The 272,026-nt window shown below is 47.5% G+C and overlaps 7 protein-coding genes and 1 long non-coding RNA gene across 15 annotated transcripts; 4 read left to right on the top strand and 4 right to left on the bottom strand.

The window, feature by feature from the left end:
- Positions 1-4,245: 4,245 nt before the first annotated feature.
- Positions 4,246-11,880, bottom strand: Mapk13 (mitogen-activated protein kinase 13). The gene is made up of 12 exons (XM_023566725.2): positions 11,615-11,880; positions 10,888-11,017; positions 9,476-9,534; positions 7,744-7,852; positions 7,572-7,601; positions 6,956-7,003; positions 6,708-6,822; positions 6,503-6,574; positions 5,647-5,726; positions 5,396-5,474; positions 5,146-5,322; positions 4,246-4,927 (listed from the first exon to the last, which is right to left on the bottom strand). Exons 1-12 carry the CDS (start codon positions 11,731-11,733, stop codon positions 4,845-4,847), a joined length of 1,101 nt encoding a protein of 366 aa, XP_023422493.2. The 5' UTR covers positions 11,734-11,880; the 3' UTR covers positions 4,246-4,844.
- A 12,247-nt stretch (positions 11,881-24,127) lies between these two features.
- On the bottom strand, positions 24,128-85,247 carry Mapk14 (mitogen-activated protein kinase 14). Of its 2 annotated transcripts, none has more exons than XM_003473894.5 (12): positions 84,772-85,247; positions 59,954-60,083; positions 54,887-54,945; positions 45,824-45,935; positions 45,141-45,170; positions 44,788-44,835; positions 44,017-44,131; positions 43,113-43,184; positions 31,040-31,119; positions 29,834-29,912; positions 27,879-28,052; positions 24,128-26,802 (listed from the first exon to the last, which is right to left on the bottom strand). In XM_003473894.5, the coding sequence occupies exons 1-12, from the start codon at positions 84,885-84,887 to the stop codon at positions 26,735-26,737; spliced, it is 1,083 nt and encodes a 360-aa protein (XP_003473942.1). In that variant the 5' UTR covers positions 84,888-85,247; the 3' UTR covers positions 24,128-26,734. The 2 variants fall into 2 exon arrangements, with proteins under 2 accessions (XP_003473942.1, XP_003473943.1); XM_003473895.5 differs by lacking the exon at positions 31,040-31,119 and adding an exon at positions 35,173-35,252 and having other exon boundaries at positions 84,772-85,243.
- Positions 85,248-85,392: 145 nt separating this feature from the next.
- On the top strand, positions 85,393-152,215 carry Slc26a8 (solute carrier family 26 member 8). Of its 4 annotated transcripts, none has more exons than XM_063238988.1 (22): positions 85,393-86,833; positions 88,816-88,895; positions 93,562-93,748; positions 99,959-100,098; positions 108,425-108,541; positions 111,160-111,341; positions 114,075-114,239; positions 115,988-116,137; positions 121,147-121,229; positions 129,812-129,959; positions 131,064-131,177; positions 135,005-135,082; positions 136,980-137,075; positions 138,793-138,899; positions 138,977-139,046; positions 140,116-140,208; positions 140,302-140,493; positions 144,168-144,539; positions 147,204-147,258; positions 147,354-147,538; positions 150,310-150,342; positions 151,440-152,215. In XM_063238988.1, the coding sequence occupies exons 2-22, from the start codon at positions 88,835-88,837 to the stop codon at positions 151,845-151,847; spliced, it is 3,036 nt and encodes a 1,011-aa protein (XP_063095058.1). In that variant the 5' UTR covers positions 85,393-86,833; positions 88,816-88,834; the 3' UTR covers positions 151,848-152,215. The 4 variants fall into 4 exon arrangements, with proteins under 4 accessions (XP_063095058.1, XP_063095059.1, XP_063095060.1 ...); XM_063238989.1 differs by having other exon boundaries at positions 85,394-86,898; positions 140,302-140,433; XM_063238986.1 differs by having other exon boundaries at positions 85,395-86,898.
- Positions 122,119-122,462, top strand: LOC106028540 (ubiquitin-fold modifier 1-like). The gene has a single exon (XM_063238991.1). The coding sequence runs from the start codon at positions 122,139-122,141 to the stop codon at positions 122,445-122,447; it is 309 nt and encodes a 102-aa protein (XP_063095061.1). The 5' UTR covers positions 122,119-122,138; the 3' UTR covers positions 122,448-122,462.
- A 7,244-nt stretch (positions 152,216-159,459) lies between the features above and the next one.
- On the bottom strand, positions 159,460-162,247 carry LOC134473713 (uncharacterized). Of its 2 annotated transcripts, XR_010044110.1 has the most exons (3): positions 160,900-162,247; positions 160,105-160,591; positions 159,460-159,623 (listed from the first exon to the last, which is right to left on the bottom strand). It is a non-coding gene; the product is annotated as an uncharacterized LOC134473713 (long non-coding RNA). The 2 variants fall into 2 exon arrangements; XR_010044109.1 differs by having other exon boundaries at positions 160,105-162,247.
- A 148-nt stretch (positions 162,248-162,395) lies between these two features.
- Srpk1 (SRSF protein kinase 1) lies at positions 162,396-223,669 on the top strand. The gene is given in 16 exon segments (XM_063238992.1): positions 162,396-162,537; positions 162,540-162,978; positions 186,999-187,117; positions 188,254-188,362; positions 189,697-189,784; positions 190,775-190,862; positions 196,159-196,265; positions 197,117-197,282; positions 198,647-198,672; positions 199,092-199,305; positions 199,680-200,099; positions 200,447-200,547; positions 206,614-206,721; positions 216,285-216,354; positions 219,467-219,559; positions 221,272-223,669. Coding segments are annotated over 16 exon segments (2,460 nt in total). The 5' UTR covers positions 162,396-162,410; the 3' UTR covers positions 221,457-223,669.
- Positions 223,670-226,267: 2,598 nt separating this feature from the next.
- Positions 226,268-237,692, bottom strand: Lhfpl5 (LHFPL tetraspan subfamily member 5). Of its 3 annotated transcripts, none has more exons than XM_003473689.5 (4): positions 237,123-237,670; positions 233,160-233,396; positions 231,143-231,169; positions 226,268-227,839 (listed from the first exon to the last, which is right to left on the bottom strand). In XM_003473689.5, the coding sequence occupies exons 1-3, from the start codon at positions 237,532-237,534 to the stop codon at positions 231,159-231,161; spliced, it is 660 nt and encodes a 219-aa protein (XP_003473737.2). In that variant the 5' UTR covers positions 237,535-237,670; the 3' UTR covers positions 226,268-227,839; positions 231,143-231,158. The 3 variants fall into 3 exon arrangements, with proteins under 3 accessions (XP_003473737.2, XP_063095064.1, XP_023422453.1); XM_063238994.1 differs by lacking the exon at positions 226,268-227,839 and adding an exon at positions 228,843-230,660 and having other exon boundaries at positions 237,123-237,673; XM_023566685.2 differs by lacking the exons at positions 226,268-227,839; positions 231,143-231,169 and adding an exon at positions 231,430-232,614 and having other exon boundaries at positions 237,123-237,692.
- Positions 237,693-252,853: 15,161 nt separating this feature from the next.
- Positions 252,854-254,855, top strand: Clps (colipase). Its single transcript, XM_003473896.3, has 3 exons — positions 252,854-253,025; positions 254,134-254,256; positions 254,597-254,855. The coding sequence occupies exons 1-3, from the start codon at positions 252,942-252,944 to the stop codon at positions 254,723-254,725; spliced, it is 336 nt and encodes a 111-aa protein (XP_003473944.1). The 5' UTR covers positions 252,854-252,941; the 3' UTR covers positions 254,726-254,855.
- Positions 254,856-272,026: the final 17,171 nt, after the last annotated feature.

Below are 272,026 nucleotides of genomic sequence, written 5' to 3' on the forward strand. Positions count from 1 at the left end.
AGGGATGGGCCATCCTCTCCCATCCACTAAGACTAAAACTAAAACTAAAAGCACTATGTTTAAAAAACACTCCAGGGCAAGGTCCTTCTTAGCATAAGATCATCTCCGCCCTCTCCAGTCAGCCGCTGACCTCTGAGTCTCCTACTGACCTTAAACCCCCCCTAGCCCCGCCTGTCCTGTAGGCACCCTGTTCATAGCTGCTGGCTTGGAGGGTCTTGGTCTCTGCCTGTCCCAGGTGTGGACCTCCCAGCCCACCTCCACGCATTACTAAATTTGTCTCTGTTTCTATTTCATCCTTTTGCTGTACTCCTTATGCAGGCATTTGGGGACCTTGGCCTGGTCCCCGAGAGGTCACACTGATTTTTTTTCCTTGGGGTACCAGGGATCAAACTCATGGCCCTAACACTTGTCAGGCAAGCGCCTACACCACTGAGCTAAATCCCCAGCCCAGGCCACACTGGTTTTTTAAGCTCAGCACCATCCTGCTGGGCTGGAGGATGGTGGGAAGCTGAGCAGGATCCCAAATGAATGTAGCACTCGGGCCTCTGCCCTCGGTCTGTCAGGAGAATCCTCCTGCCTAAGCCACGCTTCCAGCTTTCTCCACAGCCTGCCCGTCCTGCCCTCTGGGAAAACTCTCCTGCTGCCAGCTTCTTGTCAAAGGTCTGGCAGCGGCTCCTTGGTACGCATCTTGGTTGCAGGACCACGGGCAGCGACACAGGGAGAAAGAACACAATGACTACCCAGGCATGCGGATAACACCCACCTGTAATCCCAGCATTTTGGGAGGCTCAGGCAGGAGAACCACAAAAAGCCCAGCCTGGGCAATTTAGTCAATCTAGTAACTTAATGAGACCTAGTCTCAAGATAGAAATTTAAAAAGGGGGTGGGGAGGCAACTCAGTGTGTGAAGGCCTTGAATTCGGTCTCCAGAACCACAAACAAACAAAAATAAAACAACAAACCCCACCACCACCCACCCCATACCCAAATAATGTCAGGAGAAAGAATAGTACAGTGATCAACACAGGGCCGCCTAGCCTCAGTACCCCCTCCGGCCCTAAATGCTTCCAGGGTAAAATTGAGGTCACCTGCAGGGCAGTGGGCCAGCGCCACCTGAGGGATCCACAAACCCCCGGCTGGACCCATCCCACCTAGACAGGGGGCTCCAGGCCCAGGAAAGCGGGGCAATCCGTGTGGCCAGGGTCTGGGTGCAAAGCTGCTCCATGAGCAGGCGGAGGGTGGGCCAGGCCCTGCTCAGAGCCAGCGGGGACAACCAGAGCCACGCTCTCACGCTGTCACGTGGGGAACGGGGTGTTCTCCACAGCCCCTGGCTCGGGAAATCTCCTGGCTTTGTTCCTCAGTTACAAGCAAAAGCAGCACTAGGGGCCGGGGGTTTAGCCAGCGGCGTAAGTGCCTGCTTGGCAAATGTGAGGTCGTTGAGTTCAATCCCCGGCACCAAAAAAAAAAAAAAAAGTAGCACTAGGACCTGCAGAACTTTGCTTTCCTTTGGGTTTGCTGCATTGTTCTGAAAACATCACTGTTCCCATTTACCTCTGCTTCAGATCTGTGAGGCTCTGGCAGGCTCTCCTACTTCATGTATTTGGTTTTTTTTGTTGTTTTATTTTTGTCTTTTTTTGAGACAGGGCTGCATTATGCAGTTCAGGCTGGCCTTGAGCTCATTTTGTAGCCCAGGATGGTATTGACTTTGCAGTGATCCTCCTGCCTCAGCCTCCTGAGTGCTGGGATTACAGGCTTGAGCCACCAGGTCCCGGTTTTGAGGGGGGTGGAATTTGAAGGGGTGGGCAGAGTGACCTGTTGACAGCTGATTGGGAGAGTTTCCGCACACTCACGAAAAGCGGGAAGTTTGAGGTTCTGCCCAGCACCGCGTTGAACCAGGGCCGCGGTCCATGCTGAGCTGGGCCGTGCTTTCTACAGGTGGAATCTGTCACTTTGGCCTGGCAGAGTGCTAGAGTTACAGGTGCATGCCATCACCCCCAGTTTACCGTGCTTGAGAAGGCACTCAGAGCACAGACAGGGCTAGCGCCCCAGCCGAGAGAGTTTCTACTGGCACCCAGATGTGGTCTGGCTCAGGAGGGCAGCTGTCCAGCTGGAACCACCCCCATTCCAGGACCACCTCCTGGGGGCTTGATGGAGACCATAACCATGACAACTCCCTGGGCCGGTCAGTCCAGGGAATGGTGCTGGCCCTCTGATTCCCAGGATGAGAAGTCAGAATCCAGCATGGTGGCGCATGCCAATAATCCCAGCACTCTGGGAGGCTGAGGCAGAAGGAGTTCAGGCTTGAGCCCTGGGGAACTTAGTGATGCCCTGTCTGAAAGCAGGGTTAGAGACCTGGGGGTGCAGCCCGGTGTGAAGGCCTTGTGTTCAGGGAGGCCCAGCGCGGGACAAGCCAGGCGGCTGCAGTGGTCACAGTGTGGCTAGGTCCTGAGAAGCATCCAGCCCTGGCGGACAGCAGAAACCCTTGACATGCTGGGGACACCAGGCCGTTTTGTCTACAGAGCTGGCCTCTGGCCTCTGGCCTGCCCGCTGGAAGCTGGCCCCTGTGTACTTAGGCTGTCCTGGCAGGGAGGGGACAGTTCCTCACCGTCTCCCTGTGTGCCACCCACCAGTTCACACCAGCAAGCTGGCATTGCTTTCTCTTCCTCCAGGCCCCAGACTCTAGTGGCCCTCAGGGAGGAGCTGTGACACCCGCCAGGACAATCCTCTGGGAACATTTCCATCTCTGGCTTCCTTATCTGACCGCTAGACAATGGGGCCACTCTCAGCCACAAGGCCTCCTGAGACCTGCCCCAGGAGTCCCCCAGACCAGCAGGAAGTGACCTGGCTTCCCACTAGGTGTGGCCCAGTGCCCACTGGGGAGGCACAAAGCTGAAATGTCCTTCCCAGTGCTGGGCATTTTCTCCTTCTGGTGGAGAGAAGTGCCAGGTCTGAGGTGAGCCCATGGGAGGAGAATAGCTCTTATCCTGCTGAGGGGTACAGAGGGGTGAGGGAGAGGGTGGAGGGGAGGTTTCTCTCAAGGACTGGCTTGAGCCCACATTTCTGCTCCCCACTGTGCCATCTCACTCAGGGGGCTGCAGCACCACTATAGGGGGACCAGAGAAATCAGAGAAATGCCAAGAGGGCCCTGGGCTATCGGTCACTCAGGCGTGCATTGTCACAGCTCAGGTAGGCAGCAGGTGGCCCAAGCACCCCAAAATGCTACCCATAGAGCACCTGGGGGAGGGGGTGCCCTGTTCCCTGGGGGATCCCTGGGGCAGACTCCTCAAGGGTCTAAGAGGAGGACGGAGGGCCTTCCAGGGGAAGGCAGCCCCAGGCCCGCGTGGGAAGAAGGGTGCAGACCCATCTCTCGGGGTGCAGGGTCTGCAGTGCTTTCCAATACTTTATTTTTAATGTTTAGGTTTGCAGAAAGTTCAGGGGTCCCATACCCGCCCCTCCCATTGCCGTTATTACCCTCTAGCCTCAGTGTGACCTGACATGGGGACACTGTTACTAACACAAATCCACAAGGATCCACAGGTCACTTGGGGGTTCACCCTTGGTGCCGCACAGCCATAACAGCAGCCCACAACAGTTTCACTGCCCTAAAAAGGCTTGGTCTGAGCCTCAGTGTCCACATCTGTAAAGTGAACAGGAAGCCCATCGGGCAGGTGCTAGACACAGGAAGTATGTTTCCCCTGGCACAAGAAGTGGCACTGAAACCAGCCACACGTTTCTCTAAACAGTCACTGCACTCGGGTCAAGGTCAAATGCTTTCGAACACATTGTAAGGTCACAACTCCACACTTGCTGAATCAGAATTCCTAGGACAGCGGGCTCCAGAATCTGAATTTTAACAAGGTCTCTAGGTGCCCAGGGCGGGAGCCCAAGCCCAGGCTCCTCACTGCCCCAGCAAGTGGGAATCAGCTGAACTGAAAGAGCCTGGCCACTTCCGAGTTAATCTCTGGAAAGTTGAAGGATCTCCCAAAACGGAACGGGACGGAGCTGTGCCACAAAGCCAAGGAATGGCCCATTTCCGCCTCCTGGGCTCCCGGCCCACGAGCCCGCTGCCTCCTGCTGCTTATGCTGCACCCACATCTCAGCAGCTGTAGCTCTCTCTGCGCCACCCTCTTGCAGCAGCCAGACACATTGGGGTTCACATGACACAAGGGGGTGTCCCTCAGGCCACCTGTAGTGAGTTGGACAGGCTGACCCAGGTCCTCAGTGTCCTAGCAAATTCATGTCCCCCTGAACCTCAGAAAATGACTTTATTTGGAAATAAAGTTTTTACACACAGATGTGATTCGTGGGGGACCAACACCGGATCATACTGGATTGGTGTGGGCCCGAAGTGCAGGGACCACTGTTCTTACAAGAGGACAAAAGGACAGAGACAAGAAAGGGAGGAATAGACAGCAGACACCAGAGTGGCAGCTGCAGCTGAGGAGAGCCAAGGAGGGCCCAGAGCCACCAGGAGCTCAGAGGAGGCAGGCCAGGGCTCTTCCAGGCCATTCGGAGCAGCCACAGCCTGTGACTTCAGAACTGTAAGAGCACAGATTTCTGTTTAAGCCCCAACATGGTATCACAGCAGCCTAGGAAACTGATCCAGCCCTGTCACAGAGCCCTGGCCAGCTCGGCCCCTGTCCTGCTGCAGTGGGGAAGGAGAGGCCCCGTGCACCGGCCCAACGCAGCACAGCTCGGGTGGTCAGAGCCGCCTCCATGGACATCTTCCAGTTCCGCAGCCACAGCGCCCACGGCAGGCACTCTGTCCTCTGCCTGGAGTGCTCTATTTCGAGAAGAGTTGAGGGTCACTGGTGACCAGTATGCGTCCAGGCGGCGGGCGGGCAGTCACTGCAGCTTCATGCTGCTCTGGCGCCGAGAGTCCTTGCGGGCGATGGGGCTGAAGTTCATGATCTCCTTGTAGATGTGCTCTGCGGAAGGTGGGGTGCTTCAAGGAGGGGCCGGGGTGCTGGGCACAGGAGGGCGGCCACACCCTGGCACTAGCGAGCAACAGGAAACTGATCCAGGCCAGGGTCACCAAGCAGAGAGAGCCAGCTCTGAGAGAAGGGACAGGAGTCTCCGAGCGGCGGCCAGGCGGGCAGAGGAAGAAGGAGAAGCAGAGAGGCTGCAGGCGCTGCCCGGCTCTTACGCTTCCACTCGTCCACCGTGAGCTTCTTGTGCTCCAGGGAGTCATCGAAGGGTTGCGAGGCCTCTGTCTCCTCCTCAGGGTCCCGGAAGGGCTCAAAGAAGGGGTGGGCCAGGGCCTGCGCAGCCGTCAGGCGCTTGTCCACATCCAGCTCCAGGATCTTCTCCAGCAGGTCAGTGGCTGTGGGGACACAGCCATGAGCCCCCTGGCCTGCGCCGGGGACCCCAGAGGCCCAGGGAGCAGCCAGACTCACCCTGGGGGCTGGCATGTGGGAAGAGCTGAGTGAAGTCCTTCTTGGGAGTCTGGGGCAAGGACTGGATGTAGGATTTGGCCTGGAGAAGGAGGAGGATCAGGCCCTTCAGGGCTCAGGGCAGAGCGTGAGGGTTTGTACACGGGAGGCCACAGCGGGATGCAGGCCATGGCGGGTGCGGGTGAACCCCAACAATCCCCAGCCCGGTCAGCCAAGCCCGCCGCTGAGCCCAGCTCGGGCCCACAGCCACTCACCGATTTGTCCTTCAGCTTCTGCACAAAGTCAGCCCCCGGGACTCCGGTCACTTTGAAGATCTGGGTCAGCTGGTCCAGGTCTTGGCAGCGGTTAAGGTACAGCCTCGCTGTCCCCTTCCGCAGCCCCAACATCAATCCCCAGCCACCGTGGCCACTGCCCAGGCCCTGGACCATTTCCTACCTCCGGCTCTCAGGAGAGAAGGCTCAGCCTGCAGACCCGGCACTCCAGAGGGCGTCAGGCCAGGCCAGGAAGGAAGGGTGCTGGCCTTGTGGACTTCCCAGCTACACAGCCACCCTGAATGCTTTCTGCCGTCTCCCCTGACTCCTGACCCTTGCACTGAGGGCTGGGCAGACCCCGAGCCTCCTCACCAAACACCTGCATGACACACACAGCACTCGCTTCTCTTTGTGTGAGGAGATAAATTGGGGGGAATTCTTAGGGCCTTATTTTCTATTGTTTTTTGGTCTTTCTTTTCCTGGGACTGGGAATTTGAACCCAGAGGCTTCACACTGCACTGCATCCCTATGCCCATTTATTTATTTAAAGACAGGGTCTTGCCAAGTTGCCAAGGCTTGACTCAAACTTCAGACCTTCCTGACTCAGCCTTCCCAGTTCTAGGATACAGATGTGCATCACCACATCCAGCTCAGATATGAAGGCCTGTTTGGTTTTTTTTTTTAATTGTCTGGTAGTGGGGATGGAGTCCAAGATGCCCTCTGGTCATTTCATGTACCTGCATTTTAAAATGATTCACAAGGTGCATGGACCCCTGCTGCACAAAGGAGAAGGATGCAAGTGAGGAGTGCATTGAAGGCAGGTCCCCAGACGGACTCTGACGTTTCCAGCAAAGGATACAATCTTTTCCCTTGAACAGGGTTTTCCCCGTCAGCATCTCCGCCATGATGCAGCCCACAGACCAGATGTCCACTGTGGGGTACGGGGGTGGAGGGCATGTCACTGGACAGCTGAGCAAGTGAGCCACCAAGTGATTGCTCCATCAAGTGTCACCTGCTGGCTCAGGGAGCTTCCGGCCCAGCCTGTCCCCGTGGTGGCGGCTCACCTGTCTGGTTGTAGTGCATCCAATTGAGGATGACCTCAGGGGCCCGGTACCAGCGCGTCACCACGTAGCCAGTCATCTCAGGGTCCGCATGCCGGGCCAGCCCAAAATCCAGGATCTATGGCTCAAGGGATACAGGGAGATGGTGCTCATTAAGGACAGTGGGGCAGGGCTCCAGAGCAGATCCGAGGGGCTCTTACCAGACTCCTTCTCCTGATCTCACCCGGCGGGGCCTGTCCACGGCCACTCACCTTCAGCTCACAGTCCTCATTCACGGCCAGGTTCCCGGGCTTCAGGTCCTGGGGGGAGGACAGAGAGGAGCTCTAGGGGGAGGGGCAGAGGTGGCAGATGACCTAGCCTCCAGGCCCCTGCCTCTCCCCAGGCCTCAGTTTCCTCTTATATAATATAAAATAGGGACTGGAGCCCAGTGCGGTGGCGCATGCCTGCAATCTCAGCTCCTCAGGAAGCTGAGGCAGGAAGATCACAAGTTCAGGTTTGCATGATCCTGTCTCAAGCAAAATTTTGGAAGGAGTGAGGATGTGTCTCAGTGGGAAAGCACATGACCACTGTGGACAAAAGCCTGGGTTCCACCGCCAGGAAAGGCTGGGTGACATATTACCCAGGGCCCACCTAGCTCTATAGCGTCTGATTCTTGGAGCCTGAGATCAGTGCCCAGGGTTCATATGTCTCCAGCAACTCCCCACCTGACCTCCCGGGCCTTCCTGGGCCAAGGCTAGGTCTGAAAAATCCACATTGTGCATTTCCAAAAGCTGTACCTTCCCACCACCCTTTCCATCCCGGATGGCCAGGGAACACCAGCTCCCCAAGTGCTGGGGCCCCTGAGGACTGGAGCAAAGACGCACTCACCCTGTGGACGATGCCGGCAGAGTGGATGTACTGGGTGGGGGGAGAAAAAGGGGGTGAATTCAGTGAACTGGTTTCCACGTCTGGTACCATAGGTGCAACCTTCTCCGCCCCATCCCGGGGCGCCCCCTCCAGCCCCCGCAGATCTCTGGTGCCCACTCTAAGCCCCGCACACCTTGAGACCCTTGAGCATCTGGTACACCAAGTACTGGATCTTGTCCTCACTGAACTCCATGCCCATGATCTTCTGCAGGTCCGTCTGCATGAAGGGCATCACCAGGTAGCTGGAAAGCACGGGGGCTTCTTGGCTTGGGCCCCAGTCTCCCCTGGGCCCAGGTCTGAGCTGGGTGGCACAGAGCCGGGGCCTTGCAGAGGCCTCGGATGAGAAGGTGTAGCCAAAGCCAGCCCCTCATGGCCCTCAGGGCTCTGGGCTTCCTGGGAGCCAGGCCGCCAGTCGGCAGAGCTAGGGTGAGCACTGGCACTGGGGCAAGTGTGCACAAGGCAAACCAACAGAACGGTGCTCCTCTCTGCAGAGCTGCCTGCTCCTGGCCCCCCTCAGCTCCCCGCAGCAGCCTGGCTGTGAGCCCCAAGCACCTGCCCTCACTGCCTTTCACTGTTGTCCCCTGAGGGTCGTGGCCAGCTGAACTGCGAGCAGAAGGCCTGCCCTTCCAAGAAGAAAACAATAAACCCGCTCTGAGGAGCGGGAAGAGGATGGTAGGTGGACTGCTGCACCTTCCCTGGGATTTCGAAACAGCTCCAGGGCAGCAGTGTGGAGCTGCTACTCCCGATGGGAACAGCAAAGTCCAAAAGCAAAGCGTGGCGGGTTGTAAAAGGAGTCTGAGAAAAGGGTGTAAGGAGGGCAGCTCCCTGAGCCAGCCTGGCTCACAGACTTGCTGAAGTCTCACTAGACCAGTCACCTTTCCTTTGCTTCCTTTTTTAAAATTGTATTTTGAGACAGGATCTTGTTAAGTTGCCCAGGCGGCCTGGAACTCACGATCCTCCTGCCTCAGCCTCCCGAGCGCTAAGATTACAGGTGTACACTACCACACCCAGCTCTGAGAAACTAGTTTCTGCTTCCTGTCTTCCTTCTACCACCCTGCCTGGCTCGAGGTGACCACTGCGCTCTCTACACACTACAGCGCCCTCTTTCCCTGTCTGACCTTCCCCCAACTCCACTCTTCCTCCAAATTCTCTGCTGACCCCCTCTGACTGGCTCTTACATTGCCCTATTGCTAGGCTTTGTTTATCATCTGTGGGCTGTCCAGCAGCCCAATCCACAAGGCCAGCACAGCCCTCCTCTCCTGAGATGCAGATCTATTTGCAACTGCTGATTTTACAAATTCTGCAAAAGTGAAGTGTCCAACACTCATCTTATTATCTCTCTCCAAGTTCGGTTCCTCCTCTCCCCTGCATTTCAAGCAGGACCTGGGCATCATCTCCTGACCTCATCACAGCCCCCTCCAAACCTTCTTGGACTCGAGGCGGCTGTGGAACTGCGTAAGCCAGCAGTGGCCTCAGCTAGCACCTTAACTTCTCAATATGGAACAAGCAGTCCCGGCCCATGTGGCACTGCACTGGCAGAGCTGGACACAGCTGGGGCTCTGTGGGACTCTGCCAGGCACCACTCCAACCAGGGCAGCCATGCTATGGATCCTTGATTTGTGCAGAAAGAGCCCCAAGCTCCAGACCCACACTTAGACCATAGAGCAGACAGGGGAGCAGACTGGCAGGCACCCCACTCCGCCCACCTGCCTATTTCTGCAGTGCCTCTGCAGTGTCACCTTCATGGCCCAAGGCACAGGGACTGAAGGGCCAGGAGGCCCCACCTGTAAATGAGACCGACCCTCTTGTCTCCTTCCCCAGCAGCAAGAGCTGCAAACACCCAGAAGCCAGTGCGGCCAACTCACAAGTCCTGGAAGTTGCGTGGGGAGGAGGCTGAGGTGAAGACGTCCAGGAGCCCGATGACCTGGGGATGAAGCCACCAGTCAGGGCTGGACAGCACTGCCCTTTCTCTCCACAGGCCCAGCCACTGCCAGGGGCCAGCCACCCCCTCCCAGTCCACCTCCTCCAGCAAGAAGCAGCCCAGCTGCTTGGTTTTAGTAGTAAAGGGGGAAACACGGAAGAGGAAGGGTCCCTGCAGGGAGGGTGACAGTGCTGGAGCTCAGCTGTGGGTGGGGGTGCGTGCCCAAGTCTGTGTTCAGGGCACGTGGCACAAACCCATTCCTCAACTCAAAAGCCACAGGAGGGCAAGGGGAAAGGGAATGAGGTGCAGTGGCGCACACCCCTAACCCCAGCTCCTCGGGAGGCTCAAGACCAGTCTGGGCAATTCAGCGAGATTGTGTCTTAGAACACAGTGCCTGGAGTATAGCTCAGTGTAGCTCAGGTGCCTAATGTGTGAAGCCCTGGGTTCAACTCCAAGTACCAGAGGTCCTTCGGGGTGAAGGGGCCTCTCGGCCACATCTATCCTTGCCTGGCACAGGACTGGTTCAAAGCCAAAGTCAAGATCACCCCTGGTTGGAGGTCACAAGATGGGGCTCAAAACACGATGGGGCTCAAAATTCTCACAATGGTTAAAATCACGATTTGAAACATTCGCCTTTCTAATCCTAGAATCCTGGATCCTAGGCCCAAGCTGGGTGACTGGGTTTTCTAGTTCTGTCCACCACACAGGACAGTGTCATGGTCATGCATTCTGGCCTGGAGCCAGGCTGCCTACATGCAAATCCCAGTTCTGCCTACTGACTGACTACATAACCTAAAAGCCATTCTGTGCCTCAGTTTCCCCAGGTGTGACATGAGGCTGCTGGTATTTATCTCATGTGACGCTGGGAGGATTCCACAAGTTAGGTGACACAAAGCTCTTATGACAGCGCCTGGCACACAGTGAGTGTTCAATGAGGATCTGTTGTCATGAGGGTCACTCTCAGGTGGAGATGACACTGCCCTGATTCTGGTCTCAGCTCACCCCAGGCTCTCTGAGACACAGAACAAACCCCCAAGTTCCTCTGTGCCTATTTCTTCATAACAGTCAGGCAGTCTGTACCTCCCAAAACTCAATCTGCCAGAAATGCCGCCTGTACCTTCCCTGGAAGTGTGCAGGGCAGGTCCCCACACCCCTTGTTTTACTAATCAAGTAAGAAGCTAGGACTGGGGAGCAGGAAGTTCTTTTTCCTGGCCCCACCAAGAGCTCCTAGCACCCCGGGCCCGGGGCCAGAGCCATTTCTGGGTCTCTTCTCCCTCCTCCTTCTCTGACTCCCAAGCACACTACCAGACCCCCAGACCCCCAGACCCCCAGCCCGCCCCAGGACGTTCAGCCTACGTTCTCATGCTGCATGTGCTTCAGCAACCTGAGCTCGCGGTAGGCCCGCTTGGCGAAGATCTCAGACTGGAAGGGCCGGCTCAGCTTCTTGATGGCCACCTTCTCCCCTGACCGCTTGTCGATGGCGGAGCTGCAGAGCAACAGGTAACTCTCAGGTCACCCTTGCTCCTGCACCCCGACTTGGTCAGGAGACCAGGCTGGGAGGAGCTGATGCCCACCATGGCGTGTGGACCCGGAGGGTGGAAGCTAGGCAGGAAGCAGTGCGGAGGGGGTGGCACTGTCCTGGGGTGGCATTTTGATGCCAAATCGTCCTGAGCAGGCCAGGAGTCTCCCTCTGCAACTGGGCAAGCTCCTTTCCGCTCTGGGGGCCTCAGTGTCCTCATCTGAAGCCAGGGGCATCTGTCCGAGGCGCCTCCGGGGTCCCTCCCAAGGTTACAGCCTGGAGATCCAGTCCTAATCCGATCCCGGGAACCGTCTCCCCAGCAGCCAGGGCTGCACCGATAGCGCGCCCCAGGTGGCCCCAGCAGCCCGCGCGCCCGCCCTCCTCTCCACCGCACTTCCCGGGGAGCTGCGCCTCCACCCCTGCCACGGCGCGCCGGGAAGGGCGCGGGCCGTGGGGTCCTCGGGCGGGGCACTCAGAGAGTGGACGGCCAAGGAAGCGCCGTCGGGGCGCAGAGGGGTGCGGCGCCCGCCAGAGCCCCCCCGCCGAGGTCCGCGCCCGGCTCACCACACGGCGCCGTAGGCTCCACTGCCGATGTGCGTCGGGGACGCGTAGGTCTTGGGCAGCTCCCAGGCCGTCTTGTTGACATCCTGCTTGTAGAAGCCCTTTTTCCGGATGAAGCTCATGCCGGGCGCCAGAGTTCGGCGGCCCAGCGCGGCGGCGGTGGCACCTGCCCGCAGGTTCCCAGCGCCCCGCCCCGCGCCGCGCGCTCCTCCCCGCCGGGGCGGGGACACCTGCGAGCGTCCCACCTGCTCCGCGGCCGCCAGATGCGGCGAGCAAGCCCCGCCCCGCTTGAGACCACGCCCGCAGACACGCCCAGTCTCGGCCCCGCCCCGTCCTCGGCCACGCCCCCTCCCGCACTTCCGCCCAGCACCTGGCAGCAGAGAGTTCTCAATTTCTTTTCTACCTGCTGCAGGAGTTCTCAATTTCTTTTTCTTTCTTTTCTTTTCTTTTCTTTCTTTGGTTCGAACTCCAGATCGCTTGCCAGGCAAATGCTTGTACCCCTGAGCCACATCTCCAGCCCGCCACGCCACCTGCTGGACGAAGAGCTCCGGAGTTTGAAGCCAATGTGAGGACACTGAACCCCACAACTAGTGGGGCTCTTAGGAGCTGCCCCCACCTCAGTCCTCGGCGTCAGCGATTCCATCAACTCCGTCAACTTTATTTCATCCGCATTCCTTTTCCTCGGTTATTTTGAAGCCAGACTCAGGCACCAAATCAGTTTTTTTTTTTTCCTGTTTGTTTGTTTTTTTAACCTCTAAAAGATAACGATTTTTGCTTGGTGTGGTGCCGCACGCCTGTGATCCCAGCACTTAGGAGGCTGAGGCAGGAGGATGGCCAGGAGTTAGAGGCCAGCGTGTGCTACACAACAAGACCTTGTCTCAAAACAAAAACAAAAACAAAAATGTCGGATTAAAAAAAGTATCATTCTTATACCTAAAATAAATAGCATTCATTTTCTGAAAGTCGGTGTCCGTGCAGGTACAAATTTCCAGTTTTCACCAGTTTTTGCTGGTTTCTTAATGCCATAGGGGATTGAAACTGATGTATTAGAATGAAACTCCTGACCTACTATATGTCCGGAACGAGTACGTGTTCTCTAAAATCAAAGAATGAATTTTAGGAACAATGGAGGTTAAGAGCAGAATATATTTATTGAGAGAAAGAAAGTCTCTATCTGAGAGAGACAAAAGGGGTCCTGAGCAGGTTGCCAGGGACTCTCTTTTCTAGGAACTTTTATAGAGTAAAACCATGAGGTTAAGTGGGTCAAAGGTGGGGAAAAATGGGAATTTGCAAGGTGGGCATAAGGCGGGACAGAACTGTGGCCAACCAATAAGATTAATTTCTCAGGTAAAATTGATTAAATTAGGAGCCAATAGGGAGTGAGTCATGTAGTAAGCACACAAGCTTAACAGAGTGACCCTTCCTGTAGGAGGTGGGAGGCAGACTCCTGACTTCTCAGGGGTGATAGAGAACTATCTGGACTGTGGATCCTTAGGAAGCGGGTGTATTTGCTTTGCCTCTTGTCTTGAGGTCTGGCCCACAGCAGAGGTGATTGTCTCTTCCAAGGCTGCAGGGCTCTGAACTTCTGCTGGCTCCTTTGAAGGCCCAGCCCTGTCTGACTGCCTGTAGTATTTCTAACTCAGATGCCTATAACAATATGACAAAAATTACAAGGGCCGTCTGCCACCGTGCCTAGTGGCTTGTGAAGCCCAAAGGAGATTCTGTTTTTAAATTAAATCACAAGGGCTCCCAGGTGACAGGTGAGGCGTGAATGGCCACAGTGCCCGGGCTCCCCGGCCTGGAGATGGGACAGAGAATCAGAATCTGGGTGAGGGGACCTGCTTCATTTGCCAGAGGGAGACAAATGCCTGTTGGTTTTTGAGGCACTGGCGATGAAACCCAGGGCCTCATGGCTCCCTCACCCCTAGTTGTACTTTTTAACAGACACAGCAGAACATAAAGTTGTGCTAATTTATTTATTTTGCCATACTGGGGATTGAACCCACGTCTTCGCACAGAGCTACATTCCTAGTTCTGTTTTTGTTGATTTCTTTTGTTTTTGTGACCCATCCGAGTTGCCAAGTTATCTAAGTTGGGCTTCAAATTGCCATCCTCCTGCGTCAGCCTCCCATACAGCTGGGATTGCAGGTGCGCCCCACCTTGCCCAGCTGAGACGGCTTGCCTGCGGCCTGCAGCATGTCCAGAGGCTGCACAGAGAGACCTGCACCACACCCTGTGCACAGCCCATTTTGTCAGGTGTATCCAGAGACCCCATTTAGGGAGGGGACACAAGACCCACAGAAGTCCCGCCCATGCATTGCGTGAGGTCTGTCACCTGCATCTGCCTGCATCCCCGGCACACCCTCGGCTGCTGGTAACCCATGATGTCTGGGTTATGAGCGTTGCAGCCAGGCCATGGGCTGGAGGCCCTCTCGTCTCAGGAGCACTTGTGTCATTGCCACACGGCCCTCAATATTCTAAGTGTTTACGCGCACAACTCAGTCGTGATGAGAGGTCTGTGGGTCAGGATCAGAGGTGCCGAGGGGCTCAGTCCGTTGCCCTGGCCACGCGGCAGGTGAAGGGGCAGAGCTGGGCGCTATGAGGCCAGGCTGGGCAGGGGCCCCGAGAGGACACTTGTTGCTGTGCCATGGACACCACCTCAGCCCCATCAGGACAGGGCCACTGGCCGGACCCCAGGGTAGCCAACTCACCCCTGCCTCTTCTCTACCTTGGCCTGGAGACCCTGCAGGGAGAGAAGGGAAGCCGGGACAGATCTAGTGGTCCCAAAGCTGGGCGCAGGGGACAGAGCTGTCCAGCCGACTGGAGGTTTTTCCCGGGCAGATATTCCAGGGGGGATAAGGCTGGGCCTTGTGCTTGCCACGGGCCAGGGCTGGAGTCTCTATGGGGTGACAGAGGTGAACCCAGAGGTGTGAGGAATAGCAGAGAGGCCCCCTCTAGACATAGGGGGGTGGTCATCCTTCCAGACCAGCTGGACACCTCTGCAGCAGGGTCAGGAAGTGACTCAAGCTGACACTAACCCCGACACTAACCCCACCTCGGGCCCTGCTGGGCCTGTGTTTACTCAGCGGCCCGCAGGGGAGGGAAGCAGTGTGGGGTCCAGCCAGAGACGTCACTGTCCTGGTGGGAGAGGAGAAGAGCAGGAGGAGGTCACCAGAGGCACCCTGGAGCCCTGTCCCAGGCTGAACTCTTCCCCCTGAGCCCCAAGACCCCTGAGGTCCTCTCCTGCCAGCCGCTGCCTCAACACCTCCTCTGGCCCATTCAAGAGGAAGAAGGGTGTGGGGCCACAGCCTGAACTGAGCCAGCTCAGTCACCACCTTTCCTGTAACCTCGGGCAAAGTCCTAACCCTCCCGAGCTTCCGTGTCCTCATGAAACAGTGACAGTAAGCAGGACAGATATGCATGCGCCTCCGGTGTATGACAGGCTTACTCCAGAGAAGCCCACTAAAGTTGAAAAGGCTAAAAGATGAACACCCTGAGGCTGGGAACATAGCTCAGGGGCACATTTTAAAAATCGTGGCCAGGCACAGTGGTGCATATCTGTACCCCAACACTGGAGAGGCTGAGGCAGGAGGATCACCTTGAGTGCAAGGCCAGCCTGAACTGCATAGTGAAATTCTGTCTCAAAAAGACCAAAATAAAATAAAATCTTGCCCTCAAGGAGGCAAAGAAACAGTCAGATTAGCCTTCTCCTGGGGACTTCTGGGCATTTCTGTCTTTTGGACATGTTCACGCTTCTTGTGTGTTCAGAGGGAGCGGTTTTTGGTTTTTGTCTTGACCTCCCCTGGTGACAAGTGACCTCGTGTGATAGTGACGTGTAAGGCACTGTCTGTGTCACAGAAGCACAGGGGACTGTGCTCTGCCAAGCCACCCAGGCTGGCTGAGGGGTCCTGGCAGCTTTCATGTCTGTCACACAGAGCGACCATGGCCTGCAGAGCTTGCGGAAGCGGCCTGAGGCATCACAGGACCACACAACCTGACCTTCTCCAGCTCCTGGGTCTGTGTGGGACTTGCTGGTGCCTGGCCATGCTGGGGAGTGACCGTCACCTTCCTGGCCTGGCTGTGAGCTGCTGCAGAGTAGAGAACTGGCTGGGACCTCCCAGATGGAGAAAAGACCCCACACAGCGGACTCCACTGCCTCGGGGATGCGATGGAGCAGCTCCCAAGGCCACCTCCGTCTCAAACACAGGGCCGGTGCCCACACCCTCGCCACTCCTGGCCTCACACACCAGGCTCTTCGGCACAGGACCGGCAGGGAGCCTGGGGCGCTGGCCCAGCTCCTGTCCCAGCACAGGTTAACAAGCCCCCCACCTCAGTTTCTTTCCCTGTAACATGGCAGGGGATCATAGTGCCCAAGTCACAAGCCACTGCAAGGCCAAAAGAGTTGACCTGAGGAGGGCCTGACTCAGTTCTGGGCACACAGTAGGTGTGCGACAGATGCTGGAACTCATGGCGGGGAGCTGATCCTGCCTGGCCCGGCACCCTGGCCCTTTGTCTCTGCACGGAGCCTCTGTCTGGCTCTGCCTCCCATCCAGCTCCTTCGTGGAGTTTTGTGCCAAGCACTCACCTGATCCAAGGATTTCTTTACCCATCCACTCAGCATCTGCTTCCCTCAGGTCCACTGTGGGTCAAGGGCAGAGAGGAACACAAAAAAGGAACAAATGAAATTCCCTGCCTCACCAGGCACGATGGCACACGCCTGTAACCCCAGACCTCAGGAGGCTGAGGCAGGAAGATTGCCACGAGTGTGAGGCCAGCCTAGTTGAGTTCAAGGTCCATCCGAACTGCATAGTAAGACCTGGTCTCAAAAAAAGGAAAAAAAGTAAATCAACTGGTCAATCAGTGAATAAAAATCCCTAATTCGGATGCAGGTGAAAAGCAGCTAAGAACTGCATAGTTTGGGGTTTATGAACTTGGTGATATTTAACCATTTGATACGGTACAGCCAGATGGTCTCGCAGGTGGTGTTAAACGCTGAGTCAGCATCAGAACTGGCGCCTACAGGAGTGGAAAAAGCCACCAACCCGGTGGGGGGGTTTCCTCATTCTGTCCCCACGTGACCTCACACAACGCGTCTGAGCACCTGGAGAAGGTGCCGCCCCTCCTGCGTGGCCCTCGCCTCTCCTTGTGCTCCCCACTGCCTCCTCCGTCCCGTCCCGGGGCTCGGGCTGGTCAGCAGGACTGGGGTCGCAGCGGTGCACCCCTCACAGGACCCAGCCTCTGCCCAAAGCATTCGGAACTGGGCAGGCGCCTTGCTCTGCGCCTTCATCGTGGGCGCCCCCTGGCGGGAGACGCGGGCAGGGACAGCTCTGCAGGCGAGGCGAGCTCAGCCCGGCTTCCCTGGCTCTCACCTGGGAAGGGCACGTGGGTACTCGGCCATGGCCAGTGACGTTCACCATAATGGTTTGGTTTTTTTGGTCTTTTTGAGACAGAGTCTCTCTATGCAGTTCAGGCTGGCCTTGAGCTCACTCACTTTGTAGCCCAGGCTGGCCTCAAATTCGCAATGATCCTCCTGCCTCAGCCTCCCAAATGCTGGGATTATAGGCATGTACCACTACACCCGACCATCATAATCTCTTTTTTCTTCAGTCCTGGGAATTGAACCCAGGACCTTCACACTGAGTTACATCCCCACCTTTTTTTTTTTTTTTTTTTTGAGATGGATCTTGCTAAAAGTCTCTACCTTGCCCAGGCTGGGTTCCGACTTTGCCATCCTCCTGCCTCAGCCTCCCAGGGTGCTGGGATTGTGGGTGTACACCACCATACCCTGCTCCTAATCATAACTCTAATCTGCCCTGTCCTGGTCAATATCCATCTCAGCCATTAGACACTGACTTGGAAGGTGAGGACGGCACAGTGTCCCTGCCGGGCCTCTAGCGCCCTGCCTGGCCTCAGGGGGTGAATGAACCAGCGCGGCCTGTCTCTTCTGGGCCCGAGGGGAGTGGAGCAAGGGCTGTGTGGTTTGAAGAAGGATGAGAAATCCACGTGCTCTGGCCCAGGATGGGCTGGAGATCAGGTCTGCTGTGGGTGGCGAGGAGGGGTCCTCACTGTCCGTTTGCTGCTCCCCGATCTGGGAGGTTGGGTTTTTTCTATGATTTCCTTGCTTCTCGTGGCCAGGTCTCCAGGTGCGATGTCTGCGTGGCTCCTTGGCCCCCAGCATGAGGCTGGGCTCTTTGGGGTGGTAAAGGAGCTTCTCCTCCCCGTGCACGCCCTCTCTGTGGCCCCCCATCTCCTTCCCATCCCCCCAGGTTCCCAAGGTCCTCTCTCTTTGATTGTGTGTTCTCCTGCAGGCCAGGGAGGGGTCACCAGCACCAGGTGACCAGCACAAAGCTGAGACTGAGGCTCGGGTCTCCAGGCACAGCTGTGTGACTTCAGGCAGGTGGGCGAGAGTCTCTGGCTTCCTCTTTGGGGTGATGGGAGGGCCCCGCCCACTTGGCCAGGGATGGCAGTGAGGTGACACATGCCAGCTTGCAGGCATTGGGTAGCATGGCCCTCTTGCTTGCAGGACAGCCCGGGGCTGCCACCTCTTCCCCAGCCGCATCCTGTGCCCACACCTGGCTTCCGTTTCCTTCAAGGCCTTCGTCACCAAATTCCGAGAACCCACACCAGTGCCTGGCACACGGTGAGTGACTGACAGGTGGAGGTGACCCCATTCCCCTTCCTGGCTGGGACATTCCTGCTCCAGTGACCGACCTGTCACACTGTGATGACAGGGTCACCCTAACAGCCCGGCTTCGGGGGCAGAGGTTGCCAGTCTGGCGGCCCCACCCCCTTCTGTGTCAACATCTTGATCAGGACACAGTGCGTGCCCAGGAGCCCAGTCCACGTCAGGGCCAAAGAAATCCGCCAGGGCCAGCCGAGCCGGCTGCTGGGGTAGGACATGGCTCCGGGTCCAGCGCCACCCCTAATTTGCTGTGTGACCTTAGGTTAAGTCATCAGCCTGTCTGGACACATCAGTTTTCTACTATGCATATTTAACAGCCCTTTGGGAGCCTAATTACTTTGCCAAAACAATCATCCAGCAGCGTGCACAGACACACCCACACCACGGATAACAAAAGGAGGCCCAGAGAAGGGGGAGAGACCTGCCCCAGGTCTCACAGCCCACTGAACCTGGCCTTCCTTCTGGGAGGAAGTGGCCAGGCTGTGCCACAGTCCTGGCAAGGACCTCATACCACGGCCACCTTCCGGCTGCCACAGACACAGACAGCCACATGGCGGAGTCACAAGCCCGTGGCTCCCAAATGCCACTGTTGGTCTGGTGGGTGGATGCAGCAACAGGATAGAGAGAGGACTGCAGAGGGCACACACCGCCAGCTGGTCCCTGGTGCCCACTACACCTCTGCTGGCCCCGGTCACCCTGCCCGGCCGCCTTCCCATCCCATGCCCGAGGCTGCCCGCCCTGTCCGCCTGTTCACCCATTCATTTGGACCAGACTGGGTCCCGGGCAGGAGGGCGCAGCTCAGGGAAGCACAGAGCAGGGTGACGGGCAGGTTGGAGGCAGAGCGGCCTTGATTCATCTCTAGGACAAGGCAGCCTCTCCTGCTCTCCGCTCCCGCCTGCCCCAAGCCTCTGGGACAAAGCGTCAGCTTCCTGGCCTGCTGGGGACAGGTTTGAGGACAGGGACAGGGACAGGGGCCCCTCACCCTCTGGACTGGCTCAGTGGCTCCTCCCTCCCTAAGCTTCGGGACTGGTCTGTCCCACAAAACCTCCCCAGATCTGCCCGGGGGCAGTGATGCCTTGTTTTCCTCTGTCTCCTCTACCTGCTTAGCAAAGCCTTCACCCAGTCGGCCGGGTTGTGCCGAGCACCCAGGGACCGAGGCTCCGTGGACAAATGTCAGCGCCTGTCTCCAAGGAGCCTCAGTCCTGGAGAGGACAGCAGCCTGTCAGGCCAGGTGGCATGGAGCTGGGCTGCCAGGACAGCCCCATGGCCCTCCTCGGATGGGGCGGCCTCTCATTCTAGGCTCCAGTGACACAGAGGCACTGAGGTATCATGGCTGACCCCACAGGACAGAGGCACACTGGGTGATGTGTGGCAGCGGGGACGATGTCCCCTTCCAGGCCGGCTGCTGAGGGTTCACGCATTCACATTTACTTACACTACCTGAATCACAGAGTTTCCATTACCCATGCTTATGCTCATTGTAACAGTGGAGGCCGAAACGCAAACAGTGCTGGGCTAGAACCCAGGGCCTCTGCACCGAGGGCCTCTGCACCCAGCTACATTCCCAGCCTTTTAATTTTTTTTTTTTTTTTTGAGACAGGATTGCTAAATTCTAAGCTGCTCAGGCTGGGCTCGAACTTGGGATCCTCCTGCCTCAGCCTCTGGGTGCTGGGATGGCACATGTGCACCATCACACCCGGCAGCTTCTGCAGTTCATTCTGTGAGCTGCACACTGCTCCAAGGCACCGGGCTTTGGTTCATGCACTTACTCTTTGCACTATCCAGTGACGGTACTATCGTGGATATATACCCATTTCACAGAAGTGATGACCGAGGCCAGGTTTACACAGCAATTGAGGGGTATACAGCTGTGCTGTCTATGTGTGTGTACATGTGTGTGCATGTGTGTCATTCAGTGCCATTCTCACTTGATGGCTGGTGATAGCTGCTGATGCTGTTATCTGGTACCACTGACTCCCTGCTTCACTCTGTTAACAGGCTGCCTGTGCAGTGCAGAATACACAGCGACATCCGCAGTACCTGTTAGGTGCCAGTGGCTCACTGCCTCTGCCAAGTGTGACAGACCAAAAGTGTTTCCAGACACTGCAATTTGCCAGTATCTCACACAAAGCAGGGGTGAGCGGAGAACAGGGGGGCAAAAAAAAAAAAAAAAAAAAAAGAAGAAGAAGAAAAAACACCTGAGCTGACTTTTCTCTGCTCTGTAATACTTCCCTGAATGAACCAACTGCGGTGTACGTTCTGTTCTCCCACCGGTGGGCTTTGTGGTTCCCTCCAGCTGTTTCTACCATTACAAATGATGCCGAAGGCAAACTGCTGGCTCCCTGTGAGCCTGTGAGCAAGTTTTTCCAGGACAATTACCCAGAACCACAAGGCCATAAACGACGCTCAGTTTCTGTCCTTCCTAAATCCCAGCCGACTGCGTGCGCGGTATGACAGTTTTACGGTCTTAGTGTCGTCAGATTCATTAGCCTCTTCCTTTATGGTTTTCAGGATTTTGCAACATGCTTTGAAAGCCCCACTCTACATCTGTCTGGAAATAATTGTGGCTAAGAGCAAAGGACTGGGGCGGGGGGAGATCCGGAAAGCCGCGTGTCTTTCCAGCAGTGGGACAGTTTCCAGGACTCACACCCAGGGACACTGAGGTTCCTTCTCTTCAACAATAACCCTGTTTTACTGGTGCCACAGAGAATACTTAGGGCATTTGCTAAGTGCTTGGCCACCTGCAAGCTCTGTCCAGGCCACGGAAATGCCACCACACGGGCCCAGATGTGGGAAGATGACCAGATGGCGGGAGGTTTCCCAGCCGGTGCTGAGTGGGGCTCAGGGACCAAGCAGCAGCTGGGCCGTCTGCCTCTGCATGGGGACCGTCCCCACCTGCCATCATTCCAGAGTCACTGTCCTATCACTGGGCTCCGTGCGGGCCCAGCAGTTTTGTCACATCTGAGCAATGGCCAGGAGGGACCACGTCTTCAGAGTGGCAGGCGATGACCTCGTGGTTCACACCAAAAGCAAGTGGTGGAGCCGGCCAGGCGGGTCCAAGCAGCACCTAGGAGGACTCAGGGCCCAGCTGCCGCACCCCCGCCCACCGCCTGCCAGCCAGGTGACCTGGCCTCCCAACGTCCACCTCCATTGGGTGACCCACTGGGTGACCGGGTCACTTCCATTCTGCCCGTACCTCCAGGGCCTGACACAGGGAAGGAACCTGAGAGACATTTACAGAGTGGTGGACGAGGTGCAGGATCCCAGGACGACTTGCATGTCTTTCCTGCCCTTTCCTTTGATAGTTCCATCGGAAAGCCCCTGCTGGATGGGAAGCAGAATGATGGGAGCACCGGCCACAGGTCCTTCAGTCATCTTTTGACTCTGTCTTAACTCACTGAATCGCTGTGCACCGGACCTGAGTACTACAGTACCGCAGCAGAGCAGAGAGAAAACAGACTCTCTCGAACTGCGCCTCCTCTCAGACAAAGAACTTCCAGACAACCTGGGTCCTTACGGCAAAAATCTGTATAGACCGTACTTCGTTTCTTTCAGTGGTTTTTGTTTCTAAAGACTGTAGACTGTGAGAACAGGCAGCAGAAAACGAGGTGATCCGGGATGTTAAAAGTTGAGAGAGCCAGGCAGGTACTGCGGTTCACATCTGCAATCCCAGCGTTCGGGAGGCTGAGGCAGGAGGGTGGCCGTTTGTTTGAGACCAGCCTGGGCTACACAGTGAGTTCAAGGCTATCCTGAGCTGCATAGAGGGGCCCTGGCTCAAAAAACAAAACAGCTGACAGCCACCTCCTGACAGTGGGCAGACTGTCTACTGTATGCCGGCACAATACCAGGTGATAGACACAGGCAGTGGTGACAAGGACACGTATACAGCCTTGTACAAGTACTTATTGAGTGCTTGCTGTATGCCAAAGGCCCCCACACCTGCACTCACCCGATCCTCACAACCCAGGCTTGGGACCAAGCAAGTTGCTCAGATTGGGCTGACCAGATACAGGGCCTGGGGCAGCTGGCGCTGGAGCCCGCGCCCTCCCCCCGCCCTCCTCCCTGGGAGTGATCCGACCATCTGCAAGGGGACAGTTGGGAGGTGATGACGTCAAGGCCCAGTGGAAGAACAAACAAGGTAGCCCAGAGGCAGGCGAGGGAGAAGGGAGGGGGTTCTAGGCCACACAAAGGCAGCCTGAGAGAAGGGCAGAACTAGGGTCAGCCCTGCTCATTCAGAGCAGGATGTGGGGAGGAGGCAGAGGATGCACGGGGTGCGCTCACAGCCTGGGTGATGCCAGCTGCAGCGCAGCGTCCTTCAGCCTGGGCAGCTGTGGTGGTTTCCACAAACTGCCCCTGGACCATCCTGTCCTCCCAACGGGTCTCCGAGCAAACTCGCCCAACGGGACAGCCATGAGCTGAGGGCACCCTGAGTGAGAGCAGGAGAGAGGGCCTCAGTGGCCGCGACACACCAGGCCCGCGCTCAGGGACCCCTCCCGCGCAACCGTCCCCCTGGGCAGCCCTGCATAGCCTCCTGCCTCAGCTTCCCGCAGTGCTGGGATTAACAGCATGACACCAGGCTGAGGAGCAGCACTGACGTAAAGGCCGAAACAAGAGGCTCCACGGAGAAAGGATGAGACTTTGATGGTTTGCTAAAACCCCCCACTGGTTATGTTGCAAAAATAAAAGGAGAAAAGTTAATTAATTTTGCTTGAAAAAACATATGAATCATTTTCCTAAGAATACATATTTGAGCCAGACATGGTGGTGCACACCTGTAACCCCAGCACTCCAGGAGGCTGAGACAGGAGGATCACAAGATTGAGCCCAGTCTGGACAACCTGGCCACTTAGGAGGTCCTGTCTCCGTGGCAAAAAAAGTTCCAGTCTGACTTCTTTTATGCCCTGTGTAACATGAAATTTTGGCCTCTTTTTAAGCTAGTTCACTTTAGCTTTTCCTGTGTCAGCTCTTCTTGGGCTTCTGGGCTTGCAACTTCCAAGCCTGGAAAGGCGGTGAGGTACTCAGGTCTGGTGTATAAAGGTGAAAAGCTATCTGATCTCCACACACTACTGTTCCTCCCGAACGCTTCGGGCCTTTCTTCTCACCCTCCTAAGAAGTCACCGGGACAGGAGAGGTGGTGCACTCCAATAATCCCAGCAACTTGGTAAACTGAGGCAGGAGGGTCATTAAATTCAAGGCCAGCCTGGGCAATTTGGTGAGGCTCTTGTCAAAGTAAAAATGAATGTTGCTAGAAGGTATAGTTAATTCAGCACTCTCTGGGTTCAGCCTCCAGTACCAGGGAAAAGAAAAAGTGGCCGGGAATAGGAAGAAGGCCTGTGGCCAGTTTGCCTTTGATCAGGTGCCAGTGGGGGGCTAGATAGCCCCGGACAAAATACCCAGCTGCAAGTTCCCAGCATCCCCCAGCACCAGCAGGAGTCACTCCTGGGCCAGAGAGGATCTGTACAGCACATCAGCCCAGGCTGTGAGCTCAGCTGGGAGGCCCTGAGGCCCTTGAATCCTGGAGTACAACCCAGTAGTTTTGAAGAACATTTTCAAAGGCCAGGAAGACAAGACAGAGTCAGAAAACACATTTGCTTAAAGCCCTACAAACAGGAGGCACACATCCAATTTTCTCAGTGGCAATTTAAAAATCAACACACACAGAATCTTGGGCTGTCCAAGCTGAAAGGAACTCAGACTTGGTTCCACAGAGGTGAGGAGGCCGGGGCCAGGCCGCGGTGTAGCTTGTGTCTTACAGGTCTGTGTATCACCCGTTCCGCTCCACCACTGCGACACAAAGGCAGCCCCACAGACGAGATGTGAACAAGCGAGCGTGGTTAAATTCTGATAAAACTTTATTTATTGATGGACACTGAGATTTGCATGTTACATTATTTTTCACATGCTACAAAAAATATTTTTGATCTTTTCAACCACTTAAAAATGTAAAGACCATTTTTCAGCAGGCTACACAAAAACAGGTGGTGGGCCATATCTCACCCCACCCCGGGCCCCTCGCACACCAAGCATAGGAACCTGCCACTTCACACCTGGTTTATTTACTCTTCACTTTCCCCGTCCACATCGAAGGCCCAGATTCTGTTCACCAAAGACACACAGCTAAGCAGCTCTGTACATGTTTTCTAAATTTTAGGAGTAGTAGGATCTGCCAGGTCACAGACCAGAAACATTGATACAATGCCATTATTGTGTATTAAATTAAAACAATCAAGAAAACAACAATAAAATTGAGGAACCCACTGAATTTGAAAAATAGGCTTTATTTTAACCAGTGGTATTGTCTGACATTCTATATGGCGTAACTGATTACAGCCCAGTTCAGGAATACAAATAAAATAGCAGTTTCCCACCGCCCCTCTGTGGTGCCCTGTCAAGAGAATCAGAAGGGAGCTCCTGTTCAGAATCAGAATCCAAGGAGCTCTTCCTCGCTCCAGCTCAGGGTCCAGCACTCGATCTCCTAAGGTGTCCACAGCCATGTGCAAAGATCTTTCTAGAAGCACATTCAGGGTGGCATCCCGACAGCAGTCACACTAACAATCACACACACATGGCTGATGAAATCTGCCTCGCTGTGGATGGCGAGGGTCTGCACTGCGTGAAAGGAGGTGAGGCGTCATGTTTGCTCTCCCAGGAGGGACAGGTCCCAGGTGAGGGGCCCGGCTCTCAACCGCCTCCTTCCTGCGGGCTCAGGGCCCTACCCTGTTCCCCGGGAGTGCATGTGTCACTGTACTAACAGAGCACAGAGACACCTCGGCCTGAACACAAGATCTGTCACACAGCCGACACTGGAATTGGCTTTGCACTTTATTAACACAAACGGCTTAAATATAGGGCCCTCAGGTAGTGGAAAAGCCTGAAGTTCAGAAAGTTATGCAAGCAATTCTTCACCCCTGAGCACATTTCATCTTGATAAAGGTGGACATACAAAATATTAAAATACTTTGCCCCTTCTTCCCATCAAAAAAAATCACTCAAAGAATCCCTGTGACGTATAAAATTCTGAGAAAATTTGTTTCTCCCCAAACCAAGATTAAAAAAAAAAAAATCAATGTTAAGCTGCCAAGACCCTTTCCACAGAGGGGTCAGAAACACCGGGGGGGGGGGGGAGACACTGTGTGGCCTTTTTTAAAAAAAAACATATTTAGAGAAAGATAGCCAAAGGAGCTTCTGAGCTCAGGAGCTTTTATTTTTCCACTTTGACTTTCAGCATTTCATAGCACTGGGGGTGAAGACAACAGCGTGTTTCTCAGAGTTTGGGATCTCTCTGGGCAAAGCCCCCATCATCTCTATGACAACTCCCCGAAAACAATTTGCTGCAATACCCGATGACAAGAATGAGAATGCTAACCCGTCCACCAGCCCTCCTTTTCCACACCAACAGCACCTGGACACGACAGTGTGGGAGCCTAAGAGAAGATGCAATCCCTCGTCCCCTGTACCAGCTGAGTTGACATGGGGCTGCATCTACCTGAGAAGTCCCCCTGGGCGGCCTCGCCTGGTCTAGGGAAGAACAGGACGGGCAGCTGGGCATGCGCAAACAGCAAGGTGTGCAGCACATGCCCTCACTCTGCCAGGAGTGACCAGCACACTGACAGCAGCAGCCTGCTGTGCATCCTGGGTGAAGGATGCCCATCGCGCATGCGCGGACATGGCCGCCTCCGAGGGCTGCGCGGTGACTTCTGCCCGGTGACTGACTTCCGGCTCGCAGTGGCCATCTCCAACAGCCCGCTACTTGCCTGGCTCAGAACTCAGCAGCAGCAGTGTTTGAACTAGCGACACTGACTTCTCTCCTTTTAAGGCACAGACATATTTACAGTTTCAAACATGATCTGTCAAGTTCTGAGAACCATACTGAGCAGACTGCCCATGGGCTCGGGCACAGGGGCGGTTGGTCCTTTGGGGCAGAACGCAGGGGACCTCTGCAGACCTGATGCGGCCAGAAGGTGGGCACCCTTTCTGCACTGTGGTATGTGGCCAGGACCAGAAAGGCAACGAAAACTTTCCTTCACAGGGGACAGAATCCCAGATGTGGCAAAAGCGTAACTGGGATCGGGCATTTAGCATTGTGACTTTGCGTCTAACACACCCCTAACAAGATGGCAGCCTTGTGTGCCTGAGTCAGGAGAGGCTGCTGTGAGCATCCGTAACTCCACGTAATGTCGCTGTAATCGTAACTGCTCTTACTACACTTCTATCCTTCCACAAAGACAGACATGCACATGCACACACTAACACACACGCACACACTAACACACACGCACACACACACACACACACACGCATGCTGCGCGTGCACACACACACCCCTTCCACCATGGAGGAGATCTTTGCAACGAGAGGCACTTGAATGAGATTTGGAGAGTTCCCACGAGAAGGCCTTCCCCTCACAGTGAAGTGGGATGGACGGGACACAAAGCAGGCGCTCAGGACTCCATCTCTTCTTGGTCAAGGGGGGGTGGCACAAAGCTGACGACTTCGTCATAGGTCAGGCCTGGAAGGCAGGAAGGAAAAGGCAGATGTCAGAGTTCAGACTCTCTGCTGGCCGCACTGACTTCTAAACTCAAGCTCCTCCTGTCCAGGCTGGTGCGGTGAAGGGCCACCTCAAGGGACTGCAGCGTCACTAATGTATGATGTCCCTGCAGGACACAGGACTCTGCAGAGGCTTGAGGACCCACGTAAACGACCCACTTCCTCTCATTTCCTTCCTTACCGAGTGCGTCCTCTTTACAGCTCTTTGGAGAAAGCGTTCAAGGGTAACAGACCACTTGAAGCGGCAGACAAAGGGCCTCCTGGCTCTGGAGGTTTAAGTTCCGAACTTGGGTTTTAAGGGAGGAATATGAGACTGCACATGGGAGACGCAGGTTCTATTCCTGGCCGTGTCCCTGACTAGGTCTCAAGGAACAAGTGAGGCACAAACTCTCCTCGCCTCGATTCGATCCATCGCAAAACTGTCAACACCCTGCTCACTGCTCATCTCAGACAGATGTTGCAAAGGCAAAACTCCAGAGAACCTGAAAGCTCTAGCAGATGTGAAGGGCTGTGCACAAAATCAGACCAGACATAAGCATCTCAAAAATCCAAGGAGGCGTCATCTATAACAGACAGATTCCATTAGAGGAACACACTCATTCTGCAAGACCTCAGCCGTAAGGGTCAGTGAACTGGCTAGAACCATTCCATTTTTATTTCTCTTTCTCTCTTTCTTTTTTTTTTTGGTACTGGGGACCAGGGTCACCAATTTGCACTTGCCAGGCAGGCGCTTGTGCCGCTGAGCTATACCCCCAGCCCCATTTTTATTTTTCTAATGAGTTGGTTAGTGGTTCATGTAGAAAAGGTTTCCTTTTTCTTTTCTTTCTTTTTCTTTTACTTTTGAGACAGGGTCTCATGATGTAGTTCAGACTGGCCTTGAACTCACTATGTAGTCCAGGGTGGCCTTGCACTCACAGCAATCCTCCTGCCTCAGCCTCCTGAGGGCTGGGATCACAGGTGTGCACCACTACACCCAGCTAGAAAGGTTTTTAAAGATGAATTCTCTGGGTTCATGCTAGCACTGCCTTTTGGACTTACTTTTCCATTCATCTATGAGGAGGTCCCTGCTTTCAAAGGACTGATCGTACGGATCAGCCACTGGTTCATCGTCAGGATCGTGGTATTGAGCAAAGTAGGCGTGTGCTAGGGCTTGGGCTGCTGTGATTCTCTTATCCGAGTCCAATACAAGCATCTTCTCCAGCAGGTCAACAGCTGTTGGTACCATAGGTTGGAAGGAAAAATCGAGAAGTTTTAACATGCTATAAAAGATAATGCTGTATTAACATGAAGACACAGTTTTAACTCTTGTGTCCAAGTGAAGAATTCTCCGATCTGCTCTAGGATATATTATCTTTGCCCTACTTTGTGTGTGTGTGTATTCTGCAGGGTTTTTTTTTTTTGGTCTTTTTTGAAATGGGGTCTCACTATGCAGTTCAGGCTGGCCTTCAGCTCACTTTGTAGCTCAGGCTGATCTCAAACTCGTAATGATCCTCCCGCCTCAGCCTCCCGAGTGCTGGGATCACAGGTGTGAGCCACCACGCCCGGCTGTATTCTGCAGTTTTTAAGAATATAGCTAGGCACAGTGCTTGTACTCCCAGCACTAGCATGTACAAGGTCCTGGTTTCAAGCCCAGCACAGATTTTAAAAAAAGAATATATTGTGTAAGTACCACATACTAACCAATGGTGGGGATTCTGTTTGAACAAACTTTTGTAGAATGTCAAACTGCTACCACTGTAATCAAGCTGAATCAAACTGTAAACCAACAGCTACAGTAATTCAAATCTGAGATTTTTGTGGTCCCCTTCCACTATTTAATTACTAATATAAGGATAAATAAACATTCGTTGAACAGATCGTCAAACAAGGAGCAAAAGGAAGTTTTTTTTCTCCCTGAGGGAATGTGTAGGAGACACTGTGTTGGGATAAAACAAAATTTTAGTTTTAAAAAAATTCACTATGAAAATATTTAAATTTACAGAAATATAGAAGTAGAAACAGTACGGGATGAACATCATAAGCCTACCATGTGGACTGAACAATGAACATTTTATATTTATATGTATTTTTCTGAACTGATCTAAAATAACATGATAAAAGACGTCACTTTCTAGTCTAAATCCTTTAGCACAAAGACATCTTCCCATATAATCACTGTATTTTAGTATTCGTGAGAAATAACTGTCAAATATCAGTTAAAATTCTGTTCTGTTAAATTTTTTCTAATTATGTCAGACCTGGCTGTTAGAACTCATGTGTTCAAATGCCACACATTTGATTTGCTTTCTTTAGCCTTAATCTAGAATAATCTCTAATCTTTTTCTGGATTTTGATCTGAAAAGATACTCCAGTTATCTTGAGACATTCCTCATAAAGAGCTATCTGGTTTAAAAAAAAAAAAGGAATTGTCTGGTTGCCTTGAACCCAGGGTTTTGCCCAGAGTGACACCCTCCGCCCTTCTCTCCTCCTCAAAGAACAGGGCAGCTCCTGGCCAAGGACCCTGGAGGTGACGGGACAGCCACGCCTTGAGCTCTGAGGTGGGAGTACTCTGCAAAGGGAGGACGGCTTGGCCTCCGAGGGATGAGGGGCAGGGGTGAGGACAGGACCCGCAGCCGCTGAACACCCAGCTGTGCTTTGGCTGCTTCTGCCCTGGCTGGGGACGCCACAAACCAGGAGCAGCTGAACAGGTCACAGGCGCCTCCTGCACCTCCGTCCCCTCGCTTCCCTGGACCTTTCCCCCAGGGTCCCCACTATCCGCTGTTTACCTCACTGCACCAGCCCATCTCCCCCGCCGGATTCACTGACCATGTGGTACACTTGCCACATGGTTGTAAAAGAGCCCCGACAATACACACGTGGATAATAAATGCCATTATTTATCACGTTCTAAGATGCGATTAATGGTGCCCTGTTTGGTCCAAAGGAAAAATGTCTTCAGATCCTTTTGTAGTCACGGCCAGTTTAATGCTACAAAATGAGGACAGTCAACTTACCCAAGGGGTTGGCACCAATAAATACATTTGCAAAGTTCATCTTCGGCATCTGGGTCAGCGACTGGATGTAGTTTCTTGCCTATAAAAACAAGAGTTTTCAGAATGACTTGGTTTAACGGTGTGATGGCCTTCAGAGGCTTGACTGTTGGGAACACCTAACCGACAAAGTCCCCTTGCTGACTCCCACGCCATGACCAACTTACTTACCCACGGGAGACTTCTTTCCTCCTGCCACCCTGACTTTCTGTGTTTATGCCCATCACCTGCCTCCTGCAGTCTCCCACAGCTATGTCTTACATAAACAAGACTGTAACCAATGAAGCTCACTAGCTTTCCGATTCTAGAATCAGATACTTAAAAACATTGTTCGGTTGAGATATCTAAGAAGTAGCCCTTTATGAGAAATCCTCGGCTGCCCTTTATTTACTGAGGTACCGGGGATGGAACTCACAACCTCGCACTTGCCAGGCAAGCGCTTGTGCCACTGAGCTCAAGCCCCAGCCCCTCAGCTGTCATTTTCAAAGAGCTGAAAACCAGCAGAGAAGCCGAACTGAGACGCAGTCAGGAGGGGAACAGGACACGCATATGGCTGTGATCCCTTCTGCTTGAGCACATAGATAAGAGGAGGGAAATGCAGAGTGAGAAGACCTGTCAAACCAGAGAACAGCAATCCCCGAAATAAAGTTAAATCCGCAGACTGCGAGATACTCTGAGCTTCGGGACAGACAAAGCTGCTGGGAAGGGCCTCTGTGATTCAAGGCTGCCTCGCTGAAATATTAAGGGCACCTTAAAAAGAAGTGTCTCCATCATCTCTGATCCTGCAACTGGAATTAGCTTACATGGTTGAGAACTGAGAGAAAGCCTTTAGCCCACCTAAGTGTTCATATTTACTCTACAGGATTGTGTCTTTGCCCACCTCTGGTCAGGGGACCACAGCTCCGCCCTGGGAGGGAGGAACATTCCTTCTGCACTACCCTCAGGAAATCGGCTAAGGAGCAGTTTTCCGCTGACGAGCTTATGCTGTGTTTTCAGTCTCTCAGATTGGATGACATTTTACCCCGACCATCAATGTCTTGGCACTGCACGTCTTTTAGCCCTGCAGGGGCATGCAAGCATTTGGGCATTCTTGGGGCTGGTTAGCCAGTGGTGACATGAGAAACGCGGCCTTTTAACCAGCCGGCCCTGTCCAGTCTACTCGGTCCTCACCTCGTGGCTTGGCATCCTGTTAATGAGATAAGCGGGGGGCGTCCCCGTCAGACGCATAATCTGCTGAAGCTGGTTAATATCTTAGATGCCTGGTCAAGGGCATTGTTAAACACACAGTGCAGGAAATAACGTTCAACTCAGCTTTAAAAAAAAGATCAGAAGCTGCCCCCAAACAAAACAGAAGCTCTGCTCTCCACCCACCCCAGCCAGAGCCCAAGGCATGCTTAGCACACTAAGGCATGCTTCGGTGACTGGCGGGAATTATTAGCCACATACCCGGGGAGTGATGGTCATGCAGGTGAGAAAAACTACGTAACACTTTACAGTTAAACAGACTGCTCTTTGATCCAGGATGCCAGCCAGAGAACTGTTTTCAAGTCCTGATGGCTAAAACTTGTTTGCCAGTAGGGTAAATATAAAAGACTAAGGAAATCTGGACTTGGCTTTGGACAAAACAAAATATCCAACAGCTCCATCTGGGGAGAGATTAAATTTCTGCGGCACAGGTCGCATTTGGAGAAATTCACACGCAAGTTCAGAGACATCAGCAGTGGGACATCTCCAACACATGCCACGAACACAGGATGGTGACTGAGGAGGAGGAGATGGGCTGGGATTAGAGGCCAGCAGCAGGGGCAAAACCCATGGCACAGGCTGCCAGCAGTATCAGTGCGTGCGCCACAAGGGCCAGGTCAGTGCAGTCCCACGAGGGGACGGGTCACTCAGCTAACAGCTGGGAGGAAGTGCCCAGAACGCTCTGAAGGTATTGCACTATGAAGCTTCCCTTCTGTACCAGCAGGTGAACAAGCTGCCCTCTCCACTCTCTCTGGCCATTGATATTTACACAATATCCTGCCCCACAAATTATAGAAACTGTTAGTTTATCATGCATTGGTATTGAAAGCAGAAATGATTTTTTAAAATCTCCCACATATTTAATAAACCTGTTTTCTGTTCTCTTTCTTGTTAACAAGGCTCTCCTGCTGCTGAAGCATCACCCTCAACGCACACACTAGCGGTGAGTTTGCATGTTTGTAGGTTCCATGAATACTCCCAGACTCTGGCTCACCCTCGGGCTCCGCTCTGTCTCTCCTGCTCTGTAAGCCCTAAGGTAGCCCAGCAAATTCAAAAGGTGGTGGTTACAGTTTACACTTAAAACGTCTCCCCAGGCCTTCTGTGTTCAGAGGTGGGTTTAAGATGACCGGGTCACGGGGTGCTACACTCATCAGTGGAGTCATACGTTAATGAGGTCAGGGCCAAACGTGCTCTTAGGAGCTGGAGCCTACATGGAGGAGGTGGGTCACTGGGGGTGTGGCCTGGAAGGGTTTATTTTTGCCCCCAGTGTCTCTGTTCACTCTCTGCCTCCACTTCCTGGCTGCCATGGGATAAGCAGCTTTTCTCTGCCAGGCCATTTCATTCTTGGAGCAACCAGCTCTGGACTAAACCCTCTAAACCATGAACCAAAGAAACCCTCTCCTCCTGTAAGTTGCAGGTGTTAACAGTTTTGTACCGGCAATGGGAAAATCACTAATAGGGTTCTTTAAAAAAAAAAAAAAAGAAAGGAAGGAAGAAAAACAAAACACAAACTCTTTAGAGTTCTTTTAACATCCTTGCAACAAACTGCAGATTTCCTTTTAAACAAATTACGTGCCAAATGGTACTTTGCATGCCAACAGAAATAACAGAGGTCTACAAACCAAATCTCCAGTGGTAGTTTACTGCCCAGGTTTTAAAAATGTTAGGATCCTACCATCTCTCTCTTCCTTTCTGTGAGCAATTCTTGGCCTATACATGTGCTGATTTTGCCTCCTTTAGTCAAGTAAGTGATTATATCTCCTTCCTGTCGGGAAGTTAGGAAGATCATATTTCTACAGAAAAGTGAGTCAGGCTTTTGCTTTCTTAATACGAATTTTTGTTCCTTCACTTAGTACAGGTGCCAGGACAGCAAAAGACAAACTCCGTATCCGTAGGCACCCACCGTGACCAAGCACCCCCTTTCTAGGGCACCCCCTAGCCTGCCCCAAGCCATGCTGCCTTCTCTTACAATGCCCCACTGCTGGTTACCTGGCTTTTCTCATCAATGCTGGCATTGCTACCTTTTAGGAGCAATGAAAACAGCAGCTGTGCGTCTGTCTCCTGGATTTCTTCACTAATGACTAATTTTTAAAATTGTCGAGCAGCTTCACTCACCTGGCGCTGCTAAGTTTCCATTCTGTACACGCTATCACGTGCTTTTAAAGTCCACGGGTACCTGGGCGAACAAGTTAAACTTGCACGGGCTTTTGAATACTAGAAACTATTTTGCTCCACTCACGGCGGTTATGGAGGAAAACCCACTCCTTGTCAGCCCTGAGCTCAGCACAGCGCTATGCATGCAAGTGCTGTGTGCTGGTACTCGAGTTCCTTACGCACGGGCTGCACGGAGCTGGTGACACACGTGAGCTCCCGCCCCACTCACTGCACAGCGCCTGAGGTTAGGCAGCCGCTGCTGTCTTGCTCATAAATATGTAATAGGCAGTGATAGATAAGTACTATTTACCATGCCAGTGTTTCAGAACTCCGTGTGACACACAGCACATACCTGAGGGGCAGATGGCAGGGCAGGGGCAGGGCAGAGAGCTGCAGCCAGCAGTCATTCCCGACAGGGAATGAATCCACCACTCATTAATTAGCTGAGCCCTCCCAGCCCTCCCTCTGCCCCCATGTCCTTTAAAAAAAGCCAATCTTTCTAAGCAAATACAGCAAAATAAAAAACAAAACAAAAAAAAAAGGAGAAAAAGAAAAAAAACCCACATATAAACTAAAAATGCCCCGCCTCTGCCTAACGCCATCTCTCAGATCTTCTGTATGCACTGATCCAGCTTCTGCATTTTCGGAAGCAGAAGCAAACTTTGCTTGGAGTGGCTGAGGGTAGGTAATTTGGCAAGGGCTTTGGAGAGGGCCTGTGATTGCATGCGCTGCTCAGATCAGGTCCTCAGAACATCTGGGACCCACACTCAGCTCTGCCCAGTGACTCAGCACGCGGCTGGGGCGAGCCACAGCTTTGCTGCACTCCGCGGCTTTCTGATCATAAGTAAATGAAACACAAGGAAATCAGGCCAGACATGCCTTCGGTCTGGCTGGAGGGGGGAGGAAAAGACCCTGCTGGGCCCTGTGGTCCTTCTCAGAGACGCAGGCTACCTGCGGGGTGACGGTGCCCTCTGCCGGGCCTGGGGACCAGTCAAACTCACCTGTCCGGCCTGCCTCAAGCCACCAGCAATTGTCCCAACTGGGCAAAGGGGCCCCTCTGTCAGACAGCTGCAGGGCGCCTGAGGAGGCACAGCTGGAGCTCGGGGGCTCCTTGGCTCTCTTTCCTCTTTGTCCAAGTGCTTGGCGGCAGACAGAGGGAAAATGAGCTTTCGTGGCTGTTCTTGCGTCCCTGGCCCGTGGGAATGACCCACTATGGGAAGCAAAGGCAGAGTGCGCCAGAGTCACCTCCTCACGGCTTCTGTCTGAGTCACTGGGGGCAGGCGAGCCTAGCTCTGAAGTCTTTCCTTGGGTTACGCAGGAAGGCTGTGACCACACTCTGCTCTGTGGGGCTGAGGTGGCAGTTTTCCTGTGCGGCTGAGGGCTTGGGGAGTGCGTGGCACGGTTGGGAAGCAAACACCTTCCACAGGATGGACGGGCTGTCTAACTCTAAAACAATGACCAGCAAGTGACATTCAGAAAGGGGCCCCATTCTTCTAGCGATGAAATTAGCCTAACACAGGGTGAAGTTCACATCCTCAGCTCTAACGCCAGCCAAGTGCGTGTAGACAGAGCGTCTAAAAATGATGACGTCTGAGGGCCTGAGGACAGATTTCCCATTAGTCTCTTGTAATGAACCAGAACCTCTAATCTCAGTGCATCCTATTACTAGGATGCTATTACCCCAGAGAGGCTCCCATGATCAGAGTATACACTCAGACAGAGAGAGAACGCAACATTCGAATGCATGCAAGCAGACACACGTATGCACACACACACGTACACACGGCTATCTCCTCACAGGCACACATGTGTACCCACACACCAGGCTCAGGGACACACTAATGGAAGGCAAGTGGCAGAGGCTCCCCATGGGGCAGAGAATTACAATCAAAGCATCAACTCACAGACTCTGAGGAGATTTTCTTCAAGAGCTCAGCCCCTGGGGTTCCAACGAGTCTTAAAATGAGCTTCAACTGATCAATATCTAATGGTGGACTATAAAGGAAAATGTTGGGACAAAATAAAAGTGGGGGGAAAAAAAAGCAAACAATAACAAACAAAAAGGAAACGAAAACAAACCAAATATCCAAAGAATGAAAACTAAAAACCCAAACCAAGCCAGCAGGGTCAAATCATCTAGGTCAAGATTGCTGCAAGCTGATCACGTCAACAGGACACACTCTTCCTGGACAGGGGTTCAAAGAGCCACCACACACACACACACACACACACACACACACACACACCCAGCTGGCGGTCATTTTGGGCACCTGTCAATATCGTGTACCAGGAAAGAGAAGCAACTTTAGCTGGGTCTCAGCTGGCGACTCAGAGGATGGAGACCCAAAGGCCCCGCCCACCAAAGCGTCAGTACCCAGGCAAGCAGGGAGAGTTGGAAAGCACAGAGCTCCACAGGAGGAGAAAGCAGCAGAGCACAGGAGCTAGGGAGGTCGTCTGTTTGGGCAGTCCCTAAGACAGGGAATGGTGAGCGGCAGTCTGCCGGCAGGGGGCGCTCTGCTCCGCGCCTTCTCGCAGGGGACCGTAACTGAGCTGCTGAACTCAGGGTTCTGCCTCGTAAAGACAAAACGCAGGCAGAAGGCTTGAAGAACTTCGCTCATCCTAAAGGCTCTTGCTACGAAGCCACAAATGCCCAAACTTTTCGGGTGGCTGGCACTTCCGTGTATACTCAGAATGAATGTGCATGTACTAATCAGAAATGCTTTCCAGTTCTCCAGGCATTTGGTCATGCCTTAAAAAAAGAAAGTTAAAGGAGAAAGAAAAAAAAAAAAAGAGAGAGAGAGATCCTATGTAGACTGGAACAGTTTATCCGTGTCTATGCCGACACTGTGGAGGAGCACGGAGACGGGGAGACTGGCCGCACAGTCAGAGCCTTCTCAGGTCAGCTCTCGGCTCAGGTCAAGAGGCCTCACTCCACCCTACCCAGAACCCTGCCCGCCCTGCGCCAGGCCCGATGGCATCGCAGTGGCATCTCGACTGCTCTGCAGCTCCAGGCCTGGCCACTCGGCCTGTGCACCACCACCCCCAGCGCTTAAGGGGCAGGCGGAGTATCTGAGAACATGGATCTGGATGGAACACGTTTTGCTTTTGCTTATGATTATATGTATAAAAGCAATATAACAACCAAAAAACAATGGCTTCTGCAAGCCATAGCTGCCTAAGCTACGGGAATGAATTACTTATGCAATGAGGTGACTGGCAACTGGACTTGTTTTGTTTTTGAGAAATGAGATCTACATAAATGGAGCCGGGCGTGGTGGTGCACACCTGTAATCCCAGTGCTCGGGAGGCTGAGGCAGGAGGATCATTGCAGAAGGATCATTTTAGACCAGTCTGGGCTACAAGGTGAGCTCAAGGTGAGGACAAACGGCATAGGGAGACCCTGTCTCAAAAACCCACAAAAAGAAAAAAAAAGAAATCTATGAACGGAAGAAGATTGTAGACAGGAGGCAGTGAACCCCAGCCTGCTGCCTGTTCAATCTGTAACCCTGTACGGGAACACAGCCATGCCTGCTCCTGTAGACACTGTTGTTCACAGCCGATTTCACAATACAACAAGCAGAATTACAGCAGAACCTCTGGAGAGCCTGCCATAGTTCCCCTTGGGCTGATTATGAAAAGAGGGTGCTAAACACCATCCTGGACCTGAACAAATGTGGCCTGCGGAAAACACCCACTCACGTAAGTTATTTCTAAAGTGTAAACAAATTCCCCTCTGCAAACATCAGTGTGTTCTGAAGGCTGGGAGCGTATTCCTGGTTTCCCAGCCCAAGGTACTGGCAGGCAGGTCTTTCCAGGCACAGAGCAGGCTGGGGTGAGACGGATACTGCCTTCCCTAACACACTGGATTCCTTATCAGTCAAGGGTCTTTTTTTGCTCATTTAAAATCACTCAGTTTACAACAATTTAGCTCCCTCATGCTCTCCAGGAACCGTAAGGAAGAATGTATCTGTGTCTCCTACAAGAAAAAACCAGGTCATTTCTCCCCTCCTAAAGGTGACAACATATGCACCAAAATGATCCCTCCATTAAAACCGCTGAAGTTGCCATTTTAAGTCTGCTTTCTAGTTGAAGAAAAAAATCAAGTTTTATTCCAGCCCCAAGGCTGACAGCAGCCCTCTGACCTGTGAGTTTCTGAGCTGCATAATGTCACCCTGAGTTACCGGGGGAATACTCCGCTCCCAGGGGTCCGGGTGGCTCCGGACAGCGGGGAGTTGGGGGCCCATGTCCAGCTACCACACCCTGACCGATCTAACCCGCAGTCCTCAGCCTCGCCTCCGTGGCCCTCCGGCTTTGATACGCAGGTGTTCTCTAACTGCCTCTGCCTCCCACTTCTGAACACATGCACTGAGCGCCCCAGGCAGCTCTGTGTTCCCAAGCTCTCGAAGACGTGGGTTGCGGGTTGCGCACAGGAACGTTGCCTACTCTCCCTCCTGCCAGGTCTGGCCTCCGCCTAGGAACCTGCGAGATCCGAGCTAAACCAGAACTCTGCTGTGAAGGCCTCCTGAATCCCTTGCGCTTGAATTTTTTATTTTTAAAACATAATTTGGGACACTAGGGCAGTGGCTCTTACTGCTCTATACTGCTTTCCAGCTAGAGGCGGGCACCTGTTCCTGCAGGTCCTGTGTGCCATCCGCTCCAGCTCCTCGCTTAGGCACTATCCCACCCTTGGTGCCTCCAGGGATCGGGCTGCTGGGCACCAGCTGAGTGAAGTCCGGCCACAGTGTGCTCCCCTGTCCTCTCCACCGCTCTGCCCTGCCCTCGAAACCCAGAGCCTCCGTATGCCACGGCAAGTCTGCATGCAACAGCAGCAGTCTGGAGGAGCTGATTGGTTTCACCCTGGGCTTCATGAAACCCTCAGACGCCCTATTCCGGAGCACTTCTGCCATGCAGGGCACACAGACAGTGCCCTGGGAAGGGGAGTATGCACCAAGGACTAGGACAGCCAAGTGCAAGCTAGGGCACAGACGGGGCAAAGGAAAAATGTATGGAGCAGCTAATAGCACCTGCGTGAAGACAGGAATGCATCAAACCTCAGCAGACACTGCCACAAGCTCCCCGAGAGCCAGCAGAGCTGCAGAAGGGTGGCGCCACACAGGCAGACCAAAGCAAGACTTCCCACAGCACAGCATGCAGCCGAGTCCACAGCGGGCTACCCTGCGTAAACAGGCTCTGCTCTTCTGCTCTAGGTCGAGGATATTCTGGTCAGTTTACAATGCATTTTAATTGTAATAATAACAATTTCTGATATTGATACTGGCTTTTTTTTTTTTGGTACTGGGGATGAACTCATGACAGCGTGTTTGCAAGGCAGATATTTATGCCACTGAGCTAAATCCCCAGCCCTACAACTTCCGATATTATTATTATTGTCATTTGGCTTTTTTTTTTTTTTTTTGGAGAAAAGCTCTTGCTGTGTAGTTCAGGCTGGCCTTAAATGCACTATGTAGTCAGGATGGTCTTGGATTATAACAATCCTCCTGCCTCAGCCTCCCAAGTGCTTGGATTACAGGCGTGCACTACTGTGCCTGGCTTTCTAAAACAGATGAAGAAACGCGTGACAGGAGAGGTCTAAGAATACTTTAGGACCAAACTTTTTGTAACTGTAGCAAACAGCAGTCAGGATGAATAGATAAAGGGAAAAAAATGAAAAGTAACTTGGCGTCAGGGCAAAGTAAAAGAGGGATATACCGGTCACTCCTGAGTGCTCTAGGAACTTCTCAAAAATCTCAGCAGGCGGGAGCTGAGTAACAGGCCGCGGCGGGACCCACCCTGGTGGGCAGCAGTTTCCCACTGATATCTGGGGGGACAGGAAGCCCTCCTGGCGACAGACAGGAGGGGCTGCAGTGAAGCCCAGCCTACCCGCTTCTCCTCTCGGGGTTATTACGATAGTCATTTTCATTGCCACATGAATGAAGTCTCTTTTTTTCTCCTTTTTTGTCTTTATGATACAGGCTGGCCTTGAGCGCGCTGTGTAGCCCAGGCTGGTCTTGAACTCACAATGATCCTCCGCCTCTGCCCCCTAGGCCTCTTAGGGGTTGGGATTACAGGCGTGCGCCACCACGCCCAATATACACAATATTTCTTAAGGTAACCTGACTTTGTGGACAAAGCCGAGAATTCCAGTATATTGTGGGCAAATATATAATCTTAAATTAGAGAAGAAAGTCGGTAAACGAACCTAATGAGTATTTTTTCTTTCTCCCCATTTATTAAGATACTTGCTTTTAGTGCCCACAGGAAAACTGCTTTCTTTCAAGACAAGAAAGAATGTCTGAAACCAACGACAGACAGCGGTGGCAGAGGTGACACCTCATCATCCGGGCAGAGTGTACAACAGGCCTTCATTAGATCATCTCTGTCTTGTAATGTGCCTGGGATACTTCACTAACTCATGTAGGAACGAGTCACAGTAGAATTAAGGAGCCAATTTACGGCCAAGGCCGAGCTCTCGGCCGGGCACGTGCACGGGGCAGGCTGCGGATCTCATTTTCCGACTCATTTCCAACTGGATGGCACCTGCCCCTGCAGTACCCGGTCTGGCTGCCGGGCCCCTGAACAGGCTGGGCAGCCGGCCTCGAAAAGCAGGCCCCGCTCTTCGCAGAACAGTAGTACCACAGTGAGCCACATGCAAGGCTCCCAAAAAGTCCCAGACCAACAGTGCCAATGGTCACTCAGCACCATGAATGTAGTAGTGTGACAATGAGTGGTTATAGGGGCCACGGACTTGGCTCAGCAGTGGAAGCATCTGCCTGGTAAGTGCGAGGTCGTGAGTTCGATCCCAGTACCAAAAATTTAAAAAAGCACAAGTGGTCACAAATGTTAAATTTTATGTGATGAGTATTTTACCACATTATGAAAAAAGTGGCAGTGGTAGGTTTTATGTTATATGTACTTTATAACCAAAACATTTTCAATTCAGTTCCTGAGTCGCACTAGCCAACTTTCAGCAGCCACACTGGCCAGAGGCTACGGGACACCGCACCGGACACCGGTGGTGAAACATCTGTGGTACCACCAAGCGCTAGGGGACGGTTTCTGTGCAGAAGCTACGACATGCGCAGGTTGGCAAGGGAAAAAGGCGGGAACTGAAGAGTGCCCACTGGAAAGCACCTGCCGCAGGCTGCCTTGGCAACAAGCTGCACTGAAAAATCCTTACTAGGCAGCTGTGTGCCTTTCTAGCCAAAAGAGAGGATGCGGGGCCAGCACAGGCTCCGAAGGCTTTTGAGCAGGGCAGTTCTAGAAGCCAGAAGAATAAAGATCAAAATCCTAGAAAGAAATTTCTTGATCCTGCTGGTGAAAGACTAAATTAACTTTTCAGGATCAGCCAAGATTAAAACTAAATTCAAATGAACTAAACTGGGCACGGTGGCGCATGCCTGGAACCTCAGCACTCGTGAGGCTGAGGCAGGACCATCACCAGGAGTGTAAGGCCAGCCTGGGCTACACAGTGAGACTCTGTCTGCAACAAAAACCTCTGGCTGTTCTCAATCTTGTTGCAACCCGGAGACTCCTCAGTACAGCAAGGCCCCTGCTCTGACGCATGGCACCTACAGTGGAGTTTCAGGCACCCAGAGATTTTTAAACCTCCCCAGAGGGTTTCTGATGTACAGCAAGGGTTATGAACCACTGTGCTAGAACATAAATACCGTGCTCTGTCGGCAAAAGTAACTATTGGGAAAACTTCCTCGTCAATCAAAGCTGTATCTACCCAGGAGGAAGCCAACGGGAGAAAGGTTAATCACCCTACAAACACAACTTTTTTCACTGGGTTTCTACAACCCAGGAGGCCACGCGTCTGGAAAGAACTCTCATTTATCAAAAAATGAATGCCTTATTAAAAAGCTTACATGCTAGCTCATTTACCTCAAGCTCATTGAAGAAACAGAAGGAAATATTTCTTTGTATTTTTTCCTTTTTTGCAGTCCTACGGGTTGAACACACAGCTCACGCATGGTAGCCAAATGCTCTACTAAAGCACCACCCCCGGCCCGGAGACCTTTTCATTTTTGACACAGGGTCTTGCTAAGGCACCTGGGCTGCCCTTGAACTTGCCATCTTCCTGCTTCCTGAGTAGGAAATACTTTTCATGCGTCGCAAGTGTTCTAAAGGGGTCACACCACGCCATAAAGGCTCGAGGGCTGTGGTGCTGCAAGAGCTCCCCACAGCCACCTGCCAAGGCGTCTGTTCTGTGCCACCTGTCGCAGGGTTTTTCTGTACACTCATAATGATTGGTGGGTAAACAGAGTGGCTGGAGAGGGAAAGGCTGTTTCCAAGACCGGTGAGGAAGAAGGCGGCAGCATCTGCGGGGAGGTTTCAGTTTAGCTTTCCAGGTGCTGTCTTGCTGAATTACCCCGACTACCTTGAGTTGTGCAATGCTACTGTTGTTTTATGGTTACCGGATACTGAAGAGACAGAGGTTAGAAAACTTTCCTCGGAGCCACCAGCTGGATGTAAAGGAGCTAAGACCTAAACATGGGGAGTCGGACTCCAGGGCATGGGCTCCTGACCCTCGGCTGCCCCGACCGCCTCTGCCGCTCTGTGTCAAGCAACGCAGGCGCTGAGCAAGTGGGAGGCGGCCATACGGACAGACAGAAGGGTCAGGACGGCATCTGCTCTGGAGGACAAACCCAGGGACAGCACGGCTCTTTCCACTGAAACAGCACTATGTCTACTGCATTTCAAGAAGCAGATACCAAATGAATGAGACGAAGGGTAGGGAGAGATATGGGTGTTAACTAATTACAATTCGGGGCGGGAGTAATCAGGTGAGCCAAGCAGAGGGAAGCGGGGTGTACAATCAGAGGGAAACTGAGTCAGTAAGTTCCGAGAGAAGTAACAGCTCTACCTGAGGAACAGACTCTCTTGGTTCCTGGGAAAGTATGCTGTCTCCAGCAGGAGGAGGCAAGAACAGAAGTGGAGGAGTCACGCGGGGCCACTGAGGCACACCCCGAGCTACGCGTGAGCAGATGCCGGGCCTCGGAAACCCGACGGGTCTCTAGGCCAGCTTTCAGGCCCCAAGAGGAACAGAGCAGAGGGAGCCTCGGCGACGCTAAAAGCACCTGCACCAGCACCCGAAGACGGTCCGCTGCATCTGACAGAGACCCCTCCACCAACGCCAGACACACACTTGAACATCATTTCTCCCTCAACCGCTTCCCAGACGGAACCGATGAGACGCACTCGGACATCAGTACGCAACCGAGACACACGCACACAGCGGAGAGGGGAGCTGAGAGCCAGACGAGAGTCTGGCAGGAGACAGAGGTCCGGACGCAGTCGGGGGTAGAGCCTGCTGCAGAACGAGGGCCCATGACAGGACGGCCTCCTGACTTCTTGCTTTTACTGTTTGTTGTTGAATAGTAAGCCTCGGAAGAGCTGCAGGTAGGTCACCCAGGGGCCAAACACGGCTGTCTTGGGACGTAAGCTGAATGTAACAGTGAGACACCCTGGATTTACCAACAGGTTTCTGTGTTCACTCAGGGTTTGGACGGGCAGACTAAACCCATCACTGGGTCTAGAACTTCTCTTGAGCATGGGTGCGTCTCCAGACTGTGTGGGAGGTCCATGTGAAGAGGGACACGCTGCAAATATTTGACACATGGAAAGGGTTTTAAACCTCTGACAAGTATTTGCAACTTGGAAATAAATTGCTGCCATTTTCCTGGCCGGGTAAGCTACTCAGCCGGTGCACAGACCTCATACTGGATATCTGGACCATAAAAGCAAGAAACGGAGAGCCGTCCCTGCAGGAAGTGGAGGCAGTACACACCCGAGGACACCGGAACACAGAAGAAACAAGAATCCACAACTTTGTAAAGGATACGGTCTGTACCAGGAAACAACGTTCTTCCAGTCAGCAGCTCGGCCATGATGCAGCCCACCGACCAGATGTCCACTGGCAGAACGACAGGGGAAGAACACAAGAAAAACACATAAATAAAAGTGCATGCCTCATCGCTACTACTGTACGTGGTCACAAATGACATCGTAACTAGGGATAAAATACTCAGATGAATACTCTTCTTAAGGTATCCGTGCTCAACATTATACTCACTTTTTTTTTTTTTTTTTGTCTTTTTCCTTTTTATCGGTACCAGGGATCGAACTCATGACTGCCTGCTTGTGAGGCAGGGGCTTATGCCGCTGAGCTAAATCTCCAGCCCCTATACTCACTTTTTTTTATACTTTTATAGATATACAGCAGTTTATTAAGACCTTCAAATATAGGGCAAGTTAAAACATACGTAAGGTAAAAGAATGAAGCTACTCATAAGGGGCTACCATAATTTTTTTTTTATTGGTAGCACAGTAGATTCTATTAAGTAATTTCTTTTTTTTTTAAGACAGAGTCTAGCTATGTAGCCCACTCTGGCTTTGAACTTGCCATGATCCTCCTGCCTCAGCCTCTCGAGAGCTGGAATTACAGGCATGCACCACCACACTCAGACTTCTCAAGTAATACTGAAGGGTTAGAGTATGAATGCATTGTCCTCAGAAAATATTCAGAGGAAAATATAAGTAAGTAAAACCCCAGTTGCTCAATCACAAAGTCTGGAAGAGCTCTATAGAACAGTGCAATTCCCCACCTGAGCAAGTGAAATATTTCCTCTTTGTAGATATTAACAGGATCACCAGGGAAGCCAGATGCCTCCCCCGACCCCACTGCCTCTCTACCAGACTCATTCAGGTTAGTACTGCTAAGGCACAGAGCGTGAGGCGGGCAGCACCTGTCTGGTTGTAATGCATCCAATTCAGCATGATCTCAGGAGCCCTGTACCACCTGGTGGCCACATAGCCTGTCATTTCGTCATCCGTATGTCGAGCCAGTCCGAAATCCAGAATCTAAGAGGAAAAAGAGAAATGAGGCACTGGGATAGACTAAGATGCTGAGACCTCTCCAGGAGGCAGGGAATAACCTGCTGTCTTGTTAAAAAAGGAACATGAGAGCACTTTCCTAAGTGGATTTCCTGGTCCACGATGAACACAGTGCTAGACTTAAAAAAAAAAAAATTAATGAAAAATAAAAACGTGACTCCTACGTACAAAACAGTAAAAACAAATCCATACAAAGGCTTGCACATGTAGAAAATGGCTTGCCTTAGTAGCTTTACACATCCCCAAACTGGAACGGAACCAAATGCCCATCACAGGTGGATAAATTAACTTCTGAAACCTTTGTCAGGTGGAATAGTACGTGGTGGTAAGAGGGACGAAATCACTGATACATATAGAACAGTACAGATAAAAACACTGTACTAAGCCAAAGCCAGACACACAAAAATACACACTATAGGATCCCCCTCATTGGGAACTCGAGCAGATTAATCTACAATATCAGTAAAAATTACTAGGAAGGGGCCAGGAACCTTCTGAAAGATGGAAATATTTTTTCTTACAATCGTGGTCTTATAAATCCATTCCTGAAGACGGTTTGCCTGGCCAGTTAAACAATCTCAAGATGGGAGAAACGGTCACCACCGTCACGCCCGCCCTCTCACCTTCAGCTCACAGTCTTCATTCACAGCTAGATTACTTGGTTTGAGGTCCTAGGAACCAAGCAGAGAGGACACGGTCAGCTGCGTGACGCATGACAAGTTACCTCCTCAAGGTCAGCAAGGGGGACCCAAGACCTCACCCACACACCCACGGCTGCCCTCACCCTATCGTGGTGTCTGGGCCACATGAGCCTCAAGCATACACCACATAAAAACTTCTTTGATCAGCCTTAATCTAAGCAAAGCTGCAATCAATCAATATGGCAAAAGTTAAAGAAAGTTCAGATGAAGGCACCACTCCTCCAGCCCCCCTCACGCCCATGTCCCCACAATAAGCAAAGCGCCACAACACATACCCTGTGGATTATGTCGGCTGAATGTATGTACTGCAAAGAGAAAAGTCGGTTAGATCCAAGTTCTCTCTAACTTCCCACTGACAGGTTCCGGGACATATTTGCGGTACGTTTTCATGAAGCAGTAAGAACCGTGGTGCTCACGCTGGCTTTCAAAATCAGCATGATCGCCAGGATCCCACGTATTTACCACGGCTGTTAGTGATTTCTGTGGCCAATGACTTCCTTCCCTTTACATTTCAACCTATTTTCTAACTGACAGGCTGCCGTTCAATAAGGACTCAAGAGAGGCTAAATATCAAACATGGCTTAATTTTAAATCGTTGCTTATCTGCTCCTCCCACAATTAAATTAGCTTCCTTGAGGAGTTTTTAAAAGCCTCCGAACTAAACTGAAGGATGTGACATGAGAAGTCCTGACCTCTCAGACACTTATAAGAGTATCTGTGGGCAACACGAGCGGACGCCTAGACTTGCTTTTATAAAACCACCCGTGGTGTGAGCAGCACAGAAACCAGTGTGCTCAGGAGCGATCGTGCCAGCTCCTCAGCCTATGATTGCCGCTTGTGTTTCTGTGTCTGCACTCTCTGTAAGAACAGTTGTTTGCCAATTTGTTCTAAGCCCTCACGGAAGGGAGGGCAGGGCCGAGAGTCCGCTTCTCCCAGGCATCGCCGACGCAGTCCGTACCTTCAGACCCCGGAGGATCTGGTAGATAAGGAACTGGACGTGGTCATCCGTGAGCTTCTGGCATTTCACAATGTTGTTCAGATCCGCCCCCATGAGATGGGTCACCAGGTACCTGGGAAGCAGGAGAAAGATACAGGACAACTAAGTGCAGGGCCAAAGTAAAGCTTGCTCGCTAGCTTGCTTTCTTCTTTGACAAAAAAAAAAAAAAAAAAAAAAAAAGAAAAAGAAAGAAAATGGCTTACTTTTAAAGCATTGCTTATCTGCTCCTCCTACAATTAAATTAGCGTATGTCTAATTTTTTTAAGTACCAGGTATGGAACTTACAACCTCATGTTTGCCATGCAGGTGACCTTGCACCACTGAGCTAAATCCCAGCCCTGCTGATGCAGAACTGAATTACTCTTATATCTCCTTTTTCAGGAGTTACTGAGGTTACTGCTCCCTGACAACATCCCTGCCTTCCCCTTACAGGAAGGAGGAACACGCTTGCCCGTGGGCAGGACAAGCCATTCCACAACTATGTGCCAGGGGCGTGGCACTGGTTATTGGTCCCCTTTCCGTGGTAGGATTAGGGAACAATGATATTCGAGTCCAACAGGTCCACCACCGCAGTTCTAGATCCAGTGCCATAACCCGCTCGTGACTCAACTGCACAGCGCGGGGACGGAACCGCCAGGCCAGGACCACGAGGTGAACTTTTTAAAGGTCAGAGCGGGTACTGGCTTCCCTCGAAGAGGAACTGGAGTTCTTTCCTCTAGCGTGATTTTCCTGTAGGCTGCCGCTCTCAAGATCACCAGAAGCAGCCTAGATGGAACCTTAGACTTAGGGTGAGATTTTAGTGTTCTGTATTTCTAAAACTTCAATGTTCATAGTGCTTTGAGGAAAGGGTGCGCTCTAGGTCACTGAAAGAGTAAAGTACTCTCAGTGTTTTTACCAAGGCAGCTTTGGGTGACGCTTGCTTGCTTGCTTTCATTTTGTCTTTTGGAAACAGGGTCTCGCCATGCAGTTGAGGCTGGCCTTGAACTCCCTTTGCAGCCCAGGTTTGTCTTGAACCTGCAATGATCCTACTATTTCAGCCTCCTGAGTGCTGGGCTTACCTTACATGCACCACCACGCCCGGCTTGGAGAGATGTTTTAAACACAACACAGTCCAACCAGAGGCAGCTGGTACTCACTGTGCTGAGCCCCTCACTGTGCGGCATTTCACACCCCTCACTGTCAGTGTCTCATGGGGCGAGTCCCATCGGGACTTCAGAAACAGGACACCAGCACAGGACAGGGGTAAGTAATCTGCTCAAGGTCAAAAGGGAGCCACAATGTCCTGTGTGGAGAGCGCGATCTGAATCATAGCACACACTGACTGCCTCCAAAGTCTTCCACAGAATTCGCATCAAGAGAATGACCTCTTCAAAAAGTTTTATGACCCAGACACAGTAGAGCATGCCTCTAATGCTAGCACTCTGGGAAGCAGAAACAGGAGGACCTCAAGTTCAATCCCAGTCTGGCCAATTTATCAACGTGACAAAACCCTGCCTCAAAATTAAAAGAAAAAAGAAAGAAGAGTCAAGACATACGCCAGTGCAAGGGGCCTCAGTTTAATCCCCAAAATGGGGGGGGGTAGTTTTATAAATTTCACAGTGATTAGGGAAACATCACCTCAACCGTTTTCTTAATGATTCTCAATCCTTGTAATCAGAATCAATCTTTAATGAAGAAACTCGCATAGTTTCTTCAGCAAGAACTAGCATAACCCCACCCTAATCATCGTCACTGCAGTTTTAAACCTCCATCTGTCATAATCTGATGCCATGTGGGTACTGTGAAAAACTAGTTGTTTTGAAATTAGGTCAGAAATTCAAGATAACGGTTGATAATGTTAATCATGATAACATTATGAAGAAGAAAGAATCTAGCAATAGTCTTTTGGGTAGACTAGTCCCCCACGGTGTAATTTCTCTCAATCCCCTTCACCGTTTTATCTGTAAGATTTCCAGAACGAGAGGGGACTGTCGAGCCACTTGCTGCGTACTGTCAACACTGCTGCCACACTACTGTGCCACCAGCTGGAAGCCCATTATCGGCAGAAGGGTCCCACGGGAATTCCCTAATCACTACACGTTATTTCCGGGAAGCCCCCAAATCAATCCGTGCCCATCAACTGGCAAATTTCAACTTCATATATATAAAGATTTCCAAAATAAATCTTTCAACAGAGGACAAAAGCAGGCACTGTGCAATGTCACTTTTTAGGGAAGGTTTTCCAGCTTCTAAAAACAGTAAACAAGGGGGGTTTAGGGGGGACAGAGAACACACTTTAAATTCTGTTTGCTAGGTGTGGTGGTGTACGCCTGTAATCCCAGCACTCAGGAGGCTGAAGCAGGAGGATTGCCAGGAGTCTAAGGCCAACCTGATTCTACAGAGAAACCCTGCCTCAAAAAAGACCAAAAATTAACAAATAAATAAATAAAGTCCAATTGGGGGTTGGAGTGGGGCTCGGTGTAAAGCACCTATCTAACTTCTGTAAGTTCCTGGGCTCAGCCTCCAGCACCGTCCCCCTCATGCCCAGAAAGTCAATCTCCAAATTATATAGACAGTCACAAAATACATCTACTATGTCTTTCTGGAAAGCGTATTTAACTACATTTTAGTAAGGCCACACCTTCCACTGTCTCTGTACTAAGTGTCAAATCCCCCAAATTAAATTCTTAAAATGTATTAAAAGTTAAACTCCTTAAATTAAACAAAGTAGGGAAATACAGCCGCACAGCGATCCAGTTCTCCATCCTTAAAAAAGCAATTACGCCAGACTCAGGACTGGAAGGACTATTCCACAGCCTGATACCAATCTTCTTTCTCCCCTAGGAAAACATTCTCCTTTAAATTTAAGCCAAGTATAAAACCTCTAAGTCACGTTTCTCAAAGTGAGTCTCCTGAGTCACAGGTACCGTCCCAGCTGGAGGGCAGAGCTCTGCTCTGAGTGCCTCTTGGTCCCCCAGGTTACCCCATTCCCAAGCCTCCTGTGGTAGCACCTCTCCGATAACGCCCCTGTCAGCATCTGCCCTGTTTTTAAGCATGTAAGTAGGAGCCTATGTATGAACACAAATGTCAGTGCCATTCAAAGCACTTATCAGAAGACAAGAAGCATTTCTTTTCCTTTCTTTTTTTGGTACCAGGGATCAAACTCATGACCTCACGCTTGCCAGGCAGGCGCTTGTGCCGCTGAGCTAAATCCCCAAGAAGCATCTCTTCCTTTTGTTCCCCGGGGTCCAGGACAATCCAGAACTGACAAAGTGTAAGTACGCTTCGGAAAACGTCTGCAGTGATCCCTGGGTGTCAGCACAGAAAGCAGAGCGATTCCTTGAAAATGAAACTCAGGTTGTGCCTCTCCTTTCTGCCAAAGGTGCCTTATTTTGCTCCCAGAAAACACAAAAACCCTCTCAGGGGCCCGTAGAGCCCTGCTGCAGTCGCTGACTTTGCTGGGCATTTCTCCCTTGGCGCTCAGTGCCACACTGGCTGCCAGGCTCTTGTCCCAGTGCAGCACAGTGTCCCACCACTGGGCCTTTGCACGGGAACTGCTCCCTCCACCTGGAACGCTCCCCCCTAGATATCTGTACTTCAAATTTCTCTACTCCTGATTATTGCTCAAAAGCCACCCCGAGGGTCTCCCTTACCACTCCACTTTAACGTCTCTCCACTGCCCTCAGATTCCTAACTCTTCTTCCTGTTCTACTTTTTCTTTTCTGCAGTGTTCGCTGCTAACATTTGGTATCATTTCCTCTTTTATATACTTGTAATTGCCGACTACCTGTAGAGTGTTCGAGAAGGGCAGGGCTACCTGTTGTTCCGTGTAGTCCCCAGTGTACCTGGAGCCATGTCCAGCAGACAGTAGGCACTCAATCACTACCAAGGACATGACTCAGCACAAGTCACCAGCACCTTCTAGCACGCAGTGAGACAGGGCGAGGGCACCTCTGACTGAGACACGCACGCCATGATCTGATCTGGTAAGCAGCCTGGCTGGTTTCAATGCTTGTTCTAAAGAACTACTCAGCATCCGAGCAGACAGCTTAGCAAGCCTATTTCTCAACAAACCGTCTTGACTTAAATCAATCATGTCACCACGATGTACCCCCTGCATCTCTGGCACCGACCACACCAGGCTCAGTGCTCCAGCGTACGGTCTCCTTTAGAGGCTGAGACCAAGAAGGCTGGTTAAAAGACAGCGGTGGGCCGTCAGCCGAAGCTTCGATCAGTGACGCGGTGCAGCCCAAGACCGACTACTGATTCCCGAGTTCGTTCCACCCACAAACGCTTCCTGTTGGGCAGCATGAAAAAGCGGACAGAGTTGAGCTGAGAAGGCGGTGTTTCTACCACAGGCTCAAGGAGCACGGCTAGAGCTACAGAGGACACAGTGCTGGAGGGCACATGGGAGCAGGACCCCCACGGGCTGAGGGAGGGGTTAACATGGGGAGATTTCTCGGAGGGCTCAACTCCAGGCATGGCCTTGAAGTTTCTTTGCCTAGTTAGAGACAGAAGACGGCATTTTACTATCATAGACAGACAGAGCCTGGTGGTATTTTCTTAAAGAATGTGCAGTTTATTTAGATTCCAAATGTGAGTCAGGGAAGGCAGCTACAAGGAGCTTCACCAGCCACCACTATCACTTCCGCAGACCTCTTTGGTAAGGGAAAAACCAAAAACCAAACACAAACACAAACAGAAGCTAGGTGCGGGGTACCTGCCTGCAGACAGAGCTACTTGGGAAGCAGAAGCTGGAGGAACACCTGAGCCCACAGGTTGGAGACCAGCCTTGCAACACAGCAAGACCCCATCTGAAACCAAACCAATGAACTCCTGCAAAGGTTAACCTTGGCACAGTGAAGCTACTCCGCTTCCTCCCAGATCATTTCTTTCCTCTACTACCTACTGTGAGTACTCAGTCTAATCTCAAAGAACTGCAGTATTTCTGAGCCCAAATGTCTAGACTGGGTTATTTCTTCCCATGGCAGAGGAACAGCATTATTTCCAAGCATACACACACACACACACACACACACACACACACACCCCAGAATTTACACACGTTACCCAGATACAAAGGGAGAATCCATGGTTCTCTATTTCTACAACACTTCTCCATCCTGCACAAACTGCAATTTCCTTTTTTCTGATTTCTCAAATAAATTTCAACCTCCACACCCCAGCCCTATCTGCTTCTCCAAACCCAGTCACTACTTTTTTTAGAAGTGTTCCTGTTCCACGCCCCTCTCATGGTCTGAGTCCACTCTGCATGTCCCTTAGACACTACCAATTTGACTCCGTCCTCCAGTTATACTAGGGAGTCTTTATGCTTTGTCTCTTTTATGAGATTGCAAGCAACAGGAAGACAGAGTGACCGTCATTTCCACTGACTTCTGACAGACAGCATTTCCTCCATACGCAGTTAGCCAGCTTTCAAATGATAACACAGCCTTTGAACCAAAAAACTTGGGAAGCAATTTTATAGGTGTTAGTAGATAATTGGGTTCATCTCTTACAACCTTAGCTTCCTCATCTGAAAACTGGAGGTGGTAATATGCGCTTCCCAGGGTTGTACCTGTTCCTGGCTTTCTTCACTCTGCCTGTGAGCCTGCTGGGATACAGTTCGCTCCTACTTATGTCCAGGCCCTCGTAAACCACAAGATGCTACCGACTAAAATCACGTTATATTACAGAACTGCCTAAGCACACGTTTTGCAGTTTCACCCACATGCCTAGGACCATGTTTTGAAAGACAGGACATGGTTGTAATGTCAAGAATTCAAACCAAGCCAAGCATGGCGGTGCACATGTGTAATCCCAACACTCTGGGAAGCTGAGGCAGGAGGATCACAAGTTCAAGCCCAGCCTGAGCAACTCAATGACTTAGTGAGATCCTGTCTCAAAAAGTTAAAAAAAGAGCAGGGATCAGCTTAGTGCAAAGGCACCGGGCTCCATCCCCAGGACCACAGAAAGAGAAGAAAAAAGGAAACTGTCACCAGGTATTAATATTAAAGAGCACTGTTATGTAACTTTCTGTTCCCAGAAGTCTTAGATCCATTTCAGATTTCCACCTCACACACTCACCCAAAAACTTTTCTAATATGTTAATAAAGACTCAGGAGAAACATTGCTTCTACTAAAATTAAATCTTTTTCTTGAAAATTATGGAGTGTGTTTCTGTGGGGAAAAAGGAAGACAGAGTTGTCATATTACAGAGAAGTAAAACCTCTAAGGGCCGGCAACACAGCTCAGTGGCACAAGCGCCTGCCTGGCAAGCACAAGATCATGAGTTTGATCCCTGGTACGGGGGGAAACCTTTCCTCCTTGTCCCAATCGCACCCTCCACTCCCCGCCCAGTACCCTTTGCCGGCTCGGGCAACCTGGACACTAAGGCGCAGGACAAAGCCGCACTGCTGATCGCGGCCCATCCAGCTCCTCCTCCAGCTCCCATCCCCCACCTCTCCGACACCCACAAGACTTCAAGCTCAGGCACACAGGCCCCTTTCCTACAAAGCCCTCCCCGAAGACACCTGTGCCCACCTCGCCCTCGCGAACCCGCCTTCACCTGGCCACTGCAGGCAGCTAGGTGCCTGTTACTCCTCTCAGTGCCAACAACTTAGAAAAGGAGGAGCAAACTGTACCCCAGCAGGCTCTCAGCAGAGAGTGAAGAAAGCCAGGAACAGGTGTACGATGGTAAAGTTCCTAAGGACGAAGCAGGGCAAGGACTGGCCGATGACAGCGTGGGAAGTGATGCAGGTGGGAAAGAGAGCTCCCCACGAGGGGACCCTCGGGGTCCTGAGGGAAACGCAGTGGAACGGGTGGCAGGCTCTGATTAGAAACCAGCGCAGCAGCCGTCTGGGAAAGCGGCTAAGGGGCGGCTGAACCGTGCAAGGTCTCCCTGGACTTTTGCTTGATCTTCTGAATTGCTCTCTTCCAGCACTTAGAAGTCTTAACTCATTGGGCAGGTATTAATTTGTTCTACTCCTCACATATTAGTATTAGAACCAGTAGAAAGTGGATAAATATTGAATGAAATCAGTAAAATAGGAATCCAGAAATTCTCTTTACTGATTCAATGCTTATGGTTCAGGTTCAGTTTATATTCAAACAAGAGGCTAAGCTTATTAGTAGAACCCTTGTGCGGGGCAGGTGCGGGGCGAGGCTGGGGGACCCTCTGCCTGCTGCCTTTCACCCAAGTGACGACTGTCAGGTGACCCGGGGTGCCCTGGCCGCAGGTCTCCAGCAAGATCACTGTGGAATCCAAGACTCCACTTCCATTTCCTTCTTTGAGAATGAAGCCGACATAAAAAATTCAGTGTAGGAGACCTGGGGTGGGAAGTTGTGAAACAGAGAAAACATGGCAGAAGACTAATTTCCATCTAACCCGTGACAATGCAATTTTCCTGAAATTTGAGGACACAGATCCCAGGAAAGTTCAGAACTCTGTTGTCCACTAAGCTTGCGCAGAGATAAAGCAATGAAGAAAAAGCAACACTGGTTGGCAGAAGTTGCAGCTCACTCTGGGTTCAGGCCGCAACACTGGCTGGGTAAAATCTCTGCCTTTCCAAATATCTGCAGCACACAATATGCTCATGTATGTAGCCTCCAGCCAGATTACCGTCAGGAAGCCAACAGGAATGCCTTCATCATCTTTAGGCGTTTACAAGATCTAGATATTTTAACTGCACATTTTCCAAACACTGTCTCCCTCGGTGAGATTCAGCAGCCGCCCACTGCTAATGAAGCAGACTGGCTGCCTACCATCCTCCCTCCGACATACAGCCTTCCAAAGAAGCCTGCGGGCTGCCTATTAACCTAGGGATTTAAAACTGTGCAAATTTGAGCTGTATGACTTTGGAAAACAACAAAATAAACCACAGTCCTGGTCAAGTGCTAATGTTTTCAGATATCCCAAAAAAGTAAACCCTGAGCTATTTTCCTAAGGCAAGCTTATCACTCTGCTTTCAGAAGTCTTCAGAGAGCAGAGTTAGCTTTTTGCTTTCCATCATGTTACAGGGAAGTTCGCTGGGGCCTGCAGAAGTAAAGGAGTCATCAAGGTCACCCAGTTGGTGACTTGGATACCAAAGTGTTCTGAATTTGCTTCCTCCCACCAGACTGGCATTTCACTGAGGGGAACGACTCCCATTTCTGCTTATTCTCAGCCTCTGCCCACACTCTGCTAGATGTTCTGTACTCAGGACATATTCAACAAATAGGACAGATTTGTTCCCAAGAGACGGTTATAAAGAATATTCGGACTTCGGCTGCAGTGAGAAAGAATCGGCTCCGTTCAGCAGCTGTGGTGCTGAATGAGTGAATGAAAGAATGGACAGGAGTTCAGCGGGTACATGTGCAGTCAGGCATCAACGACCCACAGACGCTCCCCCTCGGAGATGCACTCTGGATGCCTTCTCAGGTCTGGGCAGTCCTGGCCTTGCTGCCCACAGTGGTGACCCCTCACTAACAAATCCTGCAGCAGCTTCCTCCCTTCTGTTTCATTTTCCTTATACCCCACTCGTGATTCCTGAGACACAAGCTCTGCCTCCTAGGAGGACCCCAGGCAACAGCAACAGTGACGGTCACAAAACTTCCGGCAGGAGGACGGTGGAAGCTGCGGGCTCTGCCCTCTGTCCCCGTGTAAACCCAACACTTCGAAGGGCGGCCTGTGTTCTAGCATCATCTCCTACAGGCGCAGGGATAAAGAGCAAAAAGCCTGTCGGGAACACGGGCTTGGCTACATTTCTTAAGGAGGATCTTTCAAAGCGAGGAGGGGCAAGTGGAGAAGAAAAAGCAGTCATCAAAACAGCGTCACCTCTCTCCTCCACGGACCCTGTGTAAGGACCCAGCCAGACTCTCCAAAGGGGGCGTGACCTGCTGGAGACAGAGGAACCGCTCACACCTACCACCACAACACACATCCTCCGTGTGCACCCCAAACTGTGAGCAGAGCTGGATAACGGGGAAAAGCAATCTTCTGGTTCAGGAACAGAAACCCTAATCTTTACCCTCTAGCAGAGGAAGGCAAAGGAAACATTTACTCACACATCATTGAATTCCTCCAGAGACCTTGCAGGGGTAAAGACGTCCAGCAGACCAATCACCTGGTGTAAGAAAAAAGGGAAAGAAAAGAGATCAAACAGTAAATAAGCATCAAACGTTCCTTCAGCTTTAATCACATTAAGCAAAACTATTTCCAAATCCAGCTACCTCAGTCAATAAGCAGCATATATGTAATAATTTCAGCTGGTTTTCTACCCCTGTTATGCTTTTGATTTCTACTTGTTGGTATCACTTCTCATAATAGCCTAATTCATCATTAAAAATTTTCTCGCTTTAGGCTCTCTTCACATACAGCCAATGGTTTTATCAGAAGGCAAAAAGAGTTAGAATCTTGCCTGCACATGGACTAAGAGCTTGAAGAACTAACACAAAGAGTATATATCCTACAGAAATGCAACCTGTAAAGCCACCATTTTATTTTTTAAATTCCAAAACATTTTCGAACTATATTCTTTAATTCTCTTTAATTATTATCAGGACTTTAGATCACAATGTTTAAAATGAACCAAAGGGTGGGGACAAAGCAGACAGCTACTCAACAGGAACCCCCACTGTCTGAAAACCCACAGCGGGTACAGGCTGCAGATTTACACTGCTGATTTATCCGCCTGCAGCACCCCGACGCCCGCTGGTTCTCCTTCAAACCCAGACCCCTCATTTCAACAGTGAGACACTGAAAGTGAGAAACAACACACTTCATCTCTAATGTGGCAGGTGGGTTTGAAGGGAATCCTGGAATAAAAGCTAAATGATCTTCAGGAAAACTCAGCTACCAAGCTGCTCTAAACCAAGGGAAACAAATTGTCCTAAAGGCAAATTAAAGCTCAAAACCCTGTCAGCCCATTCCTTTACTCCAAGCCTCCTAGAGAGTACTCCGAATCACCGAGCTCACCCTGAAGGGGAACAAGTGGCCTGGGAATTCAAGCAGCAGCTTTGCAGGTCTGCGTAACCTGTTGCAAAGCAGACGGCTGCCCGTTGGCTCCTGGCCACACAACTGCACGCGAGAAAGCCAAGCTGCACCAGCCATCCTGACCGTCAGCAGCATGCTGGGCTGCTTTCTTTTGATGTACCTGAATTAAAGAGGGGTTACACTCTGCATATGGTTTCATGTCTGACTTTTTACTTAACATCAATGCTATTCTCATACTCCTTGCAACAATATTTATATATACTGTGTCTATCATTTAAATAAGCCTTCCTTTGGCCTTCATGTTTGATACAGTAGATCCGGTTTAGTAAATACATTTGGTGTCCTCTGAGCCCCACCTTCCTAATGAGAGACACAGGGTTACCACTGATTATTTTACAGTGTTATGGGGGAAGATTAAGGAGACAGTGCACCTGCAGGGACCTAGCACAAGAGGCTGACTAATAAACAAGCAGAGATCACACCCACACAATTACAGGACAGCACACAGAAGCAAGCTCTTGAAACAGCCATTTACAGAGTTTGAAGCATAAAGCTAAACAAAATGACTCAAATGAGTGAAAAGCACGTGAAACCAATGAACTAACGTGGAAATAGTAACAGAAACAGATTTAACTTACAACATTTAACGTGTATTTAATGCAAGCACCAAAACCAAAGGCACTTTTAATTTTTGTGTGTGCAGACTTTTACTGCCCTTCCACTCACTGTAGTTATGAAGTATTAATCATAAAGAAAATCCTGCAACACGAGTGTTTCCCAGCATTACAACAGAGCTGGAGACCATTTTAGGAATATTCCATAATCTATTCATGGAAATTTCCTTTTAATTTAAGTCGTATCTCAGCCTATGCCTTTACTCCCGCCATTATGTGATTTCAAACACCTAGAAGGAACAGAAACCAGACTTTCTGAAAGGATCTTTACAGCACAAACAAGCAGCAAGGGTCTCTAACGATTATCCTGTAACAGCATGTCTAGGTTTACAAGTAGAGATAATACATCTTTAGTAAATTGTTACTTCCCCCCCAAAATTAAAACTCCACAACCAATCAAAGACAGCATTTAATATTTTTAACAAAACTGAAAGGATCTTTACAATACAAACAAGGTTAATCTGAGACTTCCAAATAAAATTTATGAAAGGATTTTTTTATTTTTAAATTTCAAGATGTACAGATCTCCAGGCCCGGGAGCAAAAGGCAGCAAAAGATGCAGCTGGAAGGCCGCCTCTCTAATTATCCCTTCCGTGCTTAATAAGAGCAAGGTCGCAAGTTCAGCCTGATCAAGCCAGCTGACTTTATTGGGAGCTTAACTCTCACCGTCACAGAAGACACCCCCAACTGTAGTCACCCGTGTAATAATTATGAACCTGTCTTTTGTCATTCATTATCACCAGCAGGAATAACTCAAGATGTGGGTCAGAGGCATCTGTATGTAGAAGATCATACATACAGGCCAGGCGTGCTGATGCATGCCTATCATCCCAATATTTGAGTGGCTGAAGCAGGAGGATCACAAGTTCGCAGCCAGCCTGGGCTACACAGTGAGTTCTGGCCTACCTGGTGAGACCCGGGCTCAAGCAACAAAACAAATAATCAACAGGTCACCTATGCATTCTGGCCCCTAAAAATTCTACTGGTTACTTCCAGGGATTTAGCTTAGTAGCATAAGCACCTGCCCGGCAAAGCACAAGGACCTGAGTTCGATTTCTGGTACAAAAAAAAATTTCTATTGGTTACTAATACCCAAAATTTTCAAAAGAGTTTTAAGCAATGCTAGTCATCTCCAGAAACTTGGCAGCTGGCTAAAAAGCAGGTGGTGACTCAAGGCTGCCGTTTAAAAAAAGTACAATGAAGAAGAGAGTGAAGGAGAAGAACTCATTTAGAAATCCTCAAACTTACTGGAAGTCTTGGTTCTTTGCCCGGAAAACTACTTTCACATTGTGAGCACCTAATAAATGTTTATAGAATAGGCTGAAAGGCAGGAAACTGTCTACAGCAAGTCACAGTCCTCTGACCTCTTCCCATTTCCCCTCTGAACATCTGTCAAAAGAACACAGAACTATGAGACCTTCGACATGTACTGGCTTTTGTTCCAAAGTACAAAGCACCAATATCTGATTTATGGGGTCAGCCTCCAGGGCCAGAACCTCAACGTCTTAATTAAAAATGGACTGCTAGTGAGCAAGATCCTTCTAACAACTTAGGCAGATTCAAATTCGATTCTTCTAATGCTGTCAGCAGTCTTTTTTGGAGTATTGCTATCTGTCCTAAAATTAGAACAACTAAATCTCACCACTCTGCGACTTCCAAACTTCCAAAGCACACTGTGTTCCAAACACAATCAGTCCGGTATCACACGAGCCATCTTCATATAACCATCTGATTAAAGCACAAAAAGCTAGAGACAGGGGTTTAGCTCAGTGGTATAAGATGCTTTGCAAATTCAAGGTGGTGAGTTCAATCCCTGGTACCAAAACCAAAACAAAAACAAAAAACCTAAAGGAAATTGATTCTGATGGCTACTAGAAAAATCAAAGCACAGATGGGAACAACCCAAAATATTTTTTGTCCCAAACATTGGCTTAAATTGTCTAGGAAGAAAAGTACTAGTGATCTCCCAAGCCAGATGTTCCTAAATTGGCATCACCTACATCGGTGGGACCCCCAGGGCCTCCAGAGGTGCTCTGGGTCCCATAAATGTTTAGCTTGGATTCTATTTTGAAATATCCTTTATGCTTAAGAAGCTGTGACAGTGTCCGTGTCACATTTGTTAATGGGCACACACATTCAAATGTGTTAGAAACCAAGTGTAAACACATCAGTTCAGCTGCAAGGACACTGATTTTGATTTTAGGCAGACCTAGGAATTAACTTTTCTCCTGCCAGCTTTTTCCACATATTTCAACTCCTTGTAAACATGTCACTGATTAGATGCCTCAGCTTACACTGAAGTTGTGTGTGTGTGTGTTACACAGATGGACCCTAGGGCTTTGCACACACTAGGCAAGCACTCTAAACCTACGACCTCCAACTTTTTTTTTTTTTTTTTTTAATTCTGAGGCAAGGTCTCGCTGATTGGTCCGTGCTACCTGCCTCAGGAACTCCAGGTGTACCCCACCATCCACAGCTGCCCTGGGCATTTCAAAACCTCAGGTTTGTACACAGCTGCTCGAGAACAGTATCCTTAGGAGTGGAGGTCACCTGTACAAGACAGGGTATGCCACGGAAACAAAACACAGAGATAAACAAAAAGTCATGTTTGTGATCTTAATAGCACACCCCATGTAATTACAAATCTTTGTTTTTATGGTCTCACTTAGGAAAAATGCATACTAATAAAACAGTTACACTAGTGAAGGAGCACTTAATCTGATATTTTTCTTATTATAGAGAAAAAAGTTCAATTATTAAAAAAGAAAGTTTAGGGTCAGGATTTAGCTCAACAGTACAGCGCCTGCCTGGCAAGCACAAGGTCCTGAGTTCCATTCCCAATAAATAAGAAAGAAAGTTTGATTAAGTCCAAGTTGGCAGATTCTGAATTTTTCCACACAGTAACAATCAGTTGAACCAAATGACTCTCAAATCTCTTTGACCATATTTCCACAACCGTACAGTTCCCTTCAAATGGCAGTCACCAAAATCGGGAATTCTGGTGGTGGTGGTAGTGATATTTTTTTTTCAGTTTTGTTTGTTTGAGATAGGGTCTCACCATGTAGTTCAGGCTGGCCTTGAGCTCACTATGTAGTCTAAGCTATCCTCAAATTCATGGAGACCCTCCTGCCTCAGCCTTCTGAGTGCTGGAATTATAGGCCCATGCCACCACTTCCAGCTAAATGTTTTTAAGAAATCAGGAACTTCATAACATATCCTCTTTTTATATTAAATGTTAAAAAGGGGCTTTCCTGTAGAAATCTTTGAGTAAAACCAGAACTACAGGAAGAGGCACTATTTAATTTTAAGTCTGCCATGACCCAGTGGCCACTAACACCCCAGTACCCAGAGAAGCAGGAAGCAAACTTGGAATCACTCCAGCATCCGCTGTTCACAGGGATTAAAGCACAGCTTCTCGGTGTATTCAAGACCAGGATGGATTCTCCTTGAATAGAGAGCACTTACGTTTTCATGTTTCATATGTTTCAGTAACCGAAGCTCTCGGTAGGTCCTCTTGGCGTGGATGATGGACTGAAACGGTCTGGATAGTTTCTTCACGGCCACACGTAACCCAGTTTTTGTGTCAAAAGCAGCACTACAGGGAGAAAAAGAAAAAAAACAATTCCCACCATTAAAAGTGCTCTAAATATTATTTTAAAATATTACAAGGCTATTTCATTTTCAAACTAAGTGGGCTATAATGAAATACAAAAAGCAAAACAAATATAAAACCAAGCCAGGGATATAGCTCAGCTGCATAAGCATCTGCCTAGCAAGCACAAGGTCCTGAGTTCAATTCCTGGTACCAAAAAAAGAAAAAAAGAAAACCACCAAAGAGAAAAAACTAAATAGAGCTCTAATTCTGTTATCCAAAGAAAGCTCCTACTACTTTCAGTATTTTCTTCTAGTCTTTTCTACGCAGTTAAACCAGGGTTGGCATTTTTTGTTTTCTATAAAGGGCCAGAGAGTAATATTTCAAACTTCTGTACACCTTAACGTCTATCACAACTACTCGGCTTGTGGCTGCAGCTGGCTTATCTTTATAAGATTAAAAAAAAAAAAAAAAAGTTTGAGGCTGTGTCTTAATACTTTGCAAGAACAGGCAGTTGCCTAATCTAGATGAGGCAGCATTCCCACACACGGACTCGATTATGGCTATCATGCTGCCGGGTCTCCCTGTCACCTGTCACCATACGCCGCCTGACCAGAGCAGGGCCCTCCGTAACCAGTGTTTTCAGGAAAATGGGCTGGCACCAGATTTCCTGAAGACGAAGTATTTGGCACTTTCCAGAGACTGAGATGCAGTAGAAAACAAGTCACAACACTGCTGCCCTCAGGGGGAAGGAGGAGAGACAGAGAGATGAGACAGAGACACAGAGAGATAGACAGAGACGGAATAAAATAATCCCACATAGTGATGGGCGAATACAGCCGCAGCCGGCACAGTCCCTCTCTCGGCTCGGAAGGGAAACACGCAAAGGTGGAAAGGAAAGCGAGCTTCAGCGAGAAGAAATCATCACGGCAGAATCAACCCTTCTGAGTCAAGGGGGTGCTGAGTGCTTCCACTGCTTTTCTTCCGCTAGCACTTGAACCCTCAGAGCATCCTCCCCTCCGTCAGCAGCAAGGACACGGGCGGGCAGCGGGCCCAGAGCTCACACTACCCACTGCCTCCCTCGGCTGCCAGGTGCAGACCACAGAGGAGAAAAGCTCCCGAGGAGGGGCAGGGGGCTTGCTGGGGGGGGGGGCACGTGGGCGGAGCCAGGGGTGCGGCCAGGGATGAGGTCAGAGGCGCCCCCCCTGGGCAAGCTCGGGAAGGCACTGGCCGTGCACTTCCGCTGCAGTCCGCGATTGCGCCAACCCTACCATGCCTTACCTTCCTGTCATCTCTGTCTATGGGCCACCTGAGACTTCCTGATCATCTGTCATTAGCAGCCCCGTCCCCAACGAACTGGATTTCACCACTCTGCTTAGTCCAGGAAGCCCTTTCCTTCCCAAGTGTCTGCCTTCCCCACTCCCCGTGAGGCTCGGTCCTCCACACCCAGCCCTGCACCCCGCAGGGCGCCTCTCTGCTAAATGCGGCTGCCCTTCTCTCCCAGCCCTGCCGGTAGAGGGCGCTCTCGCAGCCTGGGCACCCTGTGATTGGTGAGCAGGGCGGGTGTCTAGGGGACCAGTCCATCCCTCTTGGAGACCACTGCTTCTTATTCGTTTCCCAGAAGCCCCTCCTCACAATCCTGATCCACTGCTCCTCTCTGTTGCTGTTATCTCCTGACCTGGAATTTCCCATCATTCACTAAAAAATTTGTTCCCAATGTCTGTCCCCCAGCTGGAGAGCACCTCCAGGGTCCCGTTTCCTGACCTCGACAGGAAATTCCATCTCACTCAACCACCTTCAGCTGCACCCCAGCCCTCCTCGACGCCCACCCCAAAACTGCCCTGCCTACAAAACTGACGGCCAGCACTGCTCCGTCACAGTCGCCCCATCCCTGTCGGTTTGCTTCTCGTTCACTTGGCCTCGACGACAATGTCCTTCCCTCAGCCCTCTCCTGTCCTCATTTCTTGCCTGGCTCAGCGGTAACAGTCACTTCTCTCTCCCTCCCCCAACTCTCCCCATCTGATGTTCTCATCTGGATACAATCTAACCTGAGGTGACCTCAACCATTTAATTCCTCGTGTCTGAATGCAAAGAACTAGCTGTGACCAAAGAAAAAGAAGACTGTACCGTCAGGCAGATAGGTTGCATTTTTCTTATTTCTGACCTTGACCTCCAGCGGGCTCTCCCCGGTGTCCATCTCCCCGAGCAAGTGCATTCGCCTTCTCGCAAGGGAGCACCCAACGCTCTCCCAGAACCCAAGTCGCTGGCTTCCCCAGCAGCTGCTCTTGCCCTCACTGTAGCCAAGGACCCCGCACCCCTTCTCAGCAAAACAGCCAGAACCTCGATGTGTGCTCAGTGCCCACCCGCCTGAGTCAGTCCTCCCAGCAGCGTTTTGTTCTAGTTATCTCCCGCCCTCTGGCTCACCAGAGGCTCCCGGAGCAGGGGAACCAGCAGCTCGCCTCACCTGGAAATGCACAGCAACTTCACATTCTCAGGCACCACCAGAGCCACGGAAGCAAACTCTGACAGGGGCCGGTGGTCTGTGCTTTCTCAAATCCTTTATTTGATTCCAGCACACACTTTAGTTTAAGAACCACTAATGGATACCTCTGGGGTTCAAAGTGTACTCCGTGGACCAGAAGCATTAGCAAGATCTGACAGGGTGACAGAAAAACAGAATCCCAGATCCTAAAGGATTATCTGTATTTTGACATGATCGGCAGGTGATTCAGACTGCTTAAGGGTTCGAACGTGCCTGTTATGGTTGTGTCTAGATGTCCCCTCCCACCAAGCCCCATGCATTCACAGGTGAGGCTTTTTCTGAGGCTGCGTCTAGTGTGTGTGACTGATTCACAGTGCAACGCTGGCACCAAGGGCACTAGGATTAAGGGTGTGAGTGCCACGTCCTCTAAACAGTCAGGGTAAGGGACAGAAAGAGCTGTGGTCTCCCCTTGCTTGCTTTGCTGCCTTCTGCCCGCCATGAACTGTTTCTGCTCTGTGATGTCCGCCTACTGTATGTAGCAAGTTCCAAACATCCAAGCTGTTCCTCTGTCTGTCATCATAGGATGAACGACAGGCATGCAGTCAAGCAGAAGTCTGAGGGTTATCTTTCCTTTCTTCCTTTCCCTCCAGCCCCCTGGACACCGCCATCCAAATCTCTCAGAGCAAGGACTGTGGTTTGTACCACCAAAATATTCAAATTCAGCTTCTCTCAATTTCCCCCACTTCATTACGGATCTGTTATCGTAAGTCTGCCTTCTTATACTGAACCCTCTGCTTCCTGTTTTTCCCTCTGTTAATATATTCTGTACTAGCACCCAATACAATCTTTTAAACATATCAGATATGGTACTCCAGTGCTCTGAGTCCTTCAACGAATTTCTCTGATACACAGAGTAAAATGTAGATTTCTTTTGCTTTTTCTTTCATCTTTTTTTTTTGTTCTTGTTGTCTTTTTCCTTTTTATCGGTACCAGGGATCGAACTCATGACTGCCTGCTTGCAAGGCAGGTGCTTATGCCACTGAGCTAAACCTCCAGCCCCTTCTTTTCATCTTTTTGAGACAGGGTCTCACTATGCAGTTTAGGCTGGCCTTGAATTCCCTTATGTAGCCCAGGCTGGTCTCGAACTCGCAGCAGTCCTCCTGCTTCAGTCTCCTGAGTGCTGGGATTACAGGCTCGTACCACCACGCCCAGCTTCAGATGTCTTATCTGGGCTGCAAGGGCCAGGGCGATCTGACCCCATCAAAACCACAACCCCTAACCCCAGCCCACTCCTGTGCTGTTCCTCTCACCCCCCACGCCTGCCTCTAAGATCTGAACACGCTGGCGCCTTTCAGTTCCTGAAACTATTCTGGACCTGCCGTTTCTGGTTCCTAAGAATCCTTCACCCTCACCCTGATTCCACCCCAGGACTAAAAATCACCCTCCTTCAATACTGGCTCAGCTATACCCTCAGGGATGACCTGAAGGTCCAGCAGCCAGTCAGGGTCACAACACACTCACGGCCCCCTCTTTAGGTCACACCAAGGGAAGGGAGCGCCGATCTCTCCCAGCCCTCTTCCTTCTCCTAAACCATAAAACAGTCACTTCTCTCTCAGAAGCACCGGCACATTTCTGCTCTTCTCTAAACTGGCTTGCGTGGGGGGAAGCGGCCAAGGGTCCATGTGACCCAGCTCCTCCAGCTCGCCATCTCCAAGGCACTTTCTAGGGCACTTTCTCCTCTCCCCACATTGACCAGCTGGATGGTGGGCTCCTAGCCAGCCTACCTGTGACTGAGGTGGGCAAGCTCAATTCGCTGAGGGACAAATAAGAAAGCCTATCTGAATGACCCATCCATGCATTTTCTACACTAGCTTTACAGCAACAAAGTGCATGTTCTTAACTCAAGTGACTCCAGCATCCAGTGAAAGGCAGGCGGGTTAATCAGTACCCTACAGACCCCAGCAATCACACAGTATTAACATACGTTTACTCGCAATCTAGTACGGATATGGCAAGGCTTTGGGATCAGACTTCCTGGGTTTGAAGTCCAGTTCTGGCACTAATAGCTGCATAGCCTTGAAGAACTGGACCTCTCTCAACCTCACACAAGAAATGAAGGTAATGTGTATGTCTAATCTGAGGGTCTCCATTGGAATTGTAGGCAGACTTGGGAAAGAGCTGATCTGCGGTCAGGCTCAAGTATTAAGTAATAATGCCTGCCTTTCCCACTGGCCCCAGGCACCTTGAGGGCAGCAAGTTTATCTGTCTTATTGAATGCCCTAGTACAGAGGAATTAGAATACCACCCAGCCTCCGGTACATTAACAAAAGCTAGTAGCGCAGATATTTCAAAATAAGAAAGGAAATTTCATCGTGTAACTATCAATTTTTCTAAATTCAGTGGCATTCAACAAGAAATTTGTAGTTAAATAGGATTTTTTGTTTTGTTTTTGTCTTTTTTGAGACAGAGTTTCACTATGCAGTTCGGACTAGCCTTGAACTAACTCATTTGGTAGCCCAGCCTGGCCTCAAATTCAGCAATCCTCCTGCTTCAGCCTCCAGAGTGCTAGGATGACGTGCACCACCAAGTCTGGTCCAACAAGAAATTTATAAGAATGCTTAAAAACTAACATTTATTCAGTGCTTATCATTGCTAGGCTGTTTTTTAAAAACGGTAGAGTTGGGATTCCAATCCAGGCGACACAGTCACGAACTCTAACCCACTACCTGTAGCAGATATGCAAGTCTAACTTTCCTCCCAGCCCGTCTGAAGATGTGCTGGTAGCATGGCCTATCTCTTTTCTAAAATGCCTCCTACTGTAACTGCATGTCACAAAGTAATGGCGTTTGAGATCTCCACTGGACTCAGGCAGCAGGAATGAAAGACTCTACAACAAACAACTTCCACCTCGCCTGCACTACTTAACCTTGGGAAAGTTTCAGTCCCTAAAGTTCTGCTCTGCTTTGCAAACCTAAAAAGCAACGATGTGCCACCTTACAAATGCACAGATGCCACCTGGTAAGAATTTACTGAGGGGTCTCCTTCATTTTATTCTCTATGGGTGCAAAAAAAATCCCCACCACACACAACATTTTAGCACCTGTTGTCAAGGAACTTACCATCTAACTAGGGTGATGAAATATGCATAATGCAAAGAATGTCCATTAAACAGGGGAATTACAGCTAACTGATCACCTTCCAAATGTTGGGTTCCAAAATATATGAATTTCCCAACTGACATGCTTTGAACTTTAGTGTTTCTGTTCTTCCTCTTTTTTCTTTTTGAATAAAACGGATTTGAAAAAATATATATATATATATGAACCCGATTTTTAAAATTTATGTATAAAGATATATAAGCTGGTTTCAAAAGGGTTAAGTTTAAAATAATAAATACTCACTGAAACATGTTTATAAGAAGAAAACCAGAAATTACCTGAACATCCAATAGGGAACTGTTTGAATCAATGATGGCATATTTTCATGTCTCATATATTGCAATGATTAACAAGAGCCTCCCTGTACATATTATATTACTAATGCCACAAAGAGCAATTTTCAGAAGAGTAAACTTATGTCAGAGGGAAAAAAAAATCTGTGCTTTCACATGTCTGCAAACCCACTGGAAAAGCTGTCTAGTGTACTCCAGACTCTTAACATATTATCTATTTGTATCCTTTGATTTGTTTTAAATGAGCTTGCATCTTTTAATCAGATCATTAGTGAAGTTAGAAGCATAAGTCATCTTTGTTTGTGTCAAAGAGGCGACTAATAAAACCACACCAACAATTACACTTCCTCTAAATGATGCTCGCATGACTACAATAATGGTACATAAATCTGTGTCCTGTTTCTCTAAAGCATGAACATTTTCATTTTACTAAACAATTTTTAAATCTGTCACAATAATTTCATTTCAAATCTATATCCAATTATGCAATCATTCTTACTGACAGGAATTACAGACTGTTTAGTCAAGGGTTTGCAAGGAAATGATTACAATACAGGACACGTAATTTATGGTATGATTTATAATGTTCATCCAAGGAATCAAATACAAAAGAAAGTACAGGAAATCTGTCCACACACTAAAGACCTAGAAAATCCAGCTGAGGGCCGGGATCCCATGGCAATATCCTGCAGGAGTCCAGCTGGAGGCCTGGAGCCCATAACAATGACTCATGCAAGTCTGTTTCACGGATCTGCCCTGGGAAGGCCCAAAGGTCAGCAGTGGAAACTAGAAAGTCTGCGCCAGCAGGGTGAAGGAGCTGTGCCAGCAGGCCGAGGGATCTGCACTGGAGCCAGGAAGCAATGCTCAAAGAAAGAGCCAGAGCTCCCCCGAAAAGTACCACAGCCATTCTCAGTGACAATGAGGTCCTGAGCTCCTCTAATGGTAAGGAAGCCAGCGTGATGAACTTCTCCTGGAGACTGAGCAGCACACATCTTCCCCTCTGGAGGAAGCAATGCTCAAAGTACGGACCAGAGCTCCCCCAAAGTGAACCCCAGCCATTCTCAGTGACAAAATGAGGTCCCAAGCTGCTCTGGAGATAACAGCCAAGTTCATAGCAGGAAAGAAGCTCAACAAGCTCCTCCAGGAGAACCCGCTTCAACAGGAGAACCAACAGCTCCGAACACCAGCTAGGAGAACCCACAGGGCTACACTTCCTCTCCAGGTGTCCATTTTAAGCTGGTCCTCAGGTGGGCCACCCCCGCCCAGCACACCGATTGAGTTCAGTTGGCGTTCACACCGACCCTCAGTTTTCAGTCCACAACGCAGCCTGCCTTTCCACTCAGGCTCTCTCCTGCTCTTGCTTGCGCGCACACTACAAATACAAGTCCAGTGGATAACTCTGTGCACGCCAATTCTTCCATAATTGCACGTTTTCCTTAGAACAAATTTCTCCTTCAAAGGACACATGCTCCCACTTTTAAAACATTCTTACTTGCAAAAGAGACAAGCAGGAATGGTTAAAAGAAACTGCAGTCTGCTTACTAGTTAGCAGCCCTACAGAGAAGGCCCCAAAGCGAGGAATATATGATCATCCCCACTCCTACAGCAGTTAAATGCTCTTCCTAGCTCCCTGTTTCTACCACTAATCAAAGCAGTCTTTGGAGAAGGAAAATTACATATTTTGTACTAAATTAAGAGTTACCAAAAGCAGAAATTCCTTTCTTAAAAAAAATGTTTTTTTACTGGGTGGGTTGCAGACACCTGTAATCCCAGCACGCAGGAGGCTGAGGCAGAAGAATCTCTGTAAATTCAGGGCGAGCCTGGGCTACACAGTGAGTCCAGGCCTGCCCTGAATTACAGTGAGACTCACTCTCAAAAAACATTTTTTTTAAAAGTTAATGTAGTTTTGTTTATTTTCCAAGGAAGGAAGGAACCAATCAGTGGTCAGAAACATTAACAAATCCCTTTTCTTTTTTTTTTTTTTTTTGTGCCAGGAATCGAACTTACGACCTCACATTTGCCAAGCAGGCACCTACACCATCGAGCTAAACCCCTGGCCCAAACAAATCCCTTAAGATCACATATCCAGTATCAGCTGAGATTCCAAACTATGCCTAACTTCAATACGCCTCCTCTTCTGAGACTCAGGCTGGGGCCAGGGATGAGACTGCTGGTTCTGCCCTTAATGATTCACTTACCAGTATTACCTGCTGGGAAGATACCTACCTATAATCACATTTTTAAAACTAGGATTACAAGCAGATACCATTTTCATGAAGCATGAAGAAATTGAGTTATATTTATAATTAGGTTCTCCAACTAAAAAGCAAGATACATTGCTTAAAAAGTTTTTCCCCTCAACTGTGAATGTATACCAATCTTCCAAGTTATAAATTTAGCTTGGGCTGGGGATTTAGCTCAGCTGCAAAAGTGCCTGCCTTGCAAGCGCACAGTCATGAGTTCAATCACTGGTATCAAAAAAAAAAATTTGCTCATATTTTATAAGATGATTCATTAAAAAACTACAAAAAGGATCCATACAACGTATTAAAAGTGATTGTTACAAATATCAGGATGTCAATGTCACTCATCTAACTGCTGACTGGATCTACTGCCCTGAACATAATAATATTCATTAAATAAAATTGAGTGTTTGTTGCCAGGTGCAGTGGCACATGCCTGTAATTCCTGCTACTTCAGAAGCTGAGACAGGAGGATCAAAAGTCAAAGGTCAGCCAGGGCAAAGTAGCAGGAACTTGTTTCCAAAGGGAAAAAAAAAAAGGGCTGGGGAGGTAGCTCAGCAAGGCCGCGTCCAGTCCAGGTATTGCAAAAGAAACAGTCTTGTTTACTTTTATAATTGTCTCCTCAGTTCTGCTACACACCCGCAGCAAAAAAAGCCAGCCTAGTGGGGAACTGTAATATGGTCTAATATAATTTTGTTTAACTTCTAAATTTACTTACGTATATATTACTTTATTCCACAATGAGGTTAAAGCAGCCTGCAGAGATGTCATCTGATAAAACAGTAAGTGATTGAGGGGGAAAAAAATAAGATAAATAGGAAAGAAATAAAGTCCACGGATGAGGTTAGCATATATCTTGAGGTCCCTGCTTAGTAAGTATCTCTTCGAGATGGACCTCAGATTTAGTACTGAGTCTAAGACGGCTTCCATGAAAGAGAACACATGGAACCATACAATAAAAACAAACCAGGTTCACAGGAGAACTGCAGAGAGGCATCATTATTCCTGTAATACACTTGGAGAAAAGTTCCTCCAGCTTGTGTTTATGAAGGAGACACTGATTAATGCGGGAAAATGTCCTAGTCATCACATCAACATCCTGACAAAAGTTTAACAGTAGGTTTCAGAGGGTTCCCTTCTCAGGGCACCCAGCACTGGAGACTCCGTCATAAAGCAAAGGCCAGGGGTCATTATTAGGAGGAGAGCAGGAGAGCACAGCCCGGCTCTCCCAGAGCTAATCCAAGAGGAAATCTGAAGTGTGTCCAAAACTTAGATAATAAGCTCCATATTCTCCAGCCACATCTCCCCACGCTGACCAGAGCTCTGGGCAGGGCTTGGCTGGGTACGGGACACAGGAGAGTGTGTCTGTGTTCTATGACAGGTCCCGGCATGCAGATCTCCTGGGCTGTACCTGCAGGCAGATCGGGCGCCTCACCAGTCGCCCAGGTTGGAGAGAGATGCCTAGGAAAGGGGTGCTGCTTGCTGCCTCAAAGCCACATGCACACACAGCAGGGACACCGTAACTAGTCCAAAATCTCCTTCAGAATAACCGTTTGGGTTTTCCCCAGCAGAGAATGAAGAAAGAGCAATCACCTGACAAGATTTAGTGATGTGCAGGAATTATAAGTGATCTTGTACTTTTTTTTCATTGATCATGGGTGGCTTCTCTAGCCCGCTATTGATGTCAATAAGCAAAAATGAGCTGGGTATGGTGCTGTACGCCTGTAATCCCAGCACTCGGGAGGCTGAGGCAGGAGGATTGGCAAGAGTTTGAGACCAGCCTGGACTGCACAGTGAGCTCAAGGCCAACCTGAACTACATGGCGAGACCCTGTCTCAAAAAAACAAAAATGAAAAAGCAAAATGACCCCTCACTAATGTTTAAGGCCAGGGGTGGGGAGTTGCATGGTGGAGAATTTGCCTTGGTGTTGGTTTCCCTAGTAGGGCAAATAACAGTGAGTAATAATAATCATGAAAAACAATTTTATTTTGGGAAATTAATGAAAATATTTAAATACATTAACATCTGTAGTTACATAGAAGTAGTGAAGTTTCATTAATGCATCAAGTTCATTAAAATATCTAAGCGAAACAATTTGCAAAAACATGACCTCTCTTCTCCAGATCATACAATTTTAGGCTTTTTTCTGACTAAATTAGGGATAATTGGAAATAGTCTTGGAAATTTGCTTTCTCTGTGCAGGAGCCTAAGCCAGGGAGTTGTACAGCACTCTACTAAGGAGAAGGATGATGATGATGATTATGGAGATACTTTTTTTTTTTCTTTTTCTTTCTTTTTTTTGGTACCTGTGATCGAACTCACAACCTCGCGCTTGCCAGGCTCACACCACTGAGAAGCTTGCCTCCTCAATAATTAAGTAGTTCAGACTAACTTGCAGTTTTCTCCTTACCTGTAATACCTGACACAAATTTCAGTAATTACCACACTGGACAGATCTTTCTATACAAATCTCACGATATTACAGTATCTACTCTGTCTCCCTTTTTAAATTCAGATAAAGTTGTGCATAGCTTAGTGGTAAAACACTTGCCTAGAATTTAAGAAGCCATTGTGCGACCCCCAGCATCAAGAATAAATAAATTAATTCAGATAAATATGCAAGAATCACTGGACTTCTCAGGAGAATGCTCTGCCTCTCCATTTGGGAAATAATGGTATGAAAATACAAGTAATTTATGCAAAAACTAAAACTAAAATTTGGACTGTGGAACCTCAAAATATATTATCCAGAGGCACAGGGGATTTAAGATTGACTTTAAAAGTTTCTAACCCTCAGCTGGGTGTGGTGGTGCACTCCTGCCATCCCAGCACTCGGGAGGCTGAGGCAGGAGGATCCTTGCAAGTTCGAGACCAGCCTGGGCTACAAAGTGAGCTCAAAGCCAGGCTGAACTCTGTATAGTAAGACTCTGTTTCAAAACAACAACAACAACAAAAATTCTAACACCCATTTTAGTGTTTGTTCTGCAAACTGAACCATCAGTGCCTTGCAAGCGATCCCTGCCCCCAAATTCCTAATATTTGAAACTTAGTTATCTTTTATTGTCTTCACTACCTCTCAAGTTCTTTAATTAGCCATGTTTTTAAAAGTACAGAGTAACGGCCAAGCACGTGCATGCTCCTAGGTTTGGTCCCAACACCACTAAGGGGAAAAGACTTCAGAATGACCTGACGTATCCTCTCATCCATTCACCTGCAGTACCGCGGATCTCAGCAGCGCTCTGGCACTGAACTAGAGCCCCAGCCCTTTACAATTCTTTTGACATTGAAATACGGTCTCGCTAAAGTGTGTATGCAGGACTGTAACTTGAAATCCTCCTGCCTCAGCCTCCCTTGTATATAACGCTGTGCCCAGTTTATATACAAAAACCTGAAATGGAACTTAGTTTCTTAAAAAAGACCAAATAAACAAATAGCACAGGATGGGGAAAAAAACAGTAATTGATCACTATTTATGCAAATTATAGTTCAAAAACTGTTACATAAACCAGGTATTTTCATGAAAGTCTATGTAGGTAGGAAAACAGTATTTGTGGTAAGATAAACTACAGATATTCACTATGTGCCCAAGGCAGTCCGATTTCCGCAACAATAATGTCTAACTAGTGAAGCAAAACCGTTCACGACTGCTTCCATTTTTACTAGAGATAATAAACAAGAATATCCAAGCAATGTAGAAATTCACATAAGTACACAATCTAGAAATCCAAAACCTGATTAAAATGTCAAGTACAATTAGTCTTTATTGGGTAAGTTCCATTTGAAGATACAATAACTCTATAAAGTATCTCCTCGCTTCAAAGCTACAGTGGCAGCAGTTAATTCTTTGATCGCCATGCGATGTGACTTATTTTTTGCATGCAGACCAGACGCCAGCTCACAGTGACAGCAACAATACCATACCCGGACTGTTTCTCTCTTAAGAGATTATTTTTCTGAAGATTCATTATGATGGTATCCATACAGGCAAACTTCTCTAGATTTGCACGTTTGAAAATTTCAGTAACAAAATTTTTTACAGGATCAAATAATTTTTAAGGCCTCTCAAGCAAGTCTGGAAGTGTAAATAGCCTAATGGTATGCTGCCCTGTGATTACGTGGTACTGCTTGCCGCTACCATTAAGTCCTTTTAGGCAGCAGTGTTTACAGACTTCAGCTCCACGCTGCAGGTATATTCCCCGAACACGACCACGTGTGCACACACCAGGCATCGGTGTGTCCTAACGGTATCTGTCTCGGCCCTGTAACTCTCCACTTCGTGTGACGTGCACAGGTTTTGATGAAAACACAGTGTGTCAGCTACCTGATCTCACAGCCTCTGCGGGTGAGGAATTTGTATCTGGATGGTTCGGCTCATCATTTCTCCTACATCTCTAGACAAGACCCTGGCCACAGCCAAAGTCACCTGAAACCTGACTGAGCCGGGGGCCCCCACGAGGGCTGTTGGCCGGAAGCCTACTGGTGACACAGAGCTTCCCCTCAGGGCTGCTTTTTCACACTCCCAGCCCAGCAGGTGGCTTCCCCTAAAGCAGGTTTTTCCATAGATGGCCCTTTTGTCCCCCAGGAACATTTGAGGCTGTCACAACTGGCGTGTAGGAAGTGCCACCGGCATACGGGGCCAGTGTCCAAGGATGTGCTGAATGGACAGGGCACCCCCACAATGGGTTATCAAATGCCAATCAGCGTCAAGGTGGAGGAGCTGCTCTGGAGCCAGCGATCTCAGACAGAGCAAGGCAGGCAGCACATGTCATCTTCAAACTGTCCTGGAGTCACACTCCAGCACTGCTGCACCATCCCTACGTGTCAGAACAGCGAGTCACCAGTGCAGCTCCCGGGTAAGGGGGAGTAAAGTTCTGCCTCTACAGCCACCACCAGAGCATCTTGATTCCTTTACCAAAATACAGATGGCCCCTCACTCGAGATGGTCCAGCTCTGCCAAGGTGTGAGGGTAGTGGGGACTCAGAAGCTGGACTTCAGTTTGAACTGGGCTCTTCTCCTAGCTCCCAACAAGTGGCCTGGTGCTCTTGCCTGATGCTGAGCAGCAGCGGAGAACCACAGCTCCCAGCCGGCCACGCTGCTGGCGAGAGGAAATGCATCACCTTCTGCAGTGCACGGGGTTGCTAAGCTCTGGTGACGCTGCATTACAGGTAATGCACCAGGTAAGAATTGATTTATTGATTCCCCCAAACACTAAGATTCTACTTAACAAAGCTACTTCTCTGTCTGGGTGGATGCTCCCTGCAGTACTTTGATGACCTGATTTTACCAGACTAACTGTAGTGAGGACAAACACACCGTGTGATGTAGGGAAGAAGCAGCGGGTGGTACGTGAGCTGAGTACCAGCTTTGGTTTTGGCACTGGACAGGTGACCTCAGCCAAAGCTTCCATAAAGCTGTTTCCAAATCCAAGACAGAGATGTCACCAGCTCTGCTCAGTACACAGCGCTGTTTGAAAGCTCAGAGGAGCACAAGAAAGTGCCTTCTAGGCGTGAAGAGAAGTTTAAACACTCAGAGTCAAAATGAACACGCTAATCTTCAATATTCCTGCGTGTATCTGCAGCTTCTGTTTTTCCCCATAGTGAACTCCCAATATATATGTCTCATTCTTAAACTGGAGGTTGAGTATATTTCTAAAATAATAGTAAAATGGACAGGTTATTAAAGTATAACTGAGAACCCCAATATAATAATTTGTCAATCTATGCTATGTTAAATAGTTTTTCCACGTTAAAATACACATTTATTAAAAAATTCTTTTTTAGATAAAAATTTATTTTATCTAAAAATTAGTACAGACAGCAACACGCCATAGCCAGTATTTTAGACACTGACTTCAAAAAACAGTTAGTCTTTCAGGTATTTGTTTCCCGCTCCAGGCTGAGAGAGACACCAAATGCCATGGTTTATCTTTTTATCATAAGAATCTATCCCAAACGGAACGTGGTGGTGCATGCCTGTCATCCCAGCACTCAGGAAGCTGAGGCAGGAGGATCATTGCAAATTGGAGACCAGCCTGGGCCACAAAGTGAGCTCAAGGCCAGCCTGAACTGCACAGTGAGATTCTGTCTCAAAAAGACAAATGAGTAAGTAAAGAAAGAAAGAAAGAATCCTACCAAGGACTGGCATATGATGCAAAAGTAAGCATACACTAGAAAGCAGACAGTTCCTAACCTCAAAGAATTGAAAACCAAGAGGCTGAGAATCTAGCTCAGCAGCACAAGCATCTGCCTGGCCAGTGTGAGGTCGCGAGTTTGGAAAAAAGAATTGAAAACTGTAAGGAGTCAAATGAACAGAGGTATAAACAACTGCTGAAGACTTGCCAAGAAGGGCTGGGGACCTAGCTCAGTGGTACAGAGCCCGCCTGGCAAGCACAAGGTCCTGAGTTCAATTCCCAGTACTGGGGGAAAAAAAAAAACTTCTCAAGCAGCACATTTGCTCCTTCTCATCCATCCTTTGTGTCTGTCCCCCTAAATTGACTTTAAAACCTTGCTCTATTCTCATAACTCAAGAAACTGTAACAGCCCTCTCCTGCCTAAAGTAGTGCGGCAAATTAGACACACCGCAGACTACAAATGCAAAGCCTCGTTCTCCCCACTTGGGGGTAGGACCCAAGCGTCTCCAGGCTCAGAAGTTCGGCTAGTGGTTCTGAAGCACAATCAGAACAGAACGAGAGCCACAGCGGGGTGGCCCTGCCTGAGACACTCCTGGTGTCTACCTATTTTTATTTCTATTTCCTTGAGCTATGTTTTCTCCTACTATCTAAAAACCACTCCTCTCCTGCTCTCCAAACTCCACCCATCGTTCAAGACACCACTCAAGTCCTTCCTCCTCCATGAAATCGTCCCAGCCACCCTACCCCACAGTGCCCCTACTTCTGCACAATCAAAGCCTCACATATACGGTTCACTCACATCCTACCCATTTTCCTTTTCACACACTGTTGAGCGCTGAGCCCTGTAGGATGGATGGTGGGCAAACTTCCCTCACTACAGTAAGTCAGCAATGTAAACCTAAAAGTATGCGCCCACGTACTTCAGACTTTCACATCAAGTTGCCTTAACACCTAGAGGTATAGGCATTTTCAGGCACTGGCTCACTCTCTGCTTGTAACTTCCTTTTTTTTTTTGTCTTTTTGAGACGGGGTCTCGCTGTACACTTCAGGCTGGCCTTGAGCTCACTTTGTAGCCCAGGCTGGTCTCGAACTCACAACGATCCTCCTACCTCAGCTCCCGAGTGCTGGGATTACAGGCGTGAGCCACCATGCCCGGCTCAGTAAAATGAATTTATAATAATACAGTATTCCTCTGGCTTCTTAATTTAACGGCAGCTTTTTATGGCTTTCTAAGAGCATTACATGTTTAGGGGCTTGAAAGGGCTCGATACGGAAAGGAGAGGAAAGCACACACTAGAAGAAACACCAGGGGAAAGACTGTATGCTAAGCCCTACAGCAGTTTTCCTTTCCAGAAACACTCAAAAACCCTAAAATGGGTCACAAAGTAGCAAAGAACAAAAACAAAAACAAAGGCAGTCAGGGATAGCACAGCACCTGCCTGGCCAGCTCCAGGTCCCAAGTTTGATTCTCATTATCACAAAACCAAACCCCTGCAGTCGCTCATGGAGACCACATGGCCCTCATGTGTGTGACCAGTGCGATTCGAGCTCTCCATCCCGGGCCGGCTCAGGTGTATCCAGGCCCCTGCCGCTGGGAATGCTGTTCTTATCCCGGAAGTTATGAACACATGTCCATAACACATAACACAGTAACAAAAATTTTGTTATTGTTATCTTCTGAGTAGGAGACATGGGTACTGCTAAGGTGTGTGCACGTCAGACCACACAAAACACTATCCTCCCACCCAAAATGCCCACAGGTTAAGCAACCCTAGGTGTGTCTGAGCATATAAACACAACTTTAGAGAGTCCCATAGGACTCACTGCTTGGTTTTTATCAATTTTTTTTTTTTGGCACTGGGAATCAAACTCAGAACCCTGTGCCGCAGAGTTACACCCCCCACCCTGCTTGTTGTTTTAATCTGCTAATTTTTCCTTTCTGCTCTAGCATCAGTATGATTTCATAACCAAACTGCTAACTTCAGAGCAGAAAAGCAGGCAATCCAAACTTTGTTTAGTATCAGTTTAAGGGGATAGCAGTACATCAACACAAGACACCAACATCAAAATCCCACTACAGTGTAATACAACTATCATTGGGGAGTCACACTGTACGATACTGAATAAGGAAGGTGAGATTTTCATCAGTATCTGCTGAAGAAGAAGATGGAATCAAAAACTATTTATTCAAAAGCTTAAATCTTTGAGAAGGTTCAAGCTAGCTAAAAGCTGGAAATAAAGGATTTACTAGGGAAGGAAAGAGGGCATGGCCATCGAAGACGTGAATTAAGCAATTATTTCCGGCAATCGAGTTCCACCTGCTGGAGGATGAGAAATAGAAGGAAGAGGGTTTGGTACCCACTTACGCAAGCCCGACTCCTCAAAGCGTGGCGCTACAGGGAGGAGTAAGGGGGCAGAGTCACAGCTCTCGATCTGCAGGTGACAAGACTGGCAAGGCAGAGGCAGGAAACAGAAGTCGGGGGGTTAGGCTCTACCGTGGGGGACCTAGCCGCACTCTCACAAGCCTGGTCTTCAGAACCAGCTTCCCTCGGCCCTCAGCAGACAATCCAGTTCCGACCTTCCGCAGTGACACACTTTCCAGCTCTGAGTCACCAGATGGAAGCCTTTCCCTCACAGATTCCCAGCACACAGCCCTGCACAGTGGCCCTGAATGTACCAAGGGACCACTGTTTTGCTAAATCTGTGAGAGGCACAGAAGTGTAAGATTTTCAGAGAAAGAGTGGAAACGTAAAGGTAGCCTGAGATAACTTCAGCAAGCACCTGGGTTGCTTCCTATTGTTTACACCTTTGTAAGCCTAGCACTGACTGCAATGCCGAGCACCGACAACACCAAGTGAGTACGTGAAATCCAAAGGCAGCAAGCTTCAATGGGCTTTTGTTTTGTGTGGAGGGGGCTGCTGTTGTTCACTGTGCCATGTGTTGTGTGCTGTTTACACTCTGGACTTAATGCTTTTCTACATTTGTTAATTGTTATTAGTGTGTGTTTGCAGGACATAATGGACTTAGGCTCAGAAACAGCCTAAGCGTGACAGTGAGGAATCACACACACCCCCCTTTATGTCACAAGCACAGTGACAGTAGCCCTGCAGCCCACAGGAGGAGGTTTTGAGGGAAACAAGGAAATCTGTAACCACATCATGCCAAGTTAACAGGAGCCAACATGGTCAGGGTCTACAGTCAGTCAGACAGCAGGTCTAGACAAAATAAACATTTGTTCTGTTACCTTTTTGTTATGTTACCATGGGAATCTATGTTTGCAGGGAAACTCGGTTCCTGCGACCAGATGATAGAGCGTCAGCAAAAGGGGATAAGCTTTGCTGAAGGCGAAGAGCTGGTCTCTACCAAGGCAGAGAAAACAATAGGTAGCAGAGGTTTTTATAAGGTCACGTATCTGTAACATCTTTCGATCGCTAAGATCCACTCCAGATAACAGAAAGGTCCTTGGGGCCTCATAACTGAGACATGGGGGACGAGCAGCGGCCACCCAGCGTCTATGAAAATTCCTAACAAAGGAAAGTTGGAGGAATGCAAACCACAGACAGGACCAAGTAAAACCAAATAAATGAGACTGTAAATGTTTAAGGAAGATAAAGGTGGCTTTTACAATATGACCCAATAGTAAGAAAATCCTACACGCCAAAGGAGTTAGACTCTAACCACTCGCCAGCGAGCTAGCTACTCTTCCTCTTAAGCTGACCTGTACAGCTAATCTCTCACTGCCTTCCTTTTGGCAACAAAAACCTGGAAAAGTAAAGTAAGCCCATGCAATTTAGAGAGCTGGAACAGACTCCACCGGATTTCTAGGGACCAAAAAAAATACTGGCTCAGGAACTCTGGGAATGCTGGAATGAGCTGTGGGCACAGGTCAGGTCTCTGTACTGTTTCTTTCCTCTCCCAATCGTTTTCTAGCTACAAACAACAGCTCTAATAGCTAAGGAACAGAAAGGGAAAAGTGTGGACCTCAGAGCAGAGCGATCTGCTGAAGTCTAAGCAGGACGGTATCTCTCCTCTGGCTCTAACCTTCCAAGGCTTCCCTTCCCGGCTTGGAGTAAAAGTCACAGCCCAGACAAGTCAGACCCTCAAGGCTCCCCGCACCGCTGCAGCCCTGCACCTGGCCTCCTTGTACCTGGCCCTGATTCATTCAGCTCTGGCCAGCCTGGCTTCCCAGCTCTTCCTGCACAGGATCTTTGCATTTGTGAATCCTTCAGCCCAAGATTCGGTTACCTCGGGTTCCACATCACCTCCCATGATCATTGTCATTCATTGGTCACTTTATTGTGCCTAACCTACAACCCAGGGCAAGAGGTGCAGCTCAGTCTGACGTGCCGTAAGTTTACTTGTCTATTTTCTTGTCTTTTTCCTTTTTATCGGTACTGAGGATCGAACTCAAGACTGCCTGCTTGCAAGGCAGGTGCTTATGCCACTGAGCTAAACCCCCAGCCCTACTTGTCTATTTTCACTGTCCTTGTGTTTCTTCAGGGTACAGATTTCTGTGTTTTACTCACATGGACATCCAGCACCTCCATAGTGCACACGGCAGGTGCTGAAATTAACTATGAAGGTCACTGTGTTTCACATAGAGCAACACCCTTGGGTGACAATGGACCCTCTTCCTTCCCCTGGTGCCCTGTAACACCCTGGAGTTCAGAAAATAGCACTAGAATTCATCTACTGGTCCAAGGCCCAAACTCAGGGATTATCCTAGACCTGTCCGTCACTCACCTGTCCTTTCTGCTTCCACAGTCACCTGGGGCCCAAGCAAGCCCAGAACCCAAACCCTACTTGTGAAGTGCAGAATTTGAACCACTGTCTTCTCCCCTGGAAGAAATTCTTTTTAGATTTGAACACTGGAAAACTGGCCAATCCTTACCACATATGCACTCGATTTATAAAAAGCACTATGGGCGTGGCGGTGCATAGCCGTAACCCAGCACTTGGGAAGCTGAGGCAAGAGGATCATCAAGAGTTTGAGTCCAATCTGGGCTACACAGTGAGTTCAAGGCCAGCCTGAACTGCACAAAGTGAGATCCTGTCTCAAAAACAAAAAACAACACTCCACAAAGATTTACAAAATTTTCCTCACAAAAATTTTTCTTCAAGCTTAGAAGCTTTAATTTTTGTCCTAAAAAACACAAGCCTGACTTCCAAACATAGAAACCATTAGAAGGGATCTCCAGGGGGAGCCTATGGTATAGTGAAGGTTTTTGAGCATTAAAATCAGCGTCACACCAAATTTCATAGTAAAGAACAAAAACCTGATGCATCTTCAAAGATCTAGCAAGACAGGGCTATTTCCCTTTACACCCTATAACTACGTCACACAAACACGGCTGCCAGTCTGCCGTACAAAGGCACACTGAAGAATTTCAAACCAGTAGGATTCCTAACTCAGGGATTAACCACTAGCATTGCCTGTTCTTTCAAGAAAATATAATTTTTTTTTAGGGAAATATAATCTGAGCTGTGAGTTCATCTTTTATCTATCTGCTCTGAGGCGGAGACAGTTCTGTCTGGGCAAAGGCACTGCTCCTCAAGGTAGCCGGACACTAGCATCGGTGGCACGCTTTCCTCTGGCCACAGCTCTGTCTCAAGTGGCTCAGCACCTCTTTTCCTCACAAAGGCAAACTGCACATGAGGAGGCGACAGCACACTGCCCGGCAGTCCACCTTGATGGGACAGGACACTGGGACAGCGTCAAAGCCCAGACCCAAACCAAAGGAACGCTGAGAATATAGTACGAGCTCACTTTAAAGGTCAAATCCGACGCGTCATCTGGGAAACTGAGTCAGTAACCCTCCTCTGGGGAGCTCAGTGGCAGAGTGGGGACTTAGTACATGCAAGGCCCAGGGTTCAATTCTCAGCACCAAAGACAGTAACAGCAGTCGTAATAATAAATTGAAATCAATCAGCCTTCATGGAACTACAGACCACTGATGATGGGTAATGCTTGGGATGAAAACACTTTATAAAATGAAGGCAAGACCCCACACGAAGGTCAGTCAATACCAACGTGAGATCTAGCCGGGTAAATTCTTCTACCATAGAGTTCCAAGACCCAGGAGCTCAGCACATTTACATATTTGCCCAAGCAAGGCAAAGCCAACACAGATGATCCTCGAGGCTGAGCTAGGGGGAAATCCAAAGCAGAATATTGTGCTTGACATCAAGAAACTAAATTGGCAGAATGAGGCCAGAAACCTAGATTATTTTAAATGGGAGCTGGTGGAAAACGATTAGTGGAAAATGGGATTCGATAAATAAGATAGGACTACATAACCACCCTGACAGAGTTCGTTCTTATAAGTCTTACTGCATCGCTAATACAAACATTTTCTATTAATTCTGTGCAAATGTTTCTTATTGAAAGGCACAAGTAACATTTAATCACTTTGCTTTTGGTTACAAAAGAAAGTAGCTGGGAATTTAGCTCAGGGGCATAAGCAATGCCGAGCAAGTGCTAGGTCGTAAATTCAACTGTGGACCATAAAAAAGAAAAAGAAATGACGATCAGCAAGGAACTGTTATCAACGCAAAGAAAGTAACAGTCAAGAGATCATGTCTGCATACCTAATAATGATGCAGTTTTATTTATTTGTACCCTAGGTCATTTAAAAAGAAAAAGATTTAAAATGGTGAATAGCCATATTTTTATAATTTAGCTTCTTTTTTTTTTTTTTTTTTTTTTGTCTTTTTCCTTTTTATCAGTACCGGGATGGAACTCACGACTGCCTGCTTGCAAGGCAGGTGCTCATGCCGCTGAGCTAAATCCCCAGCCCCCATTTAGCTTCATTTTTGAAGTTATATTTATGAGGACCATCTATTTCCACCAGGTACTTAGGGAGTTCAATTTTGTTTCTTAGTCCATTTTTCTGTCCTCTCACTAGAAGTTTGGTTACACACTCTACATGTTACTGATACACAGAAAGCACACAGCATAAGGCCTAGAACATAGTAAGTGACTCATAAAATGTAGTCAGTAAGCCTTCTTCCCTCCAGGGAGAGAGTCCAGCACTCTGTCTCAAGAACCCCATCCACTACTTGGCAGGCTGGTATTCAAAAAATACCGTTGAGCAAATGGCTGAGCATGCTCTGAGAGTGATTCTCAGCTCTCACCTATTTTATGGCCAGCGCTATCTCCCCTAATCAACAGCAAGGACTGGGAAGGACTGTACCTCAAAGGAAAGGCACTTAAGTTCCTGTTTATATTTCCTTAAACTTACCACAGACATTCTCCCCCTGGGTCCCGAAACCACAAAATCAATGCTTTGCAAGAATGTATCCTTAAACCACTTGCTTCATTTCCCCTGGCAGACAATGCAGAGTTCCTTAAAACTGCAAGACTCAAACTTAGTTCCTTTTACTCTTTAAAAAAGAAAAGACATATTTGCAAAGCCCTATTACTTCTCAAATTTCTAGCTTGACTCCTTGATCTTTTCAGGTTCAGAGTTGGTTGTCAAATAGCCTGGTACTTACTTCTTTTTTAAAACAACACACTCAGTACAAATTGAGATAATAACAGGCTTTAACTTTTTTCTTTAAAAAATTAAGTTACACATTAAAGTGAATCAAACTTCAGATGAAAACATAAATCAGCCAACTAATACATATTTCAGTGATGTTGCATTCCTTAAAATAAAAGTCAGAGGTTCTTTTTGGAACAGACCTCAGTCCAATTTACCGAGACATAAAAAATTTCTATGTCATCACAATGATACGTCTTGCTGATATTTGACCTAAAACAGTGTCACCAACCTGTCTAATCTTTTTCATCAGGTTTGGTTCCAAATTCCCTAATCATTTGGATTCAAAGTCCCAAAAAATGTTTTCTGTCACATCTAACAAGATGCTAACTGAAAGAACAACTTTAACAACTACAGAACTTATGAACCTAAATTCTGGTATTTTTATTCTAAAATTAGTTTACATTTCTGTGCAGCCAATGGGCATCTATCATTTCAGTTGTCTTTTCTTCTACCAATATGTTGTAGGTTACATCTTAAATCCCTTTAGTAGAAATGCTCCTAAAAACAAACTCTGCCTTACTGTGAAAGAAACACAAGGAACTTAGTGGTTGTCTTGGGAAAGAGTAGCAAGGCAGGAAAACAGAAAGGGAAAGATATTTTTCACTAAATACCTTTATGAACTCTGCGCAAAGCAAAGTTACTGCCTATTTTTTTAATTTAATAAAAGTATTTTCAAGATTTCAGATACTGCTAGCTTCCATGTCACATAAAAGCAGTGCACTAAAGACATATGAATTTCATTCTAATGCCTGGGGGTGCAGCTCAAGGCCACGGCCTTGGGTTCAATCCCCAGTACCAAACAATAAAAATAAAGGTCTGGATCTTCTGTTCCAATGTGGAACACCAATAAGAAGCCCCACAAGGAGTTCTATTAAAGTTCACCTTAAAGACCTGTACTTCATTTACTGTATCATTCCATGCAAGGAAACAAACAAAACCCTGATACTGTGATAATTAATGTGTCAAGTGAAGAATACAAAATGGAGATACTAAACTGGGTGTGGTGGTGCATGCTTATAATCCCAGCACTTGGGAGACTGAGGCAGGAGGATCATTCATTGCAAGTTCAAGACCAGTTTGAGCTACAAAGTGAGCTCAAGGCCAGCCTGAATTGCATAGCAAGAGCCTGCCACAAAAAAGGGGAAAAAAAAAAAAAGAGAGAGAGAGATACTTTAACAAGCTATTAAATACATCTTTGAAAATTAGCAAGTTGGGGCTGAAGGTTTAGCTCAGCGGCATAAGCGCCTGCCTTGCAAGCAGGCAGTCCTGAGTTCGATCCCTGGTACTGATAAAGAGGAAAAAGCCAAAAAAAGGAAATTAGCAAGTCAACAACAATGTTGGACATAAAATGCTGCGAATTCTTTTAAATGTAAACTGCCATACTGTAAAAAATGAGAGAAAAACGTCAAGCATGGTGCCATCTGCAACATTAAGTTAAGCAACCTGAACCAGAATGCGCAGTATGATTTGCTGCTGGACACAATTACACAATCTCAAGTACCCAGAAGATTCTACCAAACAGGAAACTCACAGTATGATTTTAAGAAACACAAGAATCATAAACACTAACGCATTCAAAAGCCTGGAATTTCTTCCAACAGTAACACTCATTTCACAGGTTCCTTTTCAAATAATGCACGCACCCTAAGAACTCAGACATACTGCAACAGTTAAACCTGACTCAGTTTCAGATGGGAGGGCTCAAGTTGCAGTAAACCTAAAAGACACTGTATTAAAACTTGGAAGTTAGAGAAGTGAGTACACAATATATTTCTGGCCCGGAAACTGGGTGGCATGGATTTAATTTAGAACACACTGACAAAATTAAAGCTGGAAAATATCTCTTTCTTTCCTCTGCTCTATGTGCTAGATCCTCAGGAAAGCCATTGTGTACCTCGGGTAATAAACGGCGATAAAATTTCGTACAAACTCTGTATGGGGCCTTTAAAACAGTATTCACAGGAACCGTCTCAATAAAAAAAATATTTACAATACTTCCCAGCACTTAATGACTTTCTGATCCTGAAGACGCCGGGAGGCTCTGAATGTCTTTTGCTCCGCATGAGAAAACTGTTTTGTCCAACAATACTAAAACTGAGCAGCGGCATGTGACTAATCAGCGCGGCCGCCGGTTTCTCAAGCTCTAGTCTTCTGGCAGGCACTGCCCCCCTTCACCCCGAGCTTGTACTCCACCCCCCCCCAAAGGAAATATGCTTTCAACCGAATCGGAAACACACCACTCAAACTGGCACTGTGCTCACCGAGATAAAGTCGGTATTTTAAGCTCTATGGGTGGCTGCTAATTCGAGTGCGAATTCAAAAAGAACGCTTCTCAAAACGAGATTTCGACAGAGGCTTGCAAAAAAAAGGTCTTTTGCTCGTCAGTTTCGTCCAGTAGACTGCAGCCTCCGGGTGTGGGTTTTGCTCCTCTGCTTCTTTGGGCAGCTCCCGGGGCTCTGCTCAGAAACCAGGCTCCAAAGTCTCAGGTGGGAGCACCCCGGGAGGAGTGGTTCCTACAGCTCGATTGCTGCAAGGAGAGCCCCCCTCCCCGGAGGGCGCCCCTGCCCCGTACCTGACCCGGGAGCTGCAGGGTGTGTGTCCTCCCAGCGCCACCGCCTACCGCCCACGGCGGCCCGGCGCCCTGCACACAGCTGACCACCTACCTGGGTGTGCAGGTCAAGGGCTGCTGGGCAGGCAGGGCTCAAAGAGACAGCAATGCCCAACCCCGAAGAAAAAATTCCTGCCGCCTGGCGCATAGCTGAGCTCCAGAGACAGACAGGCCTGGCCCTCGGGCATGTGAGGCCATCCTGCCCCCGCAGCCCTAGGTCCGGCGACACTCACCACACGGAGCCATAGGCGCCAGAGCCCACCGGGGACAGGTTCTGGTAACGTTCGGGCACCTCCCAGATCGTCTTGTTCAGCTCCTGCCTGTAGAACTTGGGCCTCTCCTGAGACATTTTCCAGCGGCGGCCGCGGGACTAGGCGGTGGCCCTGCGGGGGGCCCCTGCCTGCACCCGCACCCGCACCCGCTCGCCGGCCCTCGGTGCACGCCCGGGAGCCGGGGACCCCGCGCTGGCCGCCCGCGCAAGTGTGGCTGCCGCGCGCGACCCCGCAGACTCCCTCGCGCGGCCCCTGTCAGCCGCGGCGGCGAGACGCACTGCAACTTCGTCGGAAGCAAGCCCAGCCAAGAGAAGGAGGACGCTCCGGGGCTCGAGGCTGCGCCCACGAGCTCCCCTCTGCACCCGCTCCGCCTGTAGGCTGCCTACGGGCTACGCCGCCGGACACTCTATCCAGCTGCAGCGCCAGCTCAGGCTCCAGTGGTCGCAGCTCCAGAGCCAGCCAGACTGGGAGCCTCCCGTCGTACTCTCGCGAGGACAGCTCCCTGGCCGAGATTTTAACCCAATATGGAATCTGCCAATGGGAGGAGAGGACGGGAGGAGCAGTTCTCGCGAGAAGAGAGCCACAGCTGGAGCCCAGAGGCAGGAACTCCCAGAAATTGTTCTAAGGGCGCGAAGGCCCGACCCGGGAAGAAGGAGGTAAAGCTACAACTCGTGCCGCGTGCGCCTCGCCGTGGTCGGCGGGGTAAAATCGCTGGCTCCATGGCGAAAAGCGGTCGTGACAAATAGTATTGGGAAGAAAGCCAGCAGATCTTTGAATTGCTAGTAGCCACCAGCAGTCGAGCACCTGCTCAGCGTGAGTGGCGATTTCCAAGAAAAAAGTGCACGAAGGGACAGTTCTGTCCAGAAAACCGTTGCGTTCCCATCTGTTCAAGGACATATGGCGTGCCCTTCGGGATTCTGATGAAATCAGTCCCAAAGGCAAATATTAACCCTGCACCAAAACTAAGGTTTTCTATCCAGACTTTCCTAGCAGTCCTAAAACTATTACATGCAAAAGAATTACCCAGGGAGTTTGTTTCTTAAAACTGAGTCTTTAGGCCCTCAAGGAGTCTATTTGTCTTAAGTCTGAAATAGGCATCAAGACCAAGCAGCTTTGTGCACCTTGAGACCATAATGTTAAGTGAAATAAAGCAGACGCACGTTTAAATATGGCAAGGTTTCTCTGATATGAGAAACCCAAAGTCTAAATAATTTAAGAATAAAATAAAAAATTTCTTTTGCAAATGGGATTGAGACCTTAGAGATAGGAAGAAGAGGAAGAAGGAAAGAGGTAGTGAAAAAGATTACGCAGTGTTATGTACACATATCAACTCCCCGCAAAGAAAGTAGTCTGCAAACATAGACTAATAAAAAAAAATTTTTAAAAGAATGCATCTTTGGGCTGCAGCTGTAGCTTAAGTAGTGTGTGTTTGGGTAGCATAAGTGAAGCCCTGCCACCCAAGTGTTTATAATTCTGCAAACTCTGCTCTGTCTCCCTTTGCGAAGCATTTAAAAAACCGTATCCTGGAGCGTTTGCAACTGACTCCTACCCTGAAGAGCCATCTCAGTGAAAAGGATTTTAAGAATCTCATTCATGCCTCTCTCTCCGAGTAATAGCAGGATAGGACTTAGGCCTGTTAATTGACCTATCCTGGGCCTTAGTTCTAGCTTCCAGATGTCCTTCTCTGCATTCACACCTCTTAGTGTTCTTGGTAAGTGCAGTGTTAGATAATAAACGTAGAGGAGAGAGATATTGTAAAGTCCGTAAAGACACCCACCGTTATCCTCCTGTGCTAAGCGTGTCACAATGAGCAGAGGAATTGGACCCTATCATATTCTTCTGGAAGTAACTAGGTCCAAACCAGGTCCAAACTAGGTCTAAACCTCGCCCGCACCTTTGTCCCGCCCTCCCGGAACGCCCGGGATTCGGCGGCAACGGCTCGGGAACCGCCGCAGCGCCTCCGGCCAGGCCCGAGCAGTGTGAGACCCCAGCGCCCGCACTCCCGCCCTCGCCAGGGAACCAGGTGAGCCGCTTCTGGGGACGCCCGCCCTGGAGTCCAAGCTACAGACTGACAGCGGCCAGGCCGAGGTGGGTCCCAGGGAGAGGGGGCGGGTCTGTCACCCGCAGATCCAGGCACTCCGTCAGTATTTGTGCAATGAATATGAATGATGGTCGTGCCTGGGAGCTTCTCTACTTTGAAAGGCCATGTGGAATGGCAGTGACTAGAGACCCTGCCGCAAGCTAAATCCTTTCAAAATTCAACGAAAAAGACCAAAAAAAAAAAAAAAAGAAAGAAAGAAAGAAAGAAAACAAAACAAATTCACTGGTTTTTGTTGTTAGAGGCCCCTGAATCTCACGGCAATAACCGATTCATGCCCTCCCCACACCTGGGCCAGCAGAGCTGTGGTTCATTTTGTTCCCTCTGACTGAACTCCCCATTCCCCACGCCTTGCGCCTTCCTCTTCCGATCAAACCCTCTTTATGCCCCGGGTGCCTCTAGAAAGCTTTCTGCAACTCTGCATCCCACTAAGGAATATCTCTCCGACACACCTGCTTGTTATCATGCACATACTACCTTATGTTAAGGGAAGTCGTCCAATGTTGGTGGCTTAAAAACTGTCACAAAATTCTTCCCGACCTCTAGATGCAGTAACTTGAAAGATACTAATGCTAATGCTCTTTGCTTGTTCTTTTTCTTTTTTCTGCTTATGCTTTTTCTAAATTCCCAGTGCACTGGCCATTGAAAAACAAACCTGGACAGTAACAGGTAAAAAAGGGTGTTTTCCAATGGAATTGCAAGTGCTTATGTTAAAATTTTGGAAGTGAACTTTGCTTCCCCATAGCATATGAAAGATGACAATGTGGGGCTGGGGGTTTAGCTCAATGGCTTAAGCACCTGCCTGGCAAGTGTGAGGTCATGAGTTCAATCCCTGGCATCAAAAAAAAAAAAAAAAAAAAAAAAAAAAAAAAAATGACAATGCAAGGGGAAAAATATTCTTGGAATTGAAGTAATTTTCAAGCTCTCACATCTATTGGGGTCATAGCCAAGAAGTTGGAGTTTTTATTTATTTGCATGTAAAATGCGCTGGACACAGATTCTGTAAGTGAATGGATGAAAGAATAGATGGTGGATGGACGGGTAAGGGTAGTAGTTAAGCCCAAAGTATCTGTATTTTAACAGCATCCTTATCTTAGCACTAAAAGGCAACTAAAGCTAATCTGCTTAGTTTTCTGGCGTCCTCATCCTCTACTTCGCTGGGCCACTCTCAGAGTTTCAGTATAGGTGAGGACTACTTTGGGTCCTTACATCATATCTGGAAGGGTCCCAATAACTGAGCAGAACAAGTTGCTAAGAAATCAAGGAAGGCATATGGTGCCGTCGAAATTCCCAATAAGACAAATAAGAAAAGCGTGGCTTTGCCTTTGGTGCTTTAGCTAGCATTTGATGCAGCCTTCAAAACCCCTTTCCTTGGGCCCCTCCAACCCATCCTCACTGTGGCCCCAGGTATCCATCACTTGATAACCTCTCCCCTAGACTAATGTAGTACCAGTGGTCCTGGGTGGGCCTTTTGGGCCTAATAGAGCTTACTGTAATAATGGAAATGTTTTAAATCTGCATTATCCAGGGGAAACCACTGGCCACATGTGACTTTTGAGCACTTGAAATGCAGCTGGCAAGACTAAGGAACAGGACATTTGATTTTAATTAAGTCAAATTCAAATTGCCACATGTGGCCTGTGGCTTGGTTCACATGCTGGACAGCACTGCTCTAGACCACGTCACCAACCCAGTTCGTCTCCTTAAGCACATTTCCATGAATGATACTCTGCCTGCTCAACTAACCAAGGCCCAGCATTCAAGCCAGCTCAATCCACAATAAAAACGTTCCAGAAACGGGTTTCAAACTACTTTCTTTGAGCTTAACATAGATTTTACTCAGAATTGTTGGATGACTTTCCTTATCTGATCTCTAATTTCATTCTGTCCTCTCTCTGAAATGCAAGCCCCTCTTCCCTGTCATCCATGGAGATGGAGCGCAAACCGTATTTATCCCAAGAGGCCTATCCCATGTCTGCAAGCCCAGGTTAGTGGACCTGCGTTGCAGGTGTCGGTGGTATGAGGGTGTGGCTTGTTTTGGAATCAGAAAGATTGGGCTCAAATTCTGGCTCTGAAAAAAGAAAAAATTCTGGCTCTGTTTAATTGTTGTGTGACTGAAGAATTTATTAAACTCCTTTTTTTTTTTTTTTAAAGAGAGAGAATAACCATCAGGAAACTAGCATATCGCCTGTGGAAAAAGGGTATACAGGGCGGCCAGCAATACATGTTAACTCCTGTCTTTTCCACCACTTACAGCAATGTATTTTGGTATTTTTATTGTACTGAATTGTAGGGATTTTGCTGTTTTGTCTCCCTAAAGCATCTAGCATTCGATTTTGTGCAACACTGTTTTTTGGCCAAGGTTAAAGCAGCATTCTTCAATCTGAAATAAATGAAGGACACAAGGGAATATGATAGAAATTTACAAAACCGTGAAAACAAAAAGCAGACAAACTCACCAAATCCTCTAGTAGATGGGAGCCACCTCTCAAAATACAAATGATGTAAATAAATGGAAGACAATAAAGTAAAATAAGACAGTCCTTCCTATAAATAAGACAGTCCTTCCTAAACTAATAGGATATAATTTCACCAAAGTATACAATAACAGAAATACAAGTGCATCCGCTTCAAAAGGCAGGCAGGCTTGGTGGCTCAGGTCTACAATCCTCATACTCTGGGAGGCTGAAGCAGGAAAAGGACAAGTTTGAGCCCAACCTGGGTAATTTAGCTATTTATCAAGACTCTGTCTCAAAATTAAAAAAGTAAAAATGGCTGGGGATGTAGCTCAGTGCAGAGGCTGTAGGTTTGGCCCCCCGTGTCTCAAAAATAAGTAAGTAAATAAATAAGACCAAATTATATAAATTCTAGGGAGATAAACTTATAGTTTGTGATGGGAAGAGGTGAGGATAGCTTTATGTTTTTGACTTAAGTATCTTGATACAGAGGTCGTGCACTGGTTGGAGATGTATTCTGTCAGACGTATACTATGTTTTTAAAAGTATGATATCAGCTGGGTGTGGCAGTGCAGTGGCATAGGCCTATAATACGAGCACTCGGGAGGCTGAGGCAGGAGGATCACTGGAGTTCTAGACCAGCCTGGGCCACAGAGTGAGCTCAAGGCCAGCCTGAGCTGCATGGCGAGACCCCGTCTCAAAAAAAAAAAAAAAAAGTAAAAGAAAAATTTAATCAACAATTAAAAGTCAGAAGGTTCCACATAATTCCATAGAATTATGACTTCTCCGGGGGAGGGGGAAGAGGGAACAGTTTGGCCACACTGGGCAACAGTTGCTGGACCTAAACTAAGTGCCATGGCCCTTGCCATTTGCCGCTGTGCCCGCAGCCCTGGGTGTTCATGTGGCTGTTTCACAGCCCACCGCCTTAGCGCTGCTCTCAGAACACAGTGCTGGGTCAGCCCCTCCGTTTCACCTAGGGTAGAAATTTGACAGTCTCCTCGTGATTACCAAGTTAGTTAGGTTCCCGGGAATAAATATACCTTAGTGGTGCACGTTTATTTGTAAGATTACATAGAGAAGAGAAGCAAAATTGGCTCAATAGTCCAGTGGGGAGAAGGAAGAAAAATACTATTTACATTTTAAACATAGTTCTGCCTCTTTATCAAAGATGTGAGGCTCAGGGAAATCTTTTTCTTTTCCCATAACCTTAACAAGGAGTCTATCCAACGACACCTGCTTTTGCCTCCTGTGGAGGCTTCTGAGGAAATGTGACACGCCATACTGGAACTTAGGACTCTGGGAAGCCAAGCCAGCATCTCCCCTCCCTGTGAGTGGAGGCAGGGTGGCAGCCTGCAGCCCTTCCAGGGGGAGACCTAGCAGTGTCTCCTGAGATCCACGCCATGTTGGAGCTTATCTAAATCTCTCCCTTATTCTTTAAAAAAATTATTTAGTTATTTCTTATGTTTTTTAATTAAGGGGAAAAATTTTTTTAATTAGCATATATTATAGTAACTTTTTGATTTACTGTTAACTTGTTTTGAAGTCCTGTAATACTCCCACGATCTTGTTTTGACTGATTAGACTCTGTTCCATTCTATATGATAGTATCAAGTTTGAGGGTATAAGCACCTACTTTGAAGGCAATAAGATTCACTAAGATGCCCATTCTGGTTTGACTGTTGTCTCATTTGGAAGTCCTGTAATGTTTACAATGCCTAAGTTTTATTGGTCTTGTTCTCTACTGTTTTGTCCAACTTTATAATATCTAATGAGATAGACTATTCTTTTTAAGGAAACAAGAGACAATTTTGATAACCATTGTTGATAGCCTTGTACTCTGTTCTACATCATGTGCTATGTCTATCCTTGGTTTTGAGTGGCAGCTTTGTTTTCCATATTTGACTATATTCTCTTCCCCCCAAAAAAGTAATAAGGACTAGGAGTAATAAAATCCAAAATGTGTAAATTTTGTTGTAAAACAGAGAAGAAAAAAAAAAGAGCTCTATGGATATAACAGCAATTGTGTTTAGGGGTGTTAAATAGCTGACTATATTAATGTTTTTGGATCATTGAACACAGCTGTTTGCAGTCTCTCTGTTTGAATGTTCACTTTGTATTCTTTGATACTGTGATTTGAGCAACTATTTCCAAGATGATAATATGTAATCTATTAGCAGGTGATTTCTTACTATTATGTTTTTTTTTTGTAGTTCTGTATTACGTGTACCCTTACACCACTTTGTTTTGTTTTGTGTTTTTCTCTTTTTCCTCTTAAATTAAAAAAAAAAAAAAGAAATGTGACATTGCATGTCATTAAACATATTCACTAATCACACTGCTGCAGCCTTCCTCAGGCGGTGCTTAGCTACAAAATTTTGCACCATTTCCCACATTTACACATCTCCCTAGTCTCATTGGAAGTGAGGGATTCCTCTGCCTTTTTAGTCTCCTGCTCTGCAGACAAGATCTCCTCTGTCACCTCTTGCTGTCGGGAGAGGACCACCCACAAGGTCGCAGAGCAGGAGGAGGGAGGAAGACGGAGAGAATGCCTGTGACTTTGGCGTCCTGCACCACTATTGCAAGACATTGCTCATTTAAACCAAATTAAAATTTACTAGGAATGTTTGCTCACCTTGTGAAACACTCATAGAACAAGTCACTCATAATCCAAGATTTTACTGCAGGGGAACATACCTCTCCCCGGCTCCTCTGGGTCCCTGCAACACCGTGGCAGTGTTTTACTGAATTTGTAATCTTCAGCTCATGGATCCAAAGCAGTATTGCTGCCCACAGTCCCGAGGGGAAATATATGGGATAACTGTGACCCAAAGATTTTTCTAAAAAATACCTCAGTGTTACTGCTTGTAAGACAGTGGGGTTAGTACTCGGATTACTCTGGGAGTTTAAGGGAGTAACTCATGAAAAAGAGTGTAATGCTTTGAATATTCTAAATGTGTAACAGATGTTGGTGATGATGACGATGATCCTACCTACATAGTCCCTCCTAAGGAAACCAAAGTTTCTGACACATTAAAATTTTTTTGCAGTCTTGCCCATAAAAAAATTTTTGTGAGATCTACGGGATTTGAATGTTTAAATATACTTTTATTAGATAAACAAATATTTTAGATATTTTATAGCCTTATGAGATGCATATCCTTCTCATCTGCATGGAGCAGTTATAGACTTGATACCTTTTTATTAATCAAAAACAGAGATGCATAGTAGTGATACTTATGCCAGAGATGGATCCCCAACTATTTTCATGAACTCCTATCTTCTCATTCTCTCGAAAGAGCAAAACAATACAGATTTTTAAGGTTTAAAGTGACCCTTGGACATCATACGCTCCAATGATGTCACTGTTTTGACGCTTGGAGGTTGTTTTTGTGAGCCGTCCATTGAGGGCCTGCTGCATATAGCGTAGCGTCCTGGGCCCCGGGGATGTCCCTGTGAGCCCTCGAAGCCCTTCTGCTTCTCTTCCTTTAGAGGAAGAAGCAGACAGAGGCCAGTCCAGCGCCGGCAAGCACTGTGCAGAGAAGTACAGAGTAAAAGCACGACGGATGTTATTTCAGATATGCAAGGGGTCGGAGGCCGCTGCCTTGGTGGCTTGAGCACCTTAACAGTTTCTTTTTTTTTTCTTTTTTTTTTTTTTTGTCTTTTTGAGACAGGGTCTCACTATGTAGCTCAGGCTGGCCTTGAGCTCACTTTGTAGCCCAGGCTGCTCTCGAACTGCAATGATCATTCTGCCTCAGCCTCCTGAGTGCTGGGATCACAGGCGTGAGCCACCATGCCTGGCTAAGCATCTTAGCAGTTTCAGTGAAACCTGCTGATCAATACTGACTTTGACTTCTAAATCACTTTCCAACAGCACTGTCAGATATAAAGGAAATCGGGCTTCCCAGCAGGACTGCAGGTTCTAGTCCTGATTTTAACCATTACTAAACAGCCCACACTGTTTCAACCTCTGAGTTTTGTTTCCTCCACTTGGAAAATGAGAGTAGCCTGCTCCCTGCATTCACCCTAGGGTGCCTTTGAATATAAACTTGCACCACATTGAGAAAGAGTTCTGCATAACTGCCCTGCAAGGGCAAAACACCCCTGTGTGGAAACTTCTGTTTCCTTAAAATTGTGCTGAGGATCTCGATTTTTTTTTTAAGTTGCTTTTAAAAATTTGATTTCTTTCTGCTCGTGCAGGAATGATACACCCAGAGAAAAGCTACCAGAGTTCCACCTCTAAACACAGGCCCAGTTCCTTCCTGTATAAGATTAAGAGAGATGTGTACAACGAAGAGACTTTCCAACAGGAACACAGAAGCAAGTTCCTCTCCTCGGGGACCCTGGCCGAAAATGTCAGCTCCCGCAGACACCAGGTCCTCTGCAAGTACGTGAGTCCAGCCATTCAGCTGCCACCAAGCCAGGCAGGACCAGAACGTATCCCACCTCGTCTGCTGCCAGCTTCCGTCTTCCTTTTTTTTGAATTCCTATCATCAGACCTCTAAAGCTTATGGTGTAATTCTTCTTCAGTTGTTTTTAAGTGTGTCTTACAGCACTTTCTTGATTATCAATTTTTGGGGTATATTCTTAGCCCATTTTCTGTTGCTATAATGAAATACCCAAGGCTGAGTAGCTTATAAAGAAAATAGGGAGCTCACAGTCTTGGTGGCTGGCGAGTGTAAAGGCATGGTGCTTCTGTCCTGGCAAGGGGCTCCTGGCTACATCACAGCTTGGTGGGAAGGTGGGAGAGGAACAGGAAGAAGCCAGGGCATGGGACACACTCATTTTATGGCAGTGTTTTCTCACAGTACTAATGTAGTCCCCCGAGAGCTGGAACTCTCTCCAGGAGGGTGCTGCTCCCAAAGCCTCCTTACCTCCCGCTGGGCCTGGCCCCTAAGAGCATTCATCAGCTCCTAGCACCAGCATTCTGGGTACCAAGCTACCAGCACGTGAACCTTGGCGTGGGGGCAACACATCCACACCACGGCGGGTGGAAAGACCTTGGGTCCCCACACCGTATCTAGGGGTGGTGGTTAATAAAAACATTGTTCAGTGAACCCCATTACTGGTCTCCTCGCATCGTCTAGAGCAGCCATCTGGCCTAATTCATGGTGGCAGTGAGATCCTTCTCGCTGCACATGGGCACTGCCCACACAGTGTGCTTGTGGTCGTTCTTGCTGACCCCACTGCCACCACCGCTGCTTTTCCCATGACCCACAAAGTCCTGTGAACCAGGGGCGGTCAACGCGTGTCTCTGATAAAGCAAAGGCCCCTCGTGTAGCTGTTTATTTGCAAACCGTCTTCACCCATTCAAACAGAAACTCTGCACTGTTAGGCAAGGGCGCTCCTTGCCTTGCCCCAGCCTCACCCTGTCACCTCTCAGGTATTCTATCTCTCTGTGTCTGCCATCTCTGGATACTGAGTGAAGTGGGATCCTACAGTATTAGTCTTTTGGGGTGTGGCTTATTTCCCTGAGTGTAATGTCCCCGAGCCTTCTCTGCGTCCTAGCAGGGCCGTGCCTCATTTCTGTCTGCTGCTGAATGAAACTCCATTGCATTATGTACGCGTTTTTCTGTCCCTTTGCTGTTGGACACTTAGTTTGTTTATATCTTCTGGCTGTTGCGAATCCCGCTAGGAATGTTGTGGGGATCTGTTTGAATCCGTTTTCAATTTTCTTTTTTTTCTCCAAAGCACAGTAACTTTAGGCACTCCGTATGAAATCCCGCCAGCTACCGTATTCCCAGTTTTGCGCACAGGTATTTGGGGGCTGAACATGGATAGATGTGTTCGCAGAGACCAGCGCTGCAAGCCCAAGTTGCTCTTGGGCTGTATAATGTTTGAGTCCCCTCTTCAAGTTTCCCCCTGCCCCAGGACCTCCACACTACCTCCTCAACATATTTTTATTGATTGATTGGTACTGGGGATCGAACTCAACAACCTTGTAGCTTGGCAGACAGGCACGTAGGCCACTGAGCTAAATCCCAGGCCCCCCAGAATTTAAAAAAAATTTTGAGACAAGTTTGTGCTAAGGCATTAAGTTGCCTAGGCTGGGCTCAAACTTAGCATCCTCCTGCCTCAGCCTCCCAGAGTGCTGGGATTCTAGGTGTGGGCCAATGCATCCAATCTGTTTTCAGTTCCTAGAATTGCCAAGTCATTGGTAACTCTGCTTTGAATTTTTAAAGCTGGCAGCCTTTTCCACCCTAGCAGTACCATTTTACATTCCCACCAGGAATGTACAAGGATTCCAGCTTCTCCTCATCCTCTCCAAAGTTTCTCTTTTTCCTAACTTTTTCTGGTTGTAGACGTCTTAGTCAGTATGAAGTGGTACTTTGTTGTGGTTTTTGTTTTGTTTTAGTTTGTATTTTTCTAATGACTAAGGATAATGGATGACTTTTCTTGTGCTTTTTGGTCACTCATATCTTTTTTGAAGAAACATTTTTTCATTTCTTTTGTCTTTTAAAGATTGTTTTTTTATTGTTGAGTTGTAGGAGCTCTTTAAATATTCTGGCTATCATTTATAACTACTTTTGTTCATTCTGTAGGTTGTCTTTTTCACTCTGTTAATCGTGTCCTTCAATGCCCATTTTTAATTGGATAAAATCTAATTTAACTTTTTTTGTATTGCCTGGACTTTTGGTGTTCTAGTTAAAAACTATTGTCAAAATTCAAGATCATGTATTTTCTTGTGTTTGTAAGAATTTTATAGTTTTAACTATTAAATTTGGACCTTTGATTCTGTTTGAATTTTCTGCTTACAGTATAAAGTAAGGCTTCAACTTCATGTTTTTGAATGTAGATATTCTATTTTCCTAGCACAATTTTTTGAAGAGACTATTCCCATTGAAGAGCGTGGTTAGAAAAATTTAATGCATAAAATAAATAGTATTACAAAGAAAACTAGCGAGGCATGATGGTGTATGTCTATAATCCCAGTACTCAAAAGGCTGAGGCAGGAGGATTGCTGTGAGTTTGAGGCCAGCCTGGGCTACACAGTGAATTCAACACCAGCCTGAACTGTATAGCAAGACCTTATCTCAAACAGTTATGTTAAAATACAGTTTTCAAAGTACAAAAATATTTTAATAACGTGGTAATTACCGTAGTCTCAAAGTAGTGATGATATACATTCTATTTCAAGATATCTGTAGCAATTGTAATATGAAAATATTTTTGATCGTGGCATTCAGGAGATTGAGGCAGGAGGATCCCTGTGCATTCAAGGCCAGCCTGAACCACATAGCAAAATCCTGTCCAAAAATTAATTAATTTAATTAAATAATAAGATATTTTTGACTTTTATTGGCAACGAAGTCAAGTTCTCACTCTGCTGTTACTTATTGTCGAGATTCATAGTTGAAGGAAATGCTCAAATTTTATTTGGAAGTTAATGAAAATAAAGATGTGTTCCTAAGTTCACAAATACCCCCCAATTATTTTTTGTTTTTGTCTTTTTCCTTTTTATTGGTACCAGGGATCGAACTCACGACTGCCTGCTTGCAAGGCAGGTGCTTATGCCGCTGAGCTAAATCCCCAGCCCCAACCCCCAAATTTTATACACATGCCCTAAACCTCAGATTAAAAAGTCCTCTGTAGCTGGTTGTGGTGGTGCATGTCTGTAATCCCAGTACATGAGAGGCTGAGGCAGGAGGATCACTGCAAATTCGAGGCCAGCCTGAGCTACAGAGTGGGTTCAAGGCCAGCCTAACAGCATAGTGAGATACTGCCTCAAAAAAAAAGTTCTTTGGGACCCAGATCCAGACACTAACCTAACTGCTCAAGGTGTCCTGGGTGACGCTCTGGTAACTGCGGGGAGGACACTTGGCCCCCCGAGGCCTTCTCCTTTGTCCACTCCTGCCTTTTGCAAGCTGTGGTCTTGAGTGTCACCCAGTTCTGTCTGCAGTCCGATGTCTCCTGCCCCCAGTGAGAAAGGGGATATGACCCTTTCACTTTGTTTCCACAGAATGAGAATGTTTTCCCAGCTACACCCTCACCACAAACCAGGATTACTAAGACTGTCACCAGGACTCCTTCCATCTGCCCTGGCCCGCCCCGCCTTCTTACCTGGACTCTGCCCGCCCGTCTTATTACTTGACTCAATGCTGCCTCCTAGGGGTTTTGGTAGCTGTTCTTATTTCCTCTTGTTTTTGGAGAAACACACACACACACAAATAAAAATAAAATCTGTATTCTTTGCATTTCTTTTTTTTTTTTATATTCCCTACTTCAAAAACACAGTGACCTCCATTTCTGAATTTTAACCAGAGAGGTAGTTTAAAACAAGCACAACTCTGAATCCAGGCTGCGTGGTCGTTTGTTGGTTGGCTTGTCCGTGGTTCTAGGGATTGGACCCAGGCCTCACCTGCTAGGCAAGTGTCCTTCCACTAAGGCTACCCCCGCAGCCTCGGGCGGCTTAGTTTTGAATTCTATTTCTGCTGCTTTCCAGCTGCGCGACTTACTTGAGCTCTCCTACCCTGCTGGGCCTCCCTTCCTCAGCTGTGAAGTGGATTTGATAATAACACCTCCTGATTGCAAGGATTTAAAAAATAAATGCTTGTGAAGTCCCCAGATCCATCCTAGATAAGCAGAGGTGGCTTTCTTAGTAAATTAAATAATCGTTTAACTCCATCTCTTCCTTTCTGTAAAAACCCATCTCCTTCCTCATTTTCTTCCTTTTAGCAACTGCAGATATTCCCTTTTTGGTTAAAATCTCCATGCCTTTGCATCAACGCTTACATCCTCATTCCAAAGACGCCTTAACCAAAATCCAAGTTCACGTCAAAACGCTCGGCCCATTCCCCCCACAGCTTCACTTTCCCTTCCTCTAGCTCCCTCCTCCAGCCCCTCGGTCCCCCCCACACACATCCACTTATTTTTCACCAAGCCAGAGAACCCCGAGTTCTCTGCCTAGGATGCTGGGTGTCAGCCAGCTGGCACACGGTACGCAGGGAGCCCTGAGAAAGAGAGCAAACGCAGTGCAGCACTCCGAGTCTGAGGCAGGTGCACCAGACTCATTCTGTCTACTCCCGTCTCCTGTGCGCTGCCTCCAGCCCAGCGCCTCTCATGGAAACAGCAATGCCACGTTCCTTCCAAACCAGCATCCTCGCTCCGGCTGCTGGGCAGAGCTGAACAGCGCCGGCCGAATCCAGAAACCAGGAGGAGGTAGCCACGCTGGGCACCGGGAGCCCTGGCTTCTGTCCTTGCGGTGCTCACACTCAGTGCTCCGACCTGGGTGAAGTCACTGGTATGTGGCCTTGAGGACCTTCGCGATCATGATGCTTTTAGTCGTGAGAGTCAAACACGTCCTTCTTTCCCGAGCACAGATTTTAGCACTGCATACACAAAAGCTTTATTTGTCATAACAGTAAAATCCCGATGATCTAACACTGCTCATGAGTGGGGGAAAAAGTCTTCATGTTCTCTGCTTTTAGCCCACACCGAAATGTAAACAGCAAAAGGCAATTGCAAACCAAATAGGCTTTGCTGATCGATTGTGGGTGATTCTGCTATTTTAGGCAATCTAGAGGTTAAAGTGGGTTTATTCAGCCTCAACAACATTGACTTGTTTTCTTCTGTTTTGTTTCGTCGTTTTGAGACAGGTTTTGCTGTGCTGCCCAGGCTGAAAACATGGGCTCAAATGATCCTCCTGCCTCCACTTCCTGTGCAGCTGGTACACCCCTGCTTTTAACACTGACATTTTGGACTGCAAAATCCTTTTTTGTAGAAAGTTGTCTTGTCCATTTTAGGATATTTAGAGTGTTCCTGCCAATCATGAGAACTAGACTGCTCCTAATTGAGATGTACTGGATTAAAAACCTTTAAAAATTATATATAATATATACAGTAATTGTAGGTATATTTATGATATAATTATTATTAAAATTACATATATAAATTACATATGCATATTTCCTCTACATCACTCCTTATGCCTTTGTGTTATCAAAGGCGCCATAGTCCATGTTTTCTATAAACTTCTCTGTGCCACAAGTCAAAGCCACACAGTTACTATCTGGTGAAAATTGTACTGTATGGGAATGGTGTGAATGTGCTGTCACCCCGCCATCATTATCATACTCCCCCAAAAACAATCCTTGTCAAAAGAAAGCAACAGCAACTCATTTTCTGCTAGAAATTAGTAGGCTTAATTTTTTTTATGGTAGTAGAAATCTAACTCAGGACCCTGTGCTTAGGATTCATAAGGCAAGCATTCATACCACTGAGCTGGAGCCTGGCCACATTAGGCTTAATTCTGTCCAAATGTCCAGTAAAGACAGAAAGTCAGTGTACACCGGGTTTTAGTTCTTACCATACTCAGTGCTGGTTTTGTGGCCTTGTTGTGTTACATCTGAGCTGCCGTGCACACAGTGCACACAGATGCTCGTGATGGCCCCAGCCGGGGGAGCAGGGAACACAACACCGGGAGGACAGAGGCCAGCACTGCTGTTAGCTCCACAGTGCGCAGTGCTGTCCAGGGTCAGACTGTCAGCGTGCCCGTGAGAAGTCTGCTGCATGGGCACAAGGAGTGTCCCCTGCCTGTCTTGGCTGAGTGGGCCCTCTCTGGGGAACCTAATCCAGTCTCTGCTTTCCTTTCTCTCAGCTGCACGTGGCACAAGTTCCTCAGATGCATGATTACGATCTTCCCCTTCCTGAAATGGGTGTGTTTCTACCGATGGAAGGATTGGCTACTTGGAGATTTACTTGCTGGCCTAAGTGTTGGCTTCGTGCAAATTCCTCAAGGTAAGAAAGGTGCAAAGCCTTCCCGAGCAAAGACAGTCGGGCAGATCTTCTCCACTTGCGCTTGCAAACAATTCCTCCTGCTGAATAGGCAGAAGAACATGTGAATTTCAGTCATGTCATTACCATATTTGTCCCCTGGACTGGCAGGTGTCTAACCCTTCTGAGATGTATCCAAAGGCTAGGTTTGAGTTAGAGCCTGGACTGCTTTGCAGAAAAGTCCTGGCACCTCCTCTGGGTCAGCTTTTGGTTCATCAGCCTTTCCTGCCCCTGGCTGCAGTGGATGTCACGTGGCAGTGGTTTTTTTTCTTAGAAAGGCACACGGTAGGAAACAGGATGCTGGTATTTCTCTAGCAGGTGACAGCCCAGGGGCCTTTCTCCTGACTTCCACTCGGCAGCTCAGATGTAAGACAACGAGGCCACATGGATAGGAGTGGGAGTTATCTGGATTTTGGAATCCTCATTTCCCCAAGGGGACAGTGCCCCGCATGCTGCTTCCAGAGCCCAAGGACGAACCAGCTCCCGAGAGACTGCTCAAAGAAGGCCAGTGCTCAGGCTCCCTGCTGGGTATTTTGTGTTTCCTTCCCAGCCCTGTGGGTCCAGATGGAGAGTACTAACCGGGATCATTTTTACCGTAAGCAATTCTTCCTGGTAGAGCAGCTGACAGTCTACTGTTACCAGGTCTCCAGGGAAACAGGAGAAAGTTAACCTGAAACCAAATTTGTCTACAAAGAGAATGGACTTTATTAGTGTGTGTGTGTCTGTGTGTGTGTGGTATACTGGTTAAATCCAGGGCCTTGTGCGTACTAAGGAAACACGTTGCCACTGAGCTACACACCCATGTAGTCCTAGACCCCTCCGTTTCTCAGGTCTCCTGGGCCCACCTGCAGGAGTGAAGCTAGCGATTACACCTCTGGCTCAGGGATGTTAACGGGGAAACAGAACGGAGTATTTACCTGTTTATAAATTATACAATACATTGTAGCTTCTTCTTTTGATGTATAGTTGCAGGAACTTTAACTCATGCATGTATTTGTGAAAGCACCACCACACACCCCCCCCAGATCTCGCTTGTGCTCTCACTGCATAGCCACGCCCGCCCAGACCTGCCACTCCTGGTGCCACTGCCTTGGTCTCCAGTACTGTGGTTCTGTCTCTTTGAGAATGTCATACAAATAGATTCATACAGTGTACAACTCTGGAAGGCTGGCTTCCCTCACTCAGTGTCACTTCTTTGTTTTTTGTTTTTTTCCCATGGAGACACAGTCTCACTATGCAGTTCAGGCTGGTCTTGCACTCACCATGTAGTCCAGACCAGCCTCGAACTTGCAGTGATCCTCTTGCCTCCGCCTCTGAGAGTGCTGGGTTTACAGGTGTGTACCGCCACGCCCAGCCGTTGTTTTGTTTTTGATATTCATGCAAGCTGTATGTATCAATAGTTTATTCCTTTTGATTGCTGAGCACAACTATTTGAATCTATTTTCCATAGATGTGTTACGTGTCACGACTGAGAGGAGGATGATTAAATTAATTACTACAACTATTACTAAACAAATTACTCAAAAAGTAATTAGGACAGCGTAGTGTTGCGGAGAGAGACAATTAGGACAATGAAACAGAAAAGAGAGTGACACATTGGTATGAATCATATAATTTGTATCAGATATGTCACTACAGAGACAGACTTTTTAATGATCAACAATGTGAAACAATTGGATATAAATAAGGCAAATGTTTTAGACAGCTACTGTGCACAAAAATAAGAATGAGGTTGGTAGATTAAAGACCTAAATGTGAATGACAAACAGTGAAGAATTTGTAGTAAAATAGGAGCGTGTCTTTGTGATCTTGAGGTTCTTAAACAAAACACAAAAAACAAAAGGAAAGACTGATAAATTGAACTAGGTAAAATTTAAGACTGTCTGCCTATTCAGAACTGCTGTAAAGATCAAAAGGGCTCAGGCAATAGCTTGGGAAGACAGCACTTGCCTAACGTGTGCAAAGTCCTGTGTTTGATCCCTAGTACTGGGGAGAGAGAGAAAGAGACAGAGAGAGAGAGAGAGAGAGAGAGAGAGAGAGAGAGATAAAGAGAGAGAGAGAGAGTGAAGATACTTGATATATATGCATTACTCACAATATCAGAGGATTCTACATATGTACTCTTAAAAGTCCATAGAGAACCAATGAGAAAAGATGTTCAACATTACTAGTAATTAATGGAGAACTTAAAATGAGTCCCTATCATACGCATTACAGTTAAAAATCTGACATCATCATAGGGCCAGGGATGTAGCTCAGTGGCACAGTGCCTGCCTGGCAAGTACAAGGTCATGAGCTCAATTCCCCATACCATTAAAAACAAAATCTGGGGGCTGGGGATTTAGCTCAGCGGCATACGCGCCTGCCTCGCAAGCAGGCAGTCGTGAGTTCAATCCCCGGTACCAATAAAAAAGAAAAAAACAAAAAAAAATCTGATATTTGAGGCACAAATATGAACAATGGAAATGACCGTCCTACATTGCTGGTTGGGACTTAAATTGTACAGACATTTGGAAAAACAGTTTGGCATTAGCAAAATGCTCCAGAAGTTATAATTAAGAAACCTGAAGAAGTTATAATCTTGAGGAACTTGTACGTGTGTACACTGGGAGACGTGTACAAAAATATCCGTGACAGTATTGTTCACACTATTGGGAACAAAGCCAGGGTGTGAAGAGAACGGGGAAATAGCCATGCTAGATCAAGAGGCCTTTTTCCTTCTGCTGCAAGACTCTAATGAGGTTCAACTGTCCTTTGGACTCTTTTAATACATTTCCTATTTTGCTTATGCTAAGTTGAGCATGTTTTCTGTTTCTTGCAATCAGTAGAAAATTTTTTTTTCTGGAGACAGGGTCTCATCATGCAGTTCAGGCCGGCCTGGAACTCACTTTGTAGCCTATGCTGGCCTGGAACTTGCAGTGAGCCTCCTGCCTCAGCCTTCTCAGGGCTGAGATTACAGGCATGCGCCACCATGCCCAGCCCCAATCAGTAGAAACTTGCTTACCAACAACAATAACAATAACAATAACAACAAAACTTTTGAGTGAACCTGTAGATTGTAAAAAACCAAAGAGGGGAATCAACCCAAGTGAGGACTGAGTTCCAGATCCTGATTTAAACTGAGAGATCGTAAAACAGAGCACAGTGTATCATAATTCCCTAGAGACGAATGCACCATACGTCAGATTCCAGGTCTCCCCAGAGGTCCCTGTCCAGCTGTGGGCATCACAGGGTCCTGCCGAGGCTAGAGGATGTTTCCAAACTGACTCCCATGGCTGTTACAGACTGCACTCAGCCTATTTCAGGCTCTGTCCTGTGTGCTGACAGCCCTGGGCTCCTCCCCATGTGAGCCTCCCTGGGGCTGCTGAGAGCCTTCCCACAGGGGCACTGGTGGGACTGGCTACTCGTGTAGGCTCCAATACAAAATGCAAATGCAAGCCGAGCATGGTGGCACACACCTGTAATACCAGCACTCGGGAGGCTGAGGCAGGAGGATCACTATCGGTTAGACCGCAGCTTGGGCTGCAAAGTGAGGTCAAGGCTAGCCTGAACTGCATAGGGAGATTCTGTGTCAAAAGACCAAAGGAGAAACAAAAGAAAGAGAGAAAGAAAGAAAGAAATGCAAATGCAGGACTACTCATCCAGTGCTTGCTCAGAATTTCCATACCGTGAAGGCAAAGCACTAAGCCAGATGTGAGGCCTTCTGAACCCAGGCTGCTGTGTGACCTCCTAAGCCAGCACCTTGAAGCCAACCCTGGCAGCCGGGATCCAAAGCACAACCAGGATGGAAGCTGGGGGGTTTCTTAGTATGTGTTTGCAGTATCCGGCTTACAGTCATCTCGGGAGCAGGCACAGGTGCATAATACAGCTTGTTTCTTTTTAAAATCCCTTTCCCTTCCCTGCCTCCTCTAATTTCCCTGGCCTCATTCCTGTTGCTATTGTTAATCTTAGCTCACACTCACGGCATCTACGTTTGTGTTCACTGAGATTACCGAGCTCCTTTCATGGTGTATCTTTACTTATTTATTTCCTCTCCCCCTCAGCCCTCGCTCTTGGCCTCTTGGATCCTTTCCCACTTGCAAGATATCTACCCCCTTGTCCCCTGCTACCCATCCTTTATTAATCTCTTTGTGATTTGCCTTACTCAAATAAGTGACACCGCATAGTATTTAAGCTTGTGTGTCTGATGTATTTTACTCAGTGTTATATTTTCCAGGTGCATCCTCTCTCCAGTGAATGACTCTTATTTTTCCTTTTTTTATAGCTGAGTAGTATTCCATTATATACAGATACCACATTTTCATTATCTAGTTGTCTGCTGATGGGTATACAGCTTCTACAATTTAGCTATCATGAATTGTGCTGTCATTAACATTGGTATACACATGTGTCACTGTGGTGTGGTGTTTAAACTATGTGAATTAAAACAGTGCTAAGATTCAATCTGACTCCATAAAGAATGGTAATCATCAAGAAATTTTTAAAAATGTCGGTGAGACTGTGGAGAAAAAGGAACCCTCCTACACTGTTGGTTAGAATGTAAACTAGTAGAACCATGATGGAAACCAGTATGAAGATTTCTCAAAAATCTAAAATTAGAAATTCCAGTCATCCCCTTCTCGGTATCTACCCCTTAGTTTGTTTTTGCAGCTGTCATGGATTGTATCTAGATGTCCCTCAAAAACCTCATGTGCTCATAGGTGGGGCTCCTGAGAGGTGGCTGGATTATGAGTGTGTGATGCTGAGGTCAAAGGTGTGTGATAACTTAAATTGATCCATCATAGTTCTGGGAGTAGAAATATATAATGGAAGCCCCACCCTCTGTGTGGATGGCACCAATCAATAGGCTTTTACCTACCCATTTCTTACATTATTGCCCAAACTCTGGCTCCTGCCAGATCAGCAGTGGCATAAGATTCTCACAGGAGCACAAACCTTACTGCAGTCCATCATGTGAGAGATCTAGGTTGCATGACCCTTATGAGAGAGGCTAATGCCTGATGAGCAGAGGTAGAGCTGAGACTGTGATGCTAGCATTGGGAAATTTCTATGTATTGCAAACATATAGTAATTTAAAAAATAATAATTCCCTGCCTCCCTGATCCATGGAAAAATCGTCTCCCACAAAACAGTTCTTGGTGCCAAAAAAGGTGAGAGACTGCCAGTCTACCATAACCATGGGCCAAGGATTTAGTTCACTGGTATGGCACTTACCTGGCAAGCATGAGGTCCTGAGTTTGATTCCTGTTACCCCCAAAAAACCAACCAAACAAAAAATACCATAACCATCATTTGAGATAATCAGGGGTCTTGAAAAATTGAGTGGCTAATCAGGGTGCTGCAGGCAAATTAAGAGTCACCTTTTAGAGAAATGTCTACAGGTGAAACAAATACTGAACTATCCCAAAGTGAAATTATTTAATATCTTGGAATCAATTCAGAATAAGATAAAGTGGGAGAGGAGTTGCATGGATTAAACAAGACTGGCCATGGGTCAGCACTGTTGAAGGAAACCATGGTTCCACCGGACTTCACTGTTGTAGTCAGGGTTTACAGGGGAATAGATTTAGTATAGGACATATAATTTATAAGATTACTTAATCATATTCACCCAAAAAGTTAAATACAAAGGAGTGCAGGAGATGTGTCCACACACTAGAGACCCAGAGAATCTAGCTGAGGACCTGGATCCCATGGCAGTGTCCTTTATGAGTCCAGCTGGAGGCCTAGAACCCACGACAGTGACTCATGCAAGCCTCCCTCAAGGATCTGCACTGGGAAAGCCAAAGGTCAGTGGTGGAAGCTAGACCGTCTGCACCAGCAGGGTGAAGGGCCTGCCAGCAGGCTGAGGGACCTGCACTGGAGCCAGGAAGTGATGCTCAAGGTAAGGACCCGAGCTCCCCTGAAAAGAAACACAGCCACCCTCAGTAACAGCAAGATCCCGAGCTCCTCTGATGGTAAGAAGAAGAAAACTGGGGTTGGGGGTTTAGCTCAGCGGCATAAGCGCCTGCCTTGCAAGCAGGCAGTCGTGAGTTCGATCCCTGGTACCGATAAAAAGGAAAAAGACAAAAAAAAAAAAAAAGGAAAACCAGCTCGACAAGCTTCTCTAGGCCAAATCGACAGCACACCAGCTTCCCCTCCAGCTCTCCCTTTATGCTGCTGGCAACAATCCTCAGGTGGGCCTTCCACACCCAGCACCACGATGACTCAGTTCAGCTGGGTGTTACGAGTTGATCATCAGTTAATACACCACATAAGCTGTGCAAACTATTTTTGCAAGCGTTTGAAATTTCCATTTGAAAAATGCCTTTCTGATGTAAGGTAATAAGCCAGCTCACTGGATGGACTTAAAAATAAATTTGATGAAGATAGATAAATAGCTATAAATACGGTTTGGTATAAATTGAAGAAAAACCCTCAAGGTAGGAGGTGTGGACTTACAGTCACCCAAAACATAACTCTATGGATGTTAATGCATTTGCTTAAAAGATTCCAAATTTGTATGGTGCTTTTGAGCAAAGAGAGTGAGTGTTGCTGGGAATACAGCTCAGCAGCACAGCGCCTGCGTGGCAAGCAGCACGCCTGCGTTTGAAGAGAGAGAGTGTTAGGTGGCCAGGCAGGGGAGAGGGAAGCCACTGTCAGCGGGCGGGACGCAGTGTGTATCATCCCGGCCTCCCAGTGCTGGGCAGTTCTGTCTTCAGCCCTGGGCCTAGGCCTTCCCCCAGGGCTGGGAGATGCTGGATTCGGGACCTCATCACAGTGGTCTTTGCTTTCCATGTTCAGAACTGAGACCTTGAAGTGAAAGGTATTTCAGCCTGTGATACAGAACTGAATCACACCCAGATTCCTGGCAGCCTGGGTGATTTAACAATGTAGAGAGACCCTGTCTCAGAGAAAAGGGCTAGGGATGTAGCTGGTAAGGAAGATCTGAGTTCAGTCCTCAGTACCCAAACCAAACAAATGCACAATAAAATGAAAAACCCTGACACATAAAAGCGAGAGGTCAGAGTCAGAAATGGTAAAAGTTATGAATTAAAGGCTTTTGGTGAAAGAATTCTTGGTTATTTTTCTTGTTGAGACAAAACACCTGACACCCAAAGTTAAAGGAGAGAAGGGTTATTTGGCTCACGGTTTGCAGAGCTTTCAATTCATCGATTTTGGCCTCCAGGACAGTACAGAGGGGAAGCATTCGTACTGGGCTCCGGGGACCTGGCCAAGCTCCCCAGCTGCCTGTGTGAGGGAATGGTGAAGGGATGTGATAGGAAACAGAGACAAATTTAGTAATGTTCAAAGAGGGGCTGGGAGGTCCATGCCCCAGGACGGGCAGAGACAGACCCTCCGAGCCGGCAGCCAGGCAGCCAGGCAGCCCTGTATTGGGTGCATGCAGTGGTAGGCGGGGCTGGCGGAACCCTCCAGGTCAGTGACTCGGGCACCAGGACAATCTCAGGATGACGGGCAGCCGGAGATGATCTTATACTAAGGAGGATCTTGTGTTTTAATCTTAGTGGTCTTAGTTTAATCTCGGAGGGAGAGGATGGCCCATCCATATCCATGAAGAGTTCACGAGGAATCGCACATGAGTGGCACCGATAATCCCAAACCTCCTTTAACCCTTTTTGAAGAATGCAAAATGAGTCATTGTGATTTTAATGGTCCCCAACAGTGGGCAACAAGGCGCCTTTTGTATCTTTCTGCCCCTTTTATATGTAGGCTCCTGGGATTAGGACAGTGCCAAACGAGTCAGTGGACCAGCTTAGTAGTCACCCACCCTTAACCCCAGCACTGCTCCATGACTCATTTACACACTCTAGATCCAGCCGCCTCTGGAAAAGCCCCAGCTATGGCTGCATAAGGCTTTCAGCGGCCATCTAGACACAAGCCATGACAGATACTATTATCACTTCATCCGCGGTCAGCCTTGCACACGAACTGGGTTCTGTGTGTGTGTGTGTGTGTGTGTGTGTGTGTGTGTGTGTGTGTGTTTGTGACAGGTTCTCACTAAGTTACCCAAAATGGCCTCGAACTCAATATCTTCCTGCCTCAGCTTTCTAAGTAGTTGTGATTATAGGCATGTACCACCATGTCTGGCCATTCTTATTCTAACCTTTTTTCGTTTGTTTTGGTTTGGTTTTTTGACACAGGGTTTCACTATGTAGTTCAGGCTGGTCTCGAATTCGCAGCCTTCCTCCTGCCTCAGCCTCCCAATAGTCTAACATTCTTTACAGTTTTTATTTAGCGTGACTTTTAAAAGCCAAGGTACTGGTCTTACTTGAATTATCTTGCTTTTCAGGTCTGGCACTTAGTTTGCTGACAAGGCAACTGGTTCCTCCTCTGAACGTCGCTTTTTCGGCTTTCTGCTCATCCATAGTATATGTCATTTTTGGATCATGTCATCAAATGTCCATTGGTGAGTGCAGTACAGGAACCACAGGAAGCAGATGAAGCTTCTACCTCAATGATTCACTTAGTGTTAAGAAACCGGATTTCAAGCTGAATTCAAGAAAGGTGGCAGCTGGGGATGTAGCTTAGCGGCATAAGCACCTGCCTGGCAAGCAAGAAGTCGTGAGTTTTGATCCCCGGCACTAAAACACAAAAAAGAAAGATGGCAGAAGTTGGACGTTCTGTCCATATGAATAATGTTCAGATTGTAGGGAAAAAAATACCTCTCCTGGTGTGTCATTATTGGTGTCACCACTAGGAAAACAGGCCAGAGAGATGCTTCCCAGAGGGATTGAAGGGCGAAGGTCGTTTCCTTGGTGAAATTGCCACTCACCACAACCTGCCTGCCCTCAGCCCAGCAAACCAGCACTGATTTGGCCAATGCTGCTAGAGCAGATGACCTTTCGCCTGGACATATAACCAGGTCCACGGGGCTGAGTTGCCTTACAGCTTGTCAGCTTATTAGTTTGCAATGAGGAAATGCCAGGCGTAATAACAGGCTCTCCTCCTTTAATAACCACGTTCAGATACTGCAACTGGGTCCTTAAATTATTTTGTCTTACAGCCAGGTGTGGTGGCTCACACCTGTAATCCCAGCACGCAGGAGGCTGAGGCAGGATGATCATTGCAGTTCGAGAGCAGCCTGGGCTACAAAGTGAGCTCAAGGCCAGCCTGAACTGCACAGAGACCCTGCCTCAAAAAGGCAAAATTTTTTTTTTTCTCGCTGAAGGAGGAATTGAATAGAGCGTGGACTTTCCAGTGTGCAGGACAAAGATGTGGTCCAAGGACACTTGCCAGGATGCCTTTGCTTTTATTTGCACAGCTCTGCCAGGCAGTACTGTCCCATATAACAGAACGTAGAAATGTGGTACTGGACTGTCCAGTACAACCAACAAAAATCACAGTACCTGCTAAACACAGTACCATACAAAGAAAGACACTCAGTCTCCAGCAACAACATGTACAGAAAAAAAGAGGATAGGTCCCAGGTCCAAGCAGCGGCTCATCAGTCCAAAGGGTCATTAACCAGGTAGTCACTGAACAAGGATCAGGGCGCTCGGGTACACAGGATGGCACTTCCCCTCCCCAGTCAAAAGTCCACACACTCATTGATAATTAGAAATAACCACCAGGGGCACGGAATAGGTGAAGGTCACGCAGTCGGTACATTTACTTAACCCAGGGGACCTGCATGGAGATCAAATCGCACAGTGCCCCAGGGGCTTGCAGGGGCGTTGGCAACACTCTACCTGGGGGAGGCCCCTGGCCTCAAGCAACCTCCAGTGCCCTTCCTCCCGGTGTTTGTGTGTCCTGTGTGGTGGCAACCCTAGCCTCCCAGCAGAGAAGCGTTCATTACTCTGCCTTTTTAATGGGTAATATTAAGGGCCGGGGACATAGCTCAATGGCACAGTACCTTTCTGGCAAGTTCGAGGTCATGAGTTTGATTCCCCTCCTGGCCCTGGTGCCCACCCGACCCCCCTACCCACCCAAGGATAATATTGAGCTGGGTGTGAGGGTGTCTGCCTACTTTAATCCCAGTACTCTGGGAGGCTGAGGCAGGAGGATCAAAACTTTAAGCTCAATCTGCACAATTTAACAAGTTAGTGAGACCCTGTCTCAAAAATTTAAAAAGGGCTGAGAATATAGCTCAGTGTGAAGGTCCTAGGTTCAATCCCTAGAACCACAAAATAAACGAATGAATAAATAAAATGACACTGCATATGTCACTCAAATCTGTCACATCCAGATTTTTACATCTGGAGGTGGAGAGAACACTTTTACCGCCATATTTCCAAGTTCCTGGACACGTCGCCATCATTTCCAGATACCAATAATAAGGCTGTCAAGCTTTTGTTGCTGATAGGTATCATCATATTTTTTTTGTTTTGGTTTGGTTTGGTTTGGGTATCAGGAATCGAACTCGGGATCTTGTGCTTGCCAGGAAGGCGCTTATGCCTCTGAGCTACATCCCCAGACCGATAGTAACTTTAAAGGTAAGATCTGTGCTTCCCCTTCCACCAGTGTGAAAATTACATGAAATACTGTGTGTGACAGGTTTGACTCGGTGTCACCTTGCATACAGTAAATTCTTGAGAAATGTTTTCTTCTTCTTTTCTTTTCTTTCTTTTTTTGGAACTGGAGAGCACCCTGAAGTCAGGGCCTTCACGCTGAGCTATGTGTCAGTCCTGTTGTATTTTTTGTTTTGAGACAGGATCGTCTTAAGTCGCTAAATGGCACAGGCTGGGCTTCTACCTGCCATCCTCCTGCCTCAGCCTGCTGAAGTGCTGGGGTTACAGGAGTGCTCTTCCTGTTACTATAGCCTTGGCTTAGGTCCTTTGGCGACCATCTTACTCTCTCTAGGGGCAGCCGCAGCAGCAGAGGCTTGTGGTTATCTTCAGCCCATTTCTCTTTGACCCCTAGAGACCCCGCTGCTGGGTGTTTGTCACCCTGAGTTCCGCTCACTGCTCATGCTTGCTCTTGGTGGCCCCTCGGAAGCGCGTCCTTGGGTCGGAGCCCAGACGGTACCAGACCTGCCGGTTTGCAGGGACGCGAGCCCTGACCCCATGCCTACCGCCCTCTCCGCAGGCCCCTTCTTCCTCATGAGCGCCCTGATGATCAACGTGCTAAAGCATCAGCCCTTCAACGACGGCCACTTGATCCTGGGGACCTTCGTCCCAACCGACTTCACCGCCCCTTTCTACATTGAGAAGTACAATGAGTCTTTAAGCGTGGTGGCGGCCACCACGTTTCTGACAGGGATGATTCAGGTAGGACCTTGTGACCCCTGCCAGAGAACTGCAGCTAGGGGCCCTTCCCCGACCGCTCCTGGGGTCCCTGTCTTCAGAGCACTTGTGGGTCCTTCGAGCAGCTGCGTCCTCAGGGTCTAGAGCTCCACTCCTGACCGTGTATCCTTTTCAAAATAATTTATGTTCTTTGAACAAGAACAGCATTCCTGGGTGTGCAAGGTGTAATTTGCAGTTAGTGAATGTTACGGTCAGGCTGTGCTCCCTTTTCCTACAGTGACAAGGGACACAGTTCAGGGATAATAATATGAATGACATTAAAAATCTCAGCATAGCTGGGTGTAGGGATACACGCCTGTTGTGCCAGAACTCTAAGAGGCTGAGGCAGGAGGGTCACAAATTTGAGCCCAGCCAGGGTAACTTAGTGAGATTCTCCCAAGACAAAAAAAAAATTAAAAGGGGGTAGGGATATAGCTCAGTGGCACAGCACCTGCCTTGCAGGTGTGAGGCCGTGAGTTCGATCCCCGGTGCCAAAAGTTTTCTATTCTAGAACAGAAAAATAAAATAAAACCAAAGGGTTGTGGATGTAACTCAGTGCAAAGGTTCTGAGTTCATCCCCCTGCTGCAAGAACAAAACCAAAGCCCCTGAAGCTTGTTTGGGCAGTGTTTTTAGTTTCCTCTGAGAGTCTGTACCCCGAAGGCTTCCCCACTGAGCGGAAGTCACTTCTTCATCCTCATTTCTCTTCCTCCTCCACCGACCCGCACTGCCCGTGGTGGCTGTTCCGTGGTGTTCAGTGACAAGTCTCCAGGAGGCAAGGATCTACTGGGAGCCCTCAGGGCAGGCTGTCATGGTGCTCAGGCGTCAGCCCAGGGGCTTATGAGTGGTACGAACTTCCTAAATTGTTTTACCTCTGTGAGCCTCAGTTTCTCCAGGAGTAAAGTAGGAAAAATATTTGTTCTTGTAAGGATAAAACAAGATGAAGTGTATAAATGACTAGGCCTGGAACCTGTCTCATACTGAGCACCCATAAGTTATGATCAGTGGGTGCAGAGAAATGAATTTAGTATTTTCCCAGAAAGCATATTTGTAAAGGCTGGGCTCGGTGTACATGCCTGTGGTCCCAGCTACTTGGGAGGCTGAAGCAGGAGAGTCTCTTGAGCCCAGGAGTTCAAGTGTAGTCTGGACAACGTAACGAGACCCCAAGTCAACAAACAAATAAAGGAAGGGAAAGGAGATAGACTTGAAAGACCTAAAGAAACGATAGCGGCCAACTCCCCAAATTTGTAGATAGGAGCCTACAGTTGAAGAGGCTGAGAAAATCTCAGTGAGAAAACCCATAGATATCCACACTGAGACACGTCATAGCCAACTTCTGAAAACTAAAGATAGTAGCAAGAAGACTCTAGAAAATGGCAAGAGAAATAATATTTTACCCACATGGGAGTTCAGAGGGAAGTGGCACAATAGTTCTCCCCCCCACCACACAATATTTCTAAGGCGCCAAAAGGTAAGAAGTATCAATCAATCTTCTGGGTGTCGCGGTCCACACCTGTGATTCCAGCGCTCAGGAAGGTGAGGCAGGAGGATCACCTCAAGTTTAAGGCCAGCCTGTGCCACATAGTGAGATCCGGTCTCCAGACCAAAACAAAAACAAATTGCCAATACCAAATTCCATATCCCGTGAAAATACCTTTCAGGAGTAAAGGGGCAAATGAAGACACCACGCTGAGACGAAGAAACTCGAAGATAGTTTTTCACCAGCACACCTCTCAAAGAATGGTTGAGGGAAGCTCTTGTAACAGAAAAGAAATGAGGGGCTGGGGACTTAGCTCAGCAGCATAAGCACCTGCCTTGCAAGCGCGCGGTCGTGAGTTCGATCCCTGGTACTGATTAAAAAAAAAAAAAAAACACAGAAAAGAAATGATACGAAAGGAGTGTCAACCTCAGAAAGGAAAAGAGAACAACGGAGAGAGAGTTTAAAAGTACGGGTAAATACGATAGATTTGCCCTCTCCTATTGAGCTTGCAAAATTATGTGTGACAGCTGAAGCAAAATTATAACAGTATCTGAGAAAATGTTAAACAGCTCTCACATATGGAGGGGAGGTAACCTTTAGCTGGCAGTCTGTCAGTACTAGTGAACTGTGTCTATGATACACATGCAGTGTAATTTCTTGGGCAGTGGCTAAAACGTTAGAGCAATAAACACACTGAAAAACTTGACACATAAACCCGACATGGGGCACATGCCTGTGGTCCCAGCTACTCGGGAGGCTGAGGCAGGAGGACCAACCAGTGTGAGGCCAGTCTGGACAACTTGGTGACGACCCTGGCCTGCAGTAAAACAGTAGAAAGGGCTGAGGGTAAAGCTCAGTGGTAAAGGGTCCTGGATTCAATCCCAGGACTGCAAAAGGGCAAACAAAACAAACAAAAAAGGTTACAGATAAATGAAAGTACAATACCAAAAAAAAAAAAAAAAAAAAAAAAAAGTTCACCATGGAAGCAAGTACCCGTTAGTGAAACTGGACATGGGAGATTTCGCCGGCGTGTGTGACATTCTGGAAGGGACGGGATGGTAGAAGTGGGGAGCAGAGTCGTGGTTAAGGACAGAACGGGGCAGGAGGATGGAGGAAGGGTGTGTTGGGGTGACAGGAAAATAGGGAGCACTATGGAGGACCCACGGGGTCCCCGGGGAGGCTGGACCTCTTTGGCTCTCTGATGACACCTGCCCCGTCCGGCCCGCCCTGCCTCCCGCAGCTCTCCATGGGCGTGCTGGGCATCGGCTTCATGGCCATGTACCTTCCGGAGGCCGTGGTCAGCGCCTACCTGGCCGCAGCGGCTCTGCACATCATACTGTCCCAGCTGCCTTGTGTCTTCGGGGTGATGATCGCTTTCCATGCCGGTCCTATTGCCTTCTTCTCCGTGAGTAACTTTGCGCCCTTCCCGGAGGTACAAAGCCCCCACCTGCCCTCTGAGGCGTGGTGGACCCCAGGGGGAGCCCCCACCCACTCCGGATCAAACACACAGCAGGTGGGTGGCTGAGTCGGGAGCCCTGGAAACAGTTTCATCTCTGGTAGGTTTAAGCCAGCCCCTCCTGCTGGCCTTTGCGGTAACCATCCCAGCCTAGCTCTTAAGCCAACATTTAATGGTTTATATTAAAATGTAATCCTGAAGTTACTGTCTCTGTAAGAGACAGGCTGCTTGGGGCTGGGGATTTAGCTCAGTGGCTTAAGCGCCTGCCTGGTAAGTGTGAGGTCATCAGTTCGATCCCCGGCACCAAAAAAAAAAAAAAGAGACAGGCTGCTTATTACACACCTCCTAAGAAATATGTATCCTGAAACATTCAAAGAATAAAGAACTCTAACTGGTCCCCAAATGCAAGAATGAAATAAGTTCAACTAAAGAATATATGTATTCTGGGAAAATTAATAGTGAATAGCTGAAACATGGAAAGTATTCTGTCTCTCTGTCACTGTCTCTCTCTCTCTCTCTCTCTCTCTCTCTCTCTCTCTCTCTCTCTCTCTCTTTGATTTTTTGAGACAGGGTTTTGCTGTGTAGCTCAGGCCAGCCTTGAACTCACCATGTGTCTCAGGCTGGCCTCAATCTCATGGCAATCCTCCTGCCTCAGCTTCCCGAGTGCTAGGATTAGAGGCATGGAGTACCACATCCAGCTATTTTCCCTTTATTGGCCATTACTCTTTTAATGTCTCTTTTCCAGCTGGGGATTTAGCTCAGCAGCATAAGTGCCTGCCTTGCAAGCAGGCAGTTGTGAGTTCGATCCCCGGTACTGATAAAAAGGAAAAAGACAAAAAAAAAAAAAAATCATTTAATGTCTCTTTTCCAATATAAGAAAAAATGCCTATCACCACCCCCTCCCCACTGCTGTAGTAATGTGACACTCTTAAAAAAAAAAAAAAAGAATCTTGGTGCCAACCAAACATGGGGGTACATGCTTGTAACCCTAGCACTTTGGGAGGCTGAGGCAGGAAGATCAAAACTTTGAGCCCAGGCAACTTGGAGACTTAGTGAGACCCTGTCTCAAAATGAAAAATAAAAAAGGGGATATACAAGGGGTGATCAGAATATATGTTGAGTGGTGACACTTTTTAAAATGTATTGCAGTAAAAGATAGGTGACCAGTAGCCCCTCATAGCCTTCCCCCTTGCTTCACACGCGCCCCAATTCGGGGTCCTTATGAGGTGTGATTTTAAGAAATGCGGTGAAAGCCACTGCCCTGAGGCAGGCTGGTAAGAGCCCTGCGGTGCGCTCTTGGCCACCTCGGCCTTCCGACCTGGCTCCCTGTGAGGAGGCTCAAAGTGAGGGGGACTGTTTGAGGGGGACTAAGGCCAATGTGCCTTTTAAGAATTTTTTTTTGTCTTTTTCTTTTTTATCAGTACCGGGGATCGTACTCACAACCACACACTTGCAAGGCAGGTGCTTATGCTGCTGAGCTAAATCCCCAGCCCAAGAATTTAAAACATTCGCCAAATTTAGATCTGGCTCACACCTCAAGAGCAAAAGCCTGGGTTCAATCCCCAGTACCATGGACAAACAAACAAAAACACCACCACCAACAGGAACCTTGGGCCCAGGAAGCCCCGGGGAGCGTCCTTCTCTAGGCTGGGCAACGGTTCTACCCTTGGCGAGCCTGTCATTCTGCTTCCTTTCAGAACATCATTAACTACTGTGTGGCTCTTCCGAAAGCCAACTCCACCAGCATCCTACTTTTTCTAACTGCCGCTGTTGCGCTGAGAATCAGCAAGTGTCTCCGAATGTCTTTCAATCATTATCCCATCGAATTTCCCATGGAATTAATTCTGGTAGGTGTTTCTGAGGCCCCGACTTCATGGCTTGGAATTTTATTTTTAAGACAAAGTCTCACTACATAGCTCAGACTGGCCTTGAACTATTTACGTAACGCAGACCGGTCTCGAACTCGTGGCAGTCCTCCTGCCTCAGCCTCCTGAGGGCTGGGATCATAGGTGTGTGTCACCATGCCTGGCCGGCTGAGATCATTTTAAATACCTATTTAGTAAACTGAAATAAAAACAAGCAAAGGTTCCCAGGAGCTGTAAAAATAAGAATTTTTCAAAAACATGCATTGGATTGCGTGAAAGCTGAATATTCACTAGTTTTAAGTGTATGCTAGCTGGGTACAGTGGCACATGCCTGTAATTCCAACACTGTGGGAGGCTAAGGCAAGAGGATTTAAAGTTTGAACCCACCCTAGGAAATTTAGCAACTTAGCAAGACCCTGGCTGAAAATTAAAAATAAAAAAGTTTGGGGGGATAGCCTTGAATTCAATCCCTTATACAGAAAAAAAAAGTATGCTAGTATTTGTAAAATGCTTGTTTTCTTTAAAGAGTCCTTCCCATATAGTTGACAAAAATTTACATATGATCTACAGTGTGATATTTTGATATGTATATACATTGTGAAATGTTTGAACATAGCTAATAAGATATTTATCACCTCACACACTTATTTTTTATTGTGAGAACATTTAAGACCTACTATTTTAGCAATTTTCAAGTACATAATACTTACTATTATCTATAGTCATCATACTATACAATAGGTCACCCAAAATAATGCTTATTTTCAAAATAACTGTATTACCTCTTTCTTGTAATACTTTAAAAATTGGGGGTTTTCACATATAAAGAACTCAAAAACAGTCTTCCTAGATTTAAAGAACCAATCAAAAATAAGCATCTGAGATAAATACACACTTCTCAGGTGAAGAAATACAACCAACAAAGAAGTATGTGAAAAAATGTCCAACATCACTGGTCATTCAAGAGATGCAAAGTCAAACAGCTCTGAGATTCCACCTCGCCCTGGAATGGCTATTATCAAGTAATCAAGCAATAACAAATGCTGCAGGGGCTGTGGAGGAAAAGAGCCCTTCTCCACTGTTGGTGGGAGCGTAGACTGGTGTGTCCACTCAGGAAATCAGTGTGGAGGGTCCTGAAAAAGCTAGGATGGGAGGAGGGCCCACTGACCTAGCTATCCCCTTCTGGGTATCTTCCCAGAAGAATTGAACAATGTCGAACCACAGCAATGTATGTGCACGCATGTTTATAGCAGCACAGTTTGTGATAGCCAGACATTGGGAACAGCCTAAAAGCCCATCAACTAAGGAATGGGTAAAAAGGGTGTGGTGATAACTAGGATTTGGCTCTGTGGCACAAGCATCTGTCCAGCAAGCACAAGGTCATGAGTTTGATCCCCGGCCCCCCACCAGACTGTGGTATTTTTATATAATAGAGATCTATTTGACCATAGAGAAGGATAAACTGGAGACTTTTATAGATGGATGCAATTTGAGATCATACTCATAAGTGAAATTAGACACACATGTATAAACATCATATTGTGAGAAGCTGATAGAAACTATATATGTATATGTGTATGTATACACACATATATGTGTACATATATGTTTATGTATTTATATATACACAGTATGCAGTGTATATACCATTGTTACCCCCTAATTACTATGTTTTGAAATTTTGTTTTATTTTTTGTCTTTAAAATAAAATAGATTTTAAAAAAACTGAAATTTTTCCACCCTATGAAAGCTCATTCTAGAAAGTCTGAAAAACTTAAAAGAAGTTTTGAAATGAAGGGGAGCCAGGTACAGTGGCACACACCTGTGATCCCAGCACCCTGGGCGGCTGAGCAGGAGGACAGCAAGTTTGAGCCCAGCCTGGGCAACTTAGTGGTTAGCAAGACACTGCCTCAAAATAGACAAAGGTTTAATTCCCAGGTTTAATTCACAGAACAGAGAGGCAGGGGAGAAAAGGAGACGCACTCCTGTAGTTCTGTCACCCCAAGTCCACACGATTGATACTTTTGTATTTTGCTCTATTTTTCTGAAATGACGGACTTGCTCAGAGGTGGTAAGCAGCCCCCTTTTCTAGGGGGAAGTTTTGCTTGTATTTGAATATTGCTGCAACCATCATGTTACTTAGGCTCCTTTTGTTTTCCTGAGCAGCAGTGAGGACAATGACAGACAGATGTTAATTTGTCTCATTTATTGCGCACCAAGTAGCAGAGCTAGAGCTTCCTGCTGCCTCCTTAGAGCACTGCTTCATTCTTCCCTGAAGTCTCCTGATTAAATTTGCCTCTGGTGGGCTGGGGATGTAGCTTAGTGGCATAGCGCCTTCCTGGCAAATGTGAGGTCATGAGTTTGATTCCTGGGTACCAAAAATAATTTTTTTACTTTATCTCTTGCAGTCATAATTAATATTTTGACTTTTTTTTAATTGTCTTTTTGAGACAGGATCTCTCTATGCAGTTCAGGATGGCCTTGAGCTCACTTTGTAGCCCAGGCTGGTGTTAAACTCTTAACGATGCTCCTGCCTCAGCCTCCCGAGTGCTGGGAGACCTGTGCCACCACACCTGGCTTATGAGAGGCACTTTCATTGTAAGCCTCGAGGTCTTTTGGTTTGTGTGTATGGTTTTGGAGACTGAACCCAGGGTTTTATTCATGTGCTCAGGGATCTTAATGGGTATACGTGAGAATCACTCCATGTGGCCCGTGTGTTCCTTTGTAAAGATTATGATTTAATCAAAGCAAAGGCAAATAGGAGTGAGTCCCCATACAATTATGCTTTTTGCTTCTTCCTCCTCTTCTTTTTTCTTTTGGTACCAGGAATCGAACTCAGGACCTTGTGCTTGCCAGGCAGACGCAGTTCTGAGCTAAACCCCCGGCCCTCACAACATTATTTTATGCGAACATTGTCTCACACTAACACAATGGGCTTTTCACAACCAGGGTGAAGCAGTGGTGCCCTGGAGTGGGAACTGGGGGGAGATGAATGGTGAGGAGGGGCAACCTCTCCTTTTTAGGGGACCCAGCCCAGCTGCATCATGGCGTCACTGCTCAACAGCCTCTGTGACACCCACAGCATATGTCCCTTCAGGGAGCCATGGCAAGCATCAAGATGGTGTCCCTTGAAGCCTCCTCAAAGGCAAAGGGTGTTAACCGGGGTCATCAAAGAAAGGAGAAAATAAGCGTGTAGAGGAAGCTGTGGGTGACAACGGGTGACAGAGGGGTTTGAGAGCCACAGCTGAGATGTTCTCTGGGAGGATGTGGTAATAATTATGAGATACCAGGGGGTGACTGGCAGGGAACACCGAGGCCCTGTGATAAAATGGGGGTCTTAGTTTATCAGCTTTCCACACCCAACGTTTTTCGTCTTAGCCGGTTAGGAAAGTCCACAGCATGCGACTTACACCCCTGTTATATCAGGGGACAGGGACACTCCGTGTGCCACATAGCAGGGACCAAGATCAGCTGGGAACAGGAAGACTTTCCTGTCTCCTGGGCAGCACGGAAATCAAAAGCTTCCCCCAGTCATCCAGCCACAGCCTGGATGCGCCGGAGAAAATTCTCCCCCCGACCAAGCTGGCCGAAGGACGGCAGTCTGAGACACCTAGGGGAGACCTCGGGTCAGATCTGGGATCCAGGCGAGCTGTACCGACAGCTCCAGGCCCCTGGCCGTGCCCAGTGATGGTGTGTTCACGGTTCGCACGTGCACTTCAGTGATGGAGCAAGCATGAAATAGACGTAAAGAGAGGAAGAGTGAAAGAGTAGTTAGTTGGCTTTGGAAGATGTATTTCTGCCGTTCAGCTTTTTGTATTTGCCTTACCTGCCTTTGTGAGCACGCATTACCGTGATACCAGAAATAAGAGCTCCCCGCCATTCGCCCTACTTCTCGCCACTGACCACGTAAAAATGAAGGTTCTTCCTCACTAACCTGAGCTGCGACCCAGAGTTCCTTCCATTTGGATCTGGAGGTGTCCCCGGGAGCCCTCGTCTGATCCCAGAGCACAGCCGAACCTCTGCTGCCCTGTCTGCATCTTTCAGGGCTCTTGGGGTCACTGCTGGGAAAAGACTGTGTGTGAGGAGTAAGGGGGTAAACAGCTGTGTAAGTACCACTTTAGAACCTGGAGGGTTCTCTTGTTTTGTTTTGGAGGTGACAGGATCTTATTCTGTAGTTCAGGTTGGTCTTGAACTTACTGTGTTAGCCTGAAACTTGGGATTCTCCTGCCTCAGCCTCTGAGTGCTGGGATCACAGGCATGCACCACCACGCCCAGCTACAACCAGGGTATTAAGGTCTGTCTGTCTCTGGTTTAATTTGCTCTGATGCAAGATCATCACGAGGTGTATCCACTTCCAGCTTGTCTATTTTCCCTCTAGTTAAAAGTTGGGACTGAAGAGAGAATAATCATTTTCAGAATTAAATGAAAGGGAGGGGAAAAAATCCCAGAAAATTAATTGCTTCACTAAAGACCTTTTATCCTCGTGCTTCCAAATGCCTCACCAAATTATTTAGGATTAATCACATGATCCTATACCACCCTCCCCACTGCTAAATTTGACTGGCTTTAAAAAAAAAATCACATGATCTTCACTCAATGGACCCCAACCGTGCCTTAAAAGGCTCTTCTATGTGGTGTGTCGCACCTAGATCCAAAGAGCGATAAAAACGCAACCCAGATAAAGGCGTGACCCGGAAACCTGTTCATTTGATCTAACACTAAAGTTGGTGGGGAGGAAGAGGCCCATGGCCCTATTTGTGTTCCCATCACTGTGTCAGAGACCACGGGTGATGATGCTTTGGCTGCGCCACCAGAGAGCCAGGAGGGTCTGGAGGAGCCCCTGCCTTCGCTGCCCACTGCCCTGGCCGCGCCTCAGCCTCAGCTGGGTGCAGAGACGGCTGCCTGGGCCTCTCGACTCCTGCCCCACCGGAGGCTGAGTGTTTCTGCCTATATGCACGGTGTTTAAATAATCTTGCGTCTTCCCCCTGCAGATTCTTGGCTTCGCTGCACTGGCAAACAAGATAAACATGGCCACAGAAAACAGCAAGCTGTTCATTGAGATGATGCCTTTCAGGTCAGTAACCCTCCTTTTCAAGACTGCTTTCCCCTTCTCTGAAGCCCTCTGCCAGCCCCAACCAGCAGCTAGGCAGATGTGAGACCACAGCCAGACTCATCTTTGAACCCAGAGGGCCACGGGGTCTCGGCCTATGTCTCCCCTCTCCTTGCTGAGCCAATGCACAGCTCTTCCCAGCCACTTGTCTGATTAATTCCCAGGGGGAGACCCAGGGTCCCTGTGTTTGCCAAGCTACTCTCCTGAGGCTCCATGTTCAGAAAAGGCACTGGGCCAGTTTCCTCCAGAGACACCGTTTTCTTCATTGAGCAATTAGCTCGCATTACCATTCCTAGACGTGACTGCAGGGCGCACGCTTGCTTCTGTTTGAGACGGGGTCTCGCTATGCAGTTCAGGCTAGTCTTGAGCTCACTTTGCAGCCCAGGCTGGTCTCAAACTCACAACAATCCTCCTGCCTCAGCCTCCCAAGTGCTGGGATCACAGGCATGCGCCACCATGCCCAGTTGAAAATTATAATGTTTATCCTTGATTGAAAGACTTATATTAGCTAGGAGAGGAAAAGGCTGCAGTTCCTCCCCTCAGAGGTGACTTTTGCCGAGCTCTGTTCATTTCCTTGCATGGAATATCGGGGAAGCCCACGGAAAGCCGGGGACACTGACCAAGCCCCATGGTAACAAAGTGTAGGCTCCTTGGACTCAGTCGAATTGAACTAGTCTCACACTCTACCAGCTCTTGATGGAATCTGAAGGCCCCATCCAACTCAAAATTCTACTCAGTTAAGACAAGTGAGCAGGTACCCAGCTCCCAGGGAAACACCAAGATCACTGAGACGTGGCCTCTGCTCTCAGAAGAACCAAGGACAATCGCTTCTTTGCCCAGGAAGTGGGCTGGTGAGCAGAGCTGGGGTGTCACATGTGTCCAGGCCTGGTCTGTCGGTCCACCATGTCGAAAGTTTCCTTTAAGATCACGCTGACGTCTGACCTGCGGCTGCCGTACAAAGTACTCAGTATTCCTGAAAGTACACCTTTCACAGCAGTCTTAAAGTTTGCAGCAGAATTTAAGGTTCCTGCAGCAACAAGTGCAATTATCACCAATGATGGAATAGGAATAAATCCTGCACAGACCGATGGAAATGTTTTTCTAAAGCATGGCTCAGAGCTGCGAATTATCCCCAGAGATCGTGTTGGAAGGGTCTCTCTGTGCAGTTCAGGCTGGCATTGAGCTGACTTTGTAACCCAGGCTGGTCTCAAACTTGCAATGATCCTCCTACCATAGCGTGTGCCACTGTGCCCATCTGAAATGACTTTTCGAAGATACTATTTGTGAATAGCATTCTGAAAGAATATTGTTACAGTGAATGTCTGAAGTTCACCACAAAGCTTAAAGAAATACTGACCAGAAATCCTGATGAGTTACATTTATTGAAGACCTAACTTTTGAAGAAGTGCTAACATTAATCACCAGAGTGCATCACAACAAGCAAAATTAGGAAAGCAAAGATGACCAGGCTTTGGCAAAAAGGAATGAGTGGCGAGGACAAGAGTAATGAGTAACAGAAAACTGTCACAAAGTGTCACAAAGAATGCCAACAGGTGGGGCAGAACTGTGGAGAGAATGTTAGAAAAAACAGTACTTGACATAATCTTAGAAAGCCAAGCACGTTTCTTATCCACAAACAGACTTTTCTTCCCTGGCAAGTACCCACTCTGAGGATTCCATAAGTGTCTATAATAAAATACTTCATGAACAGTGGAAATCGGTATCTGTCTGAAAGGTAAATTAAAGGGCCATGGTGGTTCAGAATCAGTGCCTGACCTCATGGGTGACCCTAGAGCAGAGGTTTTGTCTGTCTAGTTCTTTTCTGAACTAGAAATATAGATGGTAGTTAAGTAATTCCCAGTTTATTCATTAATAAAGGCTAAGACGAATATTTACCTAAAAAAGAAAAAAAGAAGAGTGCAATCAACACTGTACACATGGGTTGTGGTTCATTCGCTCCTCCAGCACAGCTGTGAGGTGGATACTTTCTTCCTTTTATGGCTGAGAAAATAAGGCTTCCCAGGTTTAAATGACACATCCAGGATAAGACAGCCAGACAGTGGCCGAGCTGCTCTCGGAACCCATTTGTATTTAATTCCCAATTCCAGGATGGGGATGTGCCCTGGGGCGCCGGCGTGTTAGCAGAAGACAGTAGGAAGTAAAATAGTATTAGTGTCCTCCCGCTAAATATTCAGCCTTCACTAATGCAAGCCGGGCAGTGAGCTACACTTAGTGTCTGCCTCTGTGAGCCGCCACATTCTTCCCTAACTGCTCTAATGGATACAGGGCAACTTTAACAGAAACTGAAACACCTGCATCTGCCAGCAAGGTGGCTTCCTAAGTTACTATCCGGAGGCACCAAGGTGCTCCTAAGCCATAAGTAGGGGTTAAAAGAGACCTGGAGAAAGATATTCAGAATAGGAGTTTAGAGCCATGCAAGAGTGAAAAATGACTGAGAAGATAGGAGATAGCTCTTCAAGGCGTTAAAAGAAAATGAAATTTAAAATACATAAACTAACAGGGCTGGGGATTTAGTTCAGCGGCATAAGCACCTGCCTTGCAAGCAGGCGGTGTGAGTTTGATCCTCGGCACCGATAAAAAGAAAAAAAAATACATAAACTAAGGAGATATTTTAATTAGATAAGGTATTATTTTCATGATAACAAAATATGCCACACCCTTTTAGAGCTTATTTTCTCAAGCACGTTAACAAAGAGTTTATTGCTTGAATTTGGATCTTATGTAATCTTTCAGAAATAAATCAACTTTTGAGTCATTCCTCTTGGACCTGTCCTTACATGACAGAAGGTAATTAAAAGAATAAATATTCCAAATAGCAAACCTTACCTAAGACCCTTAGCAGGTTTTTATTTTTCTGATTTAGAAAGCAATCAAGGAAATGGAAAATGAGGCTTATCTGTGTTCCCAAATTAGGCTTTCAAGGTTATGTCAGTATAGATCTACAAAAAAGCTTCCTTTAGAATTATCATCACTTCTTTTCCTTTCTAAATCTGCTATTATTGTGAGTGTTAAGTTGCTTTAGAATTTTAAATCAATGCTGCACCTTGGAGAGAAGCCCTGCTCAGTTCTAGCATTGCATGTTAATTTGCTAAAATGATAAGAACTTTTGCACTTCTGTTCGTGCGAAATATTGGCCAGGGTTTTCTTTCCTGGCAAAATCTGTGCCAGGTTTTGAAGTATGTGGACAGAAGGACTTGGGAAGTTCTACTTCATTTTTAGTTTTGAAATCTTTTTTTTTTTTTTTGTCTTTTTCTTTTTTTTTATCAGTGCCAGGGATCGAACGCACAACCACACACTTGCAAGGCAGGTGCTTATGCCACTGAGCTAAATCCCCAGCCAAGTTTTTGAAATCTTTTCTATAAAATGGGCATTATTTCTTCCTTAAGCTTTTGGGAGAATCTGTCAGAGAAGGTACTTAAGCCTGGAGTTATCTTTCTGAGAAGATTGTTGGCTAGGATTCAATTTTTAATATGCTGTTCATTAAATAAAATTCACAATAATTATGTAATTGTCCATGACTCTAGCTATTTCTTCTTGGGACTACATTGTTAGTTCTGATTATTCAAGCAATTTTTCCAGTTAGTCTAAATTGTCAATACTACATCGTGAAGTTACTTAGAATATTTTCTTATTATCTTGTTCCCATACCATAACATTTACTGTTTGAAAGAGCACAGTTCAGTGAATTTTAGAATATTCTCAAAGCTGTACAACTATTACCACTATGGATTTTTGAATCATTTTATTACCATCAAAAGAAACCCTGAACCAGCTGGGGATGGTGGCACACAGCTGTAATCCCAGCACTCAGGAGGCTGAGGCAGGAGGATTGCCATGAGCTCAAGGCCAGCCAAGGCTACATAGTAAACTCAAGGCCAGCTTAAACTACATTGTGGCAAGACCCTGTCTTAAAAAACCCAAAAATCCACTGAACTGATTAGCAGTCCTTTTTAGTTGCTCTTCCTCAATTCTATGAATTTCCTTATTTTGGGCATTGTATACAAATGGAGTCCTAAAATACGTGGCACAAGGTTGTTGAGAGTCATCCAGGATGCATCGTGCCTTGGTCTGCTCCCGTTATGGCTGACTAATATTCCATTGTACGAATATGCACGACTGTTGACCCATTCACCAGCGAGGGACATTTCAGCATTTCTACCTTCTGGCCCTCGTGAATCATGTTACAGTGAACACTCGCGTGCATGCCTCTGTCTGAGCACTTGTTCTCAGTTTCGGGGGTATACACCCAGGAACAGAATTGCCGGATCGTATGGTGTTCTGTGTTTAGCTTGTTGAAGAGTTGGTTTCTTTTTTTTGTTTGTTTGTTTGTTTTAGTTTTTTTTCTTTTTATCAGTACCGGGGATTGAACTTGCGACCACCTGCTTGCAAGGCAGGTGCTTACACTGCTGAGCTCCAGTGTTTCTGCACCCTCCCAATGCTTCTGCTTCCTGTTTTTCTGCTTTCATTTTGGGGATCTTCGGAGGTATGAAGTGAAATGGTGCCCTGGCTTGCATTTGGAACTCTGTAATGTCCAGTGACACGTGGCATCTTTTCATCTGCCTATTAGCCCCTTGGACATTCTTTAGAGAGATGTTTTTAAGTCCTTTGCCTATTTTTAATTGGGATGCTTGTCTTTTTGTTGTTGAGTTGTAGGGGTTTTTTATGTATTCTTGATCATGGAGGCGTTATCAAACGTAGGACCCGGAAGTGTTTTCTTCTATTCTGTGAGTCATCGTTTCATTTTATGGATAATTTGAAGCAAGAAATTTTTAATTTTGATGAAGTGAAGTGTATTTTTTCTTTCGTCATGTGTGCTTCTGATGTCAAATCTCTGTGCCTACAGTCCTGAAGCTTCATTCCTGCCTTTTCTTCTGATAGTCTTATAGGACTCTTAGAAGAAGAGTGTAGCTTTTAAATTTAGGCAACTGATCTGATCCCTTTTGGGTCCTTGTCTGTGTTGTGCGCTGGCGTTCATCTGCATATGAATATTCTGCTGTCCCAGCATGTCCTTAGCCATAAATGTCTAGGCTTATTCCTGAACCTTCAGTCCTGTTCTGTTGACCTATGTGGCAGTCCTAATAACAGTGTTGATACCTGGAAGTGTGTAAAGAGTTTTGAGATCATGAAGTGTGGGTCCTTCTACTTCATCCTTTTTCAAGATCGCTTAGGCTCCCAGGATCCTCTGCGGTTCCTTATACATCTTAAAATCATTTCTGTAAAAGGGCCAAGGAGAATTTAACAAAGATAATGTGGAATCCATGGACCATTCCAAGGCTCTTATTGGCCAGGTACATCAAATATATTTAGAATTTGAGATATGAATATCTAAAAATTATAAAAATTACATATAGTAAGCCAGGTATGCAAGTAAGCCACTCCTGGAATCTCAGCACTTGGAAGGCTGAGGCAAGAGGATCTTGCAAGTTCAAGCACAACCTGCCCTACAAAGTGAGCTCAAGGCCAGCTTGAATTGGGTAGCAAGACCCTGTCTCAAAAAGACCAAATATATATATATATATATAAAACAAAAAACAAAACAGCTTCAAAAAAATTAACTCCCTAGGAGTCAACCATTACCAAGGATATTACCAAAGACCTTTGCAATGAAAATTACAAAACACTGAGCTCCCCTCCCTGGTAAGCAGCTGTGGTGTGGCAGGCTGTGGCCCCTCCAGGGGAGAACCACCAGCAACTCCTGAGATCCGTGCCATGTTGGAACTTAGGGTGCTGGGAAACCAAGTAACCAGCCTGCCTCCCTGCTAAGCAATAGTGAGCCTGCTGGTGCTCGGGCTGAGAGTCAAATATCCCACTTCCCCTGCCCACAAGCAAATGGGAACCAGAGATCTGAGCATCTCTTGGGAGGTTGACCATATGCAATATAGCAAATAAGGGGGATTTCCTTGTACTATCTTTTTGAAGGCAAATATTTTTACTACTGTTTTGCTGATTAGGGGTATTGTTCTATTCAATATTCTGTTTTAATAAGTTCTATAATGTTCTGTACTTCATTTTATTTTGCTATACGTAATTGAAAGAACAACTATTGTGATGATAAGGAGATATACTGTGATACCTATTGCTGTTATCCCAGTAACCTGCTGTGAAGTTCTGTACCGATTTCACTACACTGTCTCAACTGGCTTTGTTCTGTCTTGTTCTGTTGTATTTTACTACCTTCAAAAAAAAAAAAAAGATGGCAAATGTCAAAAAAAGAAAATTACAAAACATTGAAGAGAGAAATGTAAAGAAGACACTAAAACATAGAAAAGTCTTTGTTCATGCACTGGAAAAACTCATATAATGAAAATGGCCATCTTACCAGAAGTGACCTTCAATTCAATGCAGCACTTACTAAAATACCCACTAACTCTTCACAGAACTAGACTACAATCCTAAAATTCAAGTGGACCCAGAAAAGACCCAGAATAGCCAAAGCAGCCCTGAGCAGAAAGAGAGCAATTTTGGTGGCATTTTATAAAATTATAAAACAATAAACTTCTTTTTTCACCACTGGAAAGTGCCAGGCAACCAACACATTATTTTGAAAATCGTTAAATGAAGAGAAAGAATCTAGGCATTGTTATTTTTTTTCTTAGGAGAACTGTCGTTTGGGGAGATCCAGAGCATTTCAACTTCAGTGCATAGAATTATTGCAGCTAATCAGAAGAGAAGGTTTTAGGGGATTAGGATAGCACCCTTAAAGAGCATTAGCGCATCCTCTGCCAGCATCCCCAAAAGTGACAGCTGGCCACTGTGTCCCCAAGCAGACATGCAGACCACCACCTACAAAGTATTTTTTCCTAAAAAAACAAACAGTAAAGCAAAAAGTCAGTGCTGTTTCTTGCCAAATGTGAAGGATTAACTACCACTTAGAGGAAATACAAGGAAGGAGTAAAGGAAGGTGCTCATTGCCGAACGGACTACAATCAGCAAAACCTGGGAACTCAGTAGGACCAGTGAGCAGGCTTCTTTAACAAAAAAAAAAAAAAAAAAAAAAAAATGCAAGGAAGAAAAAAGATATAGAGTGGAAACCTTTCGCTTAAAAGAGATTTAAGATACCTGGCAACCAGTTGTAATGTATGGACTCTGGATATTTTTCATTTATATTTTTGGAGACGAGATTTTGCTAAGTTGCCCTTGGTGGGCTTTGAATTTGCAATCCTTCTGCCTCACTTTCTGAGTAGCTGGATCTTATGTGGATATTTGATTTGAACAAATTATAAAATAGAAGTTATCTGCGAAAGCTTGAGCATTATTTGGATATGTGAAGGTATTGTTAATAATTTTTGGCACATATCTGTTAGCAAGGTATGCAGAAATATGTACAATCAAAGTGATATAGCCACTAGGATTTGCTTCAAAATAATCTTGCAACAGGCAGTGTATACACAAGAGTGGCCATGAATAAACTGCTGAAAATGGGGCACAGGTCCAGAAGGGCTCATTATACCATCCTTCCTTCTTCTGGGCTCTGTGGAAATTTTCTGCTTTGTTTTTTCTAATTTTGGGGAAATTTTCTACTTTAAAAGTAAAACATCAAGGCCGGATATAGTGGCACACACCTGTAATATCAGCATTCAGGAGGCTGAGACAGGAGGAGATCCCAGAGTTTCAGGGCAGGCTGGGTTACATAATGAGTTTAGGGCCACTTGGATGCCATAGCGAGACCCTGTCTCATGAAAAAAATATGACTTAAAAAATACTCCGGGCAGTCTGAGGGTTATACCCAGAAGAAAGTTGATTGTGTTGAACAAGAAGCTTCCTAGCTAAGAGGGCAGGCAGTGACACCTGGAAAGAGGTTTGGATCACAAGGTGAAGAGCAGTGTTGGGTACCACAGGACCTTAGCACAAACAGACCACGTTCTTCTAGTAGAGTTAGACAACGCTGAGTGTCAGCAAAACACGTGGTGTGGCGTTGTGTTGGCCTCAGAACCACAGGAGAGGGTGAGTACTCGGGGCAGTGAGTAAAGCTACACCCCGAAGAAAGTGAGGGGAGGAGAAGAAAAGCTTTGAACCTCCGGCTCCAAAGCTTCTTAGACTGCTGCCTGCCTGGAGTTACTCACCGGGATGATCATGTTGCCGAGAGACCATTTCCACCCATCCTTGTCCCGTTTCTCGCCGTCGCTGCAGAGCCGAGGGGCCAGGGCAGTGCGTTCTCTCCACAGCTTTCCTGACGTGGCTTTGGTTGGCTGGTGGTGCTGGCAAGCGCTGCCTTGGTGGCTCTGCTGGTCTTTTATCCCATGCCTGTAATTCCAGCTACTGTGGTGGCGCAGGAGGATGATCACCAGTTGCAGGCAGCCTGGGGAACTTAGAGAGACTCTGTGTCCGAGTAAAGTAACAAGGGCTGGGGAGAGCTCGTGGGAGCACTATTTGCCTAACATGTGCAGAGCCCTGAGTTGGATCTCCGAATGCAGCAAGGAAATCTGGAGAGACAGAGTCAGGCCTGCCAGGATGAAAAGGAGGGCGTGGGGCAGGGCCAGGACAAGACTAGGCCCCTCCGGAATAATTCTGTCCTTTTGTTACAGCTTGGTGTCTCCTACATTACCAGATTTCAGCATTATCAGATACATTGTTTTACAATCCATCTCCCTGTCTTTAGTGAGTTCCTTTCTGCTCATATTTCTGGGCAGGAAGATCGCCAGTTTCCATAACTACAGAGTCAATTCCAACCAGGTAAGAAGATTCTTTTCTTTTCTTTTCTTTTCTTTTCTTTTCTTTTCTTTTCTTTTCTTTTCTGTAAGACAAGGTCTCACTGTGTAGTTCAGGCTGACCTTAAACTCCCTATGTAGCCAAGGCTGGCCTTGAACTCATGGAGATCTTCCTGCCTCAGCCTCCTGAGTGCTGGGATGACAGGTGTGCCCCCCCACACCGGCTAGAGAACCCTACTTTTCTTCTGACCTGTAAGTCTCTGCTTACTCTCTCTGAACCTCCTGCAAAATGAAGGTTGAACTCGTTCACCTGAGTGTCCCTGGACCAAGGATTACCCTGTTAGCACAAAAAGATTTTCCAGAGCTGATGGATACTTAACTTTGAAGCTGCCGGAATTAACACACAGGTTTTTCCCCTACAACAGATACAGTGCAGAGAGGCGAGATTATAATATATGGTACCCTGAGGCAGCAGAGAACCTCTCAGTTTTGTCTTTCTGCCCCCTGCTTAGAAGCCAACCACACACTGAATCAGGGTCAGAAGTGCTCTGGGTGTCATATGAAAAGCTGGGGTGGGACAAGGGATCAGGCTCAGAGCACCGTGCCTGCCTGGCAAGCATAAGGTCCTGAGTTCAATTCTCAGTACCAAAGAAATAAATAGTCAGGGTACTAACATATGTAATTAAGTTGTCTTTTGGTCTATTATTATATTCTTATTATTACATTTTAGGAAACATGCCACCTACTTTGTTTAGCACTTTCTCTTGACCTGATGGGGGAAATATGAAGGCAGGAGGTCCTCTCTTGGCTGTTAGGGTAGCATGGAAACGAGGGAGAAGAGTGGCCTCACAGTGCCCCCAGCCATGCCAAGAAAGAGTAAAAGGCAGGGGTTCATTTTATTAGCCCAAGAGAGTGTCTTCCTTATGGTCACTCGGTACATGAAGATGCAGCTTAATCTGGATCACCCAGCTCGCCAACCTTTTGTCCTAAGTAGGTTTCAGAGCACTGTTTGAAGTGACATAAACAACATGATCTTCACACACTGGAAATAAACAGTGTCCTTTTAGCTCAAAATTGGGTTACATCGTCCGACAAACAGCGGCCATCAGGGGTGTGCATCTCTTCGCAGGATTTGATAGCCATCGGCCTTTGCAATGTCATCAGCGCCTGCTTCAGCTCGCACGTGTTCACTGGTGCCGTTGCCAGGACCATGATCCAAGATAAATCTGGAGGCAGACAGCAGGTGCGTTAAAGGAAAATTTGTCCACATACGGAAATATTTACCACAATTCACGTGTGCGTTCATGGTGGGGGTTAGGTGGGTTTGATCTTGTTTTAGTGTTGCGTGTGATGAGGGAGACTTCTTACATCGATTCCATACTTGCTTTAATTTTTGTTCAGATTTTATCTGAAAAGTTATTGGTCAGTATGGAATTTGAAATTCACTTGCCGTAGAAATTTTGTCATATATGAAGGGTTTCCGTATGATCACCCATAGAAATCCAGCTTGCGGGTAGTGTACCCAAAGAATAATATCTCAGGCAATCTTAGCATCAGCTGTTTCCCCACACACAACCCATGGGGAGATGCAGCCGCACTCTCAAGCCGGGAAAGTAAAAATATAATTCTCCTCTCCCTGGCAACAAAGCAAACCTTTTGCAGGCCTCCTCCAAGGCCAGACTGGGCGAGGGCCTTTTTTGGGATGGGGTCAGGCACTTGTCTAGGGAAATCTTGGGCACTTAAAACCATCTCTGGCCAGATGTGGTGGCACACACCTGTAACCCAGTACTCGGGAGGCTGGGGGGGGGGGATCATGGTGAATTCGAGGCCAGCCTGAGCTACAAAGTAAGCTCAAGGCCAGCCTGAGCTGCATAGTAAGACTCTGTCTCAACAGCAACAACAACCCGGCTCCATATAAGAGGAAATAGCCTAGGTCAGGGTCCCTTCAGATATTCTGAATGAGTAACTAATGCTTGCTAACTGGCACTCTGTAGTGAGGGAGAAAGAATGGTTCTAGAGAAGACTCTAAAGCCAATCATGCCTCGCAGCAGGCGTGAGGTTTTGTTTCTGGTGAATTTTTACTAGTATAGTGTTTGCATGCAGTCCAGTGTTCACGAGTCTCAAACTGGTTGACCACAAGACAGCCAGATGGGGTGAGAGGGGTCCTGTTAGGGTTCGGGTTAGGGTTGGGTTAGGAACCAGCGCCAGAAAGTTAACAGCACTAGGCCAGGACAGACTCAGGGAGCAGAGCTCAGGGATGGCCACAACCAGAAGCCGAGGGGCAGAGGTGGCAGAGGAACACGCTCAGTCAGGGAGATGAGTGTGAGTGTCATAGCCCGTGGGCAGAGGTGAGTGCCGTAGAAGATGAAAGCTCATGAATGTCAGAGAGATTAGGAGCAAAGACCTCAAGCAGGACGACAGTGTGCCATTGTATAGGAGCTGAGTTTTGTCCTCACAGTGGCCTCTTCCACTCCTGCTTGATAGTGGCTGCGTGCAGTGATGCAGTGCCAGTAATCCCAGCCCTCTAGGAGACTGAGGCGGGAGGATCGTAAATTCAAGCTCAATGCACCAACTTGGCCACTTAGCAAGACCCAGCCTCAAAATAAGTGAAGGAGCCTGGAGATGTAGCTCAGTGTAAAGGCCCTGGGTTCAATTCCTGGTACCAGAGGGAAAAGGGACACAGACAGAGAGGAAGACAGAGAGACCAAGAGAGAGAAATGTCCTGTACAAAGATGCAAAACCTTTAAATTAAAATGGGAGTGTTTTTAAATTTGTTTTATTTTAAAAACAAAAAAGAATAAAAGTGATGATACAGAATTTCAAAACCAAATAATAGGAGACTAACGCTGGTTAATATGTTGTGTATTGTTATCTTCAAAAGAGTTATTCAGATGACAAGATATAGACATGGAACAAAAGAAAAATGAGAGTGTCGTATGATACACAGAAATGGCAGAGCCGGGTCAGTTCTGCTGGCCTTTTATGGCATGCCGTGCGTTGCTTGTCCAGCGTGAACTGGGGAAGGCGAGGTGCACACCGCTGAGCACAGGGAAGCCACAGTGCAGGGGAGCGGAGTGTGGGACGAGCACCGTTAGCAAACAGTGCTGTAAAGGTTGTGAGAGGGAGGATGGAGCCAATGAGCCCGTCAGGGCAGCCCACGGGGCCGGAATCCATGCAGACAGCAGGGGCCGGGGCCCACAGAGGAGCCTCGGGCTGTCCTACAAGCAGGATGCCTCCGTCCTGCACCAAGTGGCCAGAGAGGAAGAGCACAGCAGCCACGCACTGGCTGGGGAGCAGACAGGCCGGGCTCTGTGGGTCCCTGCAGGTGCGGGTGAGGTGGACCCTCTGAGCCAGTCCGCGGTCATCACCAGACAGGGGACCTGCCCAGGCAGTCCAGGCTCTTTCCGTCTTCTGCTGCTGCCTTTTCCACATGCAGTGTGGCCCATTTCCTTCTAGTGACAGCCCTCACGGTATTGCAGTGGCCTTGGCTGGGCAGCTGTGTCCCCAGGAGGACCCTGAAATGCCCAGTGCAAATCGCTGGCTGGGACAGGGCATGCAGTGGACCCCAACCCCCACATCCAGGCTGTGGAGCCGCCGGGCTCCACCAGAAGCCACTTGTGCTTCTGATCCGGCATAAACATGCACCTTGTGTGGGCACCTGGCTTCTACTTCATCCTTTCCCGGTCGAGAGCCCATTTCCTTCCACTGGTTGCAGCAAAAAGCAAAACCACCTGATCCTTCTGGCCACAGGCTCAGCCTGAGGTAGGGGCAGATCCAGACACTGGCCAAGGCCCGTGGCTGGCTGGACTGTCCCTGGTTTCTTCCTGCTCATCCAGTTCTGACTGCCACACCGCGTGTTTGGGTCCTCATTCCCTGCTTTCCAAGGACTGGCCTTCTTGCCTTGTCCCCAGGCCCCCAGAGCTGCTTTAAAACAAATCATAATAAGAGGAAAATGTGCTGTCCTTTCTCCAGCCAGACACGCAGCAGTGCAGAGAGCCCGGATCCGGGGAGTTGAGGTCGGACACCAGCTTCTGAGGCGTAGCTGACTGAGGGCAAATTACTTTTGCCCTCTGAGGCTCTCGTCCTGAGGGCTGGTTGGAAGGGCTCCTGGGCTCAGTTACCTCTCTTAGCTCCCCGGTGTCTGCCATGTTTCTTGTTGGAGCTTCCGGAGATCTTGCTTGGATATGCCATTGTTTCGATCTGTGGTAGCTTTACCCCTATGGAAAGTGACAATGACACTGCTTTCTATTATTTTACTAGTAGGGGTTGACCTCCTGCCAATAGAGGACATAATGAACCCAAGACTATGTCCAGAGAGCTCTGGGATCCTGTTTCTTTGTCAGATGAATCACTGAGCCCAAAGTAGCAAGCCTGGCTGGGATCAGATCAGAACCTTTGTAGACACCCTGAGCTCATGTCTGGCTTTCAAATTGTTTGTTTCATGTTGTGTGTTTGTGCGTTGCAGTGCTGGGACAAAACCCAGGTTCTCCTTCATGCTAAGCAAACTTTCAAGCGCTGTGTCACAGCCCCAGTCTGGTGCCTTTTTCTGACTGCACCAAAGCAGAGAAAAATTAAAGCAGAAACATTTGGTTATCATCAAAGGACAGCAAGGGGTGGGATGCTTATTCCCTGCACGGTAGAATGGGTGGGGCTTTAGAGCTGTCGGTGGGGCCACGAGGAGTTTTGTACGTTGCTCCAGGAGAGGTGAAAGTTTTGCAGGAGTGGGAGTCACATATTCGGAGACTTCGGGTTCATAGCACAGAGCTGTGGCAGGAGAGTCAAATACCCAGGAGGTCTGGAAGCTTGCAGAGTGCATTCATGCAATCACTGACAGATATTCACTGGGACCCACTGTGTGTTTGGCACAGTGATAAGACCTGGAAGTGTCGGCTGAACAAAAGTGCAGGTAGACTGAGTGCCCACGTACTTTAAGAAAAAACAAAAAAACCAAACAAACAAACAAACAAACAAAAAAAACCGGCTTGCTTCTCACTAGGCAGAAGGCCTCGGTGACGGCTGGGGCCACTTTTGTTCCTCACGGTTTCTCTCCAACCCGCTCTGTCTCCTCAGTTTGCATCCCTGGTAGGCGCAGGTGTGATGCTGCTCCTGATGGTGAAGGTGGGCCGCTTCTTCTACGAGCTGCCTAATGTAAGTAGACCTGATCACGTCACTGGGCCCAAAGGGCCAAAGCTGGGCACACTCACGCATGCCTGTAACCCCAGCACGCTGGAAGGCTGAAGCAGGAGGATTACAATTCTGACCCAGGCTAGGGCGATTTAGCGAAACCCTGTCTCAACATAAAAACCATACAAAGGGCCAGGGACGTAGCTCAGTGTGAAGGCCTGGGGTTCAGTCCCAGTGTCCCCCCACTCAGCCCCCAGCCAACATACAGACCAGATCTCTGGGGGCGTCTTGGCAGGACACCTCAGGAAAATGCATGCTATACGTCCCCAGAGGGCTCTCTGGGGGATGTGTTGTCCTTTTCCTTTAAAATGGCAGCAGCTAATTCACAGGCTGAGTTAAATAATATGATATATGTCTACTTATATGTGATATATATGTGTGTGTATGTGTATATATAAAACAAGATAGTGTCAGACTTACAGTATGTGCGTAACATAGATTATCCTTACCCCGGGCATGGTGGTGCCCCCTGTCATGCCAGCACTTGAGAGGCTGAGGCCCGCGGACTGTGTAGTGAGTGCTGGGTCAGCCGGACTACACAGTGAGACTGTCTCAGGAAAGCAAGCGAGCAAGAAAGAAAGAGGCAACATTGTTCTTTTTTCTCGGAGATGGAGCTGGAACCCGGAGCCTGGCGAGTGCTAGGCAAGCGCTCCCACCCTTGTGCTGCACCCGGCCCGGGAAACGTTACTCTTGGTATCATTCCCATCTTTTTTTCTGCTTCAGCTCTAAACTTCTTAACTAAGGGTTCCGTGAAAGGGGCCTGGGGCAGCTTCAGGTGCCGACTCCGCCCAGCCCAGGTCGGCTCGCACTGAGCATGTTCAAACTGCTGCAGGGCAGCCCAGCTGTGCCCGCCTGTTGCCAGTCCCTCTGCCTCCTGGTTAGTTCGCAGCGCTAGAAGGCAGCTCTGAAAATTGAGTTCCAGGTCACGTAAGATGTCTCTTGGTATGTATGTGCCATTTCTTTCCTGTGAGGGAGATGAAAGGTGCCAGGTGTGTTAATTAACTGGCGCAAATCCATATATTCTCAGGAACTCAGCTCACAGAACACAGAACCTTTGGACTTTTTTTTTTTTTGGTCTTTTTGAGATAAGATCTCACTATGCAACCCAGGCTGGTCTAGAACGATCCTCCTGCCTCAGCCTCCTGAGTGCTGGGATTGCAAGCATGCTCCACTATGCCCAGCAACTGCCAAGTGATTTTTCCAAAAGGGCAGTGCCCGTTTATACTCATAACTGTAAACATGGGTCTTGTCGATGTTTTTGATTTATAATTTAATTTCTCAAAACATTATCTCCTGGGTGAAGCAATTGTAGTGTATCACTATGAAACTTGAGTGAAAGCCCAATTGGAACTGTTTTAGAATTTCTGTGAGTTAGTGTTTATCCACTCGTCTGATAATGGTTTCCAGACCACAGAAGTAACAGATTTCTCACACGAACTAGACAAGGACACACAGATGAGGTGTCAGTTGCCAGGGTTCCCGTCCCACACACCAAAGTGACATCGGGAGCCAGGCAGGACTTGACGAATGCAATCTTTGCCTGCTCTTTCTCTCGTGGTCTGCGTGAGTCTTAAACTCGCTAAATCTGAAAGCGACTGACATAGCTTTCCCGAGGGGATCCATCGGACCTGGCCTTGGCCCTGGCCTGACCTTGCTTAGTGTGTTTGACAAATTATAGCGGGGAGGACCTAGAAACGTGGAGAATATTTATTTGGTCAAACTGTGAGTTGGAGCCCATTGTATTCACACAAAACAGCAACACTCACCATCTCTGCGTGCCACACTGACTTCTGTGGCCCGGTGAGCATCTGGGAGCTTTGTCACCAGCTGGAAAGTGAAGGGAGCTCCCCTTGCCCCACAGGTCATCCTGGCCGCTGTCATCCTGATCAACGTGATTCCCTACCTGCAAGTCATTTACAACCTCCCCGGCCTGTGGAGGAAGGACCAGTTCGACTGTGTGAGTGCCCACACCCTGGCCCGGGACAGGGAGGGAGGAAGGAAGCCAGCCAAAGAGACCAGTCACAGGCGGGAAGAGCGCCTGCTCTTCTATTTTTGTTTTTATAAGGAAAGTCAAAGTGGGTACATAGAGGCCTCCTTCCAACTCTACGAAATGAAATGGAACAACTATTTTTTTTTTTCTTTGTCTTTTTCCTTTTTTATCGGTACCGGGGATCAAACTCATGACTGCCTGCTTACAAGGCAGGCGCTTATGCCGCTGAGCTAAACCGCCAGTCCCAAAATGGAACAACATGAAATGGACTGGAGTGGCCACGGTTATCCTTACATCCCAGTAAGAGGGCCTTGTCATCCACTGTGTGTTCAAATGACTTTTATTTGTCAATATAAATATCTTCCAGAATAAGAGACACAAATCCTCTGTTAAAACTTTTGTTGTTGTGTTTGAGTCAGGGTCATGCTACGTAGTTCAAATTGGCCTCAAGCTCAGTGTGTTGCCCAGTCTGGCCATGAACTCGAGGTGATCTCTTGCCTCAGCCTCCTGAGAGCTGGGATCACAGGCGTGCACCATTGCTCTTTGCAAGAGGCTCAAATCTTAATAAGGGAAGAAAGGGGATTTTTCAAGGCAGAATGACCACTGGGCCACTCCCCTTCCTCAAACACAAAACCAAAGGACAGGAAGGGAAAGCAGCAAGAAGTGAAATGTAGGGGCTGGCCTGGGAGAAAGCAGAGGCAGGGAAGGGGGAAGAGGGGTTTGCACAGCCAGGGTGCTGAGGGTAAGAGGGGCTTTGGTCCAGTACACAGAGAGAGCTCCTTATCCTTGACCCACCAGCCTGCCAAGCCTGGGGCCAGAGATCAGCAGGTGGCCAGGGCCGGGGAGGAAATATCTACAGAAATCTCTGCCCATCTGTCCTGTGAAGGTGACCACCAGGGTCACCTGCTGAGGCAGATGCACAGGCGATTGGGTAGAGGTCTTGCTGTGGGTATTGCAGATTGGCAGTAACTGATAAAACTACCACCCGCTGGTAGTGTGGATGTAAAGGAGCGGAGGACTGCAGAGAGGACTGACAAAGGATGGCCCCAGACACATAAAGAATTGCCAGACAAGGGTGTGGTGTCACACACCTCTCATCCCAGCACTCGGGAGGCTGAGGCAGGAGGATGATTGCGAGTTCGAGACCAGCTGGCTTACAAAGTGAGCTCAAGGCCAGCCTGAACTGCATAGTGAGACCTCGTCTCAAAGAAGACAAAAAATTAAAAAAATAAAAATTGCCAAGCAGCCGTGTGCATGCCCACACCAGACCACATCCCTTTGGAGTTTTGTCTCTAAATCCCAAGGGTAGATTGTGACGGCAGAGGAAAGGGGTGGCATCCTCCCAGAAGATTTACTTAGTTTATAGTTTGGGGTTTATTTAGCTTGCTGTTCATTCCAGTTTCTGCTGTTTCCAAGGCAGGGTGGCATGGCTGAGGGTCGACGCATAGCAGCAGCAAGTACCGAAGGCAACAAGAGCAAAAGGGCAGAAAGGGAAAAGCCCACCTCCTTCCCTCCTTTATATCGCATGCCGGCTCCCCACCCCTAGGCAGGTGCAGCACTCACACCACCAATCCCGGCCCCAGACAATGAGCCAATCACAGGCACTAGACTCAGCTGCCTCCAGGACTGCCTGAGGCTTTGGGGGGACTCCAAACAGGAACCATAACTAGCGCCTTCCCACCAGATCTCTTGGATGGTGACGTTCATATCCACGGTCTTCTTGGGACTGGATGTAGGACTGGTGATCTCACTGCTTTTCGCCTTCTTCATCGTCACCGTGCGGTCGCATAGGTACCTTGGCTCAGGGAGGAGGTTGGCCGCGCCAAGGGGAGGCCCTACCACCTCACAGCGGGTGCATCTCCTTCCAGAACAGAAGTCACCTGCCTGGGCCAGGTCCCCCACACCAACCTCTATAAAAGCATCACTGACTACCGGGAGGTAAGCGCCCTCTCGGCCCCACTCCCTGAGCAAAGAATGGGGTGGCCGAGCCTGGTGCTTAGGTTTTCCACAGACTCCTCTGCCCTTGTCAGCTGTCTATTCCTGAAGGAGGAGGAAATGAGGCACAGGGGAGAGGTGGGCCCTTAAGGAGCTAAATCTTGGGGTTGGGGATTTAGCTCAGCGGCATAAGCACCTGCCTTGCAAGCAGACAGTCGTGACTTCGATGCCCGGTACCCAGTACCGATAAAAAGGAAAAAGGCCCAAAAAAAGGAGCTGAATCTTTAAGGCACTGCAGAAAGAGAGGAGTTTCTAAGGGCTGGAGGTTTAGCTCAGTGGCACCAGCACCTGCCTGGCAAGCATGAAGTCATGAGTTCGATCTCCAGTGCCAAAAAAAAAAAAAGAAAAGAAAAGAAAGGAAAGAGTTTTAAATGAACTTTAAGGAAGGGAGCAGCAAGATAAAGAGAGGAGACACTGAGGAAAAACAAAACAAAAGTAGGGGGTGAAAATGGGAGGGAAGGATCCTCTAGTTCTTGCTTCTTCTATCAGAGAAAGATGCAGATTTATTAATTTTACTTTACTGAAGCCGGACATGGTGGTGCATGCCTGCAATCTCAGAACTCTGGAGACGGAGACTGGAGGATCACTTCTAACTTGAGGTCTATGCTACAAAGTGAATTCAAGGCCAGCCTGAATTGTATAGTGAAACCCTGTCTGAAAAAGACAGAAAACACACACACACACACACACACACACACACACACACACACACACACAGATCTGAGAGTTGGGTGTAGTGGTACAAATCTATAATCCCAGCACCCTGGGAGGCTGAGGCAGGAACTTCACAAATATGAGTCAAGCTAGAATAATTTAATAAGACTCAATCTCAAAATAAAAAATGGAGTGGGGGTGTAGCCCAGTTCAAAGACCTTGGGTTCAATCCCCAATACTGAAAAAAAAAAAAACCTATGATTTTGGGCCCGCCTGACAAGTGGGAGGTCGTGAGTTCAATCCCTGGTACCCCAAAACAGTACAAAACAAAAGTAGGACTTTATACTGTGTCTTGCAGCTCATAATTATTCCTGGGGTGCAAATCTTCCAGTGCTGCAACGCCATCACGTTCATCAACGTGTACCACCTGAAAAGCGCGCTGCTGAAGGAGGTGACCACGCCGCTCTGGCCCGCCCTCCCTGCTGACCCCCTGTCCCCCTGCCCCGCCGCCTTCCTTCCCACACGCCCCGCGGCTGTCTTTCAGCTTGGCATGGTAAGCGTGCCCCTGGAAGAAGAAGAGATCTTCGGCCTATTCAATGAAAGCGAAACCAGCCTGGAGAGAGAGAAGATATGCAGGTGCTTCTGCAGCTGTGAAGACCTGGAACCACCACCCAGGGTTAGGAATATCCCTGCTGCCCCAGAGTGGCCCACATTTTATACCCTGAGAGATTCAGAGGTTTGGTTTTATTTTGTTTTGTTTTATTTCCCAGCACTGGGATGGAACCACATTCCTCTGCATTGAGCTCCCTCCTTAGAACCTCTTTCTGTTTATTTGTTTGTCTTTTTGAGACAGGGTCTTGAGCTCACTGTGTAGCCCAGGCTGGTCCCAAACTTGCCACGATCCTCCTGCCTCAGCCTCCTGAGTTCTGGGATGACAGGTGTGCGCAACCACACCTGGCTAGCCCTTTTTTATTTTGAGACAAGATCTTGCTAAATTGCCCAAACTGGGCTCAAACTTGCAATCTGCCCAGCTCAGTCTCCCACACTGCTAGAATTACAGGTTATCTGCCATGACACCGGTGAATGGCTTTGTGAAAAATTGGAAATCCAAGATCTCTACTCAGAAATGAAGACACACATTCCCCACCTGGAGGTTCAGGTTTTGATGCGAATGTAGAGAAAAATGACTATGATTGGTGATGAGAGCCATCTGCCTGTTGCAAGCCACTCTTTCGTCATCCCTATTTCCCTGGCTTTTACTTCCTAGCTTTAGATTTCTGGAACTAAGTGACAAAGACTGTTTTCTGCTTCAGACTTGGGCAGGGTCAGAGCGGCTCCTGTCAGGGCCTCCTGATATCTCCCTGTGCTCAAGGCCGTGACAATGGGGGAGGAGGGGGGCAGAGTCAGAGGAGAGGAGCACAGGCTGCTATTGCAGAGAGGAGTTCACAGCATTTGAAGGTGACCGCAGCTGATGCTATGACAAAGTGAGCACCGACCGTTCCTCCCTGGGCTTGGTCTAAACTGTCCTCCCTGCCAGACAAGACTACTCATGCCTAGCTTTTCGGGCCTGGCAGGGCTAGGCTGGTGCACATCCTATCCTCTGGGAGCAGCAGCGTCCACAGCCATCACACACACGTGCACACACACACACAGACAGGCACAGACACATGCCCCTCTTGGCCCCTGCCGCACAGGGCCTGCAGATCACCCACACGAGTGACTTCAGACAAGAGGTAGGCAGACACACACCCAACATGTGGCCAAGTGACCAGGCGAAGTGTAAACTCACTGCACGAGTAGCACGTGCATTTGATAATGAACAGACCTAGTGGGGTCTTCCCAGTTCAGCAGGGCGTGTGTCAGCAGTGTACTCGGGGCAGGCTGAGAGGACACGAGTGTTCCTTTAAGAAGAGCTGTGTGCTAGACACAAGAGACAGGGCCGTTGGGTCCCTGGCAGCAGAGTCACGAGATTCGCAGGCCAGGATTTGGGGCTCGGAGAGTTACAGTGATGCTCCTGAAGAGACAGTGGACTGCGTTTGAATAAAGGTACATTTTTGTACACCACTAAATGTAGATTATTGTACATAAAAAAGGCATCTCCTGAAAATAAGGACTAGTGCATCTTTTGGAGCAAAAATTAATATAAGGTCCAGTCTTGTTTGGGGAAATAAATTAGTTTTTAATCTTAAGCATTTTTCTTTCTTTTGTGTGTGTGTGTGTGTTTGTGTGTGTGGTTTTTGTTTTTATCCGTACCAGGGATCGAACTCACGACTGCCTGCTTGCAAGGTAGGCGCCTGAGCTAAATCCCCAGCCCCTGCATTTTTCTTTCTTAATAGTACAAAATTATTGGAATGACTTAAAATTTATTGAATAGGATAACGAACTATACAACGCAGTGTGTAGATCACTATCTTTTTATTCTTTTTTTTTTTTTTTTTTTTTTTTGAGACAGGGTCTCACTATATAGCCCAGACTAGTCTTGAACTCACAGTGATCCTCCTGCCTCAGCCTCCCAAGCGCTAGGATTACAGGCCTGCACCTCCACGTTGGGCCTGTATATTGCTATCTTCTAAACTGTGTATTTAAGGACTAACAATTCTAAGACTTGAAGTAAGAAGTCAGAATCTTCATGTTAGTGATGAGCTTGTGCTAGGTAGAAAGATGTCCAGATGGACACTGGGTGGGAAAAAACAGGATTCTCTGCTTTTGTTATGCTTGGGGCGAGGAGAGTGCGGCAGAAATAGGTACAAAGTTCTCAGGGCCAGGCGGCCTGGGAAGACAGGGCAGCTGACCCGGCCTGAGGGAGCTGTGGGAAAGACGGGCTTGGAGAGCTGTGAGGGGGCGAGCAGGAGGCTGTCAGCGAAGGCCCACGGGCCACGCCACACCTGTCCCCCAGCAGCCTGGCCTCAGTGCCCTCCACACTTTGGAGACCAGCTCTCTCCAGTAATGTTATCATCTGTCTGGGCTACTTTTATTTTTTCTTTCCTTTTTACAATGTTGGGCATCAAATCTGGGACCTCATCCATGCTAAGCAAGCACTCTACCCACAAGCTACACCACTGGCTCCTATCTTCAACTTTTTGTTTTACTTTTAATATTTATTAATTCATTTTTTATGTTCAGGATTGGATCCAGGGCCTCCTACATGCTAAGCAGACAAGCACTGAGCCAAACTTCCAGTCCTAAAAATTATTTCACAATACTCTTAGTATGATAACAGGATTTTAAAAACATTAGTTGGCTATTACATTATTTTCCCCTTAAAAGACCTCACATTTATTTAATTTTCTTTGTGGCTTCTCACTGTCATTTTCAAAACTTTAAGTAACTTTAAGCTTTCATATCAGAAATGATTTCGGGTTCTTAAGTAATTTTGTGGCATGGCATGGTGCTTTCCAAATTATGTCAAGGAGTCCCTTTAAGGGGTAGAGGAAATGTCACACCCAATTCAGGTAGGTGTCGACTGTGAAAGCTCATCTATCTCCATTTCTCTGTGCAGGGGGGGCGGAAGGTACTAGGAATCAAACTCAGGGGGTGAAGGGTACCAGGAATCGAACTCAGGACCTTGCATTTGCCAGGCAGGTGCTTACGCCGCTGAGCTAAATCCCCAGCACTCAGCTTTCTTGAGCAGAAGCTGCCAGCACCCTGATGCGTGTCTGGAAGTCATGGCTTACCACACAAACCTATGAATTATTTTTTTTGTAATTAAGTTTGTTGGTACAATTTAGATACATAATGATCACATTCATCATAGGGAATTTGGTACCAATACATGATATATCCTGGTTCCTCTTTTTGAGTTCTTTTCATGATTGCATGGGTGGAGCTGTGCCTTCCACACACGTGGTTCCATATTCTCTCCGTGGACACACGCCCTTCTCCCTGGAGGGTCGGATCTATGTGAACACACAGCCTGGCCCACACTTCGTGTGCCCTTGCATTCCTGGTCCTTGGTACTGGCCATGGGAAAGGGTGAGAGACAAAGTCAATCCCACTTAAGGAATTTTTGTCTTCTTTAGAAAGCTCTGCAGAAAATTTAAAAAGGAAAGGGGTTGACTAGAAAGAGGCACTTCACACAAAGTACCAGTTGGCACTGGGGAGGGGTAGGGACCCACGGATAAAGGAACGGAGTTGATCAAAGGTGATTTCAAGCCTGGCTCACTAGAGAAATAGTTACATCACAGATGGATGCAGGCAGATGTAAAGGAGGACGCAGTGGGAAAGATGGTTGTGGCCTGAGTCATGAGCTTGAAGCAACAGTAAGGTATCTAAGTTTAAAAAAAAAAATGTACAGGCCGGGGAGAAGTCTCATGAGAGGGGATTAAATTCGGAGATAGATCCATATAGCTGCCAGCACCTCCGGCTTCGGTTCAAGTCTCACCCAAGCCCGCCCTGCCTCTGTCCTCCCAGATCGCCTACACGGAACGATTTAAATACAAAGAGCCGGATTCGTCCTCTGTGAACCTGGTCCACTCTTCACACCTGGACCCCACCAGCCCCAGCGACAGCATGCTCAATGGGGTTGAGCAGGAACTGTCCTATGTGGTGCCTTCCACGTCTCAGAGACTTCAAGAAGAGCCCTATGAGAACGTGGAGCGAGGTTGGGCTTCCAGCAACTCCCTCCAGAAGAACATACCCTCGCTGCAGGACACCACTGCGGGCAAGATGAAGCTGACCACCCCTTACTCCGACGTGGCTCTTCAGCCCAGCACCCACACCATCATCCTGGATTTCTCCTTGGTGCACTACGTGGACTGTCGGGGCTTGGTCGTCTTGAGACAGGTACGTCCTGGGGAGGCTGGGCCGCAATCTCTGATTCCCTCCCGCCGCCCACACGACATCCCCAAGGAACCAGGCCGGTCACTAGTGAGCTGCTGTGTGCTTGCAAGATTTCCGGAAAGTTGGATGCTGGTGGTGATTTAAGATCAATCACAATAAAATGAAAATGAGGGCAGGGGATAGAGCTCAGGGGCACAAGCGCCTGCCTGGCAAGTGCCAGGTCCTGAGTTCCATTCCCAGCACCAAAACATAAAAACGTAAAATGAAATGAAAATGAGCCAACTGTGACTCACTGAACTGCAGTTCGTGAACAAGCATGGACCATTTTATTATTTCTCATGGAAATGAAAAAAAAAGGGGCGGCTCCATACTACTGAGGCCACAATCTGGGCGACATCCACTGCGTGATTCCTTTTAGGTTTGCTGCGGGTCTTCAGTGAGCAGGTTCAAATGCCCCAGAAACAAGTTCAACCAAGCATCCTCTCGTTCGGCTGCTCTGACCCAGGTGCTGTGAAAGGCACCGGGCTGGGCTGTACTCAGATTTAAAGAGGTTGGGACAAAATGACACCTCACACCTGGGCTGTCCCTGCAGCTTTAGGTGAAAACAGACAGGGAAGATGATTTTCATTCAAAATTCTATCCCCAGGTCCTGAGTTCTACTCTTAATTCTGTGACAGTTCCCGAGTCTTCCTCAGAACATTTCACAATTAAGAGTTGCAGGTGCACAATTAACCTAGACGATTTCATTATACATTGGTAGCCCGTCCACGGGCCCCTGGGTGTGGCGCTCTAGCTGACTTTTCCCGGTCACCTCCGGCTCTAAGCGCGCCAACTCTGTTTTGAGATGTGCTCCTTTGCTTAGTTTGCCTTCCTCCTACCTTTGAGCCGACCCTCACGTGCCTTCCTATCCCTGAAGCAGTGTATTGTCAATTCAGTGAATCAGGCTCCACTTTGGTCCGAGGCCGCAGACAGCTTTCCTCGGCAGAGGAACCGTGGCCGCCACCCCTGGACACATGTACTCTGTCCTGGCTTTATGGCTTCCTGGCCCATCTGACCCCAGGTGACCACGACATAGTGCTAGGTCTCTGTTTCCTTTCTATAAGAGGAGAGCTTCGGGAGAGTCTAGCATCAGGAACTGTCCCACCCATGATTCCGCACCCACACTGTCTTCAGACCCAAGCAATTGGGTCGTCTCTTGTCTTAGGAGCTTTTCCATCGTAGGTCTCTTCTCAGTCTTGTGCAGCAGTTTCTATGTCCGGCGTTTCGTTCAGTTCACACTAGAATGCCTGCTTACCTGGACATGCGGCCCCTCCTTTGATGCTCACCACAGACTGCACCAGTGTGGTGGCGCTCTCCTGTCATCCCAGCACTCGGGAGGCTGAGGCAGGAGTATCGTTGCAAATCGAGATCAGACTGGGCTACAAACTGAGCTCAAGGGCAGCCTGAAATGCATAGCAACACCCTGTCTCAAAACGATTAAAAAGTAAAATCACAACAGACCAGGTTTCCCCTGGGAGGCTGAGGCTCACAACTTTGGTATTTGGACTGCAGCATCTGACTTCAGTTTGCTCTTTCCCCACCCATAGTATGGTGGCACCATCTTCTCCTGTCTCCCTTTGCTGTTCCACATATTTTGGTCCTGGCGTAGACCTGGCCAGTGTGGGTGACTTTCTGTTCCAGCCTCGGGGAGACAAAGTTGGCCATCTTTACCCTCCAGCTGCAAGCCATTGCTGGTCCACAGTTACACCCGGAAAACACAGGTTTCTTACTTCCTTTGGAAGTATTCTACACACACCCTTCTTGGAGCAATTCATTACATTTAACTTGCCCTCTAATCAAAAAGTTAAGCCTATTAAAAACCCCAGCAGTTCATTCATCTTGGGGACAAGGGCTCTGTCTCAGCCGTTCTTCCCTTGCGGGACTCCCCCGCTCGAGTGCCTGCTTGAGCTTTTCTTTCTTGATTTTATGGTTTACTGGGGGACCGAGAATGACTTCCTTCTTCCTCCACCCTCCCACCCCCGTATGGATAGGAGCAGAGGCTCTTTTGTTTCTTTTCCTCTGGACATTGTAACTTAGTGCTCACCCTCCCTGAGCTTTAAGGTTCTTGTTGTTCGCTTTGAAGCTGATGTCAAGACTTACTACCCCAGAGCGTGCATACTGACCAAAGTCAACTTCAGGCCGGCACCTGAGGTTTAGTTATCTGCTACTAAACATCTGACGTTAACTAACGTCACATGTAAACCTGCAGAGCAGCATGGAAGGGGACCCTGGATTCCCCGGCCTTTGGTGTCACTTGGCCACCTCTAGCCGCTACCGTGCTGCGTCTGCTCGGTGAGGTCCAGGGAGCAGGGCTCACCCGGGCAGATACTGTGCACTAACCCCTCGGGCTTTCCTTTTTACACTCCCAGCACTTTGGATATTTCTAGCATGCAGAGGTCCGCTCACTCCATGTGTGGAGAGCAAGACTGGGGGGTAAAGACACATGGACTCCGGACAGCCAGCCCGTGGGGGACTTATTCTCATGATGGCTTTTTCATGTGCGGTGCTGGGAATCACACCCAGGACCTGGCACACACCAGGCAAGGGCTCCACCTCTGAGTTACAGCCCTGGGTTTCCCTTCTACAGGAGGGTAACGCCCCTGACCTTGGCTTCCTCTGTCCCTGCAGATGTGCAATGCTTTTCAAAATGCCAACATCCTGGTGCTCATCACCGGATGCCACTGTAAGTACCCTCACCCTGGGAGAGGGCTGCATTTGCACCTGGGCCCCAGCTCTGCGGGTGCCTGATGCTGTGCGTGCTCCGGGCTTGGTTTGCAGCCGCTGTGATCAGGGAATTCGAGAAGTGTGATTTCTTTGACCATGGCATCACCAAGGCCCACCTGTTCCTCACCCTCCACGACGCCGTGCTGTACGCCTTGTCGAGGAAGGCGCCAGACAACTCCGAGCTGAGCGTGGACGAGGGCGAGACGGTGATCCAGGAAACCTACACAGAGTCGGACAAGGTTGGACACTGTGGGGCCCAGGCTGGAGGGCCAGGGAGGGAGGAGTCACCTGATCAGATGCACTGTCCAGGGACGGTTTCTCTGAGTTCAGGCTGGCCTTGAGCTCACTTTATAACCCCGGCTGGTCTCAAACTCGCAATGGTCCTCCTGCCTCAGCCTCCCAAGTTCTGGGATTACAAGAGTACCCCGCCATGCCCAGCTGCTATGTATTTTTTTCTTTTTTTTGAGAGAGGGTCTCACTACGTGGTTCAGTCTGCCCTTGAACTAACTCACTGTGTAGCCCAGGTGGCCTCGAACTCATGGCAATCCTCCTGCCTCAGCCTTCCAAGTGCCAGGATTATAGGCCTGTTCCACTGCACACAGCCTAACTGCTAAATATTTTAGCCTTCTCTTTAGACACACCTTTAGAACTGACTTTACACTTTGGGAGGAGTGTCTTAGTTAATTCTCTGGTTATTGAGACAAAATACTGGACACCCAAAGTTGAAGGAGGAAAGGATTATTTAGCTCACAGTTTATGAAGGTTTCAGGCTGAGGTTAGCTGGCTCCAAGGCAGGGCACACAGCAGGGGGCATCGCAGCGGAGAACCAGCTCTGGGCAGGGAGCGGGCAACAAAACAGCACATGCCAGCAGGAGCAAAAGCAGCAGCCTGCCTGCGTTCGGTTCCTTTATAAACCATCCAGGGTACCCACCTACTGGGTGGTGCCCCTACCTGTGATGGGGCGCCCTTGCAGATCAAAGGTCTCCCGAAGAATTAAATTGCGGTGGACCTGTGACTCGAACTCGAATGTCCCCGGGGGCTGGCTGTAACTCGGGTGGTCAGTGGCAAGCTTAGGCCCCTCTCTACACCGCCTTCGGGTTTCTCTCCTGTCCTCGGGCCGATTTGTGTCCTTAGAGAGACACTAGCCCGGGAGTCCTCCATTCACCCCACACAGGAAAGGCGGAGGCAGTGCTCTGTCCAGGGCTCTTTAACGGGCACATCTGAGTCCGAGCCCATCTGGAAGCACAAGCAGCCGGCACTCAGGTCTGAACTCAAGACTTCTGCTGCAAGCTAAAACTCAGATTCCAGTCATAACCCAAGTTGAACAACTAGGTACGTCAGGCCAGTCCGTAACTTGAGGGTCCATTTTTGTAATACAGATAGATGACCATCCAATATGTTTGGCTTTTTCTTTGTTCTATTGTTTTTGAGACAGAGTTTCTCTGTAGTTGAGGCTGACATCGAATTCACCATGTAGCCCAGACTGGTCTCCAAGTCACAGCCCTCCTCCTGCCTCAGCCTCCTCCCAAGTGCTGGGATTACAGCTGTAATCCATGGCTTTAGCTATCAGGTATTATCCATTGAGGAAGAATTATTTTTCAATTAAATTTGATACTGTGACTTACTAGGTTTCAGTAACATTTGAATTTTTTTTTTTTTTTTGAGACGGGGTCTCACTATGCAGTTCAGGCTGGCCTTGAACTCACTTTGTAACCCAGGCTGGTCTCGAACTTGCCATGATCCTCCTGCCTCAGCCTCCTGAGTGCTAGGATGACATGTGTGCACCACCACACCTGGCAACATTTGAATTTTTATGACAAGAAAAATATTACTATTGTAGTTTTGAGGTTTTCATTGTTTTGAAAAACATTGAGAATTGAACCCAGAGCCTTTGCACTGAGCTATATTCCCTAGTCTTCCCAGTTTCTTTCTTTCTTTTTTTTTTTGTTAAATTTTTTCTTCTTCTTTTTCATTTTTATCGGTACCGGGGATCGAACTCACAACTGCCTGCTTGTAAGGCAGGTTATTACAAAGGCAGGTTATGCCGCTGAGCTAAATCCCCACCCCCCATTTTTGTTAAACTTTGAGACAGGTTATTGCAAAGTTGCCCAGACTGAGCTTGAACTTATGATCCTCCTGCCTCAGCCTCCCAGAGTGATGGAATTACATGGTGCCAGGCCACCGTGCCCAGTTTTTGTTTTTTGTTTTTTTTTTTGTCTTTTTCCTTTTTATCGGTACCAGGGATCAAACTCACGACTGCTTGCTTGGAAGGCAGGTGCTTATGCGGCTGAGCTAAATCCCCAGCCCCGTGCCCAGTTTTTTAAAACTTCAATTAAGAAATATCCGCACTGATAAAACACAGCCTTTTTCTTTTTTCATTAGCTGTTCCAACTGTCAATAGCTAAGCTATAAGAAACTTGTTGATTTTTACAAACTTATCTGGCCACCTTTGTGAGCTGCTTTGCTTATCCTAACAGGTTACCTTGTATACTCTCTTGAGTTTTCTATAAAGACAAACATTCACTAAAAGTAATACTAATTTCTTAGTTTCCATTTTTTATTTCAGTATTATATATTGCTGCTTAAATTAGACAAACCAGAACAATTTTAGCACTGGTGATGAGGGTTATCTTACTCCTGACTTTGTGTAAAATAAGATTCCTGTGTCCATGTCAGGATTAGTGCTAACGACTGGGCTAAGATAGGCACTACTGACTATGTTTCTCTCAGTATTTCTCTAACCCAACTACTATGGTGCATACATGTAATCCCAGCGCTGAGGGAGGCTGAGGCAGGAGGATCAAAAGTTCGAGTCCCCCCTGGGTAACTTAGCAAGGCTGACTCAAAACACAAATAAAAAGGCAGAGGATGTAGGTCAGTGGTTGAGCACCCTGGGCAGGACTCCCCAGTGCAGTAGCAACAACAGACAAAGGCCTTTGTTCTAGCTTGCTGACATTCTTTTCAGGACTTTGGTTAAGAATTGATACTGAAGGTCATTTTTTTCCCCCAGGTACTTGGGAGCCTGGAAAAGATTGGGATGGAAGTAAGTTCTACTTCATATGCAAATTCATGGCTTGTGTTAAATTCAAGATGCCCACTCCTATCTCCCAAGAGAAGATGTCAGTTATATAGGCCTGCAGGAAGGTTTGTAACCGGAGACCCTGGCTCGGACTGGTGGATGGAAATGGAAAAGACCAGCCTAAATAAAATTACCTAGAGGGAGCGTGTGGATGGAGAAGAGAAGGGTCCCGGCAGCAGGCTCTGGGGCCTCCACATGTGGAAACCCGGCAGCAGTGGACAGGGCAAAGAGCCCCTTAGCGGCAAAGGAGGCGGGAAAAGGGGGCAGCAGAAAAGCCTGAGTGCTGCGGGAGAAGGAAAGGGATTTCCTGGTGCAGGCCGACTCCCGGGCCTCGTGGGCACCTGCAATGAGCTAGGCACTGGGGCATCGAAAACCAGGCTCCTGCTTTCTTTCAAAGATCTTGGTGCCCGGGAAGGGCAGAGCTGTAAATAAAGGAATCCTCCGGTGGCGGGTGGCACAATGACAGCTGTGTGAATGGGTGTGGCTGGGACCCAGAGGAGGCTGGGGTTCTGATGAGGCCGTGTGTGTGTGTGTGTGTGTGTGTGTGTGTGTGTGTGTGTGTGTGTAGATGAGACTCAGAGGGCGAGAAGGGAGAAAGAAGCCTGCGGCGGGCCAGCCATTGCCAGTCCACACTGGGCTGCTGGGGCCACCACGGAGGTTGGGTACCATGCTGGGGAAGCTAAAGGAGAGGGTGCAGGACCAGGTCACAAAGAGCCTTCAAGTTTGTATTGGGGATTGGCAAACTACGTAAAATCAAGGAGACGAGCTATTTCCAAATCAAGGCTTTCGCTGGCTTAAGTGCTGGACAGTGAAACTCAGTCTAGCTAGAAGAGCCAAAGAGATCTGGGGTGAAAGGTTGACTGCATTGGAAGAGTCGCAGGTAAGTGAGAAGCCCAATGTGCAGAGATGAAAAGCAGATTCAGGCACGAATCCTTTTCTGCATGGCCAGGAACCCCTGGTTCCCGTACCTCGGTGCCCTGGTGGGCTGAGATTCCTCGACTGCTCACAAGCCAAAGGAATCGCGGCATTTAGCTGGTCTGATCTAACTGTGTGTCTTTCAGAATGACAAACCCCTCTACGATAAGAGTCGAGGCTTTCTGGATAGCTCCACAAATACAAGTTACCACCTCCCCAAGTACCGCAAGCCGAAAGATGAGTCACTGGAGTTAGACTTAGACCTGTACGACATCGTAGAGCCCAAAGAAGAGCCACAGCAGATGGATCTCGACATGAGCCTGGACCGGGTCCTAGAGAACGAGGAGTTGGAGGAGTTGGAGGAGCTGGAGCCCGAGGCTGAGTCGGAGCTTGAGATAGTGTCTGACCCACAGCCCGAGAGGCCGCCGGAGCCCAAAAGCACACCGAAAGCTTCTGTGTACTCTCGGCATCTCTACCAGCCCATCTATCAACCTGCGGCTCCCAGCACCCAGCCCCAGCCTTTGCCTTGGAGGCGATCTTCGGAGAAGAGATAGAAATACCCACAGTCAGACTCATCTGAGGAACGCTCGGGGCTGAGAGCCTGATGAATCCTCTGCCCTAAAGGGGTCACTTGCTCCTAAGACCCACGCCAGACACACACCAGCAGCGCTTGCTTTGTGACTCGGTTTCCTTCCTTGGCAGTGGGCTCACACTCGTAGGCTACACAGCCAAAGGCCAAGGATGACCTGTGCATTCCTACCCAGGCCCCCCCGAGTCCCACTACTCAAGCAGAGTCCCTTCCTCCCGTGCCCTCACACCTCTGGGGTTTGTGCCAGAACCCCTCTGCCTTACACCCCTCACATCCATTCCCCTCCCTCCAGGGAAAAGAGGCTCAAATAAAACACAGCGAGTTACATTTGCATCCTGCCTGCCCATTTCTCTTCTCTTTTCTTATGTCCCTGAGGGAACCTCAGGTGGGAGAGATGCCAGCAGGGAGTGCACAAGTGGAATCCCAGCACTTGGAAGGCTGAGGCAGGAAGATCACTGTGAGTTCAAGGCCAGCCTGGGCTACATAGCAGACTCTGTCTCAAAAAACAAAATAAAGTAGAATTCAGGCCGGGGTTGGTTGATTAAATTCAAGCTTGGACCTTTTCCTCTGATCTATGCTGCTGCTTCCTAGCATTGGGGCAAGACAATCTTTTGTTGATTTTTGGACTGAAAAACCCAAATGAGTGCAGTGGATGCCTCCTCTCCTGGCATCCAGTACACCCAGATGCTGGCAGTGTCACATTTATAACACCCAGATACACTGGCTGGGTGCTTCCTGGCCTGGCTGATGGCTGTCAAGGCCCTGGAGATAAAGTAAACAACCCAGCCTTTAGTAGCCACCTACCTTCCAAGGAGTGGCAGGGCAGACAAAACACAGAACAAGAGCAACTACAGCAACCATAACAAGGGCACAGGATGTAAACTTCCAGGGCCCAAACAAAGGGACATCTGAGAAATGGGTCTGGATTGAGAAAATTGGTGAATTGACCTATTTTTTATTTTATTTCAGTTTTGGAGACAGGGTCTCACTGTGAAGTTCAGGCTGGCCTTGAACTCACTGCGATCCTCCTGCCTCAGCCTCCTGAGCCTGTACCACCATGCCCAGTGAAGTCAGTAACTTTAATGATTGGCTAACACCTGTTTATCAAGTCAGGTGACTTCCAGTTTTTCTTTTTCAACAAAATTGAATCAGGACCCCCCTGGCGATGTCAGTGATAGACCATTAAGTTCAGGTGATTACTATGTGATTTTTGGCACATTAAATGGGAAGGAGTTTGGAAAGATCTGAATAGTATCACTATAGCAAAACCTTTTCCATTCGTATCTATTCATGTTGTGTAACAAGAGTCTTAGGGAAAAAAATAGTATGATGTACGAATTCAGGAAAACAGGGCGGGGATTTAGCTCTGCGGCATAAGTGCCTGTCTTACAAGCAGGCAGTCGTGAGTTCGATCCCTGGTACCGATAAAAACGAAAAAGACAAAAAAAAAAAAAGAATTCAGAAAAACATCACTCACTACTACTCTGAGATGCATTTGCAATAGAATTTCATTTTATTGAAAATAAAGGGGCTGGGGATTTAGCTCAGCGGCATAAGCACCTGCCTTGCAAGCAGGCAGTCGTGAGTTCGGTCCCCGGTACCGATAAAAACGAAAAAGACAAAAAAAAAAAAAAAAAAAGAAAATAAAAACCCCAGGGGCTGGGGATTTAGCTCAGCGGCATAAGCACCTGCCTTGCAAGCAGGCGGTCGTGAGTTCGATCCCTAGTACCGATAAAAAATAAATAAATAAATAAAAATAAAAAATAAAAACCCCAGGGCCAGCATTTAGCTCAGCAGCATCAGCATCTGCCTGGCAAGCTCTAGGTCAAGAGTTTGATCCCCAGTACAAAAAGAAATAATAATAATAAAACCCTGTTTAAATAATGCTATGTATTACTTTAGTTAATCGTGTAGTAATTACAATGATAGATAAGGCATGTTTTAGAGAATTATAATCCCAGGAAATGTTTTTAAAATTAAAGTTCTATGTAAATATATGCAAACAAGGCAGGGAAGTATACTAGGACTTTATATAATAAATATTTTATTTTTATTTATTTAGGGTATTTTTTGGTGTTTTTGAGGCAGGATCTTGTTATGCAGTTCAGATTGGCCTTCAGCCCACTTTGTAGCCCAGACTGGCCTCAAACTTACAACAATCCTCCTTCCTCAGCCTCCTGAGTGCTGGGATTTCAGGCATGCACCATCATGCTTGGCAACAATAATACATTTAAATTAGCTAAGGATAAATTTCTGTGACGGGCAAAGGGAATAGACCTGCAAGTTTGAAGAGAAAATGGAATTAGCTGTGTTAAATTTTTTAGAGCTAAAAAGGCTATTTTTATGTTCTTAATACACATAAATGGATGATGAACTGGGACACAGCTCAGCAGTAGAACATGTACAAGGTCCTATATTCAATGCCTGGCCCTAAAATTAAGAATAAATATATAAATGGCAGGTTGTTGTTAGGGTTTGGATTAAGACTGTCCCCTAATGGCCCAAGCACTCCTCTCCTGGCATCCAGTACACACCCAGGTGTTGGTAGTGTCATATTTATAACACCCAGATACACTGGCTGGGTGCTTCCTGCCTGGCTGATGGCTGTCAAGGCCCTGGAGATAAATGGTCCCAAGCACTTGTAGATGTGCTTGGGAGATGACTGAATCCCGAGGGAGGGAGGAGGTAGGTCCTGGTCAGAAGAGGGAGGTCACGGTGGGGGTGGGGGTGGGGAGGTGATGACCCGGAAGAGCTTATTTCTCTTCCGGATCCCTTCCATTCTGCTTCCCGACTGCCATAATGGAGCCAGTTTTCTTCTACTCTGACCCTGTCCTTGTGTTTTGGAGCCAGCAGATCACGCACGGGCAGAAAACAGTAGCCAAGAACCTCTTCTCCTTGAGGTGGTAGGTCGGAAATGCTGTCCCAGCAATGAAAAAGAAACTGACTGAGACAATGGTGCATATCAAATTCTTTTGAATGACATTCAAAAGTATAATGTAACCATTTTACTTAAGAATGTTCAATCTCTATGCCTTTTAACTTTCTAGTCATTGGTCCTGGCTAGAAGTTCTACTACAACACTGCATTTCCCCCAAAATAAGACATAGTCTTATATTAGTTTATGCTCTAAAAGATATAATAAGGTTTATTCTCAGGCCATCTTATATTATGTATAACAACATACATTTATTCATGTACAAAAATCTACATTCAAATATATTAATGTTGTCTTCTGGAACTTCTGGACATACATAGTTCAGTATGTCCATCGTGTTGCCACAGATGTACTAAATGTATCATCTGGCTGATCATCTTAACTGGGGGTATTTTGGGAGTAGGCTTTATATTAAAAGCATCCTGAAAAATCATGCTGGGGGCCCAGGCATGGTGGTGCATGCCTGTAATCCCAGCACTTGGGAGACTGAGGCAGGAGGATCATAGTAAGCCTGAGGCCAGCCTGGGCTACATAGTGAGTTCAAGACCAGCCTGAATTACTCAGCGAGATCTTGACTCAAAAAATTAAAAAAAAAAAATGCTAGGGCTTAATTTCCAATTAGGTTTTATTTGGGGAGAAATACAGTGATCCTCCTGCCTCTGCCTTCTGAGTGCTCGAATTACAGGCATGCACCACCACACCCAGTTTTTTTTTGTTTTGTTTTTTTTTTTGGTTTCTTGAGATAGGGGAGATAGGGTCTCATCATGTAGTCCAGGCTGACTCAAACTCACTATGTAGCCAGGCTGGCCTTAAATTCACAGTGATCCTCCTACCTCAGTCTCCCAAATCGTGAGATTACCCATCTTTTTTTTTTTTTTTTTTAATTGTGAGACAATTTTTCTTTAAATCTCTAAATTTTTCACACTGGGCACTAATTTGTGATCCTCCTGCTTCAGCCTCCTGACTAGTTAGGACTACAGATGTGCACCAGTGAGCCCAGCCCCTTTGAATTCTGTATCCCAATAATACCACAGTGTTTGGGTTCCCCTACACACCAGGCCTGAGTCTTCTTCCCTCTCTTCAGTGCATAGCTGATGCTTATTTATAGTTTCCAAATTTGCTCAGTTGTCATCTCATACCAGAGATGCTGCCTTCCTCAAGGCTCCTCAAATCCTGAGCAGAGGCCACTTTTTGCTCTCCTAGTACCCTGTACATTATACACTGTGCTTCGTATACAATTACTTTGTGATGTATTCATCCTCCACCACACTGGGTAGGCACAGCAATATGGTGTGCAATCTAGAATACCAATTCCAAGCCAGTGTGGTAATCACCCTATAGTCCAAGCACTCTGGGAGGCTGAGGCAGGAGGATCACCAGTGAGTCTGAGCTCAGCCTGGGCAAGTCAGTGATTCAGTGAGACCCTGTCTCAAAATAAAAAATCAAAAGGGGTTGAGGGTAGTTCAGTGCAAAGGCCCTGGTTTCAATATCCAGGAGCTCCAAACAAAAGAAAAGAAAAGCACCAATTCCAGAACTCAGCTGCTCAGATTCAAAACTCTGCCTCTTCCCAGCTCATGTGAAATCAGTTGTGCCTCAGTGTTGTCATCTTGTCAAACGGAGAGGATAATACCAGTACTTATCTCACAGGGCTGTTAGAGGGTGGTGAACAGCAAGGGTCTGGTAAACAGCAATTGTGTGTAAGAGTCAGCTATTAGACTCTGCAGGCCAAAGCCAGGGCTTGTTTTTTTTCTCTGTATCTCAGAGCCCTGAATCCAATGCCTGGAGAATGCTCCTTATGAAGGTAAGATGCGGGGAAGTATTTGAGAGGGGAAAAAAAGGATAAATTCAACCTGGCCTACGAGGTAGAAATCAGAACTTAAATGTGCTGTCCATTTTTATGTATTTTCTAAATTGCCTGTGCCTTGAGCCTGACCCTGCTAAATTACAGAAGTTAAATCGTAGTCATTACAGAATCCCTTGCCCCAAGATCACATAAGAAATCTAGGAGACATGTATGGTGCTTGGAAAAGACTTTTTTTTTTTTTTTCTCACTATATAGTTCATGCTGGCCTTGAACTCACTATGTAGCCCAAGATGGCCTCAAATTTGCAGCGATCCTTCTGTGTGTTGAAATTACAGGTGTGCACCTCCACGCCCAGATCATTAGTTTATTAGTCTTATTGTCCCAGTCTACATGACCTATTGGCTATGCCAGGAATAACAAGCATCTTGGCCCCACCCCTAGGAGCACAACATCTCAGCGTGTTTACAAGTCTCCTTAAAACATGGCGGTATTTGTCATTGAATCAAGATGGTAAAGTATATTCTAGATGAAGATGCTTAAGAAAGTTGTTCTAGTACTTCCACAACCTTAGATCCACTGCGTTCCTGTTTTGTCAATTCATATGGAGGGAAAGCGCCCTAAAATTTCTTAAGCCTCCTCCAAGAGTTGGAGTCCCTGATTGCTCCTATTATCATTATTATTAATCAGTATTGTCAAGAAGTAAATCTCCTTAGAACAGATGCTTGGGAACATTACAACTCTTCACAAAGGATAGCACCGGTGCCAGTGATTTAAAGTTAGTACAGTCTATGTTACAGTCAGCAACTTCTACATCAGGGGTACTTAGCCAATTATCCAATCAGAGAGCAGCTCTCACAGAGTAGTTCAGAGTGATCCAATGCCAGGAATCTCACCAATGGCAGCACTCTTCTCATATCCATCATGCACAGTAACAAACAACTCTTTTTCACTGGTGAAAATTCTTTTCCAGTAACACCTGTGCTGTGAATCGGCCATGGAGCATCGTACTGTAAGTCTGCCTCTGCCACCCGCGAATGATGGAGCTGTCTCTGCCACTGGGACAAAGCTTCCACTGTAAGACCCAGCGCTGAGACCTCTGAGAGCTTAAGAGCATGGATCCCAGGAACTGGATCGTGCCTGCCTGCTAATGGCTGTTCTGACCGAATGTGCCTGTGCAGGTGTTAGTGTGGGGTTTGTTTCCTTATGACCTGGGACTGATGCTGCGGGGGAAGCAAAGTCACACCACATCCAGCTTGTCACTGCCAACCAAAGGAGCTCAGAGCTGCCTGCAAGCAGCTCAGGTCACTTTCAGTTATCTTGCTTCCCCTCTACAGCACTTCCAGGCGCAGAGCAAGGGCCCCGATGGCTTAGGAATCACCAGTCTCTGCAACCTCCTCTTCCTCTTCTTCCTATTCCTCCTCATCCTCCTCTTCCTCCCCACCTGCCAGCTTCTGCCTCTTCCCACCCCACCAAGCCAAGGACTTCTGTCCTCTACCTACTTCACCCTTCACCCAAACACAGTTTTCGTGCAAAGCTTACGCTCTTCTAGAATGAAGCCAGGAAGGTGATTCTTTCCCAGCACCTTTAATTCTCAATTCTTTCCAGTGGTCAGGGGACCCAAGTGTGGCTTTACCTGCTTGGAAAATGCCAGAAGCTCTGGGCGTACCCAGTGCCTAGACAGGCTATGCTGGGCCCACGCCCTCCCTCCTCCGCTCTGCCATGCCCTGGGAGGCTGGCTCCTGGGACTACAGAACCCGGGGCCCTTGGCCTCCTAACCTGCAGTGAGGGTCTGTCAGTGCGGGCCACTAGCCCAGGGGAACAGGAGAGAGGGGTCAGTGTTCACCTCCTTGCTCTCTCCCTGCTGGCCTTCTCAAAGGCCACAGCCTGGAAAGTTTTCCTTACTGCTCTACCTTTGTCCCCCCGCCCCCAAAAATGGTACTCTGGAGTCCGAACCCCAGGACCTCTGAGTGTGTTCTTGGTTGCAGAAAGGGCTTTGCACAGGCAACAGTGTAGGATGAGCCTCACTCTGGTACGACCTGCATCCTCATAACAAGAGCTGCAGACACAGTGAGAGAGCCAGGGAGACACGTGCACTGCACAGGGGAAAGACAGCCACCTGCAGTGCTGGCAGAGAGGCTGGCACAGTCTCCTCTGGATGCCTGAGGGAGCCAAGCCCTTTGACATCCTGTTTTCAGTCTCATGGTGCCCCAAACTGGGAGCAATACATTCCTTTTGTTTCAACAGTCAGCCTGACAGCCCTAGCGAAGCACCACCAGCTCTCCCTGCCCTCCTCCTTTCAGATTGTGGTAAAAACTCCACAGCTGCGGCTCAAAGGGCCTGGAAGCTTTGGCACCCCTGGTTACACGTCCATCCCTTCGTTAATCTTTTTTGGTCTTTTTGAGACAGGGTCTCACTATGCAGTTCAGCCTGAGCTTGAACTTACTTTGTAGCCCGGGCTGGCTTTGAACTCCCAGCAGTTCTCCTGCCTCAGCCTCCCACGTGCTGTGCTGAGGCTATAGGTGTGTGCCACCAGGCCCTGCCTGTCATTAAATTATTGTCAATGATCCTTCTGAGTGTGGCTTGTATTTCCTGATCCTCAGGTTTAGAACAGAATTCGATTTTCCTGATACACCTCACGAGACTCGTACTAGGGCAAGACGAAGTTCTGCTGAGGGGAGGGGAAAACCTACCTTTCAAGCAAGCATGGAAAATAGGGGTGGCTGGAGTAGAACAAGGGGAGAAACAATGGGGAGAGGCAGATTTCTGGGCACTTTTTTCGAGAGCTAGAAAAAGTAGTACAGCAAAGTGAAGTATGATGAGAAGACGGAAAAGACCAAATTTATTTATGTACTTATTTATTTTTGTCTTTTGGAGACAAGGTCTTGCTATGCGGTTCAGGCTGGCCTTGAGCTCACTTTGTAACCCAGCCTGGTTTCGGATGTGCAACGATCCTCCTGCCTCAGCCTCCCCAGTGCTGGGATTACAGGCATGCGCTGCCACACCTGGCAAGAAGACCAAGTTTAAAAAAAGAAAAAACCGTCGATTCTGGGAAATTAGTCTACTGACTTCCACATCAAATCGCAAAATTTCTCAAGCGAGTGATTAAGTAGATAATTACTAAGGTCTCGGAATAGGGTGAATGAATCATGGCAAGCTGGACACAGTTCCCTTCTCTCTCTCTTTGTAGTGGAATTTGAACTCAGGGCCTTTGCACTGAGCTACGTCCTCAGCTGGTTTAAAATGTTACAGACAGCGGCTCACTAAATTGCTAAGTTGCTCAGGCGGGGCTCAGTGATGTTTTGCTTTGCTTTCAGCGCCTTTCTTTCTTTTTTTTTTTTTTTTTTTTTTTTTTTTGTACCAGGAATCGAATTCATCACCTTGTGCTTGCCAGGCAGGTGCTTATGCCACTGAGCTAAACCCCCAGCTCATCAGTGCTCTTAGATGTCCCTACCAGCACAGGTTTCAGCGTTAACTCACACTTACTTGCGATCCTCCTGCCTCAGCCTTCCAAAAGCACGGAGATTACAGGTGTGGACCACCACACCCGGCTCATAGTGCCTTTTTGATGGATCTGCAGTAGCCATTTGGGTTTTGGCAAAGCTCTCGTACCGTCCCCCTCTCCTCCTGGTGTTCCTCATGCAGTGCAAATCATCTTATTTTCGTAGACACATGATTGAGCGCCGGCCGGCAAGGCACCAGGCCCTGTGTAGGCAGTGAGGGTGCAACAAACAAAACCGGGACTGGGCTCAGCCCTCAGAGACTTCACTTTCTAGTGGGCAGCTGTTTCCCAATCCGGGACTTTTCGGAGCCGCCCACAGCGTTCCTGAGCTAGCGCGAGCCTCCCAGCCCCCACGTTCTGCCCGTGTTCTCCTTTGCTTCTGCAGGTTAAAGCAGAAACGGTGCTGCAGTCTCTCTTGGCCAACAAGCGCTGTCTCTTGCAATGTGCCCAGAAATGCCATCATTCAGGTTCCTGCGACAGATATTAATGATCTGAATCTCAAACTGGGCAAAACTCCCTCTCCAGCCTCACCTCCTGTTTCAGCCCCGGCACCCACCCACGAGGCTCCAGTCGTGCCTTTTTGCTCAACTGATTTTCACATTCCTTCTCCACCCATGGAAATCCTGCACCTTTCCCAAGGCCCAGTTAAAAAACTGCCTCCGCCCTCCAGGACTTCATTACCTGTTCAGTAAGTCCAGCGTGAGGCCCGCGCCTGCCCTGCCTTCTCTGATTGTATTATTACACGCGTGCCTTCCTATCCCAATTACCTGACTACTCACCTGCCCCCCTACTGGAGTCTTTTAGAGCCAGGAGTTTCAGAGCGCCCTCCTGTCCAGCTGCAGGCCAGGCACAAACTGCAAGGTCGCCATCATCAACTTGGGTTCCTCCAGCCTCAGCCTCCCAGAGTGCTAGGATTACAAGGGCGTCCTGCCACGCGTGGCCATGTCCCTCTTTCAACTATGCGTGACTGCATTTTACAACAAGGTTAGCAAACTTAGGCCTGAGCTAACAGTGTTTGAAATGGCTGAAAAAAAATCCAAAGGACAGGGATATTTCATAACACATGACAAGTATATGAAATTCAAATTTCAATGTTCATAAGTAGATGTGGACGGGAACACGGACAGCGTATTTTCTATGCCTGCTGCTGAGTTCCAATGGCAGAGCTGAGAAGTTCAGCTAAATTCTCGGGGTCCAAAAAGCCTCCATGGTGACACTACGACCTTCTTTGCAGAATCTGTTTCACCATAAAAGCTTGATGACTGAACTATTGGGTCAGGAAACCAAGATTCTGAGTATGTGTTTCCTCTAAGTTTTAAGGTCTTTATATAATGGAAGCCATAACTATCTTGCCTTTAAATTGTCATAAACATCAAATGGAGTAATGTACTGAAAATATAAGAATATCCTATAAACTTTATCATGTACTAACAGATGATAAAGTGGTGTGAGAAAATATTAAACGTGTTTATCTACCTTTCTCCCTTTACAGCTTTCATTTAATCTTGAAATTTTAAAACTGATTTTTGAAATTTTTACTATTTTTTTTTTTAAGAGACAGTGTCTCACCATGCAGTTCAGGCTGGTCTAGAGTGGTTTGCAGTGTGGACCAGCCTCAAACTTGCAAGTATCCTCCTGCTTCAGCCTCCCGAGCGCTGGGATTACAGGCATGTATGACCATGCCTGGCTTCAGTTTTTACTTTTAAATGATGATAGGGTTACAGGTTCCCTCTTTGTGTGTGTGTGTATGTGTGGTTCCCACTTCCTTTTTAAATTTCTTCTTCTTCTCCTTCATCTTTTGCATAGTCTTTAGTGTCTCTGGTTTTTTTTTCTTTTTTTTTTTTTTTGTCTTTAGTGTCTCTTAATTGGCTCTCAACTGTAGCTCATGAAACAAACTGGGACAGTCCTAATTACTCCATTTTTCAGCGTAGGAAACTGAGGCAGATTCCAGCAGACTGTAGGGGCTCCCGCTCTGCACACAATAGCGTCTTTTCTAAGGCACCACAAGCTGCCTGGAAAGTGGAACAAGTCCCCCTAGGCCAGGCTTCCCTGGCTGCATCTAGTCCTCGAGCTCACACGCACCCTCGGAGATCCTCCCTCCCCGCGCGGCCCCCCTCCTGGGGAGCAGGTGGTAGGCTCCGCGCCCAACGCGCAGGCGCGCGGCGCCGTGGGGAGGCGTGGCGAGGCGGGCACGGGGCGGGGCCTGCGCGGGCTGCGTTTGGGGTTGCGGCGGGAGCCGGAGCGCTTCGCCACTCGAGTGCGCAGGCGCCTGGCGGTTACCGGTCTCGCCATGGAGCGGAAAGGTGAGCGGTGCAGCGGCCTCCGCCACGAGGGGCAACGGCCGCCGGAGCGAGGCCCGAGTCAGTGCCGGGCACCTCGCCTCTTCGCCGCCGTCAGGACCTCAGGCGTGCGGCGCCCTCCTCGGGGGTGGCGCCGCCCCCCACCCCCCGGCTCCCGGCCGTGGGTCCGCGCCCCTCAGCTCCGGCGTCCTCGGGCGCCGGCCGTCCCCGCCCCTTGTTCCCCGCCTGGCCGGCTCGCGCCTCGGTGCCACTTGGAGGCCTGGCCGTCGTCGGGCGAGGAAGACCCCCGGCCCGGCCCGAGCCCCTTCGGGCGTCCCCAGCCTGGGCGCCGCCGTGTGCCCCGCGGGCCGCCAGATCCCCGGGCCGCCGCCTCGCCCCGCAGCCGCCCTCCCGGCAGGCCCGACGGCTGGGCCTGGCGCCCCTGCTGGGTCTCAAGCCTCACCGTGGTGGCTTCCTTCCCCCCGCGCTCGCCCTTCATCCATCCCTCTTTCCTGCAGTGCTGGCGCTCCAGGCCCGAAAGAAAAGGACCAAGGCCAAGAAGGACAAAGCCCAAAGGAAGTGAGTTTGGCACCCCAACATCGCGCATCGTAGCTTTTCCTCGGGTACCTCCTTCGCTCTTAGTCGCGAGTCTCGAACGTGCACCCGGTGTTGGGGGGGACCGCCACATGGCCCCAGGCTGCGCGGCGGGTCTCGCTCTCCGGGAACCATGTGCAAGGGAGTTGCTTTCTGTCGCTGATCGCCAGGCCTGCGTCTTAGTAGCCGCTCTGGCCTGCAGGAAAGGGCTGCTGGAGGAGGGCCCGAGCCTGCCCGGCCCCTCTGCACCCCAACTCCACGAGCAGGAGGCGGGAGCTCCCCGAGTTTGGTCCCCCCTTGCTCCCTCCCCCACCGGAGCTGGTGCAGCAATACCAGTCCGCCCGAGAACTCTGGTCTCCTGCTAGCTTGCTTCCCAACGTCTGCACGGTAGGCCATCAGGAAATTCTCAAATGAATTTTCCGTGTTTACTTTTGGTCCTGCCAGCCGCACACACTCCCTTTCATAGAGAAGGGCTCGGAGCTTTGCCCTGGTTAGCCAACTTCCTGAGCCCACAAGGCGCTGCGGCTTCCTCGCCGGTGTGTATGCGCTCCGTCTCCTCTCCTCTCCTCTTCCTGTGCCTCGAGCCCTCTCCCTGCGCAGGTAACCTCCCGGCGCTGGCCCGGCAGAGCCCTTCCGCCTGCGCTGCTGGCGATTCAGGCTCGGTGTCTTAAATGCCACATGTCCGGTTTCATCAGCAGGGTGCCGGGCATCTAAGGTTTAGCGCTGTTGTGGGAAGACCAGGGGCTGGGCGCAGCCGGCTAGCAACGCCCCCGGTGGAGGGCTTCAGCCAGTGGGGCTGCACCTCGGGAACTTGGTGTACTGCGGTTCAGGCAAAGGCTCTTGGAAATCCGCTTAGACAATTTGCATTCCGGGAAAAAAAAGTAATTCATCTGGTTGTCAGCTTCAGACGCACTGTTTCTCTGGATTGTGTTCCATTTATTGGGTGTGCTGTGGCGTTTTATGTTTTAGAGACCTCCCTAGGGCCCCCTACTGAGCGACAGTACCAGACAGGTGGGCGGGTGCTGTTTTGGAGACAGGTAATGAGTTCCTTTTCAGTACAACTAAAGTGACAGGTGACCTCACTTCCCGCTCCATTTTCTGTTATCTGCCATGAAAGTTTTTGTTTTGTAATTTCTTCATTGAGCATTTACCCGAAGCCAGCTTTTAACGACAGGTTGATTGGTTTTATGGAAACTGCCAGGTGCAAACCAGTTGTAGTTTACACTAGGAATTTAAATGTTGCTGTTTTCCTGCCCCTTAGTTTAGTTATCCTATATGGAACTGATCTGAATGTGTTAGAAAATATTCTATTTTTTGCTGATATAAAGATATAGTAATTTTATCATAAACTTTTTTTTTTTTTTTTTTTGGAAGTTCTAGTCTCAGGCCATCTGTCATGGTCACTCCTATCACTTGAAATTTAGTCTTGATGTTAGTGTGAATCGAACTAACTCGGGAAGTAAACGTGTGTATTCTGGATATTCATACTAGATACTCATTACTTTCACTATGCAGCACATTCTTTATTTCTAAAGCCAGAGGAACTGTGTTACTCTCCTGTTCACTCCTGAGGGCAACTTCAGGTTGTGTTCCTTTTTCATACTTGCGCTTTTGTGAAGGTGTGAATGAATTACAAATATTCCTAGCAGTTATTTTACTGAATATTTCGCTCTGTACAACTTTGGCTCCTGAAAATATATTTAAGTAAGTGATTTGCTCACATTTACTAGTAATCTCAAAGCCCATGTGGTTTTTTTTTCCTTCTCCTCCTCCTATTTTTTTTTCTGGCTTCAATTAATAGTTTTTGTTTTTTGTTTTTAGTTTTAATTTCTCCCCTCTGTCTCACCAGCGTTCTTCTAGGTCGCTGAAATATCTAAGTTGGTTGGATAACTGTTGTAGAAATTCAAGTGGCACACGACTCAGATCGCTTAACTCTTCCTTGGTTCTTGACTGCATTCCTGACAGCTTGCAGTTGTTCTGCAGAAGTGGGCTAATAGTCACCAGGTTAGTAAGGAGGAAGGGCTGAGGCAAAAGCACCCAATAACACAGTTTAGTCTTGATTGGGAGTGAGACAGGCCTCCCTTTTTTGCTACTTTGTTTCTGAGCTTTCACACCAGTCAGCTAAAGAAACAGTCTTGGGGGCTGTTTGGAGGTAACTCAAATCATCCTGAAAACTGGTCAGGACCAAAAAGATACAGAAACCAAAGCGCAGATGTTCATTTCAGAAACTTTTGTGTAACAGTGAATGGCCTCCCCCTAATTTAGTCATGGTGTGGTAGGCCCCAAGGGTTTTGTGTCTTGATTTTGTGGAACCCCCAGAATGAGCCCAGCGGGGCTGTGGAGCTGGTTGCAGTGAAACTAGGTTCTGCTTCCTCTCCAGGCCTCCTGTGAGTGCTTCCTTTGGGTTCTTTCGCTGTCTTATTTCACTTCTTCAAAATTGTTGTATTTACTAACATTAACTGGTTGTTGATAGTCTCCACCTCACTTTACAGATGAGGAAATTGACGTTTTGTCAAATTACTTCTCTAGAAAATTGTAAACCTGGGAATTAAGCCAGCCCTGGTTACTAACTGTGGTATCTCCAGGCCATGGTTCCTTCTGATGTATCTGAGGTCCGATGAGGTAGAGGCCGAGCGGAGTGAAGCTGACCCACACACTGGTGGCCCCCAGGGTCCTTGGGTCCGCTTTCGGGACCCGCACAGCCACCGTGTCTCTGAGAGGGCAGGGCGCTATCTTCACTGGAGCATTCAGTGTTCAGTGTGGGTTCCAGAAACTGTGTCCTTGTCTGCTTGTCGCAAGCTTTGATAATGTAACAGAGGGCTGCTTTGGCAAGTTTCTGTGGAACATGATTTCAACATGGATTTCATACATGATGTGATTTGCCTCATGAAGTCAGACAACCATTTTCATTGGATTTGCAGTTAAAGAACTTTATAGACTTAGCATAAGTTGACAGTAAATTAATTTAATTGAACAGGGAACACTTACTCATTCTAGCACTCACCGATCTGTGAAGTCAGAGAGGGTGGGGGTGACTGGTAACTTTCTTAATTTTCCAAAAATATGAATTGTTACATTGAAGATTTGTGGGGATGCTTAAAAATTTCTAAAACTTTTGTCTAGTAGTATGTAGAACCATTATATTTGAAATAATTTTTGGGTTTTTTTTTTTTTTTTTTTGTCTTTTTGAGACAGGGTCTTGCTATGCAGTTCAGGCTGGACTCGGGCTCACTTTGTAACCCAGGCTGGTCTTGGAACTTGGAATGATCCTCTTGCTTGGATTACTGGCGTGAGCCACCATGCCCAGCTTGAAATAATTTTAAAATAAAGTTGTATTGGTTTTTTTGTTTGTTTGTTTTTTTGGTCTTTTTGAGCCAGGGTCTCACTGTGCTGTTCAGGCTGGCCCTGAGCTCATTTGTAACCTAGGCTAGTCTTGAACTTGCAGTCATCCTGCCTCAGCCTCCTGAGTGCTGGAATTACAGGCTTCAGCTGCTATGCCCGGCTGTATTGCACTTTCTTTAATACTCAAGGATGTATCTTAGAAATTCCATTTATTTCAGTTTTCTTAAGGAGCATGTTTATCTCTATTTTTTTTCCTAAGACAATGTCTTACTACATTGTCAAACTGGTCCTGGATCATGTGATCCTCCTGCCTCATCCTCCCCAGTAGCTGGGACTACAGGCACAAGCTAGAGACCCAGCTAAACATGGACACATTTTCAAGATAAAAATAGAATCATTGGACATACTTTGCCCAGTTAATGTTACTATGAATGTTTTTATAACATTAAATGTTCGATTGTGGGTTGTTTCTAGTTTTTCAGTTCAAAGCTATGATGAACAATCATTTGCGTAAATTATTGCTCTTCTAAGTGCTTATTTTCTTAGGATAAATTCTTAGAGGTGTTATTGCTCATGTGTGTTTTAAAGATTTTGAATTCATATTCTCAGGTTTTTTCTTTTTGAGACAGGGTTTCACTATGTAGTTCAGGCTGACCTTGAACTCACTGTGTAACCCAGGCTGGAATCCTCCGGAGTGCTGGGATTACAGGTGTGCACCACCATGCCTGGCTCTCAGGATCTTGACTCTTATTTATGAAAAGGTTTACTATGTCCTTTTTCATCTTTGAAATACAGCAATAAGGATTAAAAAATTTCTACTCCCTAGGAATTTCATTTAGTAGGAGGGAGACAATAAATACCGTGCTAAGTAACTATATAGTATATTAGGTAACAAGGTGGAAAAACAGAAAGATAGGATTGAGCAGTAGGGATAAGATTGCATTTTAAATGCAGTTAACTGTGAGTGGGATGGTGGGGGCCACTTGGAGAAGGTAGCATTGGGACCCAGACCTGAAGGAGGACTGACCCAGGCAACACTGGCATGTTCTTGCCCCTGCCGAATACATATAGGTCTTTGCAAATCTGGCGACCTGTAAAGTACCTTATTTTTAGTCTGTTTTATATGGGTTTTTTTTTTTTTTTTTTTTGTATGTCTTCTTGATGTTAAGGAACTTCTTTAGGAATATTCTTTGTCAGGTGGCATATTTGTATTTGTTACCTTGTTGACTTTTAGGTTTTGCATAGCATATTTTTTTAAATGTAGCAAATACATACTTTGCTTTTTGCTTTTTGAAATTTGTGATGTCACCTATGTCATCTTTTTAAAAATACGTTTTTGTGAGTGGTTGGTTTATTGAAATGCGTGCTTTAGTAATTTTGTGTTAACAGACTTCACTTACATTGGTGTTTCCACTACAGTCAGGATGAGGCTTCTTACTAAATTGCTGGGAACCAGCAACTTCTTGAAGTGGTAAGGAGGAGGAGATGTAGGTGCTTAGGACTCCCCTCATTTAGAACAAAGATCGGTCGTGTAGAGTCAGTTGAGATCTTATGGAATGACTGGCAGTTTTAGGTTTTTTCCCCTATTTTAGGTGGTCATTTGCCTCTGCTTACTTATCAAGTTATCTCTACCACTACTGCCAGTTTGGGAACTAGGTTCATTTTTATAGTATCTGAAGTTTTAGTTTGTTTGTTTTAATTTTTTGTTTGTTTGTTTTTATTGGTACCAGGGATCGAACTCACGACTGCCTGCTTGCAAGGCAGGTGCTTATGCCGCTGAGCTAAATCCCCAGCCCCTGAAGTTTTAGTTTTAATGACTTAATTATGTTATTTTTTAATGTAATTGAATTCTAAGCAAGTAATAAAATTGAGATAGCTAAAACGGCTTTTTAGAACTCCTCCAGGTACTATGCAAATGATTTAGCTAGAAGTGTGTGTGTATTTTTAATCTTACACGTTTTTTATTGAATTTAATGTTTTCATTGAATTCAAGAATTTTGATATGTTTTCATTGAATTTAAGATCAATTTTAGAGGGAAGCATTTTGTGTACTGCTAAAAATGCTATCAATTAAACTAAAACCGTGTTAGCTATAAGATAGTCTTTATCAGTGTGAAATAGTGGGATACATAAGTGCAGCATTGTTGTCTTTTAAGAAGCTTTATTATGGAAAATCTCATATGAAAAAATAGAGAAAATGGCAAAATTAACTCCATATCCATCTCTCAACTTCAGCAATTATACTATAGTCACTGTTGTTTCATTTATATCTTTTCCATCTTTTTTTGTTCTTGCTATGCAGTTCAGGCTGGTCTTGAACTCACTCTGTAGCCCAGACTGACCTCAGCTTGCCACCACCCTCCTGTCTCAGCCTCCCAGGTGGTGGGAATACAGACATGCACCACCATTCCCGGCTCCTTCCATTTTATTTTAAAGCAAATCTTAAGTAACATCAGGTTACTAATCCAGGTTACTGCCTGGAGCAGTAACGGGCCTGGAGGCTTTTCTTGGATTTTACACTTCTTTCTTCCTTTGTGGAAGGAAGGTCCCAGTTCTCCAAACCATCACTGTGATCATTCTTTTTCCCCCGTTGTCTGTTCACAGCAGTTGCAAGATGACAGAGCCAGCACTGCTGTCCTTAGCAGTACAGTTACTTACTGAGGAGTAGGAGCGGGTTTGTTGTGTCTGTTTGGATAGGGATGTAAAATCAAATTACTGAGCTTTGCGATTTGATAGATTTGTGCCTTGCTGCATAATGAAGTTACCACCTGGCCACACAGATGCATTTGTTTTGCTTTCATTTTACATCATCCTTGGCTTTTTAAAGATTCTAGATCTTGCAGAATTATTTGGGTCATCTGTGTTGGTGGCTTAAACTTAGTATTGCATGTAACTGTGATTGGGTTCCTTGTCAGAGTGGCTGCGGTGTGCTTGGAGTAAGCACGCACTGGGGGTTAGGACGTGTGCAGGGGAAGACAAGGCCAGGGATCCTACATCTTACGGCTTTTTAGAGGTGTTAGAAATTCTTAATTTTATGCGATTCCTCAGATTATTCACTGTTCACAACTTAAATACTGTAAACAAAAGCTTAGGGCCAAGATTTAGGAGCTCAGAATGGTTTATAAGCCCTGCCTTACTCTTTGGGGAGGACTGGGCTTTGCTGGAACTCAAGTCCTGAGCACTGTCTCCCCAGGCTGTCGGGGGTAAGCACGGCTGGGAAGGAGACCCGCAGCTCTCAGGCCTGTCACCCCAGGATAGACTGCACGGGAGCTTGGGGCCACCTTCCTTCTGTGGCGCTGAGGGCTTTGAGAACAGACTTGATTGGAGGCGGGGCTTCACTGGCTGGTTTGTCGTTGCTGTGCTCACTGTTTTGTTGTGACCACGCGGAATGTAACGATATAAGTCAGTAACCCTGCTCCTGCTTCCGGCGAGCAGGTGACAAATAACTCCACTCAGGCTGCTCTCCTGAAAGCGCCTGTCCTGCCTGCCGACACACAGGCCCAAGTCCAGTCCGCCTCTGACACATTCTTAGCTGGTCTTGGACAGTGCCCATTTCGTCCTGTGTGGCCCAGTCTGCAGGTGGCAGGTTCTGAGGCTGCAGTGCCCAGCAGCTGGAGTGACAGCTGCTTCCTCCGGCTTTTCCTTGCTCAGAGGTGGATCCAGCCTGTGACCCAGGTGTTCCCGAGTGAAAAGGAATTGGCTGGGGTCACATATGTAATAGACATAATGCATATGAGTACCAAAACTTCCTTTTAAATATTGGTATTAAAACATTAAAAAAGGGAGGGCTGCCAGGCATGGTGGCACATGTCCGTATTCCCATCACTCTGGAGAGTTGAGGTAGGAAGATTGCTAGGTTGGAGCCCAGAGTGGGTAACTTAGTGACTTAGGGAGACCCTGTTTCGAAATAAAAAAAGGGCTGGGGATGCAGGTTCAGTGCCCAGTACCACAGGAAATAAAGAGGGTTGGACACACCTGCTGGGTGAATTTGCATTTGACTTCCACGTGTATTACTCTTTGTGTATCAAACTAACAGTTATAATTCATCTATTTGTTGATACATATATGAAATATGTATGTGTTGTGTATTTGTTTGTATCAGGTCTGAAGCGAGGGTGAGTCTTGTGTACTTATTTGTGTATAATATTTACTATATTAAATTTTATTTGTTACTGCCAAGCCCTAGCACTCTATCTCCAGGATTTCTAAGTTGAGTAGCTTAGAACATGTCCAAGAAGTTCAGTTCAGATAAAATTAGATTTGTAAAGGATTATGTCAGTTTGCCAAAGAAAATATCTTTCAGGAAAAACATATGTGGAAAGGTAGTGGGAGAAATTTGGCATTTACTGAGTTTCATATGTGTAGGTGCTGGAACCAAAATAATGACTTACCAAATCTGCCTCAGAGGCAAGTGTGGTCCTTGGGTGGGATAAAGATGGCTGGAGCACAGCCTTCCTCAGGGGCTTGTGGCTTCCTGAGGGGAGACGCATACAGATAGGATTTTCTTTAGTACCACAACTGGGTGATTTAAACAAAAACACCGTTTCACAGTTCAAAAGGCCAGAAATGTAAAATCCTCTGATTTTACAGGCTTGACTTCTTCAGGGATGGGGAGGAGAATCTAAATTAGCCTTTCTCCTGTAGGTGGCTGTCGTCTCCCTGTGTCCCTAGGCATCATCCTCCGAGCTCTGCACTTCCCTTTACATTCAGATCTCCCTTGTTAAGAGGCCACTGGTCACACTGATGACGGCTCACCCTGATGACCCCACTTTTGTTTACTGGGGCCCTGTGAGGTGCTAGAGGTTTGGACAACCGGCATCTTGTTGGGAAGGTCACACAGTTCAGCCCCTAACAGACCCTGAGAACAGTTTTCCACATTAGGAAATTCTGCAGTCTCCCATCCCCAAAGCAGAAGATTCAGGTTTCCATGTAAGTCAGCGAACGTCTTTAAGGTGCTTTTACAGTCAGCATTTAACCTGACTTTTGAAGCAGTACCTGTGTCTTTTCTGTTTCCAAAACACCATCTTCAGATCAGCTCTTCCCGAAGTTCAGCTTTACTTGTGGAGTCAAATTATTCTAGCTAAACCTCTTAACAAGCCACACCTCCATAATAAACAGCGTGAGTCCGCTCTGTCTCCTCTGCCTCATTTTCCTCCCTAGCCCTTCCCGCAGCTTGACATAGAATGTGCGTCTCCTCGGGAGACAGTGAGGTAGGGCTGCGGTGGGACCTGACCACCATTCCAGCTTTTGCTGTTCTCCATCTGAAACTCAGGAGCTGAGTAGGTTCCCGTAAACCAGGGCTCTTTCCATCCCTTTGTGATGTGGTGTAAGCATGATGAAGGTGGGAATTCTCTTTTCTCGTAGCTGCATTTCACCTGTTAACATGCCTGGCATAGCGACGTGTTCAGTCAAAACAAATAAGTAAGTTGGATGTAAGACCCTTCACAGTCTGATTCTACTGTGAGGCCACTCAGACACACAGGAGTAATAGATTTCAATCGAAGAGTGTGAGTAACATCTAAAGACAAAAGAGGCGCTGGTCGGATCCCTGTTCTAGACATGCATTCGGGAGATACCTGAGCAAAGGCAGGTCTGCCTTACAAAATTTGCATTCTGGACTTCCGGAAGAACATGGCGGATAGATAGCAGCAGCTACGGAGGCTCTCTGAGATACCCCGCTTAGAATCCAGGAATGCTATGGTTCGAGGAGTCCTAAGCAAGGGGAAATACACCCTGCTGACCCAGGAATGAACTAAGCTAAGAGAAACCAACTGGAAATCCAATCCTGGTGCTATAACAGGAACAGATAAAATCTCAGCGTGGAAGCTAGAACCCGCGCCACTGGAAGCCGAGATCTGAATTTCCTGCTGCCGCTGCTGCGTCCAAATCTGTAGGGCAGGGAGAGAGACGCTCAAAAGCTCTGAGAGCGGGAATCTGTGAACGGAGTTGACAGCAGGACTAGCAGGGAGCCCTACACGGACTTGCAGTGAGTGAGGGGAACGGAGACCCTTTCATAGAGTAGGAGGCTCCAGCAAAGACATACTGGGATCCAGCAGACTTGCCGGAACGGGGCACTGCAGTGACTTCAGTCACATATTCCCCTCTCAAGCAGGATTGGTTCGGAGTGCTTGGCCTGCGTGGTGCCACTGACTTAGACCCAGTAGGCGAGCCCAACACAGGTCCCAGCGCCTGGAGGTACACCCTAGCAGTGAAGCCTTCGGTAGGTTGACCTGGAGGGGCGGGCCCAGCAGAGGCTGCCCAGGTCTGTGTCTCCCTAGTACACTGCAGTAGGCGGGAACACCTAGCCAGCGCAATTCAAACAAACTGTAACTGAAAAAGAGAAAAAAATTGGGCCTCCTACATTCTCTTGTGCGGAAGGAACAAAAAGTATGGGAAGAGGAAGGAACAAGAAAGGGTCCTCAATCCCCAATCCTGAGAACACTGATCCAGGAAAGGGAAATGCAAAAGAAGACAGAAAACATGCAATATCAGACACGGCACCAATAGACATAAATCACTATCTCCAGAGCCTCATAGACGAATTTAAAAATGAAGTATTTAACGAAATAAAGCAAGAGATAAGTAGAATAGAGAAATGCTAAGCACCGCCCAAGAAAAAACAGATGGTAGAATGGAAGAACAGAAAAAAAGGGGAGAATTGTTTGATGGAGAAAATAGAGAAAACATAGAATACATAAAGCAGGTTCAAAGAGATTACCAGGAAACTAAAAACTATTGAAAGCTGGCATAACAGCTTGAAAGAAACTAAGGATAGATTATCTGAACTGGAGGGCAGATTTGTAATATGGGAGCATGAAATGAAAAACTTCTTAAAAATGACAAGAAAACAAACAGCAGTAATACAAAGACTAGAAGATGATAGGATCTACAATCTAAGAATTAAGAACATAAAAGAAGTAGGGACACAAACAAATGGACTACAAAAGCTATTCATAGAAATAATCCAAGAGAATTTCTGTAATTTAGCAAAGGTAAAGATACTCAGATGTATGAGGCATACTGGATCCCAGCCACCTACAACCCAAACAGAGCTACACCCACGCATATAATAATCAAAATTCCAGAAATCCAATATAAGAACAGAATACTAAAAGCCGTCAGAGACAAGAAACAGATCACTTACAAGGGAACACCCATCAGAATTACAGCAGACTTCTCAGCACAAACCATCAAATCACAAAGAGCGTGGGGGGAAATAATTCAAGCTTTGAAAGATAATAATCTCCAGCCAAGATTGATATTTCCTGCACAACTGTCCCTAGAAATTGATGGAAAAACAAGGTGTTTCCAGGATAAAGAGGAACTAGGGGAATTTGCAACCACCAATTCAACTCTACAGAGAATACTGCAGGATATTCTAAAAAAGAAAAATACCAAGACTTCAGAAACAGTAGCAGAGGGAGCAGAAAGAGAAATGAAGAAGACAAACTGACAAATGACAGAAAAAGAGCTCAATAGAAATGAGGCAGAGAAGATCAGATGGTAGGAACAGCTATTTTGGAGAAAACAAGACATCATAATAGCTAGTGCTGATTTAGTATCATCTTGCTTTGAAGTCCCATCAAGCTTTTATTCTTCTGTCTCTATCAGTGTTAACAGGTTGTATCTTACTGGATTTTATTATATGTGATAATATAAGCAAAAAAACTTTTATAGACAAGGAGATTATACAGAAATCGTTGTTCATTTTCTGATAGTTGGTTCTAAATACCCTGTAATACTGTCATTCTCTTGAATGGTTTTACATTGTCTTGATATGTTTGGTGCTACAGTATTCGAAGTTATACTCAAAGATTTCAAGGAAAGAGACATTATGGTAACTACTTTTATGTCAGGATGTCTTGTGGTAAAACACTATTTTGCTTAAATGGTTATGCTTTGACCTGCGCTGTTTTGTTGTTATGCCCTCTTTTATCTCAGTCTCCTTTTTTTAATTTTTTCTTTTTTACTTTTTTATTTTTTCTTTTTAATTAAGGGAAAAATTTTAAAAAACAGGATATATTATTATAATATAACCCACTTTGATTTCCTATTAACTTGATTTGAAACCCTGTATAGCCCTCATCATCTTGCTTTGACTGATTTTCCTCTGTTCTGCTTTGCTTGTTGGTATCAAGTTTGAAAGTATAGGCAACAACTGTAAAGACAATAAGATTCATTATGATGCCCATTCCGGTTGACTATTATCTTCTTTTAAAGCCCTGTAATGTCTCCAGTGTTTTGGTTTTATTCTTTACTGTTTTGTTCAATTTTATTATAACTAATGATATAGGCAATTCTTTTTTTTTTTTTGTCTTTTTCCTTTTTATCGGTACCAAGGATCGAACTCACAACAGCCTGCTTGCAAGGCAGGCGTTTATGCCGCTGAGCTAAATCCCCAGCCCTGGCAATTCTTTTTAAGATAGCAAGAGGCAATATGGTAACCATTGTTGATCACCTAGTATTTTGTTTTTACATTATCTATTATGTTCATCCTTTTGATTTGACTGACACTGTTGTGTTATGTCACATTTGGTTTTACTCTCTTCAAAAACAAGTAATAAGAACTGTGGGAGTAATAAAACCTAAAATGTGTAATTATCATTGTACAAAAAAAGGAAAAGAAAGTGCTCTAAAGAATATAACCGCATATATATTTAAGTGTATAAGATAGATAACTATATTACTGACTTTTGCTGGATCATTGAACAAAACTGTTTCCAGTCTCATTGTTTGAAAGTCCACTTTAATTTTGTAACTTGAACAACTATTTCTAAGATAACAATATGTAATCTATTAACTAGTGATTTCCTATTGTTTATTTTCTCTGAAATTCTGTATAACTTGTACCCTATTTCTGTTTTTTTTTTTTTTTCTTTTTCTCCTTAATTAAAAAAAAAATTTTTTGCATTCTGGACGTGTGGGGAGAAACATAATAAAAGACCAGGTACCAAGGAAAATGGCAGAGTGAGAGGGTGCTGGGCCGTGGCAGAGTCTGTTGCGCTGGACTGGAAGGGTGTCAGGTTCCTGGGAGGAGGCAGCACAGAGCCCAGTGGTGGGGATGCAGGGCGGTGGAAGGCAGACCCGAGAGGCGCTGCTGTGGCCACTACTGTTCGTGCTTGCTTCAGGATGGTCCGTTTCTTTCTTCTAAAGTATATTTAGTGTAAGAGTGTGCCTTCTGTGGAAACCTAGGCTGCTGAGATTGGAACACAAATGGAGCCACTCTGCCGTGTTTATGGTGAACACAGTGGCCTACAAGGGAAATGTGGGTGCCGAGTATAACACCTTCGCTGGCTGATCTTTTTAGATGCCCTTATAGGAAAAAGGTGTTTGGTTTTTTGGTTTTTCTTTTTCCTGGTACCGTGCCCAACCTAGGACCACGCATTGCCTTGAATTTGTGTTTCTAAGCCCAGATCAGGTTCCTAGCCTGCTTTTGTCTTTGCTGACATTGACGGTTTTAAAGAACATAGATGACTTGTAGCCTACCCTGCGGTTGGGTTTTTCAATTTCCCAAGTCAGGGGGGTAGTTGGCATTACCTGTGTCAATTAGCTCTACCTTGGTACCAAGCGGCACAGATTCATCTCCTAACTGGTGATGCTGCCTTCCATCACTTGGTAAAGGTGGCCACTCAAAATCATGATTATTTATTACATTTTCCCACAAGGTCATGGTCAGCCTTCTGTTATTGGAAAGAACTTTCTCTTTTCCCCATTGGTTGCTTGTCATAGTTGTCATTATTGGTGTGAATTTATGGAAGCCTATCGTATTCAGTGAGCTTTCTCTTTTAATTTTTTTTTAAGAGAAAAAAATTTCAAAACAAGACAATAGGAGAGTAACAATGGTAAATACATTGCATATCTTATCTTTAAATTACTCAGCCGGGATGTAGCTCAGGGGCACAGCACTTGCCTGGCAAACAGAACGTCCTGAGTTTAAGTCCTGGTCCAAAAAAATTCAGTTACCTAGAGTACAGAATATAGGCATTTAATAATGTCCAAACAATATTAGCACAAACCTTTCTTTTGAATGAACTAAGATAAATTAGTTGTATAATTCTCATATGTGTGTGTGTGTGTGTGTGTGTGTGTGTATATAATTTTGCCTTTTCCTTTTTTTCTCCGTTCCCCATCCCAGTTTCTGTTTCCTTTTGCAATTCCTTCCCATTTTACAATATCTGTTGTACATTTTGGATCTATTTGCTCTTTCAGCTTCTCACATTAGGGAGGCAATATGATGTTTATGCATGTGCATCTGAACATCTTTAGTTTTAGTAAAAAAGAATTAGGAGCAAGTGAAAAGTAGTCTACCGGGGTGGACTGTGCGGAGCTGAGTGGTGATACGTGGAAAGCAGGGATGGCGAGGCCATGAGAGCGTCCGGTGGGTGGCACAGACAGCACGCATCTGGTTTATTTCACTTACAAGTGTGGTCTCATCACATCCCTATACCTATTAAAGTTTCCAGTTTATCCTTCTTTATGGTAGAGTAGTACTCTATTATATAAAAACACCACATCTTTTTTATCTATTCCTCAGTTGGTAGGCATTTAGGTTGTTTCCAAGAGCTAGCTATTACAAAGTGTGCTGCTGTAAGCATGGGTGCACATATATCACTGTGATGTGATGTTTTTAATTCTTTTGGGAAGATAACCCAGAAAGGGAATAGCTGGGTCAAATAGAACCTCCAATCCTAGTTTTTTGAGGACTCTCCACACTGATTTCCAGAGTGGTTACACCAATCTACGTTCCCACCAACGGTGGCAAAGGTTCCTTTTTCCTCAGCATGTGTTACTGCATGATTTCTTGATGATAACCATTCTTCCTAGGGTGAGATGGAATCTCAGTGTTCTAATTTGCATCTCTCAAATGACCAGTAATGTAGGACATTTTTTCATATATTTATTTGCTGTTTGTATTTCTTTGTCTGAGAGGTGTGTATTCATCCCAGAGGCCCATTTCTGGATTGATGCTTTAAATCTGGGAAAAGTTTTTTTGTTGTTGAGTTCTTTATATGTTCCTAATAGTAATTCTTTGTCTGAGAAACAGCTAATAAACATTTTTCCCACGTTGTGGACTGGTTGTTCACTGTGTTGATGGTTTCTCTTGCTATGTAAAAGCTTTTTAATAAGATGGGATCCCAGTTGTTGATTCTTTGTGACAGTGCCTGTGCAATGAGGGTTATATTCATAAAGTCTTTGCCTACACCAAAGCCTTCTAGAGCTTTACCTACTCTATCTTCCAGCAGATTTAATGTTTCTGTTTTAATATTTAGATCTTTGATCCATTCTGAATTTAGCTTAGTGCATGGTGAAAGGTATGGGTCCAGCTTTAATCTTTGGCACGCGCAGAGCCGGTTTTTCCAGCTCCATTTATTAAAGAGGCTGTCTTTCTTCCTGTGCTGTATTTGGCACCTTCATCAAAGATAAGGTGGCCGAGTATGTCTGGAGTTGTTTCTGTGTCTTCACATCTGTCCCACCGGCCTTTGGGTCTGTTTTTTTGTCAGTACTATGCTGTTTTTATCACAGTAGCTTTATAGTTTTTTTTTTCTTTTTTTTTGTACTGGGAATCAAACTCAGGATCTTGTGCTTGCCAGGTAGGCACTTGTGCCACTGAGCTATGTTCCTGGCCCTGTAGTATGATTTCAAGTCAGGGATTGTGATGTTCCCCTGCCTTACCTTTGTTGACCAGAATTGTCTTTGCCATTCTAGATCTCTTCCTAGAATGGCTGGTTCCAAATGAATTTTAGGATTATTTTCTGTTTCTCTGAGATACGCAGTTGGAATTTTGATTGAAATTGCATCAAATCTGCATAGCAGTCTTGAAAGTATGACCATTTTCACTATATTATTTCATTCTACCCAAGAGCAAGGGATATCTTGTCGTTATGTGATACTATACTGTACTGTAATTTTCAATGTAGAGGTCTTTTGCATCCTAGATTCCTAGGAATACTAGATATTTCATAGATTTGAATGCTATTGTGAAAGTGGTGTTTCCATGATTTCTCTCAGTGAGTTTGTTACTGGTGTACAGGAGGGCTATTTTTTTTTTTTAATCTTTTTGAGACAGGGTCTTGTTATGTTATTCAGGCTGTCCTTGGGCTCACTTTGTAGCCCAGGTTGGCCTAAAACTCACAATGATCTTCCTGCCTCAGCTTCCCGAGTGCTGGGATTACAAGAGTGCACTACCACACCTGGCTTGGTTAATGATTTTTTGAGTGTTGACTTTGTGTGTAGCTGTGCTACTGAATTTGCTTATTCAATCAAGCAGCTTTTTCGTGGAGTTTTGGGGGTCTTCTATGTAGAGTATTATGGCATCGGCAATAATAATAATTTAACTTCTTCTTTTCCTATCTTTACTCCTTTTATTTCTTTGCCTTAATTGCTCTAGCTAAAGTTTGCAGGACTATGTTGAATAAGAATGGTGATGGTGGACATCCTTATCTTGTTCCTGATTTTAGAGTGAAGGCTTTTGAGGTTTTTTTGACCATTTAAGTTCAGTTTTGGCTGTTGGTTTCTGATAGATGGCTTTCATCAGATTGAGAGAAAGACCATCTGTTCCATTTTTCTGTAGAGTTCTTATCATGAATTTGTCCTGGACTTTGCAAAAGCTTTTTCCACAGCTGTTGAGATGATCGTATGTTTTTGTCCTTGGCTCAATTCTCTACTTTAGTCATCTTTTTCATTTACTGCAGCTGCCAAGGTGATCACTTTGAATTTTCCCGTTTCTGCACCAGGTTGGCAAAGATTAAAAAGTTATTTATACTTGATACTGTAAAGGAAGGTGTGTGTTCATGGAGTATAAATTGCCATGACACCTATGAAAGACAGTAAGTATCAAAAAATAAATTACACATGCTGTTTGATCTGGCAATTTGTCTTCTAGGAATGTTACTCATGCAGAGGTATTTGCTTCTCATTGTAGTTTATGATAACTAGAAAGAGATGTGCACAGAGAACAAGTTTGTTTTAAAAAAATTAGGACAGTGCTCCCATTTGTGAAGAAGAAGGTACTTGTATCACTAGTTTAGTAATCATTTCTAAAACGGTACAGATGAAAAAGGAATGCCTTACACACTGTGTTGTTGCTAGCCATTGTTTAAAAATGTAAGAGATTAAATAAACTGAAGTGAGAAAAAGATAAGTTTTAGAGTAAATAACAAAAAATTGAGAATAATAAGTAGTTTCAACAAAATAGAATTTTCTTGCGTCTCAAGGCAAACCTGGGATATCCTCAGCTGTTGATAGTGTTTCTGTCCCAAGAGGTATCAAGGGTCCAGGCTCCGTCCACTTCACATCGCCTGCCATCCTAGGACGTGGCTCATTGCTCTGGGCCAAGGCAGCATCTGTGTGTCTGGCCTGAGAAGAAAAGAGAATTTCCCTCATGGATCACGTGGACATAAATATCTGGTCTCTCTTTCAGGTATTCTATGCGCCCAGTTTTTTAAAAAGTTACTATGGGAAAAGGGGAGAATGGAAAGTTAATAAGCCGTCTTTGCCACATTATCATTTTGTACTGATTGCAAGTTTTGGTATGTATATATTTTCTGTTTTAAAAGCAAATTCCAGTAAGCCAGATGTTGGAGATACATCTATCAGCCCAGCATTCTGGGGAGTCGAGGCAGGGCAATCACAATTTCAAACCCAGCCTGGATAATTTAGCAACTTAGCAAGACCCTGTCTCAAAATAAAAATAAGGGACTGGGCTCATTGTACAGCCCCTAAATTCAATCCTCAGTACTGTTTAAAAAAAAAAAAAATTAAGCACATCCCTTACCTGAAATGCTTGGGGCCAGTGTTTCAGATTTCAGAGTTTTTCAGATCCAAAAATCTGAAATCTGTAAGCGTTCAATTTCAGACTTTAGAGCATTTTAATTAGAGATGCTCAACCTATAATAAAAGAGCTAAAATTATCTGATGCCTTTGATCTTTTAATTTTGCTAAAGGTTCACTAAACGATAAAAACATTTTTAGCTAATTAGGTAATGAAGCTTAGTTTACCTTAAAAATCCAGATATACCTCACTTCCTTTGCTGCTGTTTGAATTCATTTGAGATCATCAGATTTCAGTGACCAAAGGACACTAAATTTTAAATCTTAAAAGAGTTTTGGTGTAGAAAGTTTTTCAAGTAGGTTTTATTGAAGGGCTCCCTGTAGCCGTAGAAACTCAGCGTACTTTCAGACTTACAAATTTTCTGAAACAAGATTATAAAAAATTGTTAGCATGGCCTCCTCAGACATCATCTTGCAGGATCTCAAGCCGACCCTGTTTTTGCTCTTGTGATCTTTCAAGGGCTTCTTGCAAACATGGCTGCCTGTCCTCTGCTCTGCTGCTAGTCTGGTGCCTTCTTCCTGTCCATGGTGCCATTCTGGACCCTTCCCTCTTGAAGACTCCCTAGTTTTCTGCTCTTGGTCAGATGGCAAAAACTCAGTTAGCAGAGGATCCTTTATTTCTTGGCTTTGGGTACATCATGGAAAGCTTGGGTCTTTGCTGGAGAAAAAGGAAGGAAATAGTCTTTGTTTTATAAACAGCTCTTATGGAGGGCAAGTTTACAATAGAATGCAGTTCAGTACACTTGGACACATTTGTGCACCCGTAACACCAGTACCCCGGTCAAGGCCGGGGCATCTTCATCACCCCCAAGCTCCCACTGTGCCCCGTGCCACCCAGCCTCTTGCTGCCCGTCTTCTGTCAGTTGTTGCAGAGTACTTTAGCTGTTCAGCAGCTCCTGTCAGGGGGTCACAGTGTGTTCAGTATCTGACTTGTCTTGCTCAGCATAGCGATTTTAAGACTTGTGTGTGTTCACTGCATGCGTTAGTAGTTTGTTGTGTTGGCTTGTTGGTTTTCGCAGAGCTCTCAGGTGCCGGGCAAGCTCTCTGATCTCGAGCGCCGCTCCAGCTGTCCTTTTTATTTCTGAATAATAACCCATCGCGTGGGTAGACCAGAATGGTTTCCCCTCCATTGATGGGTTTTTGTGCTAGCTTGTGTTTATGGCTATCACAAATAAAGGGAATTATGAATTCATGGACAAATCTTTTACTGATGATGCTTTTTTATTTCTCTAGAGTGGGAATTATTGGAATGTTAAAGTCTATTTATGCAGACTGTTTTTCAAAGTGACTGCCCTTTATGTCACCCCCAACAGGATAGAAGAGTTGGTTGCCCTGCTTTCGGTTTTCCGTTCACATTCTCTTTGCCTGATAACCGAGTGCGTGGAGTGCTTGCTGGCTGGCTGCGCTGTCCTGTTGGATTGTCCGTTGCAATGGCTGGCGTCTTTACCGCTCCCAGCATCCACTCCTGGTGCCTTCCCGTCCTTCACTCTGCCCTTAAACGCTGTTGAGAGTTAGAATGGGTAAAAATTCACTTTTCCTTAGGATTTAGAAGTCACTGCCTCATTGGTCTTTTAGTATCCTGGATTTCTGGTAGCATATTTGGTGCCAATTTTATTTATTTTTAATTGTTTATCGATATATTATAGGTATACATAATGATCACATTCATCATAGGGAATTTGTACCTGTATTGGTGCCGTGTACTGTGCTTTTGATGTACTTTTTCCTAGATTCCTTTAGGATCTTTATGCTGGGATTCGGAAATTTCCCTAATAGCAGTTTTACCCAGGAAAAGGCAGTCTTGTTTTGTATCAGAAGGGTTGTTTTAATTTCATTGGAAACTCTTGTCTCTTTTTCCCTCTTTGGTGTTGGATAGTAAACATCCGGGATGTGCATGCTGTGCAAATGCTCTACAACTGAGCTTTGCCCTGGAACCTCTGTTCCCTTAAGTTCTCTTTCTGCAGTTAGCTTTTTCCAGATCTTGGGACATTTGGATTTTGTCCTCTTCCTCTCATACGTTTTCCCCGTAAGTGATTTCCTCTCCATACGTTTAAGGAATTAACCTTTTTTGTTTGTTTTGATGTTTTGCGGGGTAGGGTTTCACCGCTTGGTTGAGGCTGGTCTTAAACTCACTTTGTAGTGCAGACTGGCCTCAAACTTGCAGTGATCCTCCTGCCTCAGTCCCCCAGTGCTGGGATTACAAGTGTGCAGCACCATGCCCAACAACTCTTATTTTCTAGAACTTTTTTCTTTCTTTACTCATCTCTAATTGCATTTTCTTATATTTGGATATCAATATAATGAAAATTTCTCTGTTCCTGTTAACTGCTTTTAAATCTGTCTTTTTCTCATGTTTGAATTTTTCACTGGCACATCTGCAGTATGTAGTAGTTACATCCATGGTGGGGAGTTGGTTAATTGTCGTAAAACACGTCTTACTCTTTTTACTTCCCCTGCCCTCACCAAAATTTATCTTTTCGTGAGCGCATCCCTCTCAGCTAGGGTTACCTCTGGCTTTGGGATTGCGGGCTCTCCAGTGTTTAGTAGTTCTTAGCCACCTTTGCTTTTTATAGAGAGACATCGCATCAATTGAAAGATGTGTGTCCCTCAAAAGGGACAGCTGGGAAGCTGGCTGAGGGTCCGCTTTCCACTGCGTACAGCCCAGAATCTGGACTGCTAGCTCGCTTTGTTCTTTCTAGTTTGGTTCATTTTCTTCAAGGAACAATTAACTTTTCTCCTGCAAGGTGAATACCAGCCTGTGCCCTGTGGAGTGGAAGATGTTGGCTTCCTTTTATAACCATTGTTAACCTTTCTAACCATCCCTTTTCTCACGCCTGCACATCTGGGGTTTGTTGGTTTGTACTGGGAATCAAACTCCTGATCATAAGAGCTTGCGCCAGGCAGGCTCTGTGCGGCTGAGCTGTATCCGGGCCCTGGGTTTTATCAGGCAGCACAGGTCAGCTTTCTCCTCTTTATTTCATACCACTCCCTGCCTTTTCTAGCTTGCTTTATTTCTCTATATATTTTTTCACATTTATGTATTTTATTCATTTCTTTTTGTTGGCTTTGAGCATGGACAATATAAATGTCCTTGTGCAACCCATTGTGTTTAAGTTTTTGTTTCTTTTTGCTGTGATATTGTATCTAAATCTTTATGTACACTTCAATTTTTCTCCACAATAAAAAAAAGCTGTTATTTTGAAATAATCAGAAGATTTGCAGGGAGGTACAGGACAGAAAGGCCCCCCATGGCTTTCAGCTGATTTCTCCCAGAGGGTGTGTCTCATGTAGCTACAGTACAATATGATAATCAGGAGATTGACTTTGTATAAAGTATGTACAGGTAACTTAATGTTTTAGAATAAATGTTTAAAACAAAATTCTAAAACTAAGTGAAACAAACTTGTGGTTACTGCTAAATAAAGTGTGTATTGTAGAACAATTCTTGCTTAGTAGCCAGTTTTAAACTTGGACTGTACTGAGGAATTAATTGATCCGCAGCTGTTGGATGCTGGGCTTTGAGCGTTCGCTCTAGATTTGTCTGCCTTTTTTGTCCTTAGCCAGTGTTTTTATGTTCTTGCAGGCTTTACTTCCTTGTCAGATTCTGTCTCCCTGGTTGGCAGCAGTCATGTCCTCCAGCAACTCTTTTGTGCTTGTTGCTTAAGAATTTAGAAACAGAGGTTTGTTTTCCCAGCCTCTGCCGTTTCCCTGCTAGTTGATCTCATTGGATCTGGTTGAGGGCGGGGAGTCGGGCCCTGGTTTGGCCGCAGTGTTTGGTTGAATATTTCTGGAAGGAAGTCCTGCCAGGCAGTTCAGTTTGAGAGTTTCAGTCCAGTCTCCTTGCAATCTGCCCAACCTTTTGTCAGTTTTTTAAATGATGTGTTTCATGACTAGTTCTCATTGGAAAAGATTCCAGCAGTTCACAGTTATATTATACACAACAAAATATAAAAACTTGTTTCCATCCTCCCACATCTTTATCTTTCCCTCTGTCCAGGAGGGGACCCTGTCAGCAGTTGCCTATGCTTGACTGGTCTGTGAAGGCTCCTTGCATTGTGATTGGCTGTGAATACCTGTAGCTGTGCACCTTTGGGAGGAGATGATCAGTGAACACAGTATATTCAACTACTTGTCATTTTCATTTTGTCTTGGAGAATGATAGTGCTTTACCATTAGACTGTGTCTTAATTTACTTAATCACTACTGTGGTTTATGAATTATATGCATTTAGTCTATAGTAATAATAAAGTGATGATCTTTTTCTTTTTTAGTATTTATTTCCTGCTAAACAGAAAGATGTAAAAACCTAGATACTATATGGCATCACCCCGGTATCATACCAAAGCACTGTTTCAAGTTCTTGAGTGGAACTTTTGGAAACTTTTCCCTGTTGGAAAGAATAGACACAGTTATATAGTACATAGAAATATATTAATTTGATCAAGCTTATTTTCTAAACCAAATCCTCTACATACATATTTCATTTACTTGGACTCCTTACCTCCCATAAAATAAGTCAGCTATTTTAAAAAGTGTACAGGTTTATAAAAATGTTTTTAAGAATTAAAACATGCAATTGTAGTGCTTTCCCATTTACATTTTTCCCATTTGCATTATATAGTAACTATATAACTCTCATTTGAAGAGGTAGTGCAGAGTAACAAAAATCTATGCCATAGAAGTATTGGGCTCTGCTTTAACTTGAAGACAATCATAGCCAGTATGTTTTAAATAAGATATTTGACATGTGCTCAAAAAGAATGATATAAACACTTTTAACTCCCACGCAGTGTAAGAACTAAACTGCCACTCAGAGTGGTAGTGTACATCGTAATTGGCATAAATCTCAAAGGCTGAGGCAGAAAGATCACAAGTTTAAGCTGAGCCTGGCCAGCTTAATAATTTAGTGAGAACTTGTCTCAAAGTAAAGCGAAAAAGGACTGGGGACGAAGCTCAGTGTAAAAGCCCTAGGTTCAGTGCCCAGTGAAACGGACAAAGGGAGGAAAGAAAAAAGCAAGGGAAGATGACCATAAAAGCTCTGTATGCCCCTTCTTAATCATTTCCTTATGGTGCAGTTTTTCTGAGTTAATACATCCTGAATTTTTGGGTTTGTTTGTTTACTGAGATAGGGTCTCACTGTGTAGTTGAGGCCTTGTACTCACTATGTAGCCCAGGCTGGCCTCAAACTCATGGTGATCCTCCTGTCTCAGCCTACCAAATCCTGGGATTATAGGTGAGCACCAACATACCTAGCTAAATCCTGATTTTGGGGGGGGGTGTCTGTTTTTGTGTCAGGGTCTCACTGCAGTTCAAGCTGGTCTTGAGCTTACTTTGTAGCCCATGCTGGGCTTGAATTTGTAATGATCCATGCATGGTTCAAATCCTGATTTTTTTAAACAGTCATATTTAATATCTATTCATACTGAGGCATGTAGCTCACATATTTTCACTATTGGGGAGTTTCATGGTGTTGGAACACTGTAGTGTTCTTATCCCCTCGTTGATAGTTCGGTGTGTCCAGCTTTTGATTATTAGAATACTGCTGTGATCTGTAAGTAAAGTGAAGGTGCCCAAAGTCCTTACCTGATGAAGGGATTAACAGTGATGGATCTGTATGATGAAATGTTAGTCAGCTATAGGAAAGAGTACAGGCCACGTACTGCCGTGTGGATGAGTCTTGAAAATGATAAGCCAAATGACAGAAGTGGTCAGGAAACAGCGCATTCCGTGTATATGAGGGCCAGACAGGCAGGTTCATTGACGTGGGGTAAAATGAAGCCGTGGGGGTCTTGCTGAATTCGCCTCCTGAAAGTGACTGGAACTGTGGACTCCACAAGTGAGTCAGCGCAGAGAGAAGGAAGCCTGGTTCTGGGGACTGGGCCCTGGGGGAGAGGGACCTACCCAGCTGCGATAAAGACAGCAGTGTACAGGCGCTTAGGACATAGAGAATACACTTCTAATGAAACTGAATTGTCGAAAAATGATGCCAGGCATCGTTACGGGTGCCTGCCGTAATCCCAGCGCCTTGAGGCAGAACTGCCTCGAGTTCAAGGCCCATCTGAACTGTCTAGCAAGATGCTGGGGCGGGGTGGAGCAAAAGAATGAATACCCCTCAAAATATCAGTTGTTCAGATTAAAGGTGCCTTCAAACAAGTGTTTTCCAGATTCCCTGTAGTTCACAAATAGAGGAATGCTTTGATCCTTATCTAGTAGTCTAATTCAGGGAAACAATTCTAATGAAGGTTATCGAAAAACACTGAACATCTTTAGTTTTAGTAAAAAAGAATTAGGAGCAAGTGAAAAGTAGTCTACCGGGGTGGACTGTGCGGAGCTGAGTGGTGATACGTGGAAAGCAGGGATGGCGAGGCCATGAGAGCGTCCGGTGGGTGGCACAGACAGCACGCGTGCCGTGCGGTCACCACCGCTCTTCTAAGGGGGCTGGTGAGGATCCAAGAAGTTGCATAGAAGCCAGGAATGAAGTTTATACCCAGTAGAAGACGTAGGAAACAAGTGTGTTTAGTATGTTACTAGGGGATTGTTCATCGACGGAATTCTCAGAGAAAACCCGCTTGTTTCCTCAGCAACTATTTTTGGATGTCAAAGCTTAAGCAGTTTTTCCTGTTTATACTTCTGCATCTCCAGGCTTTTTTATTCAGTCATCATTCATGCACCGAAAGATAAAGCTAAAGCTGTAGCTAGTGTTTCCTAGGCTGCCACTTAATATTCTGTTGGCATTATTTGAAGATTTGCGGGGCAGGGAGATGACAGCGGTGTTTCCTGAGAGCCTCGGTTTCTCCTGTCCATACCAAGCTCGCATGTGTGTTGTTTCTTAGAACCGAGATCCAGCACCGAGGCTCCGCGCCCCACTCTGAGAGTGACCTGCCGGAGCAAGAAGAGGAGATCCTGGGGTCCGACGACGATGAGCAGGAAGACCCCAACGACTATTGTAAAGGTAGGGGCAGGTGCTGCCGGGGAGGCCCACGCACGGCGCTCTCGGGACGAGCACGGTTTGCATGGCTTTCGCATCTTTTTCTCTAATATTTGTTCTTAGTTTCACTTCTGCAAGTCTAATTTTATATTAAGTGTTCACTTTTTTGTCTTTAAAAATTGTACAACATAGTTACCTTAAAAATTTTTCAGAAATACTGAAAAGAAAAGCCAACTGCAGTGCTGTACCCAAAAGTAGCCAATTGTGGTACTTTGGTATACAGATACTTCATTTATTTATCTACTTATTTATTATGTTTTGTCTTTTTGAGACAGGGTCTCACTGTACAGCGCAGGCTGGCCTTGCACTCACTTTGTAACCCAGACTGGCCCTGAGTTCTGAGCGATCCTCCTCCCTCGACCTTCTGAGTGCTGGGATATATAGATATTTTAAAAGAAATACCTGCTTACTACCCTCTCCCCTTTTTGAGATACTGGGGATTGAACCCAGTACTGAGCTGCATCCCCAGTCACCACGCACAGCCCCTTTCCGTTTTAAGTCACTGGTTGGCCAGGCTGGGCTCAAACTTGTGACCCCTGGCTCATCCTCCCAGAATTCTGGAGTTACAGGTGGTCACCAGCAGCCCAGAAAACTGTTAAAATACCTGATTCCTACCAGTTTGGGTAACCTGCTCAGGCCTTCCTGATTTTTATTTTTATTTTTATTTTTATTTTTATTTAGAGAAGAAAACTCTCCTGTTTCTTTTTTCAGCTAAATGGAAGTTGATATTCTCCTGCAAAATATCCTGATGCTGCAACTAGAATTACATTCATATGTTTAGAGAAATCTGTTGCAGTTTCGGAGGCAGGCTGTTGTGATCCATAGCCTTATTTTTGTTTGAGGATGAAGTTCTAAGAAACATCACTTCCTCAATTTAAAATATTATTTACTGAGATAATTCTCTGTGATGTGAGCTCAGTAACACTGGTGATTTAACTGTTAAAGTTTTCTACTGAACTGATTTCATAAAATAACCCTTTCACTTGATAAGAGGTATGTGGACCTTGATAAGGGGATGTGAGAGCCCTTTTCGAACTAATGAAGTGGCTGTGTCTTACACTGGTGGCTCTGACTGTATTCTTCGTCTTGTTTTCTTCCAGGAGGTTATCACCTGGTGAAAATCGGTGATCTGTTCAATGGCAGATACCATGTGATCCGAAAGTTGGGCTGGGGGCACTTTTCAACAGTGTGGCTATCATGGGATATTCAGTAAGTTTTGGTAGCCTTGTAAAAGAATTAATTACATGATGCTTCTATATTTTGGCCTGATTTTTCTCTAATCTGACTTCTTAATTAGACTTGTGGTTGTGACAAATTGCTTCCTTGACATGAAAATCAGATGTATAAAGTTATGTATATATGTGTGTATATATCTGCCTCGCCACTTTAGAAGCCTTAGAGCAAAATATTGATTAAATTAGTATCAGCAAAACACTTGTAACTCCCAAATTCAAAGCTTTACTGATGTTCCGTTGTATATAAATTAATAGTCATCTTACTGAAAGTAAAGTTTTTAGATTATGTTAGACCAGAATAAAGTTGTTTTTGTAACAGATTTGCCCTGCTATGCAGTCTAAAATTTTCTCTACATAAAAATTACAGGCAATAAAAATACCTCTTTAACATTGAGTTTTTACTTAAATATGCATCACCTGTCTTTGTTGGAATAATAATTGCTATCTATGCAGGTCACATGTTACCATTTGATTTTTGTGATTTGTTATTTTGGTTTTTTACCCAAGTAGGTTCTTCAGGCTTCTTCTAGGATAGGTAGTGCTTTTTTTTTTCCAGACAGGGTCTCACTATGCAGCTCACTTTGTAGCCCAGGTTAGCCTTGAACTGACAGTGATCCGCCTGCCTCAGCCTCCCAAGTGCTGGGACTACAGGTACTCACCACCACACCCCACTAGGATAAGTAGCTTTTAGCCTTGTGTCTTCTACTGTACAGATACATAAAGGGTAACTCTGATTTGGTAGTGTTTTTTCCCTTATTTACCCCCATTTCTTAATATTACTTGGGCTTGTGGGAGGTACTCTGAAGGTTGTGCTGTGCTGTGTTTTATGGTGCTGAGAGGCAAAGCCAGGACCTCGCACACACTGGGCAAGCGGCTTGTCATTGCACTACCTTCCCAGTTCAAAAGGGAGGTTTCAATCTAGAGAAATACTTCAGTGGCGAGATTATCTGACAACGGATTGTGTTCTTCGTGTACATGAGGTCTAGGCAGTTGTGGGAGTTAAGAGTTACAAGTGATTGCATAGAAGGTTTGGCTACAAGGAAACATGAGACCAGTACTGTATTAGTATTTGCCTACCACTTGCCACTTATAGCAGATTCTTAGCACGGGTAGGGCATTTAGTCTTTTTGTCTTTTTGAGGCAGGGTCTTACTATTCAGCTAAGGCTGGCCTTGAGCTCACTTTGTAGCCCAGGCTGGTCTCCAACTTATTCAGATCCTCCTGCCTCAGCCCCCGAGTGCTAGGATTATAGGCCTGCACCACTGTGCCCACCTCACTTTAGTCCTAATTACCTGTCTTTATTTCTTAGGGGAAAGAAGTTTGTGGCAATGAAAGTAGTTAAAAGTGCTGAGCATTATACCGAAACAGCACTAGATGAAATCCGGTTGCTGAAATCAGTGAGTATTACAGCCAATGTGTGAACTGCAGAGCATCATGCAGGTTTAACTAGACATAGCAGCTAGTAGCATCTTTAGCCTGGGTCAATTTTTATCTACTGGAAAGTTCTAGTATCCATAAGAAAATGTAGAGAAAGATAGTGTTTGCACAAGCATGTGGTGAGATTTGGTGTAATTAGAATTCTCTGTACACTGACACTCTAATGCCAGGCAAGTGAACCAGTTTTACTGCCAGATATGCTACTATGGTTAAGAGGAAAATGGGGTGGAAAATTTTTATCTTTACTGTGTTTTAAAATGTGTTATAAAACATGACAAAAAATAAATTCTATTTTCATTAATCCCATTGGTACTCGGAAAGGTAGGTAAATTTAATCAGAATGTTTATTTCAGTTCTGTTGTAGATTCAGATGTCAGCCCAGTAGAAGGAGCTGCCCTGGGTCTGTCTCTGTCCCAGGCTGCAGCCTCTCGGCTCTTTTTTTTTTTTTTTTTTTTTTTTTTGTCTTTTTCCTTTTTATTGGTACCGGGGTTTGAACTCACAACTGCCTACTTCCAAGGCAGGCACTTATGCCGCTGAGCTAAACCTCCAGCCCTCTCTCAGCTCTTTATTTCTGCTGCTCCGTCACCCTTTCTTTCCTGAGAGTGGTGTGTTGGGACAGGAGGGGCCTGTGCCCAGAGTAAATCAGTGTGTGCTGCCTTTTGCTGGGAGTTTTTCTATTGAAAATAACAATAAAAAACCCAGCTCGATTAACCATGTGCATGGGACTGTGAGTGACTCGTGTCCTGAGAAAGGGCCTCTGTTCCCTGAGCCCACTGGCCAGCAGGTGCTTCTGAGCCGTACTGTGGGGGGCCAGGTGGCTAAGTTAGGACCCAGGGTACAGATTTACAGAAACAAGCTCTTTCTTGGACTCGGTTTACTGCGTGGCTTCTCCCTTTCCCTGGGGCTTGTTTCTGTGCTTCCGCTCCTGCCTGATTCTCTCATCCTGACAGGTCCGCAATTCAGACCCCAGTGATCCAAACCGAGAAATGGTCGTTCAGCTGCTCGATGACTTTAAAATATCAGGAGTGAATGGAACACGTATCCTTTTCAGAATTTACTGTTTGTAAGTCATTAAATACCTTTATCCCAGGGAGTGGCCCTGGGGTTGTACAGATAGCACTGAAATCTGTAAACTGTAATAAAACTACTTCTGTATCCATCAGGGTTCATTAGTGGGACACATTGAATACTTTAAATGAATAATTACATACATACACACATGCGGGTGCACACACACACACACAATGTGTATAGTGTATATATATACACACAGTGTACAAACTGTGTGTGTGTGTGTGTGTGTGTGTGTGTGTGTGTGTGTGTGTGTACACACATGGGCACATGCACGCATGCATGGAGAGTCGTAACCAAGCTAGCCGAGAATGCCTACACTGTGTTGTGGTTATCATTAGAGTCTGTCTCCCATGTAAGTGTGCAGTTACTATGAGACTTTTTCACTGACTGGGAAAATTATAAGTAATGATGCCTCATATGCTTCCTAGTAATGATGGGCACCTGTGGTCCTAAGCAAGCACACTTTAACCATTAACTTGGTGTGAATTTCAAGGTCAGGGTTTGTTTGCTTACCAACAGCCTTACCATGTAGTTCAGGCAGGCCTTGAACTCACTATGTAGCCCAGGCTACCCTCAAACTTGGAGTGATCCTCCTGCCTCAGCCTCCTCATTGTTGGGAATATAGGCGCATGCCACCACACCCAGATAAAGGTATTTTTGAGACGTTGCTAGTGGTTTATGTCCACTGAGCCTCCTAATTTTTTTCTCCTCTTGTCCTTAGCCGTTCTCGCTGTTCATCTCCCGGCTGTCCTGGCTGCTGCTTGTTTGCAGTGGCTGGAGACCAGGAAGGCTGTTACTCGGGTGTGGGGAGGCAGGTTAAGCCGTTGACCTCAGCACATAGCACCCTGCACAGGGAGCTGGACAGCCACTTTGCAGCACCTCACTGTCCTTGGTAACATTTGAGACCGAGCTTTGTTACACATTCTTCCACTGTTGGCCTCTCCTGTCCTCTTATTTATAGTGTATCCTAAATGGGGCTCTGCTCAGTAGAGTTTTTAGCCCTTTGTTTTCTTTATACTAGATTTTTTTGATAAGGTCAGATGTTACTTTCTGCTGACTCTTGTCTTTTTGACCCCAGAGTCTTCTTTACCGTAAGCTGTTTGGCTCCTACGTTTTGCTCTGTAACTAATTGATTATGGCATTCGGTTGAGATCTTTTTTAAGCTATTAAGTAACATTTTATATCACTGCTTACAAATTTAAATGTTTGTAAAAGTGTAGTGCTTCTCAATAAAAGCTAAGAACATGCAACTAAAAACATAAAAAAAAAACAGCTTTAAAGTTCTATTTTTATGCTAAAAAACAAAAAGGTAAATTTCAAACATACAAAAGTAAAGTAGGGCCCAAGGGTTTAGCTCAGTGGCTCAAGTGTTTGCCTGATAAATGTGAGGTCATGAGTTAGATCCCTTGTACCAAAAAAAAAAAAAAAAAAAGAGTGAAATAGAGCCATATGTGATGTCATGTGCGTATTATCCCGTAGTCTGAGACCGGGAGATCATAAGTTCAAGCCTAGCCTGGAAACTTAGTGATCCGTCAAGACCTTGTTTCAAAATTTAAAAAATAAACAAAAATCTGGTTAGTTTTCTAGTTGGTGCAGAGGCTCTTGGGTTCAATATCCCAGTACCACAAAACAAAACAAGCCATATAAAAATGTAACCAACCACCACAGATCTATCACCATTTTACAAGTCATCAACTTAACTACCTTATCTTTGTCTATTTTTCCTGAGAGTTCTGTAGCTGACCTTAGATACATTATTCCACTCATAGTTATTTTAGAGACCTTTTTTTTTAAAATTTTCTGTTATATTGAATCCTCTATATATTGTTATATATAGTGACCTTTGCATTGGGCTGTAACCCTACGTGTTGTTTTATTTTGATGTCAAGTCTTACTAAGTCACCAGGCTGCCCAGACCTGGGCTTGAATTTGTGACCCTCGTGCCTCAGCCTCCCAGAGTGCTGGGACAGTGGGGCTGGGGCAGCACACCTTTTTTCCTTCGCTGTGCAGACCCAGGCTTGCCTTGAATTCATGACCCTTCTTGCTCCCTGAGCCCCCGAAGTTCAAGGTTACACATGTGCGTCACCCCCAGCCTTGGTCGCTGTCTTCGGACTGGAGACTTTCTTGTAATGAGCTCTGTCACTCCGCCATCTGTTTTCTGTGCACCTTGTAAGCTTTTTGTTCATTGTATTTCTGTAACTAGTTGATTTTTTTAATGGAATATTTAAATTTCTTTTTCATTTCCTTTTATATAGACAGTGTGATTACCACATGACTAGGCTTACCATCCTAAAGTGTTAACAGGATTGATTTGTTTTAGCCTTGTATGATTTGAATTTATGCCAGTTTTAACTTCATGTTGATAAATAGATTTCTCTTAACAGTTTGATACTTTTTTCGGTTATTGATGCTAAAGAATAATGTCTTTATACGTTACCTGCCCAGAGGTAGAAAGTCAGAGTCTTTCAAAAGATTCCCGTCTCTAGGGCTGGAGGCTGCTCAGCAGGAGATGGAGCCGCTGGCACGCAAGGCCAAGGTTCTGTAATGTCCTCACTTTACCGTGCAGAGAACATTTCTTGCAGGGCAGGATGACTCATTCTCTCAGCCTTTGCTTACACGTGAATGGCTTCGTTTCTCCCTCACTCTCAATAGAATGTTTTGCAGGATGTAGGGTTTGTTTGTTTGTTTTAGTATTAGGACTCAAACTCAGGACCTGGTGCTTGCCAGGCAGGCGCTGCACCGCTGAGCTGGGTCCCCAGCCCCTGTCTCTAGGATTTTTAACGGGCACTTTTCTTTCGGTGCTTGGAACATAATGACCTCACTGCCTTTTGGCTTCTAAAGTGTCTGCTGGCAGTCTTACTGAGGGCCTTGCTTTCATATAACAACAGATCGGTTCTCTTGCTGTTTTCAGGGTCCTTCATCTTTCTTGTTTGATTATGATGTAGCTTAGTGTGGGACTTTTTGTGTTCATCTCCCTTGGAGTTCACTGAGCATCTTGGATGTTTGAATTTGTGTCTTTCATCCAATGTGGGACGACCTCAGCCGCTATTTCTTTAGATGCTCTCTGCTGGGTTCTGTGTCTTTCTGGGATGGCACAGTGTGCGTGTTCTTGCTCTGCTTAATGGTGTCCCACTCGTTCCTCTGGGCCCTGGCCACTTCCTTCTGCTCATTGCTCAGGCTCAGCACATCACTTAGGTTTCCGTCTCTGACCCGGCTAATTCTCCCTTCTGCCTGCTCAGTCTGCCTTGGGAGCTCGTGAGTTTTTCATTTCAGGGATACTTCTCAGCTGCAGATTTTTTTTTTTTTTTTTGGTTTGTGTTTAGTTTTCTTATTCTTTAGACTTAATCCATATAGTCTTCTAGTTCTACAAATATTTTTAAGACCTCTGTTTTAACAACTGCAGATTTGCCATCGGATCTTGTTCAGCAAGTTTCTGTTGATTCATTTTCTTTCAGTGCACTGTACTTACTCTCTTGTGTTCCTTGTGGATTTTGTGTTTGCTGTTGAAAACTGAACATTTTGGATCTAAGGTGGTAATTCTAGAAATCAGATCCTGCCCCTTCCTCAGGGGTTGTTGTTTTTATTATTGTGGTTGTTTTGTTATGGTTTTTGATTTTTATTTTATTTATTACCTAGGCATTTTGAGACAGGATCGAATTCACTTTGTAGCCCAGGCTGGCCTTAGACTCACAGTGATCCTACTGCCTCAGCCTCCTGAGTGCCAGAATTACAGGTGTGCACCACCACGCCTGGCTTGGGATTAGCCTAAACTAAAGTTCTTGCCAGGTTTTTGTGAGAATAGGAGCTTTTCTGTGGGCAGGCAGTCACTTTCCCCATATGTACAGTTACTTTTGAATATTAAAGGCACAATACTGGCTCCCAAAGGGAATAAAGAGAAAATGGCACTGATTTAAAAAATCTTCTGACAGTCGAGGTGGGAGAGGTTTATAATTGGGAAAGTGAGAGTTTGCGCTCGTCTCTTTATACCGAACCTCTCTTCCTCCTTTGTGCTTACCTGAGCAACGTTACTGGGGCTCATTCTGGTGTTGATCAGCGTATTAGCGCAGACTTACTCTGCACAGTCCTCCCTAATTTGGCTGGAGGCCTCCTCTTCAAGCTGGTTCCTGTTTGTCTTGATTCCCTGTCCTTTTTTGCTGGAAGAGCACAGTGTTCCAAGCATACCCTGCCTAGTAGCCTTGGATGTAGTTAATTTTTTCAGGGGCTCAAGCTTTCGTTTACTGTCAAATCTTATTTAAAACAAGTATCTGGGCAGTGTGCATTGGTGTACGTATGCACTGTGTTTCCAGTATGTGAAGACCGTTCTGTTGTGGAAGGTAGCGGCCAAACTCCTAGCTCGGCATCCTGCGTTCCTGCCATGGCGTGATCAGATGCTCAGGTGTAAAGAGAACACAGGGTGGCGCTAGAAGGTTTGCAAGTTGGGGCTGGGGACTTAGCTCAGCAGCTTAAGTGCCTGCCTTGCAAGTGTGCAGTCATGAGTTGGATCCCTAATACTGATAAAAATGAAAAAGACCAAAAAAAAAAAAAAAAAAAGATTTGCAAGTTACAGTGCACACAACAAGTCAGTGTCCTGTTTTTGATAATGTTGGGGACTAGCTCAGTGGGAGAACACGTATCTAGCTGGCAAGAGTTTCATCTCTGCTCCCCCACAGGTAGGGGGAAATGCTGGCATTTTATGCAAGTCCTCCGCTGCCAAGAAGACTGTGTTTTTAGCTGGGCATGGTGGTGCATGCCTGTAATCCCTGCAGTCCAGAGGCTGAGGCAGGAGAATCACTGCGAGTTTGAAGCCTGCCAGGACTACAAAGTAAGTTTAACAACAGCCTGAAATTCATATTGAAACCCTGTCTCAACATCAAAAAGAAGAAAAAGAAAAAAAGGGTGTGTTTTTTCCTCCTTGGAGACTGAGCATGGCAGTTACTCCCCTGAATAGGAGGGAGGGATTTCTCAGCCTGAGGCTAGCGCTTTCCCTCGGCCCTGCGCGTGCCGCGTGCCAGTCCACTTTTCCCTTTCCCTGTCCCTTAGTAAGGTAAGCCTTCTGGTAAGCCGGCTCCCACACACATGGATGCTTTCACTGCCTGCAGCGTTAGACCCGAGAGTCTCAGGACATTCACAGGTGCACATTTTTCAGTCAACCTCTTATACAGAAAACAATAACCCAGGACACTTCCATTGAGTTGGGATCCACATCCTGGCTTTCCCACTTTTCTCATGCATCCTTTTTGCTTCCTTAATGAACTCCTAGATATCTGCATGGTGTTTGAAGTTCTGGGGCACCACCTGCTCAAGTGGATCATCAAATCCAACTATCAGGGGCTTCCGCTGCCTTGTGTCAAAAAAATTATTCAGCAAGTGGGTATCTGTCTGTGCTGTGGGGTGATATTAATATTAAAGGATCCGGAGTTTCCTGTTTCCCGTAGAATTTTATTTAGCCCACTGGGTTTATTGTATGTATTCTGTTTTTAAATGTTTCAATGTAATGATGTTGCCTTAGACTTATTTCCTGTAATAATTATGAGAGGCAGAAGCTGTGTGGGGTGCCTGACTGCGGAAAATTAGGTATTAAAAGTATGCTAGATATAGAATTGCTGTATCAAAGCAGTATCATTTCTTTATACACATTTTTTTTTTCTTTCTTTTTTAAGACAGGGTCTCGCTATGTGGTCCAGGCTGGCCATGTGCTCATTTTGTAGCCCAAGCTGATCTCAAACTTGCAACAATCCTCCTGCCTCAGCCTCCTGAGTATTGGGATTATAGGCGCATGCCACACAGCTATGTGGGCATTTTCTAAATGGCATTATGTGAACATAGAATTCAGTTTACTATCAAGGAAATACTACTTCAAGAATCAAATATTTTGTTTGAATAATGTGTCACAAAGAAATTCCAGACGGGAAACAAGAGACTTTGTTTCTTCACCAGTGAGGAAATCTATGCTAAAGGATACTGGTTGTCTTTCCTCACCTGCATTTCAGCATTTAAAGAATATAGTGAACATTTATTCTTAGTCTTTGTGATAAACCTAGTTAAAGAACATCTCCAAATAGAATTAGACTTGGGAACCTTGGAAGTTTATAATTAATCTTTCTGGGAAAGTTTTGTTGTGCTTTCATTTATTTATTGTCTGAAGCATGTTGCGCTGGGATCTCTTCCCCGAGCAGTTTGTATTTTGTGTTTGCGAGTCCTGGATCTGTCCCGTTCAGGTGTTACAGGGTCTGGACTATTTACACACCAAGTGCCGCATCATCCACACTGACATCAAGCCCGAGAACATCCTGCTGTCAGTGAACGAGCAGTACATCCGGAGGCTGGCAGCAGAAGCCACAGAGTGGCAGCGGTCAGGAGCTCCGCCACCCTCCGGGTCTGCAGGTACGGGGTGGAGCCGAATGCCGCGCTGCCGTTAGACGCTAGGGCAGACGTCTGCCTTTATTCTGTCACCAGGGGGTTAAACACCATTCAATCACTTAAATATGAAATATTTAAGAAATATATCTGCTTTTAAGAGACTTTATTTTCATTATTATTCCATATGAGAAGACTAGAGGTGGCACTGTCCCTTAGGTGTAGATATGTTGTATAGTAAATGGTAACTAACTTGTACCTGGAATGATGATGGGGCACTCAAGGGCCGGAGCAGGAGGATCAATCTTGAGTTTGAGCCATACATGGTGAGACCTTGTCTCAGAAATTTAAAAACCTTGCCAGGCATGGTGGCTCATGTCTATACTCCTAGCACTCTCGGAGGCTCAGGCAGGAGGATCCTTACAAGTTTAAGACCAGCCTGGGCTACAAAATGAGCTCAAAACCAGCCTGAACTCTGTATAGCAAGACCCTGTCTCAAAAAAGACAACCCCCCCCCAATCCAAAATTAAATAAACAAATAGTGGCTTATTTACGGAGTTTTTTTCTCTTTTGGTTTTTTCAAATGTGCTTAGCTCTTACTGTGATCACAGATTAGCAGTTTGCATGGGACAAGGTTAGAAGTTTGGGTTTAGCAGAGGTGTGGTCAGAGCTAGTTTGAATCCACACTTCACTATCCCTGCTGATGTTGGCTGAATTAGTAGACTTCAGTTTGCCTCTTTCAGGAGTTAATAGGATTAACTTTTATGTTGAACTAGTGTAAAGTATGCTTGCTCTGATTATGGTGATTCTTTACTTATATAAGTTTTAATAGTTTAATCACATTTGAGGAACTTTCTTGATACTTTAACGTCAGAGCCTCAGTTATCAGACTTCCTTTTAAAGAAAGATTGGAGAAAGAGGAAGCAGGAGAGTGGTGTTGATAGGTATAGTTCCAGCTTTGCAAAATAAAAGTCCATGGCATTTAGGATCTAGTTAAAGTACGTCTGAGGCAGGCACGCACTGTGACCCGTAATGCACTGTACAGCGATGCAGCAGATTCCTGTGGCTCTTGATGCTTCCTAGCTTAAAAAAGCTAGCACCTGGGAAGGAGTCCTGGCTATGAATGAGGAGCGGGTCTTAGCACTTGCTCTGTCAAGCCCCAGGTGGGGATGGAAATGGGTGGCTTTAGCAACCTCAGTAGAACAGACCAGAATGGGAACTTGGTGGGTGGTTAAGTTTGGCAAATTTTGTGTGCATTGTTTTCTTTGAAAATAAAAAGAATGTAGTGTCTACTGAGGTGGTCACTTATCATTCTGATAGAGTCTTATCTAAGCAGGAGGCTGTGTTGCCTGCCACTGCTGACTTCTTACTTGGTCTTCTTTTCTTTTCAGTCAGCACTGCTCCCCAACCTAAACCAGTAAGTATAAGGAGTTTCCCTATTTAATTTTGATCAATGGGCTGTGAGCATGGATTCTTCCGTTATGGTCACAATTTGTTTAGAGATTGTAAACCAAAAGGAAAAAATATTCCTGTGCTTCTGTAATTTTTTCCAGTAAATTCCCATGCATCTTCAGTATTTTTACACTGGCTGAGGTTTCTGTAAATTTGAGTGTCTGAGAGTAATTCCCCCTACACACACAGACTGCTCAGAAAACCAACATTTATTTGTGTTTTGTTTTTATTCGGTTTCATAAGAATATCTGCAGCTTTTAAGGTAACAGATATAGGGAAAGAGTGGAATTTAATTAGGAAATAATTAAAGTTAGTAGTTATCTCCAACTAGGAGTAGTGAATTAGCCACCTGAAGGCTTTTATTTGTTTGTAATCTCCGCCCAGGCTGACAAAATGTCAAAGAATAAGAAGAAGAAATTGAAGAAGAAGCAGAAGCGCCAGGCAGAATTACTAGAGAAGCGAATGCAGGAAATCGAGGAAATGGAGAAAGAGTCGGGCCCTGGGCAAAAGAGACCTAACAAGCAAGAAGAATCAGAGAGTCCTGTTGAAAGACCCTTGAAAGAGAACCCAGCTAATAAAATGACCCAAGAAAAACTTGGTATAAATAGAGCATCACAAAACAACACTTCATGGCACACTTTAACATTAATTCGTTGTTGTTATAATGTAGTGGTCTCCTACAGACATCTTTGGGGGTGTCCGTACAGGAAGCCAGATCTTGTTGTACTGTTAGGCAGGTAGTGGGCCAGTGTTACTCTTAACTGTTCTCAGGAATTGGGTCATAACTTACTTTAGCTGTTGGGTAAGGGTCAGACGATCTTTGTCCTTCCATAAGTAAGTTTTAGATGTTTGGTCATGTTTTTATGTCACTTAGTATCAGTTCTAGAAAATGTTGTAATCTAGTGAGAATTGTCCTGTTCTTTCACTCACACATGCACATACATCTTTTTTGTTTGTTTGTTTGTTCCTTAGAAGAGTCGAGTTCCATTGGCCAGGATCAGACACTTATGGAGCGTGGTGTAGAGGGTGGTGCAGCAGAAATTAATTGCAATGGAGTAATTGAAGTCAGTAATTATACTGAGTACAGTAATAAAGAAACATTGAGGCTTAAAGAGGATCTCCATAATGCTAATGACTGTGATGTCCAAAATTTGAAGCAGGAACCTAGTTTCCTAAGCTCCCAAAATGGAGACAGCAGCACATCTCAAGAAACAGACTCTGGTAAACCTGTGGCCTCGGAGGTGCCAGATACCATGGTGTGCCAACCTTCCGCAACTGGAGACCAATCAGTCAGTGAACAGGACATCAGCCACCTTCAAGAGAGCATTCGGGCAGAGATCCCCTGTGCAGAGGAGCAGGAGGAAGAAAGGAATGGACCACTGGACAACAAAGGTACCTGCAACATGTACTCCCCAGCGCACACTCCCCGCGCAACACATCTGTGCAGTTCTAGATTGAAGTCCACCTTGCCAGGAGGTGGCCACGCTGCCCTCCACACGCAGATCTGTAGGTGACTTTCAGTTGTGTTCATCAGGGATGGGTACACAGCAGTTCACTGGGTCCTGTGAGCCCAGGTGGTGTTAACTGTACCAACTGAGGATGCTGCTGTGTTCTTAGAAGTTTTATTTTACATTGCCAGCTGGGGGCCTTCTAGAACTCTTATCTTGGAGAACTTCACTACCCTTTGGGTATTTCTGTATTTATTGAACAGTTTTATTGATGGTACCTGTTGTCTGTAGGAAAATCCACTGCTGGAAATTTTCTTGTTAATCCCCTTGAGCCAAAAAATGCAGAAAAACTCAAAGTGAAGATTGCTGATCTTGGAAATGCCTGTTGGGTGGTAAGTTACCCTTGTCTCAGCCTGTTTTGAAGTCACTATGCATGAGTGAAGACTTGGGCTTAAGCTAAAAGAAAGCGTCTGCAGTTTGTGTGTGGGCTCACTGAACATGCTAGTGACTGGGTTTTCTCTTTTAACCTTTTATTATGGAGAAGTTGAAATACATTTGTGAAAGTAGGCATGGTGCCCCCCAAAGCTACAAGTCCCTATCACTCTGACTCAGCAGTGTCATTTCTTGGCCAGTCTGATTTCATCCCTCCTCTTGTTTACTTTCAAGTCCAGCCTATGATTATGTCCTCCTTCACCCCATTCCCGTTTCCAAAATGGGCTTGAGACCTAAAAATTATAACCAATTTTTAATTCAATTAGTATGTTCTAGACACTTAGATATCAAGAATCAACACAAAATTCAGTTGGTTATATAATCGCTACATATTTTTAATAGCTCTTTGTGTTAAGACTCTTTGCTTCAGAATCTTTCGTCTTTAGGATGTGTCCTAGATACAGAACTGTTGAATGAGTTGTTTTTTAAAGGTATTTGATGTGTTGTACTGTATTACTTCTTTTCTTTTTTGTTTTCTTGAGATGTGCCTTGCTGAGTTGCCCAGGCTGGCCTCGAGCCTGAGATCTTCCCCATCCCATCCCCTCCCCACCCCTTCCTGCTGAGTGGGTGGGATTACAGGAATGCACCCGGTGCCTGACTTGCTTAGTTTTTTACCATGTATAATTACATGTAATTACAAATGATTACATGTTACATATTTTTTTATTTAATGTCGTATTTTCCCAAAAGAGTATATGAGTTTTACTACCTTTAACAAGTCTGAAAAGTATTTTTCCTCTCCAGTCTTCAGGTTAAATGATGCTGTTCTCCATTCTAATTGACAGATTATTTTACTAGTAGTTTTGTTTTGTACTATGTACCTAGTTAGGAAAGTTTTGGGAGTCCATTTTTTGAAACCTACAATAGAATAGTTTGCATGACACTACTCAGAGAGCTCTGTCCAGACCCCAGCAGGAACTCCTATGCAGTATGTACTGGGAACTTCTTCTCTCCTCTTCTCTCTGCTCATCTCTCCTCTCCTGTCCTCTCCTCTTTTCTTCTCTCCCCTCCCCTCTTCTTTTTTTCTTTTCTTTTCCTTTCTTTCCCTCTTTCAATTTAAGTCACTGTGTAGCCCAGGCTGGCTTCCAGCTGGCAGTGATCCTCCTGTCTCTGCCTACTGAGTGCTGGGAGTACAGGCCTTGCTCTTTATTGTGGAATATTATGAGAAGCTCTTAGGAGAAATAACATTCCAGGGATGTAGAACAGCTTCTCGAGTAATGAGTGTCAGCCCCCTACAGTAGCATCCGGGCTAGCCCCTGTGTGTTTTCCCTGGGTAGCTGCAGCGATCTCCACTTGCCCCTGGAGGAAGAGTAAGTGGAAGAGTAAGTCAGATATTCTCTAGCTCTTGTAGTGACCCCCCTCAAGCTGAACACCGGAGTGCCTCACGGCCCTGACATCACCAAGCAGAGAGCGCTTTCCGTTCCATCTGCCTGGCATCCTCTTCCCAAATCCTAGGATGCCGTCTTCCAGGGAAACCTCTCCCACGTTCTGAACATACACCTTTATCATCTTCCTGTGTGTTTCCTGTCTTCCCCTCTCTCCGCAGTGCAAAGCACTATCTTGATGCTGCTTAGTACACCCCTCAGGAAGGTGCGTATCATTGTGTGGTTTTTTCCCTGCTGTTTTCTGTAGTGCTCAGAGCAGTGCCTCATACACAGTGGATACTCAGGTGAGTTGTAGAGAAACATCAGTCCTGTGAGGAATGTCCCAGGAGGTGTACACCTCAGTGCTCTGTGGCTTTTTGTCCACCACCTTCTGGCACATTTTGTTTTATTCTATTCAAATCTTTCCTGCCCTTTTGCTCAGCAAAGGGGACCTCTCTCCAGTTCTTACAGGCCTGTCGCTCTCCGTCTCTGTCACAGTGGTACCCCTTCTCCCTCCTCACTCGCTGCTACAGCAGATGCACGGACGGCCCTGCCCTGGGCCCTGGGACTCACTTGAGAACATGGCATGGGTGTCTCCACTTGCTGACCCTGGTCTTAACTCACTGTCCAGTTGTCTTTTCAGCATTTGATATTTGGTAACAGACTTGAACATAATTTTCAGGGTGATTTTTTTTTTTTTTTTAACTTTTTATCGATCGGTACCAGGGATCGAACTCATGACCACCTGCTTGCAAGGCAGGTGCTTATGCCACTGAGCTAAATCCCCAGCCCCAATGCTTCCTGTTTTAAAAACCAGTTTCATGACAGTGAGAGACACATTGCCATTAATTAATTCCCCTCGTGATGCTTGCCTGGAACACACTTGCCACCCTCCTGAGTGTCTTTAGTTGCACTGACATTCTGCCTCAGGGCTCTGAATTGACTCAAAAGCATTCACCTTTGGTGGTCATTTTGGCTTTCGGAGCCCAGTGACTGAGGTGGTGAGGGTGCAGTGCAGAGGCTCAGGAGCCTGCCTTCCTGTGGCGGGACTCAGCAGCAGGTGGCACCTTGGAAAGTGGTGCTGGACACTTTGTAATTCCTTCTTTTCTTGCCCCCCAATTCTAGTCCTTTCTTCCTGGAAAATGGTGCTTATCTGCTACCCCTGCACCAATCATCCGTATTCCAAATATCATACAGTTTTTGGCTAGACAGTCATGTCGTGATCATATGGGGATTCGCATGCTGTCTTCAGATGAACGGAATATATATTACTTGTTTCTTTTCCTTTCTGCACAACATTGTTTGGTTTGCTTAGTTTCTTTACAATATTTTTCACTTATTTCAGTCCCATACTTTTACTCAGTGATATGCAGGAGATCTAACCCAAAAACTCAGACGTGCTGGGCTGGGACTCCAGCTTCTGTTCTGAGGCTTGGTGCTTTCTGAGCCTTTCTCTCCTCAGGAGGCTGTCAGATCATTTCACAGCTGCTTCCCGGGGCCGTCTCTTTCCACCCCCATGCTAAAGATCTGATGTGCCTTTGACTAGGGAGGCTGCGATTCTTAGTGTGAGTCTTTAAGTTTTAAAATTCTCTTTACTTCTGAAATGCCATTACTCAAAGGTCAGGCCATTGTCCCTTTCTCTCCGTTTTCAACATTACAAATTATTAGCGTTTTGATGTATTTTCTGGACAGATTTCTCAGCTTTTTCTTACAAGCCTCATTGTTTTCATTTTCCGATTATGTTTTTACTTTCTAAGAATTTAGGGTTTTTATTTCTTAGAAAGTAATTTTCTTTCTTTTTATCTTTCAAAGGGTGTTTTTCGTTTCTTGAGGTTTTCTTCCTGTATATACCTATTGCCTTGTTTATGTTTAGGGTCACTAAACAGAAGAGCATCTCGCCAAATGGATGAAGTAGGTCTTGTAGACTGTTATTCACTGTAAAAGATGTGTTTGGAGCTGGGGGTGGTGCCTTACATGGGGAATCCCAGCACTTGAGACTGAGGCAGGAGGATTGCCAGAAGTTCGAGGCCAGCCTGGGCTACTTAGCAAGACTGTCTCAGAAAACCGAACAAAGGGAGATGTGTTGGGGCTGTTTGTTACCATCCTCACGTGTCAGGGTCTCTGACGCTTTCCTCTTGGGTTGGTCCTATTCCCCGGAAAGCCTTACCATCTGCACACCTCCCACGCAGAGAGAACTGCCTGGCTCCTAGTGTTCTGGGAGCTGAGGTAAGCAAAACGAAGTTTCAGCACGGGTAGTAGTAAGGTCACTGTGCTTTCTAGCTTTCAGAATAGTTCTCTCCTTTTGGCTGTGGGTCTCCTCCAGAGAATAACCCAAGCAGCCCCTCGGGCCAGGGAGGGGGTGCTAGCCAGCATCCTGTGCTGCTTTTTCCAGAGCTCTGCTTCACAAAAGGTGTTTTAGACATTCTTGCCTACATGGAATCCCACCCTCACTGCTGCCTCCAGCGACACGCAGATACCACCCTGTCCCGAGCAGGGTGGGCACAAGTGCTGGGATGTAAAAAGTGACTATTTGGGCCAAAAAAGCCTTTGCCGTTGATCCTTAGGTTTGCCACCTTCTACATTTTATTGCTTTCACTTTGCTACTCGTTTTTTTGTGAGTTTAAGTCGCTATACTCATTAGCCAACCCCTCTGTTTTCCTAAAAAAAAAAAAAAAACTGCTTCCCTCTCTGAGTCTCCACCTCAACCAGCTCTAGGCTTTGAGGTCAAAGTTCTTTTTTTAGCCTTTTGGTCTCCCCATATGTAACTACTGAATTTTTAAATTGTGCTTGTTTTAGTGAATGTCCTTTGATTTAACTCTTCCCTTTCCTAGTTCCACACCATTGTTCGGATTTTCGGGACTGTCTTTAAGTCTGGCTGCCAGACAAAGTTACTGACATGATGCTCTCAGCTGTCATGCCAATACTGACAGTGCATTCTTTTATTCATAAAAGTGCAGTAATGCTCTTGTGTCCACGAGATGAAATCTGCCTGATAGGTGCTTGTTGCTCTTCTGGAGAAATAGCGTTACCCTGTACAGCCCTGATTGACCCTGATTTTCTACCTGAAGCTCTCTCTTCCCAACTCTCCCTCTCCACAATGCAGTTCCTTGATTTTTTTTTTTTTAATTTCTCTTTGTCCCTCCCTCTTGCTCTACCTTTCCCCCTCTCCCCACCACTCTTGGTCTCCCCCTCCATCTCCTGTCCCTCCTCTTTTCCTTCTAGTACTGGGGAATCAAACTTAGGACCTTGCACTTGCCAGGCAGGTGCTGTGCTACTGAGTTATATCCCCAGATGTGTTTTTTTGAATTTCAACAAGATTAGAGACTGTCAAAAAATAAAGAATTGTCATCATGACTTTCTTATAAAGACTTTAATAGTATGTGGAATTTTTCCTGTGCATGATTTATTTTAAGCTTTTTTTTTTTTGTTGTCTTTTTCATTTTTATCGGTACCAGGGATCGAACTCACGACTGCCTGCTTGCAAGGCAGGCGCTTATGCCGCTGAGCTAAATCCCCAGCTATTTTAAGCTTTTTTATTATTCATTTATTTACTTGTTATGGAAACTGTCAAACATACAAGAGAAGGAATAGAGTAGAGTGGTAAACTCCTGTGCCTTTGTGCTGTCACCCAGCAATCGTCAAGGCTGTATTCACCTGTAACTCTTTCATTTTGTTGGAAGCATTTCCCAGGCCCCTTATTTCATACACAAATATGGTTTTTTGAGAGATTATTCTTTTTGGTAATTGACACCACTGTCACACTTGAGAAAGAGCAATTCAGTTGGTTTCCATGGTTATCTCAAAGGAATGCTTTTAACTTTATGTGTCTGAAACCGGATCCAAACAAAATCCATCAATGCAAAGCAACGCATCCTGACTCTTAATTTTTGTTTTTGGTTTTTTGAGACAGAGTGTCACTAGGTAGTCCAGGCTGGCTTTGAACTTCCAATAATCCTCCCTCAGCCTCCCAGGTGCTAGGATTAGAAGTTCAGTCACCCTGCCCAGGTTTAAATTACTGTCATGTGACAAGTTTCTCCCTTTTAGGGAGGTTTAGCTCAGAAGCACAAATGTTTGCCTGGCAAGTGCAAGGTGGTGAGTTCCATCCCTGGTACCAGAAACAGAAGTTTCTCCCTTTTATACATTTTATTTACTCATAAAACTCCCAATTTTTTTTTCTTTTCTGAAACTCCCAATTGATTTGCTTAACCTTAAGCTGCTTTGCTTAATATATTGTCTATTTTTCTAAGATTCACATTTAGTTGTTTGAGCTTTAATTTACTAATTTTGGCAAATGAGCAACATAACTTTTGTTTGAGGTAATAATTTTTCATTTTCTATGAAACTTGTTGCTTACCAAATCTCTTTATCCAACTAAATATGTCTCAGTATTAAATGGAGATTCACGTGTTTACAAAGGGAATGTAGAGGGGCAGTGAGTGTGGCCAAGCATTGTTTGGAGCTCACATCAGAGACATCTGAGAAGTTAACTGAATAGAGCCTTTGTTTGGGGAAAAGAGATAATTTACTCCATTATTAAGCAGTCCTGACTTGTTACTTCTTAGAATATGAATTTTTAAGTATGTTTCCTTTCCATTTACTCAGCACAAGCATTTCACTGAAGACATTCAGACCAGGCAGTATCGCTCGCTGGAAGTGCTGATAGGCTCTGGCTACAACACCCCGGCTGACATCTGGAGCACGGCGTGCATGGTAAGGCGCACTCCCCCGTGGCCGTCGCTCGCTGGCCACGTGAGGGTTGCAGACCTTGCCCTTTTGCTACTTTTGGTAGATCAGCATGTAAACGAGCAGGAAAGGAACTGAGGGTGACTTAACAGAAACTGTAAGTCCTATACCTGGAGAAATCGGAATTGTAAATAATTGCTAAAAGGCATTGTTGGTTTCGATTGGGAAATGAACATGCCCATGCTATTTAGCGTTGATCCCTTTACAGAATTGAGCATCTTCACAGACATTTTTGCATCTTTACAACTCATAAGGTTTGAAGCACAATCATTCATGGATTCATAAATGCTTCTGTGTCCCTAGCAAGTAACTGCTCGGGTTAGTAGGTGCTAAATGATTTCCCACAAGTAACCTTCCATAGGAATGTGGTATGTTGTCCTTGAAGCGGAGTGTACGCCTCGTGACCCCTCCTCCTTTGCCAGTCTGTCATGGACATCTGTTTACTCATTTCTCTCCCGCATGGTATCACACTGGTGGCGTCTGTTTCCTGTGTTTGGCCAGCATGTTTTGAGTGGGTTCTTGCAGAGCATTTCTAATGCTAACTACCCAGGGTTTTGCAAAGCTGATAGGTCAGTGCATAGTTTCTCACTAGAATGTCTTCATTTCGAACTCTGGCCTCCAGTTCCGGAATCCACAAGCCCCTGCACTTCGCACCAGCTGGCTGTGAAGTCAGAGGCTCCCACTACCCTCTCAGAAAGGGCTGGACTTACAGCTTCACTGTTAGAATGCAATACAAGATGAGGCACACAGGGTGAGGTCTGAAAGGGTACCAGATGGGAAGCTTCTATGTGCTCAGCCTCTGTCACCTACCGAGGAGTTCACCCAAGCTTCAGGTGTTAGTGCTCCTGAGATTTCATTAGCAGGATATGATTGTCATATTGACAGTGTGACTGGCTTGGCCCCATCCCTCTCCTAGAGACTGGGAGGCCTGGAAGCCCCAGCCCTCTAATCTCGTACTCGGTCTTCTCACCATGAGCTTGCCATGAGGCAGCTTATTAGTGGAAACTTAGGCAAGGGCCAAGAGTGCATAGCATTGTGATGAACTCCAAACACTTGAAATTCTAAGGCTCTAAAGGCTTGCTTCCAGGAAACAGGGATAAAGACCAAACAGTATTTTTATATGACAGTAATTAATATTAACAACCAATCAGATGAATTAACAGAAATACACTAACCCCTCAATGAGTATTTAGAAATATTAGAAAACTTGAGAAAAAGATCAAATTGGCAGCTCCAAACTATCTTAGTATATGTGCTGCCAAAGCCAGCAATTCTCCAAACTGTTCTAGTAGTCCAAAGGTCCTTTCATTCCTGAAAACCTTTTCTCTTTAAATGGAGTGGAGTTAAGACCATGTTGATTTGGTATGACCTTATATAAAGCGCTTCGTGGTGGTATATACCTCTCAAGTTAGAGGTCTGCCTGAAGTTAGGTTAAGTTTGAGTAAATAAGCACAAGATAAAAGGATATGGGGGGGGGCAGGGATTTAGCTCAGCGACATAAAGCGCCTGCCTGGCAAGCACGCTATCCTGAGTTCAATCCCTGGTACCGAAAACAAAACAAAGAAGAGGATATTGGGATAAAATCTGTTGGCTAGAGGAAAAGTCGTAGGTGAAGAGATGCCACCATCTCCAAAATAGAGTTTACAGACGTAGCCGATTCGTTGTGAAGGCATCGCAGTGCACACTTACTTACAATCCTAGTGCTCTGAGAGTCCGAGGCAAGCGGACAATAGGTGAGCCCAGCCTGGGTAACTTTATCAAGACCCTGTCTCAAATTTTTAAAATAAGAAAGGGCTGGGGCTATAGCTCAATGCAAAGGCCCTGAGTTCAAACCCCGGTATTATGAAAAGAAACAAAGAGGAGGATTTGCAGAGATACGGTTCTTAGTAATGGGTTATTTGCTACAAGAAGGTGAAGACTTTGGCTTGTTTTTTGTATTCCATATCCCGATTTTGTGTGAGGGCAGGAGGCCCTGCTTGTTACAGTTCTCAGTGTCAGGCAGAATGATAAAAGAGGAAAGAGCCGCCTTCGCCCACAGTTCTGGACCTGCTGATGTGGAGCTTTCTTGAGCAAGGAGTAGAAAGCCCTTACCTGATGTGAGGTAATACTGTGAAAAATTTGAGCCCTATTTGTTTCTTACACTTCTCTCATTCTGCCAGTAAACATGGAACATGTTGCTTTTATTGTGGTCAGAGATAAATCCTGGCCTATCAGAGTGCCCAGATAGATCATCCTGCATCTGGTGCAGACATTGTTAGAAAGGTTGGAGCCCTTTCTGAGGGATCGAGCGACAAGCTGAGAGGCTGCTTACCACGTTCGCGGTTGAAGGCAGGCTAGGAGGGCAGTTGTGAAAAGGGGCAGTAGACGATGTCTGTGAGGACCATTAAGAGCTAAGTATGTGCAGACATTGGGCACAGGGCGCAGGGAGCAGGACACCTGCCTGATGGGTGAGAGCGTCTTCTCAGACCCTGGGGTCTCCTCCTCCCCTGCAGCGGGAAACCGTGCACCCAGGCACCTGTCTTTCCCTGAAGTTCCCTTCTTGAAGTGATTACGTTCTGGAACTTCTCCTTTCCTTTTCAATCTTTGGAACGCAGGGCAAGATTTGTGAGAAATTCTGTGAATGCAGCTATAGGCATTTAGAAGACAGCAAATTACATACCCTTTTCTGTTCCACAAGTTGCTGAGTGACAACAATAAATAACTAGAGAGTTAAACAAAACTGGAGAGGACACAATTTTAATTTTTATTGAAGAATTTGGAGCAATAGAAATGGAGCAAGGAATGGGAGCAGGGCCAGGGAAAGCTCAGGGGCACAGGCACCTGCCTGGCAAGTACAAGGTCCCGAGTTCCGTTCTTGGCTTAGAAAAGGAAAGAAAAGAGGAAAGGGAGCTTATCCTGTTTTATCTGTCATGAATTTGTAAGGCCGCTAAAAGGTTGTAAATTATCAAAATTCATAGAGTTTTTCCTTCACCATCACCAATCCCTAATCATCTGCCTTAAAAAAGGCAGAAATGTGTGTTGTACAGTAACTTTTCAGATTTCACCAGATTGTCACGTTTTTTCAAGAGCAAGAAGTCACAAATCTAGATAGAATATCTTTTTTTTTTTTGGTCTTTTTCATTTTTATCGGTACTAGAGATCGAACTCATGACTGCCTGCTTGCAAGGCAGGCGCTTATGCCGCTGAGCTAAATCCCCAGCCCCTAGAATATCATTTTTAATCAGTAATATTTCTAGTTCTTCTTACATAAGTTTCTTATCCTACACATGGTAAAGCGCATAGGTTTACTTTTGTTACTGCTGTTGCTGCTAAAGAGAGAAAAACCTAAAAAATAAATGCATCAGCGAGTCTGTGACTTTCACAGGTAGCTTCTGTAATAAAATTGGTGGAATCTGTGTGAGAGAGTAGCTTCCGCAGTTGGTATGTGCAGAAAAATCTGGATTTCCAGGCACAGTTGGTGGAAGGGAAAAGCCAGCCAAGTGCTGCACTTGGGGGTAGTGCCGAGAAACGCTCTGCCCTGGGAGCAGAGGCCTTGGGAGAGGGCAGGAAGGGCGCCAGGAGGCCGGCAGCCGGCTCGGCCCGCCCTGTAATCTGTGCCGAGAAGCGTGGTGCTGCAGGTGGCTGGAGTAAGAGCTCGCTCTTTGCTTCTTCCTCTCCACCTGGCAGCAGGTTCTGTTTCCTGCTCTCAGAATGGATCCGACACTTCTTACCTTTCCCGTTAGCCTGTTACTGCCCAAAACATCGCTGTTAATAATGGATCAGGACAAGGGCTCCTCATTTCTTCCTGTTTCTAGTTTCTCATGTGAGAGCCTGAATGACCTTAATCAAATTATGTTAGTCCCCCTGTTAGGCCTTGTAATTGCGTATATTCCACTCAAAATCACTCTTTTCCTAGTCATGCCAACCCATCTCACCTTGGGGGCCGCGGTTTGCTCCTTCCCTGGACTGGTGCAGCTGTGGGCTCAAACATCACCTCCTGAGATGGACCCTCCCCTGGACCGTGGCAGTGATCTTTTAATGTGCTTTTGGTAATATTTTAGCTTTTTTTGTTTTGTTTTGTTGGTGCTAGAGATTAAACCCCACACGTGCTAGACAGGCATTTCACCACTGAGGCACGTCCCCGGCCACGTGGGAGCTTGTTGGAGATTTTTGTGTATGCATTCATCCAGAATATTGGGCTACGATTTTCCGTCTTGTAATGTTTCTTTTCTGCTTTGATACTTGGACAGTGCTGCCCTCACAGTTTTGGGACTGCTCCATCCTCTCTGTCTTTCTGGATGATTTGAGGGCCGTAGCAGTTCTTTAACTGTTCAGTAGAATTCAACAATAAGGGGGCTGGGGATTTAGCTCAGCGGCATAAGCACCTGCCTTGCAAGCAGGCGGTCATGAGTTTGATCCCTGGTACCGATAAAAAGAAAAAAAGAAAAAAAAAAAAGGATTCAACAGTAAAGCCAGCAGGCCCTGGGCTTTCCTTTGATAGGAGATTTTAAATTCCTGAGCCAGTGTCCGTCCTGGTTATTGTCCAGGTGCCCTGTCTCTTGGTGACTCAGCTTTGGTAGGCTGTGGTGTCTAGGGATGTGTCCACCTGTGGCTTACCCAGTTTGTTGCTGTAGACTGTCACCGTGACCCTTCCTTTTGGAGGTGGGACTGAGACAGACTCTTGTAACTTTCATTCTCACTACTGAGCTCCATTTATAAGCGATTTTGAAAAAGCACTGGTTTCAAAAAAGATAAATTTCATGTTGAGTAAGAAATAGTGTGTTTCTGTGCCTGCTGAGACTTGAATCTTCAGCGTTTTTCAGGGTAGAAAAGGTGTGTTCTCTCCTGGTGCACTCCAGCTTCATAGAGAACTGAAGAATGCGAGGTGGGCTCTGCCTGACATCCAGCAGTTAGAGACCAGTGGTGGCTCCTAAGGCTCCTGCTGTCCGGCTCTGCTCTGGCCAGTGGCACAGGCGGGCAGTACGGTTTGAAGGAAGGTGGCCTCATCATGAACATGCCTGCCTTTCTTGAGGTGACTGGGATCACTTCTTCCCATCAACTCCTCCAAACCCCATCTGTGACTGTAATTGCACTTTTATATTAGTAAGACCTGTTTTTATGCGTTTGGTCTTTGGTTTTGTCATTTGTTACAGTATTGGTGCTGCAGATTGAACCCGGGACCTACACGCTACATCTCCTACCGCCTTATTTTTTTTCTTAATTTTTTCCTTTTGAGTCTGAGTACAGGTAACTAAGTTATCCAGGCTGAGCTCAAACTTTCATCCTCCTGTCTCAGCTTTCCAGAGTGCTAGGATTACAGGTGCAGGCCTGACTCAAAAGGCCATTCTTAAAACTGCTATCATTTTGTTTTGTTTTGTTTTGTTTTGTTTTTGCTTTATTTTTTTGAAAACCCATTTGTGATCAGTGAGAAATTCCTGCTGCCCTCACCGTCTGGATGCTGTCTGTGCCATACGTCTTGACATTTACTCCAGAAGAAGCCCCTAAAGCCCCGAACACTTGTCTGTGTGCAGGGCTTTTGTGTCAGAGGTGTGTGTCTTTCCCTGGCTGATGGTACCAACCTGCTGGTCCCGTGGAGGAGAAGGCTCAGAACTCTCCGTGTGGTACAGTTCAGGGTTGTTTTCCTACAGGAGTTGAAGATTGCACTTGACTGCCAATATGAACATAGATGCCGGACTGGTTGTGCAGTGCAGAATTTCCATGAGAAATTATAATGCCAGAAAGATCTGCTCTTCTCATGAATGATTTAGCGACCCACAATCACTTTAATTTCCAGTTGTACCCTTTTCTGACCAAAAAGAAAAACTAAAGAGGGCTGAATTGCTCTGGGAATTTTGTTCGCTGGCTTGTTTTTCTTTTTTTTTTTTTTTTATTTAAGGAGAAAAGAAAAAAAAACAGTGAAGGGGTACAAGTTATACAGATTTACAGAAGAAAAAAAATGCGCAGTAGGAAATCACTAGTTAATGGATTACATATTGCCATCTTAGAAATAATTGTTCAAGTCACAAAATTAAAGCTTGTAGAGTGGACATTCCAACAATGATACTGCAAACAGTTCTGTTCAATGATCCAATAAAACTCTGTGATATCATTTTCTATCTTATACACTTAAATATACATGCAGTTATATAGTTTAGAGCATTTTCTTTTCCTCTCTTTTGTACAATGACTATTACACATTTTGGGTTTCATTGCTCCCACGGTTCTTATTGCTTTTTTGGGAGAGAGTAAAACCAAATGTGACATAACAGAACAGAATCGGTCAAGTCAAAAGGGTGGACATAATAGATAATGTAAAAACATAATACAAGGTGATTAACAATGGTTACCATAATGCCTCCCGCTATCTCTAGTAGAATTGCCTATATCATTAGTTGTGATACAATTGAACAAAACAGTAAAGAACAAAACCGACAAAACCAAAACATTGGAGACATTGTAGGTATTCAAAAGTCAACGAGAATGGGCGTTATAATGAATCTCATTATCTTCTCAGCTGATGCCTAAACTTTCGAACCTGATACTATCCAGTAAAACAGAATAGAGGAACCTCAGTCAAAAACAAGATGGTGAGAGTAATACAGGGCTTCAAATCGAGATAATAGAAAGTCAAAGTGGGTTACTATATTATATCCTGCTATTTTTTTCCCTTTAATTAAACGGATAAAAATAAAAAAGTAAATAACGGAGTGGAGATAGAGAAAAAAGAGGGCATAACAGCGAAACAGGGCAGATCAAAACATAACCATTTAAGCAGAATAGCGTTTCACCACCAGATAATTCCGACCCAAAAGTAGTTACCATATTGACTCTTTCCTTGAAGTCCTTGAGTACAACTTCGTATACTGTAGCATTAAGTATATCAAAACAATGTAAAACCATTTAAGAGAATGACAGCATTATAGAGTATTTAGAATCGACTAACAGAAAATGAACAATGGTTTCTGTATAATCTCCTTGTCTTTAAAAGGTTTTTGCTTATACTATCGTACATAATAAAATCCAATAAGATACAACCTGTTTAGACCATTGGAGACAGAAGAACAAAAGCTAGATGAGACTTCAAAACAAGATGGTACTAAATCAGTACTACCTATTAAGATGTCATTTTTCCAAAATAGCTGTTCCTATCATCCAATCTTCTCTGTCTCATTTCTGTTGAGCTCTTTTTCTGTCAGTAGCTGTCAGTTTGTTTTCTTCATTTTGTTCTCTGCTCCCTTCGTTGTGGCCTCCCCGCCACTATTTCTGGGTTCTTTGTATTTTTCTTTTTTTAGAATATCCTGCAATACTTTCTGTAGGGTTGAATTGGTGGTTGCAAATTCCCCCAGTTCCTCTTTATCCTGGAAGCACCTCGTTTTTCCATCAATTTCCAGGGACAGTTGTGCAGGATATCTCAATCTTGGCTGGAGATTATTATCTTTCAAAGCTTGAATTATTTCCCCCCATGCTCTTCGTGATTTGATGGTTTGTGCAGAGAAATCTGCTGTAATTCTGATGGGTGTTCCCTTGTAAGTGGTCTGTTTCTTGTCTCTTACAGCTTTTAATATTTATATGCCTGGGTGTTTCTCTGTTAGGGTTGTAGGTAGCTGGGGTCCTGTATGCCTCATACATCTGAGTATCTTTACCTTTTGCTAAATTAGGAAAATTCTCCTGGATTATTTCTGTGAGTAGCTTTTGTAGTTCACTTGTTTGTGTCCCTACTTCTTCTTTTATGTTCTTAATCCTTAAGTTATGGCTCCTCTTATCATCTTCTTGTCTTTGTATTATTGCTGTTTGTTTCTTTGTTATTTTTAAGAAGTTTTTCATTTCATTCTCCCATATTACAAGTCTGCCCTCCAGTTCAGATAGTCTGTCCTTAGTTTCTTTCAAGTTGTTATGCCAGTCTTGGATAGACTTCTTAATTTCTTGATAGTCCCTTTGAACCTGCTTCACATACTCAATGCTTTCTCTGTTTTCTCCATCAAGCAATTCTCCTCTCTTTTTCTGTTCTTCCATTCCACCATCTGTTTTTTCCTGGGTGGTGCTTAGCATTTCTCTAACTATTCTGCATACTTCTAGCTTCAGGTCGTTGATAACTTCATTCCTGAATTGGTCTATGAGGCTCTCTATATGGCGCTTAATGTATATTGGTGCGGTGTCCACTATTGCCTGTTTCTCAGAATTGGGGGCCGAGGAGCCTTTCTTGTTGCTTCCCTTCCCCATATTTTCTGTTCCTTATAAAATGCAAGCTTACATAGGAGGCCCGGCTTCCCTGCCCATCAGCCACAGCCTGATCAAATTGCGCTGGCTAGGTGTTCCCGCCCACCGCTGCGCACCAGGGAGTTGCGGAGGAGGCAGCCTACGCGGGAGTCAGTCGCTCCTCCGGGCCACCATCAGGCTCTGGGATCTGGGTTAGGCCAGCCTACTAAGTCCGCCAGCAGCGTCAGGCAGGCCAGGCACTTTTCACCAATCCCATCCGAGAGGGGAATGTGTGGCTGGAGTTGCCACCGCACCCTGCTCTTACAGGACTGTCCGAGCCCAGAAAGTCCTCTGCTGGAGTCAAACTGTGGTAGGGGGTAGTTTCTCTCTCACCTCGCCACCAGTCAGTTTTCGTGTACGCCTCCTTGTCCGTCCTGTTTTCGACTCCGTTCGCAGACTCCCGTTCCCAGAGCTTCTGCGTGTCTCTCCTTGCCGAGCCGCTGTGGAGGCAGCCAGCCGCCGGGCAGCGGGAAATCCAAATCGCGGTTTCCGATGGCACGGGGTCAAGCCTCCACACCGAGTCTTTTCTGTTCCTATTTTAGCGCCAGGACTGTATTCTAAGTTGGTTTCTCTCAGCCCAGTTCGTTCCTGAGTCAGCAGAGCATATCTCTACCGGTTCATGTCTCCTTAGTCCGCATCATTCCTGGCCTCTGAGCCGAGCCTTTCAGAGAGCCTCCGGTAGTTGCTGTTGTCTGTCCGCCATGTTCTCCCGGAAGCTCGCTGGCTTGTTTTTCTAACTGACATGTAATAATGGTACCCAGATACAGTATGGTTTTCAGTAAACACACAGTGCATAGTGACCACATTTGAGCTGTCACCATGCGTGTCTAGGTTTATTTTGTTTGCAGGTATCACTTCTTTGTCGTAAGAAAGAACATTCACAGTTCTTTCTTCTGGCGATTTGGAAATGTGCAAAGTATTATTTGTCAGCTCTGTGGTCCCTCTCCTGGGCCGTAGAGCACTAGGCCTTAGTTATATGCGTGGTTTTGTACCCATTATTTGGTCTCTTCCTATTCTCTCTGGGGTGTTTTGTTTTTCTCTTGTATTTTATTATCATTTGTTCATTTAGCAAGAATAACACACACATGGGTAGAAAGTTTCTTGTTTCCTGTTTTTCCTGTTTTTTGTTTTTGTTTCCCATTTTATTAAAATACAGATGTGAAGAAAAATTCTATAATAATACTTTTTTTAAAATAGTCTGCAGATTTTTTCAAGAAAAAATTTAATATTGAGGCAAATTTTGGAAGGCCTTCTTTTTCTTTGATGCTTTCGTATATGCTTCTCTTTTTTTGTAGGCCTTCGAGCTGGCCACAGGTGATTATTTGTTTGAGCCTCATTCAGGAGAAGAGTACACCCGTGACGAAGGTGAGTGTCCCTGAGAGGTCCGTGCACCTTGGTTTCACTGTTCACATGTGGCCAAGTCACGAATCAGTCAAACTAAAATTTTTGTCCGCTGATTTTTTTTCCCTTCATTATCTAGTTGTCATCTTTTATAAGCCAATCAGTGACTCAGTCTTTATCCAATTTGAATTTACCTGGTCATCAACTTACTGCTCATTTATGCCTCCAGCTATATAGTCTGTGAACACTGCTTGAATCCAGAGGCTATGTTCTATTAATGTAAATGCTGCAGCACCAAGATTTTATTCTTTTTTTCTTTTTAGATGTTACTGACAGTTAGAATTCCATTTTAAAGCAAAATATAATGGACTTAAATTTGTGGTGTTCTGTGGGGAGAGCCACCCTGTTGAGTGTCTGCACTGGAAAGGCCATGGAAGCAGATGCCTGGACCTCATTCTCCTTCGCAGGCATCCGCAAAACTAGATGAGTTAATGTCATGGGGAAAAGAAACGGTTAGGAGCCGAGGAGTTAGCACAGTGGCCTACCTGCCAGTAGGCGTGAGGTTGTTCGATCCCCAGTACCCGCCCTGCCCACCAGCCAAAAAAGAGCAGGTAGCTAAGTGTGTAACCTTCCTTTTCCGCTGTCTGGGGAGCATTTACCACGTTGCCGGGGGTCAGGCGGGGTGCTCTCCAGGAACGGGAACAGGCGCAGGACGGTCCAGTGTGGAGCGCGCCCCTCCGGTGCTGTGCTCTGTCCAGGCCTTGTGTCAGCAGGCAGTGTGAGGCTGGCCTGCTGCGGTGCCTTGCAGACACTATGTGGAGAACACTGTGCTAATTCCCGTGCCTAAGAGCCTGTTTTGGGAGGTGTGGCTTGGGCATGTTCACATCTATGATATTTATGCACACCTCTTGTTAAAAGATACTTTACTGCCCATGTAACTACTTGGTTTTTTCCCTTTTCTCTGCATTTTTTTGGGTTCTGTGTTTGGAGTTACATATTGATAGTGTTTTTTAAATGCCCTAACATCTGTCTGGGAGGAGCAGTTCATGTCTTTTACTTCCTTAGGCCATAAATACCAATGTGTACAGTAGCTCACACATGGTGGCTAGAATTACACTGACTAGGACCGCAACTGCCGAGCTGAAAATTACATGTAAAACAACCCCAAGTAAGGAGCCGAGAAAGAACCATGTCCCTAGATACTTAGACCCTCATACTTTCTGCCTTCAGTAATCAGCACTGGTGGTCAGTAGACCACAACCCCTTTATAATATTTTCCTTCAGGGTAGCCTAGAAGAGCAAGAGAAAGTAATTCCTTGGAGTAGGAAAAGTTTTAGAAGCATCATTACTTCATGTAGAAGTAAAAGAACCTGTGGTCTTATTTAGTCCTTGGTGTTTTCATTTTGCTCGTTGTTAATGATAACGCATACAAACACGTTTATTTTCAGACCTTGCCTAAAATGAGAAATTTCTTGGCAGCTAGGTACTTGTTACCGAACATAAACTCACTACTCCTCAGAGATGGTATTGAATTTATCGGGCCCTTTTAAAATAATGCCACCAGATGGTTTTATGAGAGAGAGAACTGAGACCTGCAGATTCCCAGGTGTACAGGTGCCTGTAGCCATGACACTTTCCCTAAAAGACACGAAACTGGGAGTTTTTAAGGACGTCTTTTAACCCTTGATGATTTTAACTGCAAGGTTAAAGGCATTATAAAAGCTCTTGTCTGACTGTGAGGCATCACTTTCCCAAACTTCTCATGTACTTCATTTCCGCCACCCAAAGAATCAAAGGAGCCACAGGGCCCTGAAGGGTGGAGCCCTGCTGGCGGCAGCTCGCCCTCGACCTCTGCCCCATCCCTAGAAGCGCCTGCAGTCCCCACTCATGCTGTCATGGTCATAGAAGTCATTTGGGCTTACTTACAGTCACTTTGTACAATTTCTAATTCATTAAACCATGAGGGGGGGCACCCTCTTGCCTGGACATGGTAAGATGTAGGTCTTCGTTTGAGTGCCAACATTTAGCCCCACACTTCAATAGGCCAATTAGTTTTTCTGAAATTTCATTTTTCTCATCTTTAAAATAAGGAGTTAATGTTTGACCAGTGTTACAGAATGACTAAAAATTCAGTTGTGTGAGTTAAGGACATTGCACTGTGACTTTGATGTGGGCATTCATATATAGGTGGTGTTTTACTCCTTGAAGCCCAGAATAGTATTGTAAACTAATAACGCTTCTACAGCCTGCAGGAAGGTGAGGCAGGGGGGTCGGTGTAAGTGTGATGCCTGCCTGGGCTACAAAGTGAGCCCAAGGCCAGCCTGAACTGCGTAGTGAGAGCCTGTCTCAAAAAGACCAAAAAATAAAAAGTTCTAGAACTCTTAAAGCATGTTGGCACTTTGTTTTATTTTTACCCTTACTTAAAATACTCGCATGAACCTAGATATATAAACAAAATAACAGTAAAGTTGTACACAGACCTCAGGATCAGAATGAGACCTGCCACCTGAAGTAATTCCGGTCTTTCCCAGGCTGCCCTGCATTATCTTTGGTTTTATTTGAGTTACTTTTAAACAGCTGGTCCTTGAAAAAGCTCATCATAAGCAAACCTCTTTTCCAGCTTTCCTTGATCCTGTTCTTCTTATCCTTCTATTTTAGACTACACTGCACATTTAGAGCTGATAGGCAGAATTCCAAGACACTTTGTGCTTGGTGGGAAGTATTCTCAGGATTCACCAGTGAGTTTCCATCTAGCTTCCAAGGATGCAGCTTCAGGAAACGGCCTTCACACCAGGATTGTTTTCAGTAATCACGCAAGTCCCTCGGCTTTTAAGACTTGCTTAGAGGGGCTGGGGATTTAGCTCAGCGGCATAAGCGCCTGCCTTGCAAACAGGCAGTCGTGAGTTCGATCCCTGGTACCGATAAAAAGGAAAAAGACAAAAAAAAAAAAAGACTTGCTTAGAATCAGTGTTAGATGGGTACAGTCTGCTTCCTCGCATTGGGATGGAAGGCAAGCTTGAAATGCTTTGCAAAGAGGTGTGCGTGCTACTCTTCCTACCCGGATCTAGAGCTGCATTGTTACTCCTGTTATATATGTCTTTTTTTCTCCCCCTCTTGAAATGTCTGAAACATACAGATCACATTGCATTGATCATAGAACTTCTGGGGAAGGTGCCTCGCAAGCTCATTGTGGCAGGAAAATATTCCAAGGAATTTTTCACCAAAAAAGGTAAAACAAATGTGTTTGTTCCCAGACATTGTGGGGAAAAAAAAAGCGTTCCAGGATGAAAAGGTAGGTACCTCTAGGAACATACTCCTGGAGAGCGTGCCTTGAACGCTGAAGTGGGTCCGCAGAGGGCGGTGAGAGCGGTCAGGTCCTGGCCGCTGCACTGCCACACTGAGTGTCAGCAAGCTGGTTTCTAAATGGGAAAGGATTGTCCTCCTTTTCAGTGGCTAAATGTGTACCTGAGACAAGGCTGGGGGCGTGCCCCTACTCTAACCCTTCTGAGCACGGGCAGCTCTTACTGCAGGGAAGGGAGTTGAGTTTAAGCTTCTCAGGTCAGGAACTACATCTCACCCACCTCTGTACCGTAATTCCACCTAAAAAGTCACGCTGACACATCGCCTTTCAGTTTTGTAGGGTCATATGATTACATGTTACTGAAAGAAACAGTGAAACTCTCACTTTGGCTTTTTGACTTGATAATGTACTTCTTACATACTCCAAATTAAACAGATCTGGAAACCTAACGTAGAAAGCCCAGAGTACCGTCTGGCCTCTTTCTCCCCACTGTGCCATGGTTCCCCTTTTCCTTACAGCCTCTGCACAAGTGCTGAGAAAAGTGATTCTTTTGAACCTTGGACAGGAGACGTGCTCAGAAACATTACCTTTTCCTAAACATTTTGGGTAGGAAAAGGGCAAAATGCTTCCTTGTGTACAGAGGTCAGGTTGTGTGTGTGCCAATTCAGTGATTAAATAGCTGCTTGCTGCCCACAGAGGAATCCAAATGAATGTTACATGTGAAAACTTCCTCAGCAGCATTAATTTTTTTTTTTTTGGTCTTTTTCCTTTTTATCGGTACCAGGGATTGAACTGACAACTGCCTGCTTGCAAGGCAGGTGCTTATGCCGCTGAGCTAAATCCCCAGCCCCTGAGCTAAATCCCCAGCCCAGCAGCATTAATTTAATAGCCATTAGTAATTGGCCAGCTTAGCCATGTGCTTTTGTCACCCCAGCCCGCTGCGAGAGAGGTAGGAGGAGCAGAAGTTTGAGGCAGCCTGGGCAGCTTAGTGACCGACTGAAACCAGCATCCAAATTCAAAATGGGGAGGGGTGAGGCTCAGTGGGGAGGCAAAGTGACAGGCTCATTTTGAAGCAACATTTACTAGATTATGGAGGCCTCCTGGAGAAAGAGAACCAGCACAGTGTGGTTTGGGATCGGCTCTGTGGTGCAGGGGTGAGCCACGGCCTCATGCGTGCCAGACAGGTGCTCTCTCACCTAGCCACGTCCCTATTCCTTTTCATTCCCGGAGACGGGGTCCTGCTGTGTTGCCCAGGCCGGCCTCTGCCTCTGCCCTCTTGACAGCACAGGGCAAGCTGCTGTTATTAATGAAAGCACACCGCCTCTGACGTCACGTGAGGCCACATAATGTGGAGGTGTGCGCTCGGTGTGTAACTAGTTCTGGTTGCCAGGCATGCCCTAGTTGAACTGGGACCAGAAAATTCCTGAAATAGAAGGGAAAAAATCTTAAATTTTTAGGACTGTGAAAAACAGGTACTTGTTGAGATTCAGGATTAGAGAAGTGTTTCATGAAGGGCACGTCGGGCTCTGATTGCGAAGTTGACTCTTTCTGGGTGCCCTGGCGTGGCCTGGCTTCCTGCACAGGAGGGGCTCTTGCCTTGTCACTGTCGGTCAGGACCTTTTGTGCTGTCTTCGCCACAGGTGACCTGAAACACATCACGAAGCTGAAACCTTGGGGCCTCTTTGAGGTTCTGGTGGAGAAGTATGAGTGGTCTCAGGAGGAGGCAGCTGGCTTCACAGATTTCTTACTGCCCATGTTGGAGCTCATCCCCGAGAAGAGAGCCACTGCCGCCGAGTGTCTGCGGCACCCGTGGCTCAACTCCTAAGCCGTGCAGGCCGCAGCAGCAGGAACCACCGCGCCCGCCGGCCGCCCTCCTCTCCAGGCATTTTCCTCTTTGCAGGGTGCAGCCTTTTCTTCAAGGGTTTCTAGATTTCTTTCTTTCTCCCCCCCCCCCCCAATCCAGCGAGTTCGTTTGGGGAGATCCGCACTGCCTTTGGGTGTCCCACATGAATTTGGCCCTGGTGGGGCTCGCCAGAGAGTAATGAACCAAACATGTGGAGTGGCCCCTTACCCTCTGCCCTTGCCATTCCATCAGGGCATCCTGTAAACTCTATAAGCGTCCTCTTTAAGGAGAGCTATGAAGATGTACGCGCCCACCTTTTTCTCACTGACTCTGAGAGTCAACTGCCTGGCCTGTGTGCTGCCGGCACAGGGACGAGGAAGGAGGCTGGGTGAAATGCTGTGTACAACAGAGACATTAAACTTGCTCTATCCAGGCTGCGTCAGGGTCCTGGATTGTTTCTGTTGTTCTCTTATGTTTTTGTTTCTTCCTGCAACTTTTAAACTACTGCCTTTTTGAAAGAGCTGTTATAACCACCAAATTTGGGTACCATCTTCTTCACAGTTCAGAGCGCTGTCACGTTTCTTTCATCCTGTAGTAATTCTAAGATCCTCAAATCTTCAGCCTGACTTTTAATGGAAACAGAAATGGAACCATTGAACCCTCGTTTCTTGAGAACCTCAGGTGTTCAAACACTCCTGCCCTGTGTGTCTTCTGTTGCCCTAGAAGGAAGAGAAACTGTAACTGGCTATTTATCTTTTGTTTTTTAAATGCCTGGCTGGCACTTTACCCAAGGCACTTGACTTTATTGCCCCATGACTAAAGAATCAGGATGGCTCCAGAATGGAAGTCTTGGTTTCTGAGCTTGCCAATTTAAGGGGAGAATGTTCTAGAGGTCTAATTCTTTTCCAAACAATTCTTTGCTTTTATTTACAGCTGCTCATGTTGCCCCAAATGGTGGTTTTGAGCAGCTTCCCTCTGGGGCTTTGTTGTCTCGTTTTCTCAGTCTTGTAGTCTTGAATGAAACCCTGGATAAAAGAACCGAGGGGAGGGGCGGGATGGCACTTTTTTCACTGGGTGATGTTGCCTGTTGACTTTTTAAGGTTAGCCATTCTCTGCTGCTATTTCCTTATATAATGTAAGTGTATAGCTGCAATTCTGAGATGATTGCAGTGCACTTGAGGCTTTTTTCCCTTACTGCAAAGGCTCTGTGAAGTTCACATTAGGATTGGCCTCTCGTAGACGTGACCAACCCCGACATTCTCCTCGGGTACTATTGGGTGGTAAAAGGAGGGCAGGATTGGGGTCATAGCCACTCACTCAGCAAAACAAGTGGGCCTGGGAGATGACAGCATTCCCTGGAAGCGGCCGCGGAACTCCTGCATTTACAGAAGCCAAGGAGGGGCACGCGAGGCTCTGCTGTCAAGCTGCCCATGAAACTCTGGGAGGGAGATGGAATTCCTTTCTGTCGTTTACCACCACGTGGACAGAGGCAAAAGTGGTGGTGTCCTTATGCAGCCTGTTCAGCTCTTCAGGGTACCACTCTGAGGAACGGGCCAACCAGTCATTGCATCCCTGATTGGTCACTCCTGAAACCAGACATGTTCCTGTAGAAAGAATTGTCAATCAGGCTGTCTATGCACCTATCAAGAATAGAACAGACGATCTCAGACAACGGCAGGGAAATTCTCCAGCAATCCTGATTACTCTGGGTTGTCAGCTGTATTCACATCTAAAGCAATAGCAGACTTAACTGCAGTCTCTCCTACTTTGTAAACTCCCAGGTGTGGAATTACAGAACTGATGATGGTGTGAGTTAATGTGAAATAACAGGACACATCAGTGAACAGAAGGCTCTGTTTAACAGTTGACATGACAGGAATTTTTAATAGAGAAACCTACAACTTGGTTTTGGAAATCTTTCCCATCAGATAAGGGCTTTGCCGCCTGTACCATTTAAGGAGCCAGATAAATCTGAAGACCTGAAAAGAGGCACCTGGAAACCTTGGTCTTCCGTGGCCTCCACAAACCTTTTTGAGCTGAATCATAACACTGTCAAATTAGTATGGTCTCACTAAAGAATTTCTATTTGCTGTTGGTTAAAAATAAAGCCCTGATACATTTTTATTCTTTCTACTGAGTGCATTGTCTGTTTTCTTTACAAATGCAGCACAATAAACAAAGTATTTAATAACCTACGTGTTTCCAGAAATTTCTGTTCATTTTTGCCCAAGTTGATCTGACCCAAACAGTTGAAAGAAGAAATTAATTAAATCTGTTTTGTGAACTTTGCACATTTGTAAGGTGTGTGCATGTGTGTGTTTCAGAGTTCTAATACAGCATAGGCAAAATGCACTTAAGTAAACGTTTCCCGGAGCCTCTACGACGGAACTACCAGACCAGAGTAAACATGTTTCTGAGGCTTATGATAGACTTCCCCAGAGAGTGGACCGACTTGGTCTGTATGCCACAGTTTCTGAATGGGCCTTTTAATCTCATTTTATTCTTGATAATTACTTTGCCCCTGCCAAAAAGAATACCTTGCTTTAATTTGCATATTAGATTGCTGGTGGGGCAAAAATTTTGTTGTACAGGTTTATTGACCATTTTTATTTGTCTAAATTACCAGCTTTCAGAGTTCTTATTTGATGACCTTGACTTGTTATTTATTAAAGATAATGAATTTTTGTCATTGCTTCATGTATTTTAAGACAAGGTCTTGCTCCATGGTTCAAGTTGCATTGAACTCACTTATGTAGCACAGGCTGGCCTCGAACTCACGGCAGTCATCCTGCCTCAGCCTTCCGAGTGTGTCACCATGCTCTCTCTGCCCTTCCTCTATTTGTAGTGTTTTTAGTGCTTCCCCACTGTCCTGAAATATATGAACTATTGTAGTGAATCTGTCTTAATTGTGCAGTCTTGAGACACCCAGTGAGTTTATGGTGGTGGCCAGAATGTAACCCACAGAGACTGTCCCTAGGGCCCCTGGACCGCAGATTGAGGTGGTGTCTGCAACCTCTGTACAAACCTAGAGCTCCAGGTTTGAGGAAACCTGCTGTCTGTTGTAGGAGAGCTTGTAGCTGTCTGACAAGCAGCAGCAAATCAGGTGTCCACAAGGAGGCCGCTTAGCTGCTCCAGAGAATGGGGAAAGTGCTAGACTGATGGTTTACTGGCAATGCTGTGGGCTTAACATTTATCCAAAACAAACCACGTCCTCGTGATGGCAGAGGGGCTTGTATGCTCAGCTCCTCAGTCGTTGGCAGGAACACTGGTAACTTTGCTCTTTTGCAATCTCGGAGTGGGGATTGACACACAAGAATGGCTACGAACTTGGAGGTCTACTAAGGAGGGAGTTTTCTTTGTCACTAAAGATGTTTTTAAAAGAGTCGACTCTAGGTATGATTTACATTTATCTGTGTTCCTGCAGGAGTATTAACTTTCAAAACCCAGTGACACATCCAGAAATTGAGAATGTGTTAAATGTTAAGAAATTTTAGCCCAGGAATGAAGTTTACCTTGGCGTCTATACTGCTTACGCACTGCAGTTTCTTGTGAGGAAGACTTAATAGTTATATGTAGATGGCCAGTTTGATTAATATTTTTTCATTTTGTCCTTAATTCTGATCCAGTTTTTTCCCCCTTTTAACAGCACAAATTTTAGACTCTAAAGAGCAGAACCAACCTATTTACAGAAGTTCTGTGTTCTTCATAGTCGTGCCACTTAGACAGCATTTGCCCTGCCTGCTGTGGGCTGAGCAGGTACAGAGGCAGTGGTTGAGGTTGGAAACCCATGGGCCTTACTAGGCCTGTGAGCTTTGTGCGAAGCATTGGAGCCCTTCGGCTTTCATGACCACTGCACTACGGAGCACGGCTGTGTGGGTGTGGAAGGCTGAGAGTCACCTTTGTGCCAGTAAACCGTTCTGGGAAATGTTCATTTCATCAGCAAATTGGCCAAATAACTGAAAAATGGCTTTTATAAGGGCCCTAGTGGTCCCACCTCCTGGTTCTCATGCCCTTGTGTCATCTGCTTGCCGGGTGTGTGGGCTATGCATTTGGACTGTTCTAACAGAATCACTGGGAAATTGGGTAGCGTATCTAAACTCAGGCTGCTGTGGGGCTGTGCAATTCGTTGCCTCTCCCTCCCTCCCTCATTTTTTTTGTTTTGAGACTGTAGTCAGGCTGGCCTTGAGTTCACAGCAGTCCTGAGTGCCACGGGCTCCTGACTTAAATGCATAAGCCACACACCTGGCCCTTTTCTCTTTTGGAACCTTTGTTCTGAGGAAGCCAGCTCCCCACGTGAGTAGCCCCAATGAGGTAGCCAGCAAAGACTGGCGTCCCTCAGTGCCAAAAGCCATGCAGACCACCACTGAGTTCAGGGTCAGCTCCGCAGTGATTAGAGCCGTGTAAGAAACCGGGAATCGGAGCTGCTTAGCTGAGCCCTGCTGGAAGTCCTCACCCCCAGGAACGGGATGAGTGTGTTGAGCCCCCGAGTTCTGTGGAGGTTGGTCAGCACTTGGTAACTAACACAGAGCAGTAAGACAACAGGGCGTCCTGGGTTTTTTTCCTTTGAGTTTGCACTTGAGGTGGGAATGAAGGATGCTTTTGAACCTGGCTTCTCGGCATAGTAGCACACGCCTGTGATCTCAGCACTTGAGGAAGCTGAGGCAGGAGAATTGCCATGAGTTCAAGGTCAGGCTGGGCTGCAGAGCAAAACCCTGTCTCAAACCAAAAAAATCTAAAGGTAAAGCCCCCTGAAAAGGCACTGACACCTGAACCAAAACTATTGTCAGGTTGAGTTTCATGTTTTAAAATTTTTTTTATTTAAAGAGAATAAAACAGTAAAGTGTACAAGTAATACAGAATTTAAAAAAAAAAACTAAGAAATCACTAGTTAATAGATTACATATTGTCATCTTTTAGAGAGTTTCATTTTCTTAAAGCAAAAAGTGATACCCTGGGCCTTGTGACTCCTTCCCCTGCAGCGGCAGCTGGTTCAGCGGCTTCTGTTTTGGTGGAATTCGCTTTTCTGGCAAGAGTCATGTGGGCAGGAAGCAGAGGCACTGTCACTTCCCAGAAGCGTCTGTGACCTGTCATGGTTGCCATGTCGGAGAAGGAATTTGGGTCTCCCAGACATTCATTAGATGGCTAGGAAGGTCAGGACGCTGCAGAATGTGTCATTGTTTCTCAAGCTTGCACGAAAGAATTGCTTGTGAGTTACAATTTTTCAGCAAAAGAAAATACAAATAGGACTGGTAAGGCAGCTGCTAGGGACAGAGTGGCAAGTTCCACCGTAGTAGTTCTGACGCTGTTTCCCTGGGACAGCACCAGGCCCACCTGAAGGGACAGAGAACAGCAGGAGTGGCCGGCAAGGTGCATTCGATGCGCGACAGCCAGGGACAAGGTTCCCCACGGCACTTGGTGACGCAGCAGAGGACTCACTGGAGTCCTGCCCCGCCCGTGAGCCACTAGCTCACCCAGTAGTTTTTACTGATTGCCTGTAAATGGACACAGGCCAGATGAGGTTCCTCGGGCCGGGCGCTGCCAAAATCAACAAAACCCTGCGTGCGCACCGCCCCAGGTTGGGGTGAGCTAACAGACGCCGGCAGGAGCGCCCCCTAGCGTGCCCAGGCCAAGGTGCGTGCCAGGAGCCGAGGCCTGCTGCCTTCCGGCCGGCCGCACAGGCTGGACTCTGACGAACAGGTGGCCGAACCTGCAGCCGGTCTGGTGGGTTAGGATGGGCACCAGGGTGAGCCGTGATTTGACTTGTTCCCGGGGCCGGGGTCTCACGTTAGTCTCAGGTTTGCGTTGTTCGTACCCGGGTCGTGTGCTGGGTCGGGCACGGGCTGGGATGCATGCAGGGCCTCACCTGCGCTTGCCCAGCGCTCCAGCACTGAGCTATGCCGAGCCCCCGGGGTTCAGAGCCTGCGTTTACCTCCTCTTTATTAGGCTTCTGGGGGTGCTAAGGGATTCACGTTCTGGTGATCTCCCCTAGTCCACTCTGAGCAGCAGTTAGAAGGGGGGGCAACAAACGACGCCCTAAACCTCAGCCTGAAACGCGCTTCCCTCCGTGTCTTCACTGCTTCTGAGCAGTGGGTGTTTGGGCCTGCGTCTCCAGATGAGTGCACCCATCAGCGGCGCTCCAGAGGTCACGGGCTGGGCCCCGCGGGGTGCAGGAGGAAGAGGTCCCCGGGGCCAGCGCCCCCCCGCTGCTGAGTCTGAGCTGCTCTGACCCGAGCCCGCGGGCTTCCCAGGACCTGCGCGCCAGTCCTAGGGAGAAAGGTTCTGGGTGCCGGGACGAGAAAGCTGCATGGAAAGACTATTTCTGAAGAACTGGAGCCCTTGGGTTCCTTTCTCCGGGGACAGGTGCTCTGTGAGGTGAGAAAACAGAAGATTTGCAGCATCATACAACCTGCCATTTTTAAAAGCCAGTTAAAACAAAGATTTGCTGACATTTTAACTTCGGTTCTCCTCAGATGCCGCGTGTCCCCCTTTGTGTATCAGTACATAGTCACGATCCCTGTGTTCTTCTCAAAGTGGGGTGCAGCAGAGATACAGTTCCCCTTTACTCAGAGATGGCGCTTGGAAATGCAGGAGCCACAGCAAAACGCTGTTATCCACCCTGGCAGCCCTGATGTCCAGTAACCACCGCCTGGCTGGCTCAGAAAACAGTGGTGTCGCGTGCTGCGGGATCCGTGGCTTCAGAGAGCTTTAATAATGACTAGAGCATGCAAAGTGAAGCAAAGCTGTCCAGACACCCCAAGGTGCTCTGATGCAGTGCTTTGCCCCCCGAGTGTGCTCCATGTCCGGGCAGCAGCTGATCAGAAGCCAGGCTTTACAAAGACCCCCAGACTGCACACTGAAGTTCAAGAATCATCTTCTAATGGAGGGGAGCACTATTTGTAATTATTTAGAACTTGGTACTTTGCAGAATACAAGTAGCTGAAATGGAGGTTATCCTCCCTACCCACACAAAGCCTCACCTAGCCTGCCGTCAAGTGACTCTTAAGAGCTGGGCTGGCTGGCTGGCTGCCTTTTATACTCCTTAATGTTAAGCCACAAAAGTGTGAAAGCTAAAGACAATAAATATGCTCTGCTTCCTTCTTAAATCACGTATTAAAACTACTTAACTCATTTTCCTTTTTTGCTTCAGCTATGAAGACGCTAAATTTACCCGGGCATGGTGGCTCACGCCTATAATCCCAGCACTCAGGAGGCTGAGGCAGGAGGATCATTGTAAGTTGAAGACCAGCCTGGGCTACAAAGTGAGCTCAAGGCCAGCCTGAACTGCACAGTGAGACCCTGTCTCAAAAAGACAAAAAAAAAAAAAAAAAAAAGAAAGAAAGAAAAAGGCTAAATTTAACACTCAGTACAGTAATTCTACTTATTTTTTATTAGGTTGCCTAGTATACCTCTTACAAATCACTTAAAATTCTGTCTGAAATTGAGCCTGTATGATAGAGTAATTTTAAAAATAATCTGTTCTTAATGCCCAGTGTATAAGTGCCTGGTGAATGATCACATAGGCCCATTTTCCTTGAATCAAAACCAAGGCCAGAAGTGTTTCCAAGGGTGTGCTGTGAGTTCTGCGCACCGCCTTCCCTCTTCCGGGGAGTGGGGAGTCAGGAGTCGGATGGGACAGCACCCCTGTCCGAGAGGCAGGGTGCTCACAGCGACGCCCTCACTCCCTGCACCTCCTGAGGTCAGACTGGGTGTTTCCTCTCCCTCCTGCCTAGTTCTGACCGGCAGCTGGGATGTGAATCCCTCCGTACTTTTCCCTAGTGGCCTGGCCCCTTCAGCCAAGGTTGCTAAGCAACCACAGTAGGGAACACTGTCCTCCGTACTGGCGGGAGACATTGCTGTAACTTTTTGCAGCTTTCAGTTTGTCTGTTAACAATACAAACTAAATATCCAAGCTACTCTAATTGTTGCATTAAGAGTATGAATATGCTCGGTATATAACGCGAGAAAGACCATAAATATTGCTGTCTGTTTAGGCCAACTTTTGTTGCCAAATGAGTTTGCGCAAATTTTAAAAACTTTAGTTTGTGGAAGTCTTTGGGTTTCAGATTGCACAAATCAACAAACACACACACACACACACACACACACACACACATCTCACACAGTCCCAAAGGTGTTTTCCACTGTAATCCCAAAACGTGACCTGACTGTACATACAGACACATCGCCTGCCCTCCCAAATGCGTGTCCCTTGTCAGTGTGGCCGCCTGTAGCCCTGGTGTTCCCGCTGTCTCGGCTACCCACGTTCAAACCTCTCCTCTCCTTCCTTTCTCCCTGGGTTTCAGGTCTTGCTTCCAGGCCTTCGCTTCCCGTTCCTTCTGACATCTCACTGCCCACCTGGATTCCAAACGCTGCTTCTGTCCTCCTCTGCCTCCCGCTGCAGCCCATCCGGCACTGCTGGACAGGTCTGACCTCTGCCTCTTTCAACACATGCGTCCCTCCTTGCAAAGTAACCAGCGATCCCCTCGGCCTGTAGGATGAAGGCTGAACTCCCTGTGATTGGAAGCCCTCTGAATATAGGCTCTCACCTTCTGCTCCCCGTGGAGCCCCTCCCTCTCCCACCAGATCAGCATTCGCCCTTATTTTCTGGGGTGCACTGCACCCCATGCACTCCTCCTCCTGAGGGCTTCTGAATAATCTTTTCTGACCTGGAGTGCTACTCACCCTCCTCTCCAGCCAACCAGACTCGTATACATCCCTCACAGCCTGGCCCAAGGGCTCCTCCATTTCAAATGACTCCCCAGTGCCTTGGGACCAAGCGTAAGCCTTTTGCTTTCCTGGTTTTCTTCCACACTCACTCTGTTGGGCCACACAATGAATTAGATGCGGTCACACCCTACCACAGTCTCTTTTTTGTGCATATTTCTCATTTCCCAAGTAAGACGGCGTAATTCTTGGGGCACAAGAATTACATATTGTGTGTGTGTGTGTGTGTGTGTGTGTGTGTGTGTGTGTGTGTGTGTGGCTAAGAAGCTTGACAGTAGCTGTAATGCTGAACTGAATGAAGAACCACAGCTGCTCAGAAAAAAGATGTAAACATGTAGGTTCAGGAGGGTCCTGCTCTAGGAAGGCCCAGCCGCTGCCTCTCCCATCCTCCTCGTGATCTGTATTCCTTCCTCTTCTTGGATTTGCTGTGTGCAACTTTGGTGGCTCTTTGGTGCTGCAGTCCTTTTTTTTGCCAGACAGTAAATAAACGCAAGAAAAATATAATGATGATAATAATCTGTTCTTATTTGCCAGGCTCCACCAAACAGTGAGCTTCTGAAACTAACTCCCTGCCTGTTTTCAGGTATTTCTTCCCTCCTTGTCCTCTCTCACAGCTCAGAACACCCCTAGGCTGGGTGTGGGGGGCATCGCTATCCCAGCACCCAGGAAATAGGCAGGAGGTTCACCACAAGTTCCAGGCCAGCCAGGTCTACGCAGTCAGTTCAAGACCAGCCTGAACTGCACTGAGACCTTGTCTCAAAGAAACAGAAAGAAAGCAAGCAAAATACACACCTTCCAGCAAAGGCCTTCTGGCCTCCCCGCCCCCAGTGGGCCCCTGACCCCAGTCCCTGTGGAAGCCCCTCCGGCCCAGCCCCAGGATTCCCAGAGGGAGCAGCAAGCCCTGCCCTCTAAGGGCAGGTCTACCCTGCCACAGGGACACTCACCGCCTGGCCAGCTGCTTCAGACTTCCTCTGCAATGAAAGAACACTGTGTTAAGCCAAGCCTTGTCTGCAGAGAGGTCCCCCACACTCCTCCATCTCCAAACAGATCGGTTCCTCTAGCCCTGAAGACAGCCAGCTTGCACAAGCTCAGGCCATTTTCAGCTCCTAACCCCATATTGTGTGACCATCTCCTCATCGGACTATAAACTCCGACTTGGGCCCCTGGGGCATAAAGGGATGGCAAGGAGAACACGGTGTTTGCCACAGATTGCATACATGGGTGACAGAAATACTGCAGAGGGAAATAGTTTATTAGTCAGCTATAACGCATAGGCTTCGTTAGTACTGTGCTAGCAAATCCCTGGCAGTCCAGGCTGCCTTGAGCTCACTCTGTAGCCCAGGCTGGTCCCAACTTGCAATGATCCTCCTTCCTCAGCCTCCCAAGTACAGGCATGTGCCACCTCACCCAGTCAGCAACGTTTTAAAATTTTCATGTTCTTGCACTTCTTGCATTAGATTTGTCCCTAAGTATTTTATGCTTTTTGATGCTACTGTAAATTAAACTTAATTTAATTTTCAGATCATTCATTGCTAGATTCAGATCATTCATTTTAGAGTGTTTTAGTCTTCTATATTGCAACTTTGCTGAGATTGTGTCTCAGCTGTAATAGTTTTTAATGGACTACATAGAATCTTTCATATGTAAGATGGTATCTCTGCAGATAGCTTTGTTATTTTATATTTTCCTGTCCAAACGGATGTTTTAAAGTTTCTTGCCAAACTGTCCTCGCTGTACTGTCCAGTGCAGTGCTCACAAGAAGTGACAAAAGCAGATGTTCTCGTCTTTTTCACAGTGTGCCCTTCAGAGTTCACCTTTGAGGCTTTTTCTGTTTTAGGTTTTTACAAGTGAAGAAGAACCCTACCCCCCCCCACACACACACCCCATTGACACTAAGCTCAGATGAGGAAAGTGAGGCACAGGGGCTGGGGGTTTAGCTCAGCGGCATAAGCGCCTGCCTTGCAAGCAGGCAGTCGTGAGTTCGATCCCTGGTACCGATAAAAAGGAAAAAGATAAAAAAAAAAAAAAAAAAAAGAAAGTGAGGCTCAGAAGTTGCACAAGCCTCGGCGGGGTCACTCAGCTGAGCTTACGCCCCGGGTGTTCTGTCTCCAAGCCCGTACATTCTCTGCCCCCTGAACCCCCAAAGCGTGGGTCAGCAGCTTCACCCTAGCACCAGGCAGCACGGTCTCATCCCACAGGGAGGAAGCGGCAGGGCAGGTTAGGGTCCTCCTTCCACTGGGAGGTCACGAAGGTAAAGGGACAGAGCTGGTCAGGCCAACTTGGCACTGTGATGGAAGAAATACCGGCCTTTACTGAGGCGCTCCATGTGTTCCGAAAGGTTCCACAGCGGCGTCCTCAAAGTTTATACACAGAATGAGGCAGGCATTCCTTCGTATATGGCAAGCTAGGGAGGGAACTAAAATGTGGAGAGAAGAAGAATCTGAAAACAACTGAGGACAAGACGGATGGGTCTGAGAGAGGAAAGGGAAGTGGAGTGTGGTTAGGAAGGAGAGCGCCAAACCACAGGGCCACCTCTCAGAAAGCACAGCAGAGGAGACGCATGTAACTCAGAGTGTCCTGAGCGACACAGCTCTTCCAAGCAAGGAAGAGAGCGGGGGTGAGGATGCTCCCAAACACACGTCCAGACAGCCCGTAGGGAGACCATGCGTGGTCCTCTCTCTACCCGTCCCCTGTCACTGCCCTCTCTACCTACGGAAATCCACTGGCTCTTCGGGCTGCTCTTCGGGCTTGCTCTCACTGTAGACGCTGGGGGACGCTTGTATCACAGGGCTTCTGTCCCCCATTGCATACCTGCCCGCAGCCTTCCACAGGCCTTCATCCCCAGGAGGGATTAGTCTTGGTGTCCCCAGCCCAAGAACCAGCCCAAGCACCTGTCCCCTTAGGTGCTTGGCTGCCCGGGATGCCCAGCAGGACCCCGAGTGCCCCTGGAGGGCACGTCACCTTTTCCGTCGGCCTTGTAGTCATCAGGGAGGAGCTTGTCCTGCCGGTAGCCCAGCACGAAAGCCAGGAAGGAGAGGATGAGGGCGTCACCGATGCTGAGGATGGCCAGCATGAAGGCCCAGCGGATGGTGCAGTGGCCCAGCGTGTACTTGCCCGTCTGCTCCCCACACATGCGCCGCACCTCACTGGAGTCCCAGCCATCTGGGTAGACCAGGCAGCCAATCATTAGGCCTGTGGCTGAGGGGACAAGAGGGGGATGGCGTCAGTGACCCACTGCCTCCCACCTTGACCTGCTCGTGTTCCTTGGGTGAGCCTTGAGCGGCACGGGTACGGCTACTGCCACTGGAAACCCGAGGCTCCCAAAGCACCTCACCAGGGTGGCATCTGCCACTCCTCAGGTGGCCCCGCCAGGCCCCCAGGAGATACCCCCCAAACCTGCCCCCATCTGTTGGTATTTCAGCATCTCGGACACAAGTGTAACGAGGAGGCATCGGGCGCAGCTTCCATCAGCTGCTTTCCGTCTCTACAGTCCCAGCGTGGTGGGGTGTGCGCAGCTCCTGCTTGAGCCGGGGCAGGCTTCCCAGCCCGGCCTGACGCTGTCCCCCGACCTCAGAGTCCCCTGGAACTTTTGCTTTGCATGCTGATGCCAGGTCAGCTGTTTGCTGACTTAGCTGTGTGCCCGCACGGATTCTCAGACTTGCTTCGCCAGTCTCATCTACAGAACAAGGATGGTTCTACCTATCTGTGAGGGCTGCAGTGACCTCAAACAAGTTAAGACTTGAAGGCACCCAGAATAGTACCAGGCACGCATGGACAGAACTAGGCCGCCCCTCTGCATAGCTCCCTGTGCTGCAACTGGGAAGGGCCAGAAATTCCGTTCTCCCTGCTCCCCGACTGCACCTGCTCCCAGGAGGCCACCTCCCCAGGCTTGATGTCACAAAGGTGACATAATCCAAGCTATAACCCTATGCACAACTGGGGTGCAGGCAGGGCTGCGTCCCCTTATCTGACCCCTCTCCCATCCTGGCCCTCTCAGGGCCTCAGAGGCTCTCTAGCCCCAAGGCAGTGCTCTAACCTGCAGCTTTGGGACCCAAAGCTACACTGTCTGGACCCAGCTTGATCTTGTAGGGACGGTCAGTAGACAAAACAAACCTCACGGAACTAAATGGCTTCCCCTGATGTTTATAGACGCTCACTGACGTGGGCCCCCAGAACACAGGTGAGTGCAGCACCATCGTGACCCTGGCCACGGCTCTGGGAAGCAGCCAGAGCAGAACGTCCCTATCTTACTGATTAGAAAACTGAGGTCTCAGCGCAGCCACGTGCCTTTGTCTCTCCTGATTTCGAGTCCATTCGCTCCCCAAAGTGCTGAATGTATTTAGCAGTGCCGTCTCTCCTGCGTGACAGGTGAAGAGGCAGGACACAGCGTGAGGGCAGGGGCCGCCTCCCCCACTGCGACCTGGTAAGCCCTGCGTGGCTGGGCCCTTCCCGGGTTGGGGGACCCCAGCCCTTCTGTGGCTGGCCTGGCCCTTGGCTTCAGGAGCACCCCACACATGATGAGTGCAGGGGTGAGTGCGGGAAGGAGACGGCTTTCGGGTTCCTCCTGCTCCCGCCTGTCCTTCCCTCTCCACAGCACTGTCCTGTGGGTGCTCTGGGAAACAGCCAGCAGCCCCTGTCTTAGAAATGGGCAGCTGTTACTGTGGACATCACAGCCCCCTCAAACAGAGCCAGCCTGGTGTTCTCAGGGCACTGGCCCTTTCTGACCTCCGTTGTTTCATCTGTGAAATCGAGTGACATCTGACTCACAGCAGAAGTGCAAGAGCTGAATGTGCTCATGTGTGGAAAATGCCCCTCGCCACGGCCAGTTAATGTTGACGGTTGCTGTTGTTGCTGGCAGTGGAGTCAGATGGAAGCCACCATGGAGGACACTTCCGGCTCCCCCTCTAGGTTAGGCAGGCTGCATGGGTTCCTCTGGCCAACGAGAGGTGAGCAGGGTGGCTGTGTGCACTTCCAGGCCAGAGCCTTCAACTCCTGGCAGGAGACCCTCCAAGGCCGTCTTTCCCTCCACAGTAACGCCAGCCACTGTCACCGAGCTCTGCTGTCTTGGGCTCAGAAGGCAGAAGAGAAGCCCCGACTGGTCCCCAGGGGGCATGCGCCATAGGCCGAAAGAAATGTGCCAGCCCACTAAGGGCTTGGGAGTTGTCTGATGCCATGGCGTCACCCCCATCCTGCCTGACCCTTCTGTGGCCTCACATCTACCATACAGGGCACTGCGGGGGTGCTGCATCACCCCATTCTCTCAAAGGCCCCATGGAGGGGGGCGCTGTCGTGATGGTCCACAGATGAGGTCCCATGGCTGGAACATTTGTGTTCCCCAAACATGAAGCCCTAACCCCAACATGATGGTATTTAGAAGTGAGTGGAGTGGAGTTACAGTGAGTGGAGTTAGAGCCCTTTTATAAAGGGACCCCAGAGAGCATTCTCGACACACAAAGAAACCAGCAGTCTGCAGCAAGAGGAAGCCTCTCCCTACAACTGAACCACTGCCCTGACCTCAGCCTTCCCGCTGCCAGAACTGTGGGTGGTGAGCCCTGTCCCTTAGCATCCCCTGATCCCCCAGTCCCAGATCACTCGTTAGAGCACCCTGAGTAGACGAAGGTTTACCAAGATGGACAGAAGACAAGAAGACAAGCAACTTGTCCGGCCTGTGTTTCTCAGAGCTGGCATCACACCCAGCCCACACCTGGCCTCCAGAAGCCCAGCAAACATTACCCAGCCATAGACCCACATGCCCCTGCCACCAGCCCTTCCCGCTCCCACTTTGTGAGCAAGGTTAAGCTACCCGGTCTAGGGTTCCCCCAAGGGACATCTCTCCCAGCTGCCGCCTGAGGGGCTCACCCTCCCCTCACCCACACAGAAGAATGGGAACATGACGCCGCCTCTGCCCTCCAGACATCAATGTTTCATGGGCTGCCACGGGCCACTCCGCTATCCGTGTCTCCAGCACGGTGACCCAGATAGGGTAGGGTCTGACTCAGCCAGGTGAGGCCTCCTCCTCCTGTTGCAGGGTTCCAGGGTGGGGGACGGTACCCCACAGTCGATATGGGGATCTGCAAATGGGCGTGTCACCCGCCCCTACTTCTGCACAAACTGCCAAGTCTGCATTCCCCTTCCCCTTCCTCCCCTGCCTACCGAGACTCGCCCAGCCTTTCCTGTAGCAGGTGCAGAGACCACAGCGGGGCCGGAACTGGTGTCACTGGCTGCTTGTGGCTGGGTCCAATGCCCACTCGGATCACAGCCTCCACCTTTCTCCCTCCGAGCTGCCACAACCTGGAGTGGTGGCCTGGGAGGCCTGAGACACCTGGTTTCTTCTACCAGGGCAAGTCACTTCTCTGGGCTATCTCCCAACAGAGTCACTACCCCCAGGGAGAGGATCGAACAGTGCGGGTATTTGATGTCCCTTGTGCCCCACCAATCTTTTTTTTTTTTTTTTTTTTTGTCTTTTTCCTTTTTGTCGGTACCGGAGATCGAACTCACGACTGCCTGCTTGCAAGGCAGGCGCTTATGCCGCTGAGCTAAATCCCCAGCCCCAAATGTTTTTTGTTTTTTAACTTTTTATCGGTACCGGGGATCGAACTCACGACCGCCTGCTTGCAAGGCAGGTGCATATGCCGCTGAGCTAAATCCCCAGCCCTGTGCCCCACCAATCTTAAGAGCTTGAGTTGAGCCGGGAATAACAGTGCTCACTATCCCAGCACTTGGGAGGCTGAGGCAGGAGGATCTTTGTAAGTTCCAGGCCATTCTGGGCCACAAAGTGAGCTCAAGGCCAGCCTGAACTGCATAGCGAGACACTGTCTCAAAACAAACCAACAAACAACGCCCCCTATAAAAAACAAAAAGCGGGAGCCTGACTGGAAGGCCCAGAGCCCCAACAGAGGCCGCGCCGCACCGCGCCCCCCTCACCCGCCGCCAGCTGCATCCACGCGCAGATCTTGTAGACCGTGGCTGTGTTGCACACGAAGAACAGGCTGAAGCAGATGATGGAGCCGATGATGAGGAACATGGCCAGGGCCACGAAGAACATGGCCGTCTTGAAGGCCCTGGAGGGGATGGAGGCGAAGTCCAGGGGGCCGCCCTTGCAGATGAGCTCGGAGGACAGCACGTTGCCCACGCAGTAGGAGAAGAGGCCGAAGTAGCCGGCCTGCGGCGTGCTGAGGCTGTCGCCGATCCAGTAGGGCTGCAGGAACAGGGCCGTGACCAGCACGGAGAAGCAGAGCGTGAGCGTGCCCCACATCACGCCCACGGCGCGCGCGTTGCGCACGTAGTTGGTGTGGTAGATGCGGGCCGCCTCCTGCGCGGGCAGCAGCTTCACCATGGCGGGGCCGGCGGGGCGGCGGGGTGCACGCGGGGAGAAGCCACCGGCCCGCCCGCCCGCCCCGCGCGCGGCTCCGTTTCAGCACCGCGGACAGCGGCCAGCGCCCGGGCCCGCCCCGCCGCGCACCGGATTGGGCCGGATCGGACCGGATCGGATGGCAGCCGATCCGCCTCGCCCCACCCCAACCCTGAGTCCCGCCCTGCACCCCGGAGGTCAGCAGAGCCACCCGCGTGGTGTTCCGGTCCCGGTGATTGGCTCAGCAACTGCTAGCTGCGTGTGTGTGTGTGTGTGTGTGTGTGTGTGTGTGTGTGTGTGTCTGTCTGTCTGTCTGTCTGTCTCTCTGTGTCTGGCTCTCTGTGTGTCTGCGTGTGTGTGTGTGTGTGTGTGTGTGCGCGCGCGCGCGCGTCTGTGTGTGTATCTGTGAGTATGTCTGTCTGCATATATGTGTGTCTGTGTGTCTGCGTGTGTGTAGCTGTCTGTGTCTGCGGGTGTCTGTCTGTCTGCGTGGGGGGGCCACGGTGTCTTAGGCAAGGGCGCCAGAGATAATTATAAAAAACAATAAAAAGACCAGCCAGCCCCAGTCCCGCCGCCCCACTGCACAGGCTGGGCAGTGTCTCTAGTGGAGAAGTCCCCACAGCTGGTCCTGACACCCAATGTACCTTACAAGGTACGAGACGAGTGTCTGGCTAACACTGGATGATCAACAGCGTGACAGCCGAGCAACCGCGCGAGCACAACCCTGAGCATTCTTCCCGAGGCTGCTAGACCCTCATGCACACTTAGTCCACTCTGATTCACTTCTGCCTTGTTTAAATGTCTTGGGTTAGGGTTAGCCCTAACCCTTATAAAAAAATTTGAATTTGATATTTTCCTTTTTAAAAATATGCATCTCTTCTGATTTCACTACCAGTTAGTTCACTAACTGCATGCCTAATGTAGAGAGCCGGGAAATTTCAGGAAAGTGCACATAAAAGAATAAAAATCCTTCCTAACCAAAACCTAGAGAACTGAGGAAAGATAAGATGATTTTAGACCAGGGAATTTGGAGCCGTGCGTGGTGGTGCACACCTGTAATTCCAGCACTTGGGAGGCTGAGGCAGAAGGATCATTTCAAATTCCAGAGTAGCCTGGGCTACAAAGTAAGCTCAAGGCCAGCCTGAACTGCATAGGGAGAGACCTTAGGTCAAAAACAAAATTTTAAAATGGATTGGGAGGGACAGGTATGTGGCTCAGTAACATAGCACCTGCCTTGCAAGCACAGGGTCCTGAGTTTGACTCCAAGTACAAAAGAATTTAAAAAAAGAAAAAGAAAGGAAGGAAGAAAATGGATGGGGTGCAGCTCAGTGTGAAGGCTATACAGTACACTCCCACCCCGCCAAAAAAATTGGCGCTGATTATTGGGGACCTGGTCTAGATCCTCCGTCTCCCCAACTAGTGTACGGCAAAGGCTTAAACTAAATGAGACAAGTGGCATGATTTTAGGGTCAAAACCCTCTGCAGAGTTTGGGACTCTGGGGGTGAGACAAGGAATGTCTCTGGGCAGCCCCTTTTATTTAGTTCTTCAAACAGGGAGGAGGCTGGGGTGGAAAATGCTGGCAACTGAGCAGGATCTTGGAGTGGTTCAAATACTTTTCCAAGTTACAGATTATGTTTAGAAGTATCTAATGTTAATCTGGGAGAAGTAGCTTAGGAGAAGCTCTCCATGTTGCATTTCACTACAGGAGTGAGATGCCTGCGGCCTTATTAGTTAACTGGAATTGGGGCCAGGGCTCCTCAGCTGTGGCCTTTTCTTCCCCTTTGAGGTTTCTCTGTCCCCGGGTGAGCCATGCCGCAGCCTTGCACGAGTGTTCAGTTTCCAGCTTCAAGGGCTCCCTACAGCTGACGGTTACTGTATTTAACTTGGTTACCATTTTGGCACATTTGCCTCCTTCTGTATTACTTTATGCAGTTGATTATATAATTTTACATAAACTTTTTTCCACTTAGCATTATACCAGTAATATTTTTTCATTCTTACTTTTCCCCCCAAAACATTAATTCTTGTGTAATGATGCAGAGCATGCCCAAGCCATAATTTCTTAGTCGTTTCCCCTTCTGCGTGTTTTGGCAGTTTCTACTTCTTCACTGTTCAGCAACTCTCCTTGACATTCTCATGCTGTTTCCTGTACGTTTCTTCTTTCCCACGAGTGTCTTCCTTGGTTTGGTGGCCGCCTTCGCAAGGGACGGAAGTCCATGAAGGGCATCCCCGGGAGGGCAGGGAGATGGGCAGCTCCTGGAGTGCAGGCCACACTCGGGACACCTCTCCTTGGCCCCCCAGCACACCCGCCTCACCTGGGAGCAGCCTCTCCCACCTCCTGAGCTTTGCCTGGAGCAGCCAGTCACACGGCACAGGCCTCAGGGGTGATCTGATCTAGACCACAAGATCTTCTGTGGGGTCTGAATTGTTGGTGGAAAAGCCATTGTTGCTTGGTAACAACCTTGGTAACAACCCCAGGAGAAGATCCCTGAGCGCTTTCTGCCAGGCCTCAGTCACCTTGATTCCTGTGTGGCTCAGACAGAGGTCCCCGTTCCCTCAGCTCTGTGGCCCAGCCAGGATCTGTCCGCTTCCTTCCTTAATGTTGGCTAGCCAGGGCTGGGGATTTAGCTCATTGGTTAAGTGCCTGCCTGGCAAGTGCAAGGTCATGAGCTTGAACCCCGGTACCAAAAAAAAAAAAAAAGCATTAATGTTTGTTAGCCAAAGCAGGACTTAACTGTCAGCACCAAAGAGCCCTGCTTGGTCTGGTGCCAGCAGCCTCAAGCCTGGAAGAAGAGGCCTTGGAACAGAGCGGAGGGACAGCGCACTGATGAGAGTTGTGTGTACCAGCATGGCGCACTCTGTGAGTGTCAGCTTCTGGGGAACCGCACAGCTTTGTCTGTAGATAGACCAGAAAGGAATGACCAACTCAGAAACGCCACTGAGCTGGCTTTTTTTTTTTTTTTTTTTTTTTTTTTTGGTACCGGGGGATTGAACTCACGACCTCATGCTTGCAAGGCAGGGACTTATGCCGCTAAGCTAAATCCCTGGCCCTGAGCTGGCTTTGAATAACATCAAACAAGATAAATTCCAATCACTGGAGTTTGTTTTGTTTTGTTTTTTGAGACAGGGTCTCACTATGTAGTTCACGCTGGCCTTGAACTTACTTTGTAGACCACGCTGGCCTCCGCCTCTGCGATCCTCCTGCCTCAGCCTCCTGAGTGTTGAGATTCCAGGGGTGCGCCACCACACCCGGCCAATGACTAGATTATGGATTCAAGGAAAAAAAGTGCAATTCAAGACTTTTATGACTCAAAAAATGTACTAAGGGTGTTGCTATGAAACATAGGATTATTAAAGTAAGACTCAAGGAGTGTGACAGTGCCGAATGCTTGCCTCAAACCCATCCCATGCTCTGAGGCATTGGACCAGGTCACACCAGGAACTGGGCAAGCCCTCACCTGCACCCCTAATCCTTGAACTAAGAGTTCATATACCAGAAAGACCTAAGCCAAAGCCTTTAGCGCCCACAATAATAAATCTAAACAGTATGACATCCCAAGGGAGCCGCACACACAAGCCTCCTGCCATCATGGGCTTTTCCAGAGGCAGCTGGATCTAGAGTGTGGGATGCTAAGGGGTGTGATTACTAAGCAGTCCACTGATTGGTTTGGCACAGCCCTACTCCCAGCAGTATGGATAAAATATAAGGGGTGGGGAGATGCTGTAAGACCCCCTGTCTGCTTGCATTTGCTGTCTTCTGGCGACATGGACCATTTCTCCTCTGGGATGCCCCTCTGCTAAGCCACCCTGCCTCAGACCCAGCCAGTTACAGACTGAAACCTCCACAAACTGTGAGCTAAATAAACCTTCCCTCCCTTAACTTTGGGAGTCTGGTGTTTTGCTTCAGCAACAAGAGAAAAGTAGGACACAGTGTCTAAAAAAAAAAGGGTGATGGTGGTGACTCCTGTCTCCAGTGGACATTTGTCACCTTATGTAGTCTTGCTCTTGTCTGACCTGCATCTCAGCGCCCTTCTCATGTAGGGGAGATCGCACTGTGTGAAAATGGCTCCTGGGGCCTCTTCTTTGGTAGTGGATGCCAAACAGGCCAGGTCCCCCTTTCCCATCAGTTCTAGGGAGAACTCCAAAGACTGCTGTGGTGTGACAGCCACTAGAGGTGGCCCTCGGGACTGCAGGGGGGTATGGGTATGCTTATATCACTGAGGTGTGATACCAAGAAGCAGAAGGGGTAGCTGAACCTCTAATTTAAACTTTTTTTTGGTCTTTTTCCTTTTTATCGGTACTGGGGATCGAACTCACGACTGCCTGCTTGGAAGGCAAGCGCTTACGCCGCTGAGCTAAATCCCCAGCCCCCTAATTTAAACTTTTTGAGGACTCTTCACACTGATTTCCACAGTGGTCACACCAGTCTCTGTAGAGGAGCGGAATTCGTTTCTCTACAGGCCCGCCAGCATCTGTTATTGGTTGATTTCTTGATAATACCCATTCTTTCTGGAATGTTTTAACATTCAGCATTGTTTTAGCATTTCAGCATTGTTTTAATTTGCATCTCTTGAATGACCAGTGATGCTGAACCTTTTTTTATATATTTGCCATTTCTGTTTCTTCATCTGAGAAATGTGTATTCATTTAAGATGCCCAGTTTTGGATTGGGTCTTCAAATTTGGGGGGTCTGACTTTTCTGCTTTCTTTGTATATTCTGAATATCAGTCCTCTGTCTGAGAAGCAGCTGGCTAAAATTTTCCCCACTTTGTGGGTAGTGTCTTCACTCTGTTGGTGATTATTTTTTTGCTGTGAAAACACTTTTTAATAAGATAAGGTTCCAGTTGTTAATTCTTTGTTCCTGTATAGTTGCTGTACAGTTGGGGTTTTGTTCATAAAGTCTTTGCCTGCACCAATGTCTTCAAGAGTTTTACACATTCTATCTTTCAAAAGATTTAGTATTTCTGTTGTAATATTTAGATCTTTGATCCATTTCAAATTTAGTTTAGTGCATAGTGAAAGATATGGGTCTAATTTTAATCCTCGGTGTGTGGAAAGCCAGTTTTTCCATCACCATTTATTTTTTTATTATCACTTTTTGGTACTAGGGACTAAACTCATGACCTCATGCTTGCCAGGCAGGCACTTAAGCTGCTGAGCTAAACCCCCAGCCTTTGGTCACTGCGTGTGTGTGTGTGTGTGTGTGTATGTGTGTGTGTGTGTGTGTGTGTGTGTGTGTACTAGGGATCTGACTGGTGACCTGGTGCTTGCCAGTCTGGTGCTTACACCGATGAGCTAAATTCCCAGCTCTAGCACCATTTATTAAAGAGGCCATCTTTCTTCCTTTGCCAAAGATAAGGTGGTTTTTCTGTGTTTGGAATTGTGTCTGCATCTCCTAATTTGTTCCACTGATCTTCGGGTCTGCTTTTGCTTTTTTTTTTTTTCCAATACCATGCTGGGTATTTCGTTTGGTTTTTGTTGTTTGTTTGTTTTCTTATGGTCACTTTTTAGTATAATTTCAAATCAGGGATTTGGATGCCCCGCCTGGCTTTTGTTATCCTGAATTATTTTTGCTATTCTAGGTCTCTTCTGGTTCCAGTGAATTTTAGAATTGTTTTTGCTTATTTGAGACATCTGGAACCTCAGCATTGTTTTAATTTGCATCTCTTGAATGATCAGTGATGCTGAACCTCAACCTGTCAGCACAGCTCCTTCACCCCGCCGGCATAGACCTCCAGTTGGACTCGTGGGAGGCACTGTAATGAGCTCTGGGTCTTCATCTGGACTCATGCAGGACACTGCTGTGGGATCCAGGCCCTCGGCTGAATATTCTGTCTTTGGTGTTGTGGACAGATTTCCTGCATTGTCTTGCATTAACTCTGGGGGAGCATTATAAAATAGTATTATAAATTCTGTGTCCTGGTTCTAATTCTTCTCACAACCCCTGACTACAACAATTGAGTCCTAGGTATTTCATTTTTGGGGGTGCTATCGTGAAAGATGTGGATTCCATAATTTCTCTCTCAGTGAGTTTGTTATTTATTGTATACTGGAATGCAACTAATTTCTAGTGTTGACTTTGTTTTTTTTTTTTTTTTTTTTTTTTTTTTTTTTATTTTTTTAGATTTTTTTTTTTTAATTTTTATTTAAGGAGAAAAGAAAAGAAAAAAAAACAGTGAAGGGTACAAGTTATACAGATTTACAGAAGAAAAAAAATGCGCAGTAGGAAATCACTAGTTAATAGATTACATATTGCCATCTTAGAAATAATTGTTCAAGTCACAGAATTAAAGTTTGTAGAGTGGACATTCCAGCAATGATACTGCAAACAGTTCTGTTCAATGATCCATTAGAACTCTGTGATATCATTTTCTGTCTTATACATTTAAATATACATGCAGTTATATAGTTTAGAGCATTTTCTTTTCCTCTCTTTTGTACAGTGTCTATTACACATTTTGGGTTTCATTGCTCCCACTGTTCTTATTGCTTTTTTGGAAGAGAGTAAAACCAAATGTGACATGACAGAACAGAATCGGTCAAGTCAAAAGGGTGGATATAATAGATAATATAAAAACATAATACAAGGTGATCAACAATGGTTACCCTAATGCCTCCCGCTATTTCTAATAGAATTGCCTATATCGTTAGTTGTAATACTATTGAACAAAACCGTAAAGGATAAAACCGACAAAACCAAAACATTGGAGATATTGTAGGTCTTCAAAAGTAGATAGAAGTCAACGAGAATGGGCGTTATAATGAATCTCATTATCTTCTCAGCTGATGCCTAAACTTTCGAACCTGATACTATTCAGCAAAACAGAATAGAGGAACCTCAGTCAAAAACAAGATGGTGAGAGTAATACAGGGCTTCAAATCGAGAAAATAGAAAGTCAAAGTGGGTTACTATATTATATCCTGCTATATTTTTCCCTTTAATTAAATGGATAACAATAAAAAAGTATATAATGGAGTGGAGATTGAGAAAAAGAAAAAGAGGGCATAACAGCGAAACAGGGCAGATCAAAACATAACCTTTTAAGCAGAATAGTGTTTCACCACCAGATATTTCCGACTTAAAAATAGTTACCATATTGACTCCCTCCCTGAAGTCCTTGAGTACAACTTCATATACTGTAGCATTAAGTATATCAAAACAATGTAAAACCATTTAAGAGAATGACAGCATTATAGAGTATTTGGAATTGACTAACAGAAAATGAACAATGGTCTCTGTATAATCTCCTTGTCTTTAAAAGGTTTTTGCTTATACTAACGTACATAACAAAATCCAATAAGATACAACCTGGTTAGACCATTGGAGACAGAAGAACAAAAGCTAGATGAGACTTCAAAACAAGATGGTACTGAATCAGCATTACCTATTAAGATGTCATTTTCTCAAAAATAGCTGTTCCTATCATCCAATCTTCTCTGTCTCATTTCTGTTGAGCTCTTTTTCTGTCAGTAGCTGTCAGTTTGTCTTCTTCATTTTGTTCTCTGCTCCATTCGTTGTGGCCTCCCTGCCACTATTTCTGGGTTCTTTGTATTTTTCTTTTTTTAGAATATCCTGCAATACTTTCTGTAGAGTTGAATTGGTGGTTGCAAATTCCCCCAGTTCCTCTTTATCCTGGAAGCACCTCGTTTTTCCATCAATTTCCAGGGACAGTTGTGCAGGATATCTCAATCTTGGCTGGAGATTATTATCTTTCAAAGCTTGAATTATTTCCCCCCATGCTCTTCGTGATTTGATGGTTTGTGAAGAGAAATCTGCTGTAATTCTGATGGGTGTTCCTTTGTAAGTGATCTGTTTCTTGTCTCTTACAGCTTTTAATATTCTGTTCTTGTATTGAATTTCTGGGATTTTTATTATTATATGCCTGGGTGTTTCTCTGTTAGGGTTGTAGGTAGCTGGGGTCCTGTATGCCTCATACAGCTGAGTATCTTTACCTTTTGCTAAATTAGGAAAATTCTCCTGGATTATTTCTGTGAGTAGCTTTTGTAATTCATTTGTTTGTGTCCCTACTTCTTCTTCTATGTTCTTAATCCTTAAGTGGTGGCTCCTCTTATCATCTTCTTGTCTTTGTATTATTGCTGTTTGTTTCTTTGTTATTTTTAAGAAGTTTTTCATTTCATTCTCCCATATTTCAAGTCTGCCCTCCAGTTCAGATAGTCTGTCCTTAGTTTCTTTCAAGCTGTTATGCCAGTCTTGTATAGACTTATTAATTTCTTGATAGTCCCTTTGAACCTGCTTCACATACTCAATGCTTTCTCTGTTTTCTCCATCAAGCAATTCTCCCCTCTTTTTCTGTTCTTCCATTCCACCATCTGTTTTTTCCTGGGTGGTGTTTAGCATTTCTCTAACTATTCTGCATACTTCTAGCTTCAGATCATTGATAACTTCATTCCTGAATTGGTCTATGAGGCTCTCAATATGGTGCTTAATGTATACTGGTGCGGCGTCCATTATTGCCTGTTTCTCAGGATTGGGGGCCGAGGAGCTTTTTTTGTTGCTTCCCTTCCCCATATTTTTTGTTCCTTATAAAATGCAATCTTACAAAGGAGGCCCGGCTTCCCTGCCTGTCAGCCACAGCCTGATCAAATTGCGCTGGCTAGTTGTTCCCGCCCACCGCTGCGCACCAGGGAGTCGGAGGAGGCAGCCTACGCGGAAGTCAGTCGCTCCTCCGGGCCATCGTCCGGCTCTGGGATCTGGGTTAGGCTAGTCTAGCCTAGAGAGTCCGCCAGCAGCGTCACTCAGGCCAGGCACTTTTCTCCAATCCCGTCCGAGAGGGGAATGGCGCCCAGAGAGATCTCCGCTAGAGTCAAACTGTGGTGGGGGGTCAGATTCTCACTCACCTCGCCACCAGTCAGTTTTCGTGTACACCTCTGTCCGTCCTTTTTTTTTTTTTCGACTCCGTTCTCCCGTTCCCAGAGCTCGGCGCTCCCAGAGCTCGGCGCGTCTCTCCTTGCTGAGCCGCTGTGGAGATAGCCGGCCGCCGCACGGCGGGAAATCCAAACCGGTTTCCGATGGCGCGGAGTCGAGCCTCCACACCGAGATTTTTCTGTTCCTATTTTAGCGCCAGGACTGTATTCCAAGTTGGATTCTCTCAGCCCAGTTCGTTCCTGAGTCAGCAGAGCATATCTCTACTGATTCGTGTCTCCCTAGTCCGCATTATTTCTGGCCTCTGAGCCGAACCTTTCAGAGAGCCTCTGGTAGTTGCTGTTGTCTGTCCGCCATGTTCTCTGGTCTCTCTAGTGTTGACTTTGTATTCAGCTATGCTACTGAATTTGGTTACTAAATCTAGAAGTCTTAGGGCTGGGGATCTAGCTCAGCGGCATAAGCGCCTGCCTTTGTTCAGAGTGATATTAGCCTGCTTGGTTATTCAATGTCAACATAATTGAAGATATGGATAACTGCATGTATGTTTAAGTATATAGGACTGATAACCATATTTCTAAGTTTTTGTTGCATAGTTGAACAGAAATGGTTACAGTCTCACTGTTTGAATCCCCACTTTATAAGCTCCACTTTAATATCTTGAATAGCTATTTGTAAGAAGACAATCTGTAATCATCAACTAGTGATTTCTTTTTTTTTTTTAACTTTTTATCATTACTCGGATCGAATTCATGACCGCCTGCTTGCAAGACAGGTGTATATAAATCCCCAGCCCCTTTTTATTTCTTTTTTTATTTTTTAAACTAGTGATTTCTTTCTTTTCTTTTCTTTTTTTTATCGGTACCAGGGATCGAACTCATGACCACACACTTGCAAGGCAGGTGCTTATGCCACTGAGCTAAATTCCCAGCCCCCAACTAGTGATTTCTTACTGTTTATTTTTTCTTTGAAATTATGTATTATTTCTACCCATTTTCTGTTTTGTTTAGTCTTTCTTTAAATTAAATTTTTAAGAAAGACACTACAGTACCCAGTGCTGATCACAGTGTCATGATGTGAAATCCAGCAATACTATTATTCTTTGTTCAGAATGATTTTAACCTGCTTTAGTTTGTTTAATCTAAACATAAATGAGGATATGGATAAATGCATGTATGTTTAAGTGTATAGGACTGACAACCATGTTACTAAGTTTTTGTTGGATAGTTGAACAGAACTGGTTGTAGTCTCGCTGTTAGAATTCCCACTTTACATGTTCCACTCTTGTACCTTGAACAACTATCTGTAAAACAATGATATGTAAACATCAACTAGTGATTTCTTACTGTTTATTTTTTTCTCTGAACGTGTGTATTATTTCTACCTATTTTCTGTTTTGCTTAGTCTTTCTTTAAATAAATTTTTTTTTAAAAATTCTTTTTCTACATCTGAGATGATCACGTGATTTTTGTCCTCGTCTCTGTTACTATGGTGAGTTGCATTTATTGATTTGCATATGTTGACCATCCTGCATCCGTGGGGTGCATCTTACTTGGTCATGGTGTGTGATCTTCTTGATGATTTGCTGCATTCTGTTTGCCGGTATCTTGTTGAGGATGTTTGTATCTATATTTATGAGGGAGACTGACCTGTATTTGTCTTTCTTGGTTAGGTCCTTCATTTGTTTGGTATCAGGAATGAATTTGGGAGTACTTTTTTCCCTTTAAATTTCATTAAAGAGTTTGAGAAGTAGTGATTTTAGGCCTTCCCTAAATTTCTTATAGAATTCAGTAAAGAACCCATCAGAGTCTGGGTTTTTCTTTGTTCGCAGGCCTTAATTACATCTTCAATTTCACTGATATTGGTTTATTTAGAATTTTTGTATCTTCTTGATTCGGCTTTGGTAATTCATATATCTAGGAATCTGTCCATTTCTTCTGCATTGTCCACCTTATTGGAATACAAGTAGTCAAAGTAGGTAGGTACTGACAGTCTTTTGGATTTCTACAGGGTTCGTAATGATTTCACCCTTTTAATTCCTAACTGCATGGATTTGAGTCTTTTCTTTCCATTTTTTTATAAGGTTGGCTAAGGATTTGTCAATTTTATTTAACCTTTCAAAGAACCCTTTGATTCACTGATTCTTTGTATTGTTTTCTTACTCTCCATTGCATTAATTTCTGTTCTGATCTTTATCATTTTCTCCCTTGTATGAGCTTCGGTTTTGACTTGCTCTTCTTTTTCTAAAAGCTTGAGGTTCAACATTACATTATTTGAGCTTGCTGTTTTCTGATACGGGAATTCACCACTATAAATTGCTTTCATTGTGTCCCATGAGTTTCAGTATGTTGTTTAATTGTAGAAAGTATCTAATTGTTTTCTGTCTTTTAGAGACAGGGTCTCACTTCACAGTTCAGGCTGGCCTTGAGTTCACTTTGTAGCCCAGGCTGGTCTTGAATTTGCAACAATCCTCCTGCCTCAGCCTCCCAGTGCTGGGATTACAGGAATGTGCTACCATGCCTGGCTTCTAATTTCTTTTTTAATTTCTTTTTAGTCTTTCTTTTTTAGTGCCAGGGATCAAGCTAATGACCTTACGCTTACCAAGCAAGCTCTTGAGCCACTGAGCTAAATCCCTGGCCTTTTAAAAAAATTTCATTTGTGACCCATCAGTTGTTCAGGAGGGTGGTACTTAATTTCCATGTGTTCAAGAAGTTCTTGTAGCTTCCTGTGCTATTGATTTCCAATTTCATTGCACTATGGTCTGATAATATGCCTGGGATAATTTCAATTCCTTTGCATTTAAGCATGTTCTATGAGCTACTTTGTGGTCCACTTTGGAGACCACTCCGTGTGAGAACATGTACTCTGATGTGATGGGGTGGAACCCTGTACGCATCTACTAAGTCCACTGTTCAAAAACTTGGTTCAAATCAGTTACTTAGAGAATAAGACATTTGCACTTAATCACAAACACAAACCTTTCTCTTCAATGAGCTCAGAGAAATCAATAACTGTCTTAACTATCAGGTATATAGTTTCTTTCAGCTGTTCACACAAGTGAGACAATAGAATCTTTACACATGCGTGTCTGATTTATTCCATTAATGAATATGGTCTCAAGTTGCATCCATTTACCTGGAAATGTCTCCAGTTTACTTTTCTTTATGACTGAGTAGTACTCCATTGTATAAAATACCACATCTTTTTTTATACATTCCTCAGCAATGGGCACTTAGGTTGTTTCCAAAACCTAGTTATTACAAGTTGTGCTACTATAAACATGGGTGCTCATATGTTACTGTGATATGATGTTTTTAATTCTTCTAGAAAGACACCCAGAAGAGGAATAGCTGGGTCAAATGGGACCTCCAATCCTAGTTTTTTGAGGACTCTCCACACTGACTTTCATAGTGGCTGCACCAGTCTGCACTCCCACCAACACTGGAGAAAGGTTCCTTCTCCCCACAACCCCTCCAGCATTTGTTGTTGCTTGATTTCTTTTTCTTTTTTTCTTTCTTTCTTTCTTTTTTTCTTTCTTTTTTTTTTTTTTTTTGTGGTACCAGGGATTGAACTCACGACCTCACGTTTGCCAGGCAGGCGCTTATGCAGCTGAACTAAATCCCTGGCCATTGCTTGATTTTTTGATGACAGCCATTCTTTCTGGGGTGAGGTGGAATCTCAGTGTAGTTTTTAATTTGCATGTCTCAAATGACCAGAGATGCTGAAATTTTTTTGTCATATATTTATTTGCTGCTCATATTTCTTCGTGTGAGAAGTATGTATTCATCTTAGATGCCTATTTTTGGATTCGGTCTTTAAATTTGGGAGGACTGATTTTTTGAGTTCTTTATATGTTCTTTTTTTTTTTGGTCTTTTTCCTTTTTTTGGTACCAGGGATCGAACTCACGACTGCCTGCTTGCAAGGCAGGCGCTTGTGCCGCTGAGCTAAATCCCAAGGCCCCTCTTTATATGTTCTTGATAGTAATCCTTTATCTGAGGAGCAGCTGGCAAGCATTTTCTCTCAGGTTGTGGGCTGTCTCTTCACTCTGTTGGTTTCTCTTACTGTGCAAAAGCTTTTCAGTAAGCTGAAACCCCAGTTGTTGATTCTTTGTGACAGTTCCTATGCCGTTGGGGTTTTGTTCATAAAGTCTTTGCCTACACCAATAAGAGTTTTGCCTACGCTATCTTCTAGCAGATTTTTTGTTTCTGTTATTTGTCTGTTTGGTACCAGGGATTGAACTCACAACCTCACACTTACCAGGCAGGTGCTTAACCACTGAGCTAAACCCCAGCGCCCATTGTTTCTGTTCTAATATTTAGATCTTTGATCCATTTTGAATTTAGCTTAGTGCATGGTGAAAGAGACGGGTCCAACTTGAATCTTCGGCATGTGCAGACCAGCCCGCAGTCTGACTGGGGAGAAGCACCCTGATGACCTCCCGTGGCGACCTGGGGCACACAGCGGGAGAGGGAATGGAGGGACCAGACTGAGCCCAAGGGAAAGTGGCGCGAGGGAGGAAGCGGCAGCAACCACAGAACAGCAACCAGGCAGAACTGTGACAGAAAAGCAATGCATAAAGGGCCCCTGTCCCCAGGCCAGGCCCCTCAGGCACAGAACATGGCCGTGGCCTGTGTCCAGCCTCATCTGCATGGAGGAGTTTAACCCCCGCTCCACCCCCACCCCCTTGAGGGCCATGACACTTCCTCTATGGCCTTACAAGGTCCAAGCACCCCTCCCGACAGGCGGGTGGCCCTGACTCCTGTCAGGTCCTAGCTATGGCCCCATTTGCAAGCCCAGGAGCTTGAGTGACCCCTTACCTCCCCACAGCACCCCCACAATCTCACCCTGTAGTGGACCTGTAATTCTTTTGCTTATACTTGTTACTTTTTTTTTTCCTTTTGTCCAGGGTCTCGCTATTCAGTTCAGGCTGGCCTTGAACTCACTTTGTAGCCCAGGCTGGTCTCAAACTTGCAATGATCCTCCTGCCTCAGCCTCCCAGTGCTGGGATCACAGGCGTGCACACCATGCCCAGCTCTACTCTTTTTAATAAGTCTTATTCTTGCTACTCTTTCTGAGTGTTCTGCTCAATTCTTGGGGACACCAAAAGCCCAGAAACAGTTCCCCAAAGTGTCCCCCTTCAGAGAATAGCTTCCAACACAAGTCCCTAAAAGCAAAAGGGCAACATTCCCTTCCGTGCTCCCACATGTCTGCGGCCACATGGCTGCTCTCAGTTCTCAGGACCCCTCAGTGGTCCCCGAGGTTGTCTCGGTGAGGGAAGCAGGAGGTGGCCTGTGACTGAGTGTCTGCCGTGTGCTGGAACCTTCCTGGGGTCATCCCGGGTCTTATTCAACCCTGGCCTTATAAACTGGGAGCCTCAGGCCTCTCAGGTAGATAAGGAAACCGAAGAGGAGGGATGCCCAGAGCGGCCGCGTCTCTGCAAAGTGCTGAGCGTAGAAGCCAGGCTGGTCTGCATCCGAGCTGTGCTCCAACCAGCCTGACCTGAGGGAACGGGTCGGGGCTGCTGTGGTGACCACGGTCAGGGAAAGGCCTGCGTTTGCACAGCTGGGCACTCTGGGGCAGCTGTGCCCTTCCCAGCCTCCAGTGCTGGTCTATCTGTCTGAGCCTCCTTGTCATCTGCCAGGACTGGGGAAAGGTGACCTTGAGGCAGGGGCCAGCCTGGGACACAGTCGGAGGGGCAGTGGTCTCGGCTGCTGAGTGGGCTGGGAAGGAAGCGGGCAGAGCCAGCCGGGTGAGGGCAGAGCAGGGAGCCCCAGAGGGAGACCCGGCCTGCCCCTGCCTGGAGTCCCCCTCTGACCCCACAGCCTTTCTCAGTCGCTCCTGCTCTGTCCCTCACGTGGGCTTGGGTGGGACCAAAGGCAGAGCCTGGACCAGGGAGCAAGAGAGGTGCTGGACACAAGGCCATCCTGGGTCCCTCACTGCCCCGGCCCTACCCAGGACAGCTTGGACACTTGAGCCTCTTCTGAGGCCAGGTGTGTCCCAAGCTCTGTGCATAGGATCACATACAATGTAGACACTTTTAGAACTAGGTGCACGTGTGTGCCACTGTGTGCTAGGTCAGCCGCATAGGTCTTGGAATTCTCCTGGGTTGACGGATAAGGAGACTAAGTCAAACCAGTTAGGTGATTTGTCCAGCAAATACATGACTTGTAGAGCTAAGTGGTCAAGGTCAGCGCTTGTTCTTCCATGCCAGGGATGGAACCCAGGGCCCCAGGGGCAGTGGGCAAGCTCTCTACTACTGAGCCGCGCCGGGCCCAGGAGCGCGCACTCTGAGCCGCACCGCAGCATCGCGCACTCATGCGCGCACACATGCTGGGCTCCCCAGGGTCCACCCCACCAGCTTATCTCCCCCTCCCCCGCCCCAGGCGCTGAGGGTGCAGAAGGCGGCTCACGTGGGGACGGGGCCCCTTTTAAGGCGCCACTGCCCCAGTGGCCACGTGTTCCACCAATTGACCGGCCAGCTGCCACCCACACCCGCTGTACCTCTCGCCATGCAGAAGGTCCTTGTCCTTGTGCTCGTCGCCCTTGCCATGGCCTATGCTGCTCCTGACCCCCGAGGACTCTTTTTCAACCTGGTAAGGGGTCTTCCAGGGAACTGTCCCAGCCCCCAAGCTTGGGTCTTGATCTCTGCTGTCCCCAGCTGGGTTGCTTTCCTGGGTCACCCCATGAGAGGCTGGTGGTCACCTCCTGGGCTCCAGTGTGGGTGCATTCGGAGCAGCATGACACCGCAGACGCACCCTGGACTGGCGTCCTGACCCCTGCTTCTTATGCTGGCTGCCCTCGCCACTGCAGGGTGACCACGGCCAGGCCCCAGTATTCCCATCTGGAACATAACTAGATGGCCCCAGAAGGGGTTGCCAGACTGATGGGCTCCCATGGTCCTTTGAGGAGCCCCTGGAAGTCAAGGACCATCACCCTGCAGGGACCCCATGTCCACCCCACAGCTTTTCTGGTAGAATCCCTGGGGCATTCTGCGCCCTTCCCGCCCATCCTCAGCCCGAATCCAAGAGCCCTCGATGCCTCGCCCGCGGGGAGACCCTGGCTGCCTGACCTCCGCAAAGCAGAGGCCCTGCTCAGAGACCACCGGGGCAGGGACTTCACTCGTGGCCGGAATGGGCGGGCAGAGTCCAGGATGGCCCTGGGGTGGTGGGGGTCTTACGGGGAGGGACAGGGCCCTCAGCTTCCACAAAGGACTCTGCACAGAACTGCCATCGGGGAGCGCGGGCACACGGGCCTGTGGTCTCAGCACACTGGGAGCCTGAAGCTGGAGGGTCACAAGTTTGATCCCAGCCTGGGCAACTTAGCGGCTTTGTGAGACCCTGTCTCACAAGAAAAAAATGTGAAAGTCTGGGCATGTGGTTCAGTTTGGAGACCCCATTTGGAGGGTCATCTACTCAGAATCCAGATGGGAACCCCAAGGCTTAGGGCTGTGCCTGGCCAGGAGCCCAGAAGTTGGTGGGGCACCAGGATTAGTTCTGGGGGTCAGGTTGAGCCCAGGGCTGCTGTCTCTCACCACACTGCTGACACCTCATGGGGGGGAGGGTGGAGAGGGCCCCCAGAGGCAGGGGCGGGATACCTCTCCCCCACACCCCACCCACTCCCGGAGGAGGCTGGGGGGGGGAGCACCGGGTCTGGGATGAGAAGGGGCCCAGAGACAGGCTGAGCTCCCCGCTGACCCTGCAGGACGACGGCGAGCTCTGCCTGAACAGTGGCCAGTGCAAGAGCCAGTGCTGCCAGCAAGACACCCTCCTGGCCCTGGCCCGCTGCACCCGCAAGGCCAGTGAGAACAGCAGCTGCTCCCCCGAGGTGGGCACCGGGCCACGGGCTGGGGCGGGAGCGGAGCCCCCTGCAGGCCCAGTGTCGGGGGGCTGAGAGAGGGCAGTCATCAGGCTTCCGAGCACTGTCCCACCCCACCTCTTAGGATGGGGGGCAGGGGTCTCTTACCCCCACTTAGGGCTGGGTAAGTAGAGGCCCCCAGAGAGGCCAGAGAGGTGGAGTCCTTAAGAGTAAGCGAGGCAGAGTGGAGATCAGAACCCAGGTCTCCCAGTGCCCTCTGGAAAGCCATCTGCTACTGGTTCCTGGCTGGGCAGGGGACAGACAGACAGAGCCCAAAGCAGCCCTGACAGCGCTGGCCCTGTCTCTGCAGACCATCTATGGAGTTTACTATGTGTGTCCCTGTGAACGGGGCTTGACCTGTGACGGGGACAAGACCATCATTGGCTCCATCACCAACACCAACTATGGCATCTGCCAGGACCCCAAGGATAAGAAATGAGGCCACCACCCTGCCAGCCCCAGCCCCGGCCAGCTCCCCTCCTCACACCCTCCCCGACTGGCCGCCACCTTGGCCAGCACCTGTGTCACCTAGCTGGGCTCTCCACTATTAAAGTCACCTGCAACTCCCACCTCCTGTGTGCTCTCCTGGGGCAGCCCCGCCCGATGGATCCTCACCAAGCCCGGCCCGCCAGGACAGTGTCCGCTGGGCCAGGACATAGAGGGAGGGGTCTGGGCTGACCAGGCTGGGGACTGGGGACAGGTGGTGAAGCAGGTCCTTGGCCATGTCTGGGAGAATCACCCTTCCTTTGGGTCCCCTCCTCATCCCTGGGTTCTCAGAGTGGCAGACAGGCACACACAGCCCTCTGCTGGAATGCTAGAGGGACCTTGGTCACTCACCCTTCACCCTGCCTCAGAATTCTCTGGTGCCCTGAGCTGGATTCTCTTTGCCATATTGTCAGAGGTGACAGCTCCCTGACCCTAGCTGTGTGGCAATGGGTGAGACCACTAGCAATTGCTATGGCATTAATCCATCCAGCAGGTCTCCGTCGTGGTCCAGGGAGGGAGAATTTATCATCTCCATTTCATGGTCAAAGAGACTGAGTTTCAGAGATGTTAAGGAACTTCCTCAGGGCCTCATAATTAGAAAAAGGTAGCCTGGTTGTGATGACGCACATCTGTAACCCTAGCACTCTGGGAGGCTGAAGCAGGGGAATTACAAGCTTGAGGCCAGCAAAGACAACTTAGCAAAGCCCTGTCTGAAAATTTTATTATAAAAACAAAAGAATGGCTGGGGATATAGCTCAGTGCAAAAACCCTAAATTCAGTCCCCAGTACTGCCAAAACAAAGTGGGGGAGGAGACCACATCAACCCCCCTAGGGGTTGCCATTCTTTCTCAACATTCGCACTGAGAAAATGAATGAAAATTGTACAGAACTTAATTTTTGCTTATATAAAAATTGTCTTCCCTTGGATCCATAGCACACCAGTTGCCTAGGGCAGTAGTGAGGTCCCCATCATCACAGTGTCCAAAGGGGAAGCTCACCCGGGTGAGGATGCTGGAGAAGAAATTCTTACAAAGGGTGGGGGACAGTTGTTTTAATCTCTTTCCTCATCACTGGGACAAAATACCCAACACCCGAGACTTACAGGGAGAAGGTTTACATTGGCTCCCACTTCAGAAGTTTCAGTCTGGCACGGTTGGCCGGCCCCAGGCAGAAGGGTCTGGCAGAAGAGAGCTGCTCACGTCATGGCAGCCAGGAAGTGGAGAGATACAAGGGAGGAGCTGGGAAGGGAGAGAAACCCCTCCTAGGCACCCCCCACCCCGTGACCTTCTGACCAGGCCCCATCTCTGACAACAAGCCAGCTGCAAACCTCCATAGTCAAATCACTTCCCAAACACATGAGGACTTGGGATCGTGTCAGGTCTGAACCATAACAAGGTCAAACCATACCTGAAACCCCGACCTCAAACTCTTACGCCATGTGCTAAGGCAGGACACACAGCAGAGGGAGGACGCAAGGGGGTGAGGAGAAGAGCAGTTATCCTTGCTTCCTTCTTATCCTTCCCAGACAGACAGACTTCTTTTCATGTAACAGTGGTCCAAACCTGGTCTTCTGACCTCTTCTAGCTGCAAGGGAGGCGGGTACAGCACAGGGAAGGGATGGCTGTGACTGATTAATCATCTTCTCTCTTCTGGGCACGATGCTGCCCAAGCAATGCTGGGATTCCACCAGCAAAGGAGGGGACAGTGCTGTCAGGAAAGTAAATGACAGTGCCCACCACACATGAGCTATCGCTCAGCAATGAAGGCTTTCATTATCTTATTCCAAGGGTCTCAGCCCTGAGGCAGCGGCGGGTCACACTCCTTGGTGCCAGACTCAGCACTGAGATAGATCTTCAGCTGTGTCTTCTTCATGCATCTACAGAATGCCTACAGCATCTCAGATCATGCAGATACCATGAAAATAGTCCTGGGTTCCAGGGCGGGATAGGAAACTGAGGTCTGCAGGAGCAAGTGGCCAAGTCTCTATCTCCCTCTGTGAAATCCTTCCTGCCTAAGACAACTGGAGTGGTCCGTGTTTATCTGCACACTCTTCCACCTGGACCAAAGGGAGCACTTTGTCACTGGGGTTGTTTGAAATCACCCTCCCCTCACACACCTGGAACAGAAGGGTCTCCCTCTTCTAATTCCCCAAAGATGTCCCCAAGTTTCTCCTTGCTCCTGACGCTGTCCCACTGTATATACTAGCCCCAGAAGCTTCCCAGCTTGAGGTCAGACCTGCTGGCAGTCTCTGCAGGAGCGAGATGTCTGCAGCCTCGATCTGCAAAACTCCCATAATGCCAGGCCCCAGGGACCCACGCCGAGGTGGTGGCTGTCACCCAGCGCAGGCAGCTGCTGAACACTTCAAATGTGGCTATTCTGACTGGAGAGAGGCAGGTTTAAAATACAAACTGGGTGGGGCTGGGGATTTAGCTCAGTGGCATAAGCACCTGCCTTGCAAGCAGGCAGTTGTGAGTTCAATCCCTGGTACCGATAAAAAGGAAAAAGACAAAAAAAAAAAAAAAAATACAAACTGGGTGTTAAAGTATGAGTACCAGGGGCTGGGGGTTTAGCTCAGCGGCATAAGCGCCTGCCTTGAAAGCAGGCAGTCGTGAGTTCGATCCCTGGTACCGATAAAAAGGAAAAAGACAAAAAAAAATAAAATAAAATAAAATAAAGTATGAGTACCAAAAAAGAATGTAAACCGTCTCACGCAATGTTGAACTTGATGACAACTCTCAAGCTAAAAATATATTCTAAAAAGACATCAAAGGCAAATTTTTTTTTTTGTGGTTTTCGTTTTTATCGGTACCAGGGATCAAACTCACGACTGCCTGCTTGCAAAGTAGGCGCTTATGCCGCTGAGCTAAATCCCCAGTCCCTAATCAAAGGCAAATTTTGTCAAAAGGCAAATTATGTTCCCCTCGGATCAAATATTCAATATGGCAAAAAACTTAAAATGTCCAAAAAAAAAACACTTAAATGTCCCCAAATTAATATTTTTAAAAGTTCTATATATTGGGGGCTGGGGATTTAGCTCAGTGGCATAAGCACCTGCCTTGCAAGCAGGTAGTCGTGAGTTCGATCCCTGGTACCAAGAAAAAGGAAAAAGACAAAAAAAAAAAAGGTTCTATATATTGAAGTTGTACCATATAATGCTCTGATATATTTACTTCCTACATCTGAACAGTCCTGTGTACAGCAACCTCCATCCGATGCGGTTGTGTTTCCTTCTTCCACAGTAAGAGCACCTCACATCTCCTGCTTAGCAGACGTCTGCATCGGTCACAGGAGCACCGGTCCACAGGGAGGCTTGGACGTCACTGCAGCCGTGCACCCTGTGACCGACCTTCTGTTTCCCTCCCTCCTATAAACTCTGATTTACTTTACATTTTCTGTAAAAATTTGTTTTTCTTTCTTTTTATTTTTGAGACAGAGTCTCATGATGTAGTTCAGGCTGGCCTTAAACTCACAGCAATCTTCCTGCTTCAGCCTCCAGAGTACTGAGATGATAGGTGTGCACCACCATACCTGGAGCTCCTTTTTTGTAAGGCTGGGTGATACCACTGTGTAAATGTATTACAGTCTCTCTATCTGTCTGTCTATGGCCTCTGGGTTTTGGCATAGCTGGACCATTGGAGAAAATACTGCCACAAGGCTGGGGATGCAGCTCAGTGGTAGATTGCTTGCCTTGCATGTAAAAGGCCCTGGATTCAACCCCCAGCAGCCTGAGAGAGAGAGAGAGAGAGAGAGAGAGAGAGACAGACAGACAGACAGAGACAGACAGAGAGAGACAGACAGAGACAGAGAGAGAGAGACAGAGAGAGACAGACAGAGAGACAGACAGAGAGACAGACAGACAGACAGACAGAGAGACAGAGAGAGAAATTGCTGCCACAAACATGGCAGCGTGGCTGTCTCAGGAGGCAGTGATTCCTTCCCTGGATGCTGGGTCACGTGATTGTCCAGGTCTCCACTCATCCACGGTGGTGGCCTCCATCTGCACTCCCGCCCATGACACACAGCCGTCCCGTCTCCTCCTGGGGAGCACCATCCTCACTATTCTGGTGAAAGCCGTGCTCGGGGAGGAGGTCATCTCTCACCACTCTCATTTGCATTTCCCAGATGACCCAAGGCATAAACCCCTTTTCACTTTTCACTGGTCATCTTTATGTCTTCCTCAGAGAAATGTCCTCGCAGGTCCTTTGCCCATGTTTAATCAGGTCATTTACTCTTTGGTTGTCGCATGGTGTGAAATCCTCATATACGTTGGCTATTAACTCCTTATTGCATACGTGGCTCTCTAATATTTTTTCCCAATCTGAAGACTGTTTGGCCACTTTGTTGATGATTGCCCGTGGTGAGTTTTTTTAATTTGATGAAGTCCCATGTGTTTATTTTTGCTTTTGCCTCCTGTACTGTCGATGTCGCTCCCGGCCGGCAGGAAGGACACACGACAAAGTCTGGCAGTGGACAACCTTTTCTTTTATTTTTCTTCTCCGTACAGCCTGCCCTGGGATCGCTCCCAGCCGAAGCCTCCTCTGGTCCGCTCCCCGCGGCTCCTTCCGGGCTTCGCTCCGAAGCCTCTACCGGTCCGCTCTCCGCGGCTCCTTCTGGGCTTCTACTTCCGGGCTTCTCCTTCCCCCCCAGGGGTGGCACCAGTATATATACGGATACAGTGTCCAATCATGTTAAAGTAAGCAAGGCAAGCTGATTGGCTAACATCATCAGTTGCCAGGCAGACTATATTGTTGAGCGGGTTGCTTACGCGGTAAGCAGGAAACTAACGTGCTCGATGGGAGGGGTAATCTACCTCAGGCTTTACTCTTTACTACAGGCCTCACGTCCGCCAAGTGAGGCGACCGGGCTCGGGGCTGCGGCTCCCAACACTGTACATTTGGTTTCATGTCCAAAAATCCTTGCCAAGGTCAGGGTTATACAATTTCCCCCTATGTTTTCTTCTAGGTGTTTTATGATTTTTAGATCTTTCACTTAGCTCTCGGATCTATTTTGAGTCAATTCTTGCATCTGGTGTAAGATAAGGGTCTGGCTTCATCCTTTTGTATTTGGACCCCCAGTCTCTAGCACTGTACATTAAATCATAGTCCCCCTAGTATCTTCTGGGTGCCTTGTGATACATTTGTGAGCTGCACAGTCTTGGGTTTATTTCTGGGCTCCCTCAGCCTCCTCTTCTCCTCTAATATGTTAAGACTTTGGGAATTCTTGGAGGCTAGGTTTCCAGCCCGCCACCCCTCAAGGTGCCTCACAGACTCTCCAATCAGGGGACACATGAGTCGCTGTGTGGTCCACCAGACATTTGGTATGGTGGACAGCATCTTCCACCAACGTCTGGCTTACGCAGTGTTTCTGTGACCCCCAAGGGTGCTCTACCCACAACCGCAGCTGGACCTTGAATCACGCATGAGCTGTTGGCTGTTAAGCTCCATACCCGAGAAGGTGGCCTGGCTCAGTCCTGGGTGCATATTTAGAGGTTAAAAATGACTGAAACACTCTCTCCAAAATGGAGCCGACCACCCCAAGGCTACTCCAGCTCACCTCTGGGAAGATGCGCTTAGCACAAACGGTCACGTCTGCACCCACCTGGGAACACCTCGCCACCCACAGCAAGGCTTCCCAAACCTCTGGGAACCTGAACCTGCTCAGACTTGGGCTCCTCCTGCCTCAGCCTCCCAGAGTGCTGGGATTCCAGCTCTGCAGAACCACACCTCTCCCTTAGGGCTTCTCCCCTCCCTTCCCTTCCTGCCCAGAAGACTCAGGTTTGTTGCTTTGAAACTGTGACTTTACACAGGATCACAGTCCCTCTTGGTTCTCCCATGGCTGAAATCGGTCTGCTGTTAACCAAGCTTGCACAGGACTGAGCAGGTGGAAGTCAGAGAGGGGTTAGGGTGGAGGGGGGCCGAGATCTCCTCTGGGGCTTTCATTCACAAAAGACCCCAGGCCAGAAGGTCCCTTCCTATTCCTCCCTCACCGGCTCCAACACCAGCAGCGCCCACCCAACTCCCAAGTGGCAAAGGAGGAAGCCGCTCAGTTCAGTGGTGGCACAGTGCCCGCCCCTCCGCCGGCCGGCGCTGGGCTGGGGCAGGGGCACAAGAGCCAGGGGCAGCATCGCAGAGGGTGGCAGAGGAGGCAGCTGCAGAAAGACTGCTCTCAGGTGGGGTCTTGTTTTCGTGTCTCTGAACACAGCCCTAGGTGGCTGGAAGTGATTTCTGAATCTTTGGAAATACAAAAGTCAGGATCCGTGCACAGGGACCTCAGGGAAGGGCAAGGCTTTGACCTTGACCTCGTGCGGCCCCCAGCACAGTATGGCCCAGATCCTGGGCCCTCCACCCCCTTATCCAGAGCACGAAGCGGGGGCCCTCATCCTGCTGTGCAGTGCACACTGAGCTCTTGCAGGATGAGGCCAGCAGCACCACAGAGACTGCTGGAGTCTCCCCAAGTGCCTTCCTGGGGTCTGCCTCGGGAGCAGCAGGGCCTTGGGGCCTCCCCAGGTTGGGTGAAGGAGCCAGGGCTGTGGGGCAGGTACCATGCTACTTTGGGGACCTTGCGGGGTGATGTCCCCACTGGAAAGTGACGCCTCCTTCCCAGCCCCCATCCAGGACCCCAGGCCTGGGCGTGGCCTCTCTCCTCAGTTGGGCTTACAGGGTCCCGAGGACCTGGAGGTCTGGTCCCCTTGGAGAATTCTCAACCCAGGTCCTTCCTTTCTTCCCCGAGCACTCCTTGCCTCCAGGTGCTGCCACCCATCTGCACATGATACTTACTGCCCTCCGACCCTCAGGACTTCATGTGATCACAGGTCTCAGGCGCCCCGGGCACCCACCCTTGTCCCCGTTGCTCTGGTGGCAGATGTCACCAGGTGTCCAGCAGGGAGCCAAGAGCCTGGCTTCAGCCAGCAACCACCACTCCTGCCCCTGGCCCAGCTCCCCCGGGGCACTGCAGTGGATGACTTTGCAGGGGATACCGGGACTCGAACTCAGGACTTTGTACTTGCCAGGCAGCTGCTTGCATTGCTGAGCTATAACCCCAGCCTGTGGGGGGAGCTTTTAAAGGCTTTCCCATAGTGTCCCCAAACAGGTCGCTTCTCACCACACCAGCCAGCCAGACCTCCCCGTCTCTACTGGTCACCACCACCACCTCTCCCCAGCAAAGCTCCCCTTCACCCTCTCAGCCTCACTTGATTGACACTGCTCCCCGCCCCCCAGGCACCACGGGTCAATGACCTACCTGGGCGGGGCCTGAGACCCTGCATTCTCCTTGGCCGCCACCCACCACGCTGTGCCACTGTTCCTGTAGCTGCACCGTGATCCCAGCTCTCTGGGAGGCAGAGGCAGGAGGATGGCAAGTCTGTACCCAGCGCAGGCATGTTGCTCACAGTGACTTGGTGAGACCCTGTCTCAAAATAAAAAGTCAGGGGATGTGGCTCGGTGTGAAGGTGCTGGGTTCAGTCCCCAGACCAACACTGCTGCCATCACCAAGAACCCCAGACACTGGGGCTAGGGATTTAGCTCAGCGGCATAAGCGCCTGCCTTGCAGGCAAGCAGTCGTGAGTTCGATCCCTGGTACCGATAAAAAGGAAAAAGACAAAAAAAAAAAAAAGAACCCCAGACACTGAGCAGGTGCTCAAAGTTGACAGGCAAGCTCCCGGCCCCGCCCCTCCGACCCCACCCTGCACCCAGAGCTGCCCCTTCCTGGACCCCGCCTGGCCCCATTTCCACCCTGCACTTCCCGTCAGGGCCACCTGCCAGAGCCCAGTGGGAAAGCACAGGCACAGGCCTGAGCTGGAAGGGAACTTCAGTGCCTCAAGAATTGGTCTAGAGCAAGACGGGGCTTCGGGAGGGCAGGGCCGGGACAGCCCGCGTCCTCCTCTAAATCCAGTGGCGCTCTTGGGAACACATCCGGTCCTTGGATGTGCAAGTGGAGCCCTGCGGCTCGGGCAGGTCCCCAGGCAGGGATACGGAGGCCGAGCCATCCTCCCGAGGAGGGTCTGGCCCGGGGCCAGGAACAAGGAATCGAACTCAGGACTCTGTGCTTGCCAGGCACGTGTGTGCCGCTGAGCTACATCCCCAGCCCCAGCCCGGGAGTGGGACACTGTGCTTGCATTTCTTCAGTTAGTGACAGCCATGCTTGACAGGACACCAACTTGCTGGAACCACAGACTCTCCCCAACCCTCTCCCCTGGGGGGGGGGGGGTGAAGATGCTCCATTTGACAGACAAAGAGCCCGAGACCAAGAGAGGGAAGGAAGCCTGATGGAGGTCAGGAAAACAGGAGGAAAAAGGCCAGGATTTAAACTCCGCTCCAGCTCCAAAGCTGTGACTACACATCTCAGCGGATGAGGTCGTCGTGGCAGGTGATTGGCAGGGACGCTCTTTCCTTGCCTGCCTTGCCTCAGGGATGTACGGGTAGAGATTTCACTCATTCATTCATTCAACAAACATTTGCTACATACCAACTTTGTGAAGGCTTCTCAGAGGAGATGGCTCGTAGTGTATTGCAGGAAGAGTAGGAGTTTGCCAGAAAGAGGAGGGGAAGGGTGTTCCATGCAGAGGGTGCAAGAGTGGGTGTCGGGTTGTTTTTCTCCCCTCCTCCCCCACTTGCCAGAAGGAGCTGCCTGCCCCAGAGCCTGTTGTGTGTTTTCCAGCTTAGAGGCACAGAAGGGCCCCCTGAACCCCAAGTTCTGGAGGCAGCAGTCGGTGTAGCACTGAGCGTGGCGGGAACACTTGACCCCGGTGTCCTGTGGGGACAGGCAGGAGACCCACTAGGCCAGGCTGCAGCAGCCCTCGGTCACCAGCTCACTGCTGCACGGCAGGATGGGGACAGTTCCCATTGTCACCAAAGGACGCAGATGCCCAGGGGAGGATCCACAAGGCTGTCACCCCAGCTCCCAACCCCACTGCACCCCGCACCCCCAAGCAGGACTCGGGGAGGAAAGGAGGGGAGGGAGGGTCAGCCTTTTGCATCCTGGGTCCCTCAGTCCCTCGGCAGGGGGGTGCTTGGCTGGGGGTTCGAGAGGAGAGTCCAGGGCTGAGAGGGGGTGCTCCTGGGAACCCACACCCACACCCCCAGCTTCAGCCTGCGCCTAAGTCCCACGGGAGAGTTTGTCTGCTGCTCCCCTCTGAGGGGGAAACCTGCTGGTGCCCTCAGGTTCTTCTCCCCTGCGACCACCCCTGCAGGACACGCCAGCCACACCAGCAGGACCACAGGACTCCAGGAGCCGTACCAAGGTGGTGGCCCCAGCCCGGGTGGCCGAGTGTCCCCAGGACCCGGGTCCCTGGAGGGTGTGGGTGGTGACGGTCATGGCGGTCCTGCCCGACTGGACAGCGTCCTGGGTCCGGTCAGCTTGGCCCTTCCCAGCCAGGCCTCCGCAGGGTGCGGGGCACAGATGCTGAGGCTGGTGCAGGAGGACTCCAGACACGGGGACCACAGCGACACCTGCTGGGGTGCCAGAGAGGGCAGAGGCCAAGGGGAGACGGGGCAGTTACCACTCCTGGAACATGGGGGCCGCCAGAGGGAGCCCCGGCGAGGCGGCTTCTCAGGGCGAAGCTGGCAGCATGTGGCCAGGAGGGTCCTGCCCATGAGCCAGGGGCCAGGGTGAGGACAGGAGGCTCCCCTGAGACAGGGAGGAGGGGCACGCCCCAGGGGAAGCAACCACACCCAGCTTCTGATCACCCCTACCCCCACCCACCTGAAAGTCCACCCCGACCTCAGGCAGGGCAGTAGCGGAGCCTGGATTCCAGTGTGTTGGGAGGATTGCAAGTTCAAGTCCAACCTGGGCAATTTAGCACGACTTTTTTAAAAGATAAAATTAGGGCTGGGGATGTAGTTCATTGCAGAGGCCCCGGATTCAATCCCCAGGACTGTTCAGAAGAACTTTTTAAAAACAATTGCAGGAGCTGGGGATTTAGTTCAGCAGCATAAGCGCCTGCCTTGCAAGTGTGTGGTCGTCGGCCTGGGCTACAAAGTGAGCTCAAGGCCAGCCTGAACTGCATAGTGAGACACTGTCTCAAAAAGACAAAAAAAAAAAAAAAAAAAAAAAGCAAGTGTGTGTGGTGGTGAGTTTGATCCCTGGTACTGGTAAAAATACAAATAAATAAATAAATAACGATTGCCTACAATATTTTCTTGCCCGCATGCAATATTTTTGCTCTGAGGGGGGAAAGTGGGTATTGTAGTCAGGGGTTGTACACCGAGAACAACTAGGATTAGGACATGGAGTTTATAATATTTTTATAATGGTCACCAGGAGTTAACACAGGAGAATGGAGGAAATCTATCCACAACACCAAAGACATAGATTATTTAATCAAGAGCCTAAACCCCATGGCAATGCCCCACATGAGTACAGATAAAACCCAGAGCTCAGGACAATGCCTCCACAAGTCCAACTGGAGGTCCAGAGCCCACAAGAAGGATTCACGCCAGTCTCTTACGGATCCGTGCCGGGAAGGCCCAAGGGTCAGCGGTGGAAGCCAGAAAGTCCATGCCAGCGGGGTGAAGGAGCTGTGCTGGTGGGTTGAGGGTTCTATGCTGGAGCTGAGAAGTCACACTCACAACAAAGACCAGGGCTGTCCTGCAAGGCACCACAGCTGTCCTCAGCCACACGGAGGCCCCGAGCTCCTCCAATGACAAGCACAGTCGGGTACATGCCAGGAGGCCAGTGTGATGAGTTCATCCTGGAGACCAAGCGGCACACGTCTTCCCCTCCGGAGCCAGGAAGCAATGCTCAATGTGAGGACCAGAGCTCCTTCAGGAGAACCAACAGCTCAGACAGCAACTCGTAGGAGAACCCACAATGCCTTAACGCCTCAACCCTCTCACCTCCCTTCTTCTCCACCTATTTATCCTGGCAACCCTCCTCAGGTGGAGCATCTCGCTCAATGCATGCTGATGTAATCCAGCTGGCGTTAAGCTGACCACCAGTTCTCAGTCCATAACAGTGCGCCCCCCAGCAGCGCCTCTACCTGCTGTCCACTCCCTTCAGGCAGGTCTGAGCCCGTGTTGGGGGTGACCTAAGCCACATCTGGAGACGTGCTGCCCGCTCAGACTGGCGCTCAGCCTGGCAGCGCGGTCTCCGCCCTCGGCGCTTCGGCCCTCCTGGGACTCAGTGGGGAGCCCGGAGTGCCCTCGTCGGCCCCTGGAGGATTTTGGGGCGCTCTCAAAGGGCGGGAAACTGACCAACCGGCTGTGGTACCACTGAGCCGGCACCACCACGGTGCAAGCACGGAGGTTTCCCTGTGCCCTGAAATCACTCACACGCTCTGACTTTCTGTACTTCATTGTTTTTAAATTAAAAAATGCTTTATTTGGAAGGATTGAGAGTTGAACCCAGGGCCTTCACACTGAGCTGCATCCCTGACCCTTTTAATTTTTATTTATTTGTGAAAGACAGGGTCTAGTCGAAGTCAATAATGTGTTTATTCTTGGTTTTGTTTGGTTTTAGGCTGTTTTCTATTACTTGGCTTCAATATGTGTGAAGGCATGGACAGCTATTTTGAAGAGAACAAGAGACATTATGGTAGCCACTGTTGATTTCCTGCTGTCTTTTTCTGAAATCCTGTGTTATTTGCAGTTTTACTCTGCTCTGCTTTGTTCTGTTCTGTTCTGTTTTGCTTTATTTTATTCTCTTTAAAAGAAAAAGACGGGCTTTGGCAAAGTGCCCCGGCTGTCTGAAAAGTGCAGTCCTCCTGCCTCGGCCTCCCCAGTAGGTGGGATCCGGATGACGTGCTGCCGCACCCTGCTGAGCTATTTAATAGTTTTCTTTTTCTTTTTTCTTTAAAGCACAGGACCCGGCAGCCGACCCTGCTGTCTCCGGTGAGTCTATCAGATGAACCCTGCTTTTGTGGCCCATGTGATATGGGACATGGGACTGGACAGGACCACACAGCGTTTTGGGGGTTCTTGTTTGCCCCTGTCAGGGAGTTGTTCAGCACAGTTGGTGGGTGTGAAAGATTCCTGAAACAGGAACAAGAAAAGAAATGGAAAAAGAGGGGCTGGGGATTTAGCTCAGCGGCATAAGCACCTGCCTTGCAAGCAGGCAGTCGTGAGTTCAATCCCTGGTACCGATAAAAACGAAAAAGACCAAAAAAAAAAAAAGAAATGGAAAAAGAAGTGCAGAAGGAGCGCACAGGGAGAAAGGGCTCATGCCCAGGAAAGCAGAGCCGGCCCATGAGCGTGGGCAGGCAGGAGGGCACCCCAGCCACCTTCCTGCTGTGCCACACGTGGTCTCTGGGGAGCAGATTGGCGCCAGGTGCGGGGCTCAGGTGCAGCTGCTCCGTGCTCCAGCGAGAGGCCCTGCTGGCCTAGGACTTTGCTGCATCCTCCCGAGCTGCCCCGAAGGAAGGAAACCCAGGCCTCCTGCCAGCAGGGGGCACCGACTTCCCGGCCACAAGGGGGTGGCACCTGGAAGCGGCTGCCCCAGCCCCTCCAGAGGAGAGCAGCTCTGGGAAAAGCCGGGCTGGCTACAGCCTGGTGGAGCCAGAACCATCCAGCCACAGTGCTCTGAGTCTCCCACATTATAATAAATGTGTCAGTGGCCTTGTTTAATTACAGTCCTGGCACACGCCTGTAATCGCAGCACTCGGGAGGCTGAGGCAGGAGGATTGCTGTGAGCTCAAGGCCAGCCTGAACTACATAATGAAACCCTGTCTCAAAAAGAAAAAACATTGGGGCTGGGGATTTAGCTGAGCAGCATAAGCGCCTGCCTTGCAAGCAGGCAGTCATGAGTTCGATCCCCAGTACCAGTAAAAACGAAAAAGACAAAAAAAAAAAAAAAAAAAAGAAAAGAAAAAACATTACAGTGCTGTGTTGCTTAGCGATGGGGCTGTGTCGTGAGAAACTCGTGACTAGGTGCTTTGATGGGCGTGGAAGGACCTCGAGTGTAAGTGCCCAGACCTGGGCAGGACGCCCACGCACACCCAGGGCTGTGGAGCCTGTTGCTCCTGTGGCCCAAACCTGCACAGCCCTGGGCTGCTGGAACACGACAGGGCGAGTGAGAGGGTGTGGAAGGAGCTCTCCTCCTGGGGCCCAGGCCACTTCCAGAGCCACGGACTGGACCCTGGGGCAGACCTCAGGCTGACAACTGCTGGGGAGCAGAAGAACCTTGTTTCCATGTTCCTGGAGGGCCTAGCGGAGGGTCCCCACCTGGGCGATGTGTTGGAGGAGCTGGGAAGTCCCTGTGTCACTAAGCAGGTCAGATGTCAGGAAGTTGCCCCAAAGCCTCTCAGGCGGACTGAGATTAGGCGTGGATGTGGGGTGACCCCAAACCCCCGAAGGCAGTCAGGAGGAGAGCTCACCCCTCAAAGTGGGTTTCCTGGCACAGCCGGAGTGAGGCCCACTTGAAAGTCTGGTCGGCTCAGCCTTCCCTGGACCGGGGTCCTCCCCTCGGGCAGCACCGGATGGTGTTTAACTCCCAGGGCCCCGGCGTCTCCCTGTGTGACCTGGCAGGTGAGGAAGGTCTGTTACCATGCTGATGGACCAGGAAGCCCAAACCCAGGGGTCTCCTGCACAAAGATTTTCACCACCTCCAAGGCTCCTTCTGGCTGACAGGAAAGACCTCTGGCCACCCAGTGAAGACATCCACAGGTGCTAAGAGAGGGGCACACCATTTACACGGAGGCGCGTGGGTGACGCCTGTGTGCCAATCTTCTCCAGGGATGGACCCTCACTGAGAGCCTCATGGGACGAGGTGGGATGGGTCGGTGTATGATGGAGGGAACAGATAAGGTGCACCTTCCAGACCCGGGGTACAGCCTGATGGTCCCTGGGCCCTACGAAGGCTGTGTCTTGGTTGTAGTTTGGTGCGGGGACTTAATGACTTTCTATTATTTGCCCTGTGGCAAGAACAATTAGGGTCCCATTGTCCTTCTGGACTTCTTCCATGTCGGGAGTCATTTGAAGCTTTTCCTAGAGTACCCTGGTTCCATGTTAGGATCATGGAATGAGACTTCAGGAAAAGGTTTTGTTGTTTGTTTGTTTCATTTTTGGTTTTGTCTTTTTGAGACAGGGTCTCACTATGCAGTGCAGGCTGGCTTTGAGCTCACTGTGTAGCCCAGGATGGTCTTGAATTTGCGTAGATCCTCCTGCCTCAGCCTCCCAAGTGCTGGGATTACAGGCGTGAGCCACCACACCTGGCAGAGAGAGTCCTTAGTCGTCAAGGATTATTTTAGAGGGCAGTTTGTTTGGCAGCCAAATCTGCCTTTGAGTTATCCTGGGGACAGGGTCCAAAGAATTATCACCATGGACAGCTGCCTCCTCACTTGGTGGCTGGTCAAAAGTTCCCTTGTTCTCCAGGTGGCATCATGTGAGCCAGAGCAGGAGGTCACATGTCAGTCCGTGTGTGTACTGAGCCTCCTGCCCTGGGCAATCTGAAGAGCCCAGTGGGGTCCTGCTAGGGAGTCCTGCTCCAGTGACCTGGGCTAGGCTGACTATAGCTCCCTCAGCCCCCAACACTGTCTTTTCCAAAACTGCGGCCATTGTGAAACACATGCCCATCACCTCTGTCAGTGGCTGGTCCCGAAGATCGGGGCTGCTGGCACAGTTTGGGACAGTGGCTTATTTCCACCTTGCTCTCCCCGTTGGTTAGCAAGAGGAGGGTCCGCAGTCGAGAACTGGGCGAGACTGAAGAGTGATGTCCGGGTTTCCCATCGAGGTGGCCGGCTGTTTAGTGAGATTTTCTCCAGTCATTCACACAGGTCCCTTGAGCTGCAGTGTGGTGTTAGCAATGAGAGCTTCAATCTCAGTGTTACTTTAGAAGCTTCCTGGGCTGGGCTGGGCCGTGCAGCTAACCCTTGAGGCAGCTGGGCCAGCCCTGTGTATCTCCATCCAGTTACCCAGAGGTGTAGGCCGGGTTTTAGGACCTGGTGCTGGGTTTGGATTCTAGTTGCTACTGCCTGCTTCTTACCCAAACAGAGAGAAAACCCCTTGGTCAGGCCTGGGATTCCTAATGCTGGGGCATGCGTCAGCACCCATGTCAGGGCCTGAAAAGTTTCCCAAGAAGCCTTCGGTGTCATTTGTCTCCAGAGGATCTGGCCAGCAAATCATCTCTGTTCAGTTTGAGAGCTGTTGTCTCCATCCTGGAGTCTGAATGTACTCCAGATCGGTCACTGTTTTTTTGAGACATTTGGGCCTTTTGTTGGAACACCTTGGGACCCCTCTTTGCTATGAGGTTGAGGGTTTTAACGGTGTTTTTAACAGCTAAGTCTTTGGTGGGTTACAAGTGAGAAAGTCATCCACAGGCCTCTCTCCTCAATCCTCGGGTCTCTAAGGTCTGGAGCCAAAAGTCGAGCAAACAAATGGGAGCCATCTCTAAACCCCTGAGGCAGGACAGTCTAGCACTGTTGTAGAGCCCAGATTGGGAAGTTTCCTATTTAAAGGCAAACAGATATTAAGTGTTAGAGTGCCTGGGAGTGGAAAAGTGGAAGGCATCCTTCGGATCAAAGACAGGAACCAGTTAGTGCCTCCCAAGATCTGTGTGGGAGCAGAGTGGGTGTACGGCCTGCCATTGGGGCTGAATAGAAACTGTTTTATCACTGGCGTTCTGGACCTTGTATATTCTCATGGCCTGATTACTGGGCAGATGGACATGTTGTGTGGGGACTGGCACCAGCAATCCTGCGGCTGAAAGTTTATCAGTAATGGGCTTTCCCCCCAGCCTGGCCTGTCTTGAAGGGGATACTGCCTCTGATGAAGGTATATGTTAAGGTACTTGAGCTGAATGATTACAGCGTGACCCTGAGTGTGGCCACCCCAGGGTACCATTGTATCATGCTTGAGGATCAACTCCTGGCAAGGTACTGGACCCAGTGGGGCCAGATTAGCCAAGTGTCTAGCAACTAGGACAGAAAGAGTTACCAGAGCTTTGAGAAGCAGGATGGCCCAGAGCAGGAAGAGCAATCTCTCCTTCAGTTACTGGGATGGAGCAGCTTTTAAAACAAAATCTCCCAACCAGCATTTCAGAGTAAGGGTGAAAAAACTGGTGAATTCCTTCAAGGCCCACACAGCAGAGGGACAGGATGATAACTTACCCAGTCAGAGGTTAGGATTGAGTAAGAGGCCCCAGTGTCCACAAGAAAAGTAACTCACCTACCCGTGACACTGGGCACCTGTGTGGTGGTGATGTCCTTGTGTGAGGGCCACACAGGCCACCTTGGGGGCTGTCAGCCACTGTCCAGGCACTCTTCCCTGGCCACCAAGGTGGTGGATGACCTCATGCCCTTCTGGGAACAAGGGAAGCCCATTCTCCAGTGCTTCAGGCTCTTTTTTGTATTATTTTGTGTTTTGGTTTTTGTTTTTTGTCTTTTTGAGACAGGGTCTCACTATGCAGTTCAGGCTGGCCTTGAGTGCACTTTGTAGCCAGGCTGGTCTCAAACTTGCAACGATCCTCTGCCTCAGCCTCCCGAGTGCTGGGATTACAGGCATGAACCACCACACCCGGCTTGCTTCAGGCTCTTACCTTGGCAAGGACTTAGTTTTGGAGGGCACCCTCTGCCCACGTCCTCAGTCACTTGTAGCAGGCAAACCTGCCTCCGTCACCCTCCGATGACCTCGGTTCCTCACGGTGCCATAGGCCTTGTTTTGAGCCTTTTCCATGAGAGCGAGTACAACTCTAGCTGCCTTTTATCGTCTCTCAACTTTCGTTTATCCTCTCCTTAGTCACCGTGGCTAAAGATTTAACCTTGTTTGCAGGTCTGTGGGAATTTCTGAGCTTCCTCCTCTAGTCTGGCGCTGACTGGCTGGTCCTAACTGATAAGCTTGGGCATGCCCTCGTGCATACCCACTAATAGGGTCTGGCTGGGTCACCTTGGTTTGGTTTCTCCACCCCTGGTATTACAGTTCCACCCAGGCCTTTCATGGGGCCCAAATAATGCACTGATCTTCTGATGACCATTGGGTGTAGCTGCAAAACCTTGTCATTGGCCTGTCTTGTAGCTTGTATGATCCTTTCCCTCTCTCTTGCTGTTCATTGAGAAACCAAAATAGAAGCGGCAGCAAGCACCAGGGAGAAAGCAAGTCAGCGTCTCCCGTGAGCCTGCCGGTGCGGGAGCTGAGAAGCCAACGTCCCATCCCCCAGCCCCGCTTAGCAACTGGAAGGTGTCCAGGTCAGCTGGAGGTGATAACAACTAAGGCACATAAAGCAACCAAATGCTTGTGCTGTTGGGCTGATTATGCTGACCGGGGCCAGAGGTCTGAGCATCTCTTGGAAGGATGACTGTACGCAATACAGCAAATATGTCTTCTCTTGG

The sequence above is a fragment of the Cavia porcellus genome, unplaced genomic scaffold (assembly GCF_034190915.1).
Source record: "Cavia porcellus strain 051 isolate PalLab524CR breed Dunkin Hartley unplaced genomic scaffold, mCavPor4.1 scaffold_28, whole genome shotgun sequence".
NCBI lineage: Eukaryota > Metazoa > Chordata > Mammalia > Rodentia > Caviidae > Cavia > Cavia porcellus.

What these genes read in the sequence shown, in the direction of transcription:
- Mapk13 (XM_023566725.2), bottom strand. Translation starts at nt 11,733, where the DNA reads ATGAGCTTCATCCGGAAAAAGGGCTTCTACAAGCAGGATGTCAACAAG. An exon ending in GGAGCCTACGGCGCCGTGTG is followed by an intron (nt 11,018 to 11,614) that starts GTGAGCCGGGCG and finishes GTTGCTCTGCAG; the next exon opens with CTCCGCCATCGACAAGCGGT. An exon ending in AGAAGCTGAAGGACAAATCG is followed by an intron (nt 5,475 to 5,646) that starts GTGAGTGGCTGT and finishes CTCCTTCTCCAG; the next exon opens with GCCAAATCCTACATCCAGTC.
- Mapk14 (XM_003473894.5), bottom strand. Translation starts at nt 84,887, where the DNA reads ATGTCTCAGGAGAGGCCCAAGTTCTACAGGCAGGAGCTGAACAAGACG. An exon ending in AGATCCTCCGGGGTCTGAAG is followed by an intron (nt 45,171 to 45,823) that starts GTACGGACTGCG and finishes TTCTCTTTGCAG; the next exon opens with TACATACATTCAGCCGACAT. An exon ending in GTTGTTTCCTGGTACAGACC is followed by an intron (nt 31,120 to 43,112) that starts GTATCCTTTACA and finishes CAGGCATCTAAG; the next exon opens with ATATTAACCAGCTTCAGCAG.
- Slc26a8 (XM_063238988.1), top strand. Translation starts at nt 88,835, where the DNA reads ATGGAGATGGAGCGCAAACCGTATTTATCCCAAGAGGCCTATCCCATG. An exon ending in CTTCGTGCAAATTCCTCAAG is followed by an intron (nt 100,099 to 108,424) that starts GTAAGAAAGGTG and finishes CTTGCTTTTCAG; the next exon opens with GTCTGGCACTTAGTTTGCTG. An exon ending in ATACCCTGAGAGATTCAGAG is followed by an intron (nt 140,494 to 144,167) that starts GTTTGGTTTTAT and finishes CTGTCCTCCCAG; the next exon opens with ATCGCCTACACGGAACGATT.
- LOC106028540 (XM_063238991.1), top strand. Translation starts at nt 122,139, where the DNA reads ATGTGTCCAGGCCTGGTCTGTCGGTCCACCATGTCGAAAGTTTCCTTT.
- Lhfpl5 (XM_023566685.2), bottom strand. Translation starts at nt 237,534, where the DNA reads ATGGTGAAGCTGCTGCCCGCGCAGGAGGCGGCCCGCATCTACCACACC. An exon ending in GTGGATGCAGCTGGCGGCGG is followed by an intron (nt 233,397 to 237,122) that starts GTGAGGGGGGCG and finishes TTGTCCCCTCAG; the next exon opens with CCACAGGCCTAATGATTGGC. An exon ending in CTACAAGGCCGACGGAAAAG is followed by an intron (nt 232,615 to 233,159) that starts GTGACGTGCCCT and finishes TCCACATTTTAG; the next exon opens with TTCCCTCCCTAGCTTGCCAT.
- Clps (XM_003473896.3), top strand. Translation starts at nt 252,942, where the DNA reads ATGCAGAAGGTCCTTGTCCTTGTGCTCGTCGCCCTTGCCATGGCCTAT. An exon ending in GAGGACTCTTTTTCAACCTG is followed by an intron (nt 253,026 to 254,133) that starts GTAAGGGGTCTT and finishes CTGACCCTGCAG; the next exon opens with GACGACGGCGAGCTCTGCCT. An exon ending in ACAGCAGCTGCTCCCCCGAG is followed by an intron (nt 254,257 to 254,596) that starts GTGGGCACCGGG and finishes CTGTCTCTGCAG; the next exon opens with ACCATCTATGGAGTTTACTA.